A 278,916-nucleotide genomic window follows, 5' to 3' on the forward strand; every position below is an offset into this window, starting at 1 on the left:
TTAACCTTTTGCGTGTATAATAACACTACTACTACTACTACTACTACTAATAATAATAATAATAATAACTATTATCATTATTATTATTATTATTATTATTATTATTATTATTATTATTATTATTGTTGTTGTTGTTGTTTTTAACCGTGGCCCCAATCATTTCAGTGGTTTCAAGATATTTTCTATTAGTGGACAATACCTGTACCACTAGCTGTTTAAATTACAAAGTCCTCGATCTACAGTTGAAGAATATAGCATATTAACATTTGATTTAATAAAAACTGCTTATAGTGTTATAGAAAATGATTAACACACAGCATTCACTGTAGGATAAAAAGACCAAAACAACCATGGTATGACATGATCAAACCAGTCCCTACAAATTTTGAGCAGAAAAGCATTTTTATTTAGCAGTTGTATAAATAAAATAGTACAAAAAACTTGTTGAGTGTTCCAGGTGTGTCATGAAGACATTCATCTGAACAACAAGCACATCTTTACATGTTCATTGTCATTGAAAACAATAAAAACAAGGAGCTTTATATAATACTTTTTGTATCTTTGAAACAGGAATCAGGGTGTAAGATTAATCATAAATACAGAAATAAGAGAATGAAGTTACAGGTATATTTGGTTATATTTTTCATGTGTAAGCCTGGTCCAGAGCCCGGTGAGCCAGCCTCAGGTTCTCCCTCAGTTCATCCGTCTCCTGCTCAGTTTTGGCTCTTAGGACGTTCAGTTCTGTGAACATCTCTTTGTATTTCTTTGTGGCATTCCTCTTTTCCTGAAATACGATGATGGGAAAGACGATTAGTTCATTTTTGTTTTCTTCTTTTGTTAGTTGTTTTAAACCTATTTTTATCGGGTTGATACTGCAGGCAGAAAACAGTCCTAATGATACAGAAATTTTAATACAGAAGTTTTGGATATTTTTGATATATCCTCCCTCAAGAGATACCCTTGAAACTGAGCTCTATTCAAACATATTTGGATAGGGGGATAAACGGCCAATATATTCAGAGTGTTTGTGTTTTTGTTGCAGCAAAATCCTTTGGGGCCAATCTCAAGTGATTTAGATAAGTCTACAAAAATAACAGTTTGTTATTCATGGTGCCTAAAAACATTTCAGAAAGAATCCCTCCAGAGAAAGAGCTCTTTGTTGAAGAAAGAGGATTTTACCATCGGAAACATCTCACGTTACTCTCTATAAAGGCACCACACTCCATGGAAAAAAGAAAACTATCAGATTAAAGCAGCTGTAGGTCTGTCCATGCCTAGATCAATTAAAGTGATCACGATACTTTCAGAACTGATTTTCAGTTGCTGGGGGTCTTACTCTGTGAGCAGTTTGCAGTTCATCTTTCAGAGATGTTGTTTCATGTTTCAGGCTTTGAACCTCAGACTCCTTCACTCTCAGAGTGATCTGAAATGAAAAAGTCAGATGGTTAGCTTTAAATAAAGTTTCAACAAAGAAACATCAAAATGAGACAGAAGAGTGGATAGATGACTGAACTTTAAGCCTTTAAAATAAAGTAAAACTTTAACAGAGGGCAATGTCCCTAAATCATATAAAGATACAGAATCATTGTATTGAATGTTTACTGCAGGTCTAAACGCAGTGATAGAGAATGAACACAGGAGGGAGCTGAAGAGCTGAAATGATAGCAGAGTAAAAATCATTTTTCACATTTAGTTGACTAAATGTTTTTAAAATATAACTCAGGGTAAAGGTTTTACCAATTAAATATGTATTTGACTTTAAAATGTATCTGCAGAAGAAACTTTACCTCCATCTCATACACATCCATGGTCTGGCTGAGCGACAGGTCATCCTGCTTCACCTGGGAGCACAGCCTGGTGATCTCTGCAGCCAGGTGAGCACTTAACTCCTAAACAGGTCACAGAGAAGACCTATGAGGGTGACTTCACCTGTTAACCTGTCTATAAATCATCATGTGATATATGTGTGTGTTTGTCTCACTTGGTTCCTGGTCCTCAGGTGCTGGTTCTCTTGCTGACACACACTCAGAGCCTTCCTCTCGGCCTCCAGGGCCTGAACAAGATGGCCGACCTCTAAACACCTGAGAGAGAACTGTTGAGAGAGCACCTGCAGCTCCCTCTGATGGGAGGCCAGCTCCTCTCTGCACACACAGACACACACTTCAACTATGGAACAGTAATCTTCAATCAATACTCTGTATCCTGTCTGTGATGACTCATGCATACCTGTGTCTTCTATAAATGTCTTCCAGGTGAGTGTTTCCTGAGTTGCACTCACAGTGACGCCACCTCTTCTCCTCCTGAAGCTCCAGACGGTGAGCGTTTTTTATCGCTTCAATCGCTGTAAAATACACTTACACTGTTACGGAGTTCACTAATAAATAACAAAAACTGAACAAGGTAAAAACACAGAAACAGATGCCTGATAGTCAGTAGGGCTGCAACATATGCTTCCATTCGATTCTTTTACGTTTTTTTTTTTTTACGATTTAATTTAAATGCAATTCTTCAATTTTTACAAATTTTGCAATTTTTAGTTTGCTTTTTAACACCTGACCATGTGAAAAAGTTAAATGATGATGATGATGATGATAATGTCTACAGACTTTATCAGGAGCCATTTTTTTTCCCCATAAAATGCACATCACGTGAGACAAAGAGAAACATTTTGCCCTCTGCTGGAGAAAAGTGGTAACTTATACAGCTTATAAACAAAGACTGAAATAAAGAATTTAAATTAAATAAAAATGTGTTTTTTTACAAAGAATCCTGTTTTTGATATTATCAAACACAAAAAATCTTGATATAATGATTTTGGATTTTTTTTTCCCACCCCTAATAATTAGTGTTAGCATAAAAATAGAAGTAGAAATTCACTAAGTGTAAAAACTTAAGCTCAGACTTTGGGTGGTCTTCTGTGATTTGTAAACAAAAGTTTACAACAACTAAAAGAAACTCCAAAAGGCTCCAACAGCCAAGTTCAGGGACTGGATTATTTGAGGTAACATCTAGCAGCTTCAGCTTGTACATCTGGACCTGTCTCCTCTCACCGGTTGCCGTGGCAGCACTCTCCTCCTCCAGCAGTCTGTCTCTCTCACAAAGGAGGCGCTCCACTTCCTGTTGGTGTCGACGCTGCATCTCCTCCACCACCTTGAGGTGAGACTCTTCAATAGAGGCCAAGCCCCGCCCACAGGTGACCTAAAGCAACATTTATTTTATTTATTGAAAGGTATAGCTTGGACCATGCACACTGAGACGACACATGCTGGGTAATAAAGACAAAACAAACATGAGCTCTACCTTCAGTTTCTCCATCTCTTTCTCATGTTGCCTCTGAACAGAACTCAGTGTCCCATCAAACCCTTCTCTCATGACGGTCAGCTGCTGCTCCAGCTCCTCCACCTGTTTTCTCAACAGCGACACCTCCTCTGAGTCTGATTCCTCCTCCATCCTCTCCTCATCTTCAGCCTCCTCCTCTTCTGTTTGGTCAAACTCTCCCTCTGTGACGCCTTCATATTCTACCTCAGTCCCTGCGTCGCGTGTTTGAGTCTCTTCTGTTTGACAGCTGGAGTCTGTCTGCTCCTTTCTGTCGGTCAGTTTGTCTCTCAGCTCCTGATTTTCTTTCAGCAGATCCGAACAGTTTGCACAAAGTGAAGAAGTAGACAGAGGTTGGTTTTTGTCTTTGTCTTTTCTCTCAAACTTGGAGTGAAGATGGTTTAAAAAGCTGCAGCACAGAGCTTCGGAGGCGGTGAGGAGACAGAGTCTGAACCAGGAATCCTCTGAGAGTTGAGAGTCAGAGAGTCTGGAGGCCAGCAGGTGGAGTCTTTCCTGGGTGGTGGAGCTGACGGAGGAGGCGATAATATTCAGCAAAGAGATTTTCATCTTTGCGACATCTCTAAAATCAGTATCATCTGACCTACAGTTGAAATTCACATCCATCAGACCTTCTCTGCCTCCACCCGTCTCAGGAATTAGACTGAGCCCGAAACTCAGGATCTGTGTCTCCACCATCATCCGCTCTGCCGCCTCCCTGAGGAGATCCTTGTCAGGTATCTCCTCCTGGTGTGTAGAGGAGTCTGTCTCAAGTTTACTGAGTACAGACCTCCAAAACGCCTCCTCCTTCTTTAGCTGACTCTTCATCATCACATCTTCCTCCTCATCATCAAAACCAACCTCCACCTCCTCCATCAGCTCCCAGAGTTTATCCACAGCCTTCATCCTCTTCATCATACCCTCGATCACTGCACTGATCTGTCCTTCAACAGAAACAAAAACTCTGCTGCTCTCTTCCTCACTTTGACTCCGTCCCCTGTCATCAGGCTCCTCCTCCGGTGTCAACTGATGGTTAGAGTTCTCCACCTCCTCGGTTTCAGTATTCTGCATGTGAGGCTCAGAATAGGTCTGCTCTGATTGGTCTAGCTGTGTCTGAAGCTCCTCTGAACACACAGGGTGAAGTCCTTCCTCTCCATCAGCGCTCTGATTTAGCTCCTTCCCTTTTTCTGTGTCATCGCTCACCTCTAACAGCTCCTCCGTCTCCCTCAGACTGTCCACAAGGGAGGAGATCAGACTCTGGGCTTCTAGCAGCTCCTGGCTTCTCAGAGTCAGCCCAGCATGTAAGTCCTCCACCTCACCCCCTTCCTCCTCCTCCTCCTCCTCTTCCTCCTTTTCATCATCAGGGAAGTGCTGAGTTTCAGGGGAGCTTCTGCCAAGCTCTGCTCTCAGCTGCTCAATCTCCTGGTTTGCCTCCGTCAGCTGGTGTAGCAGCTCTTGGTTCCTCTGGTTCAGCGCCTCCTTCTGGCAGAGGAGCAGCTGAACATCCTGTGTGAGCCTCCTCTGCTCCTCCTGATCTGGAGGGAGGTGCTGGTCCGCACAGATGCTCAGAGGGAAGTCATCAGTGTCTGCAGGCTGATCAGTGATCAATGATCTGGTCTCTCTGTTTTCCATTAATATGTCTGAGCCTGTGTTCGTCTCAGACGATGGAGATGATGAAGATGAAGGTGTTGTTCCCGTATGAAGCAGGTCTCTCAGGTTTCCCTCTGAGTCAAGGAGTAAGATAGTGGGTGTTAAAGGAGGAGGAGGTTTTGGCTCCTGAGAGCTCGCTACGGTTTCTCTCTGAGTCTCTCTGTGGATGTCTGATGAGCTCAGTGAAGGGTCCAGCTGTAACAGAACCAGACAGGAACATTAAATTATCTTCAGTGTGTTACACAGAGACGCAGCTGGGTATCTGGGAAACCACATGTGTTTTTATGTATTTAGGCCTGTCTTCTACATGAAACCATAGTTTCGTCACTAAAACGATGTTTTCTGAAAACTCTGGCCAAAGTGAAGAGTTTAGTTTTCATGCGTAAGCTGGGAAACTGAGTTTTTGCTTCTCAAACGTCTCAGCTGAATGACAGAGTTCATTCTGATTGGCAGAGGTTTGGCATGCTTCAAACTGCACTTATCCGTGTGTGTGGATGAGAGATTTCTTAAATTTCTTTTTTGCTTTCTCATTTCTCCCATTTTTTTAGCCTTTCTCTATTCTTATTGTTCGTACTCTTTTAAGTCCACCCTCTTTTATTTATATGTATTTATTTATTCTTATTGTAAATACCTTCTTCTAATCCTGATTTTACCAAACTTATGATTCACACTCGTTCTTTTCAATTATACCCTTTAAGCCTTTCATTGTTTTATCTTTTGCTCATATCTTTGCTTAATCATCATTATTCTTTCATTATTTTGTTCATATTTATTTTACAATTTCGTATGTTTATATTTGATGTTCTGATTTTGTTTGTAACTGCCTTTCATTGCCCTTTTAATTGCCTTTTCCTTCTTTCTTTCTTACTGAGTTTTATGTTTTTAGCTTTTGTTGTATGGTTCTTGTATTGTCTGGGTCCCTGACTTTGCTGATGTCACCATGCATGGTGTCTTTCTGCTTGAGTGCCTCTTAATACTGTGTATTTTGTTTTTGTATTTCTGCGCTTTGTTGTTGTTTGTGTTTGCTGTGAAAGCACTTTGTAAACTTTTGTTTTTAAAAGGTGCTATATAAATAAAAGTTATTATTATTATTATCTTTAATTATTATTTATGACAAAAAAGGAATGGAAAGTGGGGGTCTTTGTTTGTAAAAATATCCTGTATCATGTGTACAAGGCCTGAGTAAAGCAAAGCTGGAGTATGCCAGACCTGCTGGTTTGTTCCTGCTCTCAGCTGATCCTCCAACTTCAGCCTGAGACGCTCGGACTCCTCCAACCGAGCCTTCAGATCCTCCACCTAAAACAAGAAGAGGTCTCACATTTGAAATCTGACGTTGCAACAATGATTCAAGTCTAACCAAGGGGCATCATCTGGTTTAGAAAAATAGAGTCTATGCAAAAGTGCTAAAAGTAGCCGTTCATCGAGAATCTGCATGAGGCTGGCTGCAGAAAGACCAGAAACCACATACAAACAAAAAAAACAGACCTTTATGGCATTAAAGAGCAGCCTGGTTTAAAAAGAGTCTTGGGTCTGAAGAGAACGCTGATTTCTCTATCGCCACACACTGAACAGCAGGTGAATTTTTTTTCTAACTCTGCAGTTTAGAAGTTATTAGAATTGTTTGACTGTCCAATCAGAGACACCGCTCAGGTCATGTGACTGAGCCCTGTAGCTGTTTGAACTAAAACTCAAAGAAGTCGTCATAATCAAGGTGGCTGCATCTGCAGATTGGCTTCATTTCATAGTTTCAGGAACATGTTTTTAACAGTCTATGAGCCGACCTGACATGATGGAATAAAAATAAAAAATATTATATGTTTAAAAACAGCACATGAATGCAAATATTTGGTGGATAAAAAGAAAAAAAACAATGCTGGGATGTGAATTCTCTGTTTTGGGGGTCATTGAACTCATTGCACACCTCCTTGTCTCACCTCTGTCCTGTACTGGTCCAGCAGCTCCTCAGAGTCTCTGCTCTCAGTAAAAACAGGAACACTATTCTCCGGTCTGAAAAAACTCGTCTCCACCTTCCTCCACCACTCCTCCGCCTCCTCTTTCCTCCACCACTCCTCCTCTGTCCTCTCCTGGGAGTCTGGACTCAGAGTCAGGCTAAGCATGCCTTCATACCTCCTCCTCCTCTCCTCCTTCCTCCTCCTCCCCTCAGGGCTCACAGCTCCAGTTGTCTGAGAATCCTGACCCGGTTTAAACTGAGACCTGAACCCAGTCCAATCCAAGGTCCTGTTTCGTCCATCTCTCCGTCTCTGCGCCACACTGACATGTTTAATCTGAGCGTCTTTTTCTGGGGGTGAGGAATCCAGAGTCAGGTCTGGTCTGAACTGGAGCTCAGGTGAGACTCGGAGTCCAGGTAAACTGTTTCACACGGGACGGGTGAAATGTGTAAAAGAAAAATATGAACAAGAAGAGCAAGAATGCCAAAAATGTATTTATCAAGAGAACTAATAAAGGTCAACACTTAATGAAAAGGCTGGTTCTCTGAAATCCTACTCATTTATATGAAGAGTTACCTGGTGACATCAGGTGAGTGTGCTGGATGGACGTGTCTCATTAGAGCCTGAATCCAGCTCCTGCAGCTCCCCGCTGTCATGGCTGACAGCGTGAAAACACCCTGCAGAGTCTGTGAGGTAAAAAAAAACATTCAACTTCCTGCTCAAGCATAACACACGATTTCATCTTTTAAGCCTAAAAAACACATTTTTATTTTCTGTTCACAATTATTTTTTTCTTACATGGATTTGGAAGCCATACTCCCTCTTAGTGTCAAACTCAGAAACTTTAAAACAGTGTGTCAGCTCGATTTCTCCTTCAAGATCTGAAGACTGGAGGAGAGAAAAAGACTTTTAATATTTTAAACTTATCTTAAACAGACTTAAAAAAAAACATTATTATGAGCGCACCTCTTCAGCTGAAGAGTCTCTGTAAAACCTCAGAGTGTTCATCGACAGAACAAACCAGAACTTCTTCCACTGGAGGACACACAGTAGGAGTTAGAAAGACGCGATGTAAAGACATAATTTGACTGAAGGACATTAATTAATACACATGAAACTCAAGTGGTTACCTGCTCATCCTGGTCATCCAGTTTAACCATCCAACCTTTTTTAAAGTTCAATAAATCTGGCTGTACAGAAAAAAAAAATCAGAACAGCATTAAACACAAAGATTTACAAATGTCACTCAGATGGTGTTTGTGATCTGTGATAAACAGTTGGTGTGTGTCTCACAGTAGTGATGGCGTCGCTTGTCCTGCTATCCAGAGATCTGGTCCTCCTCTGAGGGGGTGAGACACAGAGCTGAGTCAGGTCTCCACAGGACGGGAGCTTCTGTAAAAAACACAAATACACAGTGATCTAAATCTGAATCACATGATTTTGTTTCTGAATGTTATTGTTCACTGCAAAAAACTGAAGTATTATCAAGTGTTTTTGTCTTTTTTTAAGTAAAAGTTGTCTTAGTATACTCGATGTGAGCCACTTTCAACTTATCAATCCAGAAAAATGTCTTGTTTCAAGTTATCAGAGTACAAAAATGAGGTTTGAATCGCTTGTAACCAGTAAAAAAATCTGCCAATGGAACAAGAAAAAATTGCTTGAAAATTTCCTTGAGACTAGAACAATGTCTTAATACAAGTAACTTTTCTCTTGTTCCATTGGCAGATTTTTTTTCTAATTACGAGCAATTCAAACCTCATTTTTGTACTTAAATAACTTTAAACAAGACATTTTTCTGGATTTGTCATGTGAATTTGGCTCATATTAAGTCTAAAAAGGAATTTTCTACTGAAAATAAGACAAAAACACTTGATAAGATTTCAGTTTTTGCAGTGTTTGAGTTAAGATAACACTAATATCTCTATATCTACAATACTTTTTGCTTTACACCTGATCAAATATGATTTATATCAAATAACATTGAGTTTATCATATACACAGGCTTGGGGAGTAATGGATTACAGGTAACAACGTGCATTACATGTAACGATGTTAGGATTATGTTACAGTACAGAAAAAAAAATGTAATCAGATTACCGGTATTCAATAAAAACTGGTATTATTTAGCAGGATTACATTTTTAAATCAAATGGGATATACTACAATGCAGCAGACATGCACAGCGAGCATGCATGAAAAATTTTAAGTTTGCTCTGAAAGAGCATTTTTTCTTTGTTCACAACACTGTTTTTAAGGCAAATACTTGTATAATTTGAAATCAGAAGGTGTTCTGCCTGAAAGGGTTGGGATGATATACTATACTCGCGATTTGATTCTATTATGATTTTTGGAGAGCTAAATCAATTTCAGTTGTGATTCTTTGATATTTACGATTTTTGCCTTTTTCACTTTGCTTTTTTTAACACCAGACCATGTGAAAAATTTAAATGATGATGATAATGTCTACATTCTATATCAGGAGCCATATTTCATCATAAAATGCATATCACGTGAGTCAGAGAGGAACATTTCGCCCTCTGCTGGAGAAAAGTAGAAACTTTTTTTCAATCTAGTTAATAAACAAAGACTGAAATGAAGAATTTGAATTTGATTTTAAAAAAAAAAAAGGTTTTTTGACAAAGAATCCCGATTTTGTCAAACAAAAAATCCTGATGTATTGATTCTTTCTCCCACCCCTACTGCTTAAATTTTCTGCTTAGTATCAATTTTCTTTTCTCTTTTTTAAATTTCAGTATCGAGACACCTGATTTGTCAAAAGTATAATATGAGATCTTATCTTTTTATGTTTCTCTAAAAAAATACACCAAGCAGATTACACATCTTTTATACTCTCGTCTTCATGTTCATGTGTAGTATTAAAGAAATCCAGAGGTAACGCAAAGTAATCAGGTACATTTATGTTTATGTAAATATATACATGTGTACGCTGTGTCTGCATCAGTTTGTTTGGTCAGAGATGCCCTGAATCTTTGTCAGACGTCAGATGGAGGATCAGGGCTGCACTGTGGGGGGCTGGGGGAGGGGTTAATACTGTCTGCACACACACACACACACACACACACAAACCACACAAACACACACACAAACCACACAAACACACACACTCATTAGCATCTTTCACTTTGGAGAATTTCAGGCCACTTTCCTACATGAAGCACACAGCGAGAGATTATCTCTGTCTGACACACTCTCAAAACTCAGTAGAGTGTGTGTGTGTGTGCGTTTGTGTGTGTGTGTTTGTGGGTGTGTGTGAAAGCGTGGGCTCTCATAAAGAGTGGTTATGTTTTGTTGCGTCTTGTTCTCGGTCTCAGGAATCCTGGAAAAACTCTGTCAGTGGAATGTCAGGATTACAACACACACACGCACACACACACACACACACTAACACACACACACACACACACACACACACACACACACACACACACACACACACACACACACACACACACACACACACACACACACAAAATAAAGTTAGAGGAACGTTTGTGTCCACAAATCTGGACCAGGTGTAGTCTCAGTCTGATTTCAGTTTGTTTACACACACACACACACATATACACACACCAAACACACAGTTTGATGAGGTCAGACTGTCCGTTTACCTGTTGTCTCTATCTCTCCCTGTAACACCTGGATGTGTGAGTCACAGATGTGTGTGTGTGTGTGTGTGTGTGTGTGTGTGTGTGTGTGTGTGTGTGTGTGTGTGTGTGTGTCATAAAACCGTGTCATGATAGTGAATAACGTGAGTCACTCTGACTGGTTTATGGATAAACTGTGCAGAGACTTGCAGATGTTATATAACGCGCTGCCGCTGACTGATGTGTGAATGTGAGCTGTTCCAAAGAGCACGCCTCCAGGACGACTTCCTGAGGTGATCCTCACCCTGACGCTGCCCGCTCATCACACAGCAACAACATGTCAGAGAAAAACATGACGACACTGGCTGAAGGGGTATGTTTGTGGAGCCCTCCGGCAGCTGAGCCACCTGTAATTTTACCTCTTCTGACAGAGTGTTGTGTACTTGTTGTTTTCGTCTCATACCTCTCTCGTGTTTGAGCGACTCTCTCTCCCTCTCTTCCTGGAAACAGCTGACCGGTCTTCTTGCTCATCCACTCCCAGCATCCTCTCTGCCGAGCCAACATGTCTGGAAACACAAACAGATGTTGAGTTATTTTTATTCTGCATCATCACTCACCAAAACTCCTGAGAAACATCGCTCAGATATGTGATTACAGAAACGTTCGAGAAAACTTTTAATGTGTGTTTACACATTGACTACTCCGCTCTCTGAAGAGCTCTCTATGGGCCTGTGTCCATTAAACATATTCTCTAAACAAACCACAGAAGTCAGAGGTTTCCCAGCTCACAGCACTCTTAATGAAAAAGTGGACTATTTGAACATTGCTGCCCTCGCTAATATTACTCTCCACCACCAACCAATCAAAATAGTCAACAACAGCAGCAGAGGTCTGCACAAAGAAGAAACTGAGAAACTAGAACATGAAAACAGACAGCAGACCAACAGAAAAACACGACATGTTCCGACCTCCCGTTGTGGTCCTGGTTCATGTTGAGGTCCTGGTTCTGGTTGTTTGTTTTGATGTTGTTCCTGTCAGCATTCATGTTTCCGCTCAGCAGGTCTGGAGAACAAACAAAGTCAAAGAAAGGCTCTTCGTTTCTGCAGACCGGTGTCACGTTTGGAGATACATCGCCTGGTTGTAAAGAGAGAAAAATATTTTTTAAGATTTTAAAAAATGTGAAATTTGATGTCTGTTTGGAGACTTGTGTCTGTCTGTCTGTGTGTGTGTCCATGTCAGACCTGATCTAGACTCTGCAAGACTCTCTGAGGATGAAATACTCTGATCTGTGGCGGCCATCTTTGCTGGACTCGGCTCCTGAGAAGTAAAAGGTTTTATTATTTCTCCACCTTCCCTCCAAATGTCTTACGTCTTCCTCTCACATAAAACCAATAATGATACCTGGGAGGCAACAGGCTCCACTTTACGTTTCTTCTTCTGATTCTGTTTACTGGTATGCAGAAATAGGGAGAGCTGGTCACTCCACCTGCAAGACGGAAAATTGTGTCATCATTTATCTGTTTGTTGATCAACTGATAAATAATTTATTGACTGAGCAGTGTTCTGACCCGCTGATAATCTCTTTGCTGTCTCCTCTGATGTAGACTTCCTGTTGTGGCGTAGAGATGCACAGGGCGTTCCTCTGACCCGTCCTGGCTTCTGCGTCACTGACGTCTGAGTTCACAGTCAGATTCATGGTCCCCTGGGGAAGGGTGCTTGGCTGGGGGAAAGAGAAACACGCAGAGCTGCATTTAACTGAGAGTGACTGATCAGCAGATGTGTAACAAACATTACACTGACTGAATAAGCTCTGGTGAATAAGGGACCGTTTACACGACAACTGTTTTAGGATGAAGACACTGAAGAGATTTAAGGGATCTCACAGTGGGGGGACATTAATGAGAGGATAAACCCAAATTATCCTCTGTGGTCTGCACACGACATCTGGACACAACATGCTGGCCACAATCTACCGTTTATCCGACGTATACAGATGTACATTCACTACTCATCGTCTCATTTGTTTTCTGTGTGTCATGCCTCAGTTTCAGTATCTTACCTGCTCGTCTAGCGCAAAGCTCAAACAGCCATCTTCGTACAGAATGAAGAACCGCCGCTGCCATTTCTGACACAAAAGGCAAACAAAAGATGACTTAGTTTGAGTAAAAAATGTCCACAAATAAGAATCAGCAAAATTTCTGTATGTTAATAAATCTTCATGATCTCATACTCTGGATCTGTGTACAGGGTTTTCAAAGTCTGTCCCCTCTGGAGCCAAACACAGCCAGCCTCCATACACCGGCCTCACCTGAGTGGAGACAGGTTAACGAGCATGGTCACATGACTAAAATAATACAGAGCTGACAGAGATTACAAGAAACAGACCAAAGTGTCAAAACATCAAATGTTACTTCCTAAAATATCGTATTTTCAAACAAAACCCGTATTTATTGATCAGATAAGCTCACAGCAGTCATTAGTTTAAGAGGCTGATAAAATGGTACAACCTTGAGTCCTCTATCAGGAGGAAATGAAACTTAAAACATTTCAACTCCACATGTTTTAGGTCGAATTACTTGTAGGCTACAGAAAGATGTAAATTGAAAGTTAAATGAACCCAAAGCTTAATCAATCAACACGCCTTATTGTATAAACCTCACTTAAAAACAGAAGCCCAAATTATTACATTAAGTACATTTTGTGTCACACAATATCGTCGATAAGTTACCTGCTCCAGGCTTTTGTCGTTCAGAAGGTGTACTTCTCGGGGTTTAAAACAGTTCTGACATTTACTTTTGTTAAAAATATTCTCCTGAAATTTGTTGCAGGGACTCGTTGCCCTGTTTGTCGACATGTTCCCGCTGAAAGGTCGCTCCTCAGTCGGGGGAGAATCCAGACACTCCCCGCTGTCCTCGGCTGGTCCACCGTTTGACTGCAGCGGTTTAACATCTGTCAAACACAGCGCGAGCGCTCTGTGACTGATGACGCAATGGACGTGACAACTGACGCAACAACGTCCGGTTGAAACCTACAAAATAAAACCGTCAAAGTTTCCCGTAACCAAACAACCAGTTAAATCATTCTTAGTGAATAGATAAAAATAAAAGTGGGATGAGGAGTATAACAAAAGTAACAATTTCGATTATAGTCGTACAGCTAATAAAAATATCTTCAATAAGAATTCAATAGTTCAAAATCTAATAATAATAATACTGTGACTTAAAAATTAATTTATTTCTCTCTTGTAACTTAAAAGGCGAGGTGTAAGAAAAAAAAAAATCACCAAGAGAGTTGATGAAAGCTTTTATTAAAGGCAATGGCAGTGGCAGGATTTTAACAAATTGAAAAGTTTCTCCTTTTTTTGTCAAAAAAAAAAAAAAAAAAAAACAAAAAAAAAACAGAGACTGATTAATATTGTTTGACAAAATCAACACAAACATACAGTCATTTTCTTATACTTAGAACAGATTGTTAGCCGTGTGTCCTGACCAGTGAGGTTCGTATATTTTCACAAAGGAAAGTTATCATTTATATCTTGTGTTTAAAAGCACAGAAACAGAATTTTTATAATAAATAGGTCATTCTTTCAAAAATATTTTATTTTTGATGCAAAAAAAGAAAAAAGAAAAAAAAATCCCAGCAAGCATAAATCTTTAAATATTTCACAATTTATTGTCTACATAACTCAAAGGTGCTTTTCTTATTATATGCACATCTGCTTTCTTATATATAATGAAAACGTAAAGATGAATCAATATTACTTCTTCTGATATTGAACATAGATGATTATAGCTGTGACAGTTTAATAAGCCCTTCCCCTTGGTTACTCTTGCTATGTATGTTAAGACGGTAAAACATTTTAAATCTTAAGACAAACAGATAAAAAACAGTCGTATTTCAGCTCATTGTCACCAAGAAGCAAAACAGCAAACAAAGTAACTTGAATAAACATTAAACAAAATGATGAACTGAAAAAAAAAAAAAAAAAAAACGATTCCAGCTGCCAGCGGGAATTTTTACTTTTCACATTTACTAATTAATGAAATCAAAAATAAACAAAGATCTTTTATATGCACCAGGCAGGTACAGTATATTTACAATAATATGCTAATCAAAGCCTGAGCATGTCCCGAGCTAAATAGTTAGCATCCAAGCAGAACATATAAAGATTAAGAGTAGTAGGAGTAGTGTAGTAGTGTTAATTTTTCTGACAAACAGAAACCTTTCTAGAGGTTAAGCTAATGTTTTTTGGGGAAAAAAATTAGCAAACTGAATACATATCACTGTGTTAGCTAAACATAGCAGTTGTTGTTTACATCTTTGCATCCCCAAAGCAGATAAAGAGCAGGAGTGATCTGCTAACATTAGCTAAAGAGTTTCCACAACTGGCCTCGACTTAGTTAAACACCAAGGCAATGCAGGGATGAATAAAAATGTCACTGTCTTGGGGTTAAAAGCTAGCTAGCTAAAGTGATTGTAAGAATAATCCATGGAAAATCGGTGTTTGGCTGCTAAGCTAACATGCTCAGTATGTTTTTGTGGTAAATAATCTGTAATAGTCTGATGAAGAGAAAGACAGAGTGTCTGACATTAGCCATGTAGCATCCAGGGATTAATTATAAACCTATTTAATTTTCAAGCAGACGACCATTAATTTCCCCTCTTGCTTTAGTACATTGCTAAGCTAGGGACTCTGGTTTGTAATTTTAAAGTGTATTTACGAGGACATTATTATGATGATGTCCACAACCTTTTGATGCCCAAAGTTTGGCACCTTTTTTTTTTCCGGTGGTGCAGATTTGACCATAACTGGATCATACCTGACAGTAATTCCTACTGCACAAGTTTTGGTTGCTGAACTAAGATCCAAAAACTGTTGCTCGGGGGAGGGTTAAAAAAACAACAAACAGCCATAAATTTAGAAACCTTTTCCAAATAAATATCTGTGTAAGCAAATACTGGTTATAGCATCAGACAGGTTTATAGAACATTTATAGCTGATGTAAAGAGGGAAACTTCTTTATGGAAAAATAAATAAATAAATAAGATCTTTTTTTTCTCTCTCACATAAAGTTTGTGCTCAGGAGATTCTAAACATTTGATTCTTTTTCATTTCCAGTGCATTCTTTATAAACAGATACTGTGAGATATTATCAGGCAGTATAATTTCAGGTTTCAGATACATGTCACATTCATTCTACTACAAATATCGTTAATTCTACAGTATTTGTATCTCAGTACAGGTTTACAGAGGGGGTATGAAACTGAGGCTTAGAGATAATCAGAGCTGAAACACTTTGCAGTTCAGTTTGTGGAGTATGTGGTTCAAGTCCTTTCTGGTCTCGAAGGGCTCGTTCACAATTCTCAAAGGGACAAACAAACTGTAGAAGAGACTGTGCTGTGCTTTAAAACTCGTGTCTGTGGTACATGTCTGGGTCATAGTATTTGGTGACAACCACTCTGTTGGCAAACTTACGGCCGGTCAGAGCCTGCATGGCTTTCTGACAGTCAGCAGCTGAAACGTACTCCACAAAGATCTGAAAAACAAACAAAACAAAGATGGTTGGTTCCTAAACGTACAAAGATGTGGGAAGGTTGAAGCTCTTCGGTTCAACTCAAAGATTCATACAAAAGAGATTACTTTAACAACATAGTTCTGAAGGTTTGTTTTATGTTTAGGTTTTATTGTTGGTCTTTAACTGCAAAATTGAAACTTATCAAGTGTTTTGACTTATTTTCAGTAGAAAATGTCTTATTAGACCTCATATGAGCCACATTCACCTGACTAACCCAGAAAATGTCTCATTTCAAGTTATTTAAAGACAAAATTGTGGTCTGAATTGCTTGGAACAAGTTTTAAAAAATCTGCCAATGGAACAAAAGAAAAGTTACTTGTATTAATACTTAATTCTAGTTTCAGGGAATTTTTCTTGTTCCATTGGCAGATTTTTTTTTACTTGTTTTGTCTTGAAATAACTTGAAACAAGAATCTTTTCTGGAATGAAAAGTTGAAAGTGGTGACAGTGTAATTAGACAACTATTTCTTAAAATAAGACAAAAATACTTGTTAATATTTCATTTTTTTGACTACAACCAGAGGTAAAAACTCACTTTTCCACAGCCTGGTACTTCCACGCCGTCAACAGGTCTGGGAATCTCAATGGAGCGGACGCTGCCGTACTTGCAGCATTCCTCTCGGATGTCCTCCAGAATCTCCTCATAGTCTTCGTCATCAACCAGCTCCTCGGGCATCACCATGTTGAGGAGGCACAGCACCTCTGTAGGCATGCCTGAGTTCTGCAGCCTCTGCAGCCCAGGGACTTGCAATGTCACCGGGGTTTCTATGATGGAGGTCTGCAGAGACACACATTAGTATAGACGAAGATTTTTAGCGTCACTGCAGGCAGACAAGACCCGGGCTCTTATCATTATTCTCATTCATTTGGGATTATCCTTTGAATTTGTTGCATCAAACTCACAGGGTTAGCGTTTTTAGCCCCCACACTCGCTCTTTGGACAATCAGCTTTTTGTCTCCAAGTTGCATCCCGTTGAGTCCGGCGACAGCCTGAGAGAGTAAACGCACAAACTCACAGTAACACATCAAACTGTACCCTCATACCCACATTCACATGAACTACCACATATATTACGGAGCAGTTACCTGATCTGTAGCACAGATGTCCACATATTCACAGAAGGCGTAACCTTTAGACAGAGACGTAGCACTGTCCTTCACCAGATTAAACGCTTTCAGAGGACCGAACGACGTCAAGAGCTCCTTCACCTGCAGAGAGAGTCACACAGACGCACCTGAGAGGGAAGTCTATGGCGTCGACATATATAGATATATTGCTGTAACTTAAGTATACTTCCTGTCAATACATTAGCATGAAAATATTATGCATCAAACACAAATTCTGTCAATACTTTACTGATAAGTATAAGATTAAAAAGAAAGCAGAGTTAAAAAAAATGGTCAGAAGAAAAGGGGAAGTAAATTCTAATGATGTGGTAACGTGAGTAAAAAGAAAAAATATCTTTACAACATTCTGTATTATCAGTTAGGCACAGAAAATCATGTGCCAGTGAAACAGGGTGTAGGTGATTTGAAACTCATTCAGGGTTTGTTTACCCACAACCTGAGTGGTAAAGAAATCCTTTTCAATCTACAGTTTACTTCTGGTGTATTTTCCAAGCTACAGATAATATCAGCTGGTGAAAATGTGTCTCACCTTCACATTAAAGCTGAATAAAGCTCACTGAACCACCACCACCACCACCACCACCACCAACACGACTACAACACAACAACCACACCCTTGTGTTTAATGATTTAATGATCAGGTCTAAACCCACAAATCCCAGAGAGTCTGAACGCGCTCCAAAGCATGGAGAGAAAGAAGCAGCCGGAGGAGGCAGGGCTGTAGGAGTGTGTCCCTGAGAGGACAGATGTCTTACTTGCCTTGTTTTAATGTTGCATGGCAGCAGTAGATGATACTACTGAACAAATTATGAGCGCAGATTAACGATCTTACGGCCCCTAGCTGGGGACAGAGTGGGGGAACAAAAATGAAAGAGCTGTGAGTATCAACGTATGAAATAAATTATAATATATATAAATATAAAAAGTACTGAATATACCAACGCAGCACCACAGTCTGCATGAATTCAAAATAATAAAGTCAGAGAAGAATAATAAAATGTTATCAGTAAAAAACATCAAGCTGCAGGTTCTCTGTGAGATCAGAAATGTGACAGATGACAGTTTGAGGAGCTGAGTGATTAAAATACTAAATTCATTTATTAAATTATTGATAAGTAACTGTTGTTTAAGAATAAGTGTGGAGCAGAGAACAGATGTGGATATAGATATTTTTAGTTATTTTTTAAGTTTAACCCTGTGAGTCTTAGTCACTTCTTTGTGTTGGTCCATTTTCTCTCTTACTTAGTATCTTTTGATACTTTTCTACAAAATACAGATGCTATAAAAAAGAAATCAGGCACAGACAACAATCCAAGTGTTGGTTTAAAAGCCTGCTGTGATAGTATTTCAGACTTTCTTGTCTGTTTATTACTCAGAATGCTGGACATAAAGTATGAAGTGCTTACTAAAGGAGCTAGGTTTTTGTACAATTCATGCTGGATTGAATAAATGTAAAAGAAAAAAAATATACGAAAGTATTATAATTAGGGATGGGTACCGAATTAGGTACTTTTATAGGTACGGACCAAATTCTGTCAAGAATATCGGGAACCAATTCATGTAAAATCAGAAGGTACCATGTTTTGGTACCTAGATGCATCCTTGTGACTGTAAGGGAGTGGAAGAGTAGGTGATTGTCCATGCTGGACATGAACACAGCATTCCTATTGAAGAATAAATATGTTAAATTGAAAAAAAATATATATTTTATTATTAAAGGAATTGACATTTTTTTACCACATAGACACAAAAAAAGACTGAAAATTGGTACCGTTGAGTACTAATACCATATTGTTTCAAATGTGAATGGTACCCATCCCTTATTATAACACAAGCCTAATTCCCAAAAATAGCTGAGAAATTGTGTGAAATGTTCAAAACAAACCAATGATTGGTTGGTTGACATATCATTTAAACTGTCAGCCCATGTTCGATAGGAGGGAGAGCAAATACATCACACTAATGTTGAAACTGAAAACTCACTATCTATTTATATTATTTGAAATCCATTAAAAATGGTTTTGACTGATATTTTCCTCAGCATCCTAACATTTTCTTGAATTTGGTTTATACATACTCAGGCAAAATAACTTTTTTAAGTTGAGTACTTGTAGAAACTGTCCAGTGTAATAGATTAAAAACTCTAAAAGGAAATTAAAGATTAGAAAATCAACAGTGCCTTTTCCAAAACCATGTGTTTATCATTTTATTTTGTAGTTGGGGGTCACTTTCTGTTTGAAATTTTAAAAAATCTTAATTTGTCATTTTTTTTTCTTTCCTCACCAAATGTGTAGTCATTTATTTCAATATCATGATAAAGAAATGTAAAACCTTTTGTTAAAAAACAAACATCTGAGCAGGTGAGAATAAAAACAAGGACGCAGATCACCTGTGCAGGGAGTGTTCAAGTAAATACCTGGTCATCGTTTAGGTAGTTCGGCAGACCTCCAATGAACAGTTTGTGAGGAGAGTCAGGGACCACGGTGGACACCACTCCTAAACACGTTAACTGATATTTGTATGATTATAAACAAAACATGGGACCACACTGCTTGTACAAGTGTCAGGAACTCACCTGGGACGTGGAAGGCCGGCTGCTCCGAGATTCCAGGCAGAGGTCTGTAGTCGTGAGGTCGCCTGATTTTCAAAGACTGACCCTGGAAAATGATTCCATCGAACGCCATCGCCTGCGTGGTCTCGTCCACGGAACGGAACTGAACACACAAAGTTAAGCTGCTGAGATCCAGAGGAACCTGTGATTTCTTTTTTGGACACTTATTGTCATTTAAACAAAGATTTAAATATATCTTCATCCCAAACCTCAAGGAAAGCAAAGTTTTTGTCCTGGTTGATCTGCACAGCAAGTACGGGATTACTGGGAGCCTGAGAGAGTCCAGCCAGTCTCATCTGAGCATTAAAGAACTCAGCCATTGACTCCTGAGAGGAGACGGAGACAAAGAGGGCTGAAACTCTGCAGAATAAACACCTGAATAAGAAATTTTTAAAAAGAGGAAAAACTGTACCTCTGTCACTCCAAAAGGAATATTTCCCACATACAGACGTCGAGCCTGTCGGGTCATCTGGCTGCCAACAATGGGAACCTGCGTGGGTGCTGCAGAGACGCCTGTGGTGGCGGATGAGGCCAGCAGAGCAATGGTTGGAATCTGGCCGGCAGCTGGAGAAAGATGGAGGAAGGAGACAGAGACAGAGAAGAAGAAAACCATCAGATTCTGAATCTTCTGAAACCTCTGCCATGTGTTTAAACCAGAAGACACTGTACATCTGATTGTTCGTTACAGGCGAACTTTCAAGTCACCTGCCTCCACGTGCTGGTACCTTGCATAGCTTTGTACTGCATGGGTGTGACGTGTTCAAATCCTGGAGGAGGAACATCCCAGTATTTACAGGTTCTTTTCTTCCTTGTTCTTCTCGGAGAGTGGCTGCGAGGAGACAAAATACAGATGAAATTATCTGGACCAAGAAGCATATTTTCACATTTAAAGCCCACTCTAGTATTCACCTGTGTTTCTTGTGTTCCCGAGATGACCTGGACGAGCTGCGGCGGTCTCGGCTCTTCCGCTCACGGCTGCGGCTGCGTTTCTCTCTGCTGCGGCTGCCTCGCTCTTTGCTCCAACTGCGGTGTTTGTCTCCTCGACCGGGCGATACACTGCGACTCCTCTTCTTGTGGCGCTCTCGTTCTCTCTCTGCATCCAAAAGTACAAAATGAGACATGGACTTTTGGCAGATGACTGAGACTACTGTTGAAAAAGGTGAACTTTTTGATGGGGATATTTTTTCATTTGAATAATATACTTGATACCTTCTTATTTTACCCCTGGTCTTTTTCTATTCTATTCTATTCTATTTTTGACATGTTAAATTATTTGTCCAGACACTTCTTTAAGATCCTAAAAAGTACAGAATTGTTTTATCAAATTAAAAGCTAAAAGAATCAATGGTGCTCAGAATAAGATCTTATTTGGAAGAATTTCTATGTTACTTTATTGGTATGTTTACATTAAGATGTTTATCTTTTTTCATACTACATTATCAATTTCAGATTAAATATGACTTTTGAAAATCTCCAAAATTCTAATTGTTGTCACTCAAAAAGGAGATGAAGAAAAACTAGGTCAAATAATATCACATTAAATCAATCACTAGGTTACTTATATTTTATCACAATTAATGTGCTTGAAGATGCAAATATTTTGTATATAATTAAAAAAAAAATTCAGATAGTATTTCATGCCGAATTAAAACACTGCATTATAACAGTTCATAACATGTAAAAACGAGTTATTTACGTCCTCGTGTATCTCTGCAGGAGCGCACGTGACAAAGTGTACACATATTTAAATGGAGTTCGGCAGGAAGCTTTCTCGCGCTGGAGACAGACAGGTGAAATCAGTGTAAGGTGTCACAGGTTACCAGAACTCGTTCATTTCTCAATGAATATTATTAACAACCAGCTGCATGAAGGCTTTAGTATAATAAAATCAGGACAGCCTGAAGCTGAATGCTTCCAGACTAACCCGATAACCCCGCTGAGTCACTGAGTGTAAACTTCACTCCGCTCCTTTTATTCATTCATAAATCCTGAGGAGACATCGTTAGCCCTGAATGCTAACAGGGATCAAACCGGGACAAACACGGAGCCTTCATACTCACCCTGCCGGTTCTCACTCAGCTGTTTCTCAAACTCCTCAAAATCCGACATTTTCACCGTTTTATAAGAAAATATATGTGGGCTCTGTGAGGATCGATTGGTCTGCTGTGACAGTGCAGCAAACACCTCTGAAATCTGACCGGTGTCAATACACACAACTAACACGCTAATTTTCCGGCCTGGCCCCTTCAAAATAAAATACTGACGTTTACAACACGCAGACTGCCCGTTTAAAACTATTTACTGCGTATAAATTTACATAAAAAAAGTCATTTCTCCTTCCATTGCATGAAAAATAGAGAGGTAGTTAATCTTAATTCCGAAACATACTCACACAGACTTCCAGGTACCTCATTTGGCAATCTTTTCATGGCATACAATATCTGATCAGACTAAATGAATGGAAATTTGTTCATGTTTCGACAAAGTAGGTCACAAAGTCAAAAATGAGAACCATTCATTGAAACACGGATCAATATTTACTTGATGAGCGTTTTGACTTTACTGTTTCAGAGCTGAGTTTTGAAAGAGATCAACTTCTTAGCCTACCATACAACCAGTCGGTTGAAGGTGCTACAGATATTTTGTCTTCAGTAATGATCATCATGTCATAAGCATAGGTCACTTTGAAGCCCTCAAAATAAAGGTACTTACAATGATTTTTTATTTTTTAATTCTTTAAAAAAAAATGTATAGTTTAGTCAGTGTTTTTCCTTTTTAAAGTATAAAAGAAAGGAGACATAGGAGAAAAATATGAAGAAAAAACATGCAAAGGATATAAAGGAGAGAAAAAAGAAAGGAAAAAAGAAAGGGGGAATATTGTTTTTTAAAAGTACCAAAAGTAAAGGGTGAACATGGGGGAAAAAAAGAAACTTGGGAAAGATGGAGACAATAGATCAAGGAAAGAAATGATAAAAAAAATGAATTAATGAAGGAAACAGGAAACAAGGAAAGAATGTGGAAAAGGAAATAAATAGAAGATGAAGGAAACAAGGGAGGATATTAAGAAGAGGGAACGAGAAAAGGAGATGAGGAGGAATAAGAAGTAAACCCAGGAAGGAAAGAAGAAAGTGAAGAAGCAAAAGAGCTGAGTTATTTGTTCTGCTTTAACTTATTTTGTATTAAGTGTATGTCTTACTGTTTCTTATTAATCCAAATGTATAGCTTTTACGTTTACAGTGTATAGTTCTTACTTGCTCAAATGCTCCCACCCCCCTCCACCCTAAACATGCAGACATGCAAGCAACATACATGGGGAGTAACCATAGGGAGTAACAGGGTCAGCTGTGCAGCTAAAAACAGAGCTCATTTCACACACAGAGCGTCTGCATCGGAGGGATCTGCAGGACTGGAGGAGCTGTGAGAAAGAGCTGCTGAGGCTGCAAAACCTCAGACAAAAACCAGGACACCACCACACCTCAGATACACCGACACACCTGATATTCCTCAGACAAAGTAAGTGTTTCTGTTCTTTTATTTCCTGGAATATGCTAAAAGTAAGAAAGGATCTACTCTCAGAGTGAGGTGAAGCAGTCAGACAGTTTCAAGTGTCTCTATCTTCTTAATGTTAAACAGCTGCAGCTCTAAATGTGATATTTTGACTTCTCATACTGCGTTTCCATCAGTCTTGTGGTTGAATTCTCTGGCTAGTTTTCACTGTGACTCTCACTGTGACAGACACTGATCCTATTTGTGGAGCGGTTTATATTTAGAAGTTATTCCTGAACAGCCGGAGCTGCTGTGCCAAACTTTGAACCTTCACACAGCCTGAGAGACAAAACTACGGACAGAGAGCAACTCAGGAAGCATATCTCAGTGCCGGCTTATGAGTTTGTGTTGTGTTTTCTCATTTTAACACATACTGATGAGTTGTTAGTTTGTGGTTAAAATGTCTTGTCTGTTTTTATTTCAGAAATTAGTTTGATTAAGATGGTTTTAGAGGGTGAGATGGAGTCCAATGTTACAGAGCCGGAGAGCTTCTGGGTATGAAAATAAATAATTTAGACATCTCATTCCATCCCATCAGCATCCATAGAAAATAATATTCATCTTTAAAGTATGTTTTATTATTGAAACATGCTTTACTGGGTAAACATGTCAGCTAACATGACCTTCATGATGACGACTTGAAGTGTTTGAAATTTCTGGATTATTCTTTCAAAGTCCTTCAGTTGTCTTCTCAGCATACTGTAAACCAACTGGTCTGACACCTACCCCCTAACAGTGGTTTACAGGCTTTGATCATTTCAAAGTCACTCCTATTACTGACTGTCTTGCTTTTGTTAATCATATAAAGGAATCAGTGTTAATTTCACTCTGTTTCAAAACCACCTAAAAACTCCTCACAGGAGCTTTAATGTATCCTAGAATACAAAACTCTAACTCTAATGTTTTATCCAGGTAAAAGGAGAATCATGCTCTGTAAATTAACAAATCAAAACTGTTCCAGGACTTCCTGAAAGAGATGGATCCAGTGTGGACCACCACGGTCCTGCTGGTTCCGTGTGTGGTGGTGCTGACGGCTGGGTTTTTTTACCTGTATGGGATGGTGGTCGGCCTGCTGTCCAAAACATCCGTACGCAACAAGGTGGTGGTTATCACTGATTCTTTATCTGGGCTTGGGAAAGGTAACACAAACAAAAAATTTCAGAATTAGACACATTTTTCCCATCATGCTTGGCTGTATGAACTTTAAAACCTTTTTTTTATTTTGCAGAATGTGCAGGTGTGTTTCACAGGGGAGGGGCCAGGCTGATCCTTTGTGGGAAAAGTTGGGAGAAACTTGAGGAATTTGCAGATGATTTGGCAAATGCATCAGATCCAACAGTGGTAGGTCTGACAGAGGAGACAGTGATGACACCTGATGGATGTATTTATACATGTTTTTAAACCAAAGCCCCTCAAACTGTTCCTCTCCTCAGACATTTCCTGCTAAACTGGTTCTGTTGGATTTCGGGGACATGGACAGCCTGCCTGAGGCCATCGAGGAGATCCTTGAGTGTTACGGCTGCTTGGATGTTCTCATCTTCAACAGCAGCATGAAGCTCAAAGCGCCCGCTCAGACTGTGTCTCTGCAGACTGACAAACTGCTGATGGACAACAACTACTTTGGGCCAGCCACACTTGCCAAAGGTAGACCAGGAACACCAGACCCAGTGTGTTCACCAAGTCTGTGTTAATTTCGTTGTGCATTTTACATGCCACAATGACAATAAATTCTATCTATCTATCTATCTATCTATCTATCTATCTATCTATCTATCTATCTATCTATCTATCTATCTATCTATCTATCTATCTATCTATCTATCGATCTATCGATCTATCCATCAGGTGTGTTGCCGTCTATGATCTCCAGAAGAACAGGTCACCTGTTGTTGGTCAACAGCATCCAGGGGAAACTAGCCGTACCGTTTCGAACTACATGTGAGTTTAGAGCTTATGCTATTCTATCCTGGCAGTCACAAAATTATCATTATTATTATTATTATTATTATTATTATTATTATTATTATTATTATTATTATTATTATTATTGTTGTTGTTGTTACTTTTACAGATGCAGCATCCAAACATGCTGTTCAGGCATTCTTTGACTGTCTGAGAGCAGAGGTGGAGGAGTATGGCATTTCCGTGAGCACCATCAGCCACACCTTCATCAGCGGTTCATCCTCTGGTGACACCGAATCCACTTCCTCCAGTTCCATCTTCTCCTGTGAGTAAAATCAGAGCAAATTGCCAACATTATCTTTAACTATACTGCAGGTTTACTGCATAAACAAATTAGAATGACCTGCATGAAATGATTCTGTATCTGTCATTGACCTATAGTTTGCTTTTTGCCTCTCTCCTCCTCTGCAGTTTTGTACTCTCAGAAACCTCTTGGTGTGTCTCCAGACGAAGCTGTGTCAGAGATTGTTAAGACTTTGAGTAACAAGAAAAAGGAGGTGCTCATAGCTCCCTCTCTCCCAAAGGTGGCGCTCTACGCCAGGTCCTTCTTCCCAAACGTTTTCTTTGCTGTGATGGCTGCAGGCGTCAACCATGCGGCTGCCTCTGAGAACATGTAGAGTTGCAGGAGTGTTATGTGTTTGCATGAAATGACAGAATTAGGCTGCTGCATGTCAAAAGGAATAAAACTTGTCAGGGATCACAAGCAAATTGAATCCACATGAAATAGCTGTAGGTTTTTCCTGTTATGACATGAAATGAATTGTGCACATATAAACTCAGCTTTATCAGGAAGAGAATGAATATTAATATTCTAGCAGTGCTTTTGACCTGTTATTTTTCTGAAAAACATTATTTAGTTACAGAGGATTTTCATTTTAACAATATTTTCTACATTATTTCAATTTAATATTTATACAATATTCATCTAAGTAAAGAATAAACCTAGAAATTGAGAAAATATTGCCTTGGTTGTCGTTTTTGGGCTCTTTTTAAGTTTTATTGTTTTTTTTTTTTTATCTTTACATAATTCTTTACAGTGTTACAGTGTTTTTTAAATTCCACAGTTGTGTTTTCTCTGTCACTTCACTTGGAACACATACTGTCAGAAGGTCTTCAGTTTCCCAAAGGAACTCTAAATATTGAACTTTAACCCCAGCTATTAAATGTTAATTCAAATGCAATTTATAATAAAACTTTACTTTATCTCAGAAAAAATGATATGAGAAAGGGGAAAGGTCATTGATTGAAATATGAAATTACTCAGAGGAAATTGTAATTTTTCCTGCATAAATTTGCTTGTAACCGAATTGCTTTAATATATAAATCTACTAATTATCATTCATCTATCATGAAGATTTGCTAATGAATGTCAAGCCATATTTGCAGCTGACTGCATGAACTTTAGTTGGGTAAATGGTCATCATTGTGGTTAATCATTGTCCCATGTAGATTGGGCGCCCTCTAGCGGACCGTGTGTAGAACCACCACGTCAGACTGAGAAGAGTGCTGTGCCTTTTCGTGTAAAAATGACCACGAGAATATGTTTCAGACTATCTCCTTTAGCTTTCAATTTGAAGTCCTGTACCTCCTTCAGCTCTGCAACCTCCTGTCACAGTTTGAAAGTGGAACATGATCGAAACAACCGTCGCTTCACCGTCACTCCAGCCAGCGGGACCGGTGAGCACTTCGGCCGGGGTAGACATCCGAGGGCGGAGGGGATATAATACAGCCCGGGGTCTAATTGTGGCCTGTTGCAACACAAACACGAGCTTTGAATTATTTTGCTTATTTAATGTGATAAACTGCTGTAACATTGATTGTTCGCCATCTTCAACCGCTTTGATCTCTTTTGGTTGCGACAGATATTCACAAAACCTCATATGAATATTTGTCAATTGTGTGTAAGTCTACGTGAAAACATGTGCTTTACAGATAAAAACAGCAGACCTCATTGAAACACGTTGATTTTATTCGTCTTACAGTTCGGCATAAATTTGTGTAGGTACAAGTGGCACACTTAACACATTTATGCTTTGCTTGGTACAGCAGTTCAGTACTATCAGCAAGAGGAGGCGAACTAAATTAAGTTGTTTTTGAAGGGAGTCTGGTGCTTCTTGATATGCTTGTCAAATGATCTCTGGGCTTATTCGGTCCCATACAGCATATACATATGCAATACAGGCCTCTATTGTCCCATAAATAACACAAAAATCAGTGGTAACTGCGTCTTCATTTGAAAACCAGAGGTAATTCAACATGATGGGAGGTACAGTGTTTTTATTTGATGTGATTTTCAGGTTTGAGATTGTCATGTTTTTCTTTAGACTCAGTCATATTACGCTTATTACAAAGGTTGCTGTCTTCCCTGTGTCACCTGTCCCCAGTGACTCCAGAGGACCAAGCCACACTGAATTACAGGTACACTGGAGATCAGGAAGTGGATTTGATGTCAACATATGTACCTGAGACTTTCAGAGGCCAAGGTATAGCTGCTCTGCTGTCACAGGTGAGTTTTCAGAGTTAAAACTGGTGTAACAGCTGTTCTATACATCTGTATCACAGTATAATGTATCTAACATTGTTTACAGGCTGCTCTGGACTTTGTGGTTGAAGAAAACCTGAAGGCACATATTTCATGTTGGTACATAAAGAAATACATCAAGGAGAAGCCAGAACATCTTTATAAGGAGCGCTTCATTGCCTGACCAGTGTGTCTGACCAAAGCCTAATGAGGCTCACTACACTGACTCACAAGTGAAGTGCAGCATCATGGGTAAAATAATGGTTGAATTTGACATGCCTGGAATTTTCCTTAATAAAAAGCCTGATTAAATGAGCCAAAGTTCAGTACAAAAACGCTTGATTCTGATTGGTCAAACTTCAATAGCAATGTAAAATAAGTCTCAACAGCAAAAGTGATATCAGTTAAAACCTGGTCACACATGTCAGAGCAAATCAGTCCACAGAAGTCCAGAACATTTCACTGCTGCCTGTTGACACTGTGTCAAAACTGAATAACATAAATGGTACATTTGATATCTGATCCATTCCTGCATTACATGTGTCAGCAGCAAAGCTAGAGTTTGTTTTGCTTGTTGCAACAAAGTTAAACTAGTGGTAACAGAAGCAACAGTGTCCAGACTTCTGATGTTTTCTGCATTTATATTGAAGGGGGTGTTAAATGCAAACCTCATAAGAATAGAAATGTGAACATGAATAATCCTACAAAACTTCTATCTGTTGTGACTTTTCATAGAAAACCACAGAGTGATGTGAATTTTAACATCCAAACAGACCAACATTTGAAATATTTTGTGTAATGTCAACTCCTCTTGGAGGTTTGTAAGAACCTTGCGCCATGGAAATGTTACCTACCTCGGAAATGAAGGGACCGTTTTGTAGCTGAATAAATAAATAAATCATATTTAATGTCATTTTAAAATAAATAAAATAATCTTTGCATCAATATTTTGTGTCAACTTGTTTGTGCAATTAGTTGGTATAGGCATGTTATAAGCAGGATAATGCATAGTGAACAGGTGGTTGATCAAATTACAGTATGTTCAAAGTGAGGAAAGACCCCTCCCCTTTTCATCGGGATCCAACTCACTCTACTAAATGTATAATTTGTGCAACCACCTGTTCACTATACATCATCATACTGAGTAAATAAAATAATTAACTTAAAGTTAATTTTTTCTTAATTATTTATTAGATTTTATGATTATCATCTTAAATATATAGTTTTGTAATAAAGATTTGGTGTAATAAAGATTTGAATATTAAGGTCTTATATGGATGATTTGTGTCACCAAACAATCAGAACCAATCAGAGGCCTTCAAGTTATAGAGTACATATAAACAACCAATCAGAGGGCAGCTGTTTTCAATGAAGTAAGGAGACTTTAAAGGTTTTCTGGTTTGACATCAGACTTAAAGATTTATTTTACAATCTATGGCTGACAGAGCAAGAGCTTTTAAGAAATGAACCCACATGTTGAAAAAAAAGCCCAAACAGCTGTTTGATTTTATCAAACTTTAACCTCTGCATCAGTGTAAAATAATCTGTCTTCTATGGTTTTCTGAACATACATGTGTTTATGTTCACGTTCTGAAAATCTGCCAGCAGAGACGCTGATCTGATCTGCTCCCGAACCGACACAGAAACAGCTCGGGTAAATCTGCCCATCTGTTCCTGAGAGACATGATTATGACACACACACACACACACACACACACACACACACACACACACACACACACACACACACACACACACACACACACACACACACACACAGAAGAATGTGCTTTTTGTTACAGTAATCTCTCCACATGTGATGTGAAGTTGAACAAGTTTGTGGTAGTTTTTTTTTTTTTTTGCTCGCTGTCACGTCTTAATGTGTCTTTGCTCACAAACTGAATGGCTGCTTCATTCATGGTGTTTTAGTGATTTTCTCTCAGAGTGTTTCTGAGGTTCTTCCTCCTGTCCTCCAGCTCAGAGAGAACAAAAGAAGTCAGATTTCAAATAAACTTTATTTATAAAAAAATAACTCCTGACTAAAATCAGTCAGAAAAGATGTGATCAGCAGATTATTGTTCATATTTCTCTCTCTCCTCCCTCAGATGAAATCTCACGGTTGGATTAAATGACTCCTGTAGTGTCACACTGAGTCACATTATTCCACGAAAAGAAAAAAAAAACACTCAAGATCCAGCCACACTGACACACATCTGATCCATGATCCTCCAAACAAACATGCTTAGTCCTGTTAGAGAAAAATACAGTCACAGAGTGAATCCTGATCCAGAATCTGAACCTGATCCAGTAGCACAGAGAGCCCACATTCAACAGTAAGCCTCCCCTTGTGTCTCTGCTTCATCCTCCAGCTCCACCTCAAATGAGGTTCCAGTGGATGGTTTGAGTCCGTTGGCAGGGGGGTCAGGAGGAGCCTCTGGGTCTGTGGGGTCAGAGGTCAGGTACATGTCCCACACCTGGTCGGGGAGGTCCAGCTCCATCATCTTCTGTTTGATCATCAGATTCTTCTCGATGTTTCTCCGCTTGTATTTGAACTCCATGATGGTTTTTGTGTACCTGTTGAGTGCTGTCACCGCAGAGCCCATACAGGTACCGAAAGAGCCCCACGCCAACCTGAGAGCAGCCACAGAGTTAGAGACACTGCAGAGAGTTACTTATGCAGCTATATGGGTATTTAGACAGTATAGAAAAAACTGTTACTGACATTGTTTTTTAACAATGTCAGTAACAGCGTAAAGCAGTTTAGAGCTATCATCTCATACTAAGAAATTCTAACTACACACAGGCTTTTCTCATATCCACAAAATGACATACTAGAAATATTTCCAACTGTCTTTCATATTAATGAGTACCAGTCATCTTTAGTTGGCTGAGAGAGTCATTGTACATGTGGACTGGTTTCAAATCTTTTAACTTTGAGTTTTACCTAATCTATGGGGCACCAAATGTAAATTTTCAGTCACTAATTACAGGAAGGGTTGTCAGTCCTGAAAAACTAGCATAAATTTGAATGTAGCATCTCGTCATGACTCCGCCTAGCCCCTCCTCCCCCTCCCCTTGGAGCTTCTCCAAAACAACACCCCCGCTCACATGCACGAGCGCCGCTGATTCGTGACTATGATTGGGAATGACTGAAAGACGGACTCAGCACATCATTTCATGTTTTGCACTACGTCGAGTCATGTCTTATTTAGAGGTAAGGAAACACCAAAACGTTAAAGCGTAAAGCTAAAAAAGAAAACAATAAACAAACGTGACTTTTGTTAGTACTCGCTACTGTCATGCTAGCATTATCCACTTTTACCTGTGACTCGATATCAGGAGTAAAGCTAAAAAACAAATAGTACATGTACATATTCTCTCGAACTTACTAAATATTATAATTTTATATTATAAATTTTTTTTGCTTGTCATATTCTCTCGAACTTACTAAATATTATAATTTTTTTTTTGCTTGTCAGAGCTCCTGTGGTGAGTTTATTAGACTCTGATCCAGACTACAGCCCAGAGCCAAGTACCTCATCAGGTCAGAGGGGACATGCCCGAGGTCGAGCAAGGGGGCAGTAGTTAGAGGCAGGGGAACAGAGCAAGAAAAGAAAGCCTCCGTCTTTCTTTTCTTGCTCTGTGTAGCCGGAGGAGCAGTTACCAGTAATTGGGGTATGGGTAGTTTCTCTGCCATTCTTCTGCTGAGTGTGAACCTGTACACCGCTAAACTCAAAACACGCATTGACTCAGGGGCAGTGCGTGCTGGTGAAATGTACACGCAGGAGGAGGGCAAAACGGCAGGGCGGGATTTGATTGGTTTAACAGATTGGATCCTAATAGATGTGATTGGCTGATGTTTTCCTGGGTTTTCTCCTGGTGTAGATAGCAGATATTATTCGCTCTCTTTTATGAACACATCATGTATTGCTTGCCATCGGGACATAAAGATCATTATAACCAGTATAACAAAAAGTGTATCTACATCAAACTACCAAGTATACCTACCTGTAATATGCAAAATGTTGGATCTAAATCTAAATCTCACATCGCTTGCCAAGTGTGAAACTAAAGTTTCAACATTTAGATTCAGATTTGACATTTAGATTAAGATTTTAACTTTAGATTTAGTTTTTGGATTTGGATTTTACATTTAGATTTAGAATCCACATCTAAATTTAGGTTAAGCATTTCGTTTTAGATTTATTTTTCATGTGAACATTTTTAACAAGTATAAAGAACATTCAGTTTTGACTGAATCTGGGCTCAAATTAAAGAAAAACAAGCTAAATGTGAGAAGAACTAAATCTTCACTAAATGTCGCCAACAAGCAGTGACTAAAATTTTACATTCAGCGGCCCATACAAATCAGCCTTTTATTATTATTATTTTTTTTTTTCGTCTTTATCTGAGTGGGAGTAGATAGTGCTTACACATAAGACCAGCTGTAGTCCCAAGTCTTTGGTCTCCAGTCCTCTGGTCCCATAGCTACAGCCAGCTGGAAGATGGTAGTAAACATCATGTGGGCCACCATCCCACAAAGACCTGAGGACACCAAACCAGGTTTAAAAACCCTGTTATATAAGCATTAAATCATCATGATAAACATGCTTTATGTTTTACATCAAAGATATGAAAACGCTGATCATTGGTTGATTTAAATAGGAGCTGTCCATGGTGCTGGACTTGGTGTTTTCAAACTCTTGACTCTTTCATTTCATCTTTTTATTCTTCTTTCACCTCCATTGTTTTTGTTCCCATGTATCATCCCTGCTATGGTTGTGTATGAGGTGAACTCTGTTTTCTCTCCCTTACGCAGCAGTCTCTCCCTCCACAGCTGCTTTTCTCTGGATTAACACATAACAACAGGGGGTGGAGGGAGTCAAGGGGGGGAGTATTCAGGAGGGAGCTCCTCTGGGCAGGTCTTGGCTCAGTCCAAACTGCTGCATGAGCTCCAATCCGATTAGTCCAGAAAGCAGTAAATCCCCTTATGAATGCAGAATGGTCAGTAAACGCAGCACGGTCAGCGAACGCAGCATGGTGAGCTGCCGTGTGTTGGCCTGACCCGCTTCCCTCCTCTTCCTCGAGGTTTCACCTCAAACATATGTGATGTAAGTGACATGCTAGTTTCTTCATGTTAACTTCTTTACATAACATTTATCAATACTGTATTTGTGAGGACAGGATACATGAGCTGCGCTAACAGTTACAGCAACCAAAGGTAGCTTTCAGTGACCGATTAAAGTAGTTATCTTTAAATAACACAGGTAGCTAAAGCAGGTAGTAGTTGAGTTACACAGCCTAACATGGGGTTAACACAGAAAACTTCTGCAGACAGTTGTTTTGTGTTTCTGTTACCCTCCCCAGCCTACGGGGTTAAACTCTGTTGAAGAGATTATTTAGAAATGTGAATCTGTGATTGTGTAACTGCTGCCAGACAGACACCTGCTGCAGCGTGCTCACAGAGAATCAAACAGGTAACTGTGTGTTTGTCACTCAGAGTCAAACAGATGAGTGTGTTTGTCACACATGTAGACACATCAAATGAGTGTATAAGTGTAAAAAAGAAAATCCGGTGTGTGCACTTCCAGTGTCTTACCTGAGAGGGCAGTGCACAAGGCAGCAAAGGCACTGAGCTTCAGTTTGTTCATGATGCTGAAACAGGGACACTGCTCCATTGCCATGAGAGCGCCCCCTGTGAACAGGAGGGTGAGGTACAGGCTTTCCGCCACAATACACAACCACAGAACACCTGCACACAGGTGCCACAGGGGATCGATGTAACAAGGAAGACAGAGGTATAACACAGGTAACACAAGTAGCACAGGAAACACAGGTGACAAAGATAACGTTAGAGTTAACAGGTACAGATTTACAGATTACACAGTTGAAACATTCAACAGGTGAAAAGGTAACACATGTAACACAAGAAAAACAGGTGAAACAAATGACAAACACAGCATTAGCTACATAGGTGCCAAGTAATACATGTAAAAAGAGGTGATAAAAATGTATTAGGTTTAATTCAAAATATGAAACAGTAGCTTCTTTGGGGTTCATGAAAAACAGTTTTAACCATTCTGATATCGTTCTGGACAGTTCCCTGAGACAGTCACCTGTTTAACCAGACATGCTGTACACATGTATACCACACATCAGAATGTCTCTGCTATCAAAAGCTTTCTTCAGGAATTTATCACAGAACAAGAACATCTCTATAGAAGAGAAGCAGCGTATTTGTTTTGATTTAGAGCCGAATGAACCCAAACCAGGACGATAAAAAGGGTAGTCAGTGTCAGAGCTGCAGCACTCACAATCAACCAAACTTATCTGTCTGCCTTTAAACTATGTACGTTAGACTTTCAAGTTTCATGTTTTACCTCGTTCATGTTCAGGTGCAATCTCTGAGAAGTCCCGACAGTCAAAGCCTAAGATTAAAACAAATACAAAAATATGATAAAACAAAATGAAATGGTCATTTCCTACCAGTTTGACATTTTCTCACAGTTTGTTTTGTAAAAGTTCCTTTTAAACATTTTAGTATTTTAATTTTTTACCATAAAATATAAGATATTTATTTTAGTTGTGTAAGAAAGGCGATTTTGAATAAACTGTATAATGAAATTAATGATAATAATAATAATAATAAAAATAATAATAATAATAATAATAATAACAATAATAATAATAAAAATAATAATAATAATAATAATAATAATAATAATAATAATAATAATAATTATTATTATTATTATTATTATTATTAAGTGAACAAAAATATGAATCACAGCTTTACACAGGACAGACACACAGTAAAAATGTTCACTGGCTCAGTAACAGTCAGATACTTAAAACATGAATTTTGGTTCAGTTAGTCTTTTTCTACACACTTTAATTAATTCTTTTTCTAGGCAGCTTTATCAAAACTCTAAGTGTTTTATTTTTTCTGCAACACTGTTTTTACTTACCTGTTTGACTTGAAAACGTTTTACTTTTTATCCTGTTTAATGAAAAGTAAAGTCTGACTAGCATCAACTATCAATGTTAGCAATGCTAAAATCTACAAAACAATGAATGGAAGTTAAACTGATCCTTTTCATACATTTCACTGATAATTTAGTCTAAATCTGCTCATGCTTTAGTTTCTCAGATATAAAGTTATTTTCACTGGCTTCTGATTTTTTGTAAAGAACTCATCATGAAGAGTCTCTGAAAGCTAACTCAATCAGTGAGCTACTTTGCATTAGCATCAGGTCTTATTCTGTTCGTATTTAACTCTTCTCTTTGGTGTGAAGTGGGCGGGGCTTCTTCAGTGTAAAGGTTATGTTTCTTACCGTTCATGTCAGCGGCTTGCTCACAGGAGAAAAAGATCCCCGTGTGAAACTTCCTCATGAGGAACTTCTCCTCCCCGGTCTCAAAGATGTACTGCACCAGCCGGCTGTCGTTGATGTTGGAGCTGTTGAAGCGGATGCAAAACCACTGCTTCACCTTCACCGGCGGCCCCGTGCAGAACGGTTTGGGCACCTTCCTGGTCCCCTCGCACCAGTAGCTGGTGGTCACCGCTGACAGGGCGAAGGCAAACGCCACAAAATTAAGGGTGAGTGCCAGAGAAGCCCGCCGGCCGCGCTCCAGCCTCATGGTCGAGGCCCGGCCGAGAGGAGGAAATGAAAAGGCAACTAATCCTGGATTTCAATATGTAGCTGCCGTGTTTCCCAGCAGAAATATCAAATCTTCATAATCTTGTTGGTGTGGGGCACCAGGAGCGGGAATCCTGCACATCCCTCCGCCGGCTCTCATGAAGCGCTTCCACCTCTTTATTGAAAGATTCATTCTGTCCACAGGAACCAGAGAAAACCACGGCAGTCCATCGACACTTCATCTGAACACTGCCTCTCTGCTGCTTGTTCGGCTCATCGCTCCTCCTCCCTCTGATATCATCCATTACAAATGGCAAATTATTCTCCAGACTTCCTTTGAGCACATTAGTACAAAAAAAGATTACTATGGGCTGAGAGTATAATCCTGCCAGAGGTTCTTCCAGCTGATTTTTCTGCGTTTCATGTCTGACATAAGATCAAAGTTTTACAGTCGCTGTGACATAATGTGAAGCGTCTCATCTTAAAATCCATAATCATCAAATCTCTGCTCGTCTGACGTCCTGCTTCGACTCTGTAAAGCTGTTTGAATCGCTCTGTTTAAACCATGATTCATATATTCGGTACATCTGAAAGTGTTCTCAGCGCCTCACTTTCTCCACATTCCACGTTACGTTACAGCCTCATTCCTCAATGGATGAAATTCACTTTTTCCCAAAAAAATTCTACAAAAATATCCCTTAATGACAAACATGATTTTTTCAATTTATTTATTTTTTTCCAAAAAAAGAAGAGTCACTTTTAGTCATTCTATCATTTGTATTATTAATAATCAAAAACTAATACATCACGTGTACATTAGTATTCACAGCCTTTGCCTGAAGCTCAAAATTGAGCTTTTTCCACTGATCATCCTTGCAGCGTTGCAACAGTTTAACCGGAGTCCACCTGTGATCTATTCAGTTTATTGGTTACGATGTGGAAAGGCACACACCTGTCTATATAAGAACTCACAGGTGACATGTCAGAGCACAAACCAAGCATGAATTCAAGGGAACTGTCTGAAGACCTCCGAGAAAAGATCGTCTCAAGGCACAATCTGGGTAGGGGTCCAGAATAATTTCTAATGCTTTCAAGGCCCCAATGAGTCCAGTGGACTCCGTCATTTGCTAATGGAAGAAATTCAGAACCACCAGGACTCTACCTGGTGCTGGAGCTGGCTGCCTGTCTAAACTGAGTGATCCATGGAGAAGCGGCTTTGTCAGGGAGGTGACCAAAAACCTGATGGCCACTCTGTCAGAGCTCCAGCAGTCCTCTGGAGAGAGGAGAACCTTAAAGGACAACCATCTCTGCAGCAATCCACCAATCAGGCCAGAGGAAACTCATCCCTGCTCATCACCTCGACAGTACGTACCATCCCTACAGTGAAGCATGGTGGTGGCAGCATCATGCTGTGGGGATGTTTTTCAGCGGCAGGAACTGGGAGACCAGTCGAATTGAGGGAAAGTTGAATGCAGCAATGTGCAGACACCCTGGATGAGAACCTGATCCAGAGCACTGTTGACCTCAAGCTTGGGCAACCAAGACTTTAGTAGGTGTCCATCCAACCTGATGGAGCTGGCGAGATGCTGCAAAGAAGAATGGACCAAACTGCCCAAAGATAGCTGTGCCAAGCTTGTGGCATCATATTTAAAAAGATTTGAGGCTGTAACTGCTGCCAAAGGTGCAAAGGCAGTGAATACTAATGTACATGTGAGATCTTACATTTTTACATTTATTAAATTTGTCAGATCTGGAACCACCAATTTTGATCCACCTTACTAGTTTTGAGAGTTGTGTCTCTGAGACTGTCAGATCATCTTCAGTAACGTCATGTTCAGAGATTCTTATCCTCAGGGTGACTAATGACAACTTGTCTTTGATGTCTTAACCAGATCCAAAACATAATTTCTACTCTACTTCTGTTTTGTGGGGTGGCTGGAAGGTGTCAGCTAATTTGCAAAACAACAACACAAATGCAGACGTGACAACATAAATGCAAGAGCAAAAACACAAATGTAAAGCCAGATCACAAAGGAAGTGCAGCCACAACGGAAGTTAAGGCTTCAGTTTTCCTAATGGATACAGAAAAATTGTGAAAGTTAGCAAATGATTGTTTCCTTTTTTTTCTTTTACTTTCAGCTATGATAAATATGGCTTTGATGCTGATGTTATGAACTCATCAAGCTAAATATGACATAGTTTTCCAGTAAATAAACCAATGTAAGTACTTTGAAGGACATTACAAGGTCAGACCCCTATGAAGCTTTATTTATCATAGATGAATTCAAAAAGCTAATCATTTACAGGCGGTCCTCGAGTTACCAACGAGTTTTGTTATGAACGAGTTTCGTTCCTACGATGCGATGTAACCCGAAATTCTTTGTAAGTCAGATTTTTACCCCAGATACCACTTTAATTTCTAAAGAACTATCCAAACACATGTATTATACTTTATATTCATGGAAAAACAGATCCTGCTTTCTTTTTTGTGTTCATGATAGGAAAAATGTGAGGATACTGAGGAAATTAGGGAGCACAAACACAGTCTACACCATGACGCGACTTGACACAAAGAGGACGATGCCAATGACTGTGTAGCACTGTGTAGCTGTGTATCCATACACTACAAAGGCTATTGGGCATTGTAGGACCTAACGCAGAAAGCAGCGTAATTTTACATATATAGCGAAATTGTAAAATCGAAACAACGTAAGTCAAGAATTACGCAAATCGAGGACCTCCTGTACTTAATTTCGCAACTTTTCTGTCTCCATTGTGATAGCTAACCTCTTTACTTCTGCTGTACCTCCCATTGTGTTGTACTGTTTGCATTTGTGTTTTTGCTCTTGCGTTCATGTTGTGGCTTTTGCAAATCGTCTGACACCGACCACCATAATTTTGACTAAAGATCTGATTTAAGTGAACACAGAGCAGAGCTAGTCTTCCCTGCCTTTGAGTCAGAGGATTTTTCTTTCATAACGTGGATCCATTGTGAATTCTCCTTTAAACCCTCGAGCTGTCCATCCAGTGAAGCCAACATCTCTCCGAGTAATTCCCAGAATCCAAAGAGACAAAGAGATTACTCTGAACATTAGCCTCCATGTATTAAAAATGTCAGTGCTGTAGTTGATGAAGTAGTAAGCTTGTTGTACAGTGAAAATTTCCTCCACTCATCATCTTTTACATAATAAATACCTGTTGGGGGAGGGGCTGGGTCTTTCTGTGGAATGAGACCTGAGATTTAAGCGTTTGTCCTTCCCCTGAAACGCTCCCAGCACGATGCTGTGACAAAGACTGATGTTATGTGAACGATTATGTGATGATATTTGACTGAATGAAGGAGGAATTGTGGTTCCCTAATCTGGGGGTTTGGATTGACCCTCTCAGACCATGTTCAGAGGATGAAAATCCTGTTAAATTTGTATTTATCGTATGTGTTACAGCGCACAGTATGCTGCAGGATTATGAGGCGTGTGTCATTTTGTTTACCATGGTGTCAGATTGAAGCAGCGGCTCTGCAGCATGAGACACACAGAGGTAATTACTGAAGTCTCGACCTTTGAACTGAGTCTGTTAATCTATTTACAGTGGGGAAAAAAGTATTGAACGCGTCAACTTTTTTCTCATCACATTTATTTCCAAAGATGCAATTCAAACAAAATTTCGACCAGACATTGGTATTGACTCAAATAATCCACACATGAAAGGAAATCACAACGTTCAGGTCCATAAATAATGATTATGTGGAATTAAGTGCGATAACACAGGAAAAAAGTATTGAACACACCATGGAAAGGCTGTATACTTTGGCAAGGAAATGCACCACACCACCTGAAATCTGTCAGTAATTATTACTTGAACTTCCAATTAGTGCAAACCAACATCAGCTGGGCTAGAGCAAATTGATGGTCCTATAAAAAAGGTCTTTTTTTCACCAAACAGTTAAATACGACACACCCCATGATGGGTAAAGGCAAAGAGCTCTCTGAAGACATTCACAACCTGATTGTTGCTCAGCATCAGAATGGAACTGGTTACTGACTTTTATCAAAGCACCTGAATATTCCAGTCAGCACCGTTTGGGGCCATTATTCGCAAGTGGAAGAAGCACCACCTTACCATCAACAGGCCACACACAGGAGCTCCTTGCAAGATTTCTGACCAGGGAGTCAGACAGATAGTCAGAAGAGTACTCAACGAGCCAAGGACCACCCTGAAAGTGCTCCAGAAAGACTTGGAGGCAGCAGGTACAATTGTTACAGAGAAAACAATATGCAATGCACTCTACCGCCATGGCCTCTATGGACGCTCAGCCTGCAAGACTCCATTCCTCAAGAAAAGGCATGTTGTGGCTGGTTTAAAGTTTGCTTAACAGCATCTTGACAAGTCTGTAGAGTACTGGGAGAATGTTGTCTGGTCAGATGAGACCAAAACTGAACTTTTCAGCTTTCATACTACATACCCTGTTTGGAGGAGAAATGGCACTGCACATCACCCAAAAAACACTACACCAACAGTGAAGTTTGGAGGTGGAAGCATCATGGTATGGGGTTGTTTCTCATCCCATGGTGTTGGCAAACTTCATATAACTGATTGAGCGATGAATGGAGCCATGTATGGGGGAATTCTTGATCTGAATCTGCTGCCATCCACCAGGATGATGAAGATGAGACGTGGCTGGACCTTCCAGCAGGACAACCATCCAAAGCACACGGCAAAGTTGACTCTCAAATGGTTTTAAAAAAGAAGATCAATCAGCTAGAATGGCCTAGTCAATCACCTGACTTAAATCCAATTGAACATTTGTGGAAAGAACTAAAGAAAAGGGTTCACCAGAGGGCACCAAAGAATATTCCAGATTTAAAGACAATCTGTGCAGAGGAATGGGCCAAAATCACACCTGAGCAGTGTGGGCCATTAGTTCAAACATACAAGAAGTGTCTGGAAGCTGTCATTGCAAACAAAGGTTTTCCTGTGTTATCATACTTAATTCCTCATAATCATTATTTATGGACTTGAACGTTGTGATTTCTTTTCAGATGGATTATTTGAGTTAATGCCAATGTCTGGTAGAAATTTTGTTTGAATTGCATCTTTGGAAATAAATGTGGTGAGAAAATAGTTGACACTTTCACTACTTATTTTCCCCACTGTATCTATGATACGTACATGCACATACTTACAGTATCATATCTTGCATGGTAACTGTAAAGACAGAGGAAAGATAATGTAAAGAACAAATGATAACTTGCTTGTTAATGCTATGAGATTGCAATTTGTTCTCTTAAAAGGGTTACTTCTGTAAAAAAATTGTTTCAACCTCCTTTCAGATCACAGTTTGCTTTCTAAAGATCATAACCTGTTTCCTTAAGAAGATAACCAGTTCTCTAGAAAGATAAAGTGGTCCCTAAAGATCATCAGCTTACCCCTTCCCAAAGATCCCAACGTTTCCAAGTTTTTAATATCCAGTAGAGTTAAAAAAAAAACTGTTTCACATGTTTATCTGGAGAGTTTTTATTTTGCTCTCACGACAAGCATCAACAGAGGGGAGTTTTTAGAGATTTTTATGGCTTTGTAACATCTTTGTCTCACAGTTTTAATCTCCATCATCCCCTCTGCAGCACATCTACTCTCCCCATTTCTGTAATTACCTTCACTGGCCGTGGTTTTGGCACCACTGCAGCAGATGGTCTTATAATCTGTCCTGAGGCTATCACTCTGGAGACACAGATAATCTAATCCCATTGTTGCGGAGCAATCCAGGATCCACTACAAGCTCAAGCGTCCGGCCACATGTTTGATCACAGTTGGAAATGTCCTGAAAGCAGAGTCCTTTACCTTGAGAGAAAAGAGGTGAAAAGTTAAAGGTCATGAGACAAAGATAAAGAAAAGGCAATCAGGACGCACGGTGTCATCAAATATGATCAAGTGTCACTTTAGGTGTGATGATAGTGAGGTTCAGCCAGGTGTTAGGCGTCCAGCGTCTCATCCTCCTGCTGTGTTCATCCTCTGTTTAGCTGTGTCTTTAAAGGTGTCATAGTGCTGTGACGTATTTATCCTCATAATCTTCAGGACAGCTGTCTGGATTTAGAGAGTGAGAAACATAATCCAGTTTGGCACCTTGAAAGGGGGGACAAGACACAAAAAACTCAACCACGTCCAAAGGTTTTAACCCTTAACCCAGAGGAAAGAGAGTCTGCACTGAGAGGTCGTCGACAGAATGGGAAACACAAAGAGCAGCGCTCTGTCCAAAGAGCTTCTTGAAGAGCTAAAATCCAGCACAAAGTACTCAGAGGTAGAGCTGTGCTCCTGGTATCAGTCCTTCCTGAAGGAGTGTCCCAGTGGGAAGATCAGCAAGGAGCAGTTTGAAGGGATCTACGCAAGTTTCTTCCCAAACGCAGACCCCACAGAGTACGCACGCCATGTTTTTAGAAGCTTTGACACCAACGCAGACGGCACTCTGGACTTCAAGGAGTACATCGTGGCTCTGCACCTGACATCCGGAGGAAAGACTCTGCAGAAGCTGGAGTGGGCGTTTGCTCTGTACGACGTGGACGGGAACGGCACCATCAGCAACAATGAAATCCTTGAGATCGTTCGGGTAGTTAAGGATTCTTTTTTATTAACTATCATTGCTGGAAAGAGACTTAAACTTTTGCAGAAATCTATCAGAGAGCTCACTTTAATTTTCACTTTAATTGATGTCAAAAATAGTAAGATAATGCATCGCTCAATTTTTTTTCTTGTAGAAGAGGTTAATCACTTTTCTATTTTCACCTCTTGGCAATAAAAGGTTAAAATACAAGTATATTTAATATTACTCAACACATTATTTATCAAGATACTTGTATAATATTACCTCCCATGAGTGCTGTGTTTAATATTTTGTTGAAATTATCCTCCCGTAGTCAATTTTCAACATGATTCCTGTGGAGGATCAAAAGAATCTCCCTGAGGATGAAAACACGCCAGAAAAGAGAGCAGAAAAAATCTGGGAATGTTTTGGAAAGAAGGAAAATGGTAATGAGACATTTGAAAACTTCCTGTTTAACAGCTGATGTAGTACTTTAAGAAAAGCATCTTTATCATGTGTTAACGCTGTTATGTTACTTTTTACCCCCAGATAAAATCTCTGAGGGAGAGTTCATTCAGGGTGTGATGAACAACAAGGACATCCTGCGTCTGATTCAGTACGACGAGCCTCAGAAAATCAAAGACAAGCTGAGAGAGAAGAAACAGTAGTTATGGTTTTCATGGGGGCAGATATCCTCCTCTGCCAATGTGCTTTTAAGACTATTGACTTTCTTAAATCGTTTGTCTTTTTCAAGTGTTTCTTTTGTTTATTCCAGCCAAACTGTCAAACCATTGTCTTTTGGGTTGTTTTCATTTTCATTTCATTTGTTGTAATGAAAGAAAAAACTGAGGATGGATGGAGATTCTATTTTTGATTTAATTTAGAACAGAGTATTTTAATTTTTATTATGAAAGTGAAGATCCATCATAGAAATAAGGATGACAAATGTTATGCGATCAGGTGCTACTTTGTCCCTTTTGGAACACCGTAGTTAAGCTGTCGCAGTGTCTTCCTGCTTCCTGCTGCTACCCTGCTGTAGAGTAACACCACTGCATGACAGATTTTAAGTCTAATGCACATTGTTTCAAAAACAATTAAATTGTCGCTGATGTAGTGCAAATTTCAATGCCCAAATTTGAGCTAAGCATGCAGGCGCAGAGTCAGACTGATGCCAATAGGCAGCTGCATCATAAAATCCAACAGAGCACTAATCTATGGTGTGTGAAACAACATAGACCTGAGGATGGATCTGAGGGGCTGTTTACACCACAACGGTTTTAGGGTGAAATGCAAAAGTTTTGTTGCTTTTCAGCCTCCTGTTTACACTGAAACAACGTTTCAGCCGACCTAAAATGCAAACTTTTGAAAACGGACTCCAGAATTGCATTTTTCTGAAATGCTGCCAACACCGTTGCTGTAAACAGTAAGCCGGTGTTTTCAGTGGAAACGGTGACATCACACTCCACTTCGCGCAATTGCATACAACAGGACAACAGTACTGTTATTACAATCGTCGCGAACTACCATGTTGTGCTTGTGCTCCTCAATCTACTCAATCTGCTGACTGTCTTCATACAAAATGTGCATCTGTTGCTCCACTTTTGCTCTTAGTATTCCCCAATACACCAGATGATCGGCTCAACTCTACTTAATGATGATAAAGATAATGTTACCATGGCGGCGCTCACAGTATCTGCGGCTAACTGCTCTCCCAACCAGTGCGTTGAAAACAGACTTATAGATGGTCTTAAAACCAGATTTAAAAGACATGAACTCCTCCGGATAGGACATACTGTTTAAGTGGAGATCTACCAAAAGCGTCTTTTGGACAAGACAGTTATAGCGCCAACTAAGGCTCTGACATGCTTACTACAGTCCCTTGTCATTTTCATGTAAAAGTGGATTTTTTTTTACTGCGTTTTAGCATTTTTAGATGAAACATTGTTGTGTAAATGGGGCCTGTGTATACACTGTACACTGTGTATGCTCTGTCAGTGTAGCCCCACGTTTATTTACTCTCAGTTTCATTCATTACTTTGTTGGTAATAATGAGTTTAACAAAGCAGCTTAAAAAGGAGTTAGGCTTAGGTTAACAATCTGCCTGATCAAAATGATTAAACCGATTAAACTGATCCTGTTAGACAATGAAGGTCAGCTCATACAAACACACTCTTCAGCCAGAGTTAAGCTGTTGTTACTCTGATTACTTAACGTGTCTCACTTCAAATTCAGACACAGCGACATCATAACCATCCTGTTTTTTAACGTACAATCTCAGTGTAGACATTTTTCATTACATGCAGGAAATATGAATGAAGAAAACTGCAGTATTTGTAGAGAAATGTATAAAGCTAGAGGACCAAAAGTTTTGCTAATTGGCTAATGGAGTGTTTGGAACTGTGTTCACACTGGAAAAAAATAAAATCTTTCTAAGTGTTTTTTCTTATTTTCAGTAGAAAATGTCTATTTATTCCTGATATGAGCCACATTCACCTGACCAGTCCAGAAAAATTGTCTTGTTTCAAGTTATTCAAAGGCAAAAATAAGGTCTGAATTGCTTGTAACGAGTAAAAAATAATCTGCCAATGGAACAAGAGAAAAGTTACTTGTATTGAGACATTATTCTAGTTTTAGCAAAATTTCAAGCATTTTTTCTTGTTCCATTGGCAGATTATTTTTACTTGTTACAAGCAATTCAGACTTCGTTTTTGTCTTTAAATAACTTAAAACAAGACATTTTTCTAGACAGACCAGTTGAATGTGGCTTATATCAAGAATAATAAGACAATTTTTACTTAAAGTAAGGCAGAAACACTTCACAAGATTTCAGTTTTTTGCAGTGTAGATCCGCTGTTACTCCACAGACACATCCCTACCTGCATTAAATGTGATGTCTTGTTTTTGTTTTAAAATATGAAAATTAAAAAAGAAATCCTTGTCTTATTGAAATTGGGTATAAAAAGAATTCTGTCTGATGCTAAGCTAGGCTAACTAGCTTGTAGCTTCATATCTGCAGACAGGCATGTGAGGTATCAAACTTCTCATCTGAATGTCAGTAAGAATGTCCCAAAACTCTGAGCTGTATTATTATGAAGAGTAACTGTACTTTATTTGACATGACATTACATAATCCCCATAATGCTGTTTGTCCTTAAGCTGGTTTAGGCCTGGGTTAATACCTGAACATTACACTCTCTGTATCAGTGTTGTACACCTGGTTGAACTGCTCCCAGGTTTGTTCTGGAGTGAATCCAGGTAAGTCAGTGATCTAACCTGAGGATCAGATGTTAGACTCATGACACAGAAAGGTCACATATGGTGACTGTGCTTCAAAACATGACGGTATAAATCACGGAATATTACATTCTAGAAATCCTCTCAGCGGTTACATAAGGACACGGTGAAGTTTAATTTTAAAAGGAGATTTATTTTAGACGCTGCATTCCACAGAACACGTCTGACAGAGGTCACGTATGATCAAAACATCCTGAAAACACGGAAACATCAGATTTAAAGCACATTATGAAAATGCTCACATCATCATCAAACTGCTGATTCTGAACATTGAAGTGAAACTTATTGAACATTTAAAGCACAACACTGACACACTGATTTAACCTGCATGAAGCCTTTATGGTCTGAACGTGCTGCATCCATCCTCACCACAAATAAAGACTTTCATCAACTAAACGCGGTGTAATGCACTTTAGCATTATGTAAGATAAGGCAGGTAAGCAGTTTGTTTTTTTCAGAGCAGGCAGCTGGATTAGGATTACCACTGAAATCTTTATTTGATTGGCTTCGTGCTTTTTTGTGAAATAAAAAAAGAACGTTCCACAGAAAGGTAATAATCCAAATAATCCAGAACAGACAGAGCACAACAGAATGTAGAGACACACAGACACACACAGACACACACTGTACATGCAGTCCATCATAAAATATGTATTTATTTGTAAACCATATTTGTCATAAATTCACAGCCTTACCTTCTCTTGTGGTTTGAAATATGTGGACTCTTTTTTAGAGCCAGATTGAGAAAAAATATTTGAGATTTCAAGAATAAAGTCAGAAATTTGATGGAATAGTCACACAAGATAAAACTCATACATTTCTAAAATTGAAGTCACAGATTTACGAGAATAAGCCCTTCTTTTTTATTTAAGTAATAAATTTACAAGAATATTTTTTGTAACTAATTTTATTGAAAGAAAATTGTACGTTATATGCCAGCTTAGAAAAAAATATTCAAAATATTTTTTCCCCTTTAATCTGCTTCTTTGCCGTAAATCTACGTAACTTGCTCAAACTTGCCACCATAGTTTTAATTCATGACTTGATTTTTATATGTTTTTTGATTACTTCTTTAGAAATTCTAACTTGATTTTTTACTTTTTTGACTTGGAGAATGTAGCACAAATTTAGTCTCTGGACTTGTAAATTTACAACTTTAATCTTAAAAAACTTTCACTTAAATTTCTCAGATTTACAACTTTATGTGCACAAATTTTGGGGGGAAATTTATGACTTAATTCTTATCAATTTAAAACTCTGTTCTTGAAATCTCGTTATTTTTCTGATGGCCCTTATTCTCTGTCACAAACTTCAGTATTTGCTGCATGTGCTCTTTTTTTTCGTCTCCATCATAAAGATAATCTCCGTACATTTACCAAAAATAAAACACAACATGGTACAGTACAAACACCTGTGGCCTCAGGTATGGGCCGTGAGACATGAAACACATGGAGCCTGTCTGTACAAATGTACACTGATCATTCCAGGTGTTTCACCGTTAGGCACTAAAAGGTGTTTCAGAGGGTTTAAACCACCTTTTTCCTCCGGACTGATCCAGAACAGACCCGGGCCTGAACCTGATCCACCGAGAGCGGGGACAGATTCACATCCAAACACTGAGAGTGTTCACAGCTGAGGTTTCTGGGTTCTGTACATGTAAAATCTCTCTTTGTGTTTTCGAGAGAGTTTGTAGTTTATTCTGTCTCTGAAGCAGAATTCTTTCTACGATTTCAACATCAAACAACCATCATGGTTCACAAACTGAGCAGCTCTCCTTAAACAGTTAAAGCAACAAAGTCAAACATGCATATTTCACCAAAATGAACCAGCAAAATATGAAAATATATCATATTCATTCTGAGATCACTGTGCTTCAGAATCTGTATCGAAAATAAAAGTTTTATCAATTATCACTTTTTTTGTTTCGTTTCCTCAAACTGGAAAAGTGTGGATTGAAACTGAAGTTGAAAATTGAAACTACAGATCATTGAACTTTACAACAGGTAAACAGCAGAGTATGTTGGATGGCATTCAGTGAGCTAATGTTGGCAATGAAAGGGTTAATTTAGGAGGAACATGCTGGTACTCTGATCCGTTTCTGTTTTCTGGACTCAGACGGTGATGTTTGAACTTTTCCTTGAATTGTTCGGTCACAGAAGACGTCTGAGCTGTCCCTGGATCAGTGTGATCTAAAAGCTCTTTGTGTGTTTAAATGCAGCCGACTGATCCCAGCTCAGTTTGTCTAAATGTCCAGATCCACGGGTCGAACCTCGCCTGTTTTGTTCTCCTTCACCCACAGCTCTCTGTCTTTGCCTGGGTCCACGTTCTGCAGCAGCTGATCCACTGGCTCCACCGTCTGAAGAACAAGAGACAGAAAAAAAAAAAAATTAAAACACGTTCAAAGTCTTCAACTTCTCAGCTCATTTCTTGTCATTTAGCTTTGGCTGACGAGGATTAAATTGGATCTATATCAGCAGTTTTGACAGCGAGAATGAAATCAGTGCAGCTCAAAATATTTGCCTGAAGCTGCTCACAGGTTTTACCTGATGTGTTTACGTGATGATTATCACATGATTTGTTTCTTTAATGAGCAAATTGAATAATTTTAAAATTGTGAAGTAAAAAAAAGAAAAGCTTGGGGATAATCTTTTAAGAGTGCTGGAGTTCTTTTATTTCACATGTTATTCATATTTTTATACACAGTAAAAGTCAATTTATTTCATTTATTCATTTTATATTCTATTGGTCTTTATTATACCTTTTAATTGTGTTTTATGTTCTAAATTGTTTTTTATTTTTTATTGTTTTATGTTTTTATTTTACATTTAATGCTCTTTTGTCTCATGTTAGCTGCTATGTATGTTAATAAATTAATTTATTTTTTCTGTGCAGCACTTTGGTCAACAGGGTCTGCTTTTGAAGTGCTTCACAAATAAAGTTGAAAGTTAGATATTAATTGAACATTTAAGCTCTAGCCTCTGCTTTGGGTCTATGCTAGAAAAGTGACAAATTGAAAAGAGTATAACTTCATATCTACAAGTTCAGTTTGAATTATTCTGGTGTCATAATCAATATGTCTTAATAAAAGGAACGCTTGTAAAATGTATTCAGAGGCATCAGTTTTTATGTCACTGGCTCAAAGTAATGACTTGATGGCACCTGTAGCTGAGTTTCTCATTTAATCTGATTTGTAATGTGTTTTTATTTTTTACGTGATAAGTGCTTCGTTTTATGCCTTTAGTTACGGAGCGACCTCAAAGTCCCCCAGGTGGAGGACTTTAGGGTTTAAAGGGTTAAAGAAAGATGATAAAGATATGAAAAATAAAGTTTCACTCACGCTCTGGTTGAACATATCTGTTTCGTGTCTCAGAGTCGTGTACTGACGTAAATGCTGCTGAATCCACTCGATCCGCTCCACCTCCAGCTTCTCCAGCTCCTGCAAACAAACACAAACACACAAAATAATGTTGAAGTGGCTTCAAACACATCAGTCCATAGGTATTCAAAATCATTCTGATTATAAAGATCATCAAGCACTTCAGCTTTATTTGTCAGAGGGATCGCTAAGTACTGAAATGTATTATTTATAATGAAGATCAACAATCATTATACTGTTGTTACAGTCTCCTCACTCACTGTTAAACCTGATAAGTAATGATGAGGGTGAAGATGATGAAGATGAAATGACTTATTTACCATGCTGCTGGTCACCATCTCTTCAAACCATTTAGACTGAGTCTGGTTGTAGAGGTCGATGCAGCGCATCAGGTCATCACCTAGGCAACATGAGGGGAGAGGTCAAAGGTCAACAGAGAAACAACAATGAGACAAGATTATCAATAAAGGATACTTTGCATGAATAATTAGTACAGCATTTCTGCTGAGTTGACTTATTTTGGTTTCATTACAGGCTGTTACAGACTTGTTAGTAGTGACAAACTGCGTAAGCCATGGGCGTCATGAACCACTGTGTTTCTATACAACATCAAACTGTTATGGAAATTTAAATAATGGAGCCAGGGAAAGGCACCATATCACTTCAGAAGAAATATTCAAAGTGTTAAGACAAAAAAATAAGACTGTAAACTTTAAAACATTTCAAACATCAACACACTAAAATGTTGGAGAAAAAAAAATCCAATTACATATAAGTGCTGTAACTCAGAGAGTCCAGCAGAGGGAGCTCTGACGTCTCTGAAGAATGAAATTGATCAGTCATTTAGTTTATATCAAAAACAAACAAATAGAAGTGGCTTCACTGCTCATGAACACTGTTAAATTTTAAGCTTTGAGTGATGATATTAAAGGAAGTATAATGGACAATCTGAAAAAACATCCTAGATAATCTCAAAGATCAATTTTTAACCAAACTGTCTCATTTTTAAGCTTCTTACGTTTTCTTTTCCCTCTGAGTGTTTGACTGTTTTAACGATAAGTTGAGGGAGGATCAGAGACACAGCGACTGTGCTCCACCCTTGAAAAGCAGTATTTTAGAGGTTTAGGAGGGGTAATAATTGTAAGCAGCGCTGTGATTGGTTCTTATCAAACACAGTGACCTGTGACCCAGTGCAGTGGCCTTTGACCCCTGACCTGCCTGTGTGGACTTCCTGCGGGCCTTCTTGATGTCCTCCTCCGTCTTGTTGCTCAGTTTGACCTCCAGCTGCTGAGTCTTCAAATCCAGGTCCTTCTGACGGTCTGCAAGGGCTTTACGCGCCTACACACACACACATACGCACACACACAAACGCACACACACACACCCAGTCAGTAATCCTCAGATTAAGTGTACCTTCATGTAATACTGTCACCTTTAATCTGTCTTTAATCCTTTTTATTCACTTTCCTCTTTTCTGTTTTGACAGGATGAAACACACACAGTCAGAGTGTTTCAAACTCTGACACACACACTCACTCACCCACCCACACACACACACACAAGCTGTGTCACAGCTCAAGGGCTGCATCCTTCAGAGGATGCTTTAAACACAGACTGTGTCACAGCAGAGGGTCGAGGGATGTCCCATCAGCTGGCAGACAAATGTCTCTCAGTTTTCTGAGGCCTTTGAGGATACAACCAGCGCATCCTTCTGGGAACTACATTTCCCATAATTCTTTGCAGACCAAACCAAATGAAATAGTGGATTTAAGTATGTGTATTCGTTTTAAGCTTGGTGCCTTTTTCTTTAGGCTGCTGAAAAACCTGAGTCTATATTTCCTTCACTGAGCTCCTGAGACACGACAGCCTGTTACAGATGAGATGTCCCTTACTCACTGTTTAAATCAGAGGATGTGTGTGTTTCAGCATAATATACAGATGTATTTATAAATGTGTCAGTTTGTGATCAAACTCAAACCAAAGAGGCTTCAACAAAGATTAAAATGAAACAAGTTTATTTTCAAGTAAAAGAGATGTGGATGATCAAAAGTTGTCACTTCTATTTTAATTCCTCCCCTCTCAGTGGATGTGTGTGAAAGTGTGTGAATGTGTGTGTGTGTGTGTGTGTGTGTGTGTGTGTGTGTGTGTGTGTGTGTGTGTGTGTGTGTGTGTGTGTGTGTGTGTGTGTGTGTGTTTGTATTTACACTGATGTGTCTATAACTGCAGATCCTCTTTTAGAATCAGTCTGACTTTTGGAACTTTAAACAGATTTTAGTTTCTCTTTAGGTTTCCTTTAAAAGGGCCATGACCTCTGGGATTATGATGGTAATCTGTAGGGTTATAATTTGGTATTTGATTGATATTTCAGACAGAGTACCTTTTCCACACCTGCGTAGCGGCTGGTCAGCTGCTTCCTGAGGTCGGTGAGTTGATGTTCGTACTTCTTCAGGTCCTTTTTGAAGTTGTCTCCTCTGAAGGTCAGCAGAGGTTTCTCCACCTCAGAGTGCAGCTGGAGGTCAGATTATATCAGAGTGTAAATAATCTGATTTGAAATCAGCAGTTTTTCTGAAACCTAACAGCTTTTACTCTGGGACACATAAAGATACATGATAAAACATCAAATTTTCCATCAATCACTTTAACAAGTTTAAAATCCTATGACTCAGAGCTAAAAGCCTTTGTCCTCTTGATGTCTCTGCTGCCCTCTAGTGGAGGAGGCTTGTCTGTACACACAGGTGAACACTGGTAACTCAGCTCACATTATATCATCTAACACCACAGCCAGTTTAAAAAGTGAATATAAACAGTTGAGAAGGAGAATTATATCTACTTTTCTACATTTCTTCAGGCATGTTTTACCTTGTTGGAGAACTTCAGATGAACTTCTGCTTCATCATGAAGACTCTTCTTCAACTGTGTCCACGCTTCTCCCAGAGTCCTGAAAACAGAACAATCACACTGACTGAACACCTTTAACTCCCCTTTGATACTTTATAAAACTACTGAGGACTTTAGTTTTAACATAACATTTTTCGTCTGATAAAACTAAAACAAAAGTACAGCTTGAATTAAAAGTTTTCTAAATACTTTGCTGTCATCCAGTCGATTATTAACTAAACTTGTCTGTTTCTCCATCTGAGTCATGTCATTGTTCGCTATTTGTCAGATTTCTGTGACAGCCTTTGTGCTGTGCTTCACAAAGCATCATGGGAAATAATCTATTTTAACTCTTCATCCTTTGTTCTCTGTTTCTATTCAAATTAAGACTTGTTGTGCAGTTTTTTTACTCACCCCTCCTCCAGAGCTGCCAGCGGGCTCAGGGACAGCTTCGACAGGTTTTTGGCGTACTCTTCTTCGATCTTTATCCTGAATCAGAGACGAGGGAGAAAAAAACCCTGAAATCTGAGCTCAGGATCATCAGAGGATGAAGCTGCTTTGATGAGGAGGAGCTTGAACTCTTTTGTAATTTTGGACTGAAGGATTACAAATGAAAACATGATATCAGGGTTTCAAAAACTGTTGTGTAACCTAAACGTTAAAATGACTAGAATTTAATGACAAATTTATTTATTTATTTATTTAAATTTATTTTTTTGAAGTTTTACCTCTCGTGGATGAACTCAGACATCTCTTTCTGCATCTGTTTCCCCTTTAGCTGCTTTTGGACCAGGACCTCAAAGCCCACCACCGACGTTGTCCCCTGAGGGTCCTTTTTGTCCGTCTGAGGAAGAGATCACAAAGCTGACAGCCAATCCACAGGAAGCTTATACTGAGTGTCACTGATTTCCTTCTGAAAAAGTTTTGTCATCAAACGTGGCCCACCAGCAACTTAACAGATTGTTTCAAAGAAGTATTAACTTTATTTGTTATTAGTTTAATCATTTTAGGAATATTAAAGCTGGGCCTGTAATGAGGACCAAAGTGACAGACAAGCTAAAATGCTGCAGCCCAGTTAAACATAAAATTCTTTGTGTTTGTAGTAGGAACTGAAAGTCCGGACTGACCCAGAAATAGTCGCAGTAACTCCATTCGTTTGGTTTCAGCAGCTGCTGCTCTGGACCCTCACCAGGAAGAGGAAACGTCACCCCGTTTATCTGAGGACGCCAGGAACGGACAAGGAGTGAGGGGAAGAAGAGAGAAAGAAAGAGATTTGTTTTCCTCATATGACACACACACACATTTCATAGTCATAAGAACATGTGTTCACTCAGTCTGAATCCACTGAGACTTCACTTTCTCTCAGGCTGTTATTATGTAATATCACCATCTGTGTCATCACACACACACACACACACACACACACACACACACACACACACACACACACACACACACACACACACACACACACACACACACACACACACACACACACACACAAACATACTTGCAACAAAGCTGTACAGGATAGAAAATGGTTATACTTTTTTGTATCTTTCTGGTAAAGAATTTTAAAAAATACTGTTTGAAAGATATTTTCCCAGAAAAGTCCAAATCTTTCATTCTCTTTTCTCTGTGAATCTGTTACTGTGCCGATTTAAATAAATGCGTGGGCAGAAACTATCAGGGTAAAAACATGAGGCTTATACTGAAGCCCTGACTGCACGACCTCTTTTGTCCACAAGAGTCTCGGTCTGAAACAGAGTAAATTTCCCACAGTACCATGTTTAAATATTACACCACAGCAACACCCTAACCACCCAAAACAAAAAGTTAAAAGGAAAAAAAAAAAGGATAGGAAAATAGGTTGGCAAGCTATGTTAAATTCACTTAGCATGAGATGACTTCTTCCTTTTCTCCACCTCCACCATCCAATCCGATTATTATTCTCATCCAGTCTCATCATTTTCAAAGATGATGATGATGATGATGAATAAATCCATCATGTCCATATCCCTTAGTGCCATAATCATCTATATATGTTACATTTATAATCATTAATTTCATACTCATCATCATCATCTCTATTCTCATGCTCTCTAATGATCATAAACATCTTTACAACCATCATCAGTAACATTATCTTATAGTGATTGTTATTACAACCTCATCTTTTTCCTCATCTTTATCCTCTTCATCATTTTCATCAGGATCACTATCCTCCTTAAATTCATCTAGATCCTATCAAATCCTGGTTGTACCTTTTATCGTTCTTGTCCTTCACAAGATGATCCTTCTTGTTATAGCTACCATAATCATTACTATCAACATCCTTTTTGTCGTCATCATCCTCACATTCCTTACCAAAACCTTAATGCTTCTCCTCTTTATCAGCTCTTTCCCCCTTACAATCATAAACCTTTTATCATAAAAACAAATAATGATCAGTATTATGAATTTCGTCATCGTTGTGATTATTTTTATGATCTCTGTCATCATTCTCATCATTCTTATCCTTATCATCCCCACTATTCTCAGTGTCATCATTGTATTTTTCATCCATTTACCCTTTCCCATCCTTATCACCATCTATAGTCTTTTCATAATTCCCATCATTCCCCTCAGTTTTACTCTCTTTATCTTCATTCTCATCTTTTCTCAGCCCTCAGAATACTTTATCGATCCCCGAGGGGAAGTTTCATTTCAGTTACATCCCTTTCAAGATATATAGGACGACAAACATGGGGAAACACAGATATGGGATGAAGCTAGGAGCTGCCAGCTACCCAGTGCCCCTTTACAATAGATATGAAAAAAACACAACACTGGGAGAAGAAAGGGGAAAAAAAGGTCAATTCCAGACTATTCCCAACAGGGTGTGTAGTTTGAGATCAAGAAAAAATAAAATCACCTCAACATATAAGCATATGATAACAACAGACAAAAACTTGCGGTAGCTCTCAACCTTATCATGTTATCGTTATCATTATATCACTGAAGTTTACATGAAACCTCTCACACACAAACTGACCCTCTCTATCCTTGTTTACATTATGTGGTCTGACTTAAATCAGATAAAAGCATCTATTAACGCACAAAAACATAATGAGTAACTCCGTTATATAACCACCAAGTTGTAAACACATAGATGATATTCTCTAAACACACACACACAACTGAACTCTGCATGTTAAATTTCTCTCTCTCAGGTCACTGATCATCATGGACCCTATATTTACCATAACACCGCTCCCTGCCTTTTTTATCACATCACTGACTCTGTGAGTGAGTCTGAAAACACTTTATCCCTGTGACACACACTGCAGTTAACTTCAACACTCTTATGACGATCCTGTGTGCTGCGCTTCATCCTTTGTTAAAATAAGAACAATCAGGGGAAAAAAAGAGGATTTGAACAAAGGGAACATTTTGTCCTCTCTTTGTTTGCAAACAATCAGACCAATCAGAGCTCAGCTTAAGGCGCCGTGTGTTGTTTGCTTGTTTATTTGTTTATTTGTTGATGTACATAGAAATAATAAAGGAGGGATGAGGAGTGTGACATTCTGATGTGTCTGATGATGACGAGTTGAATGTTTCAGATGAGTGTAGGATTTTCTGCTGGTGTTGCTAAGCAACAAATTATTTCATATACACATATACGCACATGCAAATGTACACACACATTCACACACACATGCAGCTTTCTGACACACAGGCTCCACGTCTGACAGGCAGCAACAAGTCACAGAGGGAAACATATTTCATTCTGTTTGACTTCATAACATGAGACTATTACATGTCACTAACATTAAACACTGTGATGGAGCTGCAGGTGTGAGTGAAGGTGAGAACAAGGTCACAGCCATGTCATGTGACTGTGAGGGTCATGTGACCCTGTGAGGGTCCATCTCCACAGCAGTGGGTGTGAGCTTCTCCATGGTGACCGTGCAGGTTGTGTAACACGCAGAGAAGAAAAAAACACCTGAGAGGACTGACGTCATGTTTGTTTTCCAGGTTTCATCACCTGAGTGTTTGTTCATTAACAGAAAGACCTGTGTGTGTTCATTTCCTGTTTGTTTTTCAGAATAAAAGCCTCTCTGTGATGCCGTTAATTGGAGCTGATTGACATTTAACCTGGGGACAAACACAACGAACAGACCATGGATGTGAACAATAAAATCTGTTTTTTCTCTCATTGTGTTTTCAGTGAATGCTCCCCCCTCCCTCCTCCTCATCTTCCTCCCCTCATTGATCTGTGCTATAGCAGTCGTCACCATGGAAACTGGACCTGCTGCATCCTCACTGCTCTGCTGCTGGAGGGGTTTAGACCACAAAAACCTGACCGTTCCCCATCACACACAAACACACATCAATAACACACACACTAACACACACTGGTCAGCTTCATCCCCACGCCCCCTTTCATCTTTACCATCATCATCTTCACTGCAGATTATATAACAAGAGCCTCTGTCTGTGTTTGAAGATAAGGATGAAGATATATTCCCTCCTCTTCATCAAGCCGAGACACAACTCTGAACTAAAGGCACAAAGTGTTCGATTCCCAACGAGCTGCTATGACCCGCTCTGCCCCCACGGCTTGCTGTGGAGCTGAGAGGAAGAGGAGGAGGAAGAACAAATGCTGTCTGAAAACAAGACAGAATCATCACACACACACACACACACACACACACACACACACACACAGCCCAGAATGCACTGGGAGTGAATACAACACAGAACTTCTGAAGAAGAGACACAAGGAGGAAGAAGAGGAAGAACAGGATGAAGGTCTAGAAGAAGATGAGGAAGATAAAGATGAAGGTGGTTTCTACTATGGAGCAGCAGAAGAAAACGAAGAAGAGGATGAAGAGGGATGATGGAGCTCCTAATTGTTCAGGAGATAACTGTGATGAAGATGATGGAGGTGATGAAGGTGGTGCGTGTACTCACGGTGGTTTTGGTCTCCTTCACCTCGTTGGTGGTCCTCTTGCCAGGAGAAGAGGGGGCCTGGGGGGCCAGACAGGACGGGTCATCAAAACTCTCCTCTGTGTCAAAACTGGCCTCCATCTTCATCATCCTCTTCCTCCTCCTGCTGCTTCCTCTCTCCTCCTCCTCTCCTCTGCACTGAGCCTGGCTTTCCCCTCCTCCTCCTCCTCTTTCTCTCTCACCCTCTCTCTCTCTCTGTGCAGTGAGTGGAGAGGAGTCGTGTGCAGGGGGAAGGAGGGGGGGAGGAGGGTGAGGAAGAGGAGGGTGCGCGTGTGTGGGTGTGATGAAGAGTATCCTCGAGTGAAGCTGCTGTCAGACGAGTTTTCAGGATGCTGCCTGTGAGGAGATCTGCATCCTCACCTTCCTCACCTTCCTCAACTCCACCCTGTGGTGTCCGTGCACAGAGGGAGGGAGGGAGGAGGAGGGAGGGAGGGGGAGGTACGGGTGAGGCGGGTGATGGATGGAGGTGTTGGAGAAAAATGGCGACAGTGTGGAAAAAAAACGACAAAAGGAAAAAAAACAAAGGAAAAACACAGAGGAAGAGAGAGGAGGAGGGAGTATTTACATGATTCCTTCCACGCCTCCTCGCTCCCAGGGAGTAAGAGGAGAGGGGGGGAGCAGATTGTGAGGGAGGAGATGGTGTGTGTGTGTGTGTGTGTGTGTGTGTGTGTGTGTGTGTGTGTGTGTGTGTGTGTGTGTGTGTGTGTGTGTGTGTGTGTGTGTGTGAGTGTGTGTGTATAAATGTTTGAATGATGATCCCTATAGACCGATTATTATCAAAGAGAAGGAGGGGAAACAAACAGCCAATCAGACACATCCAGTGTGTGTGTGTGTGTGTGTGTGTATATGTGTGCGTTTAGACTGAGCTGTATGCAAAACAGTTATTTCACAGTTTTTATGTTTATTAATATTTCTCTCTCAGTTGAATTCACACTGCTTGCGTAAAAGACTTTCATGAATGTTTTTTTCTTTGGAAAAATATCAAAAATTTCTCAGAGCATGTTTAAAATTTGGTGTTTTACTATTCACGGTTTTGTTGATGTGTATAAACGTTACCTTGTGACAGTTTCTTGTAATTTATGCTAATGCTGGGTCTAAAAGTAGTAACCATAAAATATACCTTTTTCAAACATGTTATGCTTTGAATAACATTTCCAGATGTTGAATAAATACCAAAAAATGAAAAATCATTTAAACAGAATAAAAATGTTTTTAACGAGAAAAAAGGACGGAATCCAAAACATTTCATTAAATAAACTTTTCGAAAAAGCATCAACCTGAAAAAAAAAAATAAAAAAAAATAAAAGACTTTTTACAAAATGCAAAAAATATTTCCTAAAATGAACTGCTATTTTAAAAGCATTTGCATTTATGCATGGTAAAAAAATAAATAAAATAAAATAAAAAAAAAACAAAAAAAAAACATGAAATACTCAAATATTTTTTGCATTTTTTTTTACAAAATGCAGAAAATATTTTCGATAATGGACTATGAAAAAAAGCATTAGATTTTATGCATGGGAAAAAATAAACAAATTGAAAAAAAACCACCATACAACTAAAAAAGTTTTATCTCACACAACTGAATATGAAAAAACACAATAAAACACACCAAATTAAGAAAAAAACATGCAAAATATTTGAAAGATGTTTAAAAAAATACCCCCCCCCCCCCCCCCCCCCCAAAAAAAAAAAAAAAAAAAAATAATAATAATAATAATAATAATAATAATAATAATTAAATAAAAATAAAATAAATGAAATGAAATAAAATAAATATATAAAAATTGTTGTAAACTAAAACAAAGTTAATTTTTCCTTTTTGTTAAATTTATTTTGTTTGGTCTGTGTACATAGTTTTTAAATCTGTGAAAATTAATTAACTAAGAGCCATTAATATTATTACATTATGCTAACACACTAAATTTCAGTTCAGGAGTAACACTGAATGCACGCTCTGTGGTTGTGATCCTCAACCGGAAGATTAGAAATGTTGTGGAGGTCAAGAAGAAGCAACCCTCTGAGTTGAAACTGAAAAAGAAATTGAAAATGGTTTCTATCAATGACCCAATTCAACATTTTACAAAGCTATAAAACTCTAAAACATTAAAGTCTCTTATTCTATCAGTTGTATTTAGTTGTGTTTTGTCTTTATTTATATTTAATTTATTCACTGATGTACAAAAAATGCAGAGTTGGAAAAAGCTTTAATTCCCAGTCAAACACATTAAAGGGAGGATTTAATGAGTCTGAACAGTTCATGCCCTGTTTCCAGCTTAAATGTCTCGGCTTCATCTGTGACTCATAGGCCGACACACACACAGTCACAGAGAAACACACGAGTCACTTTGCTTTAAGGCACGTTCAGAAAACTGTGACCTCTTATCTCAGCATGTGTTTAATCAGCAGCAGGTCAGCGTAAAGACGATGAGTCACATTTTTACCCCAAAAATGCTCTAAAATGCCAGACGCAGATTTTCTTTTTTTCATATAATCAGACGAGGAATAAATCTTGAGGATTATAATGAATGTCTGAAAGTTTAACAGATAAATCTCTACGAATATTTCATTTTGTTGCATTTTTGTTGAGTTTCTTGAATCTATGTGAAATATTTGTTAAGTGACAGGATGGGCGCTCAGTGTTCTGTAGGGTCTGGTGATTCAAGCACACACAAATACACAAACACACACACACACACGAATGTACAGACACTCACAGAGACACCATCTGCTGCAAACAGGAAGCATAAAGAAAAACAAATAGAGACAACACCATGTAACCAGTGTCAGTGAAATCTGAGTGTTTGTTTTCAGCCACGAAAAACAGCCTTAATTTGATCAGAAAAATAACAACATTTACAGAAAGGATAAAATAATAAAATAAGATAAGTAGTCAGAAATTAAAAGATGAAAAAGATGATTAAAAAAACAAAAGATTAGGAAGAAATGAAAACAAGCAGAATATTAATCTTCCTATTATTATACATCATGTTAATTACTGCAAACAAATCAACTTTCTAAAACAAATAAACAGTTCTTCATTGTTGCCGATTTCTTTAAATATAGATGATCCAGACTGTCTGAAAATCTCCAGAGAGACGTGATTTATACCCCCTCTTCTGCATTTGAAGCTACATTTCAGACGTGATTCCACTCAGCTGAGCAAGGAGTCCTTCACACCTCGGGGAGCACAAACACACCTCTCACAGAGTGCACACATGCATGCACACACACACACATACATGCGCACACCCACACGCATACACAGACTGCAGTGTTTTAGAGCTTCTTCCAGAGAGAAACAAACAGTGACAGCTGCTGAGGGTAAAAATAGATGTGTGTGTTATTCAATGGACGTCAGTGGGACGAGACTTTTTGGCTGAAAAACCGCACAAAGAAGGAAAACATTGAAACATGACATAACATTAAGAGCAACAAAAACAAACATCATAAAATGATACATTTCATAAAAAATGAAATGTATCATGAATATAAAAATAAAATTGACCATTAAAAAAAGTGCAGGAATTTTGAAGACGAGAAATAAATACAACAAAACAACATTAAAATCATCCAAGGATTAAGGCACAAAAACAAACATTAAGACATGGAAAAAAAAACAGATCAAACATTAAAAACAACAAATACACAAAATTACATTAAAAACAAAAATGTAAAAAAAACATATGACATTAAGAAAAAAAACTTTAAAAAACACGAGTGGTTTACCTTGTGAAAAAGCATCATTTTTCGAGGAAGCTCTGGATGGCAGGCTTTATCATTTTTTATGATTGGTTGAAAAACAGGTAAAGGTGTAACACTGTAAAATAAAGAACCAGGTGATGCTGCAGGGATCAGAGTCTAAATCTGAAAATATTTGACTGAGCTTCAAAGAGAAACCCAAACCTGCTCCTTAAGCCACTTTGATGTTAAGCTAACATCCTCATTGTCCTTTCTGACCTCACACTGACGTGACCTCACCGACCTCCTACGGTCTAACTTTAGACAGAAACAATAGGAAAGGAAGATGCTGGGCTCTGATTGGCTGTCCCTTTGTTAAGGTAGCTTCCTGTATTTCCTGTCAACTGTCTGTGATAATCCTGAAATAATCTCATCAATAATCCTGTAAATAAAGACAATAAATTCTGTTTCAAAAGAGTCGTTGAACTTTCCACGTCTGCTGCAGTTAACGGGAAGCTGTCCTGCGGTGAACTGTACCCTGAGGGATCTTTGACATTCCTCCCAAAAGTTTAAGCTTATTTTACTTCACTTTTATACCAGGGGAAAGAAATTAGTCCTGCTGCTTCACCAACAAGATGCTTCTGCAAATGCCTCGGTTACACCAGAGCAAAATCAGCTCTCATCCGCGCCGTTTTCTGGGTTCATATCTCACAAAAAACTGGTTTACATTCACACTGACCCACATGAACGCTGGTTCACATGATATTATTACATTGGTTTAAAAAACTATGTTGATTTAAAATCTTATTTTAGGCACTTCAAGCTGTTTATTTTAATAATCCCAACTAGCCTTTTTGTTACATAGTTGTCCATGACGTTGATTTACATGTCTGGGTTGTGTCTTTAACCTCCAAGTGTGAAAACGTGTGTATGTGTGTGCATTTAATCCTGATAATTATCAGGTCTGTGTAACCTCATCTTTTCATGTCCATGTAAAGAAAAGATGAGGTTACACTGAGGACACACACATCTATAAAAGACAGGAACATACACACTGTTTGTGTTAACGGGAAGGTGAGAACACACCGTTTAGTCTCTCTTAACTTTGTTCCTGAAAATTTGTCTTTTTAACAACCTTGAAAAGAGGAACATACTGTTGCTGGATCCTGCAGTAAGAAGGTGAGTTTAAGATGATTTATTCAACGTAGAATTAAGAGGACTGGACTGTAATGATAAAATTGTTACGTAAGTGAATTTTTGCAAAAGACAAAGAGTGAAAATTTGAGTATTTTCTGTCACTTAGGTGATAAAATGAGCACTGATGGAGAGATGGCAATCTTTGGGCCAGCGGCCCCATTCCTCCGTAAGTCTGAACGTGAGAGGACAGAGGCTCAGAGTCGCCCGTTTGACAGCAAGACTGCATGTTTTGTCAGCGATGAAAAGGAGCTGTATGTGAAGGCTGAGATCACAGATAGAGATGGTGCAAACGTGACAGCAAAGACACAAGATGACCGGGTGAGTGACCAACCAAGTGTTTTATTAAAGTCTGAATGTCTGATGAAGTAAAAATCAGGACAGTCATTCTTTCAAAGCTGCTTTAGACTGTTTCTGTGCTCATTTAGTTTGTGCTGTGTTTTTAAATGGTCAGATATGTAACTGTAGGCATCATACAGTTTCTCTCATCAATGACAGATGTTAAGGAGTTGTGTGTTTTCAGCCAGTGAATCTCCAGTTTGTTTTCACTTTTGAAATATTTCAAACCTTTAGTGCTTAAGTTGTACTGACCTGGTGTTATGTACTCAGACGGTGACGGTCAAAGAGGAACAGGTGTTTCCCATGAATCCTCCAAAGTTTGATAAGATCGAGGACATGGTGATGATGACTCACCTCCATGAACCTGCTGTCCTGTTCAACCTGAAAGAGAGATACGCTGCCTGGATGATCTATGTATGTATCTTTAAAACAAAATATCAGATACCACAGCTGAGTTAAAATCAGCGCTTTAAAAACCATAAAGATGATCAGAGCTACACAGAGATGTCAGTTAATCATGTCATATTCTTTTTTTTATATTTGAGAGGTTACATTACATTTACCCTAAGTCACCACTAGGTGTCATCATCTTATCTGCCTCAATGCAACATCTGTCATGTAAAACACTCGTTGCTAACACAGTGATGATAGTGTAGCTGTTAGCTTAGCCTTTTGGTGTTTTCAGACTTACTCCGGGCTCTTCTGTGTGACGGTGAATCCCTACAAATGGCTCCCGGTTTACAACCCCGAGGTGGTCCGAGCCTACAGAGGGAAGAAGAGGATGGAGGTCCCGCCTCACATCTTCGCTCTGTCGGATAACGCTTATCAGTTCATGCTAACAGGTAGGCTAATTTCGGGCTAACTGGTTCATTAGGTTCATGCCAATGTACGTCGAAGAATTTAATTACATTCACGTACAGTTCAGTATTAAACTTAAAAAACAGATTTTCTACACTCACACCAATTGATACATGTTTATGCTAATTATATAAATGTATCTCTATCGTTATGCGAATGTGCTGTTAGCTCCGGAGTCAAAGCTAACTTCTGATTCCGCCATTTACGTCCTCAGATCGAGAAAATCAGTCTATTCTCATCACGTAAGTTCAAGGATCGTGAGTTTGTCATTTTCAAGAAAAGTTATCAGTCTTTAAGATAATCAGTTACATTTTTTGTGTGAAAAGATATGAAATAAGACATTTAATACAATATTTTTTTTTATGCTAGTGGAGAATCAGGTGCGGGAAAGACCGTCAACACGAAACGAGTTATTCAGTATTTTGCGACGATCGCAGTTTCTGGAGATAAGAAGAAGGAGGCGAATGGTAAAATGAAGGTTAGCAGATGCTGGGAAGCTGTTTTTTTTTATGACAATTGTAATGTGAGAATAGTTCATTTTACCAGGTAATATTATGTTTAATTTGAGTCTGGTTTTCATGTTTCTGTTGGTTTAGGGAACCCTGGAGGATCAGATCATCCAGGCCAACCCTTTGCTGGAAGCATTTGGAAACGCCAAGACGATGAGGAACGATAATTCATCTCGTTTTGTAAGATGAAAGATGTGTTTTGCTTTCACATGAGTTCATTTAAACGCAGTGACTTTAATTTCTTTTTGTTTGAAACAGGGAAAATTTATTCGAATCCACTTTGGTGCAACTGGCAAACTGGCCTCTGCAGACATAGAAACTTGTGAGTCAACACACACCTGAAAAGACAAAAACACTGAGAAAAATTATGTTTGTGAAAGTTAAGGATGGTTTCACTGTCCTAGATCTGCTGGAGAAGTCGAGAGTGACGTTCCAGCTGTCAGCAGAGAGAAGTTATCACATCTTTTATCAGCTCACCTGCAACAAAAAGCCTGAACTGATAGGTGATACAGACCACAGATTGATTTCATTGTCATTATTGTCATTTATGAAGACATGTTAAAGCTTTTTTCATCTTTTCAGATCTCCTTCTGATCACCACAAACCCGTATGACTTTGCATTTGTCAGCCAAGGAGAAATCAGCGTGAAGAGCATCGATGACGCTGAGGAGCTGATGGCCACAGATGTGAGTCAAACATGCTGATATGCTTTGTTTTGCTGTTTGTTTTTTCTAGCTGATGTTTTTATTTTAACACAGGAGGCTTTTGATATCCTGGGCTTCACCAATGAAGAGAAAGTGTCCATCTATAAGCTGACTGGAGCAGTGATGCATTATGGGAACATGAAGTTCAAGCAGAAACAGCGAGAGGAGCAGGCAGAGCCTGATGGCACAGAGGGTGGATATCATCATACAGAATAAGGAAACAGAAGGAAAAAAAAAAGACATTTAATATCACATTTGTTCATTTATATTAAGTCATACAGAAAAAAACACAAGTTTAAACCAAAGAAAATAGTCTTTTTTATTATCTGATTTTTTTTTTGTCAGAGGCCGATAAAGCTGCGTACCTGATGGGTCTAAACTCAGCTGATCTGCTCAAAGCTCTGTGTTACCCCCGAGTCAAAGTTGGGAATGAGTATGTGACCAAAGCACAGAATGTGCAGCAGGTCAGACACATTTAATACGTAATTTTTGTGCTATTAGTAATTGAATCAGTGTATCAGTATTTCTTCTGTGTAATTCTTATCACATCTCTGCAGGTCTATAATGCTATTGGTGCTCTGGCTAAATCAGTCTATGAGAAGATGTTCCTTTGGATGGTTGTCCGTATAAACCAGCAGCTTGACACCAAACAGTCACGTCAACATTTCATTGGCGTCCTTGACATCGCAGGGTTCGAAATCTTTGACGTGAGTGTTCAGAGCCTGTTGATTTCAGTTTTCAGCCAAAGGCATCACAAATTTTATATTTCATCACCTGCATTATTTGTTTTCTAGTATAATAGCATGGAGCAGCTCTGCATCAACTTCACAAATGAGAAACTGCAACAGTTTTTCAACCACCACATGTTCGTGCTGGAACAAGAAGAGTACAAGAAGGAGGGGATCGACTGGGAGTTCATCGACTTTGGGATGGACTTAGCAGCCTGCATTGAGCTCATTGAGAAGGTGAGATTATTTGAACTTCAGTTTTCGGTCAATACCAATATTTACTGAATTTATGGTTGTTAATGTTTTTCTTTTATTAAATGTGTTTGCAGCCGATGGGGATCTTCTCCATCCTCGAAGAGGAGTGTATGTTCCCAAAATCTTCTGACACGTCCTTTAAGAACAAACTGTACGACCAACACCTGGGGAAGAACAACTGCTTCCTGAAGCCGAAGGTGGTCAAAGGGAAACCTGAGGCTCACTTCACTCTGATGCATTACGCAGGAACTGTGGACTATAACATCAGTGGCTGGCTGGAGAAGAACAAAGATCCTCTGAACGACACGGTGATCCAGCTGTACCAAAAATCCTCAGTGAAAATACTTGCCATGCTGTATGCCAGCTTCTCCGGCCCAGAGGGTATGCTCAGTTCTAAAACGCTGAGTTTAACTGAATTTTTGATTCAGGCCTGATTTCAGTTTGTGTGTACAGAAGTGACTCGCAAAGTGAAAAATAACAGTATCGAATTTATCACATTAATGCATAAAAATTAGTTTTTTATGCTGTAACATTCATGTATTACTGATTCAGAGGCAGCAGCAGCAGCAACAGGTGGAGGAGGAGGAGCTAAAAAAGGAGCCAAGAAGAAAGGAGCGTCTTTCCAAACTGTATCAGCGCTATTTAGGGTACGAGGCTAACTCATGTTAGCTGAAACATGTTTCGTTTGTTTCATCTTAATATCTTTGATTTATTTCACTTTACAGATTGGGCCAATGACTTAGACAGAAACCAAACTTTTAAAACTCCCCTCATGATTTTATGTCTTAGATCAACACTAATCTCCCAGCTGTAGCTGAAATCATAAACATTTCTGATGGCTGAACTTCTGAAAATTAAAAAACATACGAAATGGAAACTGAAACTCTTAACAACAAAAACCCAAACACGTTTTTAATTTTCTTTCAGGAGAATCTGGGGAAACTCATGACAAACCTGAGAACAACTCATCCTCACTTTGTGCGCTGTCTGATTCCCAATGAGACCAAAACTCCAGGTGATTTTGATGCTCTCTTTATACTTTCAGGTTTTCTTTTAACAGTCTGTCTGGATGGCAGCATGTGTTGCTTTTAAACCTTGATCTATTTTTCACACCATCACTGATGCTTTCTGTATCCAAATAACCCCCAAAAGTAATTGTCCGTGTCTGTTAAAGGCTCCATGGACAACCACCTGGTTATCCATCAACTTCGCTGTAACGGCGTCTTGGAGGGAATCCGGATCTGCAGGAAAGGATTTCCCAGCAGGATCCTCTATGGGGATTTTAAGCAGAGGTAAATGAAGTAACTGTTTTCATGCGTCTTTAGTCTAATAGTCGATCTACATAAACCATAGACTGTATATACAGTGGACAGTGTGGCTCTGCCATTTACTTTTGTACAGTTTTGAAGCCAAAACACCCCCGTCACAGGCGCAGCCATTGACAGCAGTTGTGCAACCAGAGTCTACGCAGTAGGGGCTAAGAGAGAATCTGAGTGGAGCCAGGTGACAAAAATATATATTTTTTTGTCCTTTTGAGAGTCTAATCACTTCTTGGCTGTCCCTCCCCACATATTTTACAATTCTCGATCAAAAATACACAAGAACAGTAGCTGTCAATGATCATTAAATATGACGTAAAACTCAGTTTTTAACCTTTTATAACGAATAATAACCTTTCAGAAAAAAGAGGACTTGGATACAAGGCAGCCCAATAATATCTTCAAATCACCACAGCAATCAAATGTGAGAAACATTTCTACACCATGAATTAATTTTTTTAAAGTTTGACCACAGCCCATCTGGAATGGCTGGGGAGCTGGATTTTTTTTTACCTATCCTGCAGCCAGCCACCAGGTGGAGCAGTGTTTGTGGGACCTCACTTCGAGCCAAACAAGATGACGTCCATTTTTTTAACAGTCTTTGATACAAACCCTTTTGGTGTCATCTATCAGGTACAGGATCCTGAATGCCAGCGCTGTCCCTGAGGGGATGTTCATGGACAACAAGAAAGCTGCAGAGAAACTCCTGGGCTCCATCGACGTCGACCACACGCAGTACAAATTTGGACACACAAAGGTTTTCTTTTTTAAAAAAGCTGTTAATGCAGAGATGTCACTGTTTAGAGATTGAGAGCTGGTGTTTTCAGATTACTGATCGCTTTCATTTTAGGTGTTCTTTAAAGCTGGCCTGCTTGGCGCCCTGGAGGAGATGAGAGATGAGCGTTTGGCTCAGGTGGTGACATCGACTCAGGCTCTTTGTCGAGCTTTCCTTGTCCGGGTCGAGTTTCAGAAGATGATGGCCAGAAAGTAAAAGTGTTTGATTAATCATTGGTTTAAATGTGACACAGAATATGTTGTGTTAGATATATCTGAATGTGATTTTGAATGTTTTTAAGTACCCCCAAGCAAAGCTAAGTCTTTGTTCTATCAATCCATCAGCTTGTTAAAGCTTTGAAATCAGAGTTGAGTAATCTTGTTTTCACTCTGACAGGGAGGCCATCTACACCATCCAGTACAACTTCCGCTCCTTTATGAACGTGCAGCACTGGCCCTGGATGAAGCTGTACTTTAAGCTCAAACCTCTGCTAAAGAGCGCTGAGGCTGAGAAGGAAATGGCTCAAATGAAGGTAGATTTCACCAAACTCACAGAGGACCTGAACAAGTCCGAGCACAGACGCAGAGAGCTCGAGGAGAAAATGGTGTCCATCGTCCAGGAGAAGAACGACCTGCTGCTGCAGGTTCAGGCCGTAAGTTCAGTCTGCTCTGTTATTACAAAAAAAGAAATCAAACATTTTTAGAATCACTGGCTGGACTCACCAAATTTACTGTGACAGTTATTCTGATTGTAACAGAAACATACAAGAAGTTGATTAATTCAAATTCTTGGAGGTTTATTTTAGATCCACAGCTTAGGTTTGAACATAAACTGCAAAAAGAGTGGATAGCATGGCTCTGCAAATTACCATTGGATGGTTTTAAAGCCAAAATACTCCCGTCACAGGTAGCTGTTGTGCAGCCAGAGTCTGTGCAGTAGTGACTGTGAGGGACTCAGAGAGAATCTGAGTGGGGCCGGGTGACAAAATTAATAATAGTTTCTTTCTTTGAGAGTCTAATCTCTTCTTGGCTCTCCCTCCCAATATATTATAGAATCCTTGATAAAGAATACACATGAACAGCAGCTGTCATCGTTAAAGGTAACTCAGTTTTTAACCTTGTATAACTAACAAAAATGAAACCTTTCAGAAAAAAAAGAGGACTTGAATTCAAGGCAGCCAAATAATATCTCCAAATCACCACAACAATCAAATGTGAGAAACATTTCTGCAACATGTATTCATTTTTTTAAGTTTGACCACAGCCCATCTGGAATGACTGATTTTTAGATTATTTTTTGATGGATTGTTTGACCTATACTGCAGCCAGCCACCAGGGGGAGCGTTTTTTGTGGCGACCTCACTTCGAGCCGAGCAAGATGACGTCCATCTTTTTTACAGTCTATGGGTTTGGCATACATGGTTGTGATCTTTGTGATCACCAAATCATAAGGAGCAATGTAAATTGTTTCAAATTTATTTGACAGTACATACTGACTCAAGCAGCTCAGATATTGATGCACTCCATGATCTTTTCTCATTTCTCCTATTGTATGACAGTTTTGGCTCAGGGTTCATCTTCAACTATTACAAATCTCTCATTCTTGTACAATAAAGCTCTTACAACAATAGACAAAAAAAAACATTCATAGGCGTCACTGCCACATTCTGAAAAAAATATAATCTACCTCTATTTCCTCAAATTAGTTTTTAAATGTGTCAATAATCTGGCCCCTGAACCTCAATCCAGATTTGTTCAAAAGCAGAGCAGCATCAGAATAACAAGAAGTACAGTGAATGGAAACTGTATAATTAAAAAAAAAGATTTGGACAGTCAGACTTCTCAGTTAAAGGGGGAAAACTCTGGAATTTATTACCAACTGAAATTAAACTGAAAATAGATGTAAAAACCTTCACTGTTAAGGTCAAGGGCTGGCTGAAAGCAAAACAGAGCTGTGACCATTCTTAGTCTGCCATGTTTTTAATTTCCCGTTTGAACTGGGGGTTTGTTGTTTTTTAGGTCGATGTGTTTTTTTTATTTTACTGTCATCCTGTATTTTTTTGCCATTTTATTGCTGGTAAATGTCTGAATAAAACATGGACAAAGCATCCGTGACGTCACCCGTCTGTCACGTGACCTGAGCTGTGTCTCCGATTGGAAAATGAAACGATTCTAATAACTTCTAAACCGCAGAGATAGAAAAAAAAATCACTTACCATACAGTGAGTGAATTCAACGTTTTGGACCCGAGCTGTTTTTTAAACCAGGCTGTTTTTTAATGTTATAAAAGTCTGTTTTTATGGCTGGGTGTGTACGTGACTTCCTGTCTTTCTGCAGCCAGCCTCAAGCAGATTCTCGATGAACAGCGACTTTCAGCACTTGCGCATAGGCCCAATTTTTATTGACCAGATGTTGCCCCTTGGTAAATTCACATTTTATGATCTAATTACTTAAATGTCCAACTAGAAGCAAGATTTGGAAATTATCACTCACTATAAACTCTCTGTAAAGCACATCAGATTCATGCTTTGTTGTGAACTATGTTAAACTGCATTGTCCCGATCAAATAAGTTAATAAATTCAAATCTGTTTTAGGAGGCAGACAGTCTCCAGGATGCAGAGGAGAGGTGTGAAGGTCTCATTAAAAGTAAGATCCAGCTCGAGGCCAAACTGAAGGAGGTGATGGAGCGTCTGGAGGACGAGGAGGAGGTGAACGCTGAGCTGACCGCCAAGAAAAGGAAGCTGGAGGACGAGACCTCAGAGCTGAAGAGAGACATCGACGACTTAGAGCTGACACTTGCTAAAGTGGAGAAAGAGAAACATGCCGTGGAAAACAAGGTTCAGAGTTCATTTTTTAAAGATTACAGTTGAATTATTCTTTTGTTTAAGGAGGAATTTTCACGTTAGCTGTCAATGTTCAGGTGAAAAATCTGACAGAAGAGCTCATGAGTCAGGATGAAAACCTCGGGAAGCTGTCGAAGGAGAAAAAAGCTCTGCAGGAGGCTCATCAGCAGACGTTGGATGACCTGCAGGCCGAGGAGGACAAACTGAACACCGTGAGCAAAGCCAAGACCAAACTGGAGCAGCAGGTGGATCAGGTGAGAGCACTGCGTTCCAGATTATAACATTTGTATTGTATTTGTATTTCAAGTTTAAGATGTGTGGTTAATTTTAGTCACTTTGTTTAAAAGCTGGAGGCGTCTCTGGAACAGGAGAAGAAGATCCGCATGGATCTGGAGCGAGCGAAGAGGAAGCTGGAGGGAGATCTGAAACTGTCTCAGGAGTCCATCATGGATCTGGAGAATGAAAAGCAGCAGCTTGATGAGAAGATGAAGAAGTGAGTCTCGTCTTAAATAAATCTGGTTCTTCACTCTGCTGGCTGATAAAAGTGAGACACTTTCAGGTGAATTCAACAGAAGTTTGACTTTTCAGGAAAGACTTTGAGTGGTCTCAGCTGCAGTCGAAGCTCGAGGACGAACAAGCTCTGAGCGTCCAGCTGCAGAAGAAGATCAAAGAGCTGCAGGTGAAGCTTCAGACTCTGCTTTAGTTTAAAACTGATTAGAAAATAAATCACACACCTCTTGGATTTTTGTCCTCAGGCCCGTATCGAGGAGCTGGAAGAGGAAATCGAGGCTGAGCGTTCAACCCGAGCCAAAGTGGAGAAGCAGAGGTGTGACCTGTCCAGAGAGCTTGAGGAGGTGAGTGAGCGTCTGGAGGAAGCAGGAGGCGCGACTGCCGCTCAGGTGGAGATGAACAAGAAGAGGGAAGCAGAGTTTCAGAAACTTCGCAGAGATCTGGAGGAGAGTTCGCTGCAACACGAGGCCACCACAGCCGCCCTGAGGAAGAAACACGCAGACAGCACAGCCGAGCTGGGAGAACAGCTGGATAACATCCAGAGAGTCCGACAGAAGCTGGAGAAGGAAAAGAGCGAGCTGAAGATGGAGTTGGACGACTTGGTCTCCAACATGGAGAGCACAGCTAAAGCTAAGGTTAGCCATCGAGTCCTCAAAGTTTGAATCCTCAAGTCCAATTAGAGACTTAAATATCACACCCTCCTTCTTTTTTAAATGAAGATTAACTTGGAGAAAATGAGCCGCTCGCTGGAGGATCAGCTGAGCGAGGTGAAAACCAAAGAAGAAGAACATCTGAGGCTCATCAACGACCTGTCCAGTCAGAAAGCTCGACTGCAGACAGAAAACGGTGAGAGACACTTTGTCACTCATTTAAAGAAGAGTGTCAGGAGTTATAGATTAACATTTATCTGAACGTGTTTATTATTGAGCTCACACTCACGGATAAATCATCCCTTATTGTTTCCCATCCAGCTGAGATGTCTCGTCAGCTCGAAGAAAAAGAATCCTTAATGTCGCAGTTAACTCGAGGAAAGCAGGCGTACGTTCAGCAAATCGAAGAGCTGAAGAGACTCCATGAGGAGGAGGTGAAGGTGAGCCCAAGAGACGCGTTAAAGTGATACTCCGGGATGGAACAAGTTGGGTCCTATCGCAAGGTTTAGGGCAGACATTACCCCTACAGCAGTGTTTTTGAGCAGCAGAAGCCCAGGGCGCTCGCACCAAACACCCCCTCCCTACTCGTCAGCTGGTTTCCTCTGCACTCAGACGGGGCCATATTTTACTTGACCAAAAACACAAAGAAACGGACTCCCACTGAAAAAATCTGATATCGGTCTGCATTTACGCTTTATTCAAAGTAAACGGAAGGTCAGCCTCGCTCTCATAATCACTCATCTTTACGTTGTTATTGCATAATTCATAATACACTAAGCGGCGAGCGCCTCGTAGTCAGCTGTGGCTCTGCAGCGGAGGTAGCATCGTTTTACGACACGATGAGAACTAGAGCCTTATGTAGTGGTGTTTTTTTGTGAAAGTAATGCGCTGAAATTTCTCTAAATAAAGCGTGAATGCAGACCGATATCAGATGTTTTTAGTGGGAGTCAGTTTATTTGGGTTTTTGGTCAAGTAAAAAATGGCCCCGTCTGAGTGCAGAGGAAACCGGCAGACGAGCAGGGAGGGGGTGTTTGGTGCGTGCGCGCTGGGCTTCTGCTGCACAAAAACACTGCTGTAGGGGTAATTTCTGCCCTAAACCTTGTGATAGGACCCAACTTGTTCCATCCCGGAGTATCACTTCAAGTTCAAAGATAGCACTGTGAGCTGTAAAGAAACATTGAGAAATAGTTCTGATAAATTTGTTCTTACTCTTAAGGCTAAGAGCGCTCTGGCTCACGCCCTCCAAGCATCCCGTCATGACTGCGAGTTGCTCAGGGAGCAGTACGAGGAGGAGCAGGAGGCCAAAGCCGAGCTCCATCGCTGCCTGTCCAAAGCCAACAGCGACGTCTCCCAGTGGAGGACGAAATACGAGACAGACGCCATCCAGCGCACAGAGGAGCTTGAGGAAGCAAAGTGAGAAAAAAACCTTCTAACTAATGAGATCAGATTGGTTTGATCTCATGAAAGTTGACAGGATATAATCTGGTCTCGTGATGTCGCCCTCTGCAGGAAGAAGCTGGCATTGCGTCTGCAGGAAGCAGAGGAGGCAGTGGAGGCAGCGAACTCCAAGTGTTCGTCTCTGGAGAAGACAAAGCAGCGTCTGCAGGGGGAGGTGGATGATCTGATGATGGACGTGGAGAGATCCAACGCGGCTGCTGCGGCTCTCGACAAGAAACAGAGAAACTTCGACAAGGTTCAATTTAAAAGTATTTTAATTAATCTCTCCACCAATTTCACACTAAGGGGTTTCATCCACAGAGTTTATACTGACTGGGAAGTCCTGCTTAAGGTTTGTGACTCTCATGTTGTTCAGCTGTTCCTCCTACAGAAACATTTGAAGGAGCAGTAGAAGCTTCAGCTAAAATAAGAAGACAATAAATCAGATTTCTTGTCTTGAGTTTGAAATATTGATTAAAGTTTTTCTCCTAGGTTTTGTCAGAGTGGAAGCAGAAGTACGAGGAGGGTCAGGCAGAGCTGGAGTCAGCTGTAAAAGAGGCTCGAGAAATGGGAACGGAGAATTTTAAGTTGAAGAATACCTTGGAGGAATGTCTGGAACATCTGGAGACGCTCAAGCGAGAAAATAAAAACCTGCAGCGTATGTCAGAGCTGACTCTTTCTAAGCACACACTGGATTTTTAAAATCAGAAATAAAACATCTCACTCTTTGTTTTCAGAGGAAATCATGGATCTGACTGAGCAGCTGGGAGAAACTGGAAAAACCATCCATGAGCTGGAGAAATCCAAAAAACAGGCCGAGCAGGAGAAACTGGAGGCTCAAACATCTCTGGAGGAAGCTGAGGTGAGAAAAAAAAGAAATCTGAAGCACTTAAATAATTTTGAGGCTAATTTTTGGTCTTTTCTCAGGCTTCTCTGGAGCACGGAGAGTCCAAGGTCCTGCGAGTCCAACTGGAGCTGAACCAGGTGAAATCTGAGGTCGACAAGAAGCTGGCAGAGAAGGATGAAGAGACAGAGCAGATGAAAAGGAACAGTCAGAGAATCATAGACACCATGCAGAGCACGCTGGACGCCGAGGTCCGCAGCAGGAACGACGCCCTGAGACTGAAGAAGAAGATGGAGGGAGACCTGAACGAGATGGAGATCCAGCTGAGCCACGCCAACAGACAGGCGGCCGAGTCCCAGAAACAGCTGAGGAACATCCAGGGACAGCTCAAGGTAAAGTTCTTCTAAAGACAGAAAATACAGAAAGGAATAGGAATGGGACTGGGGAGTGTTGTCTCTGTCTAAACAGGAAATTCAGATTCAGCTGGATGATGCTCTGAGGAGCAGTGATGACATGAAGGAGCAGGTGGCGCTGTCAGAGAGGAGGAGTAACCTGATGCAGGCAGAGATGGAGGAGATCCGAGGAGCTCTGGAGCAAACCGAGAGGAGCCGCAAGCTCGCTGAGCAGGAGCTACTGGATGCTAGTGAGAGGCTGCAGCTGCTGCACACACAGGTGAGAAACACACCTCTGTCTGTTCTTGTTTTTTTTTTTAACATGGGACTTTATGGGGTTTAACTCACTCAGGGGAAGCCTCTAGTGGCCATTCAGGGAACTACATTTTTGGGACTTAATTCATGCCTCATATTTTAGTCTCAGTTGTTGCTGCCTGTCAGGATGGTTTTTGTAAGAATCAAATTCATTTCTTTTCTTTCTTACTCTTTTCTTTCAGTCTTATTTCTGAAATATTAGCTATTTTCAGCTCTAAAATCTAGACAAAGTCACACAGAGAGGTGAAATATTAATTTAGTATTTCTTTTCTAAAAAATGGCTTTTATTTTAGAGACTATTTAATTATGTTAAAAAATACATCATTATGTTCCTCTATATTTTTAACACATCCTATTATTTCACAACATCCAACAGAACAGCAGTTTGCTGAACAGCCGTAAGAAACTGGAGGCTGACCTGTCCAACGTTCAGGCTGAGATGGAGGACAGCATCCAGACGGCGAGGAACGCAGAGGAAAAAGCAAAGAAAGCTGTCACTGATGTAAGAAAACATCAGATATGATTTATAAACCATATCGCTTCATCTGCTGAATTTTTTTTTAGTTATTAGTTGTTTTATGTCTTTTTTTCTAGGCGGCTATGATGGCTGAGGAGCTGAAGAAAGAGCAGGACACCTGTGCTCACCTGGAGCGGATGAAAAAGAACCTGGAGGTGACGGTGAAGGACCTGCAGCACCGACTGGACGAGGCAGAAAACATTGCCATGAAGGGCGGGAAGAAGCAGATGCAGAAACTGGAGAGCCGGGTATTGATTCATGACCTTATCTGTCTCAAGAGCTCCTGAGAGAAAGTTTTGGAAATAGAGAATTTCTCCCCCCACTGTGGACAAAGTGGAAGGATTTGCTTTGTAAGTTTCAGTCTCTTCCTTTGACTTTGAAACCAAACTCGTGTGCAGGTTCGTGAGCTGGAGAACGAGTTGGAGACTGAGCAGAGACACGGATCAGACTCTGTGAAAGGAATCCGCAAACTTGAGCGCAGGGTTAAAGAGCTCACCTATCAGGTAAACTGTCAGCACAACTGGTTTAAGAAAGAATTCAGGTCATCTAACAAAATAAAAGCACAAAAACACTCTGAGTGAACACAAGAAAATAGTTTTTCCTTTAAAACTCTCATTAACTCTTTAACTTCCTGTCTCAGTCTGATGAGGATAAGAAGAACATGATGAGGCTGCAGGACCTGGTGGACAAACTGCAGCTGAAGGTCAAAGTGTACAAGAGGCAGGCTGAAGAGGCCGTGAGTATCCGATCATATTCTTACTATCCTGATTTATTTGTTTATTTTTGTTATTTATCACTGTGACCGTCTCCTGGCAGGAGGAGCAAGCTAATGCTCACATGACAAAGCTGAGAAAGGTGCAGCACGATCTGGAGGAGGCGGAGGAGCGAGCCGACATCGCCGAGTCTCAGATCAACAAGATGAAGGTGAAGAGTCGAGACTTGAACAAGGTGAGTCGGTCTTCCTGACCAGTCACATTTCGGACTGATCCTTATTTATTTTCTGATTATTGTGTTCTGATTTCCAGAGTAAAGACAGCTGCGAATAGTCTCTGGTCACCATGATGGGGTTAATTCCACTGTGTGTCTGCGATAGTGCAGCATACTCTTAACGTATTCATTAATTCTGACTTCAAAGCCTTAAATCATTTCTTTTAACACAAACTCTTTCACATCAGCCAGTGTGAAAACTGTTCATCTCAAACGTACCATCTAATTAGAAATGTGTGTTATATGGGATACCAACACCAGAGGGCACTCAACAGGGATTTGAATGCTCCACATTGTGGCTTTAAGTCAGAAATAATGATGATGATGATAACTGCGTTTTTGTAGCTGATGTATGTTGCTTTAATATCAATAAAATATGAATGAAAACACTCTTTGTTATATTTTTAATGAACAAGAAATCTACTTATCTTCCTCACAATCAGTTAAAGGTCCCATATTCTGCTCCTTTTCTGCAGTTTAATATGGATCATTGATGTCTTCATGAAATGGTAGTAACATGTTTTGGTCCAAAAAGCCAATAAATCAAGCACAGCAGCATTGTTTCCAGGCTCTCATAGCCCCTCTGTTCAAAACGCTCTGATTTAGTGGGCGTGGCCTTCATATGTAAATGACCCATCGCTGATACCGCCCGCTCTTCCACGTCACTGAGAGCGGCGCCACAAGCTCCGAGTGCACAATGTTTAGAAAACAGCAAAGCTCGTTTACCGTAACATTACAGGCTAAAACAACAGGCTAACCGCAGCTACAGTTAGCATCCTGATGCTAACACAGAGACAGGGGGGACACTGAGTAAAAGCTCTTACATCTGTTCCACAGCACACAGCATTTAAAATACTCACATTTCCAGGGTCTGAGGTTTGTTGGTGGATGGTTGGTAATGCGCCTGGATTCAGGACCAGTCTATTCACTAGCCCTCTGTTGTACTGTCCAAAGTTGGAAAAGCAGTCAGCCGTGAAGTGACTACCACACACATGCTCAGTTTTACTGAGTGTAGCTGGCACATTTCCTTGATAAATAAACTTTAGCCATTCAGTCTTGTCTTCTTCTGAGATGAGAAGCTTGTGCATGGAACTATGTGGCTGTTTACAGCCAAAAACAAAGCAGTGATGGCTCTTCAACTTAGGCATTCTCCTTCCCGTTGCCGGAGGGATTTCTCTCCAGCAACGGGGAGGGAAGTGGGCGGGGAGGGGGTTCAGGGGTCTGCTGCGGTGGATTAGTCAGGTCGGATTTGCTCCTGATTGGTCAAAAAAGGGAATCGATGACGTCGGCACATCCCCAAAATCCAAACAGCTTGTTTTAGGTCAGGATTTTACATTCACAATCACTACTAAGTACATGTTTTGTCATTGAATATCACATTTTGTGGGCTGGGAGGAAAGCCAAAGATCCACAAATTTCACTAAAAGACTAAAAGTGATTTTTGCATAATATGGGACCTTTAATGGTTGTATTTTACTAAGAATGGACTCATTTGTTCCTGTGTAATCAAACATGTAAAAAAAACTCAGAACAATTCAATTTTAATGTGACAAACATTTATTTCTGTCCTAAAACTAAAAACAACAAAAGTACTAAGAAAAGATGAAAATGTAAATCAGGAAGAAGGAAGTGAAATAGTTAAAGGGATTTATTTTCTTATTGGAAGTGTTAGATATGTCAGGCAAGGTTGAGTTATTGATTCTGATTGGTCAAATTTTTCTCATTACAGGGGTGATTATTCTGAATAGTGCGGCAATGCCAGAGTCAATAAATCACTCAAGCCAAATCAAATGGATACATGTAGAAGGCTCAGCTGCTGAATCTGTTTCTCAACACTATGGTAAAACTAGTTCTTGTTAGTAATTTTAATAAGTATGAAGCTATAGCACAGGGAGGATATGGAAACGTTCAGATTGATGTAATCTAACAAATGAATGGGCTTTTCTTTAACTTGATCATCGCAGATCAGATAATACTGGCTCCTCATATTCTTATATCATTTGCTGACATGGTTTATAATGATGTTAGTATGTTCAAACATAAATTAGTTTTTCTTTTTCACACTCATGTTTTCATGCACATATTGAAGTCTTCTCAGACTCTTGGCTACTCGCCCTGTTTTTCTTGAGTCTGAAAAACAAAATAAATACAAAAACAGTTCACACTTCTATTCGTCCAGTTAAAGTCTTCATATTTAAGGACAAGTTTGACGTTTGAGATTTTCCACCCTTCAACAAAGTATCTCATTTTTTAGCTGCTAATATGTGACGTTAACTGTACCGAGAATATAATAGATATGATTTGTATAAATGATACTAGAGGAAAATGATCAGACTGTATACCTTTGAGCCTATTTCTCGGCTCTTGGCTCTCATCTTGTTGGCAAGAGATTCGGCCACGTCAGCTCTCTCTTCAGCCTCCTCCAGCTCGTGCTGAGCCTTCCTGAACCTCGCCATGTGGACGTTCGACTGCTCCTCCTGTGAACAACATTCAAACACATTTCAAATTCTTATTAAAACCCCTCTCTGAAGGTTTGACTTGATGTATCGTGTGTGATCTGTCACCACTGTTCAGAACTTTTTCACGTATTCAGAATTATTCAGAATTTTGAGTGAAAGCTGTAGGCCACTGACCAATCAGAATCAAGTATTTAACACAGCCAGGTGATGTGTTAGAAAGGAATGATCAGAAATGAACTCACGGCCTCCTCAGCTTGTCGTTTGTACGCCTTCATCTTGATCTGCAGTTTGTCCACCAGGTCCTGAAGTCGGATGTTGTTCTTTTTGTCCTCGTCAGACTGGAAACATGAACTCTCTCAGTGTGTGTTCATTATTAAAGGAGGTTCAGTCACAAACAGAATCAGAGTTGGTGTACCTGATAGGTGAGCTCTTTGATCTTCCTCTCATATTTTCGAACTCCTTTGATGGCGTCTGAGGAGCGTTTCTGTTCGGCCTCAAGCTCCGTCTCCAGCTCACGAACCTGGAATCAAACAACACAGCAGAAAAGGTTTTTAGATTAAAGGTACACTCAACACTTTGCATAACCATACTTTTATTTTATTTGAGTTTCTTCTGTTTTTATTCATCTCTACGTTCTTATGTCTTCTTTCAGAGAAATAAAACCCAGCATTTCATACCCGGCTCTCCAGTTTCTGCATCTGCTTCTTCCCGCCCTTCATGGCAAGGTTTTCTGCCTCATCTAGTCGGTGCTGCAGGTCCTTCACCGTCACCTCAAGGTTCTTCTTCATCCTCTCCAGGTGAGCACAGGTGTCCTGCTCTTTCTTCATTTCCTCAGCCATCATGGCCGCCTGCAGAGAGGAGGCTGTTTGATCAGCTTCTGTTGGTCAGTGTTAATAAGATAAATGACTTGTGGATGTCTTACGTCAGTGATGGCCTTCTTTGCCTTCTCTTCCGCGTTTCTCGCCTCCATGACGGCTTCTTCAATTTCAGCGTGGAACTGAGTCACATCAGACTCCAGTTTCTTCTTGGTGTTCATGAGACTTGTGTTCTGACAAAGAAAAGAAAAAGTTTAGAGTTTTAATCCAAAGGTTGTGATTGGTTATCAAAACCATAACCTACCTGAGAGTGCAGAAGCCCCGCCCTCTCACTGGCATCGACCAGTTCCTGTTCGGCCAGTTTGCGGCTTCGCTCTGTCTGCTCCACAACGGCTCGCAGCTCCTCGATCTCTGCCTGCATCAGCGCTGTCCTTCGCTCCATCATGGCTACCTGCTCTTTCATGTCATCGTGTCCTCGCAGAGAGTCGTCCATGTGGAGCTGAGCATCCTGAAAGTGTTCACATTTTGTTAGGAAGCGATACAATGGGATATCTACCCACCATCCACTTTATTAAGTACACCTTGCTAGTACTGGGTTGGACCCCCTTTTGCCTTCAGAACTGCCTTAATACTTGGTGGCTCAGATTCAACAAGGTACTGGAAACATTCCTCAGAGAGTTTGGTCCATATTGACATGACAGCATCACACAGTTGCTGCAGATTTGTCGGCTGACCACATCCCAAAGGTGCTCTATTGGATTGAGATCTGGGGACTGTGGAGGTCATTTGAGTACAGGGAACTCATTGTCATGTTGAAGAAACCAGTCTGAGATGATTCCAGCTTTATGACATGGAGCATTATCCTGCTGGAAGTAGCCATCAGAAGATGGGTACACTGTGCTCATAAAGGGATGGACATGGTCAGCAACAATACTCAGGTAGGCTGTGGACTTTAAACCAGGCTCAGGTGGTACTAAGGGGCCCAAAGTGAGCCAAGAAAATATCCCCCACACCATTACACCAGCAGCAGCAGCCTGAACCGTTGATACAAGGCAGGATGGATCCATGCTTTCATGTTGTTGACGCTAAATTCTGACCCTACCATCTGAATGTGGAGCAGAAATCCAGACTCATCAGACCAGGCAACGTTTTTCCAATCTTCCATTGTCCAGTTTTGGTGTTGCTGTGTGAATTGTAGCCTGAGTTTCCTGTTCTTAGCTGACAGGAGGGTCACCTGGTGTGGTCTTCTGCTGCTGTAGCCCATCTGCCTCAAGGTTGGACGTGTTGTGTGTTCAGAGATGCTCTTCTGCAGACCTCGAGTCAGTTGTAACCAGTGGTTATTTGAGTTACTGTTGCCTTTCTATCAGCTCCAACCAGTCTGTCCATTCTCCTCTGACCTCTGGCATCAACAAGGCATTTTGGCCCACTGAACTGCTGCTCACTGGATATTTTCTCTTTCTGGGACCATTCTCTGTAAACCCTAGAGATGGTTGTTGGTTAAAATCCCAGTAGATCAGCGGTTTCTGAAATACTAAGACCAACAACCATGCCACATTCAAAGTCCCTTAAGTCACCTTTCTTCCCCATTCTGATGCTTGGTTTGAGCTGCAGCAGATCGTCTTGACCATGTCTACACGCCTTAATGCATTGAGTTGCTGCCATGTGATTGGCTGATTAGAAATTTGGGTTAACGAGAAGTTGGACAGGTGTGCCAAACAAAGTGGCCGGTGAGTGAATTTGTTTTAGGACGACATGTATTCTACCTTGAGCTGTCCCTGGATGTTCCTCAGCTGTTTCTGGGACTCGGCCGCCTGTCTGTTGGCGTGGCTCAGCTGGATCTCCATCTCGTTCAGGTCTCCCTCCATCTTCTTCTTCAGTCTCAGAGCATCGTTCCTGCTGCGGACCTCAGCGTCCAGCGTGCTCTGCATGGACTCTATCACTCTCTGACTGTTTCTCTTCATCTGCTCCATCTCCTCGTCCTTCTCTGCCAGCTTCCTGTCAACCTCGGCCTTCACCTGGTTCAGCTCCATCTGGACTCGTAGGATCTTGGACTCCTCCTGCTCCAGAGTCGCCTTTAAGAAGAGATGAGTCAATAAAACCAAAGTCCTGTACAAGTTCTTACAAATATGAAAGTTGTTGTAAACTTTGAGTTACCTCAGCCTCCTCCAGAGACGTCTGCATGTCATATTTTTCTGTCTCCACTTGCTTCTTGTACTTCTCAAGTTCATGAATCGTCTTCCCGCTCTCGCCGAGTTGTTCCGTCAGGTCTGAGATCTCCTCTGTTTGATGACAGAAAGCCTTGAAATGAATGACTTCCCAAAGTGTTGAAATTTTTTTTATTTGATGGGTGTAATTTGACATTTTTCTGTGTGACTTTATCGATTTTTGACTCACGCTGCAGGTTTTTATTCTCTCTCTTCATGGTCTCCAGATGCTCCAGAGCTTCTTCGTATGAGTTCTTCAGTTTGAAGAGCTCAGTGCTCAGGGATCGCGATTCTTTCTGAGAACCTTCCAGCTCCGCCTGAGACTCCTCAAACTTCTGCTTCCACTCCGCGAGAATCTGAGCCATCACAGAGCGAAAATTCAATTTAAAACTAAGACGAGAGATCTCAACAGCGAAACATGGAGGATATAATGACTTCAACAAACTTTATCAAAGTTCCTTTGCTTCTTATCCAGCGTAGCAGCTACACTGTTGGATCTCTCCACGTCCACCATCAGATCCTCCATCTCGTTCTGCAGACGCTGCTTTGTTTTCTCCAGAGACGCACATTTGGAGTTCACTGCCTCAATCTGCTCCTCGGCTTCCTGCAGACGCTGAGCCAGCTTCTTCCTGTCACACAGGAAACATCTCTGCTCAGTTTACATCCTAACAGATCACTCAGCCTGGTCTAGCTCCTGGATGATACATTTCTTTGATCGTTATCATTGAGCTGAAGATGTTAAACCAGAAGTGTTTATCTGTGAATTACTTGGCCTCCTCCAGCTCCTCCGTCCTCTGGATAGCATCCGTCTCATACTTATTCCTCCACAGAGCCACTTCTGTGTTAGCTTTGGATAAACTCCTCTGCAGTTCTGCCTTCGCCTCCTGCTCCTCCTCGTACTGCTCCCTCAGGAGGTCACAGTCATGACGGGCCGACTGCAGACTGTGAGCCAGAGCGTTCTTCGCCTGAGGAGGATTAATGTGAGGAGCTTTGTGTGGTGAAATAAAATCAAACAGAAACTTTTCAGTGTTTGATGTTGAGATACCTTTGTCTCCTCTTCGATGAGACGCTTCAGCTCCTCCACCTGAGTGGTGAATCCTTGTTTTCCTCTGGTCAGCTGAGAGATCAGACTCTCCTTCTCCTCAATCTGCCGAGAAAACTCCGCTGCCACACACAGGAGGAACAGATTATACTTGTTTGTTTTTAGGTGATACTTTTGTGATGGTGGATTGTTTAGCAGGACAAAAACAGGACGAAAAATATCACTTTTACCATTTAAACCACACTTCAAAGACTGTGGATGCAAACAATTTGTAACTCTCCATTTTTATTAAGTGAAAAAAGGAGACTTACCGTTCTCAGTCTGAAATCGAGCCCTCTGATTGGACAAATCGTTGATTTGTCGCATGTTTTCCTCACTTTTGCTTTTCAGCTCCATCAGCTGATCTTCCAATGAGCGACACATTTTCTCCAAGTTCACCTGAAGTGTTTAAAAACACATTTTTATAAATGTCCTTTTATTTATCAAAAATTCAATCACACTTAAGATGCATTAATACACTGCCCCACCAGAAAAAAAAGTTGCAACCAAAAAAAAAAATAGGTCACACACCCTAAAATTTTGTTAGACCGCCTTTAACTTTGAGTACGCATTCACTGTGGCATTGTTTTGATAAGCTTCTGCAATGTCACAAGATTTATTTCCATCCAGTGTTGCATTAATTTTTCACCAACATTAAAGCATAAAGATCAGACTCTGGAGCAATGGAAGAAGGTCATGTGGTCTGATGAGTCCAGACTGACTCTGTTCCAGAGTGATGGGCCGTCAGGGTAAGAAGGGAGGCAGATGAAGTGATCACCCATCATGCCTAGTGCCTACTGTCCAAGCCTGTGGGGGCAGTCTATGATCTGGGGTTGCTGCAGATGGTCAGGTCTAGGTTCAGCAACAGTCTGTGCTCAAAGAATGAGGTCAGCTGACATCCTGAATACACTGAATGACCAGGTTATTCCATCAGTGGGTTTTTCTTCCTTTGTAGTATGGCCATATTCCACAGAGTCTAGACCTGAACCCCATTGAGAATCTTTGGGATGTGCTGAAGAAGGCTTCGCTCATCGGTCAGATTCTACCATCATCAATGAAGATCTTGGTGAAAAACTACAGTTTACAGTTCTACAGTTTGATTTAGCAGACACTTTTGTCCAAAGTGACGTACAACACAAGCAAGAATTAAGACTGAAGGAAAACCTAGTCAGTGCGACAACAGTGCTATAAGTTATTTGGCTGAAGGTGCTGCCTTTAAGTGCAGGATCTTTTTTTTTTTTTGTATAATCAACAAGCCAACAAACCACAATTAATTGCTACAACAGTATGCTTCAATCTTCAACAACATTCAGTAATAGTGCTGAAAAATCACAAGAGCTGAGTCTTAGACATAATGACTCATTCTACCCCTGAGGGCAAAGAGGAGAAGGGTCAGATAAAGTGCACAAGTGTTCCCTGAACAGATGAGTTTTCAGACATCTCTTAAAAGTAGAAAAGGACCCTGCGGATTGTTCAGAGTTTGGTAATTCATTCCACCATTTGGGAACAACAGAGGAGAAGAGTCTGGCTAGTGATTTGGAGCCCTGCTGGGCTGGGAGCACCAGGCATCTTTCTCAAGCAGAGCGTAGTGGGCGAGAAAGAGTGTTAACCTGGATGAGGGACCCTAGGTAGGCAGGAGCCATTCCTGTTAATGTTTTGTAAGCCAGGAGAAGAGCTTTGAATTAGATTTTGAACTAATGCAACACTGGATGGAAGTAAATCTTTGCAGAAGCTTATCTTAGCAATGCCACAGTGAATGTGTGCTGCAATCAAAGCTTAAAGTTAAATATTAGAGTGTGTGACCTTTAGTTTAGTGGCAACTCTTTTTGGCTAGGCAGTGTATTACCCTCTGTATCTTAACGCACCTTTGCCTTGGCCACAGTCTCCATGTTGACGGCTAAGTCGTCGACCTCCATCTTCAGCTCGCTCTTCTCTTTCTCCAGCTTTTGTTTGATTCTCTGAAGATTGTCGATCTGCTCGCTGAGCTCCGCCATGCTGTCCGCCTGCTTCTTCCTCAGAGCGGCGGTGGTGGCTTCGTGGTGCAGCGTTGACTCCTCCAGGTCACGTCTCAGTTTCAGAAACTCTGCCTCCCTCTTCTTGTTCATCTCGACCTGAGCAGCGGTTGCTCCTCCCGCCTCTTCCAGACGCTCGCTGATTTCCTCGATCTCCCGCGACAGGTCGGATCGCTGCTTCCACTTCCTCTTCTAGCTCTTCAATACGAGCCTAAAAACAGAATATAAACCATCAACTGAGTGCTAACAGTCTAGCTACTCTTTGATTTTGATCACAAGTTTTCGTACATGCAGCTCCTTCATCTTCTTCTGCAGCTGACTGTTGATCGCCTGCTCGTCGGATATTTTACTGAGCAGCTGATTGTTCTCAAACTCCTTCCTGTCACACATGAACAAAAACAGTCAGATTTATTCCACTCACACACATTAACCATCATTAGAGTCAAAGATTACTTCTTTATCTTCTCCTCTGATTGTTGTTTGTCATTCTCTAGATCCATGATGGACTCCTGAGACAGTTTCAGATCTCCCTCTAGCTTCCTCTTTGCTCGCTCCAGATCCATGCGGATCTTCTTCTCTTGTTCCAGAGACGCCTCCAGCTTCAGCACAAAGCACAGAGAATCAGTGGATTGGTAGATAAGACGTGAAAGTTCAATATTCTTAAGCTATGCCCTTTACTGCGCCCTTACATCGTCCACTTGTTGCTCGAGCTTGGTCTTGGCTTTGCTCAGTGAGTTGACTTTGTCTTCCTCGGCCTGAAGATCATCGAGAACCTGCTGATGAGCTTCCTGCAGCGCTCGCTTCTCCTTCGTCAGTTTGCCCAAGTTCTCATCCTGACCAGCCAGCTCCTCTGTAAGGTTTTTAACCTGCAGAAGGAGAATGAGTTCACAATGATCCAAACATTAAAAAGATGAGCAACCTCAGAGCAGGTTTTAGCTGAATGCAAGAAAAAGACATGTTGATGGAGGGAAACTTGTTCAAAACGTAAGAAACTGCCAGAACTGGTAAAATTTTCAACTTTGATGTTTGAGAGGATCAAACCAAAAAGCCCTGATAAGATCAGACCTTGTTTTCAGTGGCGTGTTTCTCCTTCTCTACTTTGGCAAGTGTGATTTCCAAATCATCAATGTCCTTTTTCAGCTCCGAACACTCGTCCTCCAGCTTCCGTTTCTTTGCCGTCAGCTCAGCCGCTATTTCCTCCTCGTCCTCCAGCCGCTCGGACACCTCTTTGAGTTTTGCCTCCAGCTGGATCTTACTCTTAATGAGCCCCTCACACCTCTCCTCTGCATCGCACAGGTTCTCTGCATCCTGAGAAAAGGCAATCAAACCAACCATTTCAACAATGAGTAAACAGCTAAAAATATATACTCTAATATGAATACTCACAGCCTGAACTTGAAGCTGGAGGTTATTTTTCTCCTGCAGAAGAGAAACCATCTTCTCTTCCAGCTCCTTCCTCTTGGACTCTGACTTGGACAGGTCCTCTTTACATTTGACAAAGTCTTCCTTCATGGTGGCCATCTCTTTCTCAGTCTCAGCGCTCTTCAGAAGTGGTTTTATTTTGAAAAACAGCTTCATCCATGGCCAGTGTTTCACGTTCATGAAGGATCTCAGGTTGTACTGCAGGATCCAGACGCAGTCTCTGGGAGATGAAACAAGTGTTAGTACCAGGGTGGTTCAGTTTATACTGTCCATCATGCAAGGAGAATATTCTCACTTTTGAGCGATTAAGTTGGAGAATTCTTTCCTCATAAGGTAACCACGACACACTGCCTGAGTCTGAGTCACCAGAGTCGCCAGTTTCTCATCTCGCAGCTCCTCTAGAGTGCCGAGAAGGCCGGCTTTGAAGAACACCTGAGACATATTCACATATCAGAATGATGTAGAATGTTACTGACTAAAACTAACCAGAGCAGGCTTCAAGGTTGAGACCCTCATGTGACCTCTGACCTTTGTGGTCCCAAACTTGTACTGAGTGTGATCAACATCGATCGATCCCAGAAGCTTCTCTGCAGCTTTCCTTCCATCGATGAACTGACCCTCAGGAATGGCGCTGGCATTCAGGATTCTGTACCTGCTCAGATCAAGATGAACACCAAGCATTTATTACACAGCAATAAGGTTAAAGGTCAGGTGTTGGCTACCCTCAGGTGTCCAGTAAGGGTCAGTGACCTCTGCTTGAAGTCTGCGTACAGGATCCTGCTCGGAAATCCTTTCCTACAGATCCTGATCCCTTCGAGAACCCCGTTACAGCGCAACTGATGGATCACGAGGTGGTTATCCATGATACCTACAGGAAGTACACGAGTGGTTGTTCGCTTTGAGTCTAAAAATAATGATTTATCTTCAGCACGTCAACAGGAAAACATGGTCTCCTTGTGATATGAGAAAGAAGAAGCAGACAAAAATACATAAACACAGTTTTCAGGTAAGTTCGTACCTGGAGTTTTGGTCTCATTGGGAATCAGGCAGCGCACAAAGTGAGGATGTGTGCTCCTCAGGTTAGTCATTAGCTTCCCCAGATTCTCCTACAGCAGAACAGTTTGAATTAATATTTTCAGACATGTCACATCAGCTGAAGGGAACCAACGTCAAACAGTTGAGATACAATTCAAATCTGTACCCTGAACACCGCAGACACCGTCTGAAACGAGCCGCCCTTCTTCTTCGCTGCTTTTTTTCCACCTTTCCCTCCAGCAGCTTCACCGCTGGATTCTACAAACACAAAGAGACGTCTGTCAGGTGTTCTGGCTCTTTAACAACAAGTCTTTCTGCCATTTCATCTAGAAATTAATGTTTCTGTTCAGGTTGTTTTTACCTGCTTCCCCTCCTGAAAACGAAGCATACAGGTAGGACAGCAGCTTCATGGGAGACTTCTGGTAAAGTTGAACCACAGACTCATTCAGAGGGTCTTTGTTCTTCTCCAGCCAGCCGGTGATGTTGTAATCCACCATGCCGGCGTAATGAACCAATGTGAAGTGAGCTTCGGGTTTCCCTTTGACCACTTTCGGCTTCTGAAAAGCATTGTTCTTCCCCAGATGTTGGTCGTACAGTTTGTTCTTAAAGGACGTGTCCGAAGCTTTGGGGAACATGCACTCCTCTTCGAGGATGGAGAAGATTCCCATCGGCTGGAAGAGTCGCAGAAACAGCTGTGACTTAGGTTCAAGAGAGTTCAAAGAAAAGTGAAGTTCAGGAGATTAATCTCACCTTCTCAATGAGCTCGATGCAGGCTGCTAAGTCCATCCCAAAGTCGATGAACTCCCAGTCGATCCCCTCTTTCTTGTACTCTTCTTGTTCCAGCACGAACATGTGGTGGTTGAAAAACTGTTGCAGTTTCTCATTTGTGAAGTTGATGCAGAGCTGCTCCATGCTGTTAAACTGTCACAAAGAAAAACAGTAACATTATTCAGTCTTTGAATTAAATTATCTAAGATCAGTTACTACTAGGGATGTCCAGATCAGATCATGTGATCAGAAATTGGGGCCGATCATGTGGTTACAGACTCAATCCGAATCAGACATTACATCCCCATCAAGATCAGTCATATATATATATATATATATATACATATACATATTTCAGAGGTGTGTTAAAAATATCGATACAGCAATATATCGTGATACTTAGACCTCTGATACAACATCGATATTTCAACTCAATATCAATACTTTTATAAAAATAAAAATTCATTATTTAGCCGAGTTGGAAGTAGAAAACGACTTCTGTACAACCACTGCGGTAGATGGTGCCAACAAGCTACTACACTATATGTTGCCAATAGATTGTATTATATATATTACCTGAAAGTATACTTAAAATATTTTAGTTCTAAACATGATAATGTGGGTTTCTGTTGCACTGAGCAAGTCAGTATGCCACAAACATCAATGTTTCTGTAGTCCTTTTAATGAGTAATAGTTTCTTTTCTGTAAACATCATCTTTTTTTTATCTTTTCTTAGTTAATCGTATAGAATATCGCAATATATTGATATTGTTAAACATTGTGACACTACTGTATCGTGACCTTAGTCTTGTGATACGTGTCGTATCGAGAGGCTCTTGCCAATACCCACCCCTAATATATATATATATATATATATATATATATATATATATATATATATATATATATATATATATATATATATATATATATGTATATATATATATATATTCTCATTGTTTGTATTAGATCTATAATATTTCAAAACAGATGAGAAAAATAAGTATTTTAAGTAAGTAAGTACTAATAAGTACTTAGTATTTACTACCGTTGTGTGGTGGTACAGAGTCAGACTGTCTTGACTCCACACAGAAACAACACAGTGCATGACATCACAACAGTGACACTATTGGTTGAATGCCATAAAGTAAAGGAGGACATGGCAGGGGCTTTAAGCCAGGAGTGTGATGTATCAGAATAGAAATATTGGATTGGGACTTGGTATTGGCAGTTACTCAAAATCAAATGACTCTGTCTTGGACTTGGGAGCAAAAATACCTGATCTGGACATCCCTACTTACTACACTTAGCCCAAACTTACGTCGAATATTTCAAATCCAGCGATGTCCAACACTCCGATGAAGAACTGCCTCGGCTGCTTGGTGTCGAGCATCTCGTTGATCCTGATCACCATCCACAGAAACATCTTCTCATACACTGACTTAGCCAGCGCTCCGACTGCATTCGCGACCTGATCAGATTTAAAGATGACATCAGAGATGATTTCTGTCATGATTACAGAGGTTTTTATATAACTATGTCATGTTTTCTGTCGTCTTTAGGTGTAGACATCACCTGTGGGACCGTCTGGCCTTTGGTCACATATTCATTCCCTACTTTGACACGAGGGTAACAGAGTCCCTTCAACAAGTCGGCAGAGTTCAGCCCCATGAGGTAAGCCACTTTGTCTGCCACTGATGGATAAAAAAAAAACATAAATAGACATTAACCATGAAACTGTATCATACAAACACCACATATACACTGATACCTGACGTCTGAAGCTAAAGTAACGCACTCACCCTCTGTGCCATCGGGCTCCGCCTGCTCCTCTCGCTGTTTCTGCTTGAACTTCATGTTCCCATAATGCATCACTGCTCCTGTCAGCTTGTAGATGGAGACTTTCTCTTCATTAGTGAAGCCCAGGATGTCAGTGGCAGTCTGTGTCATCAAAGTCAGAGTTAATAGAAGTCGGTAAAGTGTACGTAAAGCGATAAAAGAACAAATCTCTCACGTCTGTGGCGACCAGCTCTTCTTTGTCGTCGATGCTGGCCACAGAAATCTGACCCTGACTGATCATGGGGAAGTCGTACGGGTTTGTTGTTATCAGAAGCATTTCTGAAGAAACAAACAAAGAGTTTGAGTCTCTGAGCTTATTCTTTAAACATAAATCTGCAGGATAAACAGTCACAGTCTCACCGATGAGCTCAGGTTTGTGTCCCGTCATGATCTGATAGAAGATGTGGTAGCTCCTCTCTTCGGACAGCTGGAACGTCACTCTGGACTTCTCCAGCAGATCTGCAAAAAACATTTAGTCAATCATACCCCGTCTACTCTTTATTCTCAATAATAAATAAATGTTATAATAAAATAAAGTATTTTCTATTTTATTTTCTATTCTATTCTATTCATCATCTAAAACAAATTTAAGACACAAACACATTAAGAAGTTGACTTTTAATTCAGAAAGAAAGACTAAAATTAGCAGGTTTGCAGATTTTAAGTTGTGTTTCTATTTTTTCTGAATTTCTACATCTTTTAGATTGAGGTTGTTATTTAAATGGTTATTTGAGATTTGAATAAAAGTTAGATAAATGATAAAAAATAGTTATAGTAACTTACAGGTTTCAATATCAGCAGAGGACAGTTTTCCTGTGGTTCCAAAGTGAATTCTGATGAATTTCCCCTGTTAAATATGAAATCCTCCATGAAACTAGTTCATCACTCAGGATTTTCAACATTCAAAAAAGGTTTGAAGTTAAGGAAATGGAAAAAAAACAGTTACTTTATAAAAGATCAGACTTACAAATCTCGAGGAGTTATCATTCCTCACAGTTTTGGCGTTTCCAAAAGCTTCAAGCAAAGGATTCGCTGAAATGATTTGATCTTCCAGCGTCCCCTGAAAACAGAACAGCTTCATCAGAGTTGCATAAAGTGGGTTTTTATTTAGTTAATATAAATGTTTGGATTATTACCTCCACCAAGAAGGTTATGTGTTTGGGAGAGTTTGTCTGTTTGTGAACAGCGTAGCTCAAACAGATCTTGATGAAACTTTCAGGAAATGTTCAAAATGGAATAAGAAAGAAGTGATTCAATTCTGGAGGTGATCCAGATCACCATCTGGATCCAGGACTCTTTTACTATTTTTTTTCTTTACCATTGTGAGATAGGGCAGTTTTCACCATATGTGTATATAACTCCACCATAAATGGTCAGATTGCTTTGCAAAACAATACAAGACAAGGTCACCATAATTTCTGACAGATGCAAAAGTATGATCCAGATCCTGACAATATTCTGGATACTAAGATCCAGAATATGAAATATGTACTGGGTCGTCTTAATTTTCAACACTGTCAGGAAACAAATTATTGTACAAACCAGCAACTTACACCAAATTGTAGCAGACAGTCTGCTGAAAGGGAGTATAACATTAAAGTAGGATAGAGTGTTGATGGAGGTCTGCACTCTCTGAGTGACTGTGTTGTATTACCTGCATTTTTCCAGACGAGTGCTCCTTCTTGTCTCCTCCAGACACTGCGATTGTCGCAAAGTACTGGATGACACGTTTGGTGTTGACGGTCTTTCCTGCACCAGATTCTCCGCTTTGAAGCACAACAATAAAAGTAAAGTCAGATCTTTTTGAGGATTGATAGAAACTTTTTTTTATTGATGAGCAGCATGACTCACGTGATCAGGACAGACTGGTTCTCACGATCTGTTAGTCATAAAAAAAACAAACAAACCAGTCTTATTTTCATCTTTATTTCTGCGATTATTCGATTTTATTGGTCACTTTTTAATCCAGCAAGTAAAAAAAACTTTTAAATAAGTTAACCGCACAGTGACCTCAACCATATTTAGATGAACATTTGTATTTAGCCGTTGATGTTACAGAATGGCGCCCTCTGTGGTCATAAGTGGTAGTTACAGGACAATGAAAAATCTGACGAATGTTCGATCTATGTCAGAAAATGTTGAGAGGTTGAGTCTCACCTGTGAGCATATTTTGATATGCGTTATCAGATACGGAGAAGATGTGGGGCGGAGCCTCCATCCTCTTCTTCCCTCTGTAGGCTGCGACCACCTGAGGGTCGTAGACCGGCAGCCATTTGTAGGGATTGACGGTGGCACAAAAGAGCCCCGAGTAGGTCTGCAGCCAAAAACAAACAAATGTTAATTCACTAGAGATAAATAATTTCTGTCGGTTTGGTTGTGTCTTCACTCACATAGATCATCCATGCTGCGTAACGATCTTTGAGGTTAAACAGCACAGACGGTTCATTCAGGTGTGTCATCATCGCCATGTCCTCGATCTTATCGTACTTGGGAGGATTCATCGGGAGGACATCTTCTTCTTTGACTGTTACAGTCTGGAAAGCACAGTTTGATAAGAAGATGGAAGATTTCTCTTTTACAAAACAAAATATTTCAAATCTAATGACATATTCCTCTTGTGTTTGAAGAGTGTTTGATATCTTTAGGAGAAATTAACCTCATCAGCTGCTGTCTTCACAACCACTTGTCCTCCTTCCTTGCTCTGGATTGTTCCTTTGATGTACAGCTCCTTGGCGTCAGGAACGAAGCAGGCAGTCCGGGCGTCGAACGGACGGTTCTGAGCCTCCACTCGCTCCTTCTCAGGTTTCCGGAGAAAGATGGCCGCTGGCCCGTACTGGGCCATCTCGGCATCGCTGCTCATGCTGAAAGCTAAAGATTAAAAAAGAATACAGTAACATCAAGACAATTTATCATTCCTAAAGATGTTTGATCCAATCCTTTCTTACTCACCACGTCAACAAACCCTGGTTGAGTAAAAATCAAAGAGTCTTTGCTGCAGATCAAACATAGAAAAAGAAACACAACTTACAGTGAGTCACCATAAAAAGAGATTTGATATTTTATAAAAAGTATTTCTTTCTCACCGGTCAGTGAACGCCTCGTCTCTGAATGAGCAGCAGCAGCACTTCAGTCCTTTTATTCAAACCAAGGAGCAGCTGAAAAAAAAGAAAGGACGCTCCAAACTTGGCAAAGTGACTCAAATGTCAATCAAGCAGCATTATCGATCTGTACAAACACTTAAACACAACACCCTGAAATACCACACAGGATGTTCAGGTGTTTATCAGAACCTGTCATCAGGAGCAGGTGATGATCCCCTGGATCTATTTTTACATGCTTCACTTCTGTCAGAGCCCTCTTTAAAGACTTACTGGTCCTGGAGTGTTGTTCAGCAGGAATTCATCTTAAATGATTAAAGAATCTTAAACATTATCACGTCAAACAATCACCAACTGGATGAATTTACAGTAATTAAACATACAAATGTTTCTATGTCGGTATGCATGGTTTTTCAAACGTAAACAAATGTCTCGAGGACATTTTTCAGTTTCCTGACCTTCACGTGTTCTGGACTCGACCATCAGCTGCTGGTTTGAGGCTCCTTTTTGGATTAAAAGGATTAAACTTCACACAGATGTCAGAACAAAGTCAACAGTAATGTTTGGAAAGAGGCAGAAGAATCATTTCTTAATGTCCTTGTGGCCAGTTATGTTTGCTCTGGGTTGGCTGGTGAGTTTTCTTTTCCCACAACCATATCTTGAACCCATCTTTAAAGTTTCCAAAGTAAATCAAATCTTTTCAATGTTAGCTCTGTTTACTGATCACACTCTTCATCACAGCTTACAAAAATTCACAGCTCATCACGAGAAAGGATGTTGAGGTTTGTCGCTAAACATTTACTTTATTCCAGATCTTTTCAGGACATTGTAACGGAAGCTCTTTCTGCTTATAGAAACTTAGCTGCTGATTTTATTTTATAGTTGGTTTTTACATTTATCCTTTTATTTTGGGCAGAAAAATCTGGAAATCTGTAATGTATAATCTAACTTGAATTCAAGAAATAACTTGACTGAGCAACTATCACATATACTGGACTTACATTTGAAAAGAAGACCCACTCTGAAGAGTAAAAGTTGTTCACTTTGTGCAACTTTGGAGCCAAGGATGGGTAATTTAAACGATACGGTACAGATGTCTGGTACCTGGCAATCAGTACTGGTACTCAACAGTGCCAATTTTTGGTACCTTTTTGTGTTTGTGTTATGAAAAATATCAATTTGTTCAATAATAAAGTATATACATTTTTTAAATTTAACATATATATTCTTCTGTATACAACCTAGCAATGCTGTGTTCACGTCCAGCATGGAAAATCACCTACTCTTCCACTCCCACACAGTCACAAGGATGCATTTTGGTACCTAAACATGGTACCTTTTGATCTTACACAAACTGGTATTCTGTACTTTTGGCAGAACTTGGTTGGTACCTTTAAAAGTACCTTAATCCAGTACCCATCCCTATTTGGGGATGAACTTTTAGTTGACCATCAAGTGTTTCATAAAGCCCTGAATCAGCACAAAAGTCTCTGTTACTTAAAGGGATGTCAAGGAAAGTTGATTGGGGATTTAATAAGATTAAAAAAATGCAAAGAAGGTGAGGAATTTAAAACTTTTGTTCTATTTATTTCCTTTTTCAGACCAAAAACACAAATTCAACAAAAAAAAATTGAAATGTTCCAAATTGAAGCTCCGATGAGGAATTTTCAGTTTGTGATAACTTTGGCGCCCCCTGTGGACAACTTCATAATCTATTATGATTTTGTCCTGTAGGTGAAAAATAAATCACAACATGTAGATTAACTACAATAATACAATCAAGACAAGAATGAAAGGGTTTTGCTGGGAACAAAAGAGAAATTGTCCTAAAGTGGAGCCCTGTGGTACTCCAGCAATTCAAGAGTTCAGTCAAACACAACTTTATTTATTCCGTTTTTTCTGTGGGGGAAGGGGATACATGAGAAAACATCCTTCTACAAGCCTGCTATCACTGTGCTAAAGAGAAACCATGTCATGTCATTTAAACCGTCATTACATCTCTGCTGTGTTTTCCTGCCAAGGTGAGCGTGACCTGGACACCTTGAGGGAAGCTTTCTGGTTTGTCTTCTTTGTTGTCGAGTTAACACCTGGCTGTGTGTGAACACGACGAGAGGGCACAAACACATGACGACCACATTTAGAATAAACATGGCAGCGTTAGAAACATGATCCGTCATCGTATTAGGTGGAGTGGGGACAGCAGCTTGTCAAATTAAAAAACATCACAAAAAAAAAAAACCACTTCAGTTATACATGAATCTACATCAGTATAACCAGGAGAAACTACACTACAAATTTAAATACAGGTTATGAGAGAAAATAATGTTTATTTTTGTACTTTTCATATTACTCGTAAGGTAATATGACAAAGACGGAAAAGGAAAAACATAGAATAAACCAGATTACATTTTTCTACATGTATTAATTCCTCTAAGCTTTGAGTAAATGATGTTTCACAGCATTTTCTGTCTTAAATGTTGCACTTTGTGAGAGAAACACAAGTAACACAAACAGTATTATGGACTGATGAAAGAGGTAACTGTAGAAAAACAGAGCTGACTCTGCATTATCTGGCGTTTTGCAGATGAACTCTTGTGCCACAGATTATTTTATTCCTCTTTACCCAAATCTCGGCTTTTAGCTCGCATTTTGTTGAGCTGCGACTCTGCAGTGTCGGCTCGTTCTTCAGCTTCCTCCAACTCATGTTGAACTTTGCGGAACTTGACCAGATTCACGCTGGTTTGTTCCTCCTGAGTAAACAAGTGATGAGGAGGATTAAAGTTTTCCTTCAGGACATGTTGGAGTAACTTGATGCTAAGCAATCATGAATTTATACTCACTGCCTCTTCACACTGGCGCTTGTACGCTTTCACTTTTAGTTGCAGTTTGTCGACTAAATCCTGAAGTCTCACCGAGCTCTTCTTCTCCTCCTCGACCTGAAACATTTAAGGACTCTTTGTCCTTTCTTGTCTAAAGCTGTTGATAAAATGATATAATTGATACATAATTGCAGTAGGTGTTACCTGATAGGTCAGCTCTTTAATTTTCCGCTCATATTTCCTCAGACCTTTCATCGCCTCACCGCTGCGTTTCTGCTCCCCATCTAACTCATTCTCCAGCTCACGGACCTGAAAACAGATTAAATCTCTCTAATTATCCTTTTCTTACCTCTACTCTTATTTCATCCTTTCAGTTGTTTATTTTTCTATCTTTGATTTGTTTGTACCCGACTCTCCAGTTTCTGCAGCTCTTTCTTCCCGCCCTTCAAGGCGATCTGCTCCGCCTCATCCAGTCGGTGCTGCAGGTCCTTCACCGTCACCTCCAGGTTCTTCTTCATCCTCTCCAGGTGAGCGCAGGTGTCCTGCTCTTTCTTTAGCTCCTCTGCCATCATGGCCGCCTGTGTTGAAATTCAGTCGACTTTAAAGGTCGGGTCTGCAGCAATTTTTGTTACTTGTTCATAAACACAACATTCAAATAAGGCTCCTCCTCCTTGGATCAGTGCCAGCGGCAGCACACACTCTCTGCCTTCGAGAACGCAGCCCAGTTACCACCTGTTGCATCACGTTTCTACGTGGGAGAGACTCAATAGCCGTGCACCAGACTTGGCATGCTAGCACAAGGTAAACAGGGGTATTTGACATGCCCCAACTCGCATCGCTCTCCATCCCGTGCTGCTCTTAAGTTCCTGAAAGCGAGTGAATGTTGAGCCAAGCTTCACCCTCGTTTAGGAAAAAGCTTTATCTGTTTGGCATTTCATTTCACTTTGGTTGTGTTTTTCTCCCATGGTGCTACGTCCACTATCGTAGATGCTCTGAACAGCTTCCACTCGCTACCATCAATTCCCCAAAGACACTTCAAACTGGGTGCCCTGTGATTGGCTGATATAACCACGCTTACTCTCTGCCCAGGAACTAATACAATACGTTCCAATACAACCAAAACATCAACATACAGGCAGAAGAGGGGGTTTGAAGCAGATACAGACACTGACACACGTGTATAGAAGATGATTGAGCGGGATTATTCCTGCAAAAATTGACATCTTATTTTTCAGGAAAATCACCCACACCCTAACTTTAAGGCTTAGCAGTTTAGTCACAATATCATTTTAAGAGAAGAAAAGAAAAAAGCTAGAGACTCACATCTGTGACGGCTTTTCTGGCTTTGTCATCTGCGTTTTTGGCCTCCTGGATGGTTTCCTCCATCTGAGACTGGAGCTGGTTCAAATCTGACTCTGCCTTCTTCTTCGTGTTTAGCAGACTGCCATTCTGTTAAAACATCAAATTTAACGAAAACCATTTATTCTTGCAGAAGAAATTTGATCCAGATTTTAAACTTTAATCTCACTCTGGATTTTCTCCTCACCTGAGCGTGCAGGAGTTGGACTCTCTCACTGACTTCCATCACTTCCTGTTCGGCCATCTTGCGACTCCTCTCAGATTGTTCAAGCGCTACCGTCATCTCTTCAATCTCAGCCGTCATCAGAGTGTTTCGGCGCTCAGCGATGGCGAGCTGCTCCTTCAAGTCCTCCTGGCTGTGGAGAGCTTCATCCAGGTGGACCTGCATGTCCTGAGACAGGAGATTCAAAAATTAAAGATGTTTTACTTTTCCGTTTATAGATTCAAATTCTTTTCAGACTCCAGCAAACCTTCAGCTGCGCCTGAATGATCCTCAGCTGTTTGGTTGATTCAGCCGCCTGTCGGTTAGCGTGTCCGAGCTGAATCTCCATCTCGTTCAGGTCGCCCTCCAGCTTCTTTTTCGTGCGTACAGCCTCGTTTCTGCTGCGTGTCTCTGCATCCAGCGCATTCTGCAGCGTGTCTACGGTTCTCAGATGGTTCCTCTTCAGCTGCTCGATCTCCTCGTCTTTCTCTGCCACCTTTCTGTCGACCTCAGACTTGATCTGGTTCAGCTCCAGCTGAAGGTGAAGGATTTTGGCTTCCTCGTGTTCCAGTGAAGACTAGGAAGTGGTGAGAGAAACACTTCAGGATATTTTGATTTTAAAAAAGCTAAAAGGTTTTTAAAGACAGGAGACAAACCTCGACTTCCTCCAGTGCGGCCTGCGTGTCTCTCTTTTCCTGCTCTGACTGTTTCACAGATTTCTCCAACTCGTGGACGGTTTTCATAGATTGTGCCACCTGCTCAGTGATGTCTGAAATCTCCTCTGTAAATGAAAAGCACATTTTATCCCAGAAAGAAACATGAAACAAAGGTTGTTAGTTTGTTTTACAGCCAGACTCTTACGCTGCAGGTTTTTATTCTCTCTCTTCATGTTCTCCAGATGATCCAGAGCTTCTTCGTACGAGTTTTTCAGCTTAAAGAGTTCAGTACTCATCCCCCTTGTCTCTCTCTGGGAAACTTCCAGATCTGCTTGAGTCTCCTCGTATTTCTGTTTCCATTCGACAAGAACCTGAGGACGAGAAAATGTTGGATCAATAATGCTGTGATGAAAGTAAGCACAGAGAAATGCAAACAGAGGACGCACCTTGTCAAAGTTCCTCTGCTTCTTGTCCAACGAGGCGTTGGCTGCATTCGACCTCTCCAGCTCCACCATCAGGTCCTCCACCTCAGCCTGCAGACGCTGTTTGGTTTTTTCCAAAGAGGCACATTTGACATTTGCTACCTCGGTCATTTCTTCAGAGTCTTGCAGCCTTTGAGCCAGCTTCTTCCTAGAAGAACAAGAAAACGTGTTAAAGTTTCAGGAAAATCCTCTGCTGTAAAATCTAAGAGTTTTTTTTCTCACTTTGCCTCCTCGAGCTCCTCGGTGCGCTGAATGGCATCCGTCTCGTATTTGGTCCTCCACTGAGACACATCGCTGTTGGCTTTGGACAGGCAGCGATGGAGCTCAGCTTTGGCCTCCTGCTCCTCCTCGTACTGCTCCCTGAGCAGCTCACAGTCATGACGAGCCGATTGCAGAGCGTGAGCCAGAGCGCTCTTAGCCTGGAACAATGAGAACGTTTGAAGTACACTGAAAAAAGGAAATAGTTGGACCAACTTAAATTACTGCTTTAATTGGTCACGCCTAAATAAATTAAGTTATTTGAAATGAAGTGAATAAGTTCAATCAACACAACTGATTAAGTCAAATGAACTTTGATCGTTCTCAAATCAACATTTTGCATCAGTCCAACTTAAGGTTTTCAGTCGTTTCAACTCAGTAATTTGTAAAACCTCAAAGTAAAATCTGACAAGGTGTTTTTATACTTTATTGCACTGTAAAAATGTGACAAGTTGAGCTTACTTAAAATAATCTAGGAAAACAAGTGCACCAAAAAGGTTAGTAAATAAAACTAATAGTCTTGTAATGTTTACTTTACAGCCTATTGAACTGACTTATTTCAAACCATGAGTGAGGAGGGAATGCAGTGGATATTAGACCTGGCTGTACATTAAGATGTTAACCTGCCAAGAGCACAGGCTTTCTGTGCTCCACATGGCATGGACCTGCTGTCTGTGCCCTGTGGCATGGACCGTGTACCTTTAAGCATGTTTAATGTTTTATATGTTAATAAATGAGATGTGTTGATGGGCTAAAATTATGATCAGAAATGACAAACTGGGTTTTGTCTTTAGTTATACTCAAATTACCATTACTGAGAGAGTATTTTGTTTGGAGCCCTCATACCATGTAGCACAGGCAGCCAGGACAAGCAGCCTATGTCGTGGAGCAACAGTCAGTCAGCCAGCGCAGTGGAGCACAGACAGCCAGCTGGTCCATGCCATGGAGCACAGACACACTGGCCCTGCCTGGTATCTTAGTGTGCAGCAGGGTCTCATATCCACAACGTTCCCTCCTCATCCATGGTTTTTCCTTTTAGGTTTTCCAGATTCATGAGTTGAAACAACTTAAAACTTTAAGTTGGATTGATGCTAAATGTTGATTTGAGAAGAATTAGAATATTTATTTTTTCTGACCTATTAAGTTGTGGTAACTGAACTTGTTGATTTTATTTCAAAGAACTTAATTTATTTAGGTGTGACCAATTGAAACAATAATTCAAGTTGGTCCAACTACTTATTTTTCTTTAGTTGTAGCAACGTAGAATTTCAAGTTAATATGATCCACAAAAATACATTGGAAACCTTAACTTAAAATATTGAGTTGGATTGATTAAAAAAATTACATCACTTCAACTGATTGAAAATTCTCTGTTTTTACTGTTTATATCGCTTGTGTTTCAGGTCACTGCTAACAGAATTAAATTTGTGCAGACTTCTTTCAAACCTTGGTTTCTTCATCCAGAAGCCTCTTCAGCTCCTCCATTTGCTGGTTGCAGACAGTTTTGATTCGGCTCAGCTGGGAGAGACTAAGGTCTTTCTCCTCCAGCAGACGGGAGAGTTCAGCTGTTCATGAATTGGACACAGACACATCAACCTTTCATCTCTTTTCTTCATTAAGAATAAGATTGCATCGATCAGTACCGTTTTCTGTCTGCAGACGAGCAGAGAGAGTCGTAGAATCACTCAGAGACTTCTGAGATTCTTCTGCTTTGGTTTTATATTCATTCATCTGATCTTCCAGGCTCCTGCACGTTTTCTCAAGACCGGCCTGAAACGTGAGACATAAACTGATTAATATATTAAGAGATCATGGATGGGGAACTGTTTTGTATAATTATAAATATATTTGATACCTTGCTCTTCAGGACGCTCTCCATGTTGCTCATCATGTCGTCAATCTCCATCTTCAGCTCACATTTCTCTTTCTCCAGCTTCTGTTTGACTCTCTGGATGTTGTCGATTTGCTCGCTGAGCTCGGCGACGCTGTCCGCCTGTTTCCTGCGCAGAGTCGCAGTGACAGATTCGTGCTGCAGCGTTGACTCTTCCAGGTCCCGCCGCAGCCTCTGAAACTCTGCCTCCCTCTTCTTGTTGAGCTCGGCCTGAGCGACCGTGGCTCCCCCGGCTTCCTCCAGACGCTCGCTGATCTCGTCGAGCTCTCTGGAGAGCTCACATCTCTGCTTCTCAACTTTAGCTCGGGCTGAACGCTCTGCCTCGATCTCCTCCTCCAGCTCCTCGCCGCGAGCCTGCAGAGAAATTTAAATCTATCATAAAAACAGCTAAAGATTTTTAAAAGTGAGAGTTCAGTCATGTTTGCACATCTTCACACCTGAAGCTCTTTAATCTTCTTCTGCAGCTGAGTGCTGAGAGTTTGTTCGTCCTCGATTCTGCTCTGGAGGCCTCCGATTTCAAAGTCTTTTCTGGAACAAACAAAAAAAGGAAATATCTCAGGGCCTGAATATCAAAACATTTGGACTAAATTTTCTTTTATGTCTCAAATAAAGATGAAAGACAGCATCAAAATGATGAAGATATCACACTTTTTCAGCCTCTCCTCCGCCTGCTGTCGGTCGTTCTCCAGGTCCATGATAGTTTCCTGGCTCAGCTTCAGATCCCCTTCCAGTTTTCTCCTGCATCTCTCTGATTCTGCGTGAAGCTTCTTCTCGTGTTCCAGAGAATTCTCCAGCTAAACGAGACGCTCAAGTCAACCAATAATCAAAATATAGACAATACAATCCAAAAACATCGTCTGGTCGCGCACTCACATCGTCGACCTGCTGCTCCAGCTTCATTTTGATCTTCACCAGACCGTTGACTTTGTCTTCCTCAGCCTGCAAGTCGTCCAACGTCTGCTGATGGACCTCCTGCAGAGCCTTCATCTCCTTTGAAGACTTCATCAGGTTTTCCTCCAGAGACGAGAGCTCTTCCACCAGATTCTTCACCTGCTCAGAAAACACTTGATAAAGATTGATTTCTAAACGTATGAAAAACAAGAAGACTTCGTGAGGATGATCAGGAGAACCTTGTTTTCGGTGGCGTGTTTTTCCTTCTCCACTTTGGAGATGGTAAGTTCCAGGTCGTCGATGTCTCTTTTCAGCTCGGTACATTCGTCTTCCAGCTTCCTCTTCTTGGCTGTGATCTCTGCATTGATCTCCTCCTCCTCCTCCACTCGCTCTGAAAACTCCTTCAGTTTGGCCTCCAGGTGGATTTTACTCTTTATGAGACCTTCACACCTCTCCTCTGCATCGCACAGGTTCTCCCTCTCCTGAGAGCAGGGGCAGAGGGTTTTATAACAGACACTAACAATTTCTATCGATCTACTATCATCCATCTTTGGATCCATCCACCCATCCAATCATTCTGCCTTCCATCCCTCCATCCAGTATTTCTTCCCTCCTTCATCCTTTCTCGCTTCCCTCCCATGTTACTTCCACTCCTTCCTCCCTTTCATCCTTTCGAGATATTTGTCCTTATTTTCATCTATTCATTCCTTTACTCTTGGCTAGGCTTTAAGGCAGACAGAAAAATCTTCAGTGTGTCTGCCTGACCCAAACAATCTTTATCTCTTTTTCAGCTCTTCCGCGTCGGCCTTGGTAGGCTGATAAGCACCCTACTCTCCTGGATGTTATGCATACAGATGCCCCCCTGCACTTTTCTCCTGTGAACTTGTCTCTGAGTTAGAACTCTTTGAGTTCGTCTCAACGGCAATAGCCGTGGCCTTGTCACCATCAGAAGTCACGAACATTGTTGAGTCTGTCTTTTTCTCGATCTCAAACTACGCCCCGTCGGGAATAGTCTGGAATTGACCTTTTTTTCCCCCCTCTTCTCCCAATGTTGCTTTTTCAAATCCCATTTCTGTGTTTGTTTTCAGACATGCCTTGAACGGGATGTAACTGAAATAGAATTTTCCCTCAGAGATCAATGTATTCTGATTTTAAATCTGGCTCATCTAACCCCACTCCCTCTATCCCTCATCCTCCTTGGGATTTACGTACCGCCTGTATTTGCAGGTAAAGGTCGTTTTTCTCCTGGACCAGAACGACCATTTTCTCCTCCAGCTCTTTCCTCCGAGCCTCCGACTTTGCAAACTCTTCTTTGAGTCGGGCAAACTCCTCTTTTATGTTCTGCATCTCTTTCTCAGCCTCAGCGCTGCGTAACAGAGGTTTGATTTTGAAGTAGAGTCTCATCCAGGGCCAGTTCTTCACGTTCATGAAGGAGCGGATGTTGTACTGGATGATGAAGATGGACTCTCTGAAGCATGAAAAGTACAGACAGTAAACGAAATTATCTTTATTTGTGTTTATACTTTACTATATCACTGATATGAGACTGAGTGAATGTTTTTCAGATATTAATCAGCTCAAGTTGCTTGTACAACTCATGAACAAATCTTCAGAGACCTTTTTTTGGACATCTCCTTCATCCTCAGTCTGGTGACGTAACCTCTGGAAACAGCCTGAATACGAGTCATCAACACGGCCAGACGCTCGTCCCTCATCTCCTCCAGGAGACCCAGCAGCCCCGCTTTGAAAAACACCTGCAGGGTCAAAGGTCAGATCGGATGAAATAACAATATTTGTATCTTTGAACACTAGGACTTGTCCTGTCTTATCCTCGGGTGTGCCTAATCTACATGTTTTAAAACAGAAGAATGATCAGTAATCTTCTCTGCACAGGGGATCAGGAGCAGCTTGTTTTAGATCAGTGGTATTAAAACTCCTGATACTGAAACACAAACATGAATCACCTTTGTGTATCCGAATCTGTACTGAGAGTGATCGACGTCGATGGAGGACAGAAGCTTCTCTGACGCCTTCTTACTGTCGATGAACTGACCCTCAGGGATCGCACTTGCATTCAGGATCCTGTACCTCTGTCTGAAGTCTCCGTACAGGATCCTGCTGGGAAATCCTTTCCTGCAGATCCTGATCCCTTCTAAAACTCCGTTACAACGCAGCTGATGGAGAACCAGGTGATGATCCATGGAGCCTGCAGGACAGGGAAAACTGGCATTTACAATGAAAATGTCACCTTTACACTTAGTTTTGAGCACAGTAGAGTCTGGGCAGGAACAGTTGTGTTCACTCACTCACTCCTCAAATACACCAGATACATCTGCAGTGCAACTCTGTTTCGTTGCATGTTGACCGTGTTTGTCAATGTATACCGGCTGTGTGTTCAGTCCGACAAGCTGTATGACTGACAGACAGCTGGAGTCACAGACTGAGGAGTTCCCACGCTTCCCACTCAATTGATAAGTCTCTCTTCGTTCATGTTCGGCTGTAAAACCTCAACCCTGTTGACTCCTGGTCTGGCTCCACTCATTATGTCCATTTATCATCCTAGTCAAGCTAAATACGAACTGATTCTGACATGGTCTGTTTCATTTTGATAGTTGCTGGTTGTTTTCAGGTAGTTTCTGGTAAGTATTTCCTGCCCCCCTTGATTGTCCCAAATGAATTTCCTGCTGAATTTATGCATCACAGCTCTGCATCCGTCAAAAATAGCATGGCTGTGTACTGCCTGCAACATGACAGACCAGCGACACAGACGCACTGCAACTGATTGAATCCACTGTGAGTCGACACATTGGCTTGAAAGAAACCTATCTGAACCATTTGCCGTGATGTTATGGAGACGCATTTGGTGTATTTTGGCTGTCAGTCGTATCGTTTTCGACTTCTGAAATTTATTTATCTAAAACCACTTTCTTGTTTTCATACCTGGAGTTTTGGTCTCATTGGGGATGATGCACCTGACAAAGTGAGGATGAGTCGACCTGAGGTTGGCCATCAGTTTGTTCAGGTTCTCCTGCAGATTAACTCAGATTATGAACCACAGACTCACAACTCTTACCAGCGTAATAAAACTCTTTTACACTATCACTGATTAAACCAATTTCAGATATTTTCAGTAATTACCCTGAAAAGAGCAGAAACGGTCTGAAAAGAGGAGCCTTTTTTCTTGAAACTTTTCTTACTCCCATCTGCAGAAAAATAAGAAACAATAAATGGCACAGTTGACACTATTACTGACTGATGTTTTTGTTGACAGTGTTTTTTCTCTTGAACTGACCATCTGCCGAAGCGTACGAAGCGAACAGCTGAGCGAGCAGCTTCAGAGAAGCTTTCTGATAAAGTTGAACCACCGTGTCGTTCAGAGGATCTTTGTTCTTCTCCAACCAACCGCTGATGTTGTAGTCGACAGTTCCTGCGTAATGCATCAGAGAGAAATGAGCCTCGACCTTTCCTTTGGAGGGTTTGGGCTTCTGGAAGATGCTGTTCTTCCCCAGGTGTTGGTCGTAAAGTTTGTTTTTGAAGGAGGAGTCTGTCGCCTTCGGGAACATGCACTCCTCTTCAAGGATGGAGAAAATACCCATCGGCTGCAGGAGCGAGAGACGGTCAGAGTTAAACTGTGTCATAATCAGATTATTTAAACCGTTTTAATCTCACCTTCTCTATGAGCTCGATGCAGGCTGCTAAGTCCATCCCAAAGTCGATGAACTCCCATTCGATCCCCTCCTTCTTGTATTCTTCTTGTTCCAGCACGAACATGTGGTGGTTGAAAAACTGTTGCAGCTTTTCGTTTGTAAAGTTGATGCAGAGCTGCTCCAGGCTGTTCATCTGAATGAATCGACAGGAAATCAATAATCACACATATTCTTCGATAGATGTGTTGTATTTTACTCTCTGTACCTCAAAGATCTCAAATCCTGCGATGTCGAGGACACCGATGAAATGCTGTCGGGGGAGTTTGGTGTCGAGCTGCTGGTTGATCCTGGTGACCATCCACAGGAACAGCTTCTCGTAGACCGCTTTGGACAGAGCTCCGATCGCATTGTTCACCTGGAATCACACATAGACACACTCAGGGATCATGAAGGGTAGAAGGAACACACAGAAGGTTATCAGTTACTTGAGACATAACGGCTGTACCTGCTGTGGAGTTTGTCCTTTGGTGACATACTCGTTCCCGACCTTTACTCGGGGGTAGCACAGAGCTTTGAGTAGGTCAGCGGAGTTCAAACCCATCAGATACGCCACTTTGTCTGCCACTAGAGGATTCAAATCATAGATGTTTCATTCTGACTTAAAGGTGAATGGGAAACAGAAAACAGAATATTTAGCACAGAGCTTCAAATGTAAGCTTTAGTCTCACCCTCTGTGCCATCGGGCTCCGCCTGCTCCTCTCGCTGCTTCTGTTTGAACTTCATGTTCCCAAAATGCATCACTGCTCCTGTCAGCTTGTAGATGCCGAGCTTTTCCTCTGAGTTAAAGCCGAGGATGTCGATGGCACTCTGATGAACACAGGTGTCAAAGGTTAATCGTCTCAGCTCAGCAACAACACTAGGTTGTCTGACTTGGATCATGCTTTGATTTGTTCACAGTCTAAATCTTTTATCCTTTAACTCCATACACTTAAGTATTAAGATGTTACAAGAGATTAAAAGGTTTTGTCAGCATTGTTGCAACTTAGTTTGAAAAACGTCACTTGTTAAAACAACAACATGACAAATTGTGATTTCCATCAGCATGTACTTACTTAGTTTCAAGTTCCGCATTCCTGCTCATAAGTATGGTATATTAAATAAAGTATTAAAATAAATGAACTCACATCAGTGTCCATCAGCTCGTCGCTGTCATTGATGCTCAGCACAGTGATCTCTCCCTGACTGATGAAAGGATAGTCGTACGGGTTGGTGGTTATCAGCAGCATGTCTGTAAACAAACATAAATGTATTATTTAAAGATGCTGTGAGGAGGATCTGTTTTGCTTGGACTGCCTAGCCCCCTCTGGCCTGGAGTCTCTGCACACTGTCGTAAAAATGTAACTTTTTACAAAATTAGGTACTTTTATAGGAGCCAACTGAATTCTGTTTGTAGTACTCAGTACTGATTCACATAAAATCCCATGGTACCATGTTTTGGTACCTCAACGCATCCTTATGACTGTGAGGGAGTGGAAGAGTAGGCAATTTTCCATACTGGACATGAACACAGCATTGCAAGTTTACATATTGAGGATACATTTTTTAAATTGAAACTTTGAACTTTGAGATTTTACTTTTAATTAAATTAATATTCATTACCACATAAACACACAAAAGTACAGAAAATTTGTGCCGTTGAGTGTTGATACTGATTGGCAGGTAGGAGCATCAGTACAGTACTGTTTCAAATGTAAAAGGTACCCATCTCTAGGTGTGTTTGACAAAAAAAATTTTCTTTGTCCAAGACAGCTTTTTACCAGGTAAGGTATTTATCAGCACAGTTACGTAGCCCTATGGTTTGAAACATGACAACAAGCAAACGTAAGTTTGTACAGTAGTGTAGTAGCCACTAGCATGTGGCTCTACTGACCGCCCTGTGCTCTAAGACTAAGCGGCAACCTCTGGTCTGGGAATATGAGACAATGCTGAAGTGCTAAAATCTGCTGTTTCTCGAGTGTTCGCTTGAGGCTGGCTCCGGAAGTACTGGAAGTCACATACACACCAAGCCAAAAAAAGCTGTTTTCAAAGCAGAAATTAACCTATTTACAGCCTGGTTCAACAAAACGTCTCCTGTCGGAGTCGCTAATTGTACCACCGGCACCCACTGTACAGGGGGTGAATTTTTTTCTAACTCGGCTGTTCGGAGGATATTAAGATCGCGAGCTCCCCCAATAAGAGGCACAGCTGAGGGTCACGTGACCGACAGGCGCCCTATAGCTGTAGGCGAAGCCTTTGCCACTACCAATATGGCCGCTATAGCCGATGTGCTTCATTTTCCGTTTCAGAAACAGCCGGGTGACGTCGGTGAGACTATGTCCATGTTTTATACAGTCTATGTCTAAGACGTGTCTGCAATGTGTAATGTTGGTAAATCCTGGTTATGTCCTGCCAGTCATCTACCAATCAGAGCTTATGTAACCTCACTCGTCATTTTATTAATAGACTCTCAAGTTTGAACAGACCACTGCAGAATAACTGCTGACTGTGGGTTGGAATCAACATTATCACAAACAGTTTAGCTCCCGTATTAGCCTTTGGCTTGTGCTCTATCACTCTCTTGTTTATCTTTCTTCTGCTCTTCTGTTGTCTTTCTGTCTGACAGTTAGGCTCCAGTGTCCACCATCACTACAAGACTAATCACAGAAATTGTTTTCTGCAGTAAAAAAAACACAGATCTCTCTTCTTACTACTAAACTTTGCCAGTCGGCAAGACTTGGTCCTGCTCGACCCAGTCAAGAAGCTATAAAGTGGCATTATGAAATAACCTATACTGATGCTGATTATCTCATTTTTAAGTGTGGATTTTAATCAGGTATATTTCTTGAAGGGAAATTTTTTCAAGATCCCTTAGAAACTCCTCACAGCCCCTTTAACAATTCTATTCAGACCAGAGTTGCTTTTTGAGCCAGCCTATACAGATGTTGATTTTTGCTATAAAGATTTGCTTTGTTTCTTGGTCTGTATGTGGCCTCTGGTACTTCTGCAGCCAGCCTCTAGTGGACACTCAAGGAACTGCAGTTTGTAGCACTTCCACATTGGTTTGTTTTCTTATGCGTCTTATGCGTACATGGCCTAACTTCAGAAATATTTGACTGCTATCTGTGTGATTGGATTTTCTCACTTTTGTGATTATAGATGGATGGGATCTGGACTGTAGCCAACCCTTGTCCAACAGCAATATGTGCAGAAGTGATATGCTATTGTCACACACTGTGTGATATTTTGCCATAACAATATTTGTACTTCTTACCACTACCAAATATTACACAGTTGCAGATTAAGCTTGCCTACTTCTTTTTTTGTGAATTACTAACAGGTACAACATTTGTGAAAGACATTAGAGAAAATAAGGTAATACCAACCGATCAGTTCAGGTTTCTTGTTGGACAGGATCTGGTAGAAGATGTGGTAGCTCCTCTCTGCTGGCAGCTGAAATGTGACTCTGGATTTTTCCAGAAGATCTAAAAATAATAAAAATCAGCACAAACAAAAAGAGTAACACACATTCAAACACACTCATTATGGATAATCAATGATAATATTATTGATAAAGGTATGACAAAACGTACAAGTTTCAATGTCAGCTGAGGCCAGCTTCCCCTTTGTTCCAAAGTGGATGCGGATGAATTTTCCCTAAAAGAGGAAAAAAAAAAAAAAAAAAGACTTGTGGTTCCATATTCATACTCATTAAAAGATAAAGACTTTAAAGTTAGAGTACTGATGGCTCTCCTCTGCTCTGATCACATTTAAACTCACAAATCGAGAGGAGTTGTCGTTCCTCACAGTCTTGGCATTCCCGAAAGCTTCCAGCAGAGGGTTGGCCTGGATGATTTGATCCTCCAGATTGCCCTGTAACTCACAGAGAATTAAAGCTTAACATGTCTGTGTTTCAGGAGCAGCTGCCAACACACCTAGAGTTGTTTGTTTTTTTTAGATTGAGACAGACAATGGGCTGTCTATCGAGTTAAAACAGTTTAGAAGAACAATAAACTACTCAATTTCAACCAGTTCACTGATAACTTTTTTGTTTGGGAATCATATACAACATCAAAAGATCCTTCTTTTTTTTATAAATGAAAGGACTGAACCTGCATTTTGCCAGAGGGTTGCTCCTTCTTGCTTGCGTCTCCAAATGATGCAATTGTTGCAAAGTACTGGATGACTCTCTTGGTGTTGACAGTCTTCCCGGCACCAGATTCTCCACTGAGAAAAGTACAGTATAGCAGAAATGATGTTTGAAAGTTCATGCTTGTTAATTCTGTTTTGATAAAGGAGAACTTAAACTGAACTCACGTGATCAGGATGGACTGGTTCTCTCGATCTGTTGAAGGAAAAACAATGAAAATCATGTATTTGGGAAGATAGCAGCTGTTGTGTTTTATTCACTCTGTAGTCATTGGACCTGTGAGCATGAACTGGTAAGCGTTGTCAGAAATGGAGAAGATGTGTGGAGGTGCTTCCTGTCGTTTCTTCCCTCGATACCCGGCCACCACCTCAGGGTTGTAGACTGGCAGCCATTTGTAGGGATTAACGGTGACACAGAAGAGTCCAGAATACGTCTGAATACATGAGAAACACCAGGATGTCAACGTGACACTTTTTCTTCTGATTGGTTTCTGAAGTTTTAAACATTTTAAAATCTGTTTCATAGTTACATAGATCATCCAGGCGGCATAGCGATCTTTGAGGTTGAACAGCACGGCCGGCTCATGGAGGTGAGTCAGCAGAGCCATGTCTTCAATCTTGTCAAACTTTGGAGGATTCATGGGGCGAACATCGTCCAGATGCACCGTGACGATCTGAAGTGAAAACTCAAAGCTGAGTAAAACCAAGCTCGTAAACAGATACATTTCTTCCTTTTTGTTTTTGAATGACACACCTTTCTATCCTCTGTCTCCACGGTGACGTTGGACCCATCCTGGCTTTTGATTTTTCCCTTTACATACTCCTGCTTGGGGTCCGGCACGAACACGGCAGATTTGGCGTCAAACGGCATGTTCTGAGCTGCGATTCTTTCCCGCTCAGATTTGCGGAGGTACGGAGCTGCCACTCCATATATTTCCATCTCAGCATCACTCATTTTGTCTGGCTGCATACATTTGACGAAGAAATCAGTGACATTGAACAGAAATGTGTTCCAAGGTCAAGTCAGGGTGAAATGAAACTTACCTGAGAGCTGCAGATGGAAAGAGAAGAGAAAGAAGATTTGTTGAGACTTTTGTTTCAGGGGAACGAAACAGACACAGTGAGGAGACTCTGACAGCTTTTATACGCCACAGCTTGGCCTGTTTCAAGGCACCTTCTTCTATATTTGGAGGCACAATTGAAAAGTCACATATGTGCATTTCGTCGTCTGAACAGTCTATGTTTAGATGTATTGTGTCACTTTTTACATGGTTTGAACTGTAATCCTTCAGACTGTCCATTAAAAACCAATGATTGTTAAAGACGACAGCTTAGGAGGCTCAAGGCCCAAACACAGCGAGCCTCATTTTCTGGGATCAGAGGAGATTAGGTCTGTTAGAGCGTCCCGTAAACTCAGCCTGTCTGCCGAGCTGATCACACATGACTGTTTGTCTTCATGTCGGGGGTCGACGAGACGTTTAGCACATTCCAGACGGAGGCTGAGTCATTTAAAAACATTGTTCATATATGTCCCTGAGTGTGGAGTGAATATCTGTATACCTGGACTATAGAGGGTTGAATCATTTACATTTTTACTTTGCGATGAAAAGAAGCTAAGTTGGCTAAATCAAACACTTAAACATAACTTTTAAAATACCAAAACAAAGACACTCCAGGAGCAGAAAAAATGCTCCAGACACTTTAAATATGAGGTAACATTACCTCTGTTTTTTGACTTGCTTTGACATAGCACATGAGCTCTACTCCTACTTCTCACTAAAGTATAAACTAGTTCACCAAAAACAGCCCAGCAGCCTCCCCAGAGAAAGAATTCACGTCCAAACTAACGAGGTTAAAAATAAATCCACCATAACGCCACAGATCCTCTGAGTGAGTTTCCATTAACGCGACTCAATCACCCAAGTTAATTCAGCAGAAGAATGTCTTTAAAGTCCACTGCATGCCACAAAGTTTACTCTGATTGAAGTGTTTATCTTCAGCCTCATCTAAATGAACAGGCAGATGGAGGCGTTTCCATAAACATCAGGCAGTTTGAACAAAAAGATCAAATAAATTCTGTAAATCCTAGCTCAAACTGATGCAGTACATGGTGTACAAAGACTGAAAGAGTAAAACTGTCTAAAAGTTTTCTCAAAACTAGAAAAAAAAACACATAAAAACTAACATATTCAGGGCTATGACAGTAAGTTTAAAGCTGCTACTGTCTGTGATGAATTTGACAAAAACAAATCTAATCAGCCTGTTTTAATAGTCAGTTGTATCACTCGACCAAAATCTTTTGTGGTGTAGGTTTCCAATGTATTTTTGTGGATCATATCAACTTGAAATTCTGAGTTGCTACAACTAATAAAAAGAAGTGGTTGAACCAACTTGAATCAATTGCTCTAATTACCTACACCTATAATAAACTTAATTTAAAAATAAATTAAGTTCTTTGAAATGAAATTAACAAGTTCGATTAACACAACTTAATAGGTCAGATAAAAAAAATATTTTAATTCTTCTCAAATCAACATTTTGCATCAATCCAACTTAAAGTTTTCAGTTGTTTTAACTCAATAATCTGCCAAAAAAACAAAACTAAAGGAAAAACCATGGATGAGGACGGAACAATGTGGACACTTCACAATACAATACCACGCAAGCCAGTGTGTCTGTGCTCCAGGGCACAGACAGCAGGTCCATGTCATGTGGAGCATGGAAAGCCTGTGTTCTTGGCAGGTTAACATCATAATGTACAGTGGGGTCTAATATCCACTGCATTCCCTCCTCACTCACGGTTTGAAATAAGTAAATTTAATTGGCTTTAAAGTGATACTCCGGGATGGAACAAGTTGGGTCCTATCACAAGGTTTAGGGCAGAAATTACCCCTACAGCAGTGATTTTGTGCAGCAGAAGCCCAGGGCGCTCGCACCAAACACCCCCTCCCTGCTCCTTTGCCGGTTTCCTCTGCACTCAGACGGGGCCATATTTTACTTGACCAAAAACACAAATAAACGAATCTGATATCGGTCTGCATTCACGCTTTATTTAGAGAATTTTCAGCGCGTTACTTTCACACAAAAACACCGCTAAATAAGGCTCTAGTTCTCATAGGGATTGACTCACTTAAGAGACAGCCTCAAGTGGACACTGGAGGAACTGCTGTTGTGGACACTAGCACTGCTTTCTTTGTTAAGTTTCTTTGGAGAGAGGAATAAATGATCAGACAAAGGTCTGAGGTAAAGGCACACGATGTCCAGCAGTGCCCCACAGACGCTCTAATTGGTGCTGATTTAATCGCCTCTTGATGTCACTTGAAGGTCTGGTAACAGCTGTGATTATAATTGGCTCTAGGCAGCTAACAGTGCCCCCCCACCCCTGTCATGTGTCAACACAGTGGCAGATATGTCCGACTGCGAGAAGGCTGTTGGATGTGACTGAAGGGACACAGGAAGAGACGCAGAAGAAGCAGGGAGAAAATCCCCAGCAGCTGGTTGTGGTGCCTCACCCCGGGGGGAAAATAGATCTGATGACGGGGGCGTCTGCACAGGATTAGGAGGTCAGCAGGAGAGACAAGGACCCCGACAGAGAGTGAAGCTACTGCAAACCACACACAGGACACACAACTCGGCCTCCACAGACAGGAGAATGATAGAGTCCTCACAAGTTTTGATCACACTTTCACCAACACAGATTTGTGCCATTTTGGACCCAACTTTATACTATTCAGTATTTTCTATTCATAAGTAGTAAATCTATGTGGAGTTGAGGTCAAGTTACATGTTAAGTTAGTGCATCCAAAAGTTAACCTATACACAGTAACTCTACCTGGGTGTACCACTGACGTCTTGATAGTTAACTTACCCAAAAAGTGTGTGGTCCATCATTTTTTTCCAAATGCTAACTGAAGGTTTAGTTGCTCAAACTGTACACCTAAAGGTGAACTTTTACTGCTTCTGTCTTCTGTTTAGAAATCTGATGCTCAGTGTTTTGGTCTATTTCGGATAAACAAAAAGTTTAACACATTTCAGGGCTGGTATCTTTTGATTTAAAGGTCATAAATGACTGATTAATGTTGTGTCATAGTGTTGAGTACCTGAAGACACAGTCAGCTTAATTTTTTTTTACAAATTGATTGTCACAGACAGAAAAACAGCATCTCAGGCGCTTCATTATTAACCAGGTTCAACACATGTCAACTGTGACACCTGCTGGTAGACAACAGTATCACATCAGGGCACACACAGCACAGATCCAAGTCATTGGGAACTTTTTCGGGTCTGGACAAACTTTTCAGGAATCAAGACAGACATCCCATAAGTCTATAGCAGTAGAGATGTCTGTAAAGGTTTCACTCATCCAGGCCTTAAAATTCAGAGCTGTATCAGAAAAGGAAGTCATAATGAGATTTGGATTAAAGCACTGAGTAATTTATAAAAAAAAATACAACTAATAGATTTTTGCCAATTTAGTTAACTTCAATAACTACTTTTTACATCTTCAAGATTTGATTTTTATGCACATATTTATTATTATTATTATTATTATTATTATTATTATTATTATTATTATTATTATTATTATTATTATTATTATTTCATAAATCAATCAATGTGTTCAATGAATGACATCCTTCAGACCCCAAAGGGATATTCAGCTCCTATTATAATATTAAGCCTTTGGACTTTACAGCTACCCGCTTGCCTTGTCATAACTGAATTAAGAAAATTACATTTCTTACATAACATAAGGGGAAAGGGTGCACACAGGTTTTATTCTATTATAATACTAACTGGGCAGTATGTATACATTTATAGGAATGTGCTGATATTACAGCTTAGAAAACCTGGCTCTATGGATTTTTCTCGCATATTGAAGTTATAACACGGCTAAAATGAATTATTTAAAAAAAAAAAGAAAGAAAGAAAAAAAACAGATATTTATGACATCAATCAAAGGGACTGAAATCTCGAAATGAAAGTTATAATAAGCTAACTGTGGGACAGCATCAATTCATTTTTAAGATTATATTGATAATAATAATAATAATAATAATAATAATAATAATTATTATTATTATTATTATTATTATTATTATTATTATTATTATTATTATTATTATTATTGGCTTTTTTTGTTTAATAACTTCTGGAGTCATCTCAGAAGAACGTCGTTGTCACCAGGAAAAAGCGTAACATGTCCAGCAGAGGGCGCTGATGCTACACACAAAACACCAGTCTTAGAGTTAAACATAATTTACACAAACTATTTGGCAAATCGTGACATTTATAGGCAGGTGAAATCTCTGTTACACCTGCATTTGTGCACAAAGAAATACTTACTTCAACATGGAATTCAATGGACAAGGTACAGATTTGTCAATACTTTTTATGACATAAACCTGTTTTGTTATTGATTTTTATTCCGAGGGGACTGGTAACTGGACTATTTAATGCACTGACAGAAGTTTTGTATGTCATCCAAACTTATTTCCTCTGCGCTGGAGGCTCTGACTGCTCCACTGTGTGTTCAGAGGACAGAGGGTTTCTCACCTCACAACTTATTTCCATCCGATCTCACCGCCCACCTCCCTCTCTGTCTCTGTCTCTGTCTCTGTCTCTCTCCGTATGAATGTAACAGTCAGTTGCATCCGCTCTTCAGTCCCGTTTGAAGTCCCGTGTCTGTCGGACAAATGGAAACAACCTGAGCCTCTGGGATTCACCGTTTACAGTCGTTTTCTGTGAAACCAACAAGACATCAACACAAACTAACCGGCTTCTGCGCCGGACAAAACGCGTTTACCACCACTGCGCCTCAGGTAGGAAATACCTCTAATGTCCTCATTTACGTCCTCAGAGTCCACTGATGAAACGGAACCAATCACACTTGGTGTCCTCGCCGGTTTGGACTCATTTTAGTAAATAAGAAGTGATAGATAAACCAGCAGTGCGCACTTTGGTTAGAAGTTACTCAGAGAACTTGTTGACCTGCACCTGCGCCCAGTTTAACAGCATGTCAGCAGAGCCTGGACGAGTGTTGACATGTTCTTGGCTTGTAAAAGAAAAAGGAAATAAAAAGAAAGGAAGCTTTAATTAACTTTGAAGCCAATTTCCTGTCATCATGCTAACCTGTATGTAGCAATATCAGAATGTTTGGGATTCCTGCAGCAGGTGCAGAGGACAATGTGAACCATTCAGGAAGAAGCAGGGAAATACTAGAGCTCATTTAAAGTCACGTTTTGTAGTATCATGCCAGATAGTGAAACAACACTTGACTCATTAATAGTGGTGTCCATTCACTCCTGTACTTAATGAATGTTGATATGGCAGTTTATCAAAGTCCTGACTGAAAAGATAAACAAACCCTGGGCGTCTACCACTGATTCTTTAATTATCAGTGCAACAAATAATGATTCAAATAGTTTACCCCTCCAGTTTAACTCAATGCTTCATGGTTGAATCCTCACACCTGAGTGTATGACATTAAATCTGCACTTTTTTTGTATCACATCCAGTGGTGCGTCTGCGTATTGAAATTGTTTTTATTATGGGCCTGATTTCCTGTGTTATATTATGTTAAATTGTCTCTCTTTCACATTGTTTCACATCATATCAAAACATATTTATACCTCAAATTCAAATTCAAAATCTGTTCAAGCATTTTCTTCACTTAGTCTTTAGAAATGTTAACGATCAGCCACTGTTTATTCCTTACATTCACCTATCAACATTTTTCTGTTACATTAAATGTATCCTAAATAATTTTTCCCTCTGTATTGTGTTGCTTTAGCTAATCAGAAACACAATGCATACAACTGGAAGTAAAAGAAAGCTACAGAGGGTGCAGTAATTGTTGGTAGTATCAACATGCAGAGCAGATTACTTAAAGCAGGGGTGGCCAACCTGCAGCTCAGGAGCCGCATGTGGCTCTTTGCCTTTCAGCGTGCGTCTCTTCGATCAATTCATAAACATAAAGTTAAGAGTAGTGGTGTGCCGATCAATCTGAAATATTGATATATTGATGCCAACGTTGGGATCAGTGTTGATCAATGTTTGGGTGTACAGATTGATACTTAAGTTTCAGTTTCTCTTCTCTAGTACGAATTTAAACACACACACAAAAAAATAAATCTTGCTTTGAAAGTTGGAAATGTATTGATTTTCATTTTATGTCATTTCATTTATGTGTGAGAGGAAGTGTGTTTGGAAGACCCCGTGTGTGATGTGGCTCTCTGCAGTACCACGGTCATTTTTGTGGCTCTTGGTCTCAGACTGGTTGGCCACCCCTGTCTTAAAGTAATCTCTGCAGACGAACAGTCATTAAGAAGGAGGCTCAAACCACTAATGTGGATTTCCTGCAACAAAGTTAAAACCTATTTCAGCCTACCTCTTGTTCTCACGTGTCAATCAGTACTGTCACTGTCAGCCTACTGAGCATGCTCAGAGGACACAGGTGTTGTATGTATACAGAGTTATTGGTAAAGATGCTGTTGTGCCAGCTTTGGGAAATCTCTGCATCGATCAAGCTGTTGGCTTTGTGTCCAAACATTCAACAATCTGGATCTGTGTCTGTGTCTTTAGTGATGCGTGTTGTGTATCTAATGATGGAAGAGCCATCATAGATGGGCGGCATCTTTAGCCACTGGGTGCACAATGAAACCTGACGTTTAACGTCACTGCGCAGAAAGTTAGGGGGAAAAAATGTGTGAGCATGAGTTTAACAGTTAAATATTTTCATACAATGGTGCATCGTATTTTTTCATATCATATATTTCCTCAAATTACTTCACATATATTCTACTGCTTTTAATTTCTGCTATGATATTTGCTCAGCAAAGTTTCAACCTTCTTTAAATAAATCCGTAACTTAATTTCTCATTGCCTATCCTACCTCATAATTTGGACAAACAAGCATGTATTTCTGTAAATGCTCTATTATCAGTTATCAGCACTCAGCTTTAAATATCTCATGAAAAACAGGCTTTTTATTTCCCATCAATCCTTTTCATTGACTTTGTGCTATAAGAAAATGTCTCACTGTGGTCCAGATTTATATGTCTTCCAATGAAGTTGTTCATATTTGAAATGAAACATTACATTTTCCTTTTTGTGAACATGCTAAGTAAACACATGATGCCTGTCATGCACACATACATGTGTCTGTCAGCCAGAGGAAGTTAATCTCTGCTCCCTCTTCACCGTCTTTGCTCCCTCTCTGAGCTCACATATCAGATTCCTCTAAGCTTCAGCTCGTCTGCTGCACAAAGCAGCCTCTATTATAGTTTGTTCACCTGAACCAATCACATCAGCTCATCAGCTCCTCTGGCCAGCCAATCCCAGTCCAGTATACACCACAGCGAGCCCCTATAGATCACTGAGCCTGAACATTAGAAAGGTCAAACCTTTCTTTGTCACAGCAACAAACACGTTTTAGATTAAGCTTTAAACTTTGTCGTCTTTGGCTCATCAGCAGTTTGGTTTGAGCTGATTAGAGTTGGATGATTTTTGCCTTTTTCTCAGCATCATGACATTATGTATTTTCATTATGTGCATCTGTGTAGACTGTATCTGTGGTTGTCTGAGACTAAAATAAATCTGGGTCACAACAGGAGAAAACAAAGCGGAAATCACTGACATGTGCCTCACGGTGACTCCACAGACCCCTCAGGCTGAGATCAACAGCTCCTGTCAGATTAAGTGACTGACATGAGCTGCAGAAATTCAGACTGATATAAAGTGAGTTCTGTTTCCACCAAAGCATTAACAGAATAAGTTTCTCACTGAGCCGTCTGAACATGTCAAAGTGTGTTTGTTACAAAATAAAAATACAAAGTCAGGAGCTAAAATGAGCCTCCGTTCTCCTAATCTCAAAAAACTAAGAACAAATTATCGTCAGTATAGAGAGGTTGTACAAAAATGTTACATTTTATGTAGTTGGTCCGTACAAAAAAATAATAATTTGAAAAGAGTCATTCATAATCAGTGACAATAGTCTGTAATAATGCTGTACGAGGATACATGTAACAGGACAGCTGCCCTGTTTTCATTTTAAACTCCTGTAGAAACTAAGAAAAAGAAAGAAACATACAAAAAGCTTCATTTATTTAATCTTTATTTACTTTTCTGTAAATTTCCCCAGCTCCTTGGTTCTTGTATCGATAAGTGTGTTTTTTTTTTCTCTCTAACAGCCTAAAAGCAGTTTCTAATTTCTTCAAAGTTTTCTGCTCGGACGCAGGTTTATATCACCTGTTGCCTGATGTGTCTGTGAAGGGATATCATCACTTTAGACTACAATACTCAACACTTGAAAATTGGCACAAATATAAGAAACTCTTTCAGAAAAGTTGAAAATTTTAGAGAGCTGAGGGATTTTTTTTTTTTTTTTTACAACAGTTTAACTAAAGAACATTAAAATCCAGATCTTTGCTTAGGTTTTAAAATGCAATGACTTAAACAATGGCCCTAAGCTTATTTCTGTTCGTGGAAATCTTCACAGTTTTAAGGTAAAACTTAAAGGGATAACGCTACTAAAAAAAAGCTTTAACCATCTGCTGTTCTGCTAAAATAAACGGCAGTTTTCTTGTTGTCAATTGTGTGCTGTTTGATCTTGAGCGTCTTTTCTTGTTTACTTGTCTCAACCCAGAAGAAAAAATTCTGCTGCAATATCCAAAAACTGTAGTCCAAAAAAAAATTATATATATATATATATATATATATATATATATATGTTTTCAAACTAAATTAAAGTGTATTTTCATTGTGCCAGTTGATCAACCATAAACTCATTTCATGTTTAGAAATATATATTTATATATTTACACAAAGATAGATAGATAGATAGATAGATAGATAGATAGATAGATAGATAGATAGATAGATAGATAGATAGATAGATAGATAGATAGATATAATTTTGATTTAAAAAGTGCAGTCTAGATTAAGACTTAAAAGCAATGTTTAAAACATTGAATTTAAGTTTCATCTGAAAGTAAGCATTTAAAAACATCTTATAACAATGTTTTTAAAGAGAAAGTGCAGGGAATGACATGAATTGATTTAGAAGAAGAGTTGTTTAAAAATGTAGACTTTTGTCTTTTTTTTTTTCATTTCTATGGTTAGAAAATAATGGGGTTTTTTTTTGTTTAGAAACAGATTGTGTGGATTTAAAGTTAAAAAATAATCTTATGGCCAAACCAAGCATGGTTACATAGAGATTACAATGTACATTAATACAACAGTAGCGGAAATATTCATTTTAATGCAAGGAGAAGTTTGAGATTAGTCAAGGTTTGTCTGTTTGTTTAGTGCTTGTTGTGGATTTTCATTTTCTAAGATTTTCTGCTGATTTTTAAGAATCAAATTTCAGACTCTTCAAAATGTTCAGAGGTCTGACCCCCCCCCCAAAAAAAAAAAAACAAACAAAAAAAAAAAAAAACAGTACAATGTTTTCACAGCTGAATAAAAGATCAAACACATTTATTCAAAGCTTGGAGGATGTTCTCTGTGCTGCTTTCTGTCTCATATCAACCATTTACTGCCTGTTTTATTCATCTTGAAGCCAAATCTGCCCCAACTTGTATTTTGTAGACTTCATCTACTTCTCCTTTTTGTTCACAAATTGCTTATTTTATTGATACTGTCGTACTAGCTGTGAACTTTTACAAGACCAAACAAATGCACAAAAAGAGTCATGGACTGTTTGTAAAAATATTAAGCCAAATGCATCTAAAATCTGAGGCCTCTCATGAGTAAAAACTTGAGATGTAATTCAAGACTTCAAGGCTTAGTCAGGAATGGTGGGAAGTCTGCTTAACTGTGCTTAACGTTTAGTGCAAATATTGAAGTGGAAACATTTGGTTTGACATTCACAAAGTGGAAGTTTAACAGTTAAGACAATAGTATCCTCTTATCCGTTATTTTGCAGATTAATTAAAGAAGTCATCATTAGTAACTCCTGGGCGGAGCAGTGTTTGAGTGATAAAAGAGGAGCACTAAACACTTTGATGCAGGAACGGTGATTTTTTTTAATCTGCTGCTGCAAAAAGGGGGAAAGTCAAAGTTTAGCAGGACACTCCTGCACATATAAACACAATCTGCTCTAAAAAACCCAGCCAGTTCCCCTGACCACATTACTACAAAGAAAAGCAGCAACAGACAGGACGAAAAGAGGGCACAGGAAGAGAGCTACTACTCACATCTGGTCTGAAAAGGAGGAAGCAGGGACGAGCTTTCTCGGTAATGAACTCCAAAACAAGAAAAGAGAGAAGAGGAAACAAGCATGTGGTTACTGAGGGGGTCTGTGCGTGCGTGTGCAGTGTGTGTGTGTGTGTGTGTGTGTGTGTGTGTGTGTGTGTGTGTGTGTGTGTGTGTGTGTGTGTGTGTGTGTGTTTTCTGCATGCACTTGTGGTTTTATCATCTGCTGTGACTGAAGACAAGAATAATATGTTGATGTGATATTTCTGCAGCGTGCTGCATGTGAAAAGTAACAGTAGAATAATTGATTTGTGCAACAGATGAGAAGTCCCTGAGAGGAGCTGAAACACAGACACACACACACACACGCGCACACACACACACACACACACACACACATACACACACACACACACACACACACACACACACAGACACACACACACACACAGATACTGAGGGTCATGTAGAGATGTCGCCTCATGTGTTTGTCTCATGTCTGATAGCTCAACTCGACACATGCCCGCTGCAGGTGACAGTGACAGACAAAAGCGTGTTTCTAGACTGTGTGTGTGTGTGTGTGTGTGTGTGTGTGTGTGTGTGTGTGTGTGTGTGTGTGTGTGTGTGTGTGTGTGTGTGTGTGTTTACATGAGGAAAGGCATCAGATAGCTCTGATTTGACTAACTGTAGGCTGCAAGTCACAAAGCGGGATTGTGGGAACAGACGCACTGAGAGGACAGCATGCAAATCCTGGAGATGTGTGTGTGTGTGTGTGTGTGTGTGTTCAGGAGAAAGGCAGACACAGAAGCAGAAGGGGGGGGGGGGGGTCATGTAGGAGGGAGAGGAAAATAAAGATAGTTTATCAATGCAATTGTGTGTGCGTGTGTGTGCAGAAAAAGAGGAAGGTAAATGGAAAGACGTCAGTTAAAGTGTATCAGACTGTGTGTGTGTGTGTGTGTGTGTTTCTGATAATTATACTAATACAGGGGTCTGTCAGTTTTAACCAATAAGTTATATCACAACATAAATTCAGATGTTGTTATTCATTAAGTGGTTTTGTTTACGTCTCAGGATGGGAATGAAAAAACAGCTTCTGTTAAGAATCAATGAGAAATGGTTCAGTCCATCAACACCTTTAGCGTTAAGGCTAAACGATTCCTTTGTTGATTTCTTACATGAAGTAGAAGCTGCTGGACTTTAAGTCAATTATTTGCCCCAGCTATTTTAGCTTAGCAGTTAACAGTTTCCCAAGAAAACTCTGATTCGGGATTTTCAGCCTGAAGTTTGATTGAAGAATTCAACTCACAAAGAAATGCACATCACTCTTACACAAGAGATTCCTGTTCAGTACATTCAACATGGTATACTTCTCTAAATGTACCAGAAGGAAAAAAAAAAAAGATGGAATAGCGCTAGCTTGATGCTAACGTATATGGGAAATTGCATTGATATGCTACTTGTTAGCATACATCGGGATAACTTTGGTTTTACAACAGAATTTCGACTTTCATCACAGGAACACTTAACAGTTAGTCTCTGTAAACTATATTGGAAACTCTAAATATAAAAATATTAACAGGCAAGATAGAAGAAAAGGTACATAGGCCTTCAGACCAAGCTGCAGCCTCTGGTCCAAGAATATGAGACAATGCTGAAGTGCTAAAATCTGCTGTTTCCAAGTGTCCGCTTGAGGCTAGCTCCAGAAGCACCAGAAGTTACGAACACACCAAGCCAAAAAAAGTAATTTTAAGCAGACATTAACCTATTTACAGTCTGGTTCAAAAAATGTTTCCTGTCTGAGTCGCTAACTTTACTATTGGCACACACTGTACATGGGGTGAATTTTTATCTTACCTCACCATTCAGAGGCTATTAAGATCACAAGCTCGCCCAATCAGAGTCACAGCTCAGGGTCACGTGACTGACAGGCGCAACATAGCTGTACATGAAGCCCTTACCACTTCCAATATGACCCCTATAGCCAATGTGCTTCATTTTCCGTTTCAGAGACAGACGGGTGACGTCAGTGAGACTACGTCCATGTTTTATACAGTCCATGGCACAGGCTCATGGCTGACTTCACCATAACTACGGCAACCTCAATGTTCTAAACAACTCAAAGCATTGCTATAACCACTTCAAGACACTAGTTGACCTATGTCATTTAATAAAATATGAATAAATGAATGAATGAATGACTAAATGAATGACTTTATGCCGTTCATGTAGATGACAAGTTAAACAATGAGTAATACAAATAAATGGTAATCAGAAAAAAATTAAAACAGAACAAGACAATCACTGACTTAGTTTCTTGGTTCAAGGATTAGGAAGAAGTATCAATTTATCTAATCCTACCCCTTTGAAATGCATTATATTAAATTATAACACTGTCTTTTGTTCCAAAACATTTTTTAAACATGTACATTAGATATACAATGAATCATTTATACCAGGGGTGGCCAACCGGTCAGAGACCAAGAGCCACAAAAATTACAGTGGTACTACAAAGAGCCACATCACACACGTGGTCTTACAAACGCACTCCCTCTCACACATAAACAAAATGACATAAAAAGAAAATCAATACATTTTCAACTTTCAAAGCAAGATTTAGTGGGTTTCTAAGCGTGTTTAAATTTGTACTTAGAGCTGTGTCAAAGACACATTTCTGTTTTTACTGCAGAGGAGACAAAGTTCCATCTATCTATCTATCTATCTATCTATCTATCTATCTATCTATCTATCTATCTATCTATCTATCTATCTATCTATCTATCTATCTATCTATGTATGTATGAGCGGAGCACATGTAGAGAAAAGAAACTGAAACTTAAGAATCAATCTCATCACCCAAGTATTGACCAATACTAATCCCAACGTTGGCACCAATATATCAATATTTTAGATTGATCGGCACACCACTACCCATAACAATATATTTATAAAACCCATATTTAAAATTTGTTTAAGTTCTGCACTTAGTCTGTTCCATAGTTTAATGCCATGGACAGTGATACAGAAACTTTTCAATGTAGTAAGCACATTTTTTAAGCTTTAGGTTTGCATTTTCTCTTAAATTATATAAGAAAACAGTACATCGTCTCATGACGTGCAATTTTTACTTTTTAAATTTTATTTATGCCATTTATTTATTTACTTGTAAAATCAAAAAAGTGTTGTTGACACAGAAAACCAGTAGAGCTACTTTTTGTTCAGAGAAAATTCACAAGATAAAAGAATTGATAAAGAATCAGAGAGCAATTGTATCAATAAGATATTATCAATACTATCCCTACTTGTCAGTCATCATTTAGTAGATGACCACATGATTAAACATCATAATCTTACCCAGCATCATAATAACAAGTCTGATAAAGAAATAATTCATGTTTTCATCATTTGACACTCAGACTGTCTTGATATGCATCTTAACTATGGCAACAATGATATCCACCCCCAACTGTCGCTGCAGCTTTGATTTATGGCCACTTTCACACAATACGAACTTTTACACACTTCTCACTTTTCACTTCAATTTCAATGACAGAAATTCACATAAACTGATTAATACTGTTGCATGACCCTGAGGATTCTGCTGCTTTTTAGGACGTCAGAGATGGAGAACGAAGTGGAGGTGATGTGGGAGAAGGTGGAGTGCAAACGTTACGAACTGTGTCGCAACATCACCCCTGCAAAACTCACCCCCTACCTCCGCCAATGCAAAGTCCTGGATGTGCAGGACGAGGATGAGATTCTCACCTCCATGCTGCTCGTCTCCAAGGCAAACCGCACGAGTAAGTAGAGAGATGTGTGGGAAAGAATGAAACAAAAGATGAGGGGTGACAAATCAATTCTCTAAATGCAAAAAGGATTTTATTTTTGGAATTAAAATGAGAAGAGAAAACATGCCTGAACAACTTTTATCATCAGGGCATTAAAAGGCCAGAGGTACAGGTAGATGCTTTTCTTTTTTGTATGTTACTCATGGATGGCCTTTCCTCCTCCAGGTCGTCTTCTCGACATCCTCCACACTAAAGGAGAACGTGGGTACGTGGCGTTCCTGGAGAGTCTGGAGTTTTACTACCCAGACCTGTACAAGCTGGTCACTGGAAAGGATCCTACACGGCGCTTCTCCACCATCGTGGGTGAGGCTCAGACCTTTGTTTTCATCAGCAGACTCACAACTTTCACTTTTTCTTTTCATTAATCAGCTGATTACACAAACAACACTCTCTATTTTTCAACGATTGCAAAATCTGGGATTTCCCTTAAGCAACTTGCAGGACACATCCCGTTGCATAATGAGTTTCAGACATCGCAGCACACAATATGGACAACTTCAGCTTTTTACATTCGGTCTTCTGCTTCGTGTCTGCAGTTGAGGAGGGTCATGAGGGCCTGACCCAGTTCCTCATGAATGAAGTGATGAAGCTGCAGCAACAGTTCAAAGCAAAAACCCTGCAGCAGGTGGAGCTCAGCAAGAAGAACTGCACTCTGGAGGATGAGCAGAAGAAGCTGCGGCTGGCCAATCAGGAGCTTCAGGCCTTCCAACAGAGTAAAACAGCAGAAAACACACCATTCTGATCATACACACTCCTCCCTGTCTGTGTTGTGCTTTCTGCATGTTTAAGATTGAAGAGTACCATAAACTAACACTTAATTGGTGTGTAAGCTCTAATAATAGATTAATAGCGTCTCATATCTAAACCAATACCCCTGACATTTAATGAAACTACAATATACCGCACTGGCCGGGTTTCTCATGCTCGGTAAACCACAGATTGGTTTTATAGAGAGATTGGAAAAAACAATCTACCAAAACCTTTTTGTCATAAAAACTAGGACAGTGTGGTGGCACTGTGTCCTGTGTAGTTAAAACCCACAAGTGGTGAACCAGGCTCATTCCTGTAAAATAAAGCACGTGTTACTTTCTGAGACATAATCTCATGCCTGAAACATCACAAAGGGGACGATGTATCATTCACCAACGGTTATGCAAATTAGAATACCAACAGGTACATTGTGCTCTACTTTTCCCTTTCAGAGATTTACTCTCAAATCTGTGCCAAAAAACAAATAATAGAAACTAGAAAAGCACTCAGAGAGTGCAGACCTCCACCAAGCATGCTGTGATTGTCACTAACACTTTAGTCCTACTTTAATGTTATACTCCCTTTCAGCAGACTGTCTGCTACAATTTGGTATTAGTTGCAGGTTTGTACGATAATTTGTTACTTGACAGTGTTGAAAATTATGATGAGCCAGTACATTTTTCATATTCCAGATCTTAGTATCCAGAATATTGCCAGGATCTGGATCGTACTTTTACATCTGTCAGAAATTATGGTGACCTTGTCTTGTCTTGTTTTGCAAAGCAATCTGACCATTTATGGTGGAGTTATATACACATATGGTAAAAAAGACCTATCTCACAATGATTAAGAATCCTTTTAAAAAAAATCCTGGATCCAGACGGTGATCTGGATCACCTCCAAAATTTAATCACTTCTTCCTTATCCCATTTTGGACATTTCCTGAAAATTTCATCGAGATCTGTTTGTTACTTTTCTAGTTATGTTGTTCACAGGCAAACAAATCCTCCAAAAACATAAGCTCCTTGATGGAGATAATTTTCACAACATTCATTGATTTAGAATAGTAAAATGCTTCAGGCTCCCTTTGATGACTTGATAGGATGTGTGTGATTTAGTCGTCCAATCAGAATCAAGTATTAAAAAGCTGTGATAAAATTGTATGACTATGCATTGTTGGTTTTTCAGGGTACAATAAGTTAAGAGAGGAAAGAAACACCTATAGTGACGAGCTGCTGAGAGTCAAAGATGAAAACTACAAACTGGCCATGAGGTACGCCACGCTGAGCGAGGAGAAAAACATGGCGGTGATGAGGAGCCGAGATCTACAGCTGGAGGTCAGCGTGAAGAAAACAGAGCTGTGTTATCAAAGTGATACAATGTGAGCATGTCTTTTAATCTCCTCATTCTGTGTGATTGTTCAGATCGATCAGCTGAAGCACAGGCTGAACAAAGTGGAGGAGGAGTGTAAGATGGAAAGGAGGCAGAGTCTCAAGCTGAAGAACGACATCGAGAACCGGCCAAAGAGGGAGCAGATCTTTGAGCTGGAGAGAGAAAATGAAATGCTGAAGATCAAACTACAGGATCTTCAGTCCATCATACAGGTAAGGTACCAGAACACAGAAGCCCAAACTTGAAGACTTGAAGACCAGACTTGAAGACTCCAAAAGGCTCCCATAGAGGTTTCATTTCAACACCACACCGTAAACCCCAAAGTTTAGATTCGTCACTTGGATTAAGCTATAAAAACTTAAGATTTGTTTGTAAGTTCAATTTGCTCAAATTTCTGAGTTTTCAGTGATGAAACTGATGATTTTGGGGTAGATTCAACTTTTGTTACTGTTTTAGTTAGCACGACTTAAAATCATTAGTTTGTGACTGTGTTTTGTAACTGTGAATGAGGAGGGGACGCAGTCGATATGAGACCATGCTGTACTTCTGGACGTGCAGCAGTGGCAAATGTTCTCTGTGCTCCACATGACACAGACTGTTTGTCTGTGCATCACAGCGTGGACCAGCTGTCTGTGTTCTATGTGACATCAATCAGTCGTCTATGCTCTACATGGCGTGGACTGTCTGTCTGCGTCAAAAATAAATCTTTTTACATTTCCAAAATTGGCTTAATGATAGTCCAGTCAAACATTTCATTTGTAAATATAACAACCATTAGGCACACTGCATCAGTCAATAGGTACAGGACCCTGTGCCATGGAGCACAGACCACCTGTCAGTGCCATGGGGCTCAGACAACCTGTGCCCCCTGAAGAACAATATTTCAATGTACAGCAGGGTTTCATATCTACTGCCTTCCCTCCTCACTCACGGTTAATAAAGTTATGATGTTAGAGCTGATTTTTGTTATGACGGCATTTGAAACCATGAGTGAGGAGGGAAGGCTGTGGATATGAGACCCAGCTGTACTCTAAAATGTTTTTAATTTCGTTGTTCATATCTGCTTTAATTTCTTATTATTACATTTACTTAATTCATAAGGCAATTTTTCTATATCACATCTTTCACTTTGAGTCAGGTCAACTTATGTTTTACAGTGATATGCAACATTTTTTAACATTACTTAATATTTTAATTTGTCACAAATACGCATTAGGTTTATCAGTTTAAAGATATTCTGAAGAATGATTTTCCATAACAATCATAACTACTTAAGATGTTGAGTTAAATTAACTTATTTCATTACTGTTTTTTTTAGGTAACTGGTTTATAGGCATTTTTCAAGTAAACTCAACTTATCCAGGTTTACAGTGCTTGAATCAATCAGCTAGTGACACTTCATGTGTGTGTTTCTCTACACAGCCCGGGCCTCTACCTGAGTCAGACAAGGCCATCCTGGACATACTGGAACACGACAGGCAGGAAGCTCTGGAAGACCGACAGGACCTCGTCAACCGTCTGTACAACCTTCACGAAGAAGTCCGACAAGCAGAGGAGCTACGAGACAAAGTGAGGAAGATGCACACAAACAAGCACACACTCTGGCTGCTTGTTAAATCCTTGTTGAAGTTTGTGATTGTTTTGACTTATTTTTATACGGTTCTACTCTATCCCTTTTTTGATTTTCTTATTATTTCTCCTAAAAAGTATTTTTTAAATAGCTTTGGTAACTTTTGGGCTTCCTTTGAGCTGTTTTATATTTGCTTTATTTGTGAAGCAGGCTTTCAATGTAGGTTATTTTTGTGTGACCCATGTGTTAGAAAAACACACCCTATAAACACAACACATGACCAGGGAGCCTAATACCCACGAGACACTCTTTTGCACACACCCTGTGCAAAAACCCCCGTCTGAGTCCTTTCTCTTTACGTAATCTGGTCTTTCTTCTTTCTCCCTCTGTTTCTCTTCCCTGAATCTACCTTTGTTGAACAAGCAATGACTAACACTGCTTTTGATTACTTGTTTTGTGTGTGTGTGTGTGTGTGTGTGTGTGTGTGTGTGTGTGTGTGTGTGTGTGTGTGTGTGTGTGTGTGTGTGCGTGTGTGTGTGTGTGTGTGTGTGTGTGTGTGTGTGTGTGTTTGTGTTTGTAGTATCTGGAGGAGAAGGAGGACTTAGAGCTGAAGTGCTCCACGCTGCAGAAGGACTGCGAGATGTATCGAAACCGCATGGACACCATCACCATCCAGCTGGACGAGGTGGAGAAGGAGAGGGATCAGGTGACACAAATTTGTCCTCCTGTTTTTGGTGACCTTCACAAGTTGTCTCCCATGTTTTTGTGCATTTCTTTCATGTAAAATGTCTTGCCCGTCAGGCATTTCGAGCCCGTGACGAAGCCCAGCACCAGTTCTCCCAGAGTCTCCTTGACAAAGACAAATACCGAAAGCAAATCCGAGAGATGGAGGAGAAGAGCGATGAACTTCATATAGAGATTGTTCGCAAAGAAGCCAAGCTGGTCACTTTGGAGTGTCGCCTGCGACGGCTTTCCAAGGACATTGTTTTGGACCCACTTGGGGTAAATGGTTAACAAACATTATAAATTTTGGATTCAGCCTCCACTAACACCTCTGGTGTTGGCGTTTTGCAGAAACTTGACTCAATTTTTCTTAAATTTTCTCCAAGAGTCTGCCAAGGGACCTGCCTCCAACCATCATCTCTCAGGGGGAGGAGTTAAAAGCCTGCCCCGGCCAATCAGAATGGTCCAGTGATGAGTCACCTGAGGAGAAGTTCTTTACTGATGAGCCCCGTCTCAAACGCAGACCCAACCTCAAAGCCGGGGTGAGGCACTGTCAAAGTCTTACGCTCATATTTTCTCAGCTACGTTAGCAATTCTTTGGACAGTATCCAGTAAATGTCATGTGGAGTTCCACATGGCTCAGTCTTCGGCCCCCTTCTTCTTTCTTCCAACTCTTTGTTTCCACTGGGTTGAAGAGTCAGTTATTTGTTATACAGATGACACCCAGCTTCACCTCCCAGACTGGCTCTCGCAGAAAGGTTGGATGATATGAGGGAATGGTTGGCCAACAACTTCCGCGACAAGTCAATGAAAGCAAAACAAAACATCACATTGTTCCACCCACTGAATATTTTCAGCACTGCTCCTGAGTTCCTCAATCAGCTTTGAAGAAGAAGTTACACCTGTTTTAATATCTTGTGATACACATCAACAGAAACTGCACAGTTCTTGACATCCCTTTCAGTGTACTATTTTAATAGTTTCATTTTAATTTAACTCATATGCATATACTTTTTTTAGGATTATTCTCTGTACAAAGCTCTTTATCATTACTAGATATATTTTTTACCACTTAAGCTCAATTTTTTCTACTTTTGTAATATTTAGTGTGAGTTTATAATTATTGTACAAAGAGATTGTGGTTAACCAGAGTCAAATTCCTTTAGTGGTGGATCTAGAGCATTTTACATGAGGGGGCAAAGGGGTGGCAGGAGATCCAGACAGGGTGGTATGGGACAACGTCAGTACAGTGATAAAAATCAAAAAGAGCCACGAAAACTCTTGTTTTTTTTCCCAACAAAAAAAAGCAGAGGCAGCTGTACACTGTTTCTTTACAACAGGATTTGGTTAATTAAAATCAGTGGTAAAATTAGATCAATTACATCCAGACATCCATACAGAAGATTTTTCTTAAACCACATTATTTTAAAGAGGAAAATCTGACTATGCTGGAATTTGACATGGATCAGTTCAAACCATGTATTTAAGCTGAGACTCAGGCTTGACTCTCTGACTCCCTGCCAACTTTTTCCTCCTCATCCTCATTGTCTGCCTCATCAGTATCTGTTCCTTTTTTCTGAATCTGATACCTTCTGGTCTTCATCTCTCACACCACTGTCTTCTTCTTCCTCTTCTTCCTCACTTTGTTCCTCTCTCAGTGGCCCTCTGCTCGTCTGAATCTCCTGGTTTCTCCTCCATTCTCTCTTCGTCATTTATATCCCTCTTTTCTGTCTGCTTCATCTCCTGCTCACTCCTGCATTTCCTACCAAAACAACTTGAAATATTTCTTTTCTCAATTTTTCTTTTCATTTTGGCCTGAAAGTGACAAGATATGAACATTTCAGGGTTAAAATCATTGTATAATATTTCACACCAGGACAAGTATCCTAACATATGAAACTAAACTGATGTTTACCTCACTTTGTTTTTTCATCACTGTAAACTCCTTAAACTGCCTCCTTCAGGATTAGTACACACCAGCTTTAGATAGATATAAGACAATAGATATGACCAATAAATCTAAAATATGAATGCTTCATATAATACTGTCGTGTTCACTGATCAGCTCACCGAAAGGGGTTAAAACTTCAAGACGTAAGAGACAGTTTTGGCTGGTGACTGACGGACGAACTGAACGATCACCTTTAGCTGTTGGTTCCAGATGGATTACAGATTAAATTTGACTTGAACTTTAAACAAGGTGAAAATATCACCAGTGGAAACTGATTTCACAGACAGATGTTATCAAGCTCGGTCCCTCCACTCTGCCACCTGCGTCATCTCTTCCAAACCCACACAGCAACAAAGATCAGGAGGTTCATCACACAGACTCGCGGCTTAATATTCAAGGGGACATAATTATTTTTATGTTTTTTTAAAAAAAAATGCTTCCCTTATTTAGGGGCTTTGAAGCAAAGCAGTGATTTGTTTTTTGAAAGAACATTAACTTTAGGGGAGCAGCAGGGGGGCAGCGGCCCCCCCTTTTCCCCCCTGTAGATCCGCCCCTGAATTCCTTGTTTTCTTGAGGTACTTGTCAATAAGGGTGATTCTGGTTCTGATTCTGACTAAAAGACTGTTGATGTTGGGTGTTTTAGATGAGGGCCAAGTCTCCTATCTGCGTACCCAGAGACCTCCCGACAGAGTCAGAGGCTGCTCATCCTGCAGGTGATATCCCGTTCATTCATTCATACAGTCTCCTCTGACATTTCCAGGACATTTACTTTACCGTAGTTCCCGCACTTTCCTCTCCAAGGTTCAGCTCTGTCAGTCAACGGAGGAGATTGTTTGGAGATCCAGTTACCAAACTTGCGCATCAAAAGCAGCTCCCTCCCCCCTTCCCCCAGCTTTATGATGTCCCCTACATACCCACCCTCCTCTGCTCCTGCTCTCACTTCCTCCTCACCCTCAACACCTCCAGTCCCCCTCCCTGTGGTGGAACCATCCAACAGAGCAAATATGGTGAGTGTTACGCTCAAGCTCCAGTTCATTAGAGTAAGTACTGGACACAGAATGTTGAACACAAACACACAAGTGGAGTTTCAGGATCTGTAATCAGTGTTTTGTTTGTTTCCAGTTGCGTAACCGTCAGACTAGCATCATGTCTATAGTTCCTGAGCCGCCTGATAAGTCATCGCTTTACCGCAGAGAAAGGGAGAAGGAAAATGAAAACGACTTTCGCCCCCGCAGGTAGTCAATAAGAGATTATCTACACACATGAAGTTGTGTGTATATTTGTAAAGTAAATATAATTCATAATTATGTCTGTTATTTTCATTATCATAATTCTGATTATTTTTACATCTTCAGCCTGTTTGAAAATCTTTGACTGTTGATGATTTTGCAGTAGTACATCATTTTAAAAAATACCACATGAGAATTCATTTTTAAGTCAAACACTTCAATGTTTGGTCTCTTTCAGTCTCTCAGACTTTGATAGTGACATCATGGAAATGGAAAACGGTAAGTCACACTTTTACTCACAGCCCTTTCTGCTCATTTTTAAAACATTTTTCTTGATTAAACTGTCAGAGCTCCTTTTTTTTTAGAGGAAGGAGTGCATTGTGGTCCACCCTCCGTCCACTCCTCTTCCTCGTCCCATCAGTCAGAAAGCATGGACACTTACGACCTCGAGCAAGTCAACAACATCTTCAGGAAACTCTCCCTGGAGAGGTAGAGTAGAGGCACGCACACAGAGTCGTCAGAAAGCTGCAGTTTCCTCCATCACACTCAAGGCAGGAAGCTTGAAAGCTAACGCACCATTGTGTTTGATGTTTGATGTGTGAAGATGAATTTAGAGAGAAACTGACAAATCATGATCCACTATTTTGTCTCCCCAACTTGAGTGTGACATCAGAAGGAAAAGGCCACTTTTTGACCACAGAAATTTAATTTGAAGTTTTTTCACAGTTAATTATTCAGGTTGTCCACTTTCAGGCATTTTTTGTGTAAAATGTTGTAATTTCGTGTCTGTCCACTGGCAGGCCGTTCCGTCCATCTCTGTCCTCCTTCTCGAGAATCAGCTCCTCTCTGAAGCCGGTTCAGGAGCTGTCATTGTTGGGTGACAACCTGATGAAAGACATCACCTTGGTCGGAGGTAATGAGAGCGGGATTTTCATCTCATCCGTCCAGTCCAACTCCAATGCTGAGAACGCAGGGCTACGAGAGGGCCACCACCTGCTGTTGGTTCGTACCTCACTTTGCAAGGTTTAAACTCTGGTTCACTGAAGCTGTTTGATGACACAGGATCTCCCCGAAATGCTTTTCCAATTTGAAACATTGCAAAAATAGGAAACGATCTACTGTAAGAAAGAAGTCAATGCAAAAATTCAAACAACATGAAACCTCCTTTTTGGGACTATTTTCCTTTTCCTTTTAGTTTCTGGTGCCTTTTTCAACCATGATCATTACCTCCGCCAAGGAGGTTATGTTTTTAGGAGAGTCTGTCTGTTTGTCTATAAATAACGTAACTCAAAAAGTAACAAACGGATCTTCATGATATTTTCAGGAAATGTTCAAGATGGGATAAGAAAGAAGTGATTAAATTTTGGAGGTGATCTGAATCACCGTCTGGATCCAGGATTTTTTTTAAGGATTCTTTATCATTGTGAGATAGAGCTGTTTTCACCATATGTGTATATAACTCCTTGATAAATGGTCGGATTGCTTTGCAAAACAATACAGGGCAAGGTCATCATAATTTTTGACAGATGTAAAAGTACGATCCAGATCCTGGCAATATTCTGGATACTAAGATCGAGAATATGAAATATGTACTGGGTCATCATAATTTTCAGCACTGTCAGGAAACAAATTATTGTACAAACCTGCAACTAACGCCAAATTGTAGCAGACAGTCTGCTGAAAGGGAGTATAACATTAAAGTAGGACTAAAGTGTTGGTGACAATCACAATATGCTTGGTGGAGATCTGCGCTCTCTGAGTGCTTTTCTAGTTAGTAATTAAACAAGTTTGAGTGTAAAAGGAGTCATATCAAAACAAAAACAATCTCTCTTATACGTCATTCATCTGTTTTGTGCTGACCAGCTCGAAGGGTGCATCCGTGGTGAGAACCAAAGCGTTTCATTGGACACCAGCACTCAGGAAGAAGCCCAGTGGATGCTGCAGCACTGCTCTGGACCAGTCCGGCTGCACTATCGAACCAACTTTGACTGTAAGTGTTTTTGCTTCAACAGTATCTAACTCGGTGTTGTGCTGTTCTGACTATTAGCACAGATTCAGTTACTGCAATGGTTGTATGAAAATGTGGATGGGGTGCCTCCTTCTCCTCTTGTTGCAGAAAATGAAACCAAAACACCACCTTAATGGGCTGACCATAGTATAAATGAACAACAGTCAGATTTTATTTAACAGTTTAATTTGAAATACAGTCAGATTTATCATTTATCAGACGAAACTAGCCTCTCCTCCATGACTACAGTTTCCCTTATTGTAGAATTACAGGTCTCCACGTTGGACACTGGGGGCATCATTCATCTTAATTAAGGATCTATAGACACCAGTTATGTATATAAAGCCCTGTTTCCACCAAGAAGTCCAGGTCTGATCAGTACAGTTTGGTACAGGTTGGAACAGTGAAGCCTGACCATCTTCGCATTTCCACTGCCAACTGTGCCCCCCATTGGTGAGAGGCATGTAAGCAGGATGCTGATAGCCATGTCAGTTACATATTTGTGTGACGCCATAGTAGTGCAACACAGTGTACCCCGCTAATAAATCAATCAAAGAAAGAAAACATGACCTGGTAAACAAAGAGCAATTCGTCCTCTTTGTAATTGGCATGTGGCTCCTTGGTACAAAGCGCCATCGAGCTTTGTTACAGAGAAGGCTGCGTGACGATTCTTTCGACCAATAAATGGACTGCAGTGTTGTAGCTCCACCTTCTGGGGTCGGATTGGTTCTGTTATTTGGGGCTCTGTCCAGGGATTAGTCAGTGGAAATGCCACAAATTAAGTGCCGTACCGAGACGTACCGAACTGAACCGCTTGGTGGAAACGGGGCTTAAATGAAAACAAGGCACCAGGTCTGCTCAGATATGTTTGATAACACATGAACACACCTGGAGGATTTGCTTGAGTGCATTTTTCCATTGCATATTATAATAAAAAAAAACCTCTTCTGCTGCCATTTAAGGGTCAAATGTGTCACTGATCAGGCGTTTATACCATGGAAAATCATCTGACACCCACCTTGCCGCAGTTTCACACATTAAAAATAACTGTAAAGAAGTAGTTCATCTTGTTGCTAAGAATCAGGCAAATTAACAAACACTTGAGTTTGTTAACTCCTTACAGGAGCTCATTAAAAGTCCCTTGTTACTCTGCAGGCTCTTATATGCTATGACTCTTTAATTGACCGATTTGATTAACATGATTTAATGTGTTTGCCAGCTTATCGTCGTCTGCAGAGGGACCTAGCAGATGGTAAACTGGCCTCTGGCGACTCTTTCTACATCAGAGTCAACCTCAACATCTCAGGCCAATCAGACAGCTGCTCTCTGAGTGTGCGCTGTGATGAGGTGGTGCATGTCCTGGACACATGGCACCAGGGGCGCTGCGAGTGGATCTGCGCTCGTGTCGACCCCTACACCGGCTCAGACCTTCCTGATCGTGGCACCATACCCAGCAACTCACGGTACAAAGAAGTTCCTTTAATGCGTGTGATGCATTGGTTCTGCTTTAGTGCTGCAGCATTCAGAGCAGAACCAAAAGTTGATGCAACTGTTAAACAACTATGCAAATTTTAACAGGGGTCTCAAGAGATCTACATGTGCTCTCACTTAACTTCCTTTAATCTGTCAAATGAAAGAAAAAAAACTTTCTATCAAACATGCAGCAAGGGTTTGTGAACATTTTAACACAACCCACAACCTGTTGTCACCTAAGAGCACAGGAAGTAGCTGCTCTTGTAAAAGATGAAACACTGTGTGATGTTGCTGCTTGTGTTTTCATGTAACATCTTTAGTTTGATACTTCAGAGGGTGTGTGAAAACGCGTAAATGTGTGTTACTGGGTGTGAATGTAGGGCCCAGCAGCTGCTCCTTGTGAAGATTCAGAGGTTGGTGTGTCGAGGGGGAAAGGAAGAGAACGAAAACTATCGCAACAGCAGGGTAAGAAACGTCCCTATTAATTTCCTGTTTTAAAAACAAAAATATAAAAATCATACACACATCTTGAAACGCAACATAAATCCATCTAAAAGACAGAATCATTTGAATAAAGAAAGCTTTATCACCACATATAGTTAGGAACATATAGAAGCTGAAATGCTGTGTAACATGTTCTTGTTTAAAGCTCCTGTGCAAACTTTTAGCTGCTTATTTTAAAGAAAGAAAAAATCAAGATATTTGAGACCTCAGAAGGAAATGAGATCATCAACACAGAGGTTGAATTTATTGAGAAATGGCTTTTGACTGCTGAATCAGCAGTGGGAGGGTAGGTGACAGACAGACAGTCAGATACCAAAATCAACACTAACTGAAATTTCCACACGGAGGCTTTAATTTTTTTTTTATCAATATTGATTTTTTTTGTCACTATATTTTAATTTTGTTTGACACATTTCTCAGCACAACTTGTCTTCATTCATTTCACAAGAATATTCTTTATTTATTCATTTTCTATTTTGGTCCAAATCATCATTACGTATGTTTTCTGTCCGATTCATTTCCCTCTGCTGTCTTTTTCTAAGTTAGTTTGATTTCCATAATTTTCTGTTATTTTGCCAGAATTTTTCATGTTCCATCGAGTTTAGAAGAATGGTACCTGTTAATATTCACTGCCCCGCCAAAAAACAATTTGCCACCCCCCCAAAAAAATTCACGCACTCTGATATTTCGTTGAACTGCCTTTAGCTTTGATTACAGCACGCATATGCTGTGGCATGGTTTCGATAAGCTTCTGCAATGTCACAAGATGTATTTCCATCCAGTGTTGCATTAATTTTTCACCAAGATCTTCATTGACGATGGTAGAGTCTGACCGCTGAGCAAAGCCTTCTCAAGCACATCCCAAAGATTCTCAATGGGGCTAAGGTCTGGACTCTGTGGTGGCCAATCCATGTGTGAACATGACGTCTCATGCTCCCTGAACCACTCTTTCAGAGTTTTAACCTGATGAATCCTGGCATTATCATCTTGGAATATGGCCGTGCCATCAGGGAAGAAAAACATCTATTGGTGGAACAACCTGGTCATTCAGTATATCCAGGTAGTCAGCTGACCTCATTCTTTGAGCACAGACTGTTGCTGAACCTAGACCTGACCAACTGCAGCAGCCCCAGATCATAGACTGCCCCCACAGGCTTGGACAGTAGGCACTAGGCATGATGGGTGATCACTTCATCTGCCTCTCTTCTTACCCTGGTGGCCCATCACTCTGGAACAGGGTCCGTCTGGACTCATCAGACCATATGACTTTCTTCCATTGTTCCAGACTCTGATCTTTAAGCTCCCTAGAAAATTGAAGCCTTTTTTTCTGGTTAGCATCACATCAGTGTAAGATTTTGATGAAAAATTAATGCAGCACTGGATGGAAATAAATCTTGTGACATTGCAGAAACAATGCCACAGTAAATGTGCCGTAATCAAAGTTTAAGGCAGTCCAACAAAATGTTAGAGTGTGTGACCTTTTTCTTTTATGGCGACTTTTTTTGGGGGGGCCGGGCAGTGTATAAGACATCATCTGTTTATGTGTTTGTAGAGCATCTTGCTGCCAGAGGAGTTGAGCCACTCTCCTGATCCCAAAGCCAGCCCTCGACTCTCCAGAGCTGGAATCTTTCTCACTCAGATAATTCAGGTAAACAAAGCCTCCAACAAACATACAGGCGCAGGTTTTCATTGTAAAGCTAAAGTTAAACTCATCTGTGTCTGTTGTTCTCGTAGTTTGTCAGCAGAGTGGATATCAAGTACAAGCGAATGAACAGCAGTGAGCGAGTAAGGATCGTCAACTCAGGCAGCACCACGATGCCCCGGCCAGGCTTTGAGACGCTACTGAGACCTGAAGGTGAGTACAGAGTGATGCAGGACGTGAGCAGTCTGATTGAAGCGGTTGTGAGGAGTTTTTAAATGATCTTGAAAAAGTCTCACTTCTAGTTTTATGCCTGATTTAATAATCCACTCTTTAGAATGAGATTATCTACTTACAAACTGACAGTGTTTACTTATTGTCATTTAGCCGACAGATTTGTCAGAGCACAGGGCTGCCGATAGCACTACATATAGCCGGCTACTGCAACGTTTGCTTGATGTCACTTTTCAAACCGTAGCGCTATGTAACTGTACTGATAAATACGTTACCTTGTATCCAGTAAAAAGTAGTCTTGGACAAGGACATTTTTTTTGGCAAGGCAGTCCAATTTAAATAGATCCTCTTTACAGCATCGTTAAGAAGAAACATCGAGAAAATGTAACTTATCAGGCAAAATTATGTCTGCTTGCTACAGATGTCTGTGGCTTAATATAAGAAGTCAGTGTTAGGGTTGCTAGATAAAGTCTAGTCACTGCACAATAACTGATATTCAGCCAAAGTAGCATGATGAATAAAGCTGGACGTATCATTGAAATGGATCACTGATAGAAACTGAAGTGAACAGTGGAAGCTGAGATTACAGCTAAAAATAATGATAATAAAAAAAGGAATTGTGCCAGAAAAGTAGAAGTCGTGAGAGTAGGCCTGAGAGTAGAGAGGATGTGTTGTAACTCTTAAAGTATAAAAACTAAAAATAAGCTGGATTGATTTAGGCCATGTCCCCACGTGGCCAGGTTTCTGGGAAAACTCATATATTTTTATATGTTTAGGCTTGTCGAAACAGCTCTCAAAACTGCAGTTTTACATCACTAAAACAATGTTTTCTGAAAATTCCGGCTGAATTAAAGATTTTGGAAAACTCCAGTCCTATGATTTTGCGTATAAACCATAAAATAGAGTTTTTGATGAGGGTTCGTTCTGATTGGCTGGCATGGCTTGTCTTAAAAACTGCCAAATATGGGTTTAATGTGCTTCGATCTGCATTTACTGGTGGATTTTTCTGGAGCATGTTGACTTAAGTATTTTTAAAAACAAATTAGGCAGGATATTCATTTTTGAAAACACCCTGCAACGTGTGTACAAGGCCTCAGATTGAGACCACTTTATTTACTTCAGGAAAGCAGTTAAGATCATAGTTAGCCAAGCGAAATCTTTACATGTATCTTCATCACATTTCTTTTAAGTTCAGTAACCCACAGTTTCTATTCACGGCTGTTTTTTGTGTCTGTGTGTTGTAAACAGATGCTGGTGACCCAGACAGTGACCTGAGCAGGAGCCTGAACCTGATTCCCTACAGTCCAGTCACCCCTCAAAGGACCCAGAGGAAAAGACCGGTCCTGTTCACTCCCACTGCTCTCGCTAAAACCATCATCCAGAAAATCCTCAACATGGGGGCAGCCATGGACTTTGATATCTGTAAACCAGGTCAGTGAATGACGGGAATAAGTCGCCTCACTACAGCGGGAAGTCTCCACCTTACTGGCTCCTTTACGCATGTTTTTATGTCTGGGAATAAAAGAGACAAGAAGTCAAGGAGTGTAGGGGGAACAAAGTGAGCTTCCTTTGGGATTCAGGTCAGGTGTTGTGTTGCACTGTGGTGTAAATGTTAAACAGTGAAACTGGAGAGACGGTGGTGGCAGGATTGGAGATGGCCTAGTTGATAATTAAGATGATGATGCAATGACACAGAAGAAATCATATCTGTTTAGACACCACAGCTGTTTCTCTTGACTGAATGCAGATTGATAAGTTTGTCGCTCGTGGTTTCAGAACCAAACATACTCACTCAGCTGACATTTGCAGTTTTCTATATTTAACAATAAGCCACAAAGAGATGATGAAAAGTGAGCATTTGAGCTTACAGTTCCCATGGCGATATCAGAAAGTGATGGCTTGCATCAAATATCATCTTGTCTGTGATAGGCCAACATCCTGTCCATATTTTGCTACAATCCCCCTGAGCAAAAACTTCAGATCTTTCAGTTCTCCTTTTATTAAATGTGCTGCACACATCATGAATAAATGCACATAGTGGCCTTTACGCTTCTTTTTTTAGTTCTCACATTTCCTTTCTCACTCTACTTTTGTATTTTACCCTTTTTGTGGGTGTTTTTTTTTTCGGTTTAGACACCCTGTCCAAAGAAGAGTTTCATCTGAAACAGAATGTGGAGCCTTTCATTCACTACAAAGAGAAACACGCCACATTTGAATGCATCACACGAGAAAACATAGAAGCTGTTGCTGCTAAGGTAAGCTCTCTCTTTGTATTGGTGGATTTGAAGGTTTTAGATGGTACAAATATTTTTAAACATCAAAAATAAATTACTTGCACAGGTTCCTTTTTTGACCATTTTAAATGTAACCAAAGACAAGAAATACATCTGTTTCTAAATCTAGCATCAGGTCAATGTCAAACACAGTCCCTTTCTTGTTCTCAAGTATTTGTTTGGTTCCTGATGAAAATGCATAAAGCACTAAACCAGACCTAATCAAAATCTTAAGACCAGTTGAAAAATTGCTGAATTTACCTTTTGCGCATTTGGATCTTAACGAGGTTTTACGCAGGGCTACAATATACAAAAGAAAGAAGGGGGAGTGTGACAAAAAGCACAAAATCTGCTCAAAATGTTAATTTTCTGTCAGGCATTCACACGGCCATACCCTCCTGATGGGTAAAGCTAAGAAGCTGTCTCTTCTTGAACGAGGTCGGATCGTCCAGCTGCATAAGCAAGGCCTCTCGCAGCGTGCCACTGCTGCTGAGGTTGGATGCAGTAAGAAAGTCATTCTACATTTTTTGAAAGATCCTGAGCACTATGGAACAAAAAAGTCAAGTGGTAGACCCAAAAAATTACACCTGCACTGAGCCAGAGGATCCGATTGGCTGTCCGTCCTCAACCCAAATTAGGCCCGTACTGGTGCCGACTGAGGTGCACTAACCATCAGACGGCATCTGCGGGAAAAGGGCTTAAAAAACCAAAAACAAATTCAAAGACCTCGTCACCTTCAACGCCACAAAACTGCCAGTTTAGACTTTGCCAGGGAGCATCAAACATAGGACATAGAAAGGTGGAAAAAAGTTTGATTCTCTGATGAGAAAAATGAACCTTAACACTCCAGGTGGCTTCAACGTTACTGGCATGACGAAGAGATCCCACCTGAGATGTTTTCTCCCCGGCACAGTGGAGGGGGGGTCCATCATGATCCGGGGCTTTTTCATTCAGTGAACACTGGAGCTTCAGGTGGTGCAGGGTGGTCAAACAGCGGCTGGTTACGTGCAGATGTTGCAGCGAGCATCCTTCATGACTGAGGGCCCTGGTCTGTGTGGTAACAGCTGGTTTTTCAACAGGACAACGCTGCATGTCATAATGCTGGTTTGATGAAGGACTTCTTCAGGGAGAATAACATTACTCTTTGGACCAACCAGCATGTTCCCCTGATTTAAATCCAATAGAGAACATTTGGGGATCGATGGCGAGAGAAGTTTATAAAAATGGCCGTCAGTTCCAGACAGTTGATGCCCTTCTTGAAGCCATCTTCACCACATGGAGCAATGTTCCCAAAAGCTTCCTGCAAACACTCACATCAAGCCCAAACAAATTTTTGAAGTGATGAACAAGAACAGTGGAGCTACTTATTACTGAGTCCTACTGAGAAAAACTTTTGTTCTGGTTTGGAGAGTTTTTGTAATTCTTTGAGAGATGGTCTTAAACTTTTGATCAGCTGATAAACAGCCTATTCAGTTAACTTGTTATTTTCAATAAATTACTTTTTCAAAGTGCTTTTTGTCACACTCCCCCTTCTTGCTTTTGCATATTGTAGCTCTACTTAAAATCTCATAAAAATCCATAAATGCAAAGGGTAAATTCTAGCAATTTTTCAACTGGTCTTACGATTTTGATCAGGTCTGAATAAAAGGAATGCATGCTATAAGTTGGAAAAAGCATATCAGTGCAAGTTTTTTGAACTTAGCTTCAGTGCCATCACTCAGTCATTTCTGAAGAGGGATTTTGAAACCAAACAATAATGGTTAGCGTACTGGAAACACTGACTCAACCTGACTCTCACTCAGCCTACAGATAAAAGCAAAGAAATGGAGTTGAGGTGAGTCAGTCAGCTCAACTATGGCAGTAATTTTGCAAATAAAGGCAATACTTCAAGAAAGAAAGGCACAAAACATGTATGAAATACATCTTTCTGGCTGTTAAGAGCTTTAAATCGTGCCCCCTTTAGAGAATTAATTTGCATTTTTAAAAACGCCTTAAGTTGCTGCTTGAGATATTCCAATGTTCATTTCTTGTTTCAATGGGTGTAACATTGAAACCACTTACAGCAGCATGTTTCCTGTCTTTATGCTTTACCAGCTCAAAGACAGACCAGGTTCAAACCTAACACAGAGAAATGATCGTGATATTAATCTCCACCTTTGACAAGAAAGATAGCGGGCTGACTGTGTAGGAGCTGCGGCTTGTTTATCTATGCCTGAATTCACAAGCACGTAATATAGATCTCTATTGTTTGTGATGCTTCTGCTTCTTCCATCTATCACCAGGGCAAACACTGCCTGCTGGAGGCTGAGCTGAGCTGCGTCAAAGACCTGCTGCGGAGAGAAATCTACCCCATCATCATTTACGTCAAGATCTGTGACAAGAATGTCAAGAGGCTACGGTAGGTCTCTGAGAGTTACCCACAGCCACAAACCACCACACTTTTTCCAGGGACATTGGAAAGTCAGTCTTTTTCTTGAATTTTGAGTTTATACCAGTTTACGCAACAAGAAAATTCAGCTGTCAGCGGACGACAGTTATAAACATATAACAGTGTCAAAGTTACTGAGAAAAGGTTTTTCCTGTCTACAGCGGTGAGAAAGTGGCACCTTTCTCTAAAGAACTTCTGATGTGTTGATAAAAATGTCGGTCTAACACCTTTTTTTCACACATGAAACACATTCCTGAGAATTTCCCTGTGAGAATTTCTGTGTGGGCAGCATGTCTGAACTCAGACAGGATTTTTTCTTGTAAAATTTCCTATAAGGGCCAGGATGAGCTGATGTGAACACTGCGAGTAATATACTCAGGAAAATAAACAGTGAGCAGAACAAGGCTCCTTCGTAATCTGATCTGTTGTATGTGTCTGTCTTCCTAAGTGTTTCAAACAGTTGTTTTGTCCGGCAACATACTGCAGTGATATAAAGGTTAAAGTTTGCATCGCAGCACTGCACTCTTTGGTGTCCTCTGCTTTTTTTGATGTGTCAATATTACATCCTAACTTCTGCAGGCTCCTCTTTGTACAACATACCCTTCTTCTGTTAAGAAAATGTCATGGGCATGCTGTCGTAATAAGGTTGAAAAAAAAATTCCGAGGTGCATTTTTGACAAGTTTTTTGATGGCTCTGATTATTGGTGAACGCCTGATGCTCTACATATTCTTCTGCAGATATTAAGCCTTGAACCCACGACACTCAGTGTTATCTTTCTCAGAAAAACAACAAAGCACGCAAACCACTGCTGCACAGTGCCTACAGAATCTTATCAGTGTTGTGAACATTACCACAATCACCTGTTTCCTTCCTGTTTCCTGATCACACAGGAAGTTGCCTTTGCGTGTGGAGTCAGAGGAGGAGTTTGTGAAACTTTGTCGAGCAAAGGAGAAGGAGTTGGAGGGCATCCCCTGCCTTTACACCAGCCTGGAGCCTGATGCCTGGGCGGGGACTGACGAACTCATCAAGGTCATCAAAGACCGAATACTGGAGGAGCAGAAGAAAATGGTGTGGGTGGAACAGGACCTCCTATAGACACACTTAGCAATAAATACATGAAAATAACAGAAAAATTAGCCACAATGAACTCATTTAACTTCACAGATGTGTTGATTTATTTTAATAGAAACAAAATAAAGACCTGAGAAACACAATGAGAGTACTTTTTAAGCTGAGAATTTATTTAAAGTTTACTTAACTGAGATTTACTTTCACTTTCAGTCTGAACTTTCTTAGATTTGATTATACTGCCACCTAGCATTGAAACTGTAGACTTAAATCCAACCAAATTATGTTGGTTCTTTTCTTTTCTTTCTTTTTTTGTACTTGGTATCTCTAGGTAGCCATAAAGAAGAATACATAATACTTAATATATTATATTTGTTCCCACATCAAGTAATAGGACAACACTGAAGTTTTGTCTTTAGAAGACGTGGTAGCAGGTTTGCATCATGCAGAATAAATTCTTATTGGTTAATTCACCTCAATCACCTGGCTGCAGTCTTTTACTAACAAGCTCAGTCTTTAACTTGTTGTTGAATTGGGTTGGGTTGTAAATATAAACAAAAGACTATTTAAACTAAAGCCAACTTGATTGATTATTTTCTATCACTGGGAAATAGCTAATGAAGGTATTAAACAGCTCTTTCTTTGACAACTTCTTGTTCTACAGTGTTATTTGCTTGTTTTCAGAGACTTAGGCTTTTTTTGTCACTTCGTATGCTGCATGGTGTGTGTGTGTATATATATATATATATATAAACAGTGGGGAAAATAAATAGTTGGGGCCAATATTCTCAAGTGGAAGAAGCACCACCTTACCATCAACAGGCCACACACAGGAGCTCCTTGCAAGATTTCTGACCAGGGAGTCAGAAAGATAGTCAGAAGAGTACTAAACCAGCCAAGGACCACCCTGAAAGTGTTCCAGAAAGACTTGGAGGCACCGGGTATAATTGTTACAGAGAAAAAAAAGGGTATTCCACTCCACCTCCATGGCCTCTATGGACTCTCTGCCTGCAAGACTTCATTCCTCAAGAAAAGGCATGTTGGAGCTGGTTTAAAGTTTGCAAAACAACATCTTGACAAGCCTGTAGAATACTTAGAATACTGGAATACTGGGATATACATATGATATTATACGAAAAAATAATTAAAAGAAAATAAACAGTAAACAAGATCCAAGAAACTAAGGCCCCGTTTACACGACGCCGAAAACGGTCGATTCCGCAAACATTTCGTTGCGTTTTGGCCTTCCGTTTAGACGAGACCACGTTGCGTTTTCAGTGAAAACGCAAACTTTTGAAAACGCTACCCAGAGTGGAAAGATCTGAATCCGCTTCTCCATCCGGCTTCGTGTAAACACAGAGTGGAGCGTCTCAGGGTGAAACGCTGACGTCACCGCATGCGCACTCGCAGTTTTAGGTGAAGGCTCCGCGCTCAGCCACATTTCCAGTTGAGCCAGTAGTTGGCGGTAATGCGCGTTATGGTTGGATTGCCGACCGTCTCACACAACAAAACGGCAGAAAAAGAAAGAACAGAAGAGGAGACTTCTCCTCCTGGAGTCGTATGAACGCGGATCGTTTTCACGCCGTCCTCATGTAAACGCGGGTGGCTTTTGAAAACGCAAAGGAAGAATCGTTGCGGGAGTCTCCGTGTAAACGGGGCCTAAGTGAAGTGAAGCTGGTGCCGGCTGATCAGTGGGTCATGTGTACAGTATGTACAGTAGCAGTGGGAATGAAATAGATAAAGATCTGTAACATGAGAGTCTGCAGCAGTGAAAATATAAGGTAATAGATAAATAAAGTGGTTTATAAATAAACTTTTTCATTTGCAATAGTTCAGGGGTCACCGACCTTTTTGACACCGAGGGATACCTTATTGGGAATGAGTGGCACGAAGGGCTAAGTGACTGATAAAAACTTTCTGAACAAAATTGCACAGATCACTTTTTAATAACATGAATCATAGTAGACGTAGTAGTACTATGTGAAGAGACTGCCCCCGGGTCAATGTTAATTATTTCACAATTATTATTAATGATTTACAGAATAATGAAGGTAGTATGGAGCTCCATTGTAACCATTGCTGTTTTTTCAGAACATGCCTCGCAGGCACCTTAAGTGGTTCTTGCGGGCACCCAGGTGCCCACGGGCACCACGCTGGTGACCCCTGCAGTAGTTCATATCATGTCAAAGATGGCTGTGTATTGAGATAGCCTAATCTTGGTTATGGTTTGGCACTATCAAGTAAAAACTAATAAATTATTCAAGCCATAAAAAAGCTTGTAAGAATAATCTGAAAAACCTTTCACTAAGCAGAGCAACACTGATCACCATGTAAAGCATACTGTCTGAGGAAAACGCCAGTGCAAATGTTGCAATAATCGCTGCAGTGAAGTAGTTGATCCCCTCAACTGTATTTACATAGACTTAGGAAATATCAAAGTAACCTCCACTAACAAGAGCTCCCATGTGAACTGAAAGAGCTGCAGAAATGATATAAACTAGCAGGATAATTCAGCCATGGTTAGACCTCTATAAAGCTGTGACAGGCTTGGAAAAGTGTTTCTCTTTGTTGATACTGTAATATTTTATCTAAATCTGTAAGCTCACATGGGCTTTGGTCACCATGTTGATTACTACAGCTTATAAATCTGTTAAGGCCACCAGAAGGTTCAATTTGACAAATATGGGCAGGCCAGAGGGGGATTTAGACCTCTTTCATAAGACTACAGGATAATCCTCATTGGGTGGAAAGACGTGCAAAAAGTATAAGAAATATTCCCTGATTAATCTTATAGCCATATGTGTTGATTATGAAGCCTGAACACAGTTACCTGTTAGCTGATACTTACATGATATTCTGATACAACACATGTCAGTGTCAGTGTTTTGGAAAAATGTTTATATAAATCTGTAACAATCTAACTCATTTTGTTCTTTCCCCAGAGTATTTATAGTTAATATCTTTGTGCTCAGTGTTTTTATTGCATTAAAGGCAGCTGACTGCCAGGGCACAAAGTTATTTTGAGCAAATTCATAAGATCACAGCACCAAGGAGGAAATCTGGAGTCGAGGTGAAATGTGTGAAGCTGATAGAAAGCAGATGCTTGGGTTTTTGTTTTTTTTTTCATTTTGTGTGTGTGTGTGTGTGTGTGTGTGTGTGTGTGTGTGTGTGTGTGTGTGTGTGTGTGTGTGTGAGTGTTGCACAGCAAATCAGCTGCTCTGTAGGGGCTCCTTGCTATGTTTGATATCACAGGATGAGAAGAGTTCACAAATAAAAGGAATTTGAGCACAACAGCCCCGAGGCATCAGAAATAGACACAGATCCCCACAGGCACATTTTCCTCACCATGATTCTTTCTGATAATTTTTTCTTGTGGAGATGACATTTGTTTTTGCAGGTACAGCAGGTTATTTCCAGCACGCTGCCTCTGAGGGAGAGGGGGGAGGGAGGAGAGGGGGATGATGAGTGTGGGGGGGTTGGATGTGGGAGGAAGCTGTCTACATAAATCATCCCGGAGTGGAGACATGTTATGCTGGAGCTGACCCAGAAAGTGAATTTTTTCCCTTCATGAGCTCACTCTGCAGGAACATCAGTTGCGAACTCTCGCGATGTTCTGCGAGACTCACGCTGCATCTCCAAGAAAAAACGGGGGTCTCTCTCCTTCTCATCAGTCAGACTCAGCTGACGCGGCGCTTGAAGCTCGCAGACACGGAAAAAGGTGAGAAGGTGCTCTTTGTTACTCATATTTTGATCATTAACTAATTACAATATCACAGCAACAAAGCTTCTCAGACATCACCTTCACCAAAAACGCAGAGCGCGACTTTGATACATTTTCCGTTACAGATCTAACAACAGGAAGCGTGTATTGATAAATCCACCACAGCCTGTGCGGAAGGAAGCGCGTTGTTTTCTGACCTCTATTCTTCGTCTTTACGAATAATTGACTCGCAGCTCCTGGCGACACCTCGCTGGAAAAGAGCCACGAGCCGAAAGCCTCCCCGGGGTGAGGAACAGCCCGTTCCTGCGGCGCTGCTCCCCGTCAAAGGCGACATTGTATCCCCGGTCTGGCATCTGCTGGCGGCTGCTGCGCACTGGACGGTGTGATTTATCTGTCGTCCGGTAAGCTCGTGCTGCTCTCCCTGGATTTACACCGGCAGTATGCCAACGTGGACGAGTTATACGGAGCAAATCAACAATTACTCCAGGCAGATCGAGAGCCTTTGTTGTTGACGTGTTGACACTCGTAAAGGAACCGAGTTTACCAGCGAATTGTGCACGTTAAAAAAAAAAAAAAAAAAATCCCCCTCGTCCCCTCAAATGTGTGCAACTTTTTTGGCGGTGTCCTCATAACAGCAGCACAGAGTGGTTGAGAGAGTTTTCAGCCTGGATAAAGTAAATGAAAGCCACCGTGGTGTGGAGGTGTTCTGTCACAACTCTTTTTTCCACACCGATACCGATACAGACCAATACGTGCTGACAATCTGATACCAACTCTCAAGGGGCCAAACAGCATAAAGAAAACATGAAAACAGTTGAAACATGTCGCATCTGACGCATTTAATATGCTACTATGGCTGTTTGGCTGACCATAACATTACATAATAGCGCATATGAAAATTATTACAGTGTGGAAAAGTACAATGACGAGGCTAAGTGGTATTTGGGTATGCATTTTTATTCTGAGGACTGACCAATTTTGTATTTTAATTTTTAATTAATGGTTTAAATTTAAAAAATTATCATATAAATTAATGGTTAGTAATTATTTGATAGATTAATTCATTGATTTTTAATTGCATATGAATATTTGACAGGGAAAAATAACTCAATTTAGAAGAATTTTGGTGGATGACTCAATCAATGAATAGATACATAAGTTTAGCTTACAATAGCATGTTTATTTTTGATCAAATATACTTTTTAAATGTGTTGTTTATGCATTTTGGTGACATTTCTTTATTTAGTGCAAGACTCAACTCATACATCCAAGTTTTTGAGGACATTTTCAAATTTAAATGCAGATTGTCAACAGTGCATGCTCGTACCTGGACAAGCTCTAGCGTCTGTGCTCGCTACTGCCCTATACAGTCCATGGCTACAACATGCAGGGGCGTGGCTGCCAGGGTGGGGGTGGCACGGGCTGCCCCTGGAATCTGGTTGGCCACCCCCAGCAGAGCTGTCAATCAGTGTGTCTGTCTGGAGTTTCATGGAGTATTAGAAGACCAAATATTTGGACTATTAATATATGCAACATGTAATATTTGTGGTAAATAAATTGATCATAACTTAGCACACTTATCACATTCTATGGATGGCATTTGAAAAACGTTAAATTGTAGAGTGCCCCCCCACAAGAAAAAAAATCTTGACACACAACAATGCTCTTATCTACACTACCATTTAAATTTTGTTTTGTTTTAATTACGTTTTCCATCCAAAGTCAAAGCCCCAGCCATAAGTTTTAAGTCTAATGCCTAAGGGTGGGAGAAAAAAAATTCAAATTCAAATTCTTCATTTCATTCTTTGTTTATAATCTTGAGTGGAAAAAAGTTACCACTTTCCTCCAGCAGAGGGTGAAATGTTTCTCTCTGACTCACGTGATGTGCATTTTATGGGAAAATATGGCACCTGATATAGTCTGTAGGCATTATCATCATCATTTAACTTTTTCACATGGTCTTGTGTTAAAAAAGCAAAATAAAATTCGCAAAATTGGAAATAACAAAGAATTACAATCTAAATCGAATCAGCCCCCCATAAATCCTAACAGAATCAAATCACAAGAATAGCATATTGTCCCAGCCCTACTAATGCCTCCGTAAGAGGAAGAATAACTGATATGGTGGCTCATATGGTACAGTTTAAAGATTAATTCTCATGCACCTTCCTCTACACAATTGATTCAAGCAGCTGCTTTAGAAATCCAACACTTGTAGTAACCATATGCAGCATACTCTCAATGTTGATTGTTACAAATAAATTAATTTACTTAAACTGATGTTCCTATATTCTCTCCTCAGTAAGTCTGATATGATGTATATTTTGGGGGCAGCAGTGTGTTCATTGGTGTGCAGAGAGAGGAAGATGAGTGTAGTTGTCTGCAGCCTCCAGAGAGAGAAATGATGATTTTCCATGTCACTAGTTCCCTCTAAGCTTCAGGAAAGAGGAAATAATATGACGGCTGTTGCATGAGAGAAATGTGCACGGTTTTTGGGATGACAAAGTCACGGAGTGTGACTTAAGAACTGCACAGAAATGAGAGGAAGGGCGAGAGATGGAGTGGAATTAAACATGAACTGTGATTGAGATAGGCCATGCGCAGCGCTGACATTGAATTCGGCTTCTTAAGGCTGTGTTTATGCAACTCCCCAGAAAGTTATATGCTATTTTGTGAATCCCCTGAGCACAGTAAGTCCTTAGTGTGTTTCTGTACATACAGAATGTGTCCTGGTGAGGTGTGTAAAATATTTCAACTGGCCCTCTTTCAAAGGTTGCTAACATAGGGGCTTTGATTACTTCAGAGGTGCTCGGTATTAAAGTGTGCAGATGCTGTACCATAATCCATAGGAAGCCCAGTGTGGGTACAGCAGGATACTTGTGCAATGCAAAAGTTCGCACTGAATGGTATGTAGAGCCCTGTGGCATGCAGATATTTGACAAACACCTGTGATTTTACTGCTGGCAGTGGGTGTTGAGTCAACTCAGAGAGGTGGAGAAGAAATTCAGTTCATGCCTTGTCAAGAGATTTGAAGCCAATAAAGTCTGAAACTCTCCTGCTCAGAGTTTTCAGCTTTCTTTCAAACCAGAAGAGGAGCTCTCCTCATGCACTTCAATAAGAGATTCTCACCTTGAAATCTGAGAGCTTTTTGGAAATCTGCTGCTTGAATGAGAATCCAGCAACACACAGAAACACTTGAGTGTTAGTCCACAGTCCTGGTTTCATATAATACTGTTATACATCATACTAAATAACTGAATGTTAAATCTTTTAGTAGCACACAAGATACCAGGATTCTGACTGATTGAGCAAAAAGAGTGCAAAGCTTGTGTAAACTTCAGTAACCACTTTTAGTTTTGATCTGTTTAAATTATCTTCACAAAATGATTCAAAGCTTATGTTTCAGTGCAGACAGGCAGCTGCTTCTTTAGTAATCCCTGTGTGTTAATTTGATAGAGATTAATCATATTCAGTAGTTTCAGTTTTTCTCTTGTCAATTTAAAACTTCATCTTCATGAGATTACAACTTTGTTCTGTCAGGTTTGGAACTTAAATCTTTTTAACCCTAGAGCACTAATGTTGGGTAATTTTCACCCACGCTCGTTAAGTTGGTGCTGTCTAAGTTGCGTGGGTCATTGTGAAGCTTAAGGCTGCTCACTGACATCATCAAATGTAGGCGTGTTTCCTGCTCCTGTTCCTGTTTTTTTTAACAGGCATGTGTTCGGGTGGTTTTCACTGGACACTTGTGACTAAGGCATGGAAACTATTTTATCTTTTATTGTTATTATTATTATTATTATTATTATTATTAGCCTTTATTGTGTCCAAGGGAAGTTTCCAGCTTTATTTTATTTATTTATTTATTTGTTTATTTTTATTTATTTATTTATTTATTTATTTATTTATTTATTGGGGGGGGGGGGGGGGGGGGCATCAATGATTCCCTTATTTTTCACTTATTTTTGAGCCTTAATTTTGGGTCCTCCCATGATACCATATATGAGATACTTTCTACTGAAAAGTAAAGGAAGAGTACTTCACTCTGCCATGTGTTGACACTAGTGTTTTATGGGTTGATAAAGACTGCAGTCTCATGAATTTGTGGCTTCTTCTTAAATTGATGACTCATTCTGAGTCAAATTGTTTGGGTTCTTATGTTTACATTTTCTTTTGCACTATCCATGATCCGTAAAACAAAGCAGGAGTCTCTTGTTTGTTTTTGCATTTCTAAAGACTAAATGAGGATATATTTGTCAGAAATTTGGAGGAATGTAAACGGTACAAAAAAATAAAAATCTAAGATTTTTAAACCTTTGAATAGTAGAACTGAAGAGATCAATATATTGGCTGGTCTCTTTATTTTCTCTCTGGAACTGAGTGTAACTGTGGTTTTCTTTCTCTCTGTTGTTGCGTTTTGTTCTCTGTGCTGCTGAATTCCTACCTGTTTTTTCATCTTCTCTTTGTGTATCACTCGGTCCCTGTTTTTCAAACCTTGTCAAAAATTGTAGAAATGACACATTTTTTGGTTAAATTATGTCCGTCAAAGAATTTTTTTTGTTTTCTATTTATCTTTTTTAAATAGAGATGGTTTTAAGATGAATTATATGTGAATGTTATCTCTCTGTTATTTCATCTGCAGAGCTGCAGTAATGGAGCAGAGGTGAGAGTCGGTCTGTGGATGGACGGTCCCACACCTGCACCTGCACTGCACCAGCATCATGAGCAGCCCCATCCTACCACAGACTCTGCTTTAGCTGCCATCTTTCTGTCGCCATGGAGAGGAAGAGAGAGAGGGAGAGCTCCTGGACCTTGACTCTGTTGCCATGGTGACCTTATAGCAAGAGGAAGCAACAGTCACCATGGGAACGTCCAGAATGTTCCGCGTCTTCGTGGTCCTGGGCTCAGCCTTCATGATCCTCCTCATCATCATCTACTGGGATGATGTCGGAGTTTCACATCTGTATTTGCACACTCCTGTGTCGCCAGGACCCAAAACCCCACACGCCCCTCCCCCGCAGCAGCCTCAGACCTCCAGGACCCCGTCCTTCCTGTCAGACATTGATGCCTTCGTGAACCAGTTTCTAGAGCCGGGAACTGGTGAGCCAACCGACCCGGTTCCCCCGGACACAAGTAACCAATCAGACAAAGCAGAGGAGCGGTACATACCGAGACGGGAGTGGAAGATTCACTTGACTCCAGTGGCAGCAGAGCTCCGAGAGAGACAGGCAAGTATCTGATGTTAATATCTAAAGTGTTTCACAGATCAGATGATTACAAAAAGTATCCTCAGCTTGAAGACTGCAGGTGAACAATGATGATAAAATGTGTGAAGAACAAAAACAGGAGAGCAAAACGGGTCAAATAGAAAGAGGCAGCAGTTTTAGCATCATGCTGGGAGTAAAAAATGTTTGACACTGTTGGCTGTTTTAATTGGATGAATGAGTCTTCTTCCCAGAACACATTTTGACATGCCAGGGCTGGAAAAGCACACACATGAATAAAACATTCATCGTAGCTGCAACTTATTCATCAGACAGCTGCATGCTGACTCACTGCTTCAGCTCAGAACATGGAAACAGAGACATCAACAACGTCATGGTTCCACATTTACTTCACCTAAAATAGAAGTCAAACATTGTTGACATTGGTTTGACACAGCCTCATACCAGCCAGCAGATCAATGATAAAGTATTTATCTGTGAACTCTGTAAACTTTCATGCTTTGAACTCATGATCGATTGATTTATAACAATATTATCATTATTTGAATTATAAAATGTTCAGATTTATACGTCTTTTTCTCTCTGTATCTGTGTCATAGGTTGTATAAAACATGTTTAAAGAAGAGGTTAGGCAGACTTTAAGCCTTCTGGCAAACAGCTAGGTTATACCCACCTGCAAGTTAAATTAGCCGTGCTTTCAAATTAGCCAATGTATGCTAACTCTAAGCCATTATTTAACAGAAACAGGTGACAAATATAAAGATAATGATACTTATGATAATATGTGTATATTTTTTCAAGGGACTGTGAGTTTTTTTTAAGTGATCTTGAGAAAGCCTCCACTCTAGAATTCATAATCTGTGTTTTAAAATGAGATTGTCAGCACCAATGTAGGATATTCCTAAATGTTACTTCCTGGCTTCCCGATCAGGTCTCTACCAGGCTGGCTGACAAAGTTTAGAAGAAAGAAGAGAGATCTGTGTTTTTATCTCCAAAAAACAATTTCTGTGATTAATTTTGTAGTGATGGTGGACACTGGAGCCTAACTGTCAGACAGAAAAAGGACAGAAGAGCTTAACAGGTGTTTCGTGATAGAGCACAAGCTTAAGGCTAACACAGAAGCTAAACTGTTTGCACTAATGTACATTCCAACCCACAGTTATTCTGCAGTGGTCTGTTCAAACTTGAGGGTCCATCAATAAAATGAAGAGTGAGGTAACTTTAGCTCTGCTTGGTAGATGACTGGCAAGACATAGCTAATCAGGATTCACTATCTTTACACATTATGAACATATCTCGTCACACCTGGCTGTTAGTGGGGCTAAATACATACGACTACTGAACTACTGTACAATTTGATGTTGGCTCGTTGTCATGTTTCAAACAACAGCGCTACATAACTGTCGATAATTACCTAACCTCCTCGCATTGTATCTGGTAAAAATTTGTCTTGAACAAAGAAGAGTCGATGATCTGATCTCTGTTCATTTCCAAAATAGACATGTATTGTTCAGAGTCGTGTCTTCGTGACCGTGTGTGTGAGACTCCTGGCCAAAAGGTGTAGCTGCAGTCTAATTAAAACAGATCTTCCTCACTGTCTCTTTAAAATAAGTGTTCATTGATAATTAATCTACATAACGGTGTGTACAAATGGATACTTAGCTCGTCGGCCCCTTGTGGTCACTTGAAGAATTGCTTTTTTTTTGTGCTACTTTAGTTGCTCAGTTTTTCATCACTGTTTGGTGCTTGTGTAAAATAATATTTAGATCATATTGCAATGTCAAAATATTGACAGTTTGAGATAAAAATGTCTTCCTTATATAAGCTTTACATAAGCTTAAGACCTTTAGTGTCAGAAGTGTCTGTTCACAAGAGGATTAACTATCCAGAAACAGGTTCCTCAGCCTGCCCACATTGTTCTTCTCTGTTGCTTTGCCCTGATGTGACCCCCTCTCTGGTCCATGTGGGCGCTGTTTTCCAGTATGAATGACATCTAAATCACCCACCTGGTGAGCTTATTGCACCTGTGTAAGCAGGAGAGTTTCAACCTTTTCATTCTTATTGGATTATGTTGTGTTCACCTTGTTTCATCCTGGGCAGAGGTTTAATAAAACAGAATAAGTGAAAACAAAGTGGGTGGAGAGGGCCTTAGAGTCAGGACTTATTGATTTCTTGGTAGAAGTGAGAAAAAAGAAGAGTAAAGGCTTTTAAAGAACAGAGTCTCACACTAATCTAATACTCCTTTTATTTATGAACATTTTCAACAGGCTGTAGATTATAATTCTGATTGATGGTAATAAATCTGATTAACGTTTTTTTTTCCACAGGAGCAGCGGAGGAAGTTACTTCAGGAGATGTGCGCCAATGACAGCGTGGTGTTTCCTGGCAAAAATCGTTCATTTGATGACATCCCCAACAAGGAGCTGGATCATCTGATTGTGGACGACAGGCATGGTATCATCTACTGCTATGTTCCCAAGGTACTCAAAAATAAAGTTCCTTATTACTTTACTTTTTAAGAAAAAAAATCAATAGTCATCCAAATCCAGTTAACATATCAGTCCCAGGTTGGCCTTCGTGGTAAAATAATTTCAACAGATTTAACTTTCACTGTTTCTGTCATATAATACACACAAGAAAAAATAACACACATTTACTTGGGTGTTATGAAAATCTGGCCAACTTGCATTAATTTCCTGCTGATGGCCCCAGACTATCTGTCCTTTAATCTAAAATATGTCTTCATAAGGCTGCTTCATCAGAAAAACTGACACACGTATACACACACATACATGTCTATGTCACAAACAGAGTACTATAAAATGAATCTAACCAAGTGTGGACATTAGTTAGGGATCATTTAATAGAGACATTTAATAAAATCATTTAAATAGAAAATGAAAACAGAATTTAATTTGTCCCATCCTGGCTGTAGTGTTGTTTATTTATCATTTTAGTCGTATCAGTGGTTATAACTCCTCTCTTTCTGTTTCTCTTCTACCTCACATTTTGGACCATCTTATTGTGGCAGAAAGCTAACTGCCAATTAGTCTGTTTTCTGTTTTTTAAACAGATTTTGTCTTTGCAACCATTTCCAAGCTCTCTCTAATTGGTTGATAAAGTCTGGGCCTCTGTAAATAATAAAATAACACATCTACTGTCTAGGCCTAAAACATGCCATGAGATACATTTTGGAGGACTTTATGATGCATGGATAAAATTTTTTGTCATTCTTCTCACTACCCTGTGTCACTGTAATGACGAGAGGTTTAATCCCTGCCCACCTCTCTCAGGTAGCGTGCAGTAACTGGAAGCGCATCATGATCGTCCTTAGTGAAAGCATGCTGCAGGACGGCGTCCCCCAGAGAGATCCACTGGCCATCCCCAGGGACCTGGTCCACAACAGCAGCATGCACTTTACCTTCAACAAGTTCTGGAAACGTTACGGCAAGTTCGCAAAGCACCTTATGAAGGTGAGTTAAAATAACACATGTTTTACACCACAAGAAGAGACATAAATAAAATCCATAAACGTTAATTACACAAGACTTTTAAAACTTATTTCCAATTTCTTTTAAGGTGAAGCTGAAGAAGTACACCAAGTTTCTCTTTGTGCGGGACCCCTTTGTGCGCCTCATCTCTGCCTACAGGAATAAATTTGAGCTGCGCAACGATGACTTCTATCGGCGCTTTGGACAGGTCATGCTGCGCCGCTATGCCAACCAGCCAACACCTCCTGCCACAGTGGATGAGGCTTTCAGTGTAGGCATCCACCCCTCCTTCTCCCACTTCATCCAGTACCTCCTGGACCCTCAGACAGAGAAAGAGATGCCCTTTAATGAGCACTGGCGGCAGGTTTATCGCCTCTGCCACCCATGCCAGATCCAGTATGACTTTGTTGGCCATCTGGAGACGGCAGAGGAGGATGCAGAGCACCTACTACGACAGCTTCGTGTGGATAATGTGGTGGAGTTTCCCACCTCTCATAGGAACCTTACAGCCAGTAGCTGGGAGGCTGACTGGTTCAGCACAGTGCCTATTGAGGCGAGGAGGGAACTCTACAAGCTGTACGAACCTGACTTCAGGCTCTTTGGCTACGACAGACCAGAGTGGATCCTCAATGAGTGACTCATGTTTCTACAAAGCTGATCACACCACACACAGACGCTCACAATGTTTTTTATGTGATGAATAACACCACACTCCGACAACTACAACACCTCCATTTGTCCTCCTGTCGTGTCTGTTTCTCACAGAATGTGCACATTACTAAGGATACTTACTCCTCTGAGGAAGCACATCTACGAGGAAAAACCAGGGAATAGAAAGTATTATTTTTTATGTTCAGTCTCAAAGGTAACAAGAAGCACACAAGAAAGAGGAAAACATTTCAGATAGGGATTTCACAGAAAACATGGGCCCCTTGAATGATGCACATTCAGAGATGTTGTAAACTCAAAACTGAGTCAAAGAGCTCGCCTTGCCCACAGCCCCTGACCAATCAGAGAGCAGGTTGTTTAATGTCCTACTTTGTTGAAGCCTTCCACATGAATGTGTGGCCCAGTCTCATTTTATTAGAACTTCAAGCAAGCTGACTCAAGTCTTAATTATGAAGCATCCAGTATTCCAATATTGGATAAATTAATACCTTTTTTCAAAATTTTTAGAAAAAAAGTCAAAATTCAGATTGAAGACCCTTTTTAAGGTTCATCATAGTCCATCATCATAGTGTTGAAGCTTTGATCCAAGAAAAAGGTGTTTTTTTTCATAATTTTGACTTTTTTACTCAGAGTTCTCATACTGAAGTAAAATTTCTGACTTGATTTTAGAAATTCAGTATCTTGATATAAAAGTTAAAATTCTCTATCCACCCAAGGAAATTTTACTGATTAATTATTCTCAGATTTAGGTGATGTAAGTCTGGATTGCTTTGTCAATTTTTTCTGGATTTTTTCTCCCAGAATTTTGTGCCTGAAGTTAAAATGCCAACTTTATTTTCTGAATCAGGAAATAATAAATTTGAACCTATTTTTTTGCCACTAAAAGACCCTTTTATAATAATTCTAAACAAAAAGCATGAAAGTTAGGATTCTGATTTTAAAGCAAGAATTTTTCTTTTTTAAATAGAGCTCTGAGATGAAATTCTGATGTCTGTTTTTTTATTAAGGAATACCAACCGTTTTTTATCTCAAAATAATAAGTCATTCTGATTTCTTACATTACCCTAGCATATCTATGCTCAAAATGTCTTTAATTCAGTCTCTTAAGTCAGAACTGTGACTTAAGTTTATCATTTGGGCACTTAGCTCTGAGTTTGAGCTTTTCCCTTTTATGAGAATGAAACTTATCAAAGCAGAATCCACATTCTGTTTGATCCCAGCCTTGCACCTCTCACTTTTGTAGCCATTTGTGTTTTATCAGCTGTGACAAACACACAGGCTTTGTAGCGGGACGACCTGAGCGATGTCAGGTATTTATACCTTAGTGAGTTTGTGATGGTGCTCTTACAGTTTTGCCTCGTGTTGTTTCATCACAGAATCTGGTTTCTATATCGAGCTGTGATCAGGTGTGATTTCAGGTATGAGTGAGTCTGACGGTCTGTGCCGGCAAAGAGGGTATCATGGTCAATCAGTGTTTCTCCACCATCGTTGTTTTTATTGTTTAATGTACTTGAATCTGTGTTAACCTGGAAAAACTCAAGTCTCGATATGGAAAAATGTTTGTTTTTAAATCAGTTCAGATGCAGCTGACAGGAAATGAATGACGAAGGTGTTCGGGTGTTATACTTTAAAGTTTAAAGTTTAGTTGAGTTAGAGTTTTAGTTTTCATCTATTTTACATTGTTTTAAGTGCATGAAAGGGATTTTTATGTTGCAAAAACATATTGACTGCTATCAGTATCAGAAAAGTTCACTTGTTTTGTACCTCATTAAAGAAGCTATGTTGCTTACTGTATCACATGCTGCATAAAAACAGGCGTCTCCAGACCTGGATCAAAAAGCTTTAGTTTGCTCATAGGAACATTTCAGAAAACGCTTTGACTGCTGTCTTTGAACATTTCAGTGAGCTACATTTGATCAACTGTATCCTCTTTTTGAGGAAGCAAAGCAGTGTCACATCTTCATAACTGAATTTGCCTCAGCTTGTTTAACTTAAAACTGTCTAACATAAAACTGGAGCTTCGACATTCCTGTTTTCATCTCAGCTCAATGTGCACGGGTCAGTCTTTCCAGAAGGGAACATGCACTTTGATTGGCTTTCATTTTTTTATGTCTTAGTAACATTTTCTTATTTGTTTTTATGTTACACATTGCTCACGCTTTCTGAACAAGAAGAACATTTCTTCATATTTTTTATGGCAGCATTTTCTGGCATGCAGTAATCTGTAGCATGGAGTGAAACTAACCTGAAGTGTTTGAGTATGCACAATGCTATGACTTAGGCTGTGAGCGTATATCTCTTAAAATAGGGGTATGATCAGTATTATTGTCTGTTTCCAAGTAAAGATTCAATCATAGGATTGTCAGGATTTCACACATCATGACATGAGAGTGAGGATAAGACAGTGCCTTTGGTTGAAAAAGTTTACACAGCAAAAAAGTATTTTTTTAGAAGGACTAAATTTTTACTTTGAACAAGCAGTGAGAGCTGTAACAAGGTGTGTTAAAATACACTCGACCTTGTTTATCTCGTGTGATTAGAAAAGAAAAGAACTGCTCAGCCCTTCAGCAGATTCGTCACTTGGTCAGTCTGACTCTGCGAGGACTCTTTCTCTGTGCATCATTTTACACACAGGATCCCTGTGCGGTTTGTACTGTATGTGATGTCATGGACATGCTGTGTGTCACTTTATTCTGCAAGTCACTAAAGATGTTCATGTTCACACTCTTGACTGGTGTCATCTCACTGCCTTTAAGTTCACAACAAAAAAAGCATTTTTTATTTACTTAAACTTTGACTCATACAAATAGTTTTCTTTGAGGAATAGTTGAATTATTGAGAAAGTTTTCTTGCGATCATTACTGCCAAGAAACAGAAAACTGATATCTTCCCTTCCCCCTCTTCAGTGTCTGGTTTGTCATTTTTCTTCAGAACTGTTTCTTTAGTTTCTTTGGAAGTTTAAATCTGAAAACACAAGAAATGTGAGCAGACTTTACTGTAATGTCCGCAATATGAGACATGTTCAGAGAAAAAGTTTCTTAAGATCAAATTTTCGTTTAGTTAATGCAGAAACGGTGTCAGAGAAAGATTTATTTGATGTGTCAACATGAAGAAGGCAGGCTTTATGGCCTAAACTTCAACATGTTTTGGTTTCACCTTTGAGGAGTTCTCATTTTGTCTATCATTTTGCCAGCAGAGGAATGACACTTGTAAAAACTTCGGGAGGAAAAATAAGCCTGCTTGTTTATTGGATGAGTTTTTGAAGCTTAGCTCCTGTGCCAAAATGAAAATACATCCAGCCTTCTTCAACCTCCTCAGATTTTTATTTTTACCATAACAACATCCTGCGTTTATCTGTGTGATTTATGTTTCTCTTTCACAGCACAAGGTCGTGCGCAGCTTATTTTTAAGTATCAGCATTCATTCTTATCAGCCTCACAGTGTCATCTGGTCTTTGTACAAGAGAAATAAAGGTTGCAAGGCATGATGGAAAATTTAACAGCGTCTTTGTCAAGTATCTCAAATTAATAGAAGAGAATAATGAAGTCAGTATTTAACAATACTAAATAACTAATACAGTACAATGTGATTCAAACAAGACTACACTGCCACTGAATTAATATTGACCTGCTGTCTGTGTGTAATGTGTTCAATCAAATTTTACATGATGTTGTTTTGCCTTAAAGAAGGAATATTGAGATTGCAAAAGGAAGACTGGAGCCAGGTTAATAACTCGATGAAGCATCTGGATCTGCAGGCCTGGAAAGTTCATCCTCTTGAGGTTTACCATTTGTGTGAAAAACTTATTTTTGGAGGGGAACCAGTTAATGATTCAGCAGTTCTCTATGACCTCCTCAAGATGTCACTGTGGTCATGATTAAATCTCCATCACAGGACTTTTGGATGCTTTAGCCTGAGGGTTGTTGGCATATGTCCGCAGAGGAATATAAATCCAAAAAGATGACGACCCCTGCTGCGGGAATAAACCAGTCAGCAAATCTAAAATAAGACAAAAACAAACAAGGTACAAAATACTTCATTTAGCTGATCACAAAAAGCACATATTGTGTTTTGCCATTAATGATAGCATTGTTATCTTGGTTTAATCACCTTCAGGGTCTTGTGGTGACAAAGAAATATGGAAAATAGTTATGTGTATTTTTACGACAATGTATTAAGTATGCCACTGTAAATAATTCTGGGTTCTGTAAGGAATTTTGGGATCCTCTACCAGTGTTTTGTATTTTCTTCTATTAGCCATCTGAAGTCTCGATTTTGATTCCTGGTGTGTTTGTGGCTGTGAGTAAACAGAAGGAGCCCAAACAAGCTTTGCTTTAGCATTTTATTGCTCAGATTTCCACACGTGTACTGATGTTCCTGTCATTTTATTTATATGTCCCAAACTTGATGAAGTGCAAGATGCCTACATTACCCACAACCACCAAAAGCAGTTAAATAATGAGGCTGTAATGCCCTCCAGGGGTCATAGTGTGGAACTACAAACATGGATGACATGATCGATGGTATGTTATGCACGTGTGCTCAGTATATTAAAATAAGATCCTAACAAATGGAAGAAACAATCAGAGGCACCAGAGACATAAATGTGAAAATGTTATTCAGTGGTCACAGATTAACTTACACATTACACACGACAGCTGTCCTTAGATCTGCAGGTCCTTAGTTTTTGATCTAACACAAAGCTGGTCTGTTCACTGTGATAAAAAAGGAAGGGCTGGGAGGGTAGAAAGCACCTTCTGGTTAATTTTTTGTACAGTCAAGTAAAATGCATCTAAGTGTTAAACCTTTCTGTGTTTGAAAGAAATGCTTCCTGAATTTTGAAAAAGTGCATTCAGAACAGAAGTTCAGTTAGCACCATTTTTTAGCACCACATACAAAACTCAGTGCCAGTGATTCTGCTGACTTGCTAAATGTGCTCTCTGCCTATCCTGTAACAGAGCAAACATGGTGTTGATTCTTCATGACTGAATGTTATCTGTCATCTGTCATACGCCATTTATATTTTTTCTTTAAAATATAGTATTACAGCACAGTGTGATGATTTATGCCTTTGTCTGTTTACGTTACAGCACAAACTTAAAGGTCCTGTGAAGATGTTTCAGGTTGTGTTGATTTTGGCGTCCTCTGGTGAACAGAGGTCCTTTTTTATGCTAACATAGACCTAGATATAGCGATTTGTACTCTTCCTTATCCTTTATTTGAAGAAGGATGCAAATTTTTTAAATAATCTTGGTAAATGTGAACAGGCTATTTTTGCAGCCAACTGTCAACTTCCTCTTGTGGCACCTGTACAAGGTAAGCCCCGTTTCCACCAAGTGATCTGGTTTGGATCAGTACAATTTGGTACAGGCTGGATCGACAAAGCTTGATCCTGTTTGCACATAGCCAACCATGCCCCCTCTTGGTAGGTGACGTACAAGCCAGATGCCGAAAGCCGCTGTTGCTCTGCTATAGCATCAGTTATGCAATGGCATGCCGCTATAGCAGAGGGACACAGTGCCCCTGCTAGTAAATCCAATGAAGAAGAAAACTTGCAAAGCACAATCAAGCTTTGTTTCAGAGAAGGCTGTGTGTCACCAGGAGAAATATAGCAGCCGCTGTCGCACTGTTAAGTGACGACACTTTTGACCAATCAACAGATTGCAGTGTTGTAGCTCCACCTTCTGGGGTTGGATCGGTATGTCTGGCACCCCTAAGGAAGGGTCCCAAATAGTAAGACGGTACGGTTCGGTTATTTGGGGGATCTGTCCTAGGATTAGTCAGTGGAAACGACACCAAATGAGCTGAATCAAGACAAACCAAGCTGAATCGCTTGGTGGAAACAGGGCTTTATAGAAACTGCATGAAATTTTCACGCTTCTCCCTTTTGATCTGGTTTCTAGTAGCTTATCTAGAGGCATTGGTATTAATTTCTGTCTCTTTCATAAAAACAGCCAAAACGTCCATACAGGAGCTTGAAAAAAGAGCCAAACAAATAAAACTATCATCTGTAAATGGTTATGGTGTCAGGTTTAACTTTTCCTATAAGCAGGTTTTTCAAGCTTGAAGCAAGTCCCAGCTCAGATTCATCAATCAGTTACACAAGAAATGTCAATCTCTTTGTTTTTTTGGCAGCAATGAGCGTTTTTGTCATTGTAACATGGGGCTGTGTTGTAGAACAAATTATTTTCTTTTGAATGATGACAGATTAAGAGGTCTTCACATTTCTCCCAGATGTATTGCTTATCCCCCGGCAGACAATGGTTCGCCTGTTGAATGTCTCTTCTATCTTGATGTTAAAAGAATAATTTGACAGTGAATGCCACTCAACAGTACAATCCTCAGCCTTGCCCTCATTCCATGTCTGCACTCGCCTTGATGAGGTATCCGTTAAAAGTGATGTAGATGTCTACGTCATCACTGTAAATTGCGTTCTCCCTCTCCCTCTTGTACAGGCGGATCCACACCTCATCGCTCATCTTCAGCTCCAGCATCAGACTCTGACTCTGCATAATGGAGCGGTCGCTGGGCTGTGCGTACACAATGGCTCGCTCCCCCTCGTTCTGCATGATGTGAAGGTACGTCTCTTTGAAGTTCCATGTGTGAATGTTGACGTTGAAGAAGTAGACCCCCGGGATGCGGCAGATGAATTTCCCCTTGAACATGTCAAAGTGGTCGTCCAGGTTTACAAAGATGGTGTCGAACAGAAGGCCCTGATAGGACTCCAGGCTGTGGAGGGATTTGCGACGGCCGACGGAGAAGGCAGAGTTCTGGATCTTGCAGGGGTCTCCTGGAGGACCAGCCTGGCCTTTAGAGCCGGTTGGGCCTGTTTGACCTCTGGGTCCTGGAGGGCCTTCAGGTCCTGCTTTACCTGGTGTTCCTCTATCGCCCCGATCTCCTTTATCTCCTGCACAGAGGGAAGTTAATTCGTTCAGTCTCATAGGTTATGTTGTAAAGTTTTACCATCAAGAAGAAAACCAGACGGTGTGAGAACATTTAAACCCAGTTCTCACCAAGTGGTTCAGTTCGGTTTGTGTCGGCACGGCATGCATTTTACGGCATTTCCACTGACTAATCCTGGGACAGATTCCCAAATAACCGAGACGAGCCATCCCACTTTTTGGCACCCTTCCGTAGGGTTGCAAGACTAAACCGTTCCCATCTCAAAGCTTGATTGCACTTTGTATCAAAGAGCCACTTGCCAATCACAGAGAGGACGAAATGCTGGATGTCGTCCTTTATTGCTCTTTGTTTACTGTGTCGAGATTATTTTCTTCAATGCATTTATTAGCGGGGTACACAGTGTTGCTCTGCAATATTGTCATGCCATTACGTAACTAATGGGGCTATCAACATCGGGCTTACATGCTGCCTCACACAAGGGGGCATGGTTGGCTGTGGAAACGCAAACAGGATCAAGCTTTACCGATCCTACCTGTACCAAACCGTACTGATCTAAACCAGACTTCTTGTTGGAATTGGGGCTAAAGAAATGCAGATACATCACCTTTCAGTATGGTCATGTTTATGTAGGTACGAACTTCTGGCACATGATTAAAGCCCTTTGTTGGAGACTCTGCTCCGCTGCCCTCCTCTGGCTCCAGGTGGTCACAGCAGCGTCTGCAGGGGGTAGGAGGAGGAGTGCTGGGGGGAGGCACCAGGGCCACCTGGGAGGAGAGGGTCAGGAGGAGGAGGGTTCCCAACATCACTGTGCCTGCAACAAAAAAAGGAAGAAGAAAAGTAAACTATCAGACTGAAATCATAAAGTTTAGTCTGATTTAAAGTGACAGTTATGAAAGAGGGAGGAGATGAGATGATCACTGATGAATCTGTGAGAAAAAAAGTTAACGGTTTGCAGCTGTAGTTTATAAATCAAAATTATGAAAAAGAAGAGAAGAAAAATGAAGGAAAAGAAGAACCCCCGTGGCAAAAAAAAGCATCTCGTGTGATTCGTGAAACACATGTAGCTGCCGGTGTATCAGTTGTTCAGCAGCTGCTCAGAAAATCAGATCAATGTGTGTCCTGAATGTCATCCCCCGAGCGGCAGAAAGGAGAAAAGGAAACTTCCACTCTAAGCCAGAGCAAACATCTTTCACCCTAGAAACAAGAAACAGGAGCCGGGAATTGTGGGAAAGGAATAAAAAATAAGCTATCATGCAACAAAGTAAGCATATCAAATTCCACAGAGCACTTGAGCCGATAAAGTCAGACTCTGAAAGGTCAAACGGTGCATGAAAAACTCATTCACTGAAGAAGAAAAGAAAACGGCAAAATAAAAGGGTTATAACCTGAAACGACCTCACAGACAGCCCATAATTTATGACCAATTACCACAGGAAGCAATGACTCATTTTGATGGTTGATTCTGAAGTTCAGTTCTTTCCTTAAAGAAAGACTTTTCCTCAATGGTGAAGTGATGGCGGTCTGCCAGACTCTCAATGATCAGCTGGAGGAGCTGGAACACTGTGTGCTGCTGTGTTTAGACGCCACAGCTGCATCCGTGCAGAGAGTTGCATCTTTCTTGCACAACTGGACACACAAACAGACTTTTAAAAAGCTTGACATACTGCTGCAGTCATTCTAGACTTATAACTTTACACATATCTTCTTCTGCAAAGAGATGCACAGTTGAAAGTGAAAAAAGCAGTTAATATTATATATTCAACATTCTTAATATCAACAAAGTACCTTGAATTTGACCTGGAGAGCTAAGCATGAAGGTGCAGCTTATAAACTGCTCTAATCTGGAGGGGGCAGATATGCAGGTGAACTCAAACTGAAAAAGTTAACAGTGCTTCCCAGCTTCCTGGGAATTTACTGCAGACCAGTCCTTAATCCACACTTTAATCCCTGTGTCAGTTAACACTGCCCAGTGTTTGAGCAGCCTGCTTCATAATCAATCACAAAACAATAGTCCAGTTTGAGTCTCATCCACTGTAAATCCATCTTGCAGAGGAAACGCAGCCTGAGCCTCAAGTGTGTTTGGTTTGGCACTGAGCGAAGACACAACATGAGTGGATTCAGAGGAAATTCCCACTTGAGCTCGAAACTTGAGGATAAAATTTAGTGCTGGGTGGATTCTTACACAACAAAAGACACACGATGATTACATAAAGGGAATGGTCACAGACAAAGAGTCAGAATGACTTCATGCTCAAAGAGACACGATACAAGTAACAGTCACACATCACACCATCAGTTTGCAAAAAAGTTTTCCGATTGGTTACACAACCTCGAACCTTCAGGCATTTTCCGGTTGCATGCATCTAACATCGGTGTTCAAAAACAGCAAAACAATCTGCGCTGGATGGACCAAAACATCTGGATCTGAATAATCTCACCTCGGTCAGGTTTCTGCAGCCGCTTGATCCACGGAGGTAGAGGACGGAGGAGACAATCTCTCCCCCTTTCTTTTTTCTGTCTCTGTGGGTGGGAGCTGCAGCTGCCTCGTCATCTCCCTCGTAGTGTTATGAAGGCAACAAGTGTTTGTGCATTTTATCTGGCGAACAGTGAGGAAAGCCCCAGCTCAGACCTTTGATTCTTTGATTCTTGGTGAGTTCCTGGTGATTTCTGTTCGACGTTATCCACTTGTAACCTGCCTTGAAACGGAAGTTGTGTTTACTGCCTTAACACGAACACAAGAGTCAAGAGTTCAACAACTTTGATGCTAATTGCTGTAAAATAAAAATATATAGCCATATAAATAAAACAAAAAGAGGAAGCGATGACAATAGCAAGCCCCGCGTTCCTAATTGCACAGTCCTCAAAGCAAAGTTAGCGTACTAGCAAAATAAATAGAATGCAAACAATTCATGCTAGGCTATAATGTTCAGAAATATAGTATATCACGTGACGTAATCAACTAGCTCGGCTATGTTGGAGGCACTCTCACAACAGAACGGCAATTCCCAGATATATAAGAGTATTGTTGCTAAAAATGGTAAATTACTGTGCCATGTTTTTGTAGCACTAATTGGTCAAACAGAGAAAAAAACATTTCATATGCTTTTGACTACCAAAAATCATCACAGATCGGGGTGAGGAGTGAAAACAATTGACCAAAGAATGGAGAACACTGTGGCTAGCTAAGCTCCATCAAGATTTTCAAAGCACTTATCTGTCTTTAATCTCAGCATTTGAGCTTGTTCACCGCATTTACTGTCTGTTTAGTGATGTTCTCTGCCCACAGCATCTTAAAATCTTACTTTAGTAAAAGTAAATGTAGTATGATAGGATATAACTTAGATTGAGAGGTAATTCAAGGTAACTGGACCCCTCTCCCATGGAAATTGTAGCAGCATCCACATTTTAAAACATTTGGGTAGATGATGATACAGATGCTAACTGGGTCTTATAAGACATAATATTAGACATAATTTTTCAAAATATCTCTTTTTTTCTTGCTGGCTGAGTCCCTCACTAAAGGTTTTGGTATTCTCCGTGCATTTTTCCACATTTGTTGGTGGATAAAACATCTTAACAGCGTACACTTCTTTCTCCATCCATTCAGTGTTTACGTTTATGTATCTCTAATGTGACAACTCATCTAGCACTGCACAATGTGACGTTGAAATGACGTATATTTAACGTAATTTTTGACGTCCAAATCAGGTGTCCTAAATGTGCAGAATGAAAATTTATATTACATCTTTTTCGGACTTCGTACGGAGGTCAGATTAACGTCTAGACATGTTTGGATCCATTTTGAACGTCTCATTGACGTCTAGATTTGGATGATGTAATGACGTCCAAATGCTGAACGTCATTACAACATCCACACAAAGTCAGATTCAAATGTCAAAATTTGTACCCAATTTGCACGTTGATCTGGAGTCTCGATATGGTCTTCGAGGAGCAACCCAATACTGACGTGATCTGCATGTCTCTCCGACATCGGATGTTTGCTAATCACCACGTCAGGGCGAACACTATTCTACCTGATCACAATAAAACAAACCAAAAATCTTTATCTTGTGTAGAGTTGCAAAAGGGTGGATAAATTTGGTAAGTTTTCTGTAAATTTCCATGGGAATTTTACCTCAGGAATATCGGAATGTTTTAGGGTTTTGTTGCCATCAACTTAAATGAATTATTCTTGAAATTTAAAGGAAATTTTTCTGAAAAATTTGTATTTTTTTTCCTGTTAAAATCTAGATCTAAAAATATTGCATTAGTCATGATTGCATGCATGTGTGCTAATGATAAATCAAAATGGGTATGGGTATGGCTGTTCCCTTAAATCTCCTTAAATACCCAGGGAAAGTTCCCAACTTTGAAAATCCCCAGAGTGTTGTAATCTTCTCTCATCATCAGTCTCTAAGGTTTGAGATGTCTGTCCACTAGTGAGTGATTTCCCTCGAGGTACCAGCCTGTGAAAATTCAGCCTACTTTAGTAATGTTCGTACTTCTTTCCTAATGTCCCTTTAAACCGTTAACACTGAACAAACTATAGACTTATTATAAGGTGTCACCTTGTGCCTTCTACAGGAGCTGCAGCCATAAAAAAAAAATCTGATCCATGATCAGTCAACTGAAAGGAAAAATACTAATCAACTGAAACCCAGCAGACTCTTCACAAAGTCGGTGAACTCTGGTCGTTCCTCCCAAGGGCCCTCATTTCCTCCAATCTGAATTCTTCCACTCCTCATCCACTGCAGCTGCAGATGAAGAGGGAAAAGGAGCTCTGGAGTATATTTCCAGACCTCAATTAGGAGTGTCATGTTTCACGAAAGGTTTAAAGAAAAATGCGAGGAAGAGCACAAAAAGGAATTTTAGACTTTTTTTGACTGTTGCGCTAGTTTTATGCACATTCAGCTGTGTTTCCTTTTTACTGTGGGGTTTCACAAACCCATCTGTTGGACACCCTGAAGGTTTAGCTTTTATAGACTGTTATTTCAGTCACATCAGAAAAAAATTCCTACAGCTTTCCGGCTGATGTAAACTATCACATTAGAAAACACCTGATGCTGTCTGTTAACATTTACTACCTGCTGCCTTTCCTGCTCAGGCTCTTAACTGTGTTGGTGTCACACTCCTGTAATGCTCATCTGCGCTCTTGCGTCTGAATCAAGTCATGTATCATGGATTTTATTAGGTCTAACTGCAGCTGCTCAAAAACCTGATTGAGAGTCAAACAGATCTTTTTTCACTGGCTGATTTATTGACTGAACTTCAGGCGGAGACATTTATTCTGTATCTGCCTCTGAAGAGTGATTTGACACTTTGGGCTTTGAGTCAGACTGTTTTTTACTCTTACTGCAGCCTGATCCTTTTATTGTACGTGTCTGACATAATCATAGTGCATGACTTTCAAAGCTGCAATCCAGAGCTGAACTCAAATCTCAGACCCTGAAGCATTCTTGTGGTCAAGCTCAGGAAAAAATAACAAAGATAAAAACTCTGTGGAGCTTCCCTTGCTTTCCAGAGTCTAAAAAAACTTAAGCTCATGAAACCAAATGGTTATGAATTCTTCTCTTGAACCAAACATTTTGTTATGATTGTTTACAGAGGACTAAAAGTGGATCATCAGTGCACTTTGAAGGCTGAAATCGTTGACTCTAAATAGAAACAGCTGTTTATTATTCACAGCTCACTCTGCTTTGCCTCCTGCTACATATTTGTGATTACCTGAAACAACCTCTAAGGGCTGTTTTTGTTGTCTGACTCCTGCACTACGTCTTTTTTTTTAATTTCAGATATTTCTCAGCCTCACACTGAAATGGAATTTCAAGGTTGTTTTCTTTTATTTTTCTGCCTTGGAAGACAAATTATTATTCATAGAACAATTCTTTAGAGCATTACAGTGCAGACACTCCTCTAAGAAAAGTCAAGAAACATTTTGATGATTTGTTCTCAACTAGATATTTACTTCTTATCTCAGATGTCAACTAATTTACACACACATCGTTGTACAAAAATCTGGCAAACTATTCACTCTTAACTGAAGTCAATAGAGGTTTATTCCAAGAGTGTTTTCTTTTAACATTTTAGTGAAATTTGTGGGTCTTTGGCTTTCCTCCCAGCCCACAAAATGTGATATTTAATGAAAAAACCTGTACTTAGTAGTGCTTGTGAATGTAAAATCCTGACCTAAAACAAGCTGTTTGGATTTTGGGGATTTGCCAACATCAGCAATTTCCTTTTTTGACCAATCAGGAGCAAGTCTGTCCCTCTCCAGCAGCGGGGAGGAGAATGCTGAAGTTGAAGAGCCATCACTGCTCTGTTTTTGGCTGTAAACAGCCACATAGTTCCATGCACAACCTTCCCATCTTGGAAGAAGACAAGACTAAGTGGCTAAAGTTCATTTATCAAGGAAATGTGCCAGCTACACTCAGTAAAAGTACACAGTACAACTGTGCATGTGTGTGCTAGTCACTTCACGGCCGACTGCTTTTCCAACTTTGGACAGTACAACAGAGGGCTAGCAAATAGACTGGTCCTGAATCCAGGTGTATTACCAACCATCCACCAACAAACCTCTGACCCTGGAAATGTGAGTATTTTAAATGCTGTGTGCTGTGGAGCAGATGTAAGAGCTTTTCCTCAGTGCCCCCCCTGTCTCTGTGTTAGCTTCAGGATGCTAACTTTAGCTGCGGTTAGCCTGTTGTTTAAGCCTGAAATGCTGCCGTTGCTGTTTTCTAAACATTGTGCACTTGGAGCTTGTGGCACCGCCCTCAGTGACGCTGAAGAGCAGGGAGGTATCAGCGGTGGCTCATTTACATATGACGGCCACGCCCACTAAATCAGAGCGTTCTGAACAGAGGGGCTATGAGAGCCTGGAAACAATGCTGCTGTGCTTGATTTATTGGCGTTTTGGACCAAAACATGTTACTACCATTTCATGAAGACATCAATGATCCATATTAAACTGCAGAAAAGGAGCAGAATATGGGACCTTTGAATCCTGGATGCAAGCAAACTACCTCCAACTTATTAGTGATAAACCTGGCCTCTTGATCACTGGCCCCAAATCCCTCGCCAAACCCACCCAACTTCAACCTCTCCATCGGCAATGCTTCCCTTACTCCATCCTCTCATGTCCATTTCTCCGGCCTCCTTTCAAAACAACTCAACAAACTGCAATACATCCAAAACTTCCAAGACCACATCACCCCTGTCCTCCAAAACCTTCACTGGCCCCCTATCAAATACCGAATTAACTCTAAAATCCTCCTCCTCACCCACAAAGCCCTCCATATCCAGGCTCCTTCCTACATCTCCAACCTGCTCCACCACTACACGCCCCCCCCCCCCCCCCCCCCCCCCCCCCCCCCCCCCCCACAACAACCTCCGACTCGCTCAAGCCCATCTCCTCTTCCTACCACCTCATACCAAGCACTGAATCTGGGGGGACCAACATTTTTCTGTTGCCGCCCCCACTCTCTTAAATGCTTTACCACTACACATCCGTAACTGTCTCGACCTCCCCACTTTTAAAACACAAACCAAAACCCACCTTTTTAAAAATGGTTTTAATGTCTTTTGAATGCACTTTGTTTTTCTGCTCTGCTTCTTTTCATTCATGTTTTGTTACTGTGTGTTGTTTTATATGCTGTTTCTATCCATTGTAAAGTGTCTTTGAGTATCTACAAAAGCACTTTTATAAATAAGATGTATTTTGGTTATTATGATTGTGCTTGATGTGAGACCCAGGAGAAACACCAGGCTCATGGAGAGAAATGTTAACCGAGGATTGCCAAACAGATAAGGTAACAGCAGCTGAAATAACAAACTCACAGCATAGGCAAGGACTTGCAAAAGTGATCCGGCGCTGCTCATTTTTCCTGAGATTACAAAAGAAATCTGACGTGGATGTTGAATAATGAAGGATGATGAAGTATTATAGAAACATTTCCCACATAAATGTAGCTCGATGTGAGCTGCTGCTCTTTGACAAAGCTAAGCCGCCCGGCTTTGTGCTAATCTAAACTAACATTCTCCTGATGCAAAATGACCCATACAGAGACTCAGAGCATTTTTCTCATCTCGTCCCTCATCATAAATCTAACAAGCTTATTTCCCCAAACTTTGAGCTTTTTAATGCGAACCAGCCTCCCAGAGAGGAGTCTTTCTTAAAGCAGGAGAGCACAGCTGCACAGGCTCTGTTGTTGCTGTCTGCATGTTCCTGTCACCCATACACCAGCTCACTTCTTAGCCTTGATCTCTTTCATATGTTCTTCTCCCTGCGTCTCCTCCCCCTCGTGGTCTCTGTTTCTTCTCCTCATAAAGAGGGTGAAAGTCAGTCAGCCAGTCTGACCAAACATCCTCCTTTTTCTCTCTGGCTCAGATCCACAACAAGTCCTGTGGTTTCTTTACAGAATTTACAAGCTATTTTTCTCCCTTTCTTTCTGTTTCATCCCCCTCTTTCCCTCTCTGTCTCTGGTCAGCTGGACTGGAGCTTTCTCTGTGACCGACAGAGCAAACAGAGGTAATCTTGAAAAAGCTGAGGCAGCAAAGCCGTCCAGTTGAGGGGATGCCAGACGGACACGGTCAGCATGCTCAGCAGACACACATTATTCTCACTGAGTCAGTGTATAGAGAGTGGATGGAGGAAGATTGACGTGCAGGTGGTGGTACGCGGGGAAGGAGAAGGTGAGGAGGGGCTGATCAGGTTTTGTTTAGTTTGGGATGCCCCCTTGTGGCAAAAAAGAGGCTGGTGCAACAAGGAAGAACATTAATGTGGGACACTGAGGAGAAACAAAAGCAGATATTTAAAATAGAAAGCTGACATGGAACACACTAGAAAAGCTATTATTAAAATAAGTATTATAATCATATTACAGGTAGATAAGCTTTCCATAAAGACGAAGTTTCATCTTTCAACAGTAAATCATTTGTTTTTTAGTTTGTGTCTCAGTAAAAGGATCGGTGTATGGTTTAAAATAATCAACTCATTAATGCAGGATATATTTTAAAATATTTCACTGACTTAATATGACCGTACAAAATCAGAATAGCAAACAAACCATATCTTAAAGAATCAGGATCGCAATGTTCTTCCATTATCTAATTTCAAAAAGTTTTCTGCTTGTTGGGGAAAAGTGGATTACTTGGGCAAAAAATCTTAAACAAGTCACAAAGAAATGTATGCAATAAAACCACATGTAAAGCTCTTCTTTTTTTTGGTCATTCAAATATGTAAGCCTCTTAAAGGTGCCAAGAAGACTATCTGGAAAAGCTACTGTTTCTTTTAAGATAAAGATTCTGTTTCCCACAAGCACTTGCATTGACTTTCGTGAGGATGTGACTCTTACGTGTTTGTTTTGAGGCAAACAAAAGGACACGACTTTTCTCTTCTCTCAACAACTTTTTACCAGATAAAACGTGACAAGGGGGCTCGCCAACTATTTATCAATAATTACATAGCGCTACTGTTTGAAATGTGAGAACAAGCAAACTTTGTGAACTCAGTTTGTAGTGTAGTCAAGGAGCCGGCTACACTTAGCTTTACTCAACAGCCAGGGCTCAGGAATGTGTCGTAACTTGGAATGTTATGCCGCATTTCCACCAAGCAGTCTGGTTTGGTTCAGTACAGTTTAGCATGGTTTGGTACAATTAAGCCTGATCCCGTTAGCGTTACCACAGCAAATTGTGCCCTCTCATGGTAGGCAGCATGTAAGCTGGATGCCGAAGGCCGCAGCTGTTAAACAATAGCGTGACGCCGTAGCAGTGTGACACAGTTTACCCCGCTAATAAATCCAAAAAAGAAGAAAAACGTGACACAGTTAACAAAGAGCACAGATGGGAGACATCCAGCATTTTGTCCTCTCTGTGATTGGCATGTAGCTCTTTGATACAAAGTGCAATCAAGCTTTGTTTCAGAGAAGACTGTGTGTCACCAGGAGAAATGCAGCCGCTGTTGGGGTAAGTGACGATTCTTTTGACCAATCAACGGTCTGCAGTGTTGTTGCTCCACCTTCCGAGAGCACATGGGTTCAGTCTGGCATCCATACAAAAGGGTCCCAAAAAGTGGGACGGATCGTCTTGGTTATTTGGGGATCTGTCCCTGGATAAGTCAGTGGAAACGCCACAAAATGCGCGCCTTACCGAGACCAAATGATCTGGTCTGCTTTGTGGAAACCATAGACTGTATAAAACATGGACGTAGTCTCGCCGACGTCGCCTGTCTGTTCCTGAAACGGAAAATGAAGCATATCGGCTATAGCGGCCATATTGGTAGTGGCAAGGGCTTCGCCTACAGCCATAGGGCGCCTGTCGGTCATGTGACCCTCAGCTGTGCCTCTTAGTGGGGGAGCTCGCGATCTTAATATCCTCTGAGTCGGAAATAAAATTCACTCCCCGTACAGTGTGAGAGGGTAGTAAAATTAGCGACTTAGACGGGAGACATTTTTTTGAACCAGGCTGTAAATAGGTTAATTTCTGCTTTGAAAATGTTTTTTTTTGGCTTGGTGTGTCTGTGACTTTCTGTACTTCCAGAGCCAGCCTCAAGCGAACACTCGAGAAACAGCAGATTTTAGCACTTCCGCATTGTCTCATATTCCTAGACCAGAGGTTGCTGCTTGGTGGAAACGTGGCTTAATTGAATCTTTGTTATGTCCTAGTGCTTACAACATCACCAAGCAGAGCAAAAAAAAAAACCCTCAATTTTATTTTTTTATGATAGACTCAGGTTGATTATTTAGTCTATGGTTTGATCAGACCACTGCAGAATAACTGCTGCATCTGGGTTGGAGCAAACATTATCACCAACAGCTTAGCTAATGTTTCGGCCTTTAGCTCATGCTCTGCCACTCTCCTGTTTTTTGTTCTTCTGCACTTCTGTCCCTTTTTTCTTTTGATCCTTCAGCTCTAGTGTCTACCATTACTACAAAATTAAATCAAGAAATGCTTTTCATCATGGGAAAAACAGATCTCTCTAATCACTTCTAAACTTTGTTGGCTGGTGTGGTGTTGTCATAGAGACTTCTACGTGCCTTAAATCAGTCTGGTCCTGGACAACCTGACGAAGAAGCTGAGAAATAGCATTTAGGAATAACATTTTTTGGCACTGATCATCTTATGAATTGAAGATTACGATCAGGAAGGATCAGGATGTATAGAAGTGAGACTTTTTTAAGATCACTTTGAAAGTTCTCACAGGGACTTTGTTTTTGGTTTAAAACTTTGCATGTACTGTAACAAAGTCAGGCCAGTTTGCATGACCTCCAGCTATCTATATATTAAGCTTAGAGTATGAGAATCCATCTACAGGTTTGTTGATAAACATTTGTTCATACGAGTTCTCTGTTGCTTATCATAGAGTAGATTTGACCTCTTATTGGACAGCATCTGATTACAAAACTTTAGAAAATTCACGTCACCTGAATAAGGTTTTAACCATGGACAAAACAGTTACAAAACAGTGCTGCAATGAACCAAATGTTAATAATTTTGAATCAGCAAAAGTGTCTTTGTATAATGTGTGTGTGATGTAATCACAGGTAAAGCTCTTGTGAAATGGAAGGAAACGCAGAGAAACAACATCTTGTGTGGTTTTTGTTCTGATGTCTTAATATTGTAAATCATCAGAGGTGAACGCATGTCGCTGGTTGTATCAGTTAAATGTCAAACCACACGCTATTACACACACTCGCGCTCTCTCACACACACATACATACACACCACAAGGACCACCTGACAGGACATGTAAACACTCAGAGCTACACGAACACACACATACACTAATAGGTATGCATCTCACACACACATACGCACACACACACACGCACACACACAACTCCAGCTCGGTCTCTCTCACGCTTTCACACGTTTGCTGACATGCTCACCCCTCAGCTCTCTTTCCACAACGACACAGGAAACACAGGGTGACCCATTTCTACCAGAAGTTTTATTTTCTTTGGTCTCTGCACATGTGTCACTGTTTGTGATGGAAAAATACTGCACATGTTGAGAGATGAGCAACATTCACTGCCAACCTCAGAGATTTAAAAAAAAATCTGACGGATACACAGTAATGGAAAATGACAAGTGACAAAATGTGACATTTTGTTGCACAAAAGTAAAAAAGCTGCTTGTTACTTTGGTACTAAATCAACTAAAATGAACATTAATGCACACTGGTCAGCTAGCTACACATTTATAGCCACATAGTTTTGGCTTTAACTTAAATGCTACATTAAAGCTCTAGTGAGTAATTTTCAGCTGTGTACAAAACAGGCCAAAATTAATACTGATACCTTTTTATGAGCAATAAAAGCACTCAAAACCACCACTAATGAGATTATCTTTGTCTGTATAGTAATAACTTGTGCTCAAAGCTGCTGCTGCCATAGGGTAGGTGGCAGATGTGGCAATTAAGCTGCTATAAAGGTTCATATGTAAATACGAAGCAGCAAAGATTCTGTCTCAAGTAAAATATATATGTAAAACTAAAATTTTCATGTTGTTTATAAAGATCAGCAAAGAGATTAGAGATGCAGCTTGTCCACAGGGAGCGTCACAGTCGACAGAACGAGCTTTAAGTCCACTACTATTTCAAACCCTAAGCACTGCTTAGATATACCTGTTACACTCTTTGAATCAAAAACATTACTACAAATTGTACTTTACTTTTTTTTCTCTTCATTTTTCACTTTTTAAAAGAACAATAAAATTACTTTTTTGGTTTGATAAATGTAAAATAAGGGTCAAAACATTTTAAAATTGTTGCTAGGCGCCGCCCTGTTGGCTATGGCTGCTTTTTGCAGCAGCTCTCTCTCCTTTGTCCATTTCTTGTAATTTTTTTTGTCTCTTTTTCGTAATCTTTGTATTTGGAGTGGATCATTACTTTGTGTGGCTCATTTGTTGGTCATGGACACCAAACTTTTTGTGGCTTCAGTGATATTTTTATTACTTTGTCCCTTGTGTTTGTCTGGAGATCCTACATGTAACCATGGCTGCATTGTTTACATGTGAACTCAGCTGTTAGCAGCCTGTAGCATGTCAATGCTAACTGGTGAAAGGCCTGATGTTTCCCCACAAGGTGAGGAGAAGGAGGTGAGGACGACGTGCTGGTTCTCAGGTGTGAGCTAAGAAGTGACGACATGGACCTGTCCTTCCATCCATTGTTATCGGGAACGTAAGATCTATCTCCAATAAGATGGACGAACTAGCCATGCTAACCCAGCAACAGAGGGAATACCAGAGGGCAGAGTAGCATCATGCTATTTACAGACATGGCTAACAGAGCTAACACCAGACACCAACACCACATTGGAAGAACTTCACCTGCTGTGAGCAGACAGGATCCAGGAGACAGAGACTGAACAGACTGCTGAAGAAGCTCAGTCCTGGACCCTGTGGAGGTGGAGGCTGGCTGAACTGGACAATGATGGACAAGCTGTCATCATCTATTTTCTTATGGACCTTTTTGCACTTTCTATACACTTTCTTACTTTCGTTTTCTTGTTTTTCTTAAATTGCTCTTTTGTGTGTCTCTTTTACAAGTCAGTGTCTTTTACATCTGACAGTCCTTTTCAGTTGAAGGAATGACATGATGACATTTTGGACAACGCAACTCCCACCAAACTAATGCCAAAATAACTCCTCAGTAGGAGCTAAAATCAAACACATTTCAAGCCACAGTTTGCGGAGTCAGGCTTTAAAGCTGTGGTTCTGATAGTTTTATGAAAATTTGATCTTTCGTTAGTGTTTGTTCAGTTAACTCACATTGTTCCTCTTCCTGTCCTGTAGTCTGCAGTAGGGTTGCCTCGTCTATCTCTAAGGTTAATTCTAGCCTCATATGAACCTTATTTCTTGTTTAGGATGGAGTTTACACAACCAGAATTTTCATGGTTGCAGCAGCAGAAATAGTTCCTACATAAGCATAACAGCTTTAATCTTGCTGGACTTTATATTACTTTCATCCTTTTTTCCCTCATTGTCTTGAAGGAAAAAAATGAAATCAAACATTTGTTCAAAACAGTTTGTAGAATCTGCAAAAATGCAATAATATTTTCAGCTCAGAACTGAAAAAGAGCCCTTTAAATTGTTTTCCTAGTTCAGACTCTTGGCGTGTTTTCAGATGGATTTATTGCTGAATGTCGTCTGCAGCTCTTTGAGGGTTAAGTACCCTGTTCTGCAGGGCTCCACGGGCATGGAGGATGACCTGCACATTGACCCAGCCAAAGGCCAGGCGGCGTAGCTTTCACCAGCAGCTTCCTCAGGTTCATCCACCTGCAAGCTCTCAGTGAAAACCAGAGTCGTACTTGGAGTGTTAGGAGGAGGTGGGGTAGGAAGAAAGGAGGAAGGGTATATTTGGGAAGGGAGATGAAGAGGGAGAAGGAGAAGAGGGGCGCTTTGGTCATGAGCTGACTCCTTCTCCTCTTTTACATCCACGACTTTTTCATCCTTCTCGTCATCATAACAGCTGAAGCCAGAGTCCGGGCTCTGCGGCTCCCTCTTCAAGCTCTCGTAGACTCGAGAGGAGTCGAAGGGGGTGCAAAGGGAGAGGTGGAGGCCTTGGCCGTGCAGGTTGGGGAAATCATCCTGATAGGTGAAGTAGGCTGGACTGGGGTTGGTTGGTGCCGAGCTGCCCGGGGAGCTGGATGTGAAGTAGCCCATGTTGGAGAAGCAGGATGAAGACATGGAGGAGGAACTGTCCATGACTTCTCTGGTGATGGAGCCAGCTGAAGAGTGGCTTTTGGTGTGGAGCAATGCACATGTAGAGGTGGACGAAGGAGAGGTGGAGGGAACCACATCGGAGCTGTCACACACTTCAACTGGGGAGAGCTGCTCGCAGGGCTGGGCGGTGAAGAATGATTCAGCCGTGGAGAGAGGATTTATCCATTTCTGGGAGAAAACAGATTTATTTCAGTGAAAAGATAGATCATAATTGATGTTTGTGAGTATTTCAGGCAGGCCTCTGGTGTTTCCTATTACAGTATTTAGACTCAGATATTTTTCATTGATCCCCTTGATTTATTGATCAGCACCCCCATTAAGAAAATGGAAAAAGTACATATGGAGCACACTAAAAGACACAATAAAAACAGAGCATAGAAATAAATGAAAACTGGAAAAGCACTCAGAGAGCTCAGACCTCCGCCAAGCATACTGTGATTGTCACTAACACTTTATTCCTACTTTAATGTTATACTCCTTTTCAGCAGACTGTCTGCTACAATTTGGTGTTAGTTGCAGGTTTGTACGATAATTTGTTTCCTGACAGTGCTGAAAATTATGATGACCCAGTACATATTTAACATTCCAGATCTTAGTATCCAGAATATTGCCAGATTCTGAATCATACTTTTACATCTATCAGAAATTATAGTGACCTTGTCTTGTATTGTTTTGCAAAGCAATCAAACCATTTATGGTGGAGTTATATACACATATGGTGAAAACAGCCCTATCTCACAATGATAAAGAATCCTTTAAAAAAGTCCTGGATCCAGACAGTGATCTGGATCACCTCCAAAATGTAATCACTACTTCCTTATCTCATTTCAAACATTTCCTGAAAATTGCATCTGTTCATTACTTTTCGAGTTATGTTGTTCACAGACAAACAAACTCTCCCAAAACATAAACTCCTTGCAGAGGTAAAATAAATAAATAAATAAATAAAAATAACAAGACAGAACACATTTTGGTGCAGACAGCAGAAACACAATAAACACAAACCCCGAGACATTACTGGATGGAGAGCCCAGACAACCACAGACAACAGCTGCAACAGCCAACAACACACACTCACAGATGGACACAGACGCAACCTCGAAGAGTTCTGATTCAGTGACAAAGTTTACAGGAAGACTAGGGGACATCTGTCTGCACAACATTTAGGGGAGTAGAGCTTTATCAGCCCCCTGCAAGGCCAACACGTCGGGGTCGAATGAGAGATAAAGATAGTTTTGGGTCAGGCCGACTCTGCAATTTCTTGTCTGTCTTAGGTCACATCTGTGGCGTACCAAAGGTCCTGATTTGATGGCCTAGCCGAGCCAAGCTGACAACCTCTCTAGAAATCACACTGAATCCAACTTTGACAATTAACAAGAAGCATTTCAAAGTTGGTTTTCTTAAGACTATGTTCACCTTTTCATGGTCAGTTAGTGGTCCTGTTTATAAGCAAAGACATCCCACATCTAGATACCTCCTCCTTTTACTGTTTAATTAACACTTTTTTATGGGGTAGGTTGTGGCTGAACTTTGTCTTTTTTTCCTGGTAGACTGTGGTGTGCTAACAACTTTCTCACTCTTTGTTAACCTGAAACAAAACCACAAAAAACTGAAAATATAAGCAGGTCATTAAGCGGCTGTGGGGCCTCTTAGAGGAACTGGCTGCGTTACGGGATCCTACTTGTTTGGCCTGAGTCGCTCGCAAGGAAAGAAGTGGTATTACTTTTGATAACATAAAAGTAAATTTAAGTAAAAAAAAAAAAAAAAAAAAAACACAATACAGAAAAATATCTAAAGGGACATCAATGGTATGGAATTTTGTTTTCAACAGATAAAATGCTGTGTTGAAGATACCCAAGTGTTGTGCTTTCATTGATGTCCTGGACTTCAGTGTGATTTTGATATTCTGAGAAATTTCATTAAAACTTCCTGTGATATTTCAAGTATTCTTCTACCAAAGACTTCTATATCATATCAGTCAAGGTGCCGGCCCCACAGTTTTTAACAGATAGCTGAAAACAAACATCATCATTGAAAACCCACAGGTCTACTGAGCATCGTTCAAAAAATGCCCTGAAGATTAGTTTTAACCAAAGCTGTTACTGGATCTAAAGCCAATTTCCTTTCTGGGTGGATGAATCATTTAGATATTTCAAAAAACATCAATTATACTGTCTCTGTGTGATTTTAAGTTGTCAGAATTAATACAGAAAGAGTCTAATGCTTAGTGTATTGTATGTTTGTGTAGAAAGACAAGAAAAGTTTCCTATTGCACATTTAGAGCTGTAAAACATCCACTGGAAACACTTTTCTTCATGAAAACAGAAATGTAAATAAAGAAGTCTGTAAACATCAGACTTCATGGTTGTGTTACCAGTTTGTATTTCTTTTGTTTTGTTTTTACCTTCAGGTTTCCTTCATGGACAGAGTACAGAGTGTGAAAGTATCTTGAAGGGTTTGGTACCGGCTTCATTTTGTGGTGCCTGAAACAGACAGGGGACAGTTAGCTTCAGCAGGAGACCACAAAACTGAACACAAACACACACAAATTCACACTTGTGCACCAAATTAGAGAGAAAACACACACGCATGCCCCAGTATTATACTCACCCCTTACTGAAACAACACCGATAAAGGACCAGCATTACGACCAGGACGATACCCAAGCTGCCAGTTACGTACCACGTCACCAGTGTTATCTCCAGTTGTTCTAAAAAAGAGAGAGAGCTCATATTACAAATAATAAAGGCAGAAAAAAGTTTTGATTTGTACTGAAATCTTATGATTACATAAGAATACAACTGTTTTTCTCAGTTGCTTTGGTCCATTTCTCAGATCAGCATTGAAACTCTCAAAACTACTTGTTGTCCTTTTTCTCTACATTGTCTGGATTGGTAAATTGGCAGATCTATCAGACTTGTGGACCATGTTCTCCTTCATAAACTTACAACGGTCCAGGTTGGTTGAAGGAGGCAGCCAAAAGCTGGGAGAACTACTGTGTCCTCAATCACTCAGACTTTTTGTGGAGAGAAGATCTTTGTTGTGATGTGGATGAGAATTTGTGGCTCAGCTTACAGGCATATAAGGAGGTGGAGAAAGACTGCGCTGACCTGTAATTTCCACTTTTCCCTAAAGGGACTGAACTATGTTCACATTTCTACTTTTTATTTCTTCTGTAGCGCCTTCTTCTCCTATCTGTAACAATGATGGAGTCAGTCAACAAATTCCAGCACAACAGTGAAAGTGAAAATGTGACTTTTGTCCAGTCTCTTGTAATCAATCTCCCACACACACTAATATTTAACTTACATTTTACAATAACTGTCATCAAATTTTTAGGCATAGTTTACATCAGAACCTCCTCCCAGAGAAAACTGTTATACTAACACATGACTCAGCACTTTGACTGTCCTATCCATACACACTGACACGATGACTCGTCATTCTGATGCACTGACACGTTGACTGACACAGAAATTTACTTTTGAGAGATGAACTAAGGATTTTGAGAAAGAGACTGGCTTTTGTAGGTAATCCATGGTGTTTTCCTGTTTGTACAGATTGTTTTGAGAAATGCACTGACTGTTTTGCAAATGGGGAGGATGATTCAAGAAATGAACCAAAGCAGCTGAGAAAAACAGTGAAAATAAGCTGTGAAGTTGTTAAAATAGAAATGTACCCTTGTTGCTGCTTTGATCATGTGGTGTTGTCTTCTTGTCTGTTGTTTCAAACCAGGATGTTGCTGGACTCCAGTCGCTCCAGTGGCTGATGTAACCCTCATCGGGTTTGACTCTCACTCTGGCTTGGCATTGCCCTTTCAGCCGCCCAGGGAGTATTTTCAGCTCTTTATCTGACGTACGGGAAATTTCCGCATCCTTGTGACAATGGATGAGAACATTTAAGCACAATATCAAATATATTTGTTTTTAAAATGTTCATTCACACTTACCTTCCATGTCTGGTGTTCCTCTTTGATCTGAACTTCAAAGTTCACGGCAGTTAAGAAATCTGAGGAAGGGTCCCCTTTACTCCACGATATGTAGGTCTCATTGGCAGATTTTGTGACATTGGGGACACCAGGGGGGTTCATTTTTACTGTACATCAGAAAAGTGTAGAGAGAAAAGTGTGGAATTAATCCCAGAAAAAAATCTTCCATGAGTTGTTATTATGATGCACTTCTCTGAAGTCCCCAAATGTTAGATTTAATAGATTTAATGTTTAAGTCTTATCTTACATGGAAGGAATTAGTTGGATAAAGTCACTCACTGTGATCGCATGGATTATACTCTGTGATGTTTTCCACCAATGTGCCGTCACACTCCATGCGGATGTAGGGCATGGATCTAAAACAGTTGAATATCTGCAGTTTTGTGTAAACAGTTAAAGAGTGATGGCCATTAAACTACACACCAATGTGAACAATATATAAATTCATCATTATCATGATCAACATGTGTTTGTGACTTACTTCATTTTCAAAGACAAAACTGCAGCCAGCAGAAGAGTTTCTGTTCTGTTTTAAGCGGCAGTCTCGTCTAAACAAGAAAAAAAATCTTTATATCACCACCTGCAGCAATTTCAGACCAGGCAGAACTATTTTTACAGAAAATTTAAGATTTTCATCAATGATCAAATCTTCTCTGATCACTTACTTCATTTCCACTTCGACTTTCTTTGGTTTACTAACAATTCGAACACCAGAAACCCTGCAGTCCTTTCCAAGAGCCGTCAAAGAGCCGTGCCACGTACAGCTGACTTTATTGACCAAGTCATTCACACAGGAGAGTCCTTAAGCGAAGGGAACCGTGAGGGGAAAAAGAGAAGAGATTAGGGTGCAATAAGGAAAAAAAACACATGGATTGTCCAACCTTAATGTCTTCAAAACATTTTCCCTTTTTTTTTGTAAGGGAAATAGTTGTGTTTGGAAAGAGAAGTTAGCCACTCAGACTAAAAGCCAGCTTAAAGTGGACACTTCTTGAGACCAGAGGTTGCCACTTGGTTTTGATTAGAAAACACATCAGACATAAATAAATAAGTAAATAAACAACACATATCCATTACAGAGATGAAACTACAGGCGCTGTCATACCTTGAGAGACTTTGTGAGAGCTGGACGCATCCAACAAAAACAGGATCATCAGAATGAAGAGCTTCATCCTGACTAGATCCACACTCTGACTGCTAAAAGACAGAATAGGTGTGAATCATACACATCTGAAACAATCACTGAAGTAACGATGCTGTCCAGCACACCTGAAGGAATCTAATTGTGTAAATATCAAGCACAGTATAGACGCAGACATTTTTTATACTGGAACAGGGGCAGATATACAGGGGCCACTGAAGAGCCTTGCCCCCCTGCTGCCCCCCTGTTTTTAATGTTCTTTAACATAAATTAAAAGCAAATCACTGCTATACTTCAAAGTCCTTCAAAGCATTAAAAAAGGGATTTTTGTTTTAACCATAAAGATAATCTTTGGCCCCTTAAATATTTAGCTACGCCTCTGCATATGCAGCGAGTCTGTGTGACCTTATCTGAGCTGCTGTGTGGGTTTGAATGAGACGCCACCGGCGGGAAGGTGGAGAGACCGAGCTGGATAACATCTGTCTGTGAAATACGTTTTCACAGGTGATATTTTCACCTTTTTAAAAGTTAAGTTAAATTTATAATCCATCTGGAACCAACAGCTAAAGGCGAACGTTCAGAAAGTCTGTTAATCATAGGGATGGGTACCTTCACACATGAAACGATGCGGTACGGATACCTGGTACCGGTACTCAACAGTATCAATTTTTGGTACTTTTTTGGGTTCATGTGGTGAAAATATCAGTTTGTTTAATACTTTTTTTTCAATTTAACATATTTATTACTCAGTATATAACCTTGCGTTGTTGTGTTCATGTTCAGCATTTTAAAAATCCCCTACTCTTCCACTCCCTCACAGTCACAAGGATGCATTTAGGTACCTAAACATGGTACCTTTTGATTTTACGCAAATTGGTACCCGGTACTTTTGACAGACTTTAGTCGGTACCTGTAAAAGTACCTAACTCAGTACCCATCTCTAGTTAATCAACAGCCAAAACTGTCTCTTACGTCTTGGAGTGCTAACCTCGTTTGGTTAGCTGATCAGTAAACACGACAGCATTATACAAAGCACTCTTATTCTAAAACATATATTTATTGATCATTTCTACTGTCTATCTAAAATTGGCGTGTACTGATCCTGAAGGAGGCGGTTTAAGGAGGTTACAGTGACAAAGAAATGAAGGGAGGTCAACATCAGTTTAGATCAGAAAGCAGATCATGACCATCCTGGAGATCAGTGTTAGTGATCAGGCAGATGAACACTTTTTTTTAACCAAAATATCTCCAGGCCACTGTATTGTGGATCAATAAAAGTTGATATGAACTTATAAAGCTGCCCATTAGAATGCACCATTAATGTCAAAGTGCATTAAAAAATAGGGTGTATGGGGGGGATTGATCTTTTCTAGCTTCATATGTTAGACTACTTGTCGTCCTACTGTGAAACATTATACAAGGAATTTAACCCTGAGTTTTTCATGTCCTGTTACTTTCAGGCCCAAAAGAAAATAAAAATTCAAATTAGAAATATTTCAAGTTGTTTTGGTTAAAAAAAAAAAAAAAGCAGGAGCAGTAAAGAATAGGGTAGTGTCAAGCAGAGTAGAGACGTGCAGTGGGCCATTGAGAGGGGTAAGGTCGGAGGTGTAAAGCTTTACAATTGATCTTATTTTATCACTAATTAGAATGAACCACATCCTGTTGTAGAGAAACAGTGTACAGCTGCATCTGGTAACTTTTTGTGGATCTTTATGAATTTTCTCACTGCACTGACATTGTTCTGTGCCACACTGTTCAGACCTACCTCCTGCCACCTCTTTCCTCCCTCTTGTAAAATGAAATCCGTCGCTGAACTGGAAATATTACCTGGCCCACTCGAACAAGCAGTGGTAGTCACACCATTGTAACCTGTTACCACAAGTTCCTACCTCTATATGACTCAAAACAAAATGAGATCCACAGTCAACCTGAGAAGCAGCTGCACCCAAAGCGGTTATGAGTGAAACTTAAAAAAAAAAAAAAAAAAACACCTTTACTGCTGCAGCACGGAGGAAATACCTACTGTACTGACTGTAGATAGATAGATAGATAGATAGATAGATAGATAGATAGATAGATAGATAGATAGATAGATAGATAGATAGATAGATAGATAGGTACGTCCGCAGTATGATTTGCAAGAATAATACCATTTGTTTCCCATTGCCGACATATTTTCAATTTCAAACACTGAACATCATGAAAGTTTGATGGAAGTAAAATAACTTCCTGTTTCATGGTGAGACATTGGCGTTTGACGTACCCGCAGGGGCAGACCATCAAAAACAACCCCACAGTTGAACAGTAATACCTCATCAAGGTGTGTAGAGCTGCAATCAATGGGCATTGTTAACATTCAGGCATCTTCAGCCCAAATGAGAACTTTGAAAGTATTAACCGTTAAAGATGAATGGTAAAAGAATCTGAAGTTTAGGGCAAATCGTCAAAATATCTTCCGACTTTGAGCCCCTACTAGAGTCCCACCTTGAGAGGTACACAGAATCCTTTCATAACTTTCAATTATGACTGTGTCAAAAGTAGATAAACTGAATTTGGAGCTGATCGGACAAAACCCCTGCCACAAGTTTGTTGGAAAATGCAGCATGTAAATCGCCCAAATTAGACATTATACGAAAATAAGTGTACTTCCTGTTGTGGTTTCATCTAGACAAGAGGAAAATTTTGTGAATTATTAGGACAAAGAATGAAGAAAATAAATGGTTCTCAGGTTTTTAATTGGCTCTCCCTTATTTAGAGGGTTGATGGTTTGATCCCAGCTCTTGCACTTACATGCCCTTTGGCATGGCACCGAACCAGAGTGACACAGGCAGCAATGTGCAAAGTAATTGATACTGGAGGTCTCATGAAATAGCATAATCTACAATCAGTGCATAAATGTGGTGTGAATGTACAAATATCGTGAAAGTGTTTTAAATCTTAATATTTATTCTGAATTAATAAAGATATGTGTCCGTAAAATGAGGTGAAATAAAGAAAGAAAGCGGACAATGGTGCTGTCCCATGAGTTCAGTGATATTTCTGAAGATTCTTTGACCTAAAAAATTTCCGTAGAGTCGCACGCAGATTCACCAGTTTGAGTCATCAGGCCGTTTGGCTTTTCCGTTGAATTGCTGAATATGATTTTAGGTAAAGTATAGATGTGAAACTTTAAGTGTTGTGGTTATCCTAAAGGTTGCATAGCAACATGACATTTCTTTCTCTGAATAGTGACTGCAGACCAGGAAACTTTCATCTACAGTCAGAGCAGGTGCAAAAAGATGTAAAAATAGTTATAAAATATGAGTAAACAAAATGTTTAACGTTACTTTTTCATCATGTATTCTTAAAGAAGAAATAAAGAAATTAATTGAGATGCGTTACCTGGTGGGTCTTGGCCAGTTAAGGCATCAGGAGGTCTCAGAGGGGACACACATTGTCATCTTCAGAAGATTTCCTTTTCTTCTGTCCTCCTCTCTTTCTACCCGCACATCACTTTCTCACTGGTCCTCTCTCTTCCTGTCTTTCTCTACCCGTCACTCACACTCATCCCTCTTTCTTGCCCCTCTCTTGTCTTTTTTTAAGTGCCCAATAACATTTTCCACTCATAACCACAGCGCCCGGGCTAACAGGAAGCCTAGTGAAGCTGTGAGCTGCACTGAGAGAGGACGAACTAGAGTGGGGAGGAGTAGAAGGGGGAGGAGGAGGAGCAGGAGGGGTGAGTCGACGTGTAGAGATGAGCTGCAGTAACAGCTACCTGGACCCAACCACCCTCACAGCTTTTGAGATAATTGCAGTGAAAACAAGAAATACAGAGCACACCACATCCGGTTTCAATCACAACGCAAAGTGGGTTGTTTAAAGAGAAACTCGCAGGTTGTCCTATGAAGTGGTTTACATCAATGGAGCTTTCTTTAAACTAAAGATTCGGAGGATAAAAAAGGCTAGAGCTACCAGATATAGCATAGGGTTATTTAAGATGCAAACTGTCTTGTGAGACAGTTCAACTGCATCAAAACCGCTTCTTCTGCAGCCACAACCGCTGCAGACACTCATACGAGTACTACTCAAGTGATCAAGACACGGAGGAAGGGAGGCTGAGAGTTGGTGCTGTAGCCTGCTGCTCACCCAAAGGTCACAGAGCACCTCATTTCTGAAGCCACAAACCTCAATTGATTTCCTCTAAGTGTTTGTCCATTATGCTGTCAAGACATCTTGTTATGAAGGTTGACTCAAACTTTAAAGGCTGATTAAAAGTGAGTTACTCAATTATCGGAGGAGCTTGACTGTGGAAAGATCCCCTTTTTCAAAACTAAGTTCAAGGGGAGACTTTTTAAGACTGAGTTCTGTTTCTTCAGAAAACTATTATGACTAAACAATGATGAAACAAGCATCAACTCAAATGAGTAAGGTTTTTTTTTTTAATCAACTTCAGGGTAAAACTATGTTTGCAGTAACCAAGAAACACATTTTCACATTTTAAACTAATGAGAGAAACTTTCTGTTTGTTTTGAATTCGGCGCCCACAATGGACAGCGGTAATTCTAACCTGTTAGTTATGTTTTTAAAGGGGCTGTGAGGAGTGTGAAAGTGATGATGAAAAAGTTGTAATCCACACTTAAAAATAAGATTATCAGCGCCAATGTAGGTTATTTCAAAATGCTGCTTCGTATTTTCTTCTTAGCTTGGGGTCGAGAAAGACTGGATTGAGTTACAGCACGTCCAAGTCTCTATGACAACACCACACTGACTGATGAAGTTTAGTAGTGAGAAGAGAGATGTTTGTTTTTCTCTGCTGAAAAAGAATTCTGTGATTAATTTTGTAGTGATGGTGGACACTTGAGTCTAACTGTCAGACAGAAAAAGGACAGAAGAGCAGAAGAAAGAGAAACAGGAGAGAGATAGAGCACGAGCTAAAGGCCAACACAGGGGCTAATCTGTTTGTGATATTGTTCATTCCAACCCACAGTCAGCAGTTATTCTGCAGTGGTCTGTTTAAACTTGAGAGTCTATCAATAAAATGAAGAGCGAGGTTACGTTAGCTCTGCTTGGTAGATGACTGGCAGGACATGACCAGGTCGGGTTGCCACCAGTCCCGTAAAATACGTTAATGCCCCGTATTCCGCACTTAAACGTTGCGTCCAGTTTTAAATCAATACTGGACACAATTTGTCCCGTATTTCCAGATGGCCTTGAACGAAGCGCCACTCTGTCTGAATTCAACATGCGTCTGCCCACTGGAAACAGCAGTTGGTTGATTGATTTTAATTGTGGAACAAGTGCTCATCATTAATTGGGTGAGAGAATCTGTTGCCTGGTGCTTTTGCTACACGGTTGCCTCAAAGGACAAACAGATGTCAGTCTCACAGTTATTCATACCTGAAACATCTCCAGATACAGGAATCTTACTAAGAAAATGTGAAAAATTTGGAAAAGTAAATCCTACTAAAAAAATCATCAGAATAGTATAAATTATTTTTAAGCTATTACAGTGTTTAACTGAAAATATTTTCTCAGATTGGTTATTTCCAGTCAATCCATCAAAAATACAGATATTTCATTAGTACAATATGAACAATGTTCAATACAATATTGAAAAAATATTTTAAAATTCTTACATATTGACTTGAAACTTTAACTAATACATCACCACAGCTGGTGCCCTACCACTATCACCCCCACCCCCATGCTGCTGAGGGTGTCCCTTATTTTTCAGCCTCAAAGGTGGCAACCCTACGACCAGGATTCACGAACGTTACACATTACAGACATGTCTTAGAGCACCGGGCTGTCAAAGCTACAAATGGACGGCTACTAAACCACTGTACGGACTGACAGTTTGCCTGTTGTCATGTTAGCCTACAGATACGCCGTAGCATGCTAACGCTACATATAGCCGGCTACTGGCATACGGTACAAACTTATGTTTGCTTGTTGTCACACTTTTAACAACAGTGCTACTTAACTGTACTGATAAATACTTTACCTCGTCACATTGTATCCAGTAAAAAGTTGGCTTGAATAAAGAAAATTATTTCCAAAAAAACACATGCCTGGTTAAAAGCCACATTTTTACAACAGTGTGTGAGACTCTAAGCCAGAAGTTGGTGCAGCAGTACGATTAGAACAGATCCTCCTCACGGCATCTTTAGCGTCATAATTTACCTACTTTGTAATGATCAAACGAATGATTGCTGTGGAAAATGTCAAATGTTTTGCAGTGTGAAATAAATCACTTTGCCTGACACCTCTTTTTGGGTCTCAAATATCACTGCAGAGAAACTATCAGTCTTTATGCTGATGATCATGTTTTCTTTTTGTGGGGTGTATGAAGTGTTGTTCATTTAAATCTGATTCTTAATCAACTAAAAACCCTTTCATAGGAACTTTAAAGTACATAAAATGTGATTGAATAGCAGAGAGAAAGTGGGTTTTGAAACACATTTGCGTTCAGATATTTCCAATGGAATATTAGCAAAGACATTTTCACTGAATTATTCTCTGAGCTTTAAAGTTGAATGTGAGTGCAGCAGACAGAAAAGTTAAGATCTTTGTTAGTTTCTGAGAATTTTGTTGTATTTACATCTTAAAGTTCAATGAAGGGCCATTGTGCAATACTCATCCATATATACAAACCACAAAGAATTCATGCACACAGAGACAGCTGTTGCGACAGAGTACACTTGTGTTTTCACTGCCTAAGTGGGCTCAGATCTGCTCTAGGCCAGAGGGTGAAGTGTCTGATGCACCCCCACAAGTTCCTGCAGTTACTGAGGTGTCAGCATCAGCCTGAAGTGATGAAAGGGGGAGACAAGAGCTGAAGCATGCAGAGGAAGTTGAGAAAGAGGAGTGAAGAGTTCTTCTCGTAAGGTCGAAGTCCAACGTGTCTGAGGTGGAGACATGCTAAAGACCAGATCAGTGTTTCTGCCAGTAAACCGTGTAGAGTGCTAGACCACAAAGACCAGAGAGGGTACTCATTGGGTAGGAAGGAAGCACAGTGATAAAGAAGACACTGTCATATGGAAAAACCAGTAGCTATGAAATGAAGGTAGCAGCAAACAAAATGATGGAGAAAAAATAACTATTGTCTGAAAATGAATTCCTAAACTGAGAGAAGCTACAAAACGTAGATTAACGTAATATGCTATTGACTAACAACTACGCTACGCTTTTACAGCTATGCTTTAAAAAATAGAATAGAATAGAATAGAATAGAATAGAATAGAATAGAATAGAATAGAACTGTATTGTCACTGTAACAAGTACAACAAAATTTAAGTCACAGCAGTAATCAAGAAAACAAAATTAAGAAAGTGTATAGAAAGTGCAAAAAGGTCCATAAGAAAATAGATGCTGACAGCTTGTCCATCATTGTCCAGTTCAGCCAGCCTCCACCTCCACAGGGTCCAGGACTTAGATCTTAGATCTTACGTTCCCAATAACAATGGATGGAAGGACAGGTCCATGTCGTCACTTCTTAGCTCACACCCGAAAACCAGCACGTCTTCCTCACCTCCTTCTCCTCACCTTGTGGGGAAACATCAGGCCTTACACCAGTTAGCATTGACATGCTACAGGCTGCTAACAGCTGTGTTCACTTGAAAACAATGCAGCCATGGTTACATGTAGGATCTCCAGACAAACACAGGAGAAAAAGTAGTTAGAATATCACTGAAGCTACAAAAAGTTTGGTGTCCATGACCAACAAATGAGCCATACAAAGTAATGATCCACTCCAACTACAAAGATTACAAAAAAAAGAGACGAAAAAATTACAAGAAACAGACAAAGAAGAGAGAGCTGCTGCAATAGGCAGCCATAGCAAACAGAGCGGCGCCTGGCAACCCTAGAATATAATTGATTAAATAACGCTATCAACCTTAAAATCTGTAATGTTGGCTTTTTTATTACCACTCAATGGGTAATGAGTGTCAAAACTTTAAACTGGCTCATTCTACTTTTAGCAACAAGTGAAAAATGAATTAGCCATCCAAAATGTTGGTACAAGCCACCACAAACTGAACTCTTCTGACAGGGTTTATTTAACTTGTTAATTGTCGAATCATTTAAGGAAACTTTTAACTGTCACTTCACCACATCAAAAAAAAAAAACTCTACTATACTAAAACCAAACAAACAAATGTAGGATATCCCTGTTGTCCTGAAGTGTATTCTGTTTGTAAAACCAGACATTATCGACCAGCACCACTCAAATAATGACTGACTGGTTTCAGCCACAGCAAAGATGCATCACAGATATTACGTTTATCTTGCTAATGATCTTTTTTTGTGGTATTTCACCTCCTCTTGTATCTTCTATTGTTAGGAAACGAGCTTTGCAAACGTGCTTAGTGTAAAAATGTCCTTTTACGTTTGTGTTTCCAGAGTGAGCGGAGGTGTCAGTTTCTGGGGCGATGTGTGTGTTGTGGTCTCAGAGTAGGAAGCTCAACCTCACTTTGTGGTGCCGGGTTTTTTCCATTTCTGTCAGCATCTTGTTGCTCTTCTGGTACATTAAGTTTTTTTTCTCTCACCGACAAGTTGAAAATGAAACACAAAAACGTGGAAATGGAGCCTGCTCTGTCCTTTTTTGTAAAGGGCATTTGCCTGCACAGACCAGTCCAGCTTGTTGTCGAGGTGAACTCCAAGATCCTTGTATGTTTTAACCACCTCGATTGTCTCTCCATCAACGGTGATTGGTTGATGTGAGGGCTTCCTGCTGAAGTCAATAATCATCTCCTTGGTCTTTGTCGTGTTCAGGATTAGACCATTACTCCTGCTCCACTATGTGAAAAAGGAGATGACTCCTCTGTACTCCCATTCGTCCCCTCCCTTCACACATGCCACTACAGCCGTATCATCAGAATATTTGTGGATGTGGCATGCTGTTGAGCTGTAGGTGTGGTCATCTCCCCAAGGTTATAATAGTTTTTGATTTGTCATTCTAGTTTAGTTTTAGTTAGTTCTGACATTTTATTTTCCATTACAGTTTAGTTTTAATTAGTTTTAGAGCGGGCATTCTAGTTTTTATTTAGTTTTGATTTTTGCAAGAAGGCTTATTTTTAGTTTAGTTTTAGTTTAGTTTTAGTTTTTTCATACCTTATTAACCAGGTGCAGGATTCAAAAAGGTCAGAGTAAATATTTTGTCATACTGTTTTTTTAAGTCCAACATAGTGCTCACTGCTCAGTCAATGCTGATACTGAACTGTTGGCTGCTGCCTTAAACACAGGAAAATAATATAAACTTAGTATAAAAAATATAAGCATCAATTATATAAAATAATGGTGACATAAATTACATAAAAATAATATTAACTTAAATTATTAAAAAAAACAGTATAATATGAGCTTAAATAAATAAAAACTTGGACTCTGTAACAATTAAACTATTACAGATTCTCTGAATCCTTTACGTTTTGTCGCAGCACAGTGCACAGCCAGTCAGTGCAGTAAACAAGCTCGTCCCTATACGCCTCTATGATGGTGCTGTGCGGCACTGACAACTGCCTAAAACTGTCTAAAATTGGTTGGGAAAATGTGTCGGATTAATTTAAATCCTAAAGGCTATTAATATTGTCAAAAACTATAACTAAGGGAATTTTCTCTTTCATTTTAGTTAGTTTCAGTTAGTTTTGTGAACACAAGATACAGTTTTAGTTTACTTATCTTTTTTGTTTTCTTTTCTTGTTTTTATTATTTTGAGTGTGAAGCATCAGATCAACCAATGATCAACCAGTTTTCTGAAATAGCTCAAAGTTTCATCTCATGAACCATCAACTGGTCAGTACGTCTGTGTACTTTCCTCTGTACTGTCAGTGGAAACACATTTACTGTAAAGGACAATCAAGATCTATCAGACCTGTGGACCATGTTCTCAACCATAAACTCACAATGACCCAGGTTGGTTGAAGGATGCAGAACAACTCAACCTCAACCATTCAAACTTTTTGTGGACAGAGAAGACCTTTGTTGTGATGTGGATGAGAATCTGTGGCCCAGCAAACAGGAACATAAGGAGATGAAGGAAGACTGCTCTGACCTGTAATTCCCAGTTTTCCCTAAAGAGACTGATCTATGTTCACATTTCTATTTCTTTCTTTCTTTCTTTTCCTTCTTCTCCTTCCAGTATCAATGATGGAAGGACTTACAATTTACAATAACTGTCATCAAAACTTTAGGCATAGTTTACATCAAAACGTCCTTTTAGAGTAAACTGTTACTGACAACATAACTCAGCACTTTGACTGTCCTATCCATACACACCGACTGATGCACTGACATGTTCACTGACACAGAAACTTACTTTTGAAAGATGAACTAAGGATTTTGATAAAGAGACTGGCCTTTTGCAGGTAATCCGTGGTATTTTGGTGTTTGTACGAACAAGTCGAGGATGATTCGAGAAATGCATCAAAGCAACTGAGATTTACTGTAACATGATACAAAAGAAAAAAAATGTGAAAACAAGACAAAAGAGGAAGACACAAATAATTGCAAGACAAGATAATTAACATGTACAACAATTGAAAATAATTTAAAAAGTAAAGTTTCATAATCATTCAAAATTATCTCAGTAGCAAACGTTTTGATGCTTTACAGGCTCATCATTCTTTTTTGTTTTATGTTATTAAACCTATTTCACTGAGAGATTGGGCGTCAACATATGCACCTGGTACTGTGCAAAAACTAACCAGAGCTGACCAAGGATGTCAAAGCAGCATCAGGGACAGCACCTCGGGGGGTTTTTTTCTGGAGCAGCATGTTCAGAGGAAATAACCACAATAGCACAAAGTTAACACGCAAACTGTGAAAAATAATACCAAAAAGACATGCAGGTTTCTCACCTGTGAAGTCTACGGTTGTGACCTTTATGGTCAATTGAGGCCGCGCTGAACCGATAAACCACAGGAGAGGTGAGCGAGATCAAAAGGTGTCAAATTTCTCAAGAATGACACCCAAAGCGTTACATCAAGGTTTAACTCAGGGGGAAAATAGATAAATACATACAAAGAAACAAAACAAGTGAAAAACATTGTGAAAGAGGCACAAAGCAGCTGCTTTGATGTGTAAGTTACGTTACAGCTCTTATGAGATGTGGTCAGCCATGATGTCATCAACTATTGTTTACAATGAAACTTCTTTTTGCGTTAAAAGGAAATGAGACCATCTGCAATAAGCCTTGGTTTGTCCGCAACACCTGTTTTTGCTGTGAAGGGGGTCAGAGTACTGATGGCATGTGACACTTTACAGAAAAGTTTAAAACACGCCATTTTGCGTACAAAATCCCATCAGAGACAAATTATTTTGTCCACAGGAAGCACCAACCCTTACAGCCAGTTCCTCACCGGAGATTTAAGTGTTTGTACATCTTTTTTTTTCGCATAAATTAAAAAACACTTGAGGGCATCAGGGAAAGCTTTAAGAAAAGAATATTACGTTGGATGTGCTTATTCTGTTCTCTGTAAAAAAGAAAAAGATCTACTTACATTCACCCTGTTAAGCCTGACCCATCCAAAAAAAAAAAGCCAAAAAAATAAAATTCATATGTTTTCAAACTGAGATGTTTCTTAACTATTTTAACCAAATCCACAAACAAAATATTGCTTTTTATTATAATTATAGATACACTTTTGTTTGATACATTTGGCACTTCGGCAACTTTTTTAGTCAAGTTTTCCAAAACATGCATTCTTTTAATGCAGAACATACTTATTTCAAAACAAAAAAAAAACAAAAAAAAGCATAATTCAAATAGTCATCTTATCATTACTTCTTGGACAATAAGAAATTATTTTATAAATAATAATTAAAAAAAAAAAAGAATCTAGTGGATGATTTCGTGAGAGCAGTCATTTTAAACAGGGATGAAATACAACTTCAGCCGCCAGCAGTGGAATAATAAACCTCAAAGAGATACAATCCTTTTTCCTTTTTTTTTTTTTTTTATTTTATTTTTTTTAGATTTTTAAGGATACTATCAAGTTGATTAGACAAAGGTCTTTGAAACTCATATATATATATATATAGGCAACATAATATTAAATTAAAGTCAGATTAGAATGCTTTTAAGAACCCTGTAAAGTTTAGAGATGGCTCAAATGTCCTGTTTTTGAGCCACACCCCTTTATTTTTGAAAGAAATCCAAATCCAGGGCTGCATGGTGGTGCAACAATTAGTGCTGCAGCCTCACAGCAATAAGGTCATCGGTTCAATTCCCAGCTTTCTGTGTGGAGTTTGCATGTTCTCCCCGTACATGTGAGGGTTCTCTCCGGGTCCTCCGGCTTCCTCCCACAGTCCAAAGAAAAACCATGCTCATCAAGTTTATTGAACACTCTAAATTGTCTGTAGGTGTAAGTGTGTGTGTGAATGGTTGTCTGTATCTGTGTCAGCCCTGCGATTGACTGGCGACCAGTCCAGGGTGTACCTGACCTCTCGCCCAATGACAGCTGGGATAGGCTCCAGCCACCCGCGACCCTGAACAGGATAAGCGGTCCAGAAAATGAATGAATGATAACCAAATCCCATGATACAGATATCACCACAACTTGTAATAAAACCTTTGACTTGTTCGACATTTTCCCCCTTTCTATCTCCCCCATCAGTCAGACCGACACTACAATACAACCTTTAAACACCGCTGTGACCCTAATTTGTCTGACTAATGACAATTTGTCAGTTCTCTTGTCATATCTTTGTCTCTAAATAAAACCTTTAAAAAAGTACAAGAAGTTTATTTACTTATCAGTGCGAAATCAGTCGTTTTATGTAAAATATTTTTTTAGTACATACACTCCTCATGTAACTCCCGGTTACATGAGGAGTTTTTTGTCTTTCTGAATGGAATCTTGCTGAATGACTTTTCTGAAAACAATAGTATACACGGAAAGGAAGATTCCAATCTCTGGTCTACATGCGCTGCTATAATCAAACAGAATAGACAACGGGGCATGCGCAGAAAAACGTAAACAAATTGAGGAATGTCTCTAGTTGCGTCTTACGTCATATCTGAGCATGCGCTGAAAGAACGCACCCTGACAACTTTGGATACATGATACCTCAATCGGTTCGGGGAAAGGAATATTCCACCCCTGTGAAACCGATTAAATGTCCATTCAGATTGGCACTTTTCTTTCAGAATGAGGTGTATACAAAGGTTAAATTCTTTCCGTTTGAGGGAATAAACTGAATGCAAGCGGAATATTTGGGCCCATGTATACGTAGCTAGTGTCCTTGAACATGTGTCGGGCCTAATTCCTACGTCCCCAGTTCCTCCCTTAGTCTGTGCAAGACTTCCACACACTCCCAGTTTCTCAGACTTCTGATACATGTATATGAGTGTATGTATATTTTGCCATCAGGAACACAAGTTAAAGTCGTGACATTTTATGAAAAAAGAATAAATTAATCAACAAAAGAGCAGCACACATTTCTTTTTTCTTTTATTGAACTTTATTTCACAATTGAATGCCATTTATCATGTTCTTTTGTTACAATACCACACACAAATGTCAACTGGCTAAAACAATATAAAACATAACTTCCACAATTTGTCTTTATTTATATTATGTACATGCACTCATTTTTCCAGAGGCAAAAAAATCTCAGGCCGTAACTTTCAAGTGCACTTTCATCTGCCTTCATTGCTGGTTGAGAGGCCATTCCAATAAAGATCCTTCAGCTTCTGTTTGACAGACTGACTGACTGACTGAAAGATGTGACAGCATTTTGATTTTTACAGGTCTGTGTCTGTTTCAAAGCCATGTGGGAGGAAGGTTTGTTGACTCGTTATAACCTATGAAGCGCTGAAAAAACACAAAGCAGCAAGTTGTGTAACTTTTACTCAGAAGCGTCGCTGTTACCTTATTCTAAAGCGGTGTGTGAAGCAGATGTTGAGTGACTGGTTTAACGTGCATGAGTCTTATCACTAAAAAAAAACTGTTGTACGGTTTGAATCCCGATTATTCACTGAGATCAACTTTAAACTGTAACTCCTCCCTTTTGAGGATGTGGAGCTTCACTTCCAACCAATCACAGTCATGACTAAAGTGGATCTAGACCAAATGCTAACACAAATAATGGGGTCTTTTTTTGAGTTATAAACAGGATCATTTGGGTGCGATCAGATCAAATTCTAAGGAAAAAATGTAACAACCAGGATGAGTTGAAAAAACAAATGTTTTCTGAACCATTTTTTTCTTTTTTTAATCTTTCTGTAAAGTCATATACGAACAATGGGACGACTTTGTCCTCCATAACCGTGACACACTGTCTGTAATACTCGTGGGGTTGGATGAGCTCATAAACTAGAATAAAGAATAAGTGAAGCCTCCTCCTCAGAGCGAGGGGTCTGAATATGAAATCTTTTCTCTACAGCTCTTTAGATATATTAGCTTGACTTACAGAGGTAATGGAGGCACAGGTGAGCCATCATGGTTGAAAAAAAAAAGAGTAAAGGAGAAATGGAATATACAAGAATAACAGATGTGAACGCTCATCGTGACGGCAGATGATCATCAAATATGCACAAGCATTGTTGGAGACGGTTAAATCAGGAACTTTAGTTGTTTTCAAAAAGAGAGAAAAGGTGAAATAAGCTCACTTTAGTAGTAATACTTAAATATGGATTCTTATTGGGGTGGTCCTTCAGGTGCCAACTGCCTCCTCTGTCTCATCAGTTCAGGCTGCTCAGGCGGTACACCGGCCCACTCTCCTCTTTATGTGGGGGCAAACTTCTTGGCCTGTGCCCGTACACGCTTCTCATAGTCCATCCTGTTCTGACTGCAATGGAAACACACATAGATGTGACAGGATATTTAAAATCCAAATGCTCTTACCAGCACCTTTTACTAAATTATTTCCAGACATTGCATGAATGCAAATTGGTGTGAAAGTGGATTACTCCTCTTACCACATTTGTAACGGTTTACAGAGCAGCAAAATACAACCTTTATTTACCTTTCTGTAACTAGAAAAGCCCTCAAAGAGCACAGACCTCCACCAAGCATATTGTATTTGTCACCATCCTTTATTCCTACTTTAATGTTATACTCCCTTTCAGAAGACTGTCTGCTACAATTTAGTGTTAGTCACAGGTTTGTATGACAATTTGTTTCCTGACAGTGTTGAAAATTATGACGACCAAGTACATATGTCATATTCTAGATCTTAGTATCCAGAATATTTCCAGGATCTGGATCGTACTTTTACATCTGTCAGAAATTATGGTGACCTTGTCTTGTATTGATTTGCAAAGCAATTTGACCATTTACTGTGGAGTTATTTACACATATGGTGAAAACAGCCTTATCTCACAATGATAAAGAATCCTTTAAAAAAAGTCCTGGATCCAGACGGGGATCTGGATCACCTCCAAAATTTAATCACTTCTTCCTTATTCCATTTTGAACATTTCCTGAAAATTTCATCAAGATCTGTTTGTTACTTTTTGAGTTGTGTTGTTCACAGACAAACTCTTCAAAAAACATAACCTCCTTGGTGGAGGTAATTAGTCTCTTGAGCCTGCCTGCAGTACTTTCACAGGCCAGCAGGACATGTTGGTGAGGGATTCTGACTGTACCATAAGTTTCATAGTTATAAGTTATGTCCCGGTTCAGGGGCTGCAGCCAGCGGGGGCTGAACTTGAAGACAGATAACATCACAGCGGTGCGTCGAAGGCTGTCCCATTTCAAAGGCTCCTCCAAAATGCAACCATTGTGGTCAACAAACCTGGCCTCCATTCTGGATGCCATGTAGGACGGATTCTGTGAATCCTTCTTAGCCTCACATATCCCAAGATTCATTGGGCGGGATTGCTGCCAACAACTATGTGATTGTATTTCTAAAAAATTGAGGAAGATTTTGTTTTACTGTGGAAAATGTGTTATTTGGGCTCTTTTAAAGTAACATACTGAGAAATAACAGTTTTTCATTATGAATCTTCTCAATATGGAAAATTATACATTAATTTCTATGGTAAACAAATTACTTGGTATTTTTATGTATTTATTTATTTTTTTAATCAACTCAGTATTCAGTACACAGTTAAAACTAAAACAGTTTGCATTTTATACTTTTTTAATTCTAACATCCCCCTCTAGCGCTTGTTCAAATGTTGAAAAGAAACATTCTTGCTTAACTCTTATGTGTACATGGTGGTTCCATTCTCTATTATTATTATTATTATTATTATTATTTTCTTTATTAGTGAAGTAAAACAATTACAAAATTAATAGTAAAAGCATCCTGTTTTAAATGTAAGGTTTTAGTTTGCGTGCGTTTGGAAACTACAGTAACCCTGACAGGTGAGGGTGGCGCTGTGTGAGGTTAAGAGTGATAAACAGGAAATGCTCTGTAGACCAAACCGTCTCTATTCAGTTTGGCCTTTGCAGTCTACGCAGGCTACGAAGGCCGGGTCCAGCCTTGGTGGGCTGCATACCCTGAATTGGGACACAGATATAGCCACTAAAGTATGTTATTTGGAAATGTTTGAGTCTCTAAGAACACGTTTTACCTGTTTATAAACAAGAGTATCTGAACCTTTGGTCAACATGAATGCTGAGTGCAGCAGATTCTTTCTGTGAGCTCACAGCTGCACGTTCCCTCCTCTACAGGAACAGCTCAACTAAAAGCTAAAGGGACTTATTTATGGTGCAAGCTAACCACAGCTAGTGGGCTAACATGAACGTGTATCACATCATGGTTTCTGTTCTGCGTGCACAGTCACTAACCAGTTACATGTGACAGTCAGGGGCTGACAGTTTCACCATTATTGATGAGCTGAGAGTTTTGACTTTCATTTCTTTTGAAGGGGGTTTCATAACGAAGGAATGGTGTGATGGAAAATATAAGTGGTTATGAAACCATGACTTCAGACTGCCAACGTCTGTAGAGCAAACACATTTGGAGATGCTAATTTAGAGGATCCATAGAAAGAAACCCTATAGATGAATTAAGTTATAGTGAGTTACAGAATAAACGTTCCTGATAAGTTCCTGGTTTTAGGGTTAGGGTTAGGAGAGTCTGCTATAAAAAGCAACAGAAGGTGCAGGTATGATTGCAGAATTTTAATACTGTGGGGGTAAAATAATGGGCCGTCATCCTGTTATATTTGAGATTAGCAAAACGTCAAACTTACCAGTAAATTGTGTAAGCCTCTGCCTGTGCGGGGTCCTGAATGTTGGGCTCATTCAGCAGCTCCTGGATCCCCAACAGGATCTGAATATAGTCACAGTGAGAGCACAGTCTGTAATTTGGAACATGTTCACTCACTTCTTCATAATCCAAAATTTATCTTTAAGTTTCTAATCACTGAAGGAAAAGGACAGGACTTCACTGAGCTAAATCACTCCACAAGTAAACCCTGGATCTCCTTTGTCAATAAAGAAGTGTGTGTTGATGTGTGAGTGTTGGGACCTGTTTGATGGTGATGGCAGGCCTCCAGTCTTTGTCCTCCTCCAGGATCGACAGACACACAGTGCCGGATGGATACACATTTGGATGGAATATTGGGGGCTCAAACTTGCCTGTGGAAAAATCATTGACACAAGATGAAAATTGAATTTAAAGGGCAACATTAAAGCTGGGTAAAACCAAGAAACTGACAGGTAAAATTGGAATATTAGAGCCTTAAGATGAAATGTTGATGACAACAGAGTCTATGGGATGTGTGTAGGGTGAACTGTTTTTTATGAGTCACAAAACATCATAAATTTGATGCTGAACAAAGAATCTGTCCAGTCAGGAAGCTGACTAAAGAGTAGAGTGGTATCAATCTGCTCCCTCAAAATCACACATAAACCAAAGCAACAATCTTTTGTCACAGGTCACATGATGGATGAAAAAGTACAGGTTTTTGTGTGTGACACAGGGGAGGGCCCGCTCTGCCGTAACTGGTAACAAGTGTGGAGGAAAATATTTATGTGTTGCTTGGCGACAATCCAATTGTGTCAACCTGCGGTACTTGGGGTGTAAATGACGTAAACAGAATAATTTCATTTTCATAGTAAAAATGTTTTACTTGGTACTAAGATATCTTTATTAAAGCAGTATCAAACTTGAGTACTGATACTGTACTGATTATTAGTATGGATGTTTTATGACCCACAGTTGAAATCACAGGTAATATAACAGGACTTCTACTTGTGTGATGTAACTTGAAACAGTGATTATCCAAAATTTCAATCCTTTATCTCTGAAACGTTGGCGCAGTAGTGAAAAAGTTGTGTCTTTTGTAAAGGTTTAATATAGGAACAGTGAAATTTTCCTCATATCTGCACACTAATATCAATAATAAGGGTTATAAACAACATCTGATCTGAATAAATCACATTTAGAACCCCAACCAAGCATCAATCCATGTCTAAAAGTTTCTTTTACGATAGATCGTTTAACATTTACAAACAATTGGAGTCAACTTTTTGCTCATGGTCGAAAGTGCAGGAAGTGGCAAAGGGACACGAGCTGGCATCTGATTCTGCTGTCAAGCCTCACCTCTTATTTTAGAATTCAAAATTTATCCTGTTGTTCTAGATTTATTGAGAAGAGACAGCTGTGTCTTCTTTGCCTGACCTTTGACTCGTTTTGTAACCCTTTAGGAAGTTTTGAATGATACTCACATTTTGGTGGTGAGGACGGGTAGTCGTCTTTGAACAGCATTCGGAGTTTGTAGAGCCCTCCCTCCCACAAGGTCTGACAAGGGAGGAGAAAAAGGTCTTTAGAAGAAATTCATAGAAATGTGATAAACAACAAAACCGGACATGGCAAAATTAGACAGACGGGAATGATCACAGAAACATAATCAATAAAGAGAAGTTAAAAAGAATTCTAAGCATTATGTAACACTTCTGCATTCACTTCAGACTTTTGTTTTTTTACTTATCTATATTATTAATATAATCACCATTTTTAAACTTTGTATTACCTCAAACATACAATGCTAATGTCAATTTATTCATTAATTTAAGTTCCTTAATTTCACAGTTACATGCATGACTTAGTCAACCTAACTTCTGACCATTAATAAACAGTACTGTTATGTTGTTGTTGTTGTTGTTGTTGTTGTTTCAATACACTGCAGATGCAGGGATTTGGTTTGTTTGTTTGCTTGCAGCTTCAATACTCAACTTCTAAAAGTTACAGTTTTTAATGCATTTAAATGCTTTCTGACTCTTTCCTAAAGAGTAAACTTACTCCTTTCTTCCCCGGGATGGCACACTCCCAGTTCATCAGATTCATGGTGCCATCAGGGTTCTTTGTGGGAACAGCAACAAAACCCTGTGAGATTTACAGGAGAGACGAAACATCACAGTGGGAACAAGAACCTACTTTTCTTTTATTCAGTAACACAAATTCAGGGTAAGAAACTTGAGATCAATCTAACAGCATGCTGACGCAGAATGAGAAGCTCCTGGTACTGCTGCTTACAAATGGGTGGTCTTTTCTCCAGGCTTTGCGCTCCTGGGACAGTCTGCTAAGAGCGATACCAGACATTACTGCTCATCAACGCCTCCCTGTGGAAAAACAAACAGAAAACAGACATTTTTCAACTCAAGCTGTCATTGACGCGGTAATTTTGCTCCATCCGTTTCTTTAGTGATAAAACCAGTAAGACGCATTGGCTTCTGACGCGTTTTTAGCAACACTTAGCATTATTTATTAAAGCGGCCAGTCCTGTGTCACGTAATCTACACGGTCTCTTTCTTGAAGAAAAAAACAGCAAAAAAACGACTGTACCAACGAATAGCACATCTCATCTGTACTTACGTCCTTAATTATCAGCTAGATTTCAGAAAGAGTTGCGTTGGTTTGATGACAACCGTGAGCTTGATTGCGTCGCAAATGTTAGCGGTGCTAACCGAAAAAAACACACCCTTCGACGTTCAATAACAAAACTACCAGACAAGTTAGGGCGTAAATAACCGAACTGAATGAAACCTGGATTTAATCAACATCACCCAAACACTCTAATCGACACCCAATGTTCTTACTTTATGGCAAATTTTCACTGTTGTGTTTAACAATGTGGCTCGAGTGCCTTTTTCGACAGCTAGCCTATCGCAAGAAAGGACCCCAACTTGTTTTTTTCGTGAGGACCTTCAGGCAGATACGGGCAGCCGAGGGACACACGTCAGCCGCGGTCGGCCATCTTTGTTGTGGCAATTGCACTGAGAAGTTCACGGCTGCAAACGACTCAACCATTTCGACCCGCTCCTGATCTTCGAGCCTAAGCATTTAACTATTTTCCCCTCTCGGACGCATCAAACATCAAATATGCCATACTTTGATAATTAAGGTAGGTAAGTATAATGAAAAATTTTAGTTCATTGAAAAAAGGAAATTGTTCAACATAGCTGGGGTATTATAGAATAGAATTTCCCCAAGGGGAAACCAATATGTGTGTGTGTGTGTGTGTGTGTGTGTGTGTATATATATATATATATATATATATATATATATATATATATATATATATATATATATATATATATATATATATATATATATATATAGCCTGGCTCCAGTTTTGAAAAAAAACCTTTAGGAAAATGGAAAAAAAATTCTTGGCCTTAATGGCCTCTTCTCTTTAGCCCCTAACTGGCTCATAGAGTTGGTTTTAAAGGAAGTCAGCATTTCTGGAGCGGTGATAGCTTTATTTGAGTTTCATTTGACATTGTCAGCAACCAACTGGTGAGTTCACTAAGACTACTGTCATTTTATATTTATTCTGTGGTGTAAGCAGAGCCCATAAGCACAATAGCAGTATTTGGAAATTCAAATAAAAATTGATTTGTGATGAGCATGCTTAATCTTGAAGTTTTAATGGGTCATAACATAACGAGGCCTGCATTTTAGCTAGAACTATAGTTTCTAAAATATCCATTGGGTCTAAATAATTTGTGTGAGAAACTGTTTTTAAAAAAGGAAGAAAAAAAAATCCTAAATAATTAATTGTTTATGATCTTGAGAGTCCAGAGTTCCTGATAATTTTCTGAAAAAGAGTCATTCGAAATGGTGTAGTCTTTATGTATTTCCCACCCGTACTGCTCCTCTGTTCTGCTCTTCTCAGTTTTCTTCTTGCCTCAATGGAACATAGCAACAGCTGACATCATAAACAATGGTACAGATAACTCCTTCCTCACTTTAAATGTCAAAGTAAAGATGCAAATGCCAAAGTACTTTTTAATAAAAGATTATAATTTAGATTGTATTGAGTGTATTATTTCTATTACAATCTTCAAAGTTCCTCTTAAAACAGAACTCTTACATTAAGGTTTTTTTTCCCTCTTTGTTTATTTTTGGTTCTGGTTCTTAATAAAAGTTTAACAAAAAAAAGCTCATAATTAATACAGGCACATGGTATCACTGTATAACAAAAGCTGAAAGGCAAAAACTTTGTTTTGAAAATCGGGCATCTTGCCAGACACCTCAGATGGAGCTCAGGAACCGGACTGAACTGGTTTTGATTTCCTCTGCGTCAGCACCCCAATTTTTTTTCTTTTTCCTTTTTTTTTTCATGCGCTGTATCATGTCTCAGCAAAATCACCAACTCACTGAGGCTCTGAGGTGTTGTGCACCTAACTTGACTAAACACTAGTGAAGGGATGTGCACACTTGATGGCCTGTTATTATGAGCTGTAAAAAAAAAGTGCATGCGTCTGCAGAAATGGCATTGCTGTTTGGGTTATAATGGGAGCCAGTTGGTGGGCTATGCAAATTTTTCAGTGAGGCAGATGTGCTCATATGAGGGTGTTGCACAACTCTTGCAAGGCATTACAGTAAAAATGAATTTGGGTGACTTTAAATTTTTCTTCTTCTTTTTTTTTTTTTTTTTTTTGCACAGTGAGCCTGCATGCTCTATATGTGCTGTATATTAACAGGATGAATAATGCAGCAATGGAAAAAAGATATCTTAAAAGGGATTTCATTGCATTATCATCCTATGCATGATGTCCAACAATCAACATCCTGTTTACTTCCAGTTCACATGCGCACACATTAAATTCCCTATAGTCTGAGTATGTTTTAGTTTAATCAAATGCTCATGTGCTCTTTACATTGCAAAGCAGCAAATCATTCGGCTTAAAATGTCTGTATTGCGTGTGCATCGAGAATCTTCTTAAATACCACTGCTTTACGTATATGTAGGTGGTTATGTAATGAGTTAATGTAAATTTTCATATCAAAACAAAGTGAGTAAGCCTTCTGACGGCTTGATGTCTGAATATTTGATCCCCTGCACGTACAGAATAACAAACACCACACAGACCATATTTTCTGTGTTTTTTGGGGGATAAATTGAACAATCAAACAAACATATATCTATTAAAGAAATTTCTGTTGCTCAAAGACTGTAGGAAATAATATTCACAACCCTTGGAGTTTAAAGTTGCTGAAGTGACCTTTTTGCCCCATTTGTTCTATTAGGTTTGTGTTATTTATTGATATCAGACAGAAAGCTTTGATCAGATAGTCATTTCTGAAAGGATGACAGGAGTCTTACAGCTGCAGACAAAAAGCAGCACTGATGAAGGATTCTGCATTGGTTTGTTTTTTCCTAATGAAAAAGCCTGAAATAAAAGGATGAGGTAACACATCTATTTTTATCATGGATAAAAATGTCACATTTCTTAGAAGAGAAAATGTGTTTATGATGAGCAGACTTTATTTCTTGTTAGACTAAGCATCCATACACCACAGTGATGTTTGACAGTATAGAAAAATGTTTACATGCACAGCATTAAGTCTATCTTTATTCCCAGACAGAAGCTGCAGAGATAATCCATATGAAACCTCATCCCGCCTCTCAGGCGTCCACAGATCCTACTGATCAGGGTTTACTCACACACATGCTCGCACAGAAAAAAAGAGACTGATTGATACGGCAACAAATAAGGAAGTGGATTCAGCTTTTTGATAAAGTTACACAAAACAAGAAGGCCAGGATTTGAGCTGAAGTTTCATCATGAGCCTGAAACAAGCCTGCATCTTCCTCAGAGGAGGAACCAACAGGAAAGTAAGAGGACGTTAACTTTTCTCTTTACAGATTACTTCACAGTTTTTCATTACTTTCTCAATTGTTTGCTTTATTTGGCTTAAGAGATCCTTCATTTTTAATTGTAGGACCCTTTTTTTGGTTACATGAAGTTTTTAATGTAAAAGCAAACTTTTCAGCTGTGAGTGAGCGTCACCCTCCATACATTATCACCATATTTTATCATATAAATTAACATTTATGCATGTTATGTGCTCAGTTTCCCTGGAAAAACATACTCCCCATCGATATTTTTTAATCTGTGATTAAGTTTCAAACAAGAACAGATAGAACAGAACAGTATTTCAGCACGTGCTTTGTGCGTGTGTTCACTGTTAGTGTCAGACAGCAGTAAAGTGGTCATGTCTTACTTCGTAATCCTGAATTCCGCTTAAGGAGAGCAAAGTTAAAAGGTAGCTGCAGTGTGTCTAACAAGGATTCAAATATGATAATTTTTGTATCTTTCAAGTTTGTGAAAAATAAAAATCAAGTATAAATCAAGATTGGAGCGATGTGCACAAACGGAAACATGTCAGTTTGAACGTGTTGTTACTGTTTCTTGCAGAAAAGATCTCTTGCACAAGATGAAATTGAAGGTAAACTTTGTTTTTTATGCCTTTAGAGAGACTTCTGTTTACTTTCTTTCTGTTTTTAGACAAGAGTCGTATGTTATTTTCAAACATGTGTCTGTGCTCTAGAGTTACGAGAAGCTTTTGTGGAGTTTGATAAAGACAAGGATGGGTTCATCAGCTGTAAGGACTTGGGGAACCTGATGAGGACGATGGGTTACATGCCCACAGAAATGGAACTCATAGAGCTGAGTCAGAACATCAACATGAACTGTGAGTGACGTCTTCTTACCAGTGTGTTGAATCACCATGTGGAAGGCTAGAAATGAGAAGAGCCTTTTCTTCTTTCTTCCCCTCTCAGTGGGGGGCCGGGTGGATTTTGAGGACTTTGTGGAGCTCATGACCCCCAAGCTTATTGCTGAGACTGCAGGGATGATCGGCCTGAAGGAGCTGAAGGAGGCATTCAGAGAGGTGAGCTCAGTTTTTTAGTCTTTGGCACCCCGTGGTGGATGTTGCACGAACAAAACCTGAATCCACGGGCTGCTTCTCTCCTCTCTTCTCTGCAGTTTGACATAGACGGCGACGGTTCCATCACAACTGAAGAGCTGAGACACGCCATGCAGAAGTTGTTAGGAGAAAATACGTGTCCAAAGGAAATTGAAGCGGTGGTCAAAGAGGTCGACAACAATGGAGACGGAACAGTGGACTTTGAGGGTAAGAAAACAAAGCCACCAAAACCTCTGAAATGTTCATTTTGAGTTTTAAGCAGCTTAAGAAATCCAGTTCAGAACAGAGAGAATCAACACATAAGTGAATGATGAAGAGCCCTGAAACAAGATCAGGAATTGAAACAGTTTTTAGAGTAATTTACAGGTTTGCTGTGTTATTGTTTTGTTTTGTGTGTGTTTTTTCCCTTTTTTTTTTCTTTTTTTTAAGAAAAAAAGGAAAAAAAGAAAAACAAGTTTGCTGTTTTTTGTTTTGTTTTGTTTTTGTTTTGTTTTGTTTTCCTTTTTAAGAAAAAAAAAGGAAAAGGAAAAAAAACAAGTTTGCTGTTTTTTTGTTTTGTTTTATTTTGTTTTGTTTTTGTTTTGTTTTATTTTTTTTCCTTTTTTAAGGAAAAAAAAAAGAAAAAGAAAAAACCAAGTTTGCTGTTTTATTGCTTTAGCTGAGACAGTACTGTTATTAGTTTTGTGACCCTTGATTCGTCACTCACCTCCAAGCTACTTTGTTCATTATTGTTGTTCAGAGTCAAATGAAAGCTAAGCTGTTTTTTCTCACTCTGCTTTGGGAACTAATCCACATTTTCTCTATTTTCTGAACAGAGTTTGTGAACATGATGTCCATGAAATGAGGACGATGGAGCAAAAGGATGACTGTGAGCAGAGAGAGTGTTTTTTTTTTATTATTGTTATTATTAAGATTTGTCTCAACTATAGCCCGCTACTTCTTTTTTCCCCAACTCCTTTTATTTACATTTTTTTTGCAGCTGACAACCATTTGTAAATGACAATCGTACAACTGTGAGGTAGCTTGTAAACATGTAACTCGCTTCTTCTTGATGATTTTATATTTACTCCCTTTATACATCATTTATTCATTCATTTGTATAAAAGACATCGTCCTCTCCTCAAAAATTTGGATTTAAAATCTTAAAAGTTGTTGGGTGCAGCTTTGAACAAAAATCGCAGTAACACTTCATTTTGATAGTCCGTCTGTTGACATTCAAGAAGCTATCAGCAGATAAGTAGTTGCATATAAACTGAGTGTCAGTTTATAAATCACGAAACGAGTCAACAGTCAAGTAGCATACATAAGGTGCATTATCAGTAGATATGTAGTTTCATTTCAACAGTTTATCAGTTTTGGGATCTTTTTCAGAAAACAATTGTACAGTTGGTTTGGGCAAAAAATAAGTATAAGTTTACTGAAATGATACCATAATTTTGTGTGACTATTGAGTATGTTTAGTAATTCAAATACATTAGCTTTACTTCTCTGATATGCAGTTGTGCAAAACTTGTTTGTGGTTGGCTCTGTTTACAGAGTTCAAACTATTGTCAACTGTTTTAACTTCAACTGGATAGTCCTGACCCAGGTCAACAAATGCCAAGTGATAGTTGGAGATTTGTTGACATTTTACCGTTGACTTTCAACTGGTAGATGGATTCAGAACAGAAGAGTATCAACTTACAGGAAGAAGATGACAATCCACAGATAGTCGTAGGTCAAATAATTGCATGTTTAAAAAAAAACCAAGAGAGTTGGGAGACAGTTTTTTAAAAGTTGTGAAACCTTGAAATGCACCTTATTGTCCACTAATAGTTGGTTGAATGCATGTTACTAGTCTGCTGAATATCTTCTGATAGTTGTCGAGTGTCAACACAGGGATTATCAAAATAAAGTGTTATCAAAATCTCTCATATGTTTGAACTCATAAAGTTGAAACCTTTGTTTGTACGTTTGTTCTAAATCCCTCAGACTTGTCATAAGTACACATCTTTTTCAGAGAGCTGATACATTAACAAAATAATCCTTTTTTTATACATTGTACTTTATTTGCTGTGTTTAAGAGTCTGACAGATTTTTGAAGCCCTCCTTTATCAGGAATAAGGTCTGCATTATCAAGATTTATAATAAAAAAGAAAATAACATCATTACCGTGGCCGGTGGGTGTAAGGAGATTTGTAAAAGCTACAATACAAATGCAAAAGCAAAAAGACTAAGGCAAAGAGAAAAGTTGCAAAAGTAAGTAAATGATTTATTTTTTCAAATCATCTATGAAAAATAAAGCTTAGTAGGGGTCTCTTTTTACTCACTGTAAAAATATGTCATCTTATATTTAGCTTTATAATTTAATGAGTTAGCATTAAAGCCATATTCACTATAACTGAAGGTAAAAAAAAAAAGAAAAAAGAATACAATCATTTTCTTATTTATACATTTTTTTTGTGTCCATAACTGTCCTCTTAACGTCAGTTGTGGCTGCACTTCTGGTGTGTTAAGGCTTTTGCAAATTCGTTTGACACCTACAGGCCACCGTACATCAGCTATTACTAACAAGAAAAATGTGAAAATGAATTTCATAAATGTGCATGTGCAATAAATATTAAATATTACCATAACCAGTTATTACTCTTTATTTGTAACTTATAGCTGAAGAAGGCGTACCTGGTAATAAGTAGATAGATATTATCTAACAATGCACAGTTTAACAAGCATTATTTGAAATAGAGTTTAAATGAACTCCTTTAGAGTTAAGCTTTGCAAAAAAAATATGCAGGTGATTGGGTGATTCATATCTCACCAGAGTTTCCTGCATGTTGATGTATGTACTCAGCTGAGTGTAAATGTAGTTCGTTGAAGTTAGCCAACAGGCGTTAGCGTCTAAATCCCTCACAGACAGATAGGAGCTGATGGATGCCGTGCAGATGAGCCTTAATAATTTTAATTCTAATTAATCTCTGAAACAAAATTGGAAATGTGGTCGTGCAGGCCGGGAACGCTCCATACATCTGTCAGTCCGTCCAACAATCTGTCCCCCCGAGGAACGTACAGGACAGCTTTTCAGTTCAGGATGATCTCTGATGATTATGAGAAGCACGCACCAAAATGTAATTAACACTTTGGTCGAGCATGACGGGACGGCTTCAAACGGGCTGCAGCAGATCCATTTTTCATGTCTTGGAGTAATTGGTTCACATATAAATCAGACCTGTTGGAGCACAGGTGAGTTTGGGGGTGTTTGTCTGTCCTCCACTTAAATCGACATCATACCACATAGATTAAGCAGATGACTCCAATTTTTTGAAAGTGACTGCTGTTATTTCTAAATATCAGATTGCTTACAGCAGTAATCACAGATTAATTTTTCTAACCACTGTTCATTTGGCATCTTTCAGTGAGTTTAATCCCTCTGTTGCCAAAGCTGTTGCATAATGAAAAGATGACACGGCTGAATGAGACAATAGCTGTTTTTCTGTGCTGGCTTCAACTTAACACCAGAAGTGTCAGTAAAAAATGATTTGTGTCAAAGAAAGTTTCCAACGCAAACATTTAAATTCCTTAAAGACAAGAAAATGAAGCTTTAACAAGACCAAAACGACTGATGTAAGGAATTTAAGACCTTTTTGGTGCTGTTTCAGACAAAGGTGAGTGTTGGTATGAAGACAGAAGATCGAATGTAAGGTTTTCTCTAAGACTCTAATCCAACAATACTGGAGATTTGTGGTCTGGTAGTCTTCGCCTGAGAATTTTACAATGATTTATGGCTTTACATCAACCCCCCGCAAAGCTCACAGATGAAACATCACGAGAAGAACAAATCATACATCATGAATCTACATACATTCAACTACGGAGAGACAATCCCAGCAATAATCTGTCCCTGTGCGCGGGATTAGTTCAGTCTGTAATCCTCGTCATGGGACCCTCAGATGAACAGATGGTAGATAAGACAGAATCATGGGTGTAATTCTCATCAGCTGACCGGAAAAGTAACCAAAAATCACCACATGGGGTTTAATGAAGCAGAAGTATAGGTTTTTTATCGCTTTAAAAAGCAGTGAAAAGACACACTGTAGGTCAACAAACAAAGATTAAATGTGTTCATGTATTTATTGATAGAAACAAACAGTTACACACAGAGGATAATAAAAAGGAAAAGAGAAGAACCACAGTATGCAAAAGTCTGTATAAGTTTGGCATCCATTATGGAAAGAAAAATAAATAGAAATCTTCATAAACACGATTCATTTTCACAGTTTTTTTGGCTGAGTCAAAGTTAATCCACCTAAAAATCAAAAAATAAACATTGAGACTTTTTAACAGCCTCTCCTTCCTGAAGGCATATGAGAACATGCAAGTCCAGTTATCAGGACAGAGAAGTTTCACATGCAGGAAGCATTCACGAGCATAATATATGATGTAAGACAAGATTTACAACACCTCTCCTGCTCCTCATTGGTTCGATATCTTTGTGCTTTCAGACGATGTCAGTTTGCAGCCAAACTCGCATCGTCTAACATCACCCATACTGCATTCAGCGTGGCACTTGCTGGTGTAGACCATAAATCCGACACCACCTGAAAGTGTGGCTAATGGCTCGTGTAACTCTTAGGTCAGATTCACACAGTGATTCATCGACTGGAATGAGATGCATGACCGACAACAAGCAGGGCTAAAGTAAGGCATCCCCAGCTTGTTGTTGTTTTTTTGGGGAAGTAGAGGAGTGAATTCAGCAGTCAGGGCTGAACATGAAGTCCAAAGCTTGTCTCTCTGCTGCAGCTACGTTTGGATGCCAGAGATCAACACTCAGGATGACTCGAGGTCCGGCATCTGAGGGTCCTGAGGAGGGGGTAAATGATGTGGTTCAGGGTTCATCTTTTCTCCATTTTGAAACCACCACCTTAGACTGTATGATATGTACAGTCGAGGCCAAAAGTTTTGAGAATGGCACAAAATTTGGTTTTCACAAAGTTTGCTGCCTCAATTCTTTTAGTGGTAGTTTGTATTAACTCTACAATGTGAGGAGTGATCAGATAAATTGTAAATAATTGCCAATTCACTCCTTGACATGAAAAATGACCTTGAAACAAAAAACTACTGCATCCCAGCCACTTCATTTCAGCCTTATAAAATGGCCCGCAAAAACATGTCAGTGATGATCTTGTGAGCTCAGGAGAAAAGGTTAATGAGGAGGAGACAGCTGATATCACTCTGTCATGGTGATTAGAAGGGCAGACCAGTCGGTATGAAAGGGTAGTGGTTCTTTAGAGTTTTCTCCTGCTTACCATGGATGGCTTGGTGTCAAAAAGGGCAGCAAAGAAGCCACTTCTCTCCAAGAAAAACATCAAGGACAGATGGAAATTCTGCAGGAACAATCGGGATTAGACTGCTGAGTACTGGGGTAAAGTCATTTTTTCTGATGAAGCCCCCTTCAGGCTGTTTGGGACGTCAGGAAAAATGATTGACCAGAGAAGAAAAGGTGAGTGCTACCATGAGTCCTGCATCATGCCAACATTGAAGAACCCTGGCACCGTTCATGTGTTGGGTTGCTTCTCATCCAGGGGAGTGGGTTTGCTCAAAATGTTGTCTCTGAACACTGCCATGAAAAAGGAATGGTATCAAAACATCCTCCAAGAGCAACTTCTCCCAATGATTCAGGAGCAATTTGGAGATGAACAATGCTTTTCCAGCACGATGGAGCTCTATGTCACAGGACAAAAGTGATAACCAAGTGGCCTGGTAAACAAAACGTTGAAAGTTTGGGTCCATGGCCAGGGAACTCCCCAGATCTTAATCCCATCTAGAACCTGTGGTCACTTCTCAAAAAGAAGGTGGGCAAAGAACAACCCAGAAGCTGTGATCAACTCCAGGTGCTGATCAAAGAATGGGCTGCTGTCATTCAAGATTTTGCCCAGAAACTGATATTTAATATGTCGAGAATTGCAGAAGTCTTAATGAAGAAGGGTCAACACTGTAAATATTAAGTATTTGCTTAAACTAGTTGGATTCTTCAATAAAAAGTTGACACACATATAGTTAGCTTCGGTGGCGGCTGCAGGTCAGTTAAAAAGGGGAAGCTCATTTTTTTCCGGCCTATATCATAAATTTGTTTATTTATTTAAACGTTAATTCTACCCTCCGTTCCCTTTCAAGAGAATGATCTGTGACCCTGTCGTACCAACCAGGTGTTTTTTTCAGGGATTTTACCAGTGTTCTCTCAATGGCCAGAAGAGCTAGACTGCTTAAACGGCCTTGGCCCACTGTGTTGCTGGTGTCAGACTTGAGCTGCTTTGAACAGGAGAAGCTCCCCTCTACAGAAGATGCTCCGGTGGAGGGTTATACTTCAGGATCGCTGACTGGCTCATTTCACTGTCAATCAAAAAGGAATTCGGCCTCAGACAGATCATCCGATCATCATGCAGAAGCCCAGCGTCCAGGCCAGCCCACTGCCTCATAGACCCCCAGAGACGCTCGGCATCTGATGGGCGGGACAAAGCCCAGCGTTTATCCAATGGTCCAGTTTCCACAGTGGAACAACCCACTCTACGCTTCCCCGCTGAAGTCAGAAGACGCTGAGCATCCGACTGTGTTAAATCGCTGAGACGCTGCGGGGATGAATGAGAAGGAGGTGGAGCCAGTTACCTGTGATAGGAGCTGATTCTGAGCAAAAGATGAAGGAATTCTAGTGCATATTTTGTCAATGAAATGTACACACAGCAGAACATATTACTACTTTTTTGGGGGACATTTTAGGGGAAGCTGAGCTTCCTTTGCAGTCTTAGAGAAATCGCCACTGGTTTGCTTATAGTTGTACTTCATTATACCATACGAACATCTGACAAAAGGTTTTTTTTTTAAATTGCCAGTAAACCTTGTGAAATCCAAAATTTGTGCCATTCTCAAAACTTTTGGCCATGACTGTAGATGTAGTCTCTGTGACATCACTCTTTTGTTACAAATACAGACTTTTGAAGCTTATCGTTGACGGAGACCATATTAGTAGTTCTGAACTCAACTTAGAAAACAGTTGAATACTTAGACAGTGTGTGCAGATAGAGAAATAAACCCAGGCCATTTCATGAACCAGGCTGTAAATATATTATTAATGCTGTAAAAATCTGTAAAAAGTCTGCAGCCATCCTCGAGCTGAATCTGGGAGAAGTGCAGTCTTAAGCATTTCCCCATGAGCTTCAATTTTTCATGCTCACATCCACTCACATCAGTGACTCTAAAATCCTCTTTTTGAACCCAACCAACCAGCAAATTATGTTGAACTTAATTGAATACGACAAAAAGGCATGATTCACCAACCCTTATGAGACACAGTGTGAAGGAAGGAGTCATCAACCAGGAGGCAGTGTCCCTCGGACCAGCACTGAGGCTCTCCTCCCACCACCAGCTCACACGAGGGCGGAGTCTGCAGACCTACAAAATTAGAGTCAGTTTGTACAGTTTGGCAACAAAATCCTGTGCTGAGAAGAGCCTGTACTCTATTTCTGTCTGTGTTTAAAACAGAGGATTAAAGCCAGATGGAGCAGCACACAACTGGGCTAAGGGGTAATAGAGCCTCAGCCATGACCCACATAATGATGCATTACTGGTAATTACTATTTTCCCTCTTTAGTTTATTAAAGTATGATATCATTACACAATGCATGTCACAGGGTTCAGGCGTGTTAATACAGTCAAGCCACGTGATTTTTAAAATGAACGTGATATAAAAGCTTACCCAGAGGATAATGTTGTGAATGCCACCCACTGACTCACCGAGATGACAACGCAGGCGTGTGTTGGTGGGTCCATATGAGCTCCCGAGTGTAGTCCCAGGCCCCAGCAGCCAAAATCCAGCAGATCCCAATGAGTTGCTGCTTATGAATGTACGAAGAGAGAGAAGTGTGCGGTACGTGTAGGGACAGGAGCGACAGTTACCTGCCACACAGACGCCAGCGCTGTACAGAGGGAACACAGGCTGGCCCTGAAAGATATAAAGTCCAACTGTGAAGATTGAACACACACCATGAACCCTAAAGTTCAAATTACTCAATTGGATTAAGCCGTCAAAACTTAAAATTTGTCAGTAAGTTCAATTTACTGAAATGTCTGAGTTTTCAGTGTTAAAACTGATGATTTCTGAGTAGATTTAACTTTTGTTACTGTTTAAGTAAACACAACTTCAGCTGAACTAAAATCATTAGTTTCTATGACTGCATTTTGTAACCGTGAGTGAGGAGGGGACACAGCTGCTGTACTTCTAGACATGCAGCAGTGGCACAGGTTGTCTGTGCTCCACATGATACAGACTGTCTGTCTGTGGGTTACAGCATTGACGAGCATCTGTGCTCCTTGTGGAATCGTTTAGCTGTCCATGCTCTCCTATATGTTTTATATTAACCATTAGGCATACTGCAAAAGTCAATAGGTACAAGACCCCGTGCCATGGAGCACAGACCACCAGTCAGTGCCGTGGGGCTCAGACAACCTGTGCCCCCTGAAGAACAATCTTTCAATGTACAGTAGGGTCTCATATCTACTGCCTTCCCTCCTCACTCACGGTTAATAAAGTTATGATGTTAGAGCTGATTTTTGTTGAGACGGCAATATGAGACCCAGCTGTACTTTAATAATTTACTTAATTTAGTTGTTCAGATCTGCTTCAATTTGTTTCAATCACATTTACTTAATTCATAAGGAAAATTTATTGATATCACATCTTTCAGTTTTGAGAAAGGTCAACTTATTATGTTTTACAGTGAAATGCAACATTTTTTTAACATCCTTTAATATTTTAATTTGTAAGAAATAAGCATCAGGTTTGTTTGATTAAAGGCCATCAGTAGGATGACTTTTCATAATAATTGTAACTACTTAAGATGTTGAGCTAAATTAATTAAGTTTCATATTTCATTATTAACTTTTTTTAGGTAACCGGTTTACAAGCATTTTTCAAGTAAACTTAACTTATCCAGGTTTGCAGTGCATGCAATGGTCAAAAAATGACAAGCAAACTAAAACAATGCTAAAGTCTCAGTAAACTGTAAAATACACTTGTACTAGAAAGTCACAGTCAGCCCCCTGAAGATGTGTTTTCACTAACATAAAAGTTCCATTTGAGTACAGATAGTTTCCTTCTGGTAGTGTACAGAAATGTAATCTCTTGCAGATGGAATTATTCAGATCAGTTAGGACTGGTAGCAGGGAGTTCATGCACCAACTCTCCCCTTAAATAGGCTAAAAGATGCCCTGAGGTCAGTTGTGTTTCCTGTTTTAATTTGTAGTTCTTGCTCCCTAAATTCTACTTCCTGTCCTCGTGTGTTTCCCTCCACTTTGATTACCCTCATTAGTTTCACCTGTGTCCACACCTGCTGCTCCTCTTTGGTGTGTGGCCATGTCCTCACGTACCGTAACGTGGTACACCGTTCGTTTTGAAAATACTTTCGCCCACACGCAGCGGGTAAATCCGCTGGTAAGTGCGGCTCGAGGCATGCCAAACCTGACGTAAAACCCATGCCAGCCAATCAGAATGAGCCTCCATCGTTCAGCTGTGACGTTTGAGAACCGAAACTGTAGTTTTACAAAAGCTTCACTTTGGCCGGAGTTTTCAGAAAACATCGTTTTGAGTGACGTAAAGCTGCGGTTTTGTGTGGATGACAGGCGTAAATGTATGAAAATGTATGCGGTTTCCCAAATATCCGGCTACGTGTGTGTTTCCTCCTCCTGGACATTTCCGGTAAGTTTTTTTTTGCCCTTTTTTATATATAAGTCTTAACTGTCTGCACTCCTGTTCTTTTTCTTGGTTTTACTGAGGGAAGAAGTGATGTGGTGTTTGTATAATAATAAATATACAGTATATTTCTATGTTTGTCTATGTTTGCCAAGAGTGTTTCAAGAGTGTTCGTCCCTTCAGCCAAACAAATCTAAGCCATAAAGTTCTGGAGCAGACTGAGTAATTGCAGTGTTTAAATTCCATGTAGCCAAAAAGAACCCCTGGTATGAATTAGAAAGTTGAAAATGAATAAATCATTTGTAATCGTGACAAAGTGAACTGTTTCTCACTCTAGTCCTTGCTTAAAGAGATAATAAATTGTACCTTTGGCCCCAGACAGGTCCAGCCCAGTTTTGGGTCAATGCCCCGCTGATAAACAGCCTTGAATTCAGCCAAGATTACAGAGTAGTTTGCCTCTAAGACCTCGATGTCGTGTCGATGAGCATCACGAGGGAAGAAGGGAACACTTGGGACATCAGGGAGAAAGAAGAGATGAGGCTTCTGTATGGTGGAGTGATCGTTCAGTCTGACCTAGGTAAGAACAAGGAAACACCTGTGGTCAGTTCTGGATGATGTTTTCATATCATCAAATGAAGGAAACTTAACTTATTCTTAAGGTATAGTTTAAACTAAGGGATGTCCTGATCAGTTTTTTTTTTGCCCCAAGTCATTTGATTTTGATCATCTGCTTATACAGAGTCCTAATCTGATACTTCTACTCCGATACATCACCCACTTTACAGCATTCAACCAATAGTGTCACTCCAGCAAAGTGAAGTCATGCCCTGTGTTGTTTCTGTGTGGAGTTGAGACAGTCTAACTCTGTACCACCAGATAACGGTAGAAAAACTAAGCTGTTATTTTTCCAATTTGTTTTGAAATATTAGAGATCTGATAAAAATCCCTGATTGGGATGTAATGTCTGATTCCAATCAGGTCTGTAATTATGTGATCAGCCCCGATTTTCGGTCACGTGATCTGATGGGGACATCCCTAGTTTGAACAGATTAGCTTGGTAGATGTCATCCTTTTCACACAATAAGATATCCTTTGTTGTTGTTGTTATGAAAAACTAGCTCCACTTCCTCAAGGTTAAACTTGTACCTGCTCACGGAGCCCCTTATGGATGCGGCCCATGCCCACCCAGCTGTAGCGCTTGGCATACTCTTGCAGAGCTGTGTACAGTTTCTTGGCTTCTGCAGAGGCCTGAGTTGGGAACAAAGCATGACTCAGCACTGGGGTGAGGTAGGCCCGTCCCTGCTCCTCATTGTCCTCTGTTTCCATGGAAATAAAGGGGGTGATTGGATCACTTCTTGACAGCTTGGATCGTGCGTTACATTTGGTTCCTGCACAGCTACCGCTCCGGGACATCATGGCCCGCCTGGAGCCTGACTTGAGCTTCCCAGCATGCCCGTGACCCGGGATGGGCAGGTCCGAGCCTATCCGATAACAGTGCCACAGAAAAAGCAGGAGCAGGGTCCACAGAAGGCCGCTCAGTGATTGGACGCCCAGCTCAACATACGGGGGCAAGGGTAGTGTGTTCATTGACCAGTGCATCCTTTTTTTCAGAGCACAAAGCGCTGAAACAAAAACAGAGAGAAAGCGTTTTGTTTGTTTAATATGATCAGTGATTTGAAGACACTGGCTTCATCAAAGCTTCCTAGATCAGACAGGGGTGGAGAGGCTGTGTTTTGCTGATAAGCGCCAGCCAGGGTCAGTGACTCCCAGCGCTGGTTTCAGACAGTCAACTCAATTATTTTCTTCACTTTAATCTCCTTCGGGGTCACAGAGGGCCTTTAGTCTACATTACAGACAGGTTACCAGTCCATCACAGATCCACCCGCTCATTGGTTTAGTTGCTGTTGACTTTATTCGTGGAGTTACATAAGTCTTGAATTGGACTATTTATTTCATTGCTATGGCCAGACTAACTGTGGATGTAGCTTTATCTGTGCTATTCATCTGTTACAGTATCTTTTTTTACTTTGTGTTTTTGTAGACCACATGAAAGATGTAGATTGTAGGGGAGAATGGGGTTGGCTGTCACACTTTTTTACTTAAGTGTGTATTGCTCATCATCAAAACATCTTTCAACAGTCATTCCTACTTTAAACTGAGGCTTAAATTGTTGGCTTAAACTGTCTATCCCTCTCATTTTCTAACTCATTGTAACAAAGAGTAAATGAATGAAACACCAAAGACATTCTGACACATTGTGACATCCGACCCAATCATGAGGATGGTTGTCACACGATGGGGTATTTTGTCACATTGTTATTTTAATAGGAAAAGACAGGTGACGTCATGGAGACTGTGTCCATTCTTTATGATATTTATGGTAACAGCTAGTTAGCTAGCGTTTAACAATCCAAATCATAGCTTTCCCTTCACACTTATAAAGGGTAACAATTTTTTGTTAGAGACTTACTGTGTAAAAGCCAAGGGGCAACATGCGGTTTAAAAAGAAATGAAGCCTATGTGGAAGTACTAAAAGTTGCTGTTGATCGGGAATCCTAAAAAAATGGGCTTTTACAGCATTTAAGAAGAAAACCCTATTTGCACCCTGGGTCAAAAAAACAGCTCAGATCTGAAACACTTCTTTCACTTTCAGCACAAACTGTATGGGGGTGAACTTTTTTTTAACTCTGCGGTAGAGGCTGACATTCTTTTTTGGAAATCTTGTGGGTCATGCCATTTTCTAGTTTATTCCCAATAAGCTTACACCGTAACACAAGTGAAAAGAACTACATTCACCTGAAGACAATAGTAATTTAAAATAGAATGTGTAGAAACTCAAATAAAAGTCAATGTATTGCCTGGGAGTGGTACAGGAGTGGGAGTCATTTTACCGATGCACCTGTTTAAACTTTTTTTTTCTTTCAAACTTATTTTGTTTTATTGTATTTCATTTATTTTAATTGAATTTTCATTGTTTTCTTTTAATATGTTCTGTCTGTAAAGCACTTTGAATTGCCATGCTGAAATGTGCTATATAAATACACTCCTGTGTCACTTTCTGCTCTGCAGTTTCGAAGATATTTGGATCATCTAATTGTCCAATCAGAGACACAGCTCAGCTCATGTGACTGATGGGCGCCCCATAGCTGTTAGACAGGAAACTCAAAGCCTGCATCATATCCACTGTGGCTGCGTCTGCAGATTGCCTTCATTTCACTGAGTCAGGAACAGACGGGTGATGTCACAGAGACTATGTACATATTTTATACAGTCTATGGTAAAAGTCTAGAAGAAAAATACTGTGAAGCTGAATATTTGCACTTTGACGTGAAAAACACAAGTCCTCTCGCCTCAAGTTTAGCTGTCTTACTCCAGGGAAGACTTCGTGTATGAGCTCTGATCTAAATTCCACAAACAGACAGCGCACTCTGGTGGCGAGATATAATGCGTGTGACAGCCAACCCCGTTTTCCCCTACACAGGCTTGAGATTTCTGTCTCTTTTGCGTCTTTTGAACTAGAATCACATTTCATTTCAACACTCAGATGAAATGCTTCAGGGACTGACTCACATTACAGGGACTCTTATACAAATGTCTGTAAAAGTTTACTGTATGGTGGGAATATCAATGTTAAATATATTTGTGAAGTTAGGGAAAGTAGAAACAAACATTCATTTGAATGTTAACAAAATGCATCTGCGCGCATCAGTATGTACGTGAGTGTACGTGTACGTGCAGATGTGTTGAGGAGGGAGGGCTCTCAGAAGGCGTTCACCGTATCCCTTCTGTGGTCGCGCATCGATTACATGCAACATGAAAACATTCACCTCCGGGAGCATCCACAACCCAACACTTCAGTTACAAATCATGACCTGCTCCGTGCATGGTGGATCTGGTCCGTTTGTTTGGCTCTTACATCAGCATTCATTTTGTTTGCTCTCTGCAGCAACCTCCAGCTGGCTCATGTTTAATGTCCGCATTCCGTGTAATCGCAAACACCGATCCATCACAGGAAAAACACGGCAAAGAAGGTTTTCGCCATGCATTAACTGTAGCACATGCAGGCTGTTAAACATTCAGGTTCACACAGCGTGCCGCATGTCTGTCTGTTTACCTTTATGAACCGTGCAGGGATGCTCGGACACACTTCAGCACCGTGTTGGTGGACAGCTCCTCCAGCGCCCACAGACAAAATGTGGATCTCTCGCGCGCCTCGCTGCAGTTTCCATATGCGGCCGCTAGAGCGCACCTGGAGCTTCAACACAAATGCCCTCACATCATAGCCGAATGCGTCAACCACACGGTAACCAGCTAGGGGCATCTCACCAGCACAAACCCCGCCGTGTTCCCGGGGCCTAAAGCAACAGGATACAGACTGAGTAACAGAGCGCACAGGACGCAGCCTGGAAGTCAAAGGTAAGCGGCAGACACCTTTAAACATCGCAGGGATGGTTGTCGGTGTCACGGATGTGATGACTGATGCCAAAATCCATCCTCCGCACAAGGAGGGCCGGGGGAGGTGCGAGTGATGCTGCCTGGTTTAGCCCCATCATTTTGTCACACACCAGGCTGACAATTTCTGCGAGGAAACGCCTCGACTGGCAGCAGAGGGGCTTTTTGACTCCGTTAACAGGTTGAAGGTGGATTCGGGTTGAGGGGCTACCTGCGGTGTGTGTTGAATTTTTGGGATAGCGCATTTTCGGGCATGTTGTTGCAGATTTGGGGAAGAAGATGCAGGGGGAGCGCGTGCATATTTAACCTTACACCGCGTGCGATGTCTACCTGCTCCTCATTTCTTCACCTGTGAAATAACACATGCTAACATGTCATGTCCGCTTCTGCTGGATGCTAACTGAATACACGTTTTACTGATCGAATGAGCTGAGCTTTTACATTCTCACATCGCAGTGATCCCCCAGTCCGAGTCATTGAGGCCTGTGTGATGTAAACAGATGCTCAGGACTTGAAGTGCGAGAGAATATGAAATGATCTAATCACTAGCTATGCGTTACCTCACCAGTATTATTCATCAGGAATGTAATAAAACATTGCAATGCACTACAGCACAAGACACAGAAATGGTTTTCTTTACAGGTTTCTGTTACATAAGATTTTACTAATTAGTCTGCTCATTCTAACCTTCTCAGGTCATTCAGTTTCATCCAAAGCCATGGGGTACACACGCCTCTCTGCGATGCTGTTGGTCTCTATGATCCCCCTTGTCTCAGGTAACTTTAAACAGAGGTGTGTGTGTGTGTGTGTGTGTGTGTGTGTGTGTGTGTGTGTGTGTGTGTGTGTGTGTGTGTGTGTGTGTGTGCACAAAGATGTTCTCCAATGCATGCACATTTTTCCTCCTTTTACTGTCAGGAACTTGGGGTTTCCCAACACAGAGAGATCTTACAAAGCATTTTTGTGAAATGCATTTTTTAAACACATCAATTTGTGATTAACTGTATTGTGCAAATGTAATAAGTCATGGCTCTTTCAGGTATGAGCTTTATGACTCCTGAGCCTGATTCACCACCAACATCAACCCCCGACTCCTACCCTCTGGGTGACCTGATCCACGCTGCTTTGCAGAGTAAAGGATACTTAGGAGAGTCTTCTGCAGGCACAGGTAGGTCGAAGGGCCTTTGTGGGACAGTTGATGTGGTGTAAAGCAGCTGTCTCCAACCTTTTTTGCGCCACGGACCAGTTTCATGTCAGACAATATTTTCACCGACCGGCATTTTTATCTTGCACCAAGAAACTTTCCAGAGATGTTTGGTTTTTTGCCCATTTTGCTAGCTTGGGGGTTTGGCCTCAAAAATGAGTCATAGACCGGTATAATGGAGAGAATCTGGTCATTTTTCAAAATAAAACATCGCTCAGAATCAGATAACAAAACAAAATCAAACTGAAATAATGTAAGTTGAGATTATTTTATGTGCGGCCTGTACCATTTGACCCATGGACCAGCACTGGTCCACGGCCCTGGGGTTGGGGACCACTGATGTAAAGAACATCATAGGTGATGCCTCTCATTGAATTGAACTTTTTGAATGTGCAGGCACCACCACTAACCCAACTCAGGCTGTACCCGGGATCGGGCAGACCGAATCCACCGCATCCACCGCCATATCACCCGGGCTGCTCACCACAGCTTTAAGCTCCTCCTCTGCTGCCAGCCAGACGGGATCCAGGAACACCATGTCCTCTCTGCCCGTGGAGGAGGAGACAACCACGACTTTGATCACCACCACCACCATAACCACCATGCACATGCCAGGTACCCACACACCTCTGCTTCCCATGAGACAAAAAGACGGAAAAACATCTCGATCAAACGTGCTGGCTTTAACAGCCCCAGCAGAGCCAACCAAACCTCAGTTTCTGTCACTTTAATTGTCTTCACTGACATGAGGCAGAGTAAAAAGGAGATCTTGACTGACAGGGTAATGTGAAACATGCTGTCATAAAATATTCATGATCAAACATCAAGTGAACAACGTGAGCTGCCCTGAAGACAAACATCAATAGTTCAGTGCTATCTATGTACTGTATATTAGTGTTACATAACCGCTCCTTAGTGACATAAGGATCCTTTTTTGGCTCCTGAAGTAAACATAGCTACCTGCTGTATTAACACGGCCAAAAGCCTGCTGCTGATGTCATTCGATGTGATTTCAGACTTTTTCCTCACTATAACACAAGGCAGTTCAGCTTTGTCCATCTTTTTCTTTCTGACTCCTGAAACGTTGGAAAAGTAAAAAATGAATCCTGTCAAAAGTACCGGGTACCAATTCACCTAAAATCAAAAGGGTACCATATTTAGGTCCCTAAATGCATCCTTGTGACTGTGAAGGAGTTTAAGAGAAGGTGATTTCCATACTGGGCATGAATACAGCATTATAAGGTTATATATCGAAAAACAAATATGTTAAATCAAAAAGAATTTTCATTTTATTATTAAACAAATTGATATTTTTTACCACATAAATACAAAAAAGTACCAAAAATTGGTACCACTGAGTACCGATACCTATTGCCAGATACCGGGTGTCCCCATCCCTTGTGGTATGTAGTTAGTTTAAAAACCAAATGGTGCTTTAGGTTGATAAAATTCACACCTGCTTTTTCTTTCTTGGATATCTCCTCCTTAACCAAAACACATTGATTTAACAGCGTACACTACTGTGAGATGATGGCCAGAAAAGCTGATACTAAAAAGGAACACAAACATGTGTCACCCAGAAATACAGCCAGGGGTGAGCAGGGTTGTCATCCTAAACCATCAGCTCTGTTAGATTTAGGATCTGAGTCTTGATTTCTTTGAGTTGAAACACTCAAATACATGATATTACTTTAAAATAATAGGTATGACAGAGTGTTTATTTGTTTAATTTTGACAAACACCTATTACAAAGTGTGGGAATGTGGAAGCTTAGCTTAGTCAGAATGAGGTGCCCATAAATTATAATGTGTTTCAACTTGGATGTAGAAGCAGGAAGTATTCATTTGTAAAGATCAGTCAGTCAACGATGCCGTCATGAGCAGAATACTAATCAGGAGTGCTGACGGACAGAACGCCATCCTGTGACAGAAAAGTTCTGTGCTGAAGGTGTTTGAGCTGCTCTCGCTGCAGCTGGATGAAAGCTCTTCCTCATTCTGCTCATTAACTGAAACAAAAAAAATCAGATTTAGGGAGTGAGATCGAGCAGCTGGTAGAGAATCAGTTAATTTGCACCAGATACAGGAAGAGAAATCTTGCACTAGATGATTTATCAGGAGGGTTTCTGCTTCTTATCTGGGTTTTGTTGCTGTTTCGTTTCTTTTTCTTTGACTCTGTGAAATTTTGTTTTTTAACCCTTTGTGAAAACCCGTCTGTACAACAAAGACACGTCTCAGCATCATTCACCATCCACGTCAAAACAGCTTCACCATAAAGGCTGCACTTCATTTGCTTTAATCTGTTTATGTTGATGATAAGAATGGCACAAACTTCTTCTGAGGGGAAACAGAGAGCCTCACTCTGTCAGGAGGTAACTAAATCTGTCCAGCTGCATCTTTAAAGATCGCTCCACATCTTGGTTTGTTTACTCTAAAAAAAAAAAAAAAGTCAAGTTGTATACACAACAATATTCTTCTCCCTGGCTTGTGTTGGACTTTATACCAGCCTACAACAGTTGCTGGGTAACCAGCAGAGGCTTCAGGGATTAGATACACTGGCCAGGAAATAGTCAAGTCCATAACCCCTTGAGAAGTGTTTTATAGATGAGCATTAAATATAGAAATGTATGTAACCTGTGATGTTGGGATGTGATTGGCAGATTATTTTTATGTGCAGGCTAAAGCTGCTTCCTGCTGGTTAAAGTCTTAGAGGAATGCAACCCCACTGCTTCATAAGACATGCATAAATGATGCAAGTATCTTACGCTCTGCAAATGAAATGAGAATATATTCCAAATTATTGATAAAAAGCTGAAAGATCAAACAAATAGTGTTAGGATATTTTTTGAGAAACTTTGTTTAAATGATCAAATAACCTAGGGTCTGCTAACAAACTCCACAATTGTCCAGGAAGTTGAAGAAGTTGTTTGATGTGCATGCTCATAGTTTGTCTCAGGCCTTGAGTTTTGTTCTTGTTTTCATCATCTATTAGATACAGACACGATTTTAAATACAGGTGCATTAACTCTCACTGTAAATGTACAGAGGGTTAAAAACACAGCATGAATAAAGAGGCAGAACCAGTTTAAGTTTGCTCCTGTTTGAAGTGTGTTGCATCAAAGTGGCCTTAGCATTAAAATATTTATTCTCTGCTCCTTATATGAAGACCTGTGCTTTCAGTGTCACTCCAAAACCTCCTAACAGCACATAAATGCTCTGTAGTTTTGTGTATAAAGAGCATCAAATTCCCACCAAAGAATCAACTCATTCCTTTTTATTTTCTTTTAATTGTTTTGAGTATGTTTTCTTTTATATGTCTGTTTATTCTCATCTGTTTTTATCTTTTTATATTTATCTACCTGTACTAGGGATAGACTAATAATCGGGCAATATTTGGCATTTTGAAGCAGATCAGCATCTGCCTTTTTTTTTTAATCTGACGGCCGATAAAAAAACAAATTTAAAACTGTGTTGTTGTGGCTCCGCTGTCTGCAGTCACTACTCAGTCCCCAGCACTGTCCCACCCACAGTACAATCTGATTGGTTACAAGCAGAGCCATGGTTTGGGAAACAGCCAATCAGCAGTGCAGTTGTTACAGTTATTGCAGTTACATTGAAATTTTGGAAAACTTTATTTACTGTAGAACACTTGAGCTATTTATATTTTTATTTTTTCATTAAACTTTATGAAACATGCTGCTAAGCCTGGGAGCCGTTTAATAAACTCATGCTTAAATGTATTTGATTGCAGTTAAGTGTTGGAGTTTGTACTGTTCAAATTTTGTACGCCAATATTTGCACTTTGACTGCAAATTAAAATCGGCCTCAAATATCGGTTATCTGCCTCCTTGACAACAAATAATCGGTATCGACCTGTAGAAATCCATATCAGTCGTTCTCTAACCTGTACAGCACTGTGTTTACAGCTGTGGTTGTTATTCACAGTGCTTTATAAATAGACTTGGTATGGTTGGTGTTGTATGGTAACAGCAGGGAGAAACCTCCATTTGTTACAACATCTGAGATTTTCTTCTACTGAAATCTGTTTGATAGTTTTGGATTGTTTTAATTTGCATTTGTTAATTTTGACCAGCTTTTAAAGAGTTGGTCTCAGTGGGTAAACTGGGTAAGTCTCAGTTTCATTAAACTATCCTCAATCACAAAGAAAACCTCCCCCAGCTCTGCTTTCATGCACGGCTCCACCAGTGACTACATCTGTATGCAGGACAGATATAGAGCTTTAATTTGATTATAGCCATAATGTTGGCCAGGCAGAGTCTGACCTATGTGGCTATAATTCAGCACAATGTCAGCAAGACACAATTGCTTGTGGGATCAAGGTCTTCCTTTCAGTGTACTAAATCATTACAGCAGTGGCCTGCATCTGAGAGCTTCAAGAGAAGTATGTGTGGCCAATCTGCACCCTCTAATTTCAGGGAGGCCTCTGTGTAATCCTTCAATTTCAGCTCAAGCACAAAAGCCTTCATTTAATGCAGAACCTTAAAGAGAGTAGAGAGAAGCAGGTACCGCGTTTTACTCATCGTCTTTCATCACTCGGTCAAATCTTTATTCCAAAGTGTTGTTTCTTGATGACATGTTTTCTAGAGCTGTGTCTTTTTTGTACCATCAAATTTTACATTAAGGGAGCTAAATGATACTTTAATTATTTTAAAAATATGTCTTTGAAATCATTATGATAACATGTTGTAGGGGTAAGTCCCAGTTTCATAACAAAGCTGCTAAAGAAAAGGTGATGCTGGAGAGCAGGGTCTGATAAATCAAAGTTTGATCTCCTGTCATAGCTCATAGCCAAAGTGCTCCTGCTGCAGTAGTTTTGAATCATGCTGCTGTAATTCACACTAACAAGTACGTTTACTGTTTTTGAAGCTGTTTTTTTTTTTTTATTTTACCCCCTTTCTTTCCACAGTACAATGCAATGCAACCTTGTCAGCAATGGAAGATGTTATTGAGTCCCCAGATCCTGCATCAACATCTTCCTATTCCCCATTGGAGTGCACTTACAGCATCACAGTGTATTCAGGTTATGGTGTGGAGATTCAGGTAATGTTGATAATATGTGTCTTTTCAGTCTATATGTGTTAGTGTTTATTTTATTTTATTTTATTTTATTTTATTTATTCATTTGCACTGTAAATTAGAAACAGTTACATTGGTATAAAGAATAAAAAATGCAAGAAAGTACTGGAGAGGTGACAAAAAACCCAAAGTGGGCTTATCCAAGATATCTCCCCCAAATAGAATTAATAATAAAAATACAAAAAGAAAAAGAAATAAAATTTAATAAAATAAAATAAACTCAAATTAACTCAACAACAATCAAACAACAAGCAAATGAATAAATTATGACTGAGAACAAACAGAAGCTTTGGGATCTTTATGTATTATATATGACTTAAGTCTGAACTTAAAATTGGTCAAGAAGTAGATGTTTTTGTGATATGGAATTAATGAACCTCTGTAAGGAAAAAACAAACTGACACTGTGAAGTACGGCAAAAGGGAGTATGAAGCTTAATAGCATGTTTGGTATTGTGCAAATGAATCTGAGAATTGATTGTAAAAAAAAATACATAAAAGACTCTGGGAGAAAATATGGTAGATGAATATATTTATAAATAAATATACAAGATTTAAGAGTATTAATATCATAAATGGACAATAAGTCATACAATGTAGGAAGAGTATTCTTAGTAGCGAAAGCAAGAATTTTCCTGATGATGCCAATAGACTTCATCACTTTGTTATTGATAAGCTTAATATGCTCCATCCATGACAACCTCTCGTCAATCAAAAAAATTTGGTGCAAGAGAACTGGATTAAATAGTTCCCTCCAACAGAAATCTTGGCCTTGCGTGTACAGTATTTTTTGTTTTTACCTGTGAAAATAATAAAATTAGATTTTTATATTCAATGTTAGTTGTAAATGTGATAAATGATTGTAGATAATGCAAAATGATTAACACACATTTATTATTTAGAGTAAATTCTAGAGAAAATTGGAGGTCAGTGTTGGTTAAAATCCTCTGAAACAGGAGAATCTCATTAGTGGATGTTTTCTCCCTCCAGGTGAGGAAGGTTAACCTCTCTAAGAAGGAGTCCCTGACCATCATGGGCTACGGAGGTTCAGGACTTGAGCTCCTGGCTAACGAGACCTTGATGAGGGAGGGTCAGGTGATCCGCAGTGCAACTAATCAGGTGTACATTCACTACCGCAGCCTCCAGCAGAACAACCACGGCACCTTTAGCCTCCACTACCAAGGTAAACTGAAGCTCTGGCCTTCAACCTCTTACTGCCTGAGTTTATTAACAATTATAGAAAATAGATTGTTTTAATCCATTGAGTGGAGATTGTATATTTGAGCAGAGTACACACAATAGTAATAACTAAGTTATATTATTGATATAGACATGAGAAGTTCATCCCCTGATCAATATATTGTGACAAAGAGGATCTGATACCATCTTTGGTTTGTGACAAAGGTCGTTTCAGCTGCATCAAGACATGACAGGGTATGTCGCAAATTTGCAACAACAGGCATCAAGGGGTTAACTGAACAGCCACAGATTTTATTTGAAAGCATTCGGATTATTCGGTATTGATGAAAACCTGCTCTGTGGCTGGATTAAAAAAGTGAAAGCATGCAAGCATTAAAATATGAAGTAAAGCTCAGTGCTCTATTTCCTTAACTCTGAGCCTTTCCACACATCACCAAACACCTTCATTTGAAAGTTTCTGAATCAGGAATTATCCCTGAGTTTTAAGTTTCTGAATTCTTCTTTTTTAAGTCCAGCATCAACTAGACAACATTTGAGAAACAAGGAGGAAACAGAGATCTATAAAAGAGCTGCATGCTCATTAGGAATCGGGAAAGCAACAGAGAAAGTTCTAGAGATGAAAACAAGAAGCCGTGATGTCTGCTGGCGTCAGATAAACAAACTGACCTTGCAGCTTTGACCCCTCCCACAGCGTTCCTGCTCTCCTGCCCGTTCCCGTCTTCTCCCGAGAACGGAGGAGTGACAGTGACAGACATCCATCCAGGAGGTCAGGCCCACTTCCACTGTGATCCAGGTTTCCAGGTCCGCGGCCACGAGGTGGCTACCTGCGTGAACACCACACAGCCCCACTGGAGCACGGCGGAGCCTCAGTGTGTCGGTCAGTAACCTGCTCCAGCTTTGTGTAAACACTGTTCTGGGGCTTCTTCAAACATTAATATGGAGTTATTGTGTTGTTGTTTGTTTTTTGGAAGCTGTGTCTTGTGGAGGGTGGATTCGTAATGCAACAGTGGGCCGGATCCTATCTCCTCCTCCGTCTGTCAGTAACCACAGCAATGGAAACAACCTGAGCTGTCATTGGTTAATCGAAGCCAAAGAGGGACACAGACTCCACCTGCACTTTGAGAGGATTGCTCTGGATGAAGATGACGATAAGTACGTTTTGACTGCACTGACTCCATGATTGGAGTGTCAACTTCTTAAAGGTCCCATATTCTGCTCCTTTTCTGCATTTTAATATGGATCATTGATGTCTTAATGAAATGGTAGTAACATGTTTTGGTCCAAGAAGCCAATAAATCAATCACAGCAGCATTGTTTCCAGGCTCTCATAGCCCCTCTGTTCAGAACGCTCTGATTTAGTGGGCGTGACCTTCATATGTAAATGAGCCACCGCTGATACTGCCCCGCTCTTCAGCATCACTGAGAGCGGTGCCACGAGCTCCAAGTGCACAATGTTTAGAAAACAGCGAAGCTCGTTTACCGTAACATTACAGGATAAAACAACTGGCTAACCGCAGCTAAAGTAAGCATCCTGAAGCTAACACAGAGACAGGGGGAACACTGAGTTAAAGCTCTTACATCTGCTCCACAGCACACAGCATTTAAAATACTCACATTTCCAGGGTCCCAGGTTTGTTGGTGGATGGTTGGTAATGTGCCTGGATTCAGGACCAGTCTATACGCTAGCCCTCTGTTGTACTGTCCAAAGTTGGAAAAGCAGTCGGCCGTGAAGTGACTAGCACACACATGTACAGTTTTACTGAGTGTAGCTGGCACATTTCCTTGATAAATGAACTCTAGCCACTTAGTCTTGTCTTCTGAGATGGGAAGCTTGTGCATGGAACTAAGTGGCTGTTTACAGCCAAAAACAGAGCAGTGATGGCTTCTGGAGCAGCAGCGGAGAGGGGAGTGGGCAGGGAGGGCGTTCAGGGGTATCCGCTCTGGCGGACCAATCAGGTCGGACTTGCTTCTGATTGGTCAAAAAAGGGAATCGCTGATGTCGGCAAATCCCCAAAATCCAAAGAGCTCATTTTAGGTCAGGATTTTACATTCACAAGCACTACTAACTACAGGTTTTGTCATTAAATATCACATTTTGTGGGCTGGGAGGAAAGCCAAAGACTCACAAATTTTACTAAAAGACATAATATGGGACCTTAAAAAGTATTATTTTAAGTCTGGTGGTATCCATACACAGTCATGCCTTTCTCTAGATCCTGATAGTAACATTACAATCACGTCTTCCGTTTGTCACTTAGCGTCTCTTGTTCCTCTCAGGTTAATTGTGCGAAGTGGAAACAGCACCCTGTCCCCTCCGCTCTTTGACTCAGACCTGGATGACGTCCCAGAGCGTGGGCTGCTGAGCGAGAGCTCCACGCTGCACCTGGAGCTCACTGCCGATTCTTCCTCCATCCCTCTGCTGCTGGCGCTCCGATACGAGGGTGAGCGGAGAAAACGCAGACACACAGCCTGCTCCTTCTCCCTCCTTACATCAAGGATTTTCCCACAAACACAAATGAAGCTGCAGGAGTGCTTTATTATTAAATAACACTGGAGGCCTGGGTCAGCTGTCAGCCTGAAAACAAGATAATTATGATTCATGGCATAATTAAAAGAACAATCAATTACAAGAACTCCAAAGAGCTGGTGGTGTCGTGTGGCTGTGTTTGGGGTTATTTAGGGATATTAATGTGGTCATGTATAGAGTTAATGGACTGCAGCACTCGCTGAAACCAAAGCTTTCTGCTCATAGATTTGTTGTTGCTGTATTTAAGAGAGCAATAATGAGCCACACAAGAGCTTACAGTCTGCCCACGCTCCAGAGGGATTTATTTTAGGCTCTGGAGATGCACAACTCTGAAGCTTTTAGCACTTCACACCTGCTTTTTCTATCCAGAATGGCTTGAGATTCTGGGTCATTCTTGGCTCAAGTGAAAAGCTGTTCCCTTCTCAGCTTAGTTGTTGCAGTTGCTTCATTTCTTCTGACAGAATCCCCAAACTATTTAAAACCTCTGATTAGATCAGAAAGATCACACAGTCTCTGTTTTCTTCTCTCAGCTTTTGACGACGAGCACTGCTGGGAGCCCTACATGCCACACGGGAACTTCAGCAGCAGTGACATCACGTATCAGCTGGGCACCACCGTCACCTTCGCCTGCTCGCCAGGCTTCGTCATGGAACAAGGCTCAGCCACCATCGAGTGCGTCGACCCCAGTAATCCTCACTGGAATGACAGCGAGCCTGTGTGCAGAGGTATCCCACTGTTTCCTCTGATCAGAGCCACAGACTCCATGAGTCACTGACCTTTGTTCTGTTGTTTCCCGGCTCCAGTTTGGTGATTTAAGGCAACTTGAAGTGCTAATGAGGAGTCACTGACTGGTTATGAAACAGATCTTATTTAACACTCACACCTCATCCCACTAACACCAACATCAGGACCATCAGGTAGAAGATTACTGCCTGAAACTGCTGCTGTTGGGTCAGATTTCAAGCTGAGCATGAAAGTCAGGATTGTCTTTGTTTACATTTCCCGCAGCAAAGTTTCCCAGTGAGTGGGATAGAAACCAGTTTAAAGAAAACAGTTTGATCCATTTGATCAGAAAATAAGAGGAACACGTTTACAGGATTAGTACGGCATTGTCTCCGACTGCTGCCAAAACGAGTACAAACAGAATATCCTCCTAGTTGCTTTTAAGATATTTACAAAGCAGATGGAGTTTGGTCAGGTTGTGTTTGAGGTTATTAATTAATTTATTACAACGCAAACTGAAACGAGCTGAAGAGGCTGTTTCAAGTGTCAAAATGTTGAAGTAAGAGTAAAAGCAAACACTCTGAAACTGAGAGCATCAGACACAGAAATCAAGCTGGAAGGTGTTCCTTTGAGTCAGACGATGTAGTTTCAACCCTCATGATAGACATACTGTATGTTGTGTGTTTCTGCTTGTGAGAAAGCACTGTGAGCCCAAACAGAAAGAAGAAAAGAGAAGAGAAGAGAAGTTCTCTGAACACAAGAGGTCAGAGCTCTCCGGTTATCTCCATGTCGGCCATGCTGGATGGCACTGGCATGCACAAACTATTCAAAGGGAACTTGAGCCCATGTTTTTGACAACAAAGAAGCAGTTTGTTATATTTCAACTAGCCAAGAGGTAACTATAGTGCATGTTTTGACTCCCAAGAGGGCCCTTTAGGACACAATTTTCCACTCAAGAAGGCAGTTTTGCCAACTAGGAGGGTACTAAAGCATACACTTTGGCCCCCAAGAGAGCACTTTAGCACATGTTTCAGCCCCCAAGAGGGCACTTTTGAACTCGTCTGGCTCCCGAGAGAGAGCACTTAGTGGAGGTTTGGGCAAGTGGAAACCCCAGGTCTAAGAATATGTGACAATGCTGAAGTGCTAAAATCTGCTGTTTCTCCAGTGTCCACTTGAGGCTGGCTCCCGAAGTAGCGGAAGTCACGCACACACTAAGCCAAAAAAAGCCATTTTCAAAGCAGAAATTAACCTGTTTACAGCCTGGTTAAAAAAAAAGTCCCCTGTCTGAGTCCCTAATTCTACCATCGGCACACACTGTATGGGGGTTGAATTTTTTTAAACTTGGCCGTTCGGAGATCGCGAGCTTGCCCAATCAGAGACAAAGCACAGGGTCACATGACTGACTGGCGCCCTGTAGCTATACCCGAAGCCCTTGCCACTACCAATGTGGTTGCTATAGCCGATGTGCTTCATTTACTGTTTCAGAAACAGACGAGTGACGTCAGGGAGACTACGTCCACGTTTTATACAGTCTATGGTTTGGGCTCACAAGAGGTCAATACAACAACCATGTTGGCTCAAATCGGGGAACGTCAGAACATGTTTTGGGTCCTACCAATGCTGGAGGACTTCCTCTTTGATAAGCTGCTGATTACTAGGCCTGGGCCAATAACAAATTTTGCTGGACGATATATTGTCCCACAATTATTGACGATAAATACTGTTATCGACAATATTATTTTAAGACCAAGTTAACCACTAATGTAAAATAATATATCATAATAATGCAATACACTCTCTCAAATGCAATAAACCTTTATTTGAGTATTATATATTTTTAAGTAATATAATTATTTTTTACCTCTGTAATTGGATCGGGTGATTGTGAGTTTGTTGTGTTACCTTTTTTTTGTTGCTGCACACTAGCTTGTCCATGTTGATTGGCTCACTTCGCTCATTCGGTTTGAACCTGAAATATTTCTACTCTGGGGCTGTGGCGTTTCATTTTACAATCATCTTTTTTTCCTCCTGATATCTGCTACGTTAACCTGTGTTGCCCCTGACAAGCTCATGAGGCTGACTTGCTTCACTCACTTGCTGAGTGTTTGCGCTAGCCTGATGCTAGCAGGTGACAAAGATTTTGGATGACTGACAAGAGGGTTCACTCTGTTCATGCTGCTGGGGAACAAACGCACCCAGCTGACTGTGGACATCCAGCCTGTTCTAAAGGCAAGAGACGAGGAAAACAAACATATTCCCACATGGGGATATTTTGAGGCTGGCAAAATTATCCAGTATATTTTATTTATTGTATGATTGATTGATGTATTTACTATTGTCCCAGGCTTACTGATTACATGAAGCTGGCAGGTGGTATATAATTAGTAGTGTTTATTTCAAAGAAAAACTGCTTCTTACTTTCCATCTGCAGGATTGAAACTTTTATTAACCCTCTATCTGTGAGAAATTATGTGCTGAAATGACCACAAAGATGCCTCAGAGAGAAAAATAAACCAGCTTTATTATTACACTTTAAGTCTCAGACTGTAGGAATAGTCTGAGTCAAAGGTTCCCAAACTTTTCAGCCTCCAGCCTCTAAAAATAGCAGCGAAACACTTGAGTTTGCATCCTTCAGTCGTCTTAGGCCCTTCAACAGACTGTTAAAGCTGTTCAGGCAGCTCCTGTTCTCACATTAAAGTAACCTCCTAAAAGTGATCGCTCTTTGCATAATTCAATGAATAATATTATGTTTTTGCGCTGCCTTCAGAATAACAAATGATGGGTAGGGAGGAAATCGGTGAGCTCTGGTTTTAAAAGGCGTCACGGAAACATGCATATATGTAACACATTACATTTTTAATGCAGCTGTTGCTGATGATGATATTTACTAAGCAGTACATCTCTCTTTTCTCAGCACGCTGTGACGTCTTTATCAGCTCCTCTTGATCATTTGATGTCTTTACTTTTCTCTCTCTATCAATAATTAATTTTCCTCCACTTGCTCTTCTTTTCCTGATCTCTGCTTTTATTTCATCAGCCCTTTTATCATCGTCTCTCACTCCCAGTCCTCAGCTCACGTCTCCTTTTCCTCTCTCTTTGTTTTTAAGCTCTGTGTGGAGGAGAACTGACCGAGCCCTCTGGTACCATTCTGTCTCCTGATTGGCCCCAGAGCTACTCCAAGGGCCTGGACTGTGTTTGGCAAATCCATGGCAATGAGGAGAAACGCATCGAGCTGGATGTCCAGATGTGAGTGTTCTTAAATCAAGGTTTCAGTGGCAAAAAAGCAGCCCACCATACATTTCAAGTGTATGTAAAACAAAGACACACAACAAACATAACCTCTGCAAAAATGGAGAATGATGACAAGCACTGCTTCTATTTTTTCTTTTCATTAAAGGTCCCATATTCTGCTCCTTTTCTGCAGTTTAATATGGATCATTGATGTCTTCATGAAATGGTAGTAACATGTTTTGGTCCAAAAAGCCAATAAATCAAGTACAGCAGCATTGTTTCCAGGCTCTCATAGCCCCTCTGTTCAGAAAGCTCTGATTTAGTGGGCATGGGCTCCAAATGTAAATGAGTCACGGCTGATACTGCCCCACTCTTCCGGGTCACTGAGAGCGGCTCCACAAGCTCCAAGTGCACAATGTTTAGAAAACAGCTAAGCTCATTTACCGTAACATTACAGGATAAAACAACCGGCTAACCGCAGCTAAAGTTAGCATCCTGAAGCTAACACAGAGACAGGGGGACACTGAGGAAAAGCTCTTACATCTGCTCCACAGCACACAGCATTTAAAATACTCACATTTCCAGGGTCCCAGGTTTGTTGGTGGATGGTTGGTAATGCGCCTGGATTCAGGACCAGTCTATACGCTAGCCCTCTGTTGTACTGTCCAAAGTTGGAAAAGCAGTCGGCCGTGAAGTGACTAGCACACATATGCAGAGTTTGACTGAGTGTAGCTGGCACATTTCCTTGATAAATGAACTCTAGCCACTTAGACTTGTCTTCTTCTGAGATGGGAAACCTGAGCATGGAACTATGTGGCTGTTTACAGCCAAAAACAGAGCAGTGATGGCCCTTCAAATTCAGCATTCTTGTCTTTGCTGTTAAAGAGATTTCTCTCCAGCAGCTGGGAGAGGAGTGGGCAGGGAAGGCGTTCAGGGGTATCTGCTCTGGCGGACCAATCAGTACAGACTTGCTCCTGATAGGTCAAAAAAGGAAATCGCTGACGTCGGCAAATCCCCAAAATCCAAACAGCTCGTTTTAGGTCTGGATTTTACATTCACAAGCACTACTAAGTACAGGTTTTGTCATTAGATATCACATTTTGTGGGCTGGAAGGAAAGCCAAAGACCCACAAATTTCACTAAAAGACTTAATAAAGTGATTTTTGCATAATATGGGACCTTTAATCTAACTTCCCCCTGGGGATGGATGGTATCACAACTCAGAGAATGGTGGTCAGACACATTCACTATTACGGTTCCAGTGCTGTATTAAGCAACATGTTGCATTTTCTCATCATTTCAACCACAGACAAAAAAAAAATTGTCTGACAGATTTTCCCACAGTGTATGCTCAGCGCCATCTTTCATTATCCTGTATTTGGTGGTTAAAACAAGGTATTCATTGTTTGTAACAACACCGTGCTCTGGCACTAAATGTAATGCAGCTAGCTGATGCTAAATGTGTAGGATAATCTCTTCGTTCTGCCAGAAAAAACAGCATCTGCCATGCCAAGGCTCTGCTGTACGCTGTATTAGAGGACGAGCGCTGGCAGGGGATGGAGAAATTTGATGGCACAGAAACACAGAAATGTTTTCAGTGGATGGGTTTACAAACCCTCCACTTATTCAATTTCTGAATGTCTTTGATAAGGAAAAATTGGTTAAATCATTACCCTGGTGACCATCATCTGAAGCTTGCCGCACATGTTCACTGCTTTAACACAGTTTTTGTTTCTTGATATTAAAGTTTATGATCTTGAATCAGATCATTGTGAAATGAGCAAAGACTGTGCTGTTTATCTTTTGCACACTTGTACCTCAGAGCGAAAACAGCGTTAAGGGAGGAAAAGTGTTACCATGCTGCAGCTTTCCCCTCCTGTTTCTCAGCTTTTCTTTCCGCACTGACTAACAGAATTCAACATGTGGGAGGATAGCTCGTCTTAACAACAGGAGCTCTTTGAAGTGAAACCTCAACTCTCCCTTTTTCTTGTTTTCTCTAAGTTTGAATATCCGCCACACTGATGTGCTGACTGTTTTCGACGGACGGGATCTCATGTCGCATGTGATTGGACAGTACCTGGGGTCCAGAGAGCGTTTCCAGGTCGTGTCTGGGGGGTCAGAGGTCACCATTCAGTTTCAGAGTGACCCCGATGATTCCAGTTTCATCCTGAGTCAAGGATTCCTCATCCATTATCGCGGTAAGAGCTCTCCTCCTGAAAACGTCACATTTTTAAGGCAGTAGTGTACATTTTTCCACCGACAAAGAAATCTTTCTTAATGACTTTCCTCACCCTCTTTCTGTGTGGTGCAGAGGTGGAGCCCAACGACACCTGCCCGACCCTCCCTCAGATTGAGTTTGGCTGGATCAGCTCATCCCACTCCTCCCCTGTGAGAGGCAGCGTGCTGACCTATCAGTGCCAGCCAGGATATGACATCAGCGGCTCTGACATCATAACCTGCCAGTGGGATCTGTCGTGGAGCAGCAGTCCACCTACATGTGTTAAAGGTGAGGCTTTGGGGATCTATTTAAGACCAAGGACCTGTTTCATGTCTAGCAGTCTGTGTAGATCTGAGTGATTCCTGGAGTATGAGGAAATTCAGTGACTGAGCTGTGGTGATAGAAGAGGACGAATTCAAAGCAAAATGTCATACTCTTTTTGTGTGGATATAAATGTGCTTTGGTGAGCATTAAAGGTGTCTGCAGGTTTGTTGTTTTTCACCCTAGAGTAAGCTGTTTTCTGCGCTGACAAAGACAGGGATGCCTCTGTGGTTTAAAAAAGCTGACATTAAAGCAAACTAGCTTGAGACCTTTGTTGCTCTGTCACAAACTAACCCCATAAAAATAGAGATAGCTGAGTTGGTCAGATGTTGGTATTGGAAACAGTTTTAATCATCCTAAACTAGAAAAACACTCAGAAAGCACAGACCTCCTCCAAGCATATTCTAATCATCATGCAACACTTTAGTCCTACTTTAATGTTATACTCCCTTTCAGCAGACTGTCTGCTACAATTTGGTGATCATAATTTATCCCAGATCTTAGTATCCAGAATATTGGCAGGATCTGGATCGTACTTTTACATCTGTCTGAAATTATGGTGACCTTGTCTTGTTTTGTTTTGCAAAGCAATCCGACCATTTATCGTGAAGTTATATACACATATGGTGAAAACAGCCCTATCTCACAATGATAAAGAATACTTTAAAAAAGTCCTTGATTTAGACGGTGATGCAGATCACCTCCAAAATTAAATCACTTCTTCCTTATCCCATTTTGAACATTTCCTGAAAATTTCATCAAGATCTGTTTTTTTAGTTTTTGAGTTATGTAGTTCAAGGACAAACAGACAGACAAACTCTCCCAAAAACATAACCTCCTTGGCGGAGGTAATCAACTCTCATAATCATCCCTCTGTTCTTGTTATTGGATTACTTTGATGCTCTCCTGTGGCAGCATGCCATTAAATGCTGTGGTGTATGTACCACTCTGTCCTCTTCAGTCCAGCAGTGCCCTGATCCAGGTGAGGTGGTGAATGGAGCGCGCTCAGTGAGGCCTGAGGCCGGTTTTGCTGTTGGGACGGTTGTTCGTTTCTCTTGTAACCAAGGCTACCAGCTGGAGGGTCCAAGTCAGATCTCCTGCCATGGGCGAGACACCGGTACCCCCAAGTGGAGCGATCGCAGCCCCAAGTGTGTCTGTAAGTCCTTTCTCCTGCATTCGTCTGCCAGTTTGTGTTTCTTTATAAAACAAGAGCAGATTCATGACTGATTTTCTCTTTTCCCCTGAACAGTGAAATACGACCCTTGCCCAAACCCAGGAGTCCCTGACAATGGTTACCAAACTTTGTACAAGCACAGCTACCAGGCGGGAGAAACTCTGCGCTTCTTCTGTTATGAGGGCTACGAGCTTATCGGAGAGGTCATCATCAGCTGTGTGCCTGGTCACCCCTCTCAGTGGAATAGCCCGCCACCATTCTGCAAAGGTAAAATACCACTACGTTTTATCCTGTCCCCTGCTGTCAATCAAAGACCAGCATCCTAAGACTCTTTGTTTTTTTTTAATATTATCTACAGTGGCATATGAGGAGCTCCTGGATGATCACAAACTAGAGGGTAAATGCTTCTCCTTTTTTATTTTGAGCTCTGTAAAATTGCGCCTCTACATGTAGGTTTAAACTCTTACCTGGGGCACCATCTAGTGGGGATTAAAGGAACAGTGCTATGTTCGATGCTGCTACAAAAGGAAGCCTGTTTCATATTTTTGTGCACCGAAACATAGCAGTTTTAAACTTCACCTCTTAACTCTGTATCTGAAAGTAGGTAAAAAAAGAGAGGAAAAGTGTCTTTTTACAAATGTTATGTCAGATGCAGGAAAGAAAATAATGTAGGTTTTTTCTCTAATTCCCTGTGAGTGAATTAAAACTACATTTTTATCATCCTCAGTCTCCCAGTCATTTGAGCCGTCCCATCAGATCCTGAGTGAGAACATCGCTTTGGCAATCATTCTGCCGATCATCCTGGTCATCCTCCTGATTGGAGGGATTTACATGTACTACACAAAGTGAGTCCAGAGTTAGCAGACAAATTACTCTGCCTGCTCTGACTCTCACATGTGATGCACTCACTGTGTTATCTGTTTTATTTCAGCATATGTCGGCTAGAGTGGAAGCCACTCTTCTGGAAATCCCTCTCTCACACACACTCCTACAGTCCCATCACGGTGGAGTCGGATTTTAACAACCCTCTTTATGAGGCAGGGGTGAGTGTAAGGCAAATTCTGTAAACTGGTTTGATCAGAATGTTTCCTCTGTAGGATTTATTTTTTTACTGTTTTATCTCCACAGGATACACGGGAGTATGAAGTGTCCATTTAAAAGAGAAAACTTCTTGGTGAGAATTAAAAAACACGAGAAGATAAAAATCCTTTTGGAAAACAAATTTCGTAGTATCTTAAGGCCTAGCTCCCCTTGAATCATCCATGTTTTTTTTTTGTTTGTTTGTTTTTTTTTACCCTGGTTTTATCTGACCTTTCAAGCCATGGCAGTGTATTATTCTGATTTGTTGCACTGATGTGATAGTCTGCCAAATGGGGGTCCTACTTCACGGTCCAACTCTGTGTCATTAGGACTGGTGCCTTAAGAGGGTAACAAATTAAAACAAAGACAGTGTTGGAAGCAAAGGAGCAGGAGTGGAGAGTGAAGAGCTCTGAATTTATTTATCACGTTAAATTATTAAAAGGCCAAAATATCACAGAACTTGGCAATACTTTATTCGTAACTATCTGAAGTTACAATCATGACCACACGGCACACTCTGAATGTTTTACTTTCATTTTTAGATTTGCTCATGTTGTATTTTACAAAATGAAACAGTACGGGGAAAGAGTAATTTATTTTCAACCGTGAGTAAATTTCCATCATTCCTCTTCTTCACTTTGTCTTTCTCTCTGCGTAACACAAATACACACACATACACAAACACAAATTGAATGTAAATATCTGACTTAATATTGATCGAGGTTGATATATGCTAAATTATATATAAACCTCATATATACACTTCTACAAGGTGTGGGGAGGTTATCTATTTTCATTATATGTATGTAATGAAAATTCAGTGCCAAAATATAATGTTAAATAATTTAATGTCTTAAGTGTTCATCTGTTGTTGCAATACTGTTTACAAAGACAGTGTTTCTTTTATTCTTCGCTGTTTCCGGAGTGCATCGTCACCCAGTGTCACATTACATGTAGGACAAGGTGAGGTCATGAATGTCATTATGCTTAAAGCATGCACTGATTGTAAATTATATTGCTTCTGCTCAATCTCCAACCATTATTGTTAATGACAGTTATCATTGTTATCAGATTTGATGTTGTATGCACTATGTTGATGAAAATTACAAATTTGGCTGCTTGCTGTAATGCATTCTGTATTTATTTATAACTGATTGTTTGAACAGTGAATGTCGTTTCATTCACTGTGCCAAATGAAGGATCCTGGAGACTGTTGCTTTGTAGAATTAATTCTTCTCTTATCATCAGTAGCATTTCTTTGCTTCATATATGAATACACTCTTTTGAAGGCAGTAAACTAATTGCTGAACTGGAAATAAAGTCTCTGTTGAATGGTGTTAAAGCTGAAGGCGTTTTCATTTCAAAACTAGAAAAGCACTCAGAGAGCGCTGACCTCCGCCAAGCATACTGTGATTGTCACCAACACTTTAGTCCTACTTTAATGTTATACTCCCTTTCAGCAGACTGTCTGCAACAATTTGGTGTTAGTTGCAGGTTTGTACAATAATTTGTTTCCTGACAGTGTTGAAAATTATGATGACCTAGTACGTATTTCATATTTCAGATCTTAGTATCCAGAATATTGCCAGGATCTGGATCCTACTTTTACATCTGTCAGAAATGATGGTGACCTTGTCTTGTATTGTTTTGCAAAGCAATCCAACCATTTATTTTGGAGTTATATACACATATGGTGAAAACGGCCCTATCTCACAATGATAAAAAAAATCCTTTAAAAAATCCTGAATCCAGAAAGTTAATCAGTTCTTCCTTATCCCATTTTGAACATTTCCTGAAAATTTCATCAAGATCCTTTAGTTACTTTTTGAGTTATGTTGTTCACAAGCAAACAGACCAATCTTTTAAATACATGACCCCATTGGATCAGGTAATCCAATCCTAGTTTTAATCTGGATCACACCTTCAGTTTGTGTTGTTCAAAACTTTTCAGTAGGATTTGGGTAACTTTGATCCAAAAAACAGAATTCTCCTGATCCTAACAGTGGGTAGGATTTCAAGGTGGATTCCAGAAAGAAAATGTCGTAAAATTTTAGAATTGGTCTAATAATATATAATTTGTATCATTTTGTGTATTAACTTTTATTTATTTTTCACATTTAACTTGTTACAGTTATAAAGCAGATAAAGCAGACAACCAATTAAAACTTTTCAGTAAAGTAAAAATAAAATGATCTTGTCCCTATAAAATAATCCCTCAAACTGTTTTCAATAACAAACAACACCAAACATGGAAGTGGATGTTTATGTTATTTTTGTGTTTTGTCTCAACACTTAAAGTGACTCCATGTTGGCTCGCTCTTCAACCTGCTGTTCTTCACAGAGTTGGTAGCCCACATTGTGATTTTCTGTCCTTTTTTGAGCACTGAATATACAGTGTATAAACTGGCATAAAACTATGAAAGGTTACATAATCCTGAATAGCAAAAATGGTATTTCCAAATCTGGATCATTATAATCCAGATTAAATTGAATGATGCTCCGACTGAGCGGTAACCAACTTCACCACTGTGCCACTAGTTACAACAACATCACAGTAAGAAAGTGTAGTGATTCAGTGTTTAAATCCCACATTGCATATACTGAGGCTGTGATTCTCTTGCGGACTGGGTTCTATTCCAACCTGCAGCTCTCCTCCAACAAGTCATTCCAACTCTCTCCTGCCCTCTGCTCTATCCACTGTCCTATCCTCTGAATGAAGGTAGAAAAAAACCAAGATATGATTTAAGAAAGACAAACAACAGTTTTAATACAAACAACTTTTATTTTAACAACGAATAAACATCTAGATAAGTCCTTTCTCTGACATCATGGTCACTGCTCTTCTTCCTCTTTTACAGTAGCTGTGGGTGGAGAAGCAGCTGTGTAGAAAGCTGAATCTGTTAAATGAGACATAATACATAAAGCTAGCTTTTTCATATTTGTTGTATAGTTTTACATAAAAAAACCAATGATGTTTAAAGAGTAGTGGTTATGGGGTCAGTTTGTGCCAGTCCACCACTCACCAACACTTCTCCTGACATGTTTGGGTACCAAACCAGGCCATCCAGGGTCTTCTGGTTGAGAGCTCCTCCTCTGAGACATTCCTTTTTTTCTTATGAGTTTACACTGGACACTTTGTTGCATTCGTTGACGCTTTGGTATGTCTTTCATGTTTTTGACGTATTTTACAGTGTATATGCTAAATCTGTTGGTGTCTTCCTTCTTCCCTGTCAAACTGTAAAGAGACAGATTTCATCTTTTAGTTTCCATTATTTGTAATCACATAACCTTTGGTACAGATATGATTGCTCAATGACAAACGGCTAGACAAACTCAAATAATAACTACTACTGACATAACTGAGCGAAAGTGGGACTGAAAACACAAATACTAAAAAAAATAATAAAATAAAATAAAATAAAAAATCTAAAACCTCTTACTTGTTCAATAGCATCCAGGCAACTTCGGCGTCAGACTTCAAGCACAGGTCTTCCTTAATGGACTTCCACATGTGACAGGCATCGCCGATCTGTATCCTCGTTTTCTGGTATTTCTTGTCCAATTGTCGTTTCAGTTCTTTTCTTTTTAGTTTTTCTGACGAAGGCGGTTCACGCTCCTGTGTTGCGTGATAATTATGATCCTCCATCTGACAAAAACTTCTAACGGTGCAATCCCAATTCGTACCACACGGCCTATCTTGTACAATCAGTACAATCAGCAACAATTGTTTATTTCTTCGTCTTCATGCTGTTTTCTTTTTCTTCTTCGGGGTTTATTGGCGGTTGACAAACAACGAATTGATGCTTTTCCGCCAACTAGTGGTATGGAGTGTGGATCTGAATATTTTAGTGGACCTAATTGAAATAAAATAAAACAAAATAAAATAAAATAAAATAAAATAAAATAAAATAAAATAAAATGAAATGAAATGAAATGAAATGAAATGAAATGAAGTGAAATAAAATATTAAATTAAATTAAATTAAATTGAATTAAATAACCACTATTTATTGTTGTTTTTATTTATTTATTTATTTATTTATTTATTTATTTATTTATTTAATATTAAACGTCCTATTTTACCAACCTTTCTTAGATCCTATAAAACCATACCTTTGCTTTTACCACCTTGTCTTTTCATTTTTGTTTCAGTAATGTTTTTGCTTCTGTCTCACTAAAGTTAACCAATAAATAAATAAATATGATTATATGTGTCCTCTTCTGCCATCTTGTAATTATTTTTAAGTATAATCCCCATCATTTTAATTTTGTAAAGTGTTTGTTGTATGTCTATTGAAATGTACCGGCAGCTGTCTAAATGGCTGTACTGAGAACCCAAGCCTAAAGTGTGGCTTTAGAAACTAGAGGATGGATAAACATTTTCTTTTTACTTCTTCATCTATATAAAAACGATAATCTACACATGGGCATGGAGGCTTTCAGAGTTTGGACCATAGTTTATTGCTTTAGTTTTTTGTTTTATTTGTTTTCAGCTTTAATGTACAATTTGAAAGGCACTCTATTATAAAAAAAAATCACAGTATAAAAACTTGCTTTGATATCTATTTCAAGTACAGTGTGCCTTTAACACTTCGTCATAATTTTGCAGTCCACTGAAGGAAGGCTTTGGAATTAAGTGTATATGCGGGGAAAACTGTTTTTAAAACCCCCCAAAAAACTCAGTTTTCTTAATTGAACACATTATATTTGGGGTTTACATGTTACCATACTTTTACAAGTATCAAATTGTGATCCACAACTGAATATGAAGAGTTTAAATATATTCAACATAAAACAGCTGCTGAACACTGTACATCCCTTGTCGTTGTCACGAGATGGACACAACATAAAAAAGAACGAAATTAAGGAAATAAATATATTAAACAGTCTATGGAAGACACTTTAAGTTCAATGAGACATCCAGTAGGTGGCAGTAAGCCGTGTCAAAAATCGAGCTTTGTTTGTGTAGAAGAAGAAAACAGCGGAAGAAGATGCGCTGGTTTCGTTTCCGTGTGACCTATTTAGCTCCTGTTGTTAGCTGTAGTAAATATTCTTTGTGTCCAAAAATGGATCTGATCAGTTTGAAAACAGTATTTGGTTTTCTGATGGTTAGATTTTTAATTTAAATTCAAAAAATGTGTAAGATTTAATACTAGGAAGTATTCGTAGCGCGACGTATAGAGGAATAAACTAGCTGTTAGCCTCTGTGATTTGGCTTTATGACAGCGGGTTGAATGTGTTGTCAAACGTTGACTGCGTTTTAAATCGATCACAGCTTTTTGAGCTGCTCATACAAGCTGCCTCGTCTTCATCGATTCTCTAAGGATTAATGCGTAGACATCTATAGTTTGCTTTTTTGGCTTCTTTAAGTTGATATTTCAAGTCTCAGTGGATGTTCCGTGAGGTGAGTACAATGTGTTTTTAACTAACATGGTGTTGTTTGCTTCTGTTGATCAGGAGTTAAGTGACCGTATATTAAAGATATATAAAGATAAAAGATTAAAAACGACAACAGTACATTTAAAAAGATGGATGGAAATCTACAACAGCACTATTATGGAGGGCAACTTACATACCCTTCATATTTATGAAAATAATTTGACATAAACCAAGAAATCATAACTTGATTTTCGGACCGTCCGATTTTCAAGTGGGATTATTCAGACACATTAGAAGCAAACTAAATACTTCAGGATGTAAATAGATCCCAGCAGTATCAAACAACAACTACAGTAGTACAATCATCAAGCAAACACGAACCACACCCAAATTACAACACACCGTTTGTTACCCTCATACATTACATCCATCTTGCTTTGACATCCATTCAAAAGTGTAAATGTTAGTGCGGCTTCCATGAATCTAGGAATCATGTCCTCATCGAAATAAGTACATAAAATGCTTTAGTGGAAAAGGCCATCCAATATATTGTAAGAACAACCACAAGGTTATCAATCATGAGACAATGAAATCGTGACTACTCACATTTAATGGCCTTATTAATATTTATGAACACTCCCTTATGCTCGTCTAGAGCTGTGTTTTGATCGAGCTGTGGTTTCTATCATTACAGTCAGGAGGAGACTCTTCAGCCCCATGTCTGCGGAGGCTTCAGTAGGCAGTCATGCTGCTGGCCCTGCTGATCCCCAGCCCGCCTTTCCTGACAGCGATGAGCTGAGAAATCGAGGTTTACTGGGGAGCAAGTATGTCAAATTAAACGTAGGCGGCTCGCTGCATTATACAACTGTCCAGACATTAAGCAAGGAGGACAGTCTGCTGCAGAGCATCTGCAATGGAAGCACAGAGGTTAACATAGACTCTGAGGGTGAGTGCCTGAATCTCTTCATTTTATCCAGGTGTTGTTTTTATTGTTAACAACTGTAAGCTCTGAATTTTTATGTGTGTTTCCATACTTGATCTAAATGTTACACATTGTATCCTAAACCCAGGAAGGGAAACAGGAAACTGTTTTTATTGATCCACATTCTTTAAGTTTATGACCTGATTGCTGTCAGATATGAAGCGGTGTGCAATTCCTGAGATAATCTTTAATGACCCTACTGCCTTTTCAAAACTTCTGCTCAGGATAACTTATCTCTGTAAGAAATGTAATAAAGTCTCCGTCTGTTTCAGGTTGGGTGGTTTTGGACAGGTCTGGCCGGCATTTTGGACTAGTTTTGAACTTCCTGAGAGATGGATCAGTGCCACTTCCAGAAGACCACAAAGAACTTGATGAGGTTCTAAAGGAAGCGCAGTACTACCGGGTGCAGGGACTTGTCCAGCACTGCCTCAGTGCTATTCAGGTAAACTGCAGCTACACATCTGTATGTCAAAGAGCATCTGTTCACATACTTACCTAAAAAAATGTTCTTCAAATCATGAGACCAAAAAAGTGCATCTGTTGAGTTCAGTGGTTGCTCTGATACAATAAGCACCACTTATTTGTGTCATCTTTGCCATTCTTAAGTAAAAAAGAATAATAAGTAAAATAACATTATCTAACTAACTTTCTTTTTTCAATCTTCAGAAACAGAAAGACGTCTTTGAAAGTGTTTGTCGCATCCCCATGATCACGTCAGCCAAAGAAGAACAGAAGATGATCTCTACTTGTCGAAAGGTAAATAACCTCTTCTCTCAATCAATCAGTTTGGTGGCAGCAGTGTTTGCCGGTTTAAAGGTATAGTGTGTAGAAATGGGAGTATGCAGTCACGTTAGCTGTCAGATTGTAGACTTAAAAAAGCTCCTTTGTACACCCCTCCTATTGGAGAAGCTATTTGAGGACAACACGCTCCTATGGTGATTATACACTAATACTGATTGCTTTTTTCTTTTTCTACCAGGTTTGTTGTGACTAGGTACTAGAGCTGGCGAATATGGCAGAAAATCAATATCACAATTAATTGAACCTTCTACTTCGAGTTGGTTAACGCACGATTATTCCACTCTCAACTCAGTTTATTCTCTGTTTTAAGTAAATATTTGTATATTTTGAAGAAACGGAAATGAACATGCACAGATGAACGATAAAGGGTTATTTACTGAAACAGTGGAATTGAAAACATACATCAGCTAGGATGGGGGAAAAAAACAAATTTTTGTATAAGTAGAGAGAATAACAAGAGGGGTAAGAATAAAAAAAAAATCAACACGGCAGTTTCATGTTGGTTAGAAGCTTTAAATGTCGGTTTCGATTATTTTCCATTAATTGCCCAGCCCCACTAAGAACTACACACTGCATCTTTAAAGCTGTCACATTCTTTTTCTATGACACTCCTTTCTGCCTAGTTTTTCATATTTTTTCTTAAATGTTTCTCTCAGATTGTTAACCATTAATGAACTATTTATTTTTTGGAACTTAACTGTAACAAGAGTTTCCATGTATGTGACAGAATGACAAAGACTTTTCCCTGATCTTGTCTTTGTAGCCTGTAGTGAAACTGCAGAACAACAGAGGAAACAACAAATACTCCTACACCAGGTAAGAAACAGAGAGAAGATACGAAAGACTATTTAACACACAGACACAACAAATGATTAGTGTCTATTGCTCCCCCCACCACAAACCTTTGAACCCTTGAATTTTCTCTCCCTGTGATCAGCAACTCCGATGATAACCTGCTGAAGAACATTGAACTCTTTGACAAACTTGTGCTGCGGTTTAACGGCCGGGTCCTCTTTGTGAAAGATGTGCTTGGCGACGAGATCTGTTGTTGGTCTTTCTATGGGGAAGGCCGCAAGATCGCTGAAGTTTGCTGCACCTCCATTGTTTATGCCACAGAGAAGAAACAGACAAAAGTAAGCATGACCCAGTGTGCACTTTAAGCCTTAATGGCCTCAGATAATGTTTTAAAGATATATAGTTATTGGCTTTCTGGTCCAGAGTTAAAAGGCAGGTGTGCTGCTCATGAATCTGTGGCATTATATGCTTGTGTGTTCACCCAATGTAATTAAAAAGTGAATGTTCTGTGTTGTGTTTTTGACCAACACACTTTTTATTTGCAGGTTGAGTTCCCGGAGGCTCGAATCTTTGAGGAAACCCTCAACATCCTCATTTATGAGAAAAGCAGAGGATGTGGTCCTGGGGGCTTGCACCTATTAGATTCAAGAGGTTCTGGGTCATCACTGGGAGCCGGCCAATCAGAGGAAGAGGGCGCTGTGGGAGGCGACAGGCGAGTGAGACGAATTCATGTTAGAAGGCACATAATGCACGATGAAAGAGGGCACGGTCAGCAGACTGTTTATAAGGACTAATAATGTGAAACATGGCACATGAAGGAGTGACTTCACGTATGTTTGTGATTTTTGTTATTTTTGGATGCTCGCAGAATGAAAGAGATGTCCTTGATTGTAGCAGTAGCTTGGTAGTTGATTAGTTGAACTGTCTTGAGACGTCACTGCAGAAATGAAAGTTGATGATCAGTGTGTATCTGGTGTGAGAAAAAAACACTTGTTTACAGGAAAGCATGTAGTGTAGATGACTTAAATAGGAAACATGTTGAGTTACCTGGGAAATTTAATTGGCATTGGTGATATTTTGCAAATGTTAAGGAACATCCAGCAAGTTACTGACCTGGCCTCAGAAAGCCAAACTTCCATCCAGAGGTTGTTTTATTCCTTGAGCAGGCGGCTCACTTTTAATGTGGGTGTTCATGATATGCATTGGGGACCTCCTCTGTGTTTGACCTGTAGGAAAACACTGTGTCCACCCTTTAATTCAGGTTGGGAGACATCTGTTGCCTTTTCATGTTGCACAGAGGACGGCCAGGTTTAGTTTAGATCAGTCTACACTGGAACAGAACTGAGAAGCCATGTTTAGAGAGGTTGTGAGTGAGATTGTTGAGCAGCTCAGTTTTCTTTGTTTAAGTTATTATTGCTGTTGCTCCATGATATTTTTTATTGATTAATTTATGAACCTAATTTATTGTTTGGTATTTAATGTATTGTTTGTAATTTTTGTGTTAACAGGTCCTTAAATGAGTTTAAAGTTTTAAATGATATGATGCACTCTAAAGCACACATCACATTTTGAATTTATACCTGTAAATGAGTTTAAAGTGAACTTGCATTTTGGTTCAGAGTTTCAAGAGAAACCGTGAGCATTTCTTAAATATAACATTTTATCCTGAGCCATTGCTCCTGACTTTGCTTTTTGTCTTACACCAAAACCTTTACATTTGTTCATCATTATTAGCCATACACTGATACAGAGGTAACTGGTACTGGGCTGCGTTTGTTTTTCCCTCAGGGAGAGGATAGGTGTGTTCTTTCTCATTTTGTACCACTGTGTCCTGAAACCTTATCATTCTGGATGAGGTCAGGACATCTCTTAAACCATTTGTTAAATCACCTTGAAAACCATTTGTATGCACTAATTTAACAGCCGTCCTGTAAAGGCCATGGGAATATTCTAAATAAATCACTTGTGCAATCCCAACGTGTCTCTTTGTCTTCTTTTTAGCAATAATAATAAAAGAATACCACAAAAAAGAAAAAAAATGAATTGCTTTATTGATATACTGTCCCTATGTTTTCATCCATTAAACCGTTTCTATAATAGAAAAATGTTTTAGGAGGCATCACATAAATCAGTATGAGAGTTGGACATGCTCTGTCATGTCATGAGAGATAAAAATATAAGGGTAGCAGCCATTTGAATTGCTTTTTGAAAAGGCTTTGTCACCAAAAGTAAACATTTAAATAGCTTTGGGTTGAAGAATAAAAGTAAAAATAAATGACAGAAGCTCATTCAATAAAAAAAACAGACAACTTAGAGTAAAAGGGAACAATTTAATAAATGCAGAAAGTATTCCAAATAAAGGTAAAATGTTTTTTTTTTAAATATTTGGAATACTAAATACTGTTTCAAATACAAAAGTAGGCAAATTAAAAATAAAATATGATAAAATATTATATCGCGGGTTTGACGTCACTTCCGCCGACATCCGCTGCGAGTGACACCCCGCCAAAACACGCATGATAGAAATGGTGCTGTCAGAAAAGGAAAAAACATTAGTTCGCAGCTTTGTCTGTGACCAGCTCTGTGAAGAAACAGATTTAAGGTAAAGTAGCGTCGGTTCCTTTTTTTTAAGTGTGTGTTTTAGTCTGTGTGTTACGAAAAGTTTGAGTGAGGAAGTGACAGAACCGGTTGCTGACTTTAATCTAATGTCTTCGTGGAAGAAATACCCGACAACACATATTTATAAAAGACTAGCATTACAGGCATACTACCAGGGGCGTTTCACACATTTTAATATGGGTGGCTCAACTGGCACTTCGAGTAGCAGCTAAGTTGTTCACATAACGCTCTGTTTATGGATCAGTACAAGACACGTTATGTCCCAGTCGAGTTCCGGATTTCGGATTCTGGTTCCTATAAAAGACTTCCTCCTCAACAATCTTTCATGTGGTGTTTTCACGTCTTCTTCCAGCACAGTGACTCTTGGGATTCTAAAGAAGCGATACCTGGCACACATGAGATGTGACTCACTGCCTTCAGAGGTCAAATGCTTCATGAAACAAGTGGTTGAAGAGGAGCTGATGAAGATGCAGGTGTCTGAATTCGTCCTTGACATATTCTTATTTATATTTCTTTGCTGGTTTTGTTGACAGATTATCCATTACTGAGTATTTATCACTGGTTATTTCCACATTAGGACAGTGACAGTGATGAAAAAGAGGTGAAAACCAAGAAGCCCCAAAATAAGAGGAAACGAGAAAAGGAAAATGATGGGGAGATTAACGGGAAAAAAGATGAATCTGAATCAAGGATGAAGAAACCTCGTCGTCACCTAAGCTCATCTTCTGGTAAAGTATTGTTTTTCTGTTTTTAGACGCTTTTCTGATGCTCTCTTTAATAGTTATTTGACGTGAATGGTCTTGACTCCCATTGACAGTCAAACTAGAGCTCTGGGTAATATACGCTTCTTTATCTTCAGGCTGCATTGTATTTCCTGCATTTATTAACAGCTCTGGAAAAATTGTAGTTCAACAAGTAAACTCAGAAAGTGAATGCAAGCTGTGCCAAAGTCCAGTTAGTTGCAACACAGCATGATCTCAGCCAATCAGCTCCTTTCTTGTCCTTTCTATATCTCTTTTTTTTCCGATGAAGTCTGTCATGTTTGAGTTTTTTCTAGTTGTTTTTATCTCTTTTAAAATGTTGATAAAAGTTTTTCTTTTCCGCTGCTGTTGATGACAGAATCAGATCACAAAGAGGACCCCAAGGCTGAGAGAAAGATGAGTGAAGCAGAAGACGATGTTGCATCTGTATCTGAGGTTGAAGAGGAAGACCCAAAAAAACCTCAGCGAAAGATCAACAAAAAAAGTAAACGCCAGATCGACGATGAAGACTCTGACTCCGACAGTGATGCTTCAGAAAGCAAAGTTAGTGAGAGCGAAGACAGTGACAGCCAGAAAGAAGAGGTTAATAAAAAGAAAAAAAAGACTATGGAGAATGGTAAAACTGGAAGCAGTAACACAAATAAAGGAAATAAAACACCACAGATCACAGAGGAAGATGAATCTGACCTGGACAGCAAGTCAGAAAAGAGCGACAAAATCAGGAATGACTCATCAGATGAGAGTGAGGAAGGTGAGTTTGTAGACTCGGATATCTTAAACATTAATGTTTGTTCTTTCGATGATATTTGAAACAATACCTTTCTGTTGCATTTTTCAGAAGGTCAAGTCTCTGCAAAGGGGAAAAAAAATGACCCAGGCTCAGATTCTTCATCAGGTTCGTCTTCAGAGGATGAACCAGATGATGTGACTGACAAGAAAAACGATAAGAAAAAGAAAATCATTAAAAAAGAAGATGATTCCGACTCCGACAGCAGGTCAGAAAAGAGAGACGAGAATAAGTCGTCAGATGAGAGTGAGAAAGGTGCGTTTAAGTTTAGATGTCTCAAACATACATGTTTATTGTTTGATAATTGTATTAAAGTATTCATTTCTTGCATTTTTCAGAAGCTAAAGCCCCAGGCAAGAAGGAAAAAAACGACTCGGACTCGGATTCTTCATCACTCCCCTCTTTGAATGGTGAACCAGATGATAGAGGAGAAAAGATGAAAGATAATAAAGAGAATAAGAAGAAAGTGAAAAAAGAAGAAAAAGACAGAAGTCAGAAGGTGAGCCCATTGGTGAAAGTGCTGAAAAGAATCAAATTAACAACCTCCAGATTAACAAGCTCCAGATTCCACAATTCACAACAGATTCCCAAACCCACCGACTGAGCATGCCATATGAAAATGCTGACAGAGTTCATCTGTCCACAAAGTAAAGATAGACAGACTCCAAATCTGATGTGCAGCATGTAACAAATTACTCTGGTTTCTTTGTGGAGAGATTTGCAAGAAAAAAAATGCATTTTTTTATGCAAAGAGTTGTTACTCTTTGCCAAGTTTGATGAAAAAAATAATGTGATGAAAGTGAAGTGGTTAAAGAAAAAACATAAAATAAACCGTTGGAACTTTATTTTTTTCTCAAGGATGAAAACAAAGCAGTCACTCGTCTCAAACGCTACATCGCCATGTGTGGCGTTAGGAGGAATTACAAGAAGCTCCTTGAAGGCTGTCGCTCTGTTCAGTCTCAGGTGACTGTTCTGAAGAAGGAGCTTGAAGAACTTGGAGTCCATGGTCAGTAGGAAACAATTTTTTTTTGTATATGTGTTGTGAAATGCAAAGTTTCTTGAGTCCCATGTTTTGTTTTACATTTCTTTGTGAAGCGTGTGAAATCAGCTTATTCCAATAGCTGAACGGAGAAAAACGAATCTGTGTGATCAGATGGCAAAACTTTGTTGTTATACATAGCTGTGTATACTTGTAAAAATAGAAAAGTTACAAAACAACTTTTTTAGACTGTACAGAATGTTTAAAAGTTGTTGAAACTGTACTTAAACATCCTTTTCTTTATTTTTAAGCAAACTAAATTGTCTTTTTATGTCTTCTTTTTGTGATGACTACATCTATTGAAGTTGTTTTTCTTTTCCCCAGGTCAGCCATCGATTCAGAAATGCAAAAAAGCTCGAATGCAGAGAGAGCAAGCTCAGGAACTGGCTGAGCTTGATACCAGCAACATCATTACTGCACAAGGTAAATCTGTCTTTTATCATGACGCATTTTCTACTTTTATATACCCGGGTACGTAAAATAAGAACTATGAAAGCATCTTTTGCAAAATTACTAACTGCTCGTTACCTCTGACAGGTCGTTCCAAACGCAGAAGACCATGGCAGGAACCACAAAGCCCTGCGGCTTCTCCACATATCAGCACTCTCAACTCCAGCTCTGATAGCGATGAGGAGAACAAAAAACCCAGAGGGGGCAGACGAGCAACAGACTGGGCCAACCTGAAGGGGATCATCAGTGACGATGCAGACAGTGACTAACAAAGACAGTTTCAGAGTTTATGTAGATTTGAACTTTTCTTTGATATATCTTTTTGGAATAAGTTTGTGTTTGTTGTTTGTATATATTCATGTTCTATTTCTATTAAAATTATTTTTCGTATTTAAAATCTTTTTATAAAAACATGAAAAGTGCCCATTTATCTCCAGTACGTATACACCTCTGAACTGCTGGTTAACCCTTTGTTGTGTTTGTTTTTTTTTTTTTTAAATCAAATTGACTTACCAACCCAAGCTTCATCGATATAACATACTACGGTCCAAGCATTACAAACAGCTTTTACTACATTTGCACAGCATGAAGCAAAGACGATATTAACTTCCCACTGAAAAGAAAACAGGAAATTTTCAAGCAGTCAGACAAGAATTATACTTTTACAAAGCTTTTACATTTTCAGCAGTCTTTGACATGGTCAGATAGATGCTAGTTGTTCCTCAAGTGTTAGTCATTTGGTTGTTGGTGGTTTGTAGTCCATAAAAAGGTGTTCTTGATATGTTGCTCCTCTCATGCTTGGTAAAGGAGTAGGCAAACCTCCTTCAAATTGGAATTTGGGGGGAACTGTTTTATTGACTGTTTTTCGTGGGAATTCCGCTTATTTTGGAGTATTTATGGCGAGAACAAGAAAGGGAGAAATAAATGCGTCTCATCGTAGTTTCCAAGTTGTCAGCGACCCCTCTAAACGGAACCCTTCTTAGTAGCCCCTCGCTGGTACGGAGTATTTTCTGGACGGACTGGTCCGACAGTAACGTGTCCGTCTGCATTGCATGCATTCTGCAGGTCATCAAGTTTCTTTTAATCCACATTTTAAAACTGTGCCTTCGTGTTTTGACTGCGGATTCATTGTGTTTGCACGAAATGAATTTAGCGAGTGGCTGTTCTTATTCTACGGTCGAAAACATGTAGGTGTAGCTACTAAATCTGAATGCATGTGACCCCCAACCTTCATCGCATCTCATCTCTGTGCAAGATTTAAAAGGAACGAATCTAAGGTCAGTTGGTTTTATTTTATCTGTTTTAATGAAATTACACAATACCGCTACTCTCCAGTGTCCAATCAATACGATTTTTAAATGTTTTGAATAGGAACAGATCTCCATATGTCAGCTGATCAGCTGTTAAAGGGACTTTCTTGGTTGTGGAAGGAAATTTTTGTGAAGAAAAACACGGAAAGAAAATCTGTTTATATATATATATATATATATATATATATATATATATATATATATATATATATATATATATATATATATATATATATATATTTAGGACAAATGGGTTTATAGCCTTCTGCCATAAAACACTCATCAGAAACTTACATTATCTGGTATTTCAGAAGTATTAGTAATCAGTATTTTATTTATCTTTGTCCTACACTGCCTCTATGATCTTTACCATGGACCCTGAACTACTCATTTCATGTAGATATGGATGATGGCACACCAGATGAGGTGTTTGCTGATCTTAAGACAAAGGACCTTGGAGGATGGGGTGTTGCTCAGATCGCAGCTGGCACTGGACTTGCAGTTTATGTCATGTGGACAGGAATCCTCCAGCCAGGCTTCCGAAAAGTTCCCCTGAGGCTACAGGTATTGTTTCCACAACTTCTCTGATGTCATTCTTCTTGTACCTGTTTTTGATTTTTAAAGATTTGACAAACACAAACACTTAAAAATGCTTTTCAAAATTTTATTCAAGGTCCCCTATATCCCTGCCAGCAAAGCTCAAGTGGAAAATGTTATGACACTGCTGAGAGGTCGAAAGGGAGGTCTTGCAGATTTGGGATCCGGTGATGGCCGCATTGTAAGTATGATTATGATATTTTGACTCTTTTGTATCACATTGGTGGGCAACAGGCTGTGAATGATATATTTTTTTAAATCATTAGGTCTTGAGGGCTTATCAGCAGGGTTTCACACCTGCTGTTGGCTATGAGCTCAATCCCTGGCTTGTTCGTGTGGCTCGCTTTCATGCATGGAGAGCAGGTCATCATGAGAAAGTTTCTTACCTGCGGGAAGATCTTTGGAAGGTTTGACATTCTTTACTTGTGTAATAGCATTAGTAATTCTCTGGTTCAAAGTTGCTACACAATCTAGTATCACTCCTGGACCTGGTGATTAAGTATTATTATATTAGTATATTTGGTTATTAAATGAATGTTAACAACTTGTTTACCACCTTTTTTTCATCACAGGTTGATTTGACTGAATGCAAGAATGTTACAGTGTTTCTGGCCCCAAGTGTTGTGAGTAATATAATAAACTATAAAGGATTATGATCATACTCTTTTTTATGATTTAGACAGACACATAACTTAGAACTGTAGAAAGAATCTGATACCACGTGAACATGTTGCAGACATTTGTATGAATTATTATGTTTCAATTTCTGATAAACATTGCAGATATTAATTACATTTTTTCCTCTTAGCTTTCTTTATTGCAGGAGAAGTTGTTGGCCGAGCTTCCTGATGATGCCTTAGTGGTGGCCGGTCGTTTCCCCTTCCCTAACTGGACGCCAAGCAGGATTGAGGGACAAGGTGTGGACAGAGCCTGGGCATATAGCATGCACACATTAAGACACTGTTCAGAGAAAAATGAAAAGCCCACAGTTACAGAGTCAGTTAACTAATCATGAAGAAAGGATCTGCTTAATGTTACACACAGATTGCCATATTCTTCTGTCTTTTGCTCTCCTATTTATTTTATTATTCATCATAACAAGAACAGTTTTTGAGATTGAAGTACCCTTCTCTTGGGTATTAGGGTGTTGATTTTAAAATGAATGTCAGAACGTTTTTTTGACTGTTTATTTTTAAGCTTTTTTTTTTTTTTTTTTACCTCACTAGTGCATTGTATCATTGTAGATTTCTGTTTGAAAACTTGGATCCACATTTTTTGGTGTTATTATTACTGTTAGTATTAGTATTAGTTTTAGTAGTTGTAGTAGTAGTATTTTGTATAGTTTGTTTTTATTTTGCTTTTGGTAAGCATGAAGGTATGACTCCAACCAGAAGCTACACATTGACTGTGATCATGACTGGAAAGGAATTAAGCTATAAACATCCAGCCACACTGACATAAAGTGACTTGAATGTCCCCTTGCTGTTAGAAGACACATATTACAGTTCTACAGTTTCATTTAGCAGACGCTGTTGTCTAAAGCGACGTATCACACAAGCAAGAATTTAGACAGAAGGAAAAACCTAGTTAGTGCGACAAAAGTGCTACAAGTTATTTGGCTGCTGGTGCTGCCATTAAGTGCAAGAATTTCAAGAAAGAATAGATCAAAATGTAATTTTGACTTGATCCAGGAACACTTTGAAGTTAAACTGAAGGATCTCTGTTCCCAAAGCAGAGTTAAACTGAATGTTAGACATATTAAAAACAGATTTCAATGAAGAAAATATATAATACCTCGACTATGATAGATTTTTTTTAAGGTATTGTTATAAAGAAATAGTTTGTTGGTAAAATTCAGAATGTTTGGCAAGATGGACATAACTGACAAGTTTTACATACCTCATACTTTATATTCTGTTGTTAGCAATTTCTCAAATGGTGTGCTATTGAAAACAGTTATTTATTCATTTTACATATAACTTTTTAAGTCGGTGTTTTTTTCTTCTTCTTTTTCTCTTATGTTTTTTTTTTATTATTAATGAATTCCTAACTGACTCTTATAACCCTGATTTCTTTGTTGTTTTTGTCGAATAAAACTTCCATACTTTGAAAGACCTACCCGGAATTTGTGCCTTTATTGTAATGACTAACTTGACACAGGCTGCTGTGGTTGGTTGATTTCTGCAGCTAAAGAGGAAGTCGCCAAGCAAACCCTGTTCCTAGCAGGCTAGCTGTATTCTTGAGCCGCCCTAAGCATTGAAAAAGGGAATAACAAGAGCAAGCGCGGATAGGGTGATATTCAAGCGTTAATATAAGGATTTCAGTCATAGAACTTAGAAGTGCACGTCAAACCGCTTTGATTTTACTGACGGTTCAGACAGATTGTCGTGACGAAGAGCTACAGAAACATGTCTACTTTTGACAGCTAACGCTCTGCCTTCCTCCTTCTAGAAAAGCTAACCAGTTAGCCTTCCGCTGCTACGTTAGCAGCTAGGCAACTTGGCATCGAAATGCGTCTCATAGAAAGCTAATTAACGGTGCACACTTCTCCGTCGCTGGAGACGGTGCTGTCTGTGCCACAAAAACAAAATTTGTAATGCTCAGATTAACTTAACTGTGAATAGAGTTATGCGACAACACTTAACGTTACCAGCTGGAGATAACTAATTAAACATTAAGCTCTTACGCTTAATAACCGAGAGGCGTTTTAAATTAACTCAGTATTAAACGGTGGGATTGTGAGCAAAGTCAACGACGCTAACCTTTGCTAGCTGGCTGTATAGAGTTTCGACCATGATGAGCCCCTGCGGTTACACCTTAGCTAACGTGAGCTACAGAACTGGCTAACCTAGAAGCTAATGTTGGCTTTTTGCAGTAACAGCCGTTAACAGGACTTAGTAGACTGAAGAAAGCACCAAGGCCAGCTAAACATGGTAAGTACTGTCTGACACATGTTTACCTGCTGACTTCCTATGTCGTTTTGCTTGTAGCAATCATGGATGTTTGACTCATGTACACGGTAAGGAAGAAGTTAAATGCATGTTTTCTGATGCATCGTTATTTCTAATCGTGTTTGGACCTGTGTGACTGTGAATTCACATAACGGTTTGAAAGGGGACTGTTATTTCACGGGATGTGACAGCTCGTTGAGCCATTCCACGGTGTAAGACGCCCATCTTTCAAACCAAATATTTCCTTTGAGTTGTGTTCAGCCTCGGCAAGTTGTGGCTTATTTGAGGAATTCAGACCCGCCTGCCACAGGAAGTGCTCTTTAAAATCTCAATTTGCTATCTAGTCCAGGCTAGGCAGGGCCCCACTTCCTCCACCTGTCAATGCGTGGTATTGCAGTTGTGCCAGATCACAGATGATTTACTTAACCACATCTTGTTTTGGATTGTCAAAGCACCCATTGCTTGACCAGATATGTAAGTTGGACAGAAGTTGCACTATAAACAACAGCCAAGTTGTTTGAATAAAACCCCAGAGACCAAAGCATTGTATCAGTTTGTGATATGCATGTGCTGACCGGTAATAAGTATGTTCAGTGTGGACATGTGCAGATAAATCTTGAACTCTTTTAGTGATGAGCTTTGTACAGATTGTAGATTTGTTGAAAGAATTAACCAAAAAATGTTAGATGAGTTCACAGAGCTACATGTTCAGATGGTTATAGAGGATATTTGTATGCAGTGTAATGTTCTCTACCTTGTGATGCAGTAGCTGTCTGTTGGTTTGCAGTGGATCATCTGCTGTGTGCAAATGCAATGACATCTATGCCAGTAAAGGTTTTAGTCAAATAGAGATCCCCCAGGTGTCTGAAAAAGTTGTTTCTGCATGTGTTGTTTTTAACTTTACCATGTATTATTCACAAGGCATCAGAGGAAGCATCACTGCGCGCTCTGGAGAGCCTCATGACAGAGTTCTTTCACAGCTGCACAACCAATGAGCGAAAAAGAGAAATAGGTAAGTTTTCAGAACCATCTAGAAATTACAGCTGACACATCAGCTTTAGCTTGTCTTAATCACAAAATGCAATGAGTGTCACACTGTAGGTTATCTATTGCAACCTGAAATTACTTTTTTCCTCGCTAAAGTGTTTTCATTGTGATATTTTGTTCATTTCCTGTGTGGTGACGCATTACTTTCAGTCTGTCTGATGTGACGTTCTTCAATGATATGCTCGTCTACCTACTTCCTTTTCTCTGCAGAAGAGCTGTTGAATAACTTTGCTCAGCAAGCTGGAGCATGGCGCCACTGCTTGTTCTTCCTCTCCAATACTCGAAATGAGTATGTGATGATGTACAGCCTCACAGTATTTGAAGTAAGTATAGAAAGCACTAAATTTGGCTTCATTGTGCCATTTTGAGTCTTTCCTACCTTTTTATGTATTGGAATAAAAAAAAGAATTATTACTCATTGCTTCAATTAATGTAGATTGTCTTTTATATCTTGCATTGGATAAGAAGTTTAATTTTCTTAGACCCCAAAGAACTTTCTTCTTCTGTAGTTTTGATAATCTCAGATATTTCTTTGTTTTAGTAGACAAAGTGATTTTAAGAATGACTCTAATAATCATTCTGTAAGCGATCTCATGACTGAAAATGTTGAAAATATTTGTCCATTGTTGCTGCTGACTTGTTGTCTTTTAATTTCAGAACCTGGTGAACAAGATGTGGATCGGTGTCGCTTCACAAGACAAGATGGAGATTCGCAGCTGTCTGCCTAAACTGCTTCTTGCCCAGCACAAAACGGTGCCCTATTTCATCCGTAACAAACTCTGCAAAGTCATCGTGGATATTGGTCGCCAGGACTGGCCCATGTTTTACCATGATTTCTTCACAAACACTCTTCAGGTAAAATTCACTCAGGGAATTTCTGCTTTAATGTCTTTACTTTAAGCATGTCATCAGTTGCTGGGTGGATGTGTTTGGAAATAGTCATGAAGGGTTGGTTCAATTTATTTGAACTTTGACCTTGGTTACCTTTGAAAGCGCCACTAATGAGATAATAGCCTTATGTTTTGCTACACATCAGCACCCATGACGTATAGACATTTGGAATGTGAATGGTCTTTCCTTTTTACCAGCCAGGCTGTTATGTTGGGGAAACAGTCTATAATCTTTAATCGGTACCGTTTCTGACTCTTTGTTTTGTACCTTAGTTGATCCAGTCCCCAGCTCTGGCTCCCCTGGGGTTAGTGATGTTGAAAACCACATCAGAGGAACTTGCGTGTCCTCGAGAAGACCTGTGTGTTGCCAGAAAAGAAGAGCTGCGTAAACTACTGATGGAGCAGGTACCAACAGTCCTCGGCCTGTTGACAGGTGAGACAACTTTTTGTGTTATGATTCCAAAAATGTTCACGTAAGTCCGCTCAGATTAAAGTGAGGCTGGTAGAAAGTCTTCTGTGAATTTTTATGATCTCAACATTTTCATTTCTATACAGGTATACTGGAGACCTACTGGGACAAGCACAGTGTCATAGCTTCCACCCCACCTCCCTCACCTACTTCAGGGGAAAGTTGTGAGTAAATTAATAACATAGGACTGAAAAGCTAGCTATGTGATGTCAGTTTTTTCATTCATACGTAGAGCTTAGGTGTTAACCTGACAGTTATTTTCTCTTCAATCCAACAGTGGAGTTGCTGGGGAGTTTGTTTCAGGGCAGCCAGTACTCAAAGCTGCTTTGCCAGCCCATGGCAGCATTGGACAGTGAGAGTCAGCAGCTCTGTTGTCTGGTTTTGGAGTGTTTGGCTCACCTGTTTAGCTGGATCCCTCTGTCCACAAGCATCACACCCACCCTGCTGGCATCCATTTTCCACTTTGCACGATTTGGCTGTGACCTAAGGACAAAATCAAAGATTGGATCCTTTATCTCCCCCAACTCCTCATCTTCTAATGGACAGCTTAACCAAGGGACAGTGCCGCCAACATCAAATGGCGGAGGGCGAAATGGACAGCAAAGCGAGGGCAGTAAGGTGGATCGAGCCCGGCTCGGTGTGCTCGCTATGACCTGTGTCAATGAGCTGGTGTCCAAGAACTGTGTGCCAATGGATTTTGAAGAGTACCTGCTGCGCATGTTCCAGCAGACCTTCTTTCTCCTGCAGAGGCTGACACGAGAAAATAATGCTCACACAGTCAAGAGCCGCTTACAGGAACTAGATGAGAGGTACGGCTCAGTCCACTGATCTTTGTTGTATTTTATCAGGCCTGACTGCATCCTTTCATGTTGGTTTCAACTTCTCCAGCTTCTGCTCCACTTTACTTATATCATTTGCAGAAGTTGCACCATGGTTTTGCATAGCCTGCTGAGTTATTTCCAAATGTTGTTTTCATCCAAACAGGCCCCTGACGGCTCTGCACTTGGGCTACATCACTTGATTGCAATTTGACCTTTTCTCTCTGCCTGAGTTTAAACTGTGACTATGATCAGTATAACATGTTGTTTTCTTTGCTGACCTCTGGGTTATTAAACCCTTTAGATTATTGAAGTTAAGCCTTTTTAAGATAACATTTTGGTGATGTAACATCCTTTTGAAATGTTGTAAGATTTCTTATTGTGTATGTCCCACTAATTTTGCACTTTCATCCTGCAGCTACTTGGAAAAGTTCACAGATTTCCTGCGCCTGTTTGTCAGCGTTCACTTGAGGAGAATAGAGTCCAGTCCTCAGTTTCCAATAGTAGAGTTTCTGGCTCTGCTTTTCAAATACACCTTTAACCAGGTAACACCAAACACCACACAGATGTTTGTGCAGTTTCAACTTTTATTCATTTCTACCTGTTTCCGACATGTGATGACTTGTGTCATGTTATTAAACTGGTCTTTTTATTTTTTTTTAGCCTACCCATGAAGGCTACTTCGCCTGTTTGGATATATGGAGTGTCTTTTTGGATTTTTTAACAACAAAGATCAAAAGTAGACTGGCTGACAGAGAAAGTGTTTTGAATAGGTAAGCCACCTAAAGATGCTTCTTCCTCCTTTAAAATTGACTGGATTTCTGACACCCCTTTAGATGACAGCCGGTCAGGTGTGTGAGAAATCTGACGTATCACTTTTTTGGTTTGTCAGGTACAAAGATGCCTTAGTTCTCCTGCTGAGGGAAGTTCTGAATCGCATACAGTTCAGATATAATCAGGCCCAGTTGGAGGAGCTGGACGATGAGACTCTGGACGATGACGTAAGATCATTAACATACATTTGACAGTCAATAAGAAGCTTTTTATGTCTCACCACTGTATGTGCTGTGTGTGTTATGTATCCACATGAAGTCTATTATCAAAGTTTATTATTAGCCCATTTACCTTCCCAGGACAATTATTACAAAGGTGGATTTCTGTCACTTGAAAGTCTCAATCTTCTTCATTTTGTAACCATAGCAACAGACTGAGTGGCAAAGGTACCTGCGTCAGAGTCTGGAGGTAGTTGCTAAGGTGATGGAGCTGCTCCCGTCACACGCATTTACCACTCTGGTAAGAGATCTTTGTTTGTGTCACCTTGACATTTTCAAGTTTTTTTTTTTCTGGTAGAGAACTATTTCAGAAGTTGGCATTACTCCTCTTCTTTTTAAGTTTTGATTTTTAAGCTGTTTTTGCGCTGTTTTTCAGCACCAACATTGCTAAATGAAACAGCAAAAAAAATCCCTACTTAGAATACTGAAGCTCTTTGAACACCACAGGAGACAAGAGGCGCATCAGTCTGATCCTGGCATCTGTTATCGGTCTGATTCATACTCAAAAAGTTGAATGAATGAATGAATGAATGAATGAATTTATTTCAAACATGCAAAAAAAAGAAACAAAACAGAAATAGGTCGTCACCATAAACAAACACATGCATACTAAACTTAAAAGAAAAACGAAGACTGCAGCAACAACCTGCATGCTCAAAAAGTTAGATCAGATAGCATTGATAAAGGAGCAACCAGAGGGCAATCAGTTCTATGCTCCTCTGTGTTTACAGCAATCATGTGCAAGAACTTTTTGCAATTTTGTAAGGCAGAGCTAATATATCAAAAAGGAAGATAACAACAGCAGTTAGAGAGTATTTCAGGCTCTTTTACCAGCAACTCACTGGCAACTTGAATCAAGTTGAATTCTTCACTCATCCACTGCTGAGGTTTACAGTTAAACTGTTTTTCCTGGGAGTGTTGGAGATTTACTTACTGCACATTCACATATTAATAATCCCATAAAATAATAATGCAAGTTTTTTTTTCTGAAAGTAGTGGATGAGGTCAGCTCAATCACAGCCACAGTCTGCAGGGAAAAGTCTGATGAGGCTGAAGCTGGGGCTGTGAGAAGCAGGTTTTCTGACCTGAAAAGTCACGTACACCTCACACGTGTGAAATTTAGTTTTCTTTTTAACACACGCACCCACACCCACACACACATACAGTTTCTTTAAATTTTGTATAAATCTATTATTTAGTTTATTCATGTAATAATGCAGCACTTTAAAAATATATATTATTTATGTGTGGTGGAAGTGTTTTATGAGCTCAGGTTTTATTTAGCTTCTACAAGATGTCACACTGTCAAAGAGCAGATGTCGGGAGACAAGTTTGGATATTTTTGCAACCTGAGAATGCACCGACCTTTATTTACATCTTTATTTATAAAACAGGGCCTGAATTTTCTGAACTATGATAGAGTTTCTGTTTTAAATACATAGATTATGTCCCCTGGTTCTGCACTTTGTGTACTGTTTTCTTGTGTTTTTATTTGTCTGATATGTATTTCTTTATTTCCTTTGAGTGTGTACAATATGCATATTAGCAGTCTGTATGTTTCCTGCTGTCATTCAAATGATCAAAACAAGATGAAAAATGATCAGACATCAAAAGAAACTCTGCTCTTGTTTTTTTCTACACCTGAAAAAGTTTGTGTCACTTTATGTTGCAGCCTCCTCCTTAATCCTTTCCTTTCTCTCTGAAGTTCCCAGTCCTCCAAGAAAACCTGGACGTGTACATGGGTCTGCAGCAGTTTATCGTCACCACTGGAACAAGTATGAAAACTTCTTAGTTTCATCTTTTATCTTTTGACAAGAGCCATAGCCGCATTTGCTGACACTAGTTTAATACTGTGATGTGATTTTTGTCGTTGTTCCAGGCCGCAGGCTCAACATCACCGCAGAGAATGACTGCCGTCGACTTCACTGTTCTCTCAGGGATCTCAGCTCCCTGCTTCAAGCTGTGGGACGCTTGGCCGAGTATTTCATTGGGGAAATTTTTGCAGCACGGTTCAGTGATGCTCTGGCAGTGGTAGAGAGGTTAGTCGTCTCATCCTGTCCAAAACAGTAAAATGTGATACCTGCTTTGTGAGACATGTAGATAGCAGGCCACATGTTGGTTTAACCTTCCACACGTTAATCTCAAACTTGATGGTTTCTTTTTTTATTTGACATCTATAAATGGTGGTTGAGTTTCTGTTGCCCTTTAATGTGTTTCCATTTGAAGAGTAGAATACCATATGATGTGCTGTGTTTTTTTAAAGGTTGGTTGAAGTGACTTGCTACGGCTCTCAGACCACCCTTTATGACCTGGAGACCGCCGTGCCTTCTGTGCTAAAGCCAGACCTCATTGATGTGTGAGTACTGCACATAAAAATAAACTCTGAAGCTCATATTGCACTATTAATGGGCTTGATTTTTATTGTTTGGGCTGAAATTAGCAACTCCAAGCTGTTGTGTCGTTTGGCTTTTGCAGAGTCATTGAAAAATAATAGAGGAACAGAGTTTCTGAACTATTGGTCAATGCCACAACAAAGCAGAAATGTTTGCTGAGTTTCCTTTCTTATTGGTATTAAAAAATGTTAGTTTGCATTTGATTATCATAAATTAGTCCTTCAGAAACATGATGAGCTGCATGAAAATGAAGTGTTTTATTTCTTAACTTATCCTGTGTCTGTTGATTTTTTTACAGACATGCACAGGCCCTTGCTGCTCTGCAAGCCTACTCTCATTGGCTCGCACAGTTCTACAGCGAGGTCCACAGTCAGAACACAAGCCAATTCATCAACCTCATCACATCTGCAATAGATGCCAGTAGCCCACTCATCACTGCTAAGGTAACTGCTAAGATTATTTGAATATTGCTGTGTTCATTATCAAATATTCTTCTCTATGAATACAGATTTTTCCATTAAAAAGCTTTAATTTTTTTAATTTAAATACATATGAGAGCTGTCTATGAAGTGGATTCAGGGTTGAAATGAGGAAGTTTGTTGTGAGAAATATTCAGCTCTTTAAGGAGGAAGCATGATGTGAGATGATGTTAAACCTCACTTTTCACCTTCAGCCCATGTCGGAAAGAGCTTCTTTCTGTTCTATAGAGGGATTATCAGTTTACATCATCATAAGATACCCCGCATCGTGACTGCAGAAGCAGCGTTTAGCTCCATTCATTCAGATGAGTTAGTGTTTTTTAAACACTAAATTCAACCTGTTTGCTGCATCAAAATGTACCGTTGTTCTGGGGTCAGTTTTTAGAAACGATACTATACAACAGAGGCAACGTCTATCAAATTTTGACCGTCGCAGAGCAACTGGTGTTTTGGAGTTAATAGCGACCATGCTAACTGGTGACTCTAAGCCGACAGCATCAGTGATTAACAGCTGAGAGTCACCAGTTAACAGGGTCGCACTTTACACTGAAACACCAGCGACATCTGTGGGTGAATAATTAAATGTGCCGTCTTTATCTGATTTGGTGCTATTCTCTGGATGTAGTTTTCTGGTTCTTTTTCTATGAACCGGGTCTTAGACTCAGCAGCCTGTGCTTTTTTTGGTGGTTTGTCACAGTCTGGTAAGTGTCCACGAGCATCAAGCAATAGTTGTGTTTAAATTGCTCTCTGTGTACACGCCGGATTTCTCCGCCAAAAACATCTGTCCACCTAATATCTGTCCACTTCCTGATATCTTTTGTCTAGTCACTGCTATTTCACAAACCTGGGAGCTGTTTACCATCCGTTAAAGTGATGATATTGAGTTTAAAAAAAGCGTTTTTTGGTGGTTAGTTCCTCCACGTAGCTCCAAGTTGCGTGTGCATCCGGCGTTGTTGATAAACAAAAAATAATCCCTCTATAGCATTCTGTTTATTTAGTTCTACTCCTTTTTACCCTCTGAGTCAAATTTTGTGTAAAAAGGATGAACTTTGATACACAAAGCTGCATAAGGTGGTCAATCACGACATGGTTTATATTAAATGAAAGCCAATAAGTGTTTTAGATTTGATAAACCCTCATTTAGGATTCAGAAAATTAAAATGAAACTAAGAGTTAAAAATTATCTTATAGGACGCATTCACATTACTTAACACACTGTGTGCAGTCTGCAGACTTTTAACTGTTAGCAAAGCTGGACAAAATAACGGTTAAATCGATTAATTCAAATAATTTTCTGCAAAAGATTTAAAAAATTGAAAATCAAGATGTTTTGCCTTTGCCCAATTGCAAATAGTTGCAATTTTTGAAATAGATTACAATTTAAATGGTGTTTGGCCTTGTAGGGTTTGCACAAGCACTTTTATAGGCTTGTATTTGTTATTTAAGTGGCTCAAATATTGATCAAATATTTCATGCTAATACTGTAAAAAATACCTCAGCCTTTTAGTGTTGATGTAGACAAACCTGCCTATTTTTATGCTACATAATCATCCTTTCATGACCCAGACTTTGACTTTAAGAGAGAAACATTTAGACAACATAAAGGCAAAACTTGATTTTTTTTATTTTTATGTTTTGTGCAGTTTTATTTCTTTTAGGTAGGGAAAAATCAATTAAAATTGTATATCGAGTGTTGTGGAAAAAAAAATTGGGGATTTTATTTCTAGGCTATATCACCCAGCCCTATCTGTTAGTTTTCAATCAGCCTGTGAAAACTATAGAATACAGTATTTTGGACCCTATAAAAGGTGTTTTGGTCTAATTAACAGTCAATCTCAGATTTCTGGTTTGTAATTAGACAGAAAATACAGAAACAGAGAGGAAAGTATTATCAAACTGTATTTTATTTTATTTTTTTTCATTTTTTCTTCTTTCTGCCCCCCCAGGTACCTGAAAAGTTGCTGCTCTCTGCATGCCATCTGACGGTTTCCATAACCTCCACGGTGCGGCCTGTGTTTCTGGTGACTTTACCAGCAGTTCAGAACATATTCAACCTCATCACAACCGAGAGTCAGACCCGCAGACTCCCTCAAGAGGTAAGTGCTCATTACACAGTTTGTTGATTTAAAAATAAAGGTATCAAGAAGGCACGAAAGAGATATCGTCAGAGGTTAGAGGTTAAATCACAGCTTTTGCAATTTGACTGTTATATACAGAAACTAAGTATTGTTGGAAGTATAATGTGACATACTTGAAATACTCTGAGTTTATGAAGTGTTGACTCTTAATGTTTTCTTAAACAGGCTCATCTACTGGTGTGTCGATCGTTGTCCAACATGCTGCTGCTGCCGTGGCCCAATCTCCCAGAGAGTGAGCAGCAGTGGCAAACGCGCTCCAGCAACCATGCCAGCCTCCTGGCAGCTCTCACTCGAGAATATCGTATACTGAGAGGGACTGTGAACATAACTCCAAGGCAGCCTGATCTTGATAACAGTCAGTGTTACTTCTCACTTTCTTGTTATTGTTTTGGTTTTATTACTCTGACTCTTTGCTATATTCAGACCGTCTTTTGTCTTTTCTCTGCTCCAGTGAAAGCTGTGATACACCAGACGCTGCCTGTGCTCAGAGACATCGTGGACAGCATCTCTGGGGAATCCACCAAATCCCGTCAGATTTGTTACCAGAGTCTTCAGGAGGCTGTCCAAGTGTCCCTCAGCCTTTTCCCAGTGTTTATCCAGCAGCCAGGTCAGCGTCTGTTTCTTAACCTGAAATGTTACAAAGAGGCTTGTTCATCTGCAGAGTTACGTTAACTGCTTCTTTCCTCTTCTAGATGTGACGGACGAGATGCTGGCCTTCTTCCTGACACTCTTCCAGGCATTGCGAGTCCAGATGGGTGTCGCCTTCACAGGACAGATCATTCACACCTTCCTCAGCATGTTCACAAGGTAACAAAGAGACCTCACCATGGCTGTAAACTGAAGAGTTTCATCTCAGCTTTGTCACTATATCAGTTGTTGCTTCTTTGCACCCCAGGGAGCAGCTGGCAGCCAGTATTTTGCAAGAGGGCAGTGCAGGGTGTAGGGTTGTGCAGAAGTTCCTGAAAATCCTGCAGGTGGTGGTGCAAGAGCCTGGTCAAGCCTTCAAGCCCTTCCTGCCCAGCATCCTCTCTCTGTGCATGGAGCAGGTTTACCCGGTTGTGGCGGAGGTCAGTTGGTGCTTTCCTGTCGTCACTTTACGTTCACTTTGGGTTTTTTGATTTTTGTTACTGCGTCGCTTAATCTGCAAGCATGGTTTAGATTTTCAAGTGGTTTACTTTCTCCCTTTGAAAAACAAAACAAAAAAATGTTGTTTGTTTAAGATCACAACAAAGTTACAGACACTGCTCACTAATCTTGAATTGGTTGATTTTCAGTGTTCTGGAAATTCAAAAAGTTATGATTCACGTCTTAGCTTTGGATTTCATCCTTTTCCTTTAATAACTCACTCTTTGAATCTCTCCACTGACAGCGCTCTTCTCCAGATGTCAAAGCTGAGATGTTTGAATTGCTATACCAAATACTTCACCAAAACTGGAGGTACTTCTTCAAAACTTCAGTCTTAACAAGTGTCCAAAGAGGGCCTGGAGATGAGACCATGGAAAATGAGGCCCAGTTCACAGCTGCCATGCAGGTGAGTTCATCCAAGCGGTAACTTTTGGAACAGACGCACAAATCTAGAGTCACTTCTGTGTTTGAGCTCCAGTTTTCCAGGTAAAGACTTGCTTCATTCACTGTCTTGTGTTGAATTATTTCTCAGGCTTTCGGACAGTCTTTCCTGCAGCCTGATATCCACATCTTCAAGCAGAACCTGTCCTACCTGGAGTCGCTTAACAGCAAGCACAAGCTGTACCACAGAGTGAGTTCAGCTGTAATGGTTTTGTTCCCAAGAGAAACACATTCAGATGAGTTCACCCATTTTCAGATTATTCATTTCACTCCTTTAGCAATCTGAAAATGAATGAAAAAAACATTGAGTTTTAGTCAGGAAGGGATGCGCAGATTATTATAACTTAATGTCTCCTTTTTTCCATTCAAAGCATCCTTTCAATGTTTTCTTTTGAGCTGTTTTTTTTATAAGTTCTCAGTTTTACCAACTTTAGTTTGTGGTGTTTTTAGTTTTATTTTTCTATTTAGCCATTACATTCCTTTTGTTGGGATAAATGTTGATGCTCAGAAGGCCAAATGTGAAACCAGGAGTCATTAAATGAGAAAAACTGAGGCTGTGTCCGAAATCACTCCTTATTCACTATATAGTGAATATGTCATTTTGTAGTGCTGTCTAAAATCTGAGTGAGCATGGTCATTCACTTTAGAGCCCACAATGCATTTTGAAAAGCAGTGAATTAGCGATGCTCACTATATGAGCAATATATACCATCATGCATTGCGGTTTTAACAAAAGAAGTGGCTGATTTCATGATTAATGATTACTGATAATATGAAACAACAATAAAAACTTTCAGAGAATAACACTTAGCTCTCTGTTTAACTTTTGGACGAGCCCGTCTCACAACTTTGAGCCGAGAAACAAACAACAGACGTTAGCCGCTGAACCGTTCATCGCGGGTAATGCATTCACTGGACCTTGTAATTGTTAAACACAGCATAAGTTCAGCGCAAATATACGGTTTATTTAATTAAAAAAATAACGTGTAATAAATGTTTCTGTTATATTTGGCTGTTGCGGAAAATAAGCTAAGTATAATATTAGTTATTATTGACCAAAACCGTTTTGCAGTGTTTCAGAAAAGTTATAACTGTAAATCCCCAGTCATCCATGAGTGACGCGAGAGTAATTACGTCACTGTCAGCGGCTGACGAGTGAATGAGTGGTGTCCGAAACGTTGTTTTAATTTAGCTAATTGAGTGGGCTATATAGTCCACTACATCTAATTCACTACAGTGAGTAGGGAATGAGTGAATGATTTCAGACACAACCTGAGTTGTAATGGTAGGACCCTGGTCATCTGTTAGTTTTGCAGGAAGTCTCCAACACTTCAGACTGATCAAAACCCTGTTCTTTCATAGATTGCACGTAACACAATTATTTAAGATGTGACAGACTGGGTGCGCCATCTATAGACCATGCTGTGATTCTTGTCTTCTCGTGGTGTTTCAGAAGCTTTTCCGGACCTCGATGCTCTTCCACTTCATCAACGTGCTGCTGCAGGTCCTCCTCCACAAAAGTCACGACCTTCTCCAGGAGGAAATCACTGTTGCTATTTACAACATGGCCTCAGTGGACTTTGATGCCTTCTACTCGGCGTTCATGCCAGAGTTCCTCAACGGCTGCCAGGGTGTGGACAGCGGCCAACGAGCTGTTCTTGCACGCAACTTCAAGCTTGAACGGGTAAGAATGACACTAAACTGCTGTTTCATGGCACATATGTACAGACCTAATGAGGAACTGTAGACATGCACTCTGTTGGAACACAGGTTACATCTGATAGACTTAACCAGCTGTTAGAGCATGATGTAGTCAGACAGCTTTAATTATTCTCAGCACAATGTAAAAATATCTAATAAAGAGTATTGTGGATTTTCAAAGTCTCCATGCGTAGTACAGAGGCAGCAGAAATTGTTGATCCCCTAAATGGTGAGCTCAGCCTGTTTTAGTCGTCATCCCTGGACTTTAAACATGCAGCAGATTTGACTTGCAAACTGGGATTTTGCTAATTTTCCTGCATTTTGATGATCACCTCTTCGCTCTCTGCTGTAAACTAACACTACTGCTCTGACTTCCTTTCTCCAGGACTTGCCTTCATTCACTCAAAGCGTGCAGCGGCTGGTGAATGACCTTCGCTACTACAGACTGTGTAATAGTAGCCTGCCCACTGGCACCATCAAGCTATAGCACAAAGACTGCTTGAACCACTCCACACATCAGCTATGATCTTCAAGGACTGCCTGTGCTGACCACTTTGCCCAACACTCCTTCTCCAATTCAGCTTTGCTCCGCCTGTTCACAGGAATGGGAGGGAACAACACAAATGGTATTGTTGAGTAATTGGAGGTTGAGGATGCTGCTGATTTTTTCTCTTTGATTTCTACTGTAGAAGGTTGGCGCATTAATTTTTTTTTTTTTTAAAGCAGCGCCCTCCTTATATGTTGCCAATGATCATTTGGCAAGAAATGTAAACCTGGTCTGCAGTTGGCTTTTGCCCAGACCTGGAGCAGTCTGAGCCAGGCCTTCTTTCCCGAGCCCCCACAACAAAACTGGGCTGGGACTGAGCACTTTCAACTCATTTTGAGTTTTTTAAAATGTCTGCTTTTTTCATTTTGCCTTCAATTTTGTTTTCATCTCCAAAGGAGACGGACTCTCTACTTAAGATCTTTCATATCATTCCATTCTGAAAAAGAGAAATCTGCTTGATTAATAATAAAGTGCTTTTCTAGTAAAAAAATAGAATTAGTTTCTGATTCTTTTTTTGCTTTATTCTTGTAGCATTACCATTTACAGATGAAAAAAACGTTGATAGATTTAATGTAAACACAGTTTTGCTTCACGCATTTCAAAGCATCCTTTGTAACTTTGACCCATTGACTATCAACTGATTCTTCTTTGCATTTTTTTATAGAAAAAAATTGAAAACATTTGCGCAATGTGGTGAGTGTTGGGAGAAGACAACATGCGTACGATTTAAAAACATAACCACAGGAAGACTAACCAACCAAGTTCTCAGTACTTAACACCCATTTGGTTTTCTTTTCTGTATTCAAACCTGACACTGATGTCAGCTTTTCTGTTGTAGTATGCTGAAATTCCGCTACAGTCGTCTCTGGAGACACCTGCTGGTAAAATACTGACACTGAAGGCAAAGTCTTTTCACTTCCAATACATTATACACTAATTTATGTTCAGCTATGTGACTTTTCTGCAACAGAAAACGGACTTCAGACAAATTCATGGGGCTTTGCCCTGACCACGTGACTACAAAAGGACACTGCTGATGAATGTGGTTGGTGTCCAGAAACACCATTCCAAATAACTTAATATTTCAATATTGGAAAATGCAAAGTTAGACTGACATTTATTGCGTTGATATGTTGTAACTTTAAAAAAGTTTAATTCAAAGAGGATGTGATATTTATAATTATGCCTGATAGAGTCAAGAAAAGACGTATTCCTTGAGATGCTGAGAAGATTTACGCACAAGACTTAGATGTAAATACGCAAATAAGAGTCCCTCAGGCGCACTCACAGAACTCTGAATTCTCGGTCACCGCTGGAGTCAACACGTTGATGTTTGAGCAGCAACAAGAGAAACGGAAGGCACTGCTCTGGCATCAGATGAGTTAAACAGATTTCAGTTTGAGCGACATTCAGGGAGTTGACAGGCAGGCGGGTGACTCGTGAGTAGAAATTGAGGAGGTTTGACTCTTCTCTCCAGACGCGGACTAAACACGGACATGATGCTGCGGTGCTATTTCAGGAGAATTCTCCTACAGTCTTCTTCAAGGGATCAAGGAACCAGGAAAGATCTGCTGACGGGGTTTCCCTCTGCGCTGCTCGGTGGGCACAGGAGCGCATCAAGTAAGTGACTGGGTTTTACTAACGACCTGGTGACGCTGTCGAGATCGCTGACATACTTTTTGTCTTGTTGCTCAGACAGCGAATTTATCTTGAAACAAGCAAGTTAGAGGACAAAATGACTCGTAATTGTTTAAGAAAGAATACTTACTCGTATATCAATTGATTTATTTGTTTAGATTAAAATAAAAGATAAGGTTGGTGTAAACACGACTTACGCAAATGAAGAGACTTTGCTTTGTATGCTCAATATTTATTTGTTCCAAACCTGAGAGGAGCGTGTGCGAAAGTCAGCCAAACTTTTGGGGTCATGAACTGGAACTAGGTTAAAGCCACAGAAGATACTGATGGTAGATTGGGTGACAGGAGCAGTGCGCAATGCTATGCGTAAGAAGCCAAAATCTGTGCGTAATGTGTGCGTAGTCAGCAGGACCAAATGAAGCTTCCATGCTCCCCTTACCGTCTCGCTGAGCTATAGAGGAGACGGTTTGAGAATCCTCTCCTGCCGGGTCGTATAATTGTTTGCATGCAGTCAGTCATTATGTCCAAGCAGGGCTGGAGCTGTCTCTCTGCTTGGAGCTCATACGGATATTTGCACTTTTATGTAACATGTATTTGCAGTATTAAAAGAGGCAACATTAAAGAGGCAGATCCAAGTTGTTGTGTTTCTGTCCAGCAGGTCTTCCAGATGTGAGGGAGCGGACCCTGATAGCTGTGAAACCAGATGGAGTTCAGCGTCGCCTTGTTGGACAGATCATTCAGCGGTTTGAGCAGCGAGGATTCAAGCTGGTCGGGCTGAAAATGTTGCAGGTAAAGCTTTCTAAAACTGACTTTGCTGTGATGTTGAAGTTCTCTGTTTGTTCAGACTGTAGCTGTGTTTGTTTTTCAGGCGTCTGAGGATCTTCTGTCCCAGCACTACAGCGAGCTGAGGGCTAAACCCTTCTACCCCAGGCTGCTGAAGTACATGAGCTCAGGCCCTGTTGTTGTCATGGTTGGTAGTTGTTTGTATTCTGTATTTGCAATGGTTTGAGCCACATTGACCCTGAATTCCTCCATCTGTTAGATTAAAATACATTTCCTTTTTTTTAAGGTGTGGGAAGGGCACAAAGTGGTGCAGACTTCCCGTGTGATGGTGGGGCACACTAACCCAGCAGAGGCCTCAGCAGGAACCGTCAGGGGAGATTTCAGCTTTCATGTCAGCAGGTAACAGACAGCTATTTGTTCAGCTCTAAACAAAACCTTGTGAGACCGTCACTTTCAGTTATTGCAATTTGTGAAATGATTTCACGTGACTTATAAAGAGATTTGTTTTTTAAAGGAATGTGGTTCATGCCAGTGACTCACTGGAGGGCGCGCAGAGGGAGATCCAGCTGTGGTTTAAGGGGAAAGAGCTCCTGAACTGGGACTCCTGTGACCAGAACAACACCTTTGCTGTGTGAAGCTGCAGACAGTCGGTGGCAGTGAGAATCACTAACACTACCTCCTCTAATGCAGCTCAGAGCTGTTTGTTGTGACACATAAAGCTGAGGAAAGATAAGTCAAATACCAGCCTCAGGAAATGCTCTTAAACAAAAGTATTGATGCTGAAATAAAGCATAAATTACACTTAATTTAACAATTAAACTTAGATATTGTCACCCTATTAAAATAATGGCCTGAGTCATTTTTCACCCCTCTACAGGACAATGGCTTATGTCAAGAGTGTGACTTTGGCCTTTCTATTTCTAGCCTTAATCAAAATTTTGGATTAATTAGGATAAAATGTGTGACTTTGGCAATTTAACAAGCTTTCATGATGGCAGCTGCTTCAAGAAGAAACAGAAACTTAAGTACAGAAGCTGTAAACATGATTCTTAAATCAGTTTCTACTGGTGAGTGATTAGGTTCACTGTCATAAAGGCTAGGGTATAATGTGTAGTATCTTAGTCTAAATTTCACAAGTTATAGTTTTACTTCAAATGTAGCTACTTCTAGCTAGCTACCTATTCCTGGCGAGCCCACTTATTTCTGTAACCATAAATGAGCACAAGGCAATGACACCCCTCAAAGTTTTAAAAATAAAGAAAATGTTTTTGCTTTTTGGTTGGAGATGCAAGAGTATGCCTGATTGACCTCACATATAGAATAGAATAGAATAGAATAGAATAGAATAGAATAGAATAGAATAGAATAGAAAAGAAAAGAAACTATTTATCCCTGAAGGGAAATACAAGAGGAGTCACAGCAGCAATCAAAAACAAAGTAAGAAAGTGTATAGAAAGTGCAAAAACTTCCATAAGAAAATAGATGCTGACAGCTTGTCCATCATTGTCCAGTTCAGCCAGCCCCCACCTCCACAGGGTCCAGGACTGAGCTTCTTCAGTAGTCTTTTCAGTCTCTGTCACCTGGATCCTGTCTGCTCACAGCAGCTGAAGTTCTTCCAAAGTGGCGTTGGTGTCTGGTGTTAGCTCTGTTAGCCATGTCTGTGAATAGCATGATGCTACTCTGCCTTCTGGTATTCCCTTTGTTGCTGGGTTAGCACGGCTAGCTCATCCATCTTATTGGAGATGGATCTTACGTTCCCAATAATGATGGATGGAAGGGCAGTTCGATGTCGTCACTTCCTAGCTCACACCTGAGAACCAGCACGTTGTCCTCACCTCCTTCTTCTCACCTTGTGGGGAAACATCAGGCCTTGCACCAGTTAGCATTGGCATGCTACAGACTGATAACAGCAGTTTGGTGTCCACAACCAGCAAATGGAGCCGACAAAGTAATGATCCACTCCAAATGCAGAGATGACAAAAAAGAAATGAAAGAGTAACAGGAAACGGGCAAAGAAGAGAAAGCTGCTGTAACAGGCTGCCACAACCAACAGGGGGACGCCTAGCATTATTCAATTGAGGTCAGCATTATTTAAGTTTTGAGTTTGCTTTATGGATGATTACCATTTACAAACATCATATGCTTTATATTTGGTAAAGTTTTAGTGTTTTCCCAAAAACTTGAAAAATTGACCTAGGCCATTATTTGAATAGGGTGACGATATTATTCATTGAACCTCCACAATTGGAGACTCTTGCCTTTTTTTCTCAGGATAAAATATTTTGATGGTCATTTTTTAATCAAAATAGAGCTTTTTGTCTACATGTTTGAGAATTAAAACCTCACTGTGAAGCCTTAGAGAATAACTTGATGATTTGAGTTATTTTGCTCCGCTATTAATAGGGGCAGTAATTCAAATATGCAGTTTTTTTAGACGCACCAGTTGTTCAGTTATGATAGCAATAAAAACAAAGTGATCTCGTTTTATGATGATCATGCAATGCTTCAGAGGGGTAACAAGTATTTGAACAAAGCTGAAAAACACTAATATATAATGCTGAAGAGTAATGTGCTGTGAAATGTTAATATAATTAAATTAAATGTGTTATTCAGATATCTTAAGAGGAGAATGTTTACTTGAATAATGCTCAAAAACTACCACAGTGATGCAAAATGCACAAAATGGTAATTCATGGTTAAAACGTTTGTCTTTTATCGTCCTAGTTTTCACTATGAGTCTAAAAGATGTAAAACTGAATCAGAAAACATGACTGCTTCTACAAAATATTGCTTTATTTGTTGTCGTACATCTATGAAAAGTCTGAATGAATTAAAATTTCTGATGTTCTGTGGAGTCACAGTTTATTAAAATGAACTTTTTCCTCATTTTAAATAGCTCCTCAAGCTGTTTCAGTCCATTCTTACAGAAACATTTTAAACCGCTGAGTAATTAGATTTTCTGTATTGCATCAGTTTTTATTTCATGTTTCAAATATTTAGTTTACCCATGTTTATCTGAAAGTTCTTTCACATGGCGCTGGCCCCTGACTCCAGGCCGATCTTCAACTTCTGCTTCTCCATGGCAGTCTCCAGCTCCGTGGCTTTACGAACATCCTGAGGAGGACCAGGACCCGAGAGTCATTTATCAGAGAGATATCTACACTTCTTTTTATTTCAGAGTGGAAGGGTTTGTCACTTTCTAAGAGACATTTGTAAATAAAAAAACTTGAATTTCCAGCTCTGCTTGGTCACACATTTAACCTGTGTTGGTACAATGAAGGACAAATACAAGCTATTGAGGACACCAATTATAAAAACTTTTTAATGACAACGTTAAAATAAAAACTCTGACTTTATCCACCTGTCATATGATCTCTAGGAGCTAATGTGCTTTTTAAACTGTAAATAATGTTTTGTCAGGTCTGTCATAAGCCAAGGTTGAGCAAACAACTAGTTTTTACCACAGAGACTAAAGCAAACATCCCCCCACACGCATGCACACACACATGCACACACACACACACACACACTCTCACACAGCATTGAGGACAAACCTCAAGAAGAGCCTTCTGCACCATGATCTGGCTGTAAACTCGAGCTCCTTCATCCGGTGACACCGTGCGCAGCTCCTCTTTATTCAGGGAGAACAGCTGTGCTCCAGTTAAAATGCCCAGACTCTGGACTGTCCTGATGAAGGAGGAGGATGAAAAAGACTATGAGGAGGAGGAGGAGGAGGGAGAAAGTTTTTAATCAAACATCCTAAAGTTGGGAGTAGAATGAGTATAAAAATCCTAAGATCCTCACCTAAAATGTCCTGAGCATGTTCAGCTTCAACTTCAGCCACTTGCCCAGCAAGTTGTAATTTATAAACAATTGCAGATATAAAATTTGGACACTAGAGGGCGCTACTGCACCTCTAAATAAATCAGGTAATCTGACAGAAAGCTTCTATAGATGCATGTATATGGGTAAACTTCAGTACTTCTTAGTAAAGGTGAAAATCAATCTTGAATCACTCACAGGTGATTTAAAGGGGCAGTGCACTCAATCAATCAGCCTGCGACTCAACCGTTAGAAACATGAGTCTTCGACAGGCTGATTCAACTCATATCAAGCTGAAGCAAACTCTACACTGCTCTGGATATTAAAGGTGTGTAAAATGCACAGATTAAAGAGATAAAAACAAAAACACAGTGTTGATCCAAATCATTTTTTTGGGAGCCTTAAAGCGTGTACACTCACTGCTGATTGAAGCCTTTAGCAAGGAGCCAGGCCTCTACCTCTGCAGCAGGTGAGTGATAGTTCAGAGGCGTTGTAGTGTCAGGTGTGCGAGGGACCACCAGTGGACGGGTCGAGCCTCTTCTCCCGGCTAACCGCTCCAGGAGCTCATCATTCACTATGAGGACTGCAAAGAAAATAGACACAACACACCTCTAATTTCACTAGTGTGAATCTTTTCAAAAGATTCACACACAGACCAGAGGGGGAGTCCTGTTCAGGATGAAAATTTGTTTTCAGATATTCCACATTCTGTCAATGCAAAGAGAAATCTGATTTGCAATGCTGATGTGAAAAACCTGATATAAACTCTCAAGGCTCAGCGTCCACATATGTGGACATTACAGCAAAAAGCAACATAATCAAACTTCCGGTATTAAGACCAAGTTTATTCATCATACTTAATAATAATAATAATAATAATAATAATAATATTAATAATAATAATAATAATTATAAGAATTATAAGAATAATAATAGGGCAAGGATGTGGGTTAAAAGAAAAACTCTACAAGTCATCTCATCACTGATATTGTATCAGGATAGACCTTTCTGTTGTCTTGTATTTTGCTTTATTGGACATAAAAATGTTTTCCCCACAAAAATAAAATAAAATAAAATAAAATAATTGTAAAAAAAATTGCACACCAGACAAAAACTCTGGATAATGTTGCTGATGTAAAAGATGGACGTGTTTTTACCTCGGTCACCCTCCTCTCCCTGCAGAGTGCCTGATGGAAAAACCATGCTGTGTGGTCGATTGGGGCTTGTAGGACTGATTGCATCTGGGCTCGGTGGAGCGTACGAGAAGTACTTTGAGTGAGGGGAAAGAGGCGTTTTCTGTTGGAGGAAAAAACTGTGAGACAGCACGGAGCCACAAACCATAG

General features: G+C 40.0%; 23 protein-coding genes, 1 long non-coding RNA gene and 1 pseudogene across 34 annotated transcripts in view; 13 read left to right on the plus strand and 12 right to left on the minus strand.

The window, feature by feature from the left end:
• Positions 1 to 419: 419 nt before the first annotated feature.
• Positions 420 to 13,474, minus strand: LOC141809021 (uncharacterized). Of its 2 annotated transcripts, none has more exons than XM_074695818.1 (22): positions 13,245 to 13,474; positions 12,747 to 12,824; positions 12,576 to 12,641; positions 12,085 to 12,236; positions 11,918 to 12,002; positions 11,758 to 11,833; positions 11,485 to 11,578; positions 10,980 to 11,082; positions 8,205 to 8,303; positions 8,042 to 8,101; positions 7,878 to 7,946; positions 7,710 to 7,799; positions 7,488 to 7,597; positions 6,897 to 7,332; positions 6,172 to 6,258; positions 3,301 to 5,157; positions 3,051 to 3,198; positions 2,227 to 2,341; positions 1,982 to 2,141; positions 1,788 to 1,889; positions 1,337 to 1,423; positions 420 to 784 (listed from the first exon to the last, which is right to left on the minus strand). In XM_074695818.1, exons 1-22 carry the CDS (start codon positions 13,368 to 13,370, stop codon positions 644 to 646), a joined length of 4,341 nt encoding a protein of 1,446 aa, XP_074551919.1. In that variant the 5' UTR covers positions 13,371 to 13,474; the 3' UTR covers positions 420 to 643. The 2 variants fall into 2 exon arrangements, with proteins under 2 accessions (XP_074551919.1, XP_074551918.1); XM_074695817.1 differs by having other exon boundaries at positions 11,485 to 11,650.
• A 435-nt stretch (positions 13,475 to 13,909) lies between these two features.
• LOC141810176 (splicing factor U2AF 65 kDa subunit-like) lies at positions 13,910 to 22,039 on the minus strand. Its single transcript, XM_074697552.1, has 11 exons — positions 21,892 to 22,039; positions 20,741 to 20,924; positions 20,557 to 20,660; positions 20,244 to 20,395; positions 20,041 to 20,157; positions 19,796 to 19,934; positions 19,637 to 19,716; positions 17,179 to 17,301; positions 16,996 to 17,082; positions 16,628 to 16,870; positions 13,910 to 16,053 (listed from the first exon to the last, which is right to left on the minus strand). The coding sequence occupies exons 1-11, from the start codon at positions 21,938 to 21,940 to the stop codon at positions 15,922 to 15,924; spliced, it is 1,410 nt and encodes a 469-aa protein (XP_074553653.1). The 5' UTR covers positions 21,941 to 22,039; the 3' UTR covers positions 13,910 to 15,921.
• A 1,177-nt stretch (positions 22,040 to 23,216) lies between these two features.
• LOC141809853 (dehydrogenase/reductase SDR family member 7C-B-like) lies at positions 23,217 to 26,056 on the plus strand. Of its 2 annotated transcripts, XM_074697067.1 has the most exons (8): positions 23,227 to 23,344; positions 23,802 to 23,872; positions 24,339 to 24,516; positions 24,606 to 24,718; positions 24,811 to 25,021; positions 25,223 to 25,315; positions 25,449 to 25,604; positions 25,751 to 26,056. In XM_074697067.1, exons 2-8 carry the CDS (start codon positions 23,819 to 23,821, stop codon positions 25,954 to 25,956), a joined length of 1,011 nt encoding a protein of 336 aa, XP_074553168.1. In that variant the 5' UTR covers positions 23,227 to 23,344; positions 23,802 to 23,818; the 3' UTR covers positions 25,957 to 26,056. The 2 variants fall into 2 exon arrangements, with proteins under 2 accessions (XP_074553170.1, XP_074553168.1); XM_074697069.1 differs by lacking the exon at positions 23,802 to 23,872 and having other exon boundaries at positions 23,217 to 23,344.
• A 734-nt stretch (positions 26,057 to 26,790) lies between these two features.
• LOC141809774 (protein NATD1-like) lies at positions 26,791 to 28,805 on the plus strand. The gene is made up of 3 exons (XM_074696961.1): positions 26,791 to 27,016; positions 27,724 to 27,845; positions 27,928 to 28,805. Exons 1-3 carry the CDS (start codon positions 26,866 to 26,868, stop codon positions 28,042 to 28,044), a joined length of 390 nt encoding a protein of 129 aa, XP_074553062.1. The 5' UTR covers positions 26,791 to 26,865; the 3' UTR covers positions 28,045 to 28,805.
• Positions 28,806 to 29,965: 1,160 nt separating this feature from the next.
• LOC141809899 (germ cell-specific gene 1-like protein) lies at positions 29,966 to 35,739 on the minus strand. The gene is made up of 5 exons (XM_074697131.1): positions 35,195 to 35,739; positions 34,241 to 34,288; positions 33,460 to 33,612; positions 32,294 to 32,405; positions 29,966 to 30,491 (listed from the first exon to the last, which is right to left on the minus strand). Exons 1-5 carry the CDS (start codon positions 35,496 to 35,498, stop codon positions 30,188 to 30,190), a joined length of 921 nt encoding a protein of 306 aa, XP_074553232.1. The 5' UTR covers positions 35,499 to 35,739; the 3' UTR covers positions 29,966 to 30,187.
• Positions 35,740 to 40,643: 4,904 nt separating this feature from the next.
• Positions 40,644 to 44,523, plus strand: rcvrna (recoverin a). The gene is made up of 3 exons (XM_074696774.1): positions 40,644 to 42,098; positions 42,406 to 42,517; positions 42,621 to 44,523. The coding sequence occupies exons 1-3, from the start codon at positions 41,718 to 41,720 to the stop codon at positions 42,737 to 42,739; spliced, it is 612 nt and encodes a 203-aa protein (XP_074552875.1). The 5' UTR covers positions 40,644 to 41,717; the 3' UTR covers positions 42,740 to 44,523.
• Positions 44,524 to 45,477: 954 nt separating this feature from the next.
• On the minus strand, positions 45,478 to 57,061 carry gas7a (growth arrest-specific 7a). Its single transcript, XM_074697125.1, has 10 exons — positions 56,575 to 57,061; positions 52,746 to 52,835; positions 52,347 to 52,462; positions 52,033 to 52,107; positions 51,601 to 51,679; positions 51,119 to 51,250; positions 49,956 to 50,079; positions 49,062 to 49,141; positions 48,703 to 48,801; positions 45,478 to 47,721 (listed from the first exon to the last, which is right to left on the minus strand). Exons 1-10 carry the CDS (start codon positions 56,698 to 56,700, stop codon positions 47,608 to 47,610), a joined length of 1,035 nt encoding a protein of 344 aa, XP_074553226.1. The 5' UTR covers positions 56,701 to 57,061; the 3' UTR covers positions 45,478 to 47,607.
• A 3,907-nt stretch (positions 57,062 to 60,968) lies between these two features.
• Positions 60,969 to 75,797, plus strand: LOC141809118 (myosin-4-like). Its single transcript, XM_074695942.1, has 39 exons — positions 60,969 to 61,806; positions 62,095 to 62,238; positions 62,510 to 62,666; positions 62,897 to 62,924; positions 63,052 to 63,160; positions 63,279 to 63,371; positions 63,450 to 63,513; positions 63,596 to 63,694; positions 63,774 to 63,877; positions 63,950 to 64,088; positions 64,241 to 64,359; positions 64,453 to 64,602; positions 64,690 to 64,860; positions 64,953 to 65,259; positions 65,431 to 65,525; positions 65,806 to 65,893; positions 66,053 to 66,170; positions 66,831 to 66,954; positions 67,048 to 67,184; positions 67,369 to 67,624; positions 69,567 to 69,809; positions 69,893 to 70,069; positions 70,163 to 70,308; positions 70,404 to 70,494; positions 70,571 to 70,960; positions 71,045 to 71,171; positions 71,297 to 71,415; positions 72,192 to 72,388; positions 72,485 to 72,668; positions 72,905 to 73,070; positions 73,150 to 73,274; positions 73,340 to 73,648; positions 73,725 to 73,928; positions 74,340 to 74,465; positions 74,558 to 74,728; positions 74,879 to 74,983; positions 75,121 to 75,216; positions 75,297 to 75,428; positions 75,506 to 75,797. The coding sequence occupies exons 1-39, from the start codon at positions 61,603 to 61,605 to the stop codon at positions 75,524 to 75,526; spliced, it is 5,835 nt and encodes a 1,944-aa protein (XP_074552043.1). The 5' UTR covers positions 60,969 to 61,602; the 3' UTR covers positions 75,527 to 75,797.
• Positions 75,798 to 77,088: 1,291 nt separating this feature from the next.
• LOC141809194 (myosin-1B-like) lies at positions 77,089 to 91,962 on the minus strand (annotated as a pseudogene).
• card11 (caspase recruitment domain family, member 11) lies at positions 88,826 to 143,440 on the plus strand. 4 transcript variants are annotated; one of them, XM_074696075.1, is made up of 26 exons: positions 88,826 to 88,937; positions 114,235 to 114,412; positions 123,396 to 123,583; positions 123,797 to 123,934; positions 124,168 to 124,344; positions 125,570 to 125,718; positions 125,806 to 125,985; positions 127,196 to 127,342; positions 127,924 to 128,049; positions 128,145 to 128,345; positions 128,453 to 128,608; positions 130,661 to 130,730; positions 130,819 to 131,024; positions 131,140 to 131,252; positions 131,485 to 131,525; positions 131,612 to 131,735; positions 132,047 to 132,248; positions 133,110 to 133,236; positions 134,474 to 134,717; positions 135,108 to 135,192; positions 136,784 to 136,879; positions 136,966 to 137,086; positions 138,353 to 138,535; positions 139,238 to 139,359; positions 141,660 to 141,775; positions 142,697 to 143,440. In XM_074696075.1, exons 3-26 carry the CDS (start codon positions 123,406 to 123,408, stop codon positions 142,899 to 142,901), a joined length of 3,507 nt encoding a protein of 1,168 aa, XP_074552176.1. In that variant the 5' UTR covers positions 88,826 to 88,937; positions 114,235 to 114,412; positions 123,396 to 123,405; the 3' UTR covers positions 142,902 to 143,440. The 4 variants fall into 4 exon arrangements, with proteins under 4 accessions (XP_074552176.1, XP_074552175.1, XP_074552177.1 ...); XM_074696076.1 differs by lacking the exon at positions 88,826 to 88,937 and adding an exon at positions 95,517 to 95,546; XM_074696074.1 differs by lacking the exon at positions 114,235 to 114,412 and having other exon boundaries at positions 88,888 to 88,937.
• On the minus strand, positions 94,649 to 109,545 carry LOC141809192 (myosin-1-like). The gene is made up of 37 exons (XM_074696073.1): positions 109,345 to 109,545; positions 109,121 to 109,264; positions 108,868 to 109,024; positions 108,759 to 108,786; positions 108,554 to 108,668; positions 108,222 to 108,314; positions 108,035 to 108,098; positions 107,828 to 107,926; positions 105,590 to 105,693; positions 105,134 to 105,272; positions 104,911 to 105,029; positions 104,671 to 104,820; positions 104,428 to 104,598; positions 104,051 to 104,357; positions 103,897 to 103,961; positions 103,699 to 103,786; positions 102,723 to 102,964; positions 102,376 to 102,512; positions 101,971 to 102,226; positions 100,998 to 101,240; positions 100,741 to 100,917; positions 100,516 to 100,661; positions 100,305 to 100,395; positions 99,832 to 100,221; positions 99,620 to 99,746; positions 99,423 to 99,541; positions 97,941 to 98,137; positions 97,683 to 97,866; positions 97,442 to 97,607; positions 97,237 to 97,361; positions 96,849 to 97,157; positions 96,566 to 96,769; positions 96,343 to 96,468; positions 95,427 to 95,597; positions 95,224 to 95,328; positions 95,041 to 95,136; positions 94,649 to 94,950 (listed from the first exon to the last, which is right to left on the minus strand). Exons 1-37 carry the CDS (start codon positions 109,543 to 109,545, stop codon positions 94,810 to 94,812), a joined length of 5,796 nt encoding a protein of 1,931 aa, XP_074552174.1. The 3' UTR covers positions 94,649 to 94,809.
• A 3,015-nt stretch (positions 143,441 to 146,455) lies between the features above and the next one.
• LOC141809249 (carbohydrate sulfotransferase 12-like) lies at positions 146,456 to 158,934 on the plus strand. Of its 4 annotated transcripts, XM_074696170.1 has the most exons (6): positions 146,505 to 146,592; positions 146,829 to 146,996; positions 151,235 to 151,820; positions 154,145 to 154,297; positions 155,111 to 155,290; positions 155,397 to 158,934. In XM_074696170.1, the coding sequence occupies exons 3-6, from the start codon at positions 151,455 to 151,457 to the stop codon at positions 155,943 to 155,945; spliced, it is 1,248 nt and encodes a 415-aa protein (XP_074552271.1). In that variant the 5' UTR covers positions 146,505 to 146,592; positions 146,829 to 146,996; positions 151,235 to 151,454; the 3' UTR covers positions 155,946 to 158,934. The 4 variants fall into 4 exon arrangements, with proteins under 4 accessions (XP_074552270.1, XP_074552271.1, XP_074552273.1 ...); XM_074696169.1 differs by lacking the exon at positions 146,829 to 146,996 and having other exon boundaries at positions 146,456 to 146,592; XM_074696172.1 differs by lacking the exon at positions 146,829 to 146,996 and having other exon boundaries at positions 146,532 to 146,600.
• Positions 158,935 to 160,115: 1,181 nt separating this feature from the next.
• On the minus strand, positions 160,116 to 165,427 carry LOC141809251 (complement C1q tumor necrosis factor-related protein 1-like). The gene is made up of 3 exons (XM_074696173.1): positions 165,319 to 165,427; positions 163,485 to 163,691; positions 160,116 to 162,884 (listed from the first exon to the last, which is right to left on the minus strand). The coding sequence occupies exons 2-3, from the start codon at positions 163,681 to 163,683 to the stop codon at positions 162,331 to 162,333; spliced, it is 753 nt and encodes a 250-aa protein (XP_074552274.1). The 5' UTR covers positions 163,684 to 163,691; positions 165,319 to 165,427; the 3' UTR covers positions 160,116 to 162,330.
• Positions 165,428 to 174,811: 9,384 nt separating this feature from the next.
• On the minus strand, positions 174,812 to 186,357 carry il2rb (interleukin 2 receptor, beta). Its single transcript, XM_074696764.1, has 10 exons — positions 186,106 to 186,357; positions 182,689 to 182,780; positions 182,252 to 182,387; positions 182,068 to 182,134; positions 181,866 to 181,959; positions 181,548 to 181,693; positions 181,278 to 181,473; positions 180,209 to 180,308; positions 180,003 to 180,081; positions 174,812 to 177,766 (listed from the first exon to the last, which is right to left on the minus strand). Exons 2-10 carry the CDS (start codon positions 182,753 to 182,755, stop codon positions 176,996 to 176,998), a joined length of 1,656 nt encoding a protein of 551 aa, XP_074552865.1. The 5' UTR covers positions 182,756 to 182,780; positions 186,106 to 186,357; the 3' UTR covers positions 174,812 to 176,995.
• A 10,213-nt stretch (positions 186,358 to 196,570) lies between these two features.
• LOC141809971 (SUMO-conjugating enzyme UBC9-like) lies at positions 196,571 to 202,799 on the minus strand. 2 transcript variants are annotated; one of them, XM_074697256.1, is made up of 7 exons: positions 202,480 to 202,799; positions 202,141 to 202,226; positions 201,907 to 201,990; positions 201,333 to 201,405; positions 200,131 to 200,240; positions 199,853 to 199,932; positions 196,571 to 197,496 (listed from the first exon to the last, which is right to left on the minus strand). In XM_074697256.1, exons 2-7 carry the CDS (start codon positions 202,204 to 202,206, stop codon positions 197,433 to 197,435), a joined length of 477 nt encoding a protein of 158 aa, XP_074553357.1. In that variant the 5' UTR covers positions 202,207 to 202,226; positions 202,480 to 202,799; the 3' UTR covers positions 196,571 to 197,432. The 2 variants fall into 2 exon arrangements, with proteins under 2 accessions (XP_074553357.1, XP_074553358.1); XM_074697257.1 differs by having other exon boundaries at positions 202,704 to 202,757.
• A 2,705-nt stretch (positions 202,800 to 205,504) lies between these two features.
• cabp5b (calcium binding protein 5b) lies at positions 205,505 to 209,203 on the plus strand. The gene is made up of 6 exons (XM_074697038.1): positions 205,505 to 205,729; positions 206,313 to 206,343; positions 206,446 to 206,589; positions 206,678 to 206,787; positions 206,883 to 207,030; positions 207,639 to 209,203. Exons 1-6 carry the CDS (start codon positions 205,679 to 205,681, stop codon positions 207,665 to 207,667), a joined length of 513 nt encoding a protein of 170 aa, XP_074553139.1. The 5' UTR covers positions 205,505 to 205,678; the 3' UTR covers positions 207,668 to 209,203.
• Positions 209,204 to 210,940: 1,737 nt separating this feature from the next.
• On the minus strand, positions 210,941 to 220,811 carry asphd1 (aspartate beta-hydroxylase domain containing 1). Its single transcript, XM_074696140.1, has 6 exons — positions 220,656 to 220,811; positions 217,688 to 218,163; positions 216,908 to 217,114; positions 214,588 to 214,795; positions 214,132 to 214,245; positions 210,941 to 211,659 (listed from the first exon to the last, which is right to left on the minus strand). The coding sequence occupies exons 2-6, from the start codon at positions 218,138 to 218,140 to the stop codon at positions 211,550 to 211,552; spliced, it is 1,092 nt and encodes a 363-aa protein (XP_074552241.1). The 5' UTR covers positions 218,141 to 218,163; positions 220,656 to 220,811; the 3' UTR covers positions 210,941 to 211,549.
• Positions 220,801 to 241,102, plus strand: sez6l2 (seizure related 6 homolog (mouse)-like 2). 2 transcript variants are annotated; one of them, XM_074696138.1, is made up of 19 exons: positions 220,801 to 220,957; positions 221,689 to 221,769; positions 222,030 to 222,158; positions 222,591 to 222,809; positions 227,118 to 227,251; positions 228,277 to 228,469; positions 229,178 to 229,363; positions 229,458 to 229,638; positions 230,764 to 230,927; positions 231,544 to 231,738; positions 234,844 to 234,982; positions 236,969 to 237,165; positions 237,279 to 237,473; positions 238,468 to 238,662; positions 238,756 to 238,947; positions 239,039 to 239,077; positions 239,408 to 239,525; positions 239,612 to 239,723; positions 239,809 to 241,102. In XM_074696138.1, exons 2-19 carry the CDS (start codon positions 221,712 to 221,714, stop codon positions 239,836 to 239,838), a joined length of 2,676 nt encoding a protein of 891 aa, XP_074552239.1. In that variant the 5' UTR covers positions 220,801 to 220,957; positions 221,689 to 221,711; the 3' UTR covers positions 239,839 to 241,102. The 2 variants fall into 2 exon arrangements, with proteins under 2 accessions (XP_074552239.1, XP_074552240.1); XM_074696139.1 differs by lacking the exon at positions 220,801 to 220,957 and adding an exon at positions 221,148 to 221,209.
• Positions 241,103 to 242,531: 1,429 nt separating this feature from the next.
• On the minus strand, positions 242,532 to 243,535 carry LOC141809934 (uncharacterized). The gene is made up of 3 exons (XR_012600024.1): positions 243,201 to 243,535; positions 242,784 to 242,995; positions 242,532 to 242,657 (listed from the first exon to the last, which is right to left on the minus strand). It is a non-coding gene; the product is annotated as an uncharacterized LOC141809934 (long non-coding RNA).
• Positions 243,536 to 244,714: 1,179 nt separating this feature from the next.
• kctd13 (potassium channel tetramerization domain containing 13) lies at positions 244,715 to 249,687 on the plus strand. The gene is made up of 7 exons (XM_074697572.1): positions 244,715 to 245,163; positions 245,833 to 246,084; positions 246,393 to 246,562; positions 246,787 to 246,876; positions 247,685 to 247,737; positions 247,859 to 248,054; positions 248,262 to 249,687. Exons 2-7 carry the CDS (start codon positions 245,856 to 245,858, stop codon positions 248,508 to 248,510), a joined length of 987 nt encoding a protein of 328 aa, XP_074553673.1. The 5' UTR covers positions 244,715 to 245,163; positions 245,833 to 245,855; the 3' UTR covers positions 248,511 to 249,687.
• A 514-nt stretch (positions 249,688 to 250,201) lies between these two features.
• On the plus strand, positions 250,202 to 253,659 carry hirip3 (HIRA interacting protein 3). Its single transcript, XM_074697574.1, has 9 exons — positions 250,202 to 250,318; positions 250,688 to 250,808; positions 250,913 to 251,063; positions 251,455 to 251,847; positions 251,935 to 252,138; positions 252,222 to 252,382; positions 252,742 to 252,889; positions 253,247 to 253,345; positions 253,460 to 253,659. Exons 1-9 carry the CDS (start codon positions 250,233 to 250,235, stop codon positions 253,639 to 253,641), a joined length of 1,545 nt encoding a protein of 514 aa, XP_074553675.1. The 5' UTR covers positions 250,202 to 250,232; the 3' UTR covers positions 253,642 to 253,659.
• Positions 253,660 to 253,726: 67 nt separating this feature from the next.
• On the plus strand, positions 253,727 to 257,215 carry antkmt (adenine nucleotide translocase lysine methyltransferase). The gene is made up of 6 exons (XM_074697575.1): positions 253,727 to 254,649; positions 255,083 to 255,246; positions 255,356 to 255,460; positions 255,546 to 255,686; positions 255,852 to 255,902; positions 256,088 to 257,215. Exons 2-6 carry the CDS (start codon positions 255,085 to 255,087, stop codon positions 256,286 to 256,288), a joined length of 660 nt encoding a protein of 219 aa, XP_074553676.1. The 5' UTR covers positions 253,727 to 254,649; positions 255,083 to 255,084; the 3' UTR covers positions 256,289 to 257,215.
• Positions 257,216 to 257,462: 247 nt separating this feature from the next.
• On the plus strand, positions 257,463 to 271,825 carry xpo6 (exportin 6). Its single transcript, XM_074696358.1, has 24 exons — positions 257,463 to 258,212; positions 259,152 to 259,242; positions 259,488 to 259,600; positions 259,935 to 260,132; positions 260,441 to 260,600; positions 260,723 to 260,800; positions 260,914 to 261,445; positions 261,873 to 261,999; positions 262,118 to 262,227; positions 262,347 to 262,455; positions 262,655 to 262,747; positions 264,212 to 264,281; positions 264,386 to 264,545; positions 264,770 to 264,862; positions 265,198 to 265,342; positions 267,325 to 267,474; positions 267,682 to 267,871; positions 267,968 to 268,123; positions 268,209 to 268,323; positions 268,412 to 268,583; positions 268,886 to 269,047; positions 269,174 to 269,272; positions 270,536 to 270,766; positions 271,169 to 271,825. Exons 1-24 carry the CDS (start codon positions 258,210 to 258,212, stop codon positions 271,268 to 271,270), a joined length of 3,459 nt encoding a protein of 1,152 aa, XP_074552459.1. The 5' UTR covers positions 257,463 to 258,209; the 3' UTR covers positions 271,271 to 271,825.
• A 1,004-nt stretch (positions 271,826 to 272,829) lies between these two features.
• nme4 (NME/NM23 nucleoside diphosphate kinase 4) lies at positions 272,830 to 274,579 on the plus strand. The gene is made up of 5 exons (XM_074696359.1): positions 272,830 to 272,950; positions 273,627 to 273,757; positions 273,837 to 273,938; positions 274,038 to 274,150; positions 274,266 to 274,579. Exons 1-5 carry the CDS (start codon positions 272,830 to 272,832, stop codon positions 274,384 to 274,386), a joined length of 588 nt encoding a protein of 195 aa, XP_074552460.1. The 3' UTR covers positions 274,387 to 274,579.
• Positions 274,580 to 276,558: 1,979 nt separating this feature from the next.
• Positions 276,559 to 278,916, minus strand: part of eps8l1a (EPS8 signaling adaptor L1a) — a 9,748-nt gene continuing 7,390 nt past the window's right edge. Inside the window, exons 11-14 of the mRNA XM_074697084.1 lie at positions 278,731 to 278,869; positions 277,994 to 278,156; positions 277,306 to 277,438; positions 276,559 to 276,865 (exon numbers count right to left, since the gene is read on the minus strand). Of these exons, the coding sequence (XP_074553185.1) occupies positions 276,779 to 276,865; positions 277,306 to 277,438; positions 277,994 to 278,156; positions 278,731 to 278,869 (522 nt within the window). The 3' untranslated portion in view covers positions 276,559 to 276,778. The remainder of the gene's footprint in view (positions 276,866 to 277,305; positions 277,439 to 277,993; positions 278,157 to 278,730; positions 278,870 to 278,916) is intronic.

The sequence above is a fragment of the Halichoeres trimaculatus genome, unplaced genomic scaffold, assembly GCF_033239565.1.
Source record: "Halichoeres trimaculatus isolate MK-OKI-2021-1 unplaced genomic scaffold, fHalTri1.1 fHalTri1_scaffold_20, whole genome shotgun sequence".
Lineage (NCBI taxonomy): Eukaryota > Metazoa > Chordata > Actinopteri > Labriformes > Labridae > Halichoeres > Halichoeres trimaculatus.

What these genes read in the sequence shown, in the direction of transcription:
- LOC141809192 (XM_074696073.1), bottom strand. Translation starts at nt 109,545, where the DNA reads ATGAGTGATGCTGAGATGGAAATATATGGAGTGGCAGCTCCGTACCTC. An exon ending in AACCCTCTGGCAAAATGCAG is followed by an intron (nt 108,315 to 108,553) that starts GTTCAGTCCTTT and finishes TGTGAGTTACAG; the next exon opens with GGCAATCTGGAGGATCAAAT. An exon ending in TTCGTACGCTTCGGCAGATG is followed by an intron (nt 103,962 to 104,050) that starts GTCAGTTCAAGA and finishes ATTTTTCTGCAG; the next exon opens with ATGGGAGTAAGAAAAGTTTC.
- LOC141809971 (XM_074697256.1), bottom strand. Translation starts at nt 202,206, where the DNA reads ATGTCTGGTATCGCTCTTAGCAGACTGTCCCAGGAGCGCAAAGCCTGG. An exon ending in CCCGTCCTCACCACCAAAAT is followed by an intron (nt 200,241 to 201,332) that starts GTGAGTATCATT and finishes ATTTTTCCACAG; the next exon opens with GCAAGTTTGAGCCCCCAATA. An exon ending in GAGGCTTACACAATTTACTG is followed by an intron (nt 197,497 to 199,852) that starts GTAAGTTTGACG and finishes TTTCCATTGCAG; the next exon opens with TCAGAACAGGATGGACTATG.
- il2rb (XM_074696764.1), bottom strand. Translation starts at nt 182,755, where the DNA reads ATGAAGCTCTTCATTCTGATGATCCTGTTTTTGTTGGATGCGTCCAGC. An exon ending in AAAGTCGAAGTGGAAATGAA is followed by an intron (nt 182,135 to 182,251) that starts GTAAGTGATCAG and finishes TTTCTTGTTTAG; the next exon opens with ACGAGACTGCCGCTTAAAAC. An exon ending in GTATAATCCATGCGATCACA is followed by an intron (nt 181,694 to 181,865) that starts GTGAGTGACTTT and finishes TCTGATGTACAG; the next exon opens with TAAAAATGAACCCCCCTGGT.
- card11 (XM_074696074.1), top strand. An exon ending in CAGAGGAGCTACGAGACAAA is followed by an intron (nt 127,343 to 127,923) that starts GTGAGGAAGATG and finishes TTGTGTTTGTAG; the next exon opens with TATCTGGAGGAGAAGGAGGA. An exon ending in ACCATACCCAGCAACTCACG is followed by an intron (nt 134,718 to 135,107) that starts GTACAAAGAAGT and finishes GTGTGAATGTAG; the next exon opens with GGCCCAGCAGCTGCTCCTTG.
- LOC141809774 (XM_074696961.1), top strand. Translation starts at nt 26,866, where the DNA reads ATGACCACGAGAATATGTTTCAGACTATCTCCTTTAGCTTTCAATTTG. An exon ending in CACTCCAGCCAGCGGGACCG is followed by an intron (nt 27,017 to 27,723) that starts GTGAGCACTTCG and finishes ACCTGTCCCCAG; the next exon opens with TGACTCCAGAGGACCAAGCC. An exon ending in TAGCTGCTCTGCTGTCACAG is followed by an intron (nt 27,846 to 27,927) that starts GTGAGTTTTCAG and finishes CATTGTTTACAG; the next exon opens with GCTGCTCTGGACTTTGTGGT.
- rcvrna (XM_074696774.1), top strand. Translation starts at nt 41,718, where the DNA reads ATGGGAAACACAAAGAGCAGCGCTCTGTCCAAAGAGCTTCTTGAAGAG. An exon ending in AAATCCTTGAGATCGTTCGG is followed by an intron (nt 42,099 to 42,405) that starts GTAGTTAAGGAT and finishes ATCCTCCCGTAG; the next exon opens with TCAATTTTCAACATGATTCC. An exon ending in TTTTGGAAAGAAGGAAAATG is followed by an intron (nt 42,518 to 42,620) that starts GTAATGAGACAT and finishes TTTTACCCCCAG; the next exon opens with ATAAAATCTCTGAGGGAGAG.
- LOC141809899 (XM_074697131.1), bottom strand. Translation starts at nt 35,498, where the DNA reads ATGAGGCTGGAGCGCGGCCGGCGGGCTTCTCTGGCACTCACCCTTAAT. An exon ending in TGCACCTGAACATGAACGAG is followed by an intron (nt 33,613 to 34,240) that starts GTAAAACATGAA and finishes ACCTGTGTGCAG; the next exon opens with GTGTTCTGTGGTTGTGTATT. An exon ending in CTTGTGCACTGCCCTCTCAG is followed by an intron (nt 32,406 to 33,459) that starts GTAAGACACTGG and finishes TGGTGTCCTCAG; the next exon opens with GTCTTTGTGGGATGGTGGCC.
- sez6l2 (XM_074696138.1), top strand. Translation starts at nt 221,712, where the DNA reads ATGGGGTACACACGCCTCTCTGCGATGCTGTTGGTCTCTATGATCCCC. An exon ending in CAGCGAGCCTGTGTGCAGAG is followed by an intron (nt 231,739 to 234,843) that starts GTATCCCACTGT and finishes TTTGTTTTTAAG; the next exon opens with CTCTGTGTGGAGGAGAACTG. An exon ending in TCCACCTACATGTGTTAAAG is followed by an intron (nt 237,474 to 238,467) that starts GTGAGGCTTTGG and finishes TGTCCTCTTCAG; the next exon opens with TCCAGCAGTGCCCTGATCCA.
- hirip3 (XM_074697574.1), top strand. Translation starts at nt 250,233, where the DNA reads ATGATAGAAATGGTGCTGTCAGAAAAGGAAAAAACATTAGTTCGCAGC. An exon ending in ATCAGATGAGAGTGAGGAAG is followed by an intron (nt 251,848 to 251,934) that starts GTGAGTTTGTAG and finishes TGCATTTTTCAG; the next exon opens with AAGGTCAAGTCTCTGCAAAG. An exon ending in GTCAGATGAGAGTGAGAAAG is followed by an intron (nt 252,139 to 252,221) that starts GTGCGTTTAAGT and finishes TGCATTTTTCAG; the next exon opens with AAGCTAAAGCCCCAGGCAAG.
- asphd1 (XM_074696140.1), bottom strand. Translation starts at nt 218,140, where the DNA reads ATGCACTGGTCAATGAACACACTACCCTTGCCCCCGTATGTTGAGCTG. An exon ending in ACGCCTGCGTTGTCATCTCG is followed by an intron (nt 214,246 to 214,587) that starts GTGAGTCAGTGG and finishes CTAATTTTGTAG; the next exon opens with GTCTGCAGACTCCGCCCTCG. An exon ending in TCACACTGTGTCTCATAAGG is followed by an intron (nt 211,660 to 214,131) that starts GTTGGTGAATCA and finishes CCCCCTCCTCAG; the next exon opens with GACCCTCAGATGCCGGACCT.
- LOC141809021 (XM_074695817.1), bottom strand. Translation starts at nt 13,370, where the DNA reads ATGTCGACAAACAGGGCAACGAGTCCCTGCAACAAATTTCAGGAGAAT. An exon ending in AGCAAAGAGATTATCAGCGG is followed by an intron (nt 12,003 to 12,084) that starts GTCAGAACACTG and finishes TCCGTCTTGCAG; the next exon opens with GTGGAGTGACCAGCTCTCCC. An exon ending in CACTCACCTGATGTCACCAG is followed by an intron (nt 7,333 to 7,487) that starts GTAACTCTTCAT and finishes CGTGTGAAACAG; the next exon opens with TTTACCTGGACTCCGAGTCT.
- gas7a (XM_074697125.1), bottom strand. Translation starts at nt 56,700, where the DNA reads ATGATGAAGATGGAGGCCAGTTTTGACACAGAGGAGAGTTTTGATGAC. An exon ending in CTGGCAGCTCTGGAGGAGGG is followed by an intron (nt 51,680 to 52,032) that starts GTGAGTAAAAAA and finishes TTCTGTTTTCAG; the next exon opens with GACTCTGGGAGAAGCGTGGA. An exon ending in CAGATATGTTCAACCAGAGC is followed by an intron (nt 47,722 to 48,702) that starts GTGAGTGAAACT and finishes CTTGTTCTTCAG; the next exon opens with ACGGTGGAGCCAGTGGATCA.
- LOC141809853 (XM_074697067.1), top strand. Translation starts at nt 23,819, where the DNA reads ATGGTTTTAGAGGGTGAGATGGAGTCCAATGTTACAGAGCCGGAGAGC. An exon ending in ATGCATCAGATCCAACAGTG is followed by an intron (nt 24,719 to 24,810) that starts GTAGGTCTGACA and finishes TCCTCTCCTCAG; the next exon opens with ACATTTCCTGCTAAACTGGT. An exon ending in GCCAGCCACACTTGCCAAAG is followed by an intron (nt 25,022 to 25,222) that starts GTAGACCAGGAA and finishes TCTATCCATCAG; the next exon opens with GTGTGTTGCCGTCTATGATC.
- LOC141809249 (XM_074696169.1), top strand. Translation starts at nt 151,455, where the DNA reads ATGGGAACGTCCAGAATGTTCCGCGTCTTCGTGGTCCTGGGCTCAGCC. An exon ending in TCTACTGCTATGTTCCCAAG is followed by an intron (nt 154,298 to 155,110) that starts GTACTCAAAAAT and finishes CACCTCTCTCAG; the next exon opens with GTAGCGTGCAGTAACTGGAA. An exon ending in TCGCAAAGCACCTTATGAAG is followed by an intron (nt 155,291 to 155,396) that starts GTGAGTTAAAAT and finishes ATTTCTTTTAAG; the next exon opens with GTGAAGCTGAAGAAGTACAC.
- nme4 (XM_074696359.1), top strand. Translation starts at nt 272,830, where the DNA reads ATGCTGCGGTGCTATTTCAGGAGAATTCTCCTACAGTCTTCTTCAAGG. An exon ending in TGGGCACAGGAGCGCATCAA is followed by an intron (nt 272,951 to 273,626) that starts GTAAGTGACTGG and finishes TCTGTCCAGCAG; the next exon opens with GTCTTCCAGATGTGAGGGAG. An exon ending in TTCAGCTTTCATGTCAGCAG is followed by an intron (nt 274,151 to 274,265) that starts GTAACAGACAGC and finishes TGTTTTTTAAAG; the next exon opens with GAATGTGGTTCATGCCAGTG.
- LOC141809118 (XM_074695942.1), top strand. Translation starts at nt 61,603, where the DNA reads ATGAGCACTGATGGAGAGATGGCAATCTTTGGGCCAGCGGCCCCATTC. An exon ending in TTATCAGTTCATGCTAACAG is followed by an intron (nt 62,667 to 62,896) that starts GTAGGCTAATTT and finishes TTACGTCCTCAG; the next exon opens with ATCGAGAAAATCAGTCTATT. An exon ending in TGCTGCTGCAGGTTCAGGCC is followed by an intron (nt 67,625 to 69,566) that starts GTAAGTTCAGTC and finishes AATCTGTTTTAG; the next exon opens with GAGGCAGACAGTCTCCAGGA.
- cabp5b (XM_074697038.1), top strand. Translation starts at nt 205,679, where the DNA reads ATGAGCCTGAAACAAGCCTGCATCTTCCTCAGAGGAGGAACCAACAGG. An exon ending in GAGGAGGAACCAACAGGAAA is followed by an intron (nt 205,730 to 206,312) that starts GTAAGAGGACGT and finishes TGTTTCTTGCAG; the next exon opens with AAAAGATCTCTTGCACAAGA. An exon ending in TGAAGGAGGCATTCAGAGAG is followed by an intron (nt 206,788 to 206,882) that starts GTGAGCTCAGTT and finishes TCTTCTCTGCAG; the next exon opens with TTTGACATAGACGGCGACGG.
- xpo6 (XM_074696358.1), top strand. An exon ending in TCTTCACAAACACTCTTCAG is followed by an intron (nt 260,133 to 260,440) that starts GTAAAATTCACT and finishes TTTGTACCTTAG; the next exon opens with TTGATCCAGTCCCCAGCTCT. An exon ending in GCAACTTCAAGCTTGAACGG is followed by an intron (nt 270,767 to 271,168) that starts GTAAGAATGACA and finishes TCCTTTCTCCAG; the next exon opens with GACTTGCCTTCATTCACTCA.
- kctd13 (XM_074697572.1), top strand. Translation starts at nt 245,856, where the DNA reads ATGTCTGCGGAGGCTTCAGTAGGCAGTCATGCTGCTGGCCCTGCTGAT. An exon ending in AACAAATACTCCTACACCAG is followed by an intron (nt 247,738 to 247,858) that starts GTAAGAAACAGA and finishes CCCTGTGATCAG; the next exon opens with CAACTCCGATGATAACCTGC. An exon ending in CAGAGAAGAAACAGACAAAA is followed by an intron (nt 248,055 to 248,261) that starts GTAAGCATGACC and finishes TTTTATTTGCAG; the next exon opens with GTTGAGTTCCCGGAGGCTCG.
- LOC141809251 (XM_074696173.1), bottom strand. Translation starts at nt 163,683, where the DNA reads ATGTTGGGAACCCTCCTCCTCCTGACCCTCTCCTCCCAGGTGGCCCTG. An exon ending in AAACATGACCATACTGAAAG is followed by an intron (nt 162,885 to 163,484) that starts GTGATGTATCTG and finishes CCCTCTGTGCAG; the next exon opens with GAGATAAAGGAGATCGGGGC.
- LOC141810176 (XM_074697552.1), bottom strand. Translation starts at nt 21,940, where the DNA reads ATGTCGGATTTTGAGGAGTTTGAGAAACAGCTGAGTGAGAACCGGCAG. An exon ending in CGGGAACACAAGAAACACAG is followed by an intron (nt 20,661 to 20,740) that starts GTGAATACTAGA and finishes GTCTCCTCGCAG; the next exon opens with CCACTCTCCGAGAAGAACAA. An exon ending in ACTACCTAAACGATGACCAG is followed by an intron (nt 17,302 to 19,636) that starts GTATTTACTTGA and finishes CTCTCTCTGCAG; the next exon opens with GTGAAGGAGCTCTTGACGTC.
- antkmt (XM_074697575.1), top strand. Translation starts at nt 255,085, where the DNA reads ATGGATGATGGCACACCAGATGAGGTGTTTGCTGATCTTAAGACAAAG. An exon ending in AAGTTCCCCTGAGGCTACAG is followed by an intron (nt 255,247 to 255,355) that starts GTATTGTTTCCA and finishes ATTTTATTCAAG; the next exon opens with GTCCCCTATATCCCTGCCAG. An exon ending in TGCGGGAAGATCTTTGGAAG is followed by an intron (nt 255,687 to 255,851) that starts GTTTGACATTCT and finishes TTTTCATCACAG; the next exon opens with GTTGATTTGACTGAATGCAA.